Raw genomic sequence first — 246,435 nt, forward strand, 5'->3', positions numbered from 1 at the left:
AGAAGGAGCAGAAGAAGACCCCATCTTAGACCAAAGGTCAGATGCTTCAGGACCTGGGACAGCTCCCAGAGGGTTCCCTGGTGGATTCTCCCAGGGCTAGATCATAAAATGAGTTCTTATATCCCCAAGGAGAGCATAGTGCTGAACCAGGTCTAATCAATAGTGACAGTCCAGTCAAGGGAGGGTGGGACAAAGGAAGCCCCCCCCTGCTTTAACACACCATTTACTCACAGCTGCCCACACCCGTCCTTTTCCAGGTGAGATGCTTCCCTCCTGAAAGAGCCTGAAGAGTCCACAGGTGGAACAAGCAAAAGGGAACCTGATCTGATTGGTTCTGAGGTCAGTATCCAGTCCCTGCTGTGCTTGTATCCACGAAGGGCAGGTTGGGACTATATTCATTTATTATTGGACAAAATCCAATGTTGGCTGTACACAGAGCGGACCTATTAAAAAGACAGACCTGGGTCACGTAGCTCCATTAATTTCAGTGGGGCTCCTTTGAGTAGAAGGGACGCATTTGGCGCTGTGGGTTAAACCACAGAGCCTAGAACTTGCCGATCGGAAGGTCGGCGGTTTGAATCCCCACAACGGAGTGAGCTCCCATACCTCGGTCCCTGCTCCTGCCAACCTAGCAGTTCGAAAACACGTCAAAGTGCAAGTAGATAAATAGGTACCTCTCTGGTGGGAAGGTAAACGGCATTTCCATGTGCTGCTCTGGTTCCCAGAAGCGGCTTAGTCCTGCTGGCCACATGACCCGGAAGCTGTACGCCGGCTCCCTCGGCCAGTAAAGCGAGATGAGCGCTGCAACCCCAGAGTCGGTCACGACTGGACCTAATGGTCAGGGGGCCCTTTACCTTTACTTTGAGTAGAATGTAGCTGGAAACAACCCAAAGAGAGCAGCCTTTATTCTTCAGCTGAGAAGCTGGAGAAGAGTTTTTGGATATGGGGGAGAAGGACCTGGGTGGGGAAGCTGAGGACCAGCCACTGAAAACAGCCCTCCAGGTCCATCTGTCAGGGCCCCAGAGCTGCCCCCAGGCTGCACACCCTCTCCCCAGGGACACACCCCACACTCTGTTCACGAATGTGGTCCTTGAAGCACTTCTACTTGGCCCTCAGAGCTGTAGCCTGGCCACGCCCCTTCTCAGCAAGCCACGCCCCTCAGTAACCTTCCTTGAAGCCTGATAGGCCTGGGAACTGAGACCATCAAGAAGGCTGATGGCCGAAGAATGGATGCTTTTGAATTCTGGTGCTGGAGGAGACTCTTGAGAGTCCCATGGACGGCAAGAAGATCAAACCTCTCCATTCGGAAGGAAATCAGCCCTGAGTGCTCACTGGAAGGATAGATCCTGAAGCTGAGGCTCCAAGACTTTGGCCACCTCATGAGAAGAGAAGACTCCCTGGAAAAGACCCTGATGTTGGGAAAGATGGAGGGCACAAGGAGAAGGGGACGACGGAGGATGAGATGGTGGGACAGTGTTCTCGAAGCTGCCAGCATGAGTTTGACCAAACTGCGGGAGGCAGTGGAAGACAGGAGGGCCTGGCGTGCTCTGGTCCAGGGGGTCACGAGAGGCGGACACGACTAAACAACAACAACAACAACAACAACAACAACAACAACAACAACAACAACAACAACAACAACAACAGAACTTATGGCATTCAGACCCCCAGGTTCTATTGCCTATATCTCCCCCCCCGGGGGGAGGGGGCTGGGAGAGACGCCTGGTCTGAAACCCCGAAGTGCTGTTCCTAAAACCATCCTTAAACCCAGGGCTATCTAGTTTAAGCTTCTGTTCTAGGTGTGGTCCGCCCTCCCCACGTAGGTTAAGGAGGCTGTCTCTGGACCTGAGGCGTCAATGAAGACCCTTTGTGGAGGGGGGGCCCCGGCTCCTTAATCCGGGCCCATTAGGAAACGCTCCCCTCCCCCCCCCCAATACTTCCCACAGACCATCTGCGAAATCCTTTCTCTCTCCCTTCCCCCGTGATCTGAAGTGATCGATAAGGGCACAGCGCGGGGAGGGCGGCTGTGCTACAGCGGAGCGCCGGAGCCACTCCTGCGAGCCCCCCCCCCCTTCCACGCCGTCTCCAAGGGCCGGTGGTGTCGTTGGGGATCTAGGAAGGAGAGAGGTCATCTTGGGACTGTGTGGGGCGCGTAGAGCGATCCCCACAAAGGTTAGGCAGATGAGAAATAGGGGGGGTGGGCAAGGCTGGCCTCCGGTGTGGACCCCCCCCCGCCACACGCGCGCGCACACACACACAACCAGAGCGCGCTCAGAGCCTTCCCCTGCGAGGATAGATAGACCAATAGAGCAGAAAAGCCCGTGATAGATGGAGGCAGAGATTAGGCGCGATGGAGTGTCGTGATGTATGGCTCGCTGATACAGTCGGGGGCGGAGGCGGACGGGGCCGAGGGGCGAAGAGGGCAGGCGGGGCACGGGGCGCCTGATCAGGAGCTCAGCTAACCTGTCCCAAGAGACATAGCCTAAGTACTCCCTCCTTCCTTCCTTCCTTCCTTCCTTCCTTCCTTCCTTCCTTCCTTCCTTCCTTCCCTCCTTCCTTCCTTCCTTCCTTCCTTCCTGTTTTCCCCCTCCCTCTTTCCACTGCTCCCCTCTTTCTTTCTTTCTTTCTTTCTTTCTTTCTTTCTTTCTTTCTTTCTTTCTTTCTTTCCTTCCTTCCTTCCTTCCTTCGTCTCATTCCTTCTTATTTCATTCATTTTCTTTCTTTTTTCCAACCCTTCGATGCTCCTTCCTTCCTCCCTTCCTATTTCATTCCTTTCTTTCCTTTCCTGCAATCCTTCCCTGCTTTTTCTTTCTTTCCTTCCTTCCTTCGTCTAATTGCTTCTTATTTCATTCATTTTCTTTCCTTCCTTCCTTCCTTCCTTCCTTCCTTCCTTCCTTCCTTCCTTCCTTCCTTCCTTCCTTCGTCTCATTGCTTCTTATTTCCTTCCTTCCTTCCTTCCCCTTCTCTTTCCTTCCTTCCTTCCTTTTCCACCCCCTCCCTCAATCTCACCCTCCCTCCCTTCCTTTTTCCTTCCTTTCTTCCTTTCTTTGCTCCAACCCTTTCCTTCCTTCCTTTCTTCTCATTGCTTCCTGTTTCATTCATTCCTTTCCTTTCCTCCAACCCTTCCCTGCTCTTTCTTTCTTTCCCTTCTTCCTTCCCTCTCTCTCTTTCCCTCCTTTCTTCCTTCCTTTCCCACCCCCTCCCTCAATCTCACCCCTCTCTCTCTCCCTTCCTTCCTTCCTTCCTTCCTTCCTTCCTTCCGACCCTTTCCTTCCTTCCTTCCTTCTTCTCGTTGCTTCCTGTTTCATTCATTTCTTTCCTTTCCTCCAACCCTTCCTTCCTTCCTTCCTTCCTTCCTTCCTCCACCCCTCCTCCCTCCCCCTCTCTCAATCTCACCCCTATCCCTCCCTCCTTCCTTCTCGCCTTCCCCACAGATTCACACTCTCCCCCCCTCACCGCCCGCCCTACAGCCCAGCTGAAACTCTCGCTCACCCTCCAGCCGCAATTGATTTTATATCGCTATTCTCCCTTACTCCCCGCTGCTGCTGCCGCCTCTCCCCTCACCCCCCGCTCCCCCCCGCCCACCTCCCAGCACTCGCCATTCCCTGTGGTGTGTGTGTGAGAGAGAGAAAGGGGGGAGAGGGAGAGAGAAAGAAAGAAAGGGGGGTACACACCATTGTCGATGCCTTCTACACACAGAGAGAGAGGCAGAAATCACATTCATAATAGGAACCAGAGAAGCCACACAGAGGCGGGCAGGTGGGCGCTCGTTAGGAGCACGCTGGGCAGGTTGTGTGTGTGTGTGTGTGTGTGTGTGTGTTTGGGGGTGGTGTCGGTGGAGGGGGGGGCCGGACAGACCGTAGCTGGGCGCCGTGACGTCAAGGCGAGAGGGAGGCTGAGCCGAGGAGCAGAGCCGCGCGATTCGCAGCCACGGCGCACAGAAGAGGAGGAGAAAAGCGAGCGAGCGAGAGAAACCAGCCAGAGCCTAGCGCCGAGAGGAAAGGAGCGCCCATCCCCGCAGCTTTTGGGCAGGAGGGGGTGGGGGGGTGGGGACCCGCCGCCGCCGCGGCCCCTGAGCACCATCCGCTCCTCCGCCTGCGCGCGCGCCCAGAAGAGATCCGGATGGAGATCTCCTGAGATGGATCTGGATTAAAGCGGCGGGGGACACAGGAGGAGGGAGGGAGGAGGAGGCGGAGATCCAGGAGGGGGAGGGGGAGGAGGAGGAGGAGGAGGAGGAGGAGGGATCGCCTGGCCGGGGGAGAGCGAGCGAGCGATGGAGTTGAGCCTCGACGGGCTCGGCAGCCTCCACCAGGCCGGGGAGCTCTTGAGCCCCGCCGGGGCGCACGCAAGGCAGCCTCCGCCTCCTCCTCCGCCGCCTCCCCCTCCGCCTCCTCCCCCGTCGGCGCACCGCAACCTCGTCTCCTCGCACGGCCGGCCGGCCATGGTCTCCAGCATGGCGTCTATCCTCGACGGGGCGGGAGACTACCGGCCGGAGCACACCTTGGGCGGCCCTCTCCACCCGGCTATGAGCATGGCTTGCGAGTCGCCCTCGGGGATGAGCACCTACACGACTCTGACGCCTCTGCAGCACCTGCCGCCCATCTCCACCGTCTCCGAGAAGTTCCACCACCACCACCACCCTCACCACCACCCGCACCACCACCCGCACCACCCGCCGCACCACCAGCGGCTCTCCGGGAGCGTCAGCGGCAGCTTCACCCTCATGCGCGAGGAGCGCAGCTTGGCCGCCTCCATGGGGAACTTGTACGGCCACTACCCGAAGGACATGCCGTCTATGGGGCAGGCGCTGTCGCCCCTCTCCAACGGCCTGAGCCTACACAACGGGCAGCAGTCGCTGGCCCCCTACGGCCCCGGCGCCCACCTGGCTGGAGACAAGTTACTTTCGCCCAACGGCTTCGACCCTCACATGCTTTCCAGGAGCGAGGAGCACCTGGCGCGGGGTCTGGGGGCTCCGGGCTCCGGCATGATGCCCTCCCTCAACGGCATGCACCCCCACGGAGGACACCCCCACGGGCAAGCCAACGGCGCCCTGCTGGGCGAGCGGGAGAGGCAAGGCTCGTCCACGTCGGGCTCGCAAGGCGGCGGCTCCGGGCAGGTGGAAGAGATCAACACCAAGGAAGTGGCGCAGCGGATCACGGCCGAGCTGAAGCGCTACAGCATCCCGCAGGCCATATTCGCCCAGCGGATCCTGTGTCGCTCGCAGGGCACCCTCTCCGACCTGTTGAGGAACCCCAAGCCGTGGAGTAAGCTGAAGTCCGGGCGGGAGACCTTCCGACGGATGTGGAAATGGTTGCAGGAACCGGAATTCCAGAGGATGTCTGCCTTGAGGCTGGCGGGTAGGTGGCTTCGCGTTAGGGACTAGAAACTTGGGGGGCTGCGTGGTGGGGTCCGGAGAGGGGTGCGGGGCGGGAGCCAAACAGCTGTAAATTTCACGCGCTCGCGCACATACACACACTTGGCCGCCTGGACTCTCGCCTTTGACGCGCGCCTCTCTGGAAGAGGGAACACGGTCGTCTGAACGCCCGCAGGGGAATGTCATAGGCGGGTGGGGGTGAGAGAGAAAGAAGGGAAGGGAAGGGGGGGTCTAGGGGAAGAAGCAGAGGAATCGTTGGGGAGCGGGATGATTGTGCTTGTGAAAGGAATGAGACAGGAACTCCCGCCCCTACAAGAAAAGTGTGATTTACAGGTGTGTGGGTCAGGATGCGTGTACGCTGATTCGCGGCCCCGAGCCTCAGGGAAAGTGGCTGGCGTGTGTGAGGATCAGCTCCGGCGGAGATGACACCCCCTCCTCATCCCCTCTTGACGGCATAACTTTTTAATCGCCTCAATTTGCTACGCTTTCCAGGGTATTGGGGGGAAGGTCCGTTCACACGTTCCATCCCTGCCCGTTGCCGCGTGTCGAGAAAGGGAGCGGCGGCGTTCCAGGGAAAAGGTGGGGGGGGGAGATGCGCAAGGCCAACACGCAGATCGATGTTTATTCAGTCTTGCGCTCCCCACCCCCGGTTTTCTGCACAATATACATTGGGGCCTATTCCTCTCTCCTTTCTGTCTATGAATCGTCCTGATCGCTGGCTGCAGGGAGCATCTGGGGACAATCGCAGCGCCCTCGGGTGTCTGCCTACTCAGGAGTAAGCCCGCTTGGGTTGAATGGGCCTTACTCCCGGGGCAAGAGAGCGAGGGAGCTGCTTTTGTTCATCCCTGCTCAGAACAGACCCGTTGAAATTGAAAGGGCACGGCCAACTTGGGTGCGCTCATTTCAACGCCTCTGCTGTGATTCAGCTACAACCCTGAATATTTTACCCCGGAATTGATGGTGAATATAATGCCTGGTGTGAGCCACGTGTTTAACACACAGGCACAGCGTTCCGACGTGCGCAAGAGCAGAATCCGAGTGCTAGCTAAGGCATGAGCGAAGCTTGATCCGTTTTCTACTTCGGTTAGACACATACACACACAGAAATAGAGAGACACGCGTCGGTCCATCCATCTAGCCAAACGTTTTAGGACTCTGGGCCGCCTCCGTTCTACCTCACGGGGTTGTCGTTGAGGATTAAATGAGGCGGGAGAGAGAACCACGTAGGCCACTTTTGAGAGCAAAAGTCCTGCTCAGAAGAATACCCATTGAAACGAACCAAGGCCTAAACTAGGCACGTCTATCCGTGTCCATTAGTCTACCCTGAGCAGTGCGTAACCGTTGAAGGCAAAACCTATTAAAACGCATGGGGTCCACTCGTCTCAGTGAGTCTCTGAGCAGGACCGAGCACTCTATGGCGCACCAGACGCGCGCGCGATCCGCTTTGCAACGAGGATCTCATCCTGCGATGCCCACAGACGGGTGGGGGAATAGGCAGTTTCAGAACCCAGAGGGATCAAGGAGGAGAAAGAGAGAAAGCGGGGCGAGAGAGGACGCGCAGGTCTCTGCCTGCAAGGAACTTGCAAAGTCTAAAATCCGCAATTGCCTCAGGGATCGAATGCAGTTGAATGCGCTTATTTACACTACTCTGTGATCCCCTATATGTGTATATGAATGGGAGTTGCTGATGAAGGGCATGTAATAATAATAATAATAATAATAATAATAATAATAATCTGAAGGCAGCCCCGTATCGGAAAGCTTTTAATGCTTGATATTTTACTATATTTTTATATATGCTGTAAGCCGCCTAGAGTGGCTGGGTATAATAATCCTGTAATAATAATAATAATAATAATAATAATAATAATAATAATAATAATAATCCCCATCTGACTAATTGCCCCAGCCACTCTGGGCTGCTCCCAACAGAATATTAAAAAACATAATTAATATTAATATTAATAATGCTCAAATGAATGAACACGCTTAACCTACAGAGAGGGAATTCTCCTCCGCCTTATCATTCTCTCATTCTCTCCTTCCCCTTATCCACCTGAACGTTTATTCTATCTATCCATCTCTCGCCAGCCGAAAGCTCGCTTTTAAACAGATGGATTCTTTAACTGGCCCTATTAATTAATAAACGAATCCCGAAACGGAATCCCCCTTGCTCACCCGTAGCAGCTTCCTGTTTGGTTGTACACTTGTCAATCGTGCGCGCGCGTGTGGACAGATTATACGCGGTCTTGACAACTTGGCAACTGCGTTTTATTCACAGCAGATTTTGGCTGATCAACGGGTATAAAGAGGAATGTGGGCGTGTGTGGTGTCTTTAAAATGCCGTTTCGTTTTAAACGATTTTAATATTTTTATATTTTATACACACACACACACACACACACACACACACTTTCATAGGGTCTACTCTGAGCAGGGCGCAACACTAGATATTATTATTTGCATTCCTTACCGCTCCTTCACCATTATATATAGTAAGGAACGCAAATAATAATATCTGGTGTTGCGCCCTGCTCAGAGTAGACCCTAAGGGACACGAATAACGAATGTCAACTCCAACTAAATTACACTAAAAGGAGGAACTCTTGAAATCGATAGGCCTAAAATCTTTTCGCCCGTCCATTTCAGTCTGAGCCAACCCATAAGGCAATTTTTCTTGATGGGAGTATGCAGAAATTGCGAAACTTACTGGAAGAAATAAGAAACCAAAAGGAGACGCTTTTAAAAATCAGAATGGGGGGAAATTTACTAACTAGCTGGAGATGTATTGTAGACAACTTAAAACATTAGCAGGATCGACATAAAGATGTCCAGTAAGAAATAATGAAAAGGGAATACAAAGAGGGAATTAGAAATTAGGCTTGAACTGGATGAATAATAATAATATTTGTATGACACCCATCTGATATAAGCCAAGTAACCGCAGAAAGGAGGGGAGGAAAGTCGAGGGAAACGCAGGTTGATTATGTAAAGATTTGGGGGGTGTTTTAAAAAATGAGAAAATGAAAAAATAATTTTTTTAAAAAAGAGACAATTTTGACACCCCTTCCCTTCGCTAACTGCGGCCTGGGGCATAGCAAACCCATTGAAACGGAGGGAGAAGAGGAAGTCAGTCAAATCAATGGGTCTACCGGCTACTCTGAGCAGAATTTAGCCAAATCATTTTAGCCGCTACTCCTTTACTTAATAACAAGAGGGTCTCTGGAGCTACAAAGATAATAATGCCTTTCTAATAAAAAGCGATGGTTTTAAAAAGAAACGCATGGGTGGATTAAATGCCGAGCACCTTGCGGATTCTGGAATCATCATTTTTTAAAAACAGACAAGGAACCAAACATTGAGGAATAGGTTGATAGCTTCGAAGATGGAGACGGCGAAATATACATCTTAATATCTGTGGTTAGATAGGCGAGACGAATCGCTGCCCTAAGGAACGCTTAGCAATAGCCGTGGAGAGGCGAGGGAGAATTTAAGGGCCTTGAAAGGTTTGCCAGTGAGCCCAGAGGTGAGGGACATCCCTGCTTGGAGGGCTACCTCTGTACCCCACCCCCGTGTGGAATTTCCACCCGTGACTTCAGAGGAAATAAATGGCTGGTTTGGGCGCACAGTCAGCCCCAGAAACCCATTATTCCCCCCCCCCCCGTTTCCTGTTTCCAACGCTGGTCAGTGCATTCTTCCGACCAGGGAACGTCTAGGGGGACAGCCATAGTTTGATTGATTGATTGATTGATTGATTGATTGATGGTACTCCTCAAAACCTACCATGGCATCGCCAATGAACACTGTCGCGTGTGCGCCAGTTTGGACACGGTGGCCCCTTCCACTGACAGGCCTGAAGAACACAATAAGGGTTCTGCCGGATCAGGCCAGTGGCGAGCCCAGATTGTTGTTTAGTCGTTTCGTCGTATCCGCCTCTTCGTGACCCCCTGGACCAGAGCACGCCAGGCCCTCCTGTCTTCCACTGCCTCCCACAATTTGGTCAAACTCATGCTGGTGGCTTTGAGAACACTGTCCCACCATCTCGTCCTCTGTCGTCCCCTTCTCCTTGTGCCCTCCATCTTCCCCAACATCAGGGTCTTTTCCAGGGAGTCTTCTCTTCTCATGAGGTGGCCAAAGTCTTGGAGCCTCAGCTTCAGGATCTGTCCTTCCAGTGAGCGCTCAGGGCTGATTTCCTTCCGAATGGAGAGGTTTGATCTTCTTGCAGACCATGGGACTCTCAAGAGTCTCCTCCAGCACCAGAATTCAAAAGCATCCATTCTTGATGGTCCAGCTCTCACTTCCATACATCACTACTGGGAAAACCACAGCTTGAACTATACGGACCTTTGTTGGCAAGGTGATGTCTCTGCTTTTTAAACGCTGCTGCTTCCTTAACCCCTCGAGTTTGCCTAGCCCCCTTTTTCCAGTGCTCCGCAGAATCTTGTGGCCGCGAGTCCCGCGGGCTCAGCCTCTTCCCCGGGTGAAGGACGCTCTCCTCGGGCCTGAGCCGGAGGGAGATGTCGGTTGCAAGGGGAGCATTCAAAGCGCTTGGGACCCCCCCCCCACCCTCCCTCCCTGCCCGCCCCCTTTCTCTTACCCATATTTCTGCTGCTTTTAATCCTCCTTTTCCCAGTCCATATTTCATTATTTTCTTCCACCCAACCCTCGATTTCTCTCCTCCTTCCTCCCTCCTTTCTCAGTCTCTCCTTCCTCGACCTCCCTCCACCCGTCTCTTCCTAAACTCTTATGCATATAAGATGGAGCCATTTTTATTATCCCAGCCCCCTATTCCCAAGGCTTGGGTGTTGCTGAATAGGTCAAAATCAGCTGATCTCACTCAGTGACCTCTCCCCCCCCATCGCCGCTCGACCCCCTCCTTTCCCCCCCCCCTCCCTCGCAGGCGGATCGATAGTATAGCTCCTTCATTTTACAAATGGCGGCGAGGATCAATTATCTATAACCGAGGCAACGCGGCTCAGATAGGGAGGTAGAGAGGCCAGCCGAGTAAACAGACCCTTTTGTGGGCGAAGGGTTCTGTTTCCTGTCCCATCCGGCTTAATTCGGATTCGGAGAGGGTTCTGTGTGAATGGAATCGCGCGCAAAAACGCACACGCACAAACAACACACCCCTTCAAGGCTTTCTGATGAGGACTATACGAAAATATTGTCAGCCAAACCTTACTAACGCGCTGCTTTCGGGAAAACTCGACACACCGGAGCGACTCCGTTTACACGGAGCTTCATCCTACTACGCGCAATCCGGTGTTTGTTTTCATTTAAAATAGCGTGGGTAGAAGGGAGATTACTTCATTTGCTACCTGTTATTTACCCAGACCGAAGTCCAACCCCCCCCCCCCGCTCCGGCCGTTGCCAATCTGGAAAGCACACGAAACGAATAGCCCCCCCAGTCTCTCTCTCTCACTATCCCTTCTATCTTGTGTTCAAAGATAGACCGCCGTGGAAGTGGGAGGTTCCATCTTTTTCGCCTTTGCTTTCTCCTCCGTGACTTTGCTTTCTCTCTCTTTCCCCCCAATTTTTAAAATTAATTTTCACAAAATTATAAACGAACAAAACACACAAACAAACATAAATCATAACCTTATTAAAATTACACTTATTAACATTGTTAAGTGACTTCCTCGCTTCCCCTTGGTTGAATTTCCATGCATATCCTTATAACAGCTTTCCAAATCCTAATTCTTATAAATTTAACTTAGTCCATTAACACCCTTATATCTTTTCAATTCAAAATTGTACATATTAACTTATATAAATCTCTAAGCCAATCTGTTGCCTGCAAGCTATTTCCAATTAGCTTAACTTAACAAAATTTAGCTAAATAATCGTTGAATTTTGTCCATTCTTCCTGATACTCCTCCTTCTGGTTGCGGACTCTTCCGCTTAGGTCAGCCAGCTCCGAAAATTCCATCATCTTCATCTGCCATTCTTCCACCGTTGGTAATTCTTGGGTTTCCCACTTTTTAGCTAATAAAATTCCAGCAGAAGTTGTGGCATACAAAAACAATTTAACATCTTTCTTGGGCAATTCCAAACCTGTTATTTCAAGAAGAAAGGCCTCTGGTTTCTTTATAAATGTATATTTCAACATTTTTTTCAGTTCATTATAAATCTTTTCCCAGAAGTCTTTCACCTTGGGGCAGGTCCAGTGACTTTGCTTTCTGCCCACTCCCGCTTAGTCCAAAATCACATGGCGGTGAGTTCCACAGATAATGAGTGCGTGCGTTGCGGTTTAATGAGTCGAGGAAGCGCCCGTTTGCCTTTCCTGGCTACTGCCTGGTTCATTCTTGTTCGCTTGAGATGAAAGAACCACTTTTAGTTTTCCATCGTAATTTACCGTATTTTTCGCTCTATAAGACGCACCAGACCACAAGACGCACCTAGTTTTTGGAGGAGGAAAACAAGGAAAAAAATATTCTGAATCCCAGAAGCCAGACCAGCAAGAGGGATCGCTGCGCAGCGAAAGCAGCAATCCCTCTTGCTGGTCTGGCTTCTGGGATAGCTGCGCAGCCTGCATTCGCTCCATAAGACGCACACACATTTCCCCTTACTTTTTAGGAGGGGAAAAGTGAGTCTTATAGAGCAAAAAATACAGTTTCAGGTTAAGAACAGACCTCCGGAACGAATTAAGTACTTAACCTGAGGTACCACTGTATCCTGTTATTCTCTACGTTTCTCAAGGATAACAACTGAAAATAATCAATATTAATAATAATTACATGTGTTGAATCAAATTAAAAGTTCTAAGGCAGCAAAGGTAAAGGGACCCCTGACCATTAGGTCCAGTCGTGGACGACTCTGGGGTTGGGGCGCTCATCTCGCTTTACTGGCCGAGGGAGCCGGCGTGCAGCTTCCGGGTCATGTGGCCAGCAGGATTAAGCCGCTTCTGGCGAAGCAGAGCAGCGCACGGAAACGCCGTTTACCTTCCCTCCAGAGCGGTACCTATTTATCTACTTGTACTTTGACGTGCTTTTGAACTGCTAGGTTGGCAGGAGCAGGGACCGAGCAACGGGAGCTCACCCCGTCATTGCGGGGATTCGAACCACCGACCTTCTGATCGGCAAGTCCTAGGCTCTATGTTTTAACCCACAGCGCCACCCATGTCCCGATTAGTTAAGTATTTTTATTTATTTGCTTGATGGGGGGGCCTGTATACATACACCCCCTGCGCCCATGAATCGAAAACATACACATGCATATCCAAGAGACTGTTGCAGTTTGCGAGTCAAGTGTTGTCCAAAGTTGCAGTTAGGTGATAGACAATCTGCGCCCCTCCAGAAGTTGCGAAGGCACTACAACTCCAACCTTTGGTCCCACTGGCTGAATCTATTGGGAGTTGGATCATGCTCCATCTCCTGTCAGTGATTATCACAGAATCACAGGGTGGCAAGAGTTGGAAGGCACCCTCTGATGGGCATCTAGTCTGACCCCCTTGCAAATGCAGAAATCTTTCGCCCAGCACGGAACTCGAACCCAGGCCCTGAAATGACGAGGAGGATTGGAGAACGCTGATGGGTTCTCCTGCCACCTATACATGCAAGTTGCTAGCAGGATTTGAGATATAAGCAGTGGATAAGTGAGAGAATTAAACGACACTGGAGTTAAGATAGCGAAAACGTATTTTTATTTTTATTATGTATTTCGTGGTTTTACATATCTTGGTTTTATTCTGTGAACCGCCCTGAGACCCCACCAGGTGTTTAATATATATATATTTTAAGAGTATGATTTAGTTGGGAACACAGTCATAATAATGCATTTAGCATTTAGCATATATATATATTTAAGAGTATGATTTAGTTGGGAACACATGGCATAATAATGCATTTAGCATTTAGCATATATATATTTAAGAGTATGATTTAGTTGGGAACACATGGCATAATAATGCATTTAGCATTTTGCCTTTGAGACCTGAAAGATGACCCAAAGAACTGACGATGAATTGTTGGGTTTTTTTTTAAAGCCATAGGATATTGAAATATAAACCAGAACGCCATTAAAACAACAAGAGCTAGTTGTTAAAACATTATAAACTCAGGAAGATAAAAACAGATCATAACCTCAGCAAAAATGCCACCTATGTAAAAAATTCCGCCGAGCTAAAATCTATAGAGACTACTGCTAATGTATTGCAGCGCTAATGTAGTCAGTTGCTTTTTCCAAAATGTTTGTGTTCATGGGAGAGGGTTCAAGTATGATACAGCTCAAGCAAATTGCTTTGGAATCCCATAGATTTTAAAGGAAGCCTTCTGGGATATAATGGGCTTGCTCCCAGGTAAGCAAGCATGTAGGACAAAGGGTTATTATGGCCTAGTAACTCCACTCAGGGATGCGGGTGGCACTGTGGGTTAAACCAGAGCCTAGGGCTTGCCAGAAGGTCGGTGGTTCAAATCCCTGCAATGACGGGGTGAGCTCCTGTTGCTCGGTCCCTGCTCCTGCCAACCTAGCAGTTCGAAAGCACGTCAAAGTGCAAGTAGATAAATAGGTACCGCTCTGGCGGGAAGGTAAACGGCGTTTCCGTGCACTGCTCTGGTTCGCCAGAAGCGGCTTAGTCCTGCTGGCCACATGACCCGGAAGCTGTACGCCGGCTCCCTTGGCCAGTAAAGCGAGATGAGCGCCGCAACCCCAGAGTCGGCCACGACTGGACCTAATGGTCAGGGGTCCCTTTACCTTTACCTTTAACTCCACTCAAAGTGGACCCATTGAAATGAGCGGACCTCAGTTAGCCATGTCAGCGAATGCTGGATGCAACCCGCAATACCTAACTTGACCAAAGACCCATTGGAGTGAATGGGCAGCACTAACTGAGCTCCATTGATTTCAAAGGAGGGAAACAGGAAGCAGCCTGGGAGTCATTGTGGATTGGACTCGCCTTTTACATCTGAGTTTGGGCTTAATTGGGGGCTCTAGTAATTTAATTCAGAAGGGGACAGGGAGCTTTTATGTGTTGTTGTGAGCCCGGCTTCGGCTGGGGAGGGCGGGATAGAAATAAAAATTATTATTATTATTATTATTATTGTTGTTGTTGTTGTTGTTATTATTATTATTATTATTATTATTATTATTATTATTATTATTATTATTATTATTATTATTATTTTATCCTTGCAGATGTACCGATCCATAGTTTCAGATCTGCTTTCTGCCAATCCCTGTATATCCTGCAAGACTTATGTCAAAATATTTGCGTGTGTTGTGTGTGTGTGTGTGTTTGTGTGAACTTGGCAGGCTCCCCTCACTCTCCCATTGTGTTCACACAGGATGGAACCTAATTCGTATTAGATGATTATGACGAGGCAGGAGGTGGCGATGTATGTTTACCCGTCTTCAAGAAGCATCACAAGCAAAAGGGGATTAAATAATAAAAACTCTGACCACTAGAAGCTTGCAATTTAATTCACCGTATTTTTCGCTCTATAAGATGCACCAGACCATAAGACTCACCTAGTTTTTGGAGGAGGAAAACAAGAACAAAAAATATTCTGAATCTCAGAAGCCAGAACAGCAAGAGGGATCGCTGTGCAGTGAAAGCAAAAATTCCTCTTGCTGTTCTGGCTTCTGTGATAGCTGCGCAGCCTGCATTCGCTCCATAAGACGCACACACATTTCCCCTTACTTTTTAGGAGGGAAAAAGTGAGTTTTATAGGGCAAAAAATACGGTATGTCACAGTACCGCACTGTTTCCCAAACCTGGGTCTCTGGCTGTTTTTAGACTACAATTCCCATCATTCCTGACCACTGGTCTTGCTATCTGATGATGGGAGTTGTACTCCCCAAAAACAGCCAGGGACGCAAGTTAGGGAAGCGCTGCTCCACTGGTTAAAAGGTGTTTGAAATGTCACAGGTAGGATGGAATATTTATAGAGGCCTTCTTCCCCTTTCTGTTTCTGGAATCCACTGGCTCCCCTTTCAAAGAATAGTAAGTTGGAAGTATGTGGACGGGTTGGGAAATAGAGGTGTCTTTTGAGGATAACAGTTGCCACATTCAGACGGAAATGAATGGACAGGATCATTAGAAAGCCTTGTTATCAGAGGAAGGCCATGTGGATAGTCCTCAAGAGTGTTGTATGCACGAAACTGCAGGCTTCCTTGGTCTGGGCAGGATTCCAGGAGAGAACAAGGACTCCTTCTGAGACACGAGGCACCCTCTTCTAAGCGTGAGGCCTCTCCCGCAGTTCTCCATGAATCTGAACGATCCAGTCGCACAGGTTCCCTCGTTCCAGAAAATATTCAGCTTGAGAGATGCATTTATCGTGTTTTTTAATATTCGGTTGGGAGCCACCCAGAGCGGGGTATAAATAATGTATTATTATTATTGATTAATATTATTATTGGCTGGGACACGGGTGGCACTGTGGGTTAAACCACAGAGCCTAGGACTTGCCGATCAGAAGGTCAGCGCTTCGAATCCCCGCAATGACGGGGTGAGCTCCCGTTGCTCGGTCCCTGCTCCTGCCAACCTGGCAGTTTGAAAGCACACCAGCGCAAGTAGATAAATAGGTACCACTCCGGCGGGAAGGTAAACACTGTTTCCGTGCGCTGCTCTGGTTCGCCAGAAGCGGTTTAGTCCTGCTGGCCATGTGACCCGGAAACTGTACGCCGGCTCCCTTGGCCAGTAAAGTGAGATGAGCGCCACAACCCCAGAGTCGGCCACGACTGGACCTAATGGTCAGGGGTCCCTTTACCTTTACCTAATATTATTATTGCAAGAGGAAGTGGCTTACAGCAGAGAAGGGGCTGTTATTAGACAAATTTAGACGGTCAAGTGGCTTTCAGCACCATGTTCGCAGACGGTTTTCTTCCAAATAACAATTTGGAGAACCGCGATGAAGAAATCTGATTGCTAGACGTGAGGAAAACAGGCTTTTCATCTGGTCCAGCAAAGTTGCAGGTCCTTAAAGAATTTCAGAGGAGGACTTCTCCCAGCACAACGTCACACCTACGAAAACCTGAATCTTGACGCATGTGTGTATGTCCCTTTCTAGTGATAGACGTGGACAGTGCAATCCTATACGTATTATTATTATTATTATTATTATTATTATTATTAGACCGCCCTATACCTGCAGGTCTGAGGGCAGTTCACAAGACATGAAAACACAGAATACATAAGCAAAACGAAAACAACAACCCAATAATGCCATGTCTACCCAGAAGTAACCCTTCCTGAGTCCAATGGGACTCCCAGGGAGGTGTGCCTCGGATTGCATAAAAATAAAAGCAGCCTTTTAAAGGATTCCTTGGAGCAAGGTTCCGAGGACTTTGGAGACGAACCTTTTGAGATGCGTTGCTTTCTGACAGGGGAACTGTGATTTGTGTGGTTTTGGTCAGAAGGTGGATTGCAGACAGGAACATTTAATGGCAATGCCATTATTCCAATCTCTTCCTTGCACCAAGAGTATCTCCTTACACCTAGGGTGGAGACCCCTAGACTCACTGGAGCCCACAGTCTCTCCAGCCAACATGTCTACAAGATGGTTCTGTCTGCGTAGATTTTCAAAGTAAGACAATTACAGGCCCATTCCAGACCTTCTAAGTGTCCCCATTTCCCGGGAACTGTCCCAAATTTACAGAAGACATCCTGGCTTCGCATTCCCAGAATGTCCCACTTTTCCTTAGGACGTCCCTATTTTCAACGGAGAAATGTTGGAGGGTATAGAGTTATGCAACCCTGGAGCCAAGGAGATAAGTAACTTGACCATGGGCAGGCAAACTAAGGCCTGGGGGGCCGGATTGACCCAATCGCCTTCTAAATCCGGCGCACGAACGGTCCAGGAATCAGCATGTTTTTACATGAGTAAAATGTGTCTTTTTATTTAAAATGCATCTCTGGATTATTTGTGGGGTCTGCCTGGTGTTTACATGGGTAGAATATGTGCTTTTATTCAAAATGCATCTCTGGGTTATTTGTGGGGCATAGGAATTCGTTCTTCTTCTTTTTTCAAAATATAGTCTGCCCCCCCCCAAGGTCTGAGGGACAGTGGACTGGCCCCCTGCTGAAAAAGCTCGCTGACCCCTGATTACTAGACCTTTAGAAGACATCTGAACGCAGTCCTGGATAGGGAAGTTTTTTAATGTTTTGTTACGTTTTTATATACTGTATGTTGGAAGCCGTTCAGAGTGGCTGGGGAAAGTTCTCCGTTTACCTGTATCTTTTCCATCAGCTCCTTGTTCTTCTGGGTGGCAATGCAGTATTATTATTATTAATTAAAATAAAATAAAATAAAATAAAATAAGTTCTGGAATAGGATGTCCCTATTTCCGTCGGAGAAATGTCAGAGGGTGTGCTCTGCTCTTTCAGATTTTACTTGTGCAGCAGGGATGAAGGGAACCAGTGACAAGCCCCACAGCCGAAACCCCCAACCCTATCATCCTGAACCTTCACCGTGGGGCCTGTTGGGAATCCTGAGAAATCCCAAAGGCCATCTGGGTCCTCCGTAGGTGTAAAACCTATGAGGACTACCCATGGAGATGATGTTGAGAAGTCTGGAGTTCTAATGGGGAAAGGAGACCCAGGCAGAAGGGGGACTCATTCAGAGATGTTCCGTGGTGGGCCAACCTCTCTTTGAGGGCTGCGATGCAACATGGGGGCGGGGCTGAGGGATCGGGTCCCCACCCCTCCAGGGGCAAAGGCACGTGGCGCTGCTGCTTCCGGTTCAACCTCCTTGGGAGAAGTTTGGAGAACAGGGACTCTTGCAGGGTTGCATCTTGTAGGACTTCCAGGAGATTCAGAATGACCACGTCTGCGCTCCAAGGGAGCCAGCGGAGACAGTTTCCGTCGGAACCAGTGGCGTAGCGTGGGTTGTCAGCACCCGGGGCAAGGCAAGTAATTTGCGCCCCCTAACCCATGGATTTGCGCCCCCTAACCCGTGGATTTGCGCCCCCTAACCCCCAGATGTTGCGTCCGGTGCGGCCGGCCCCCCCTGCACCCCCCACGCTACACCACTGGTCGGAACCTCCCTCCCCTCTCCCCGCAAACCGGTTCCAAACCGGTTTCTGTCGCCCTCAGCGCTTGGAGCCGAAGAGCACACACTCTCCTTTAAAAAAAATAAAGTCCAAAGGGATTTGCCAAAAGCCATTTACACCTCCTGCCTAATGAGCGTCTTGGGCAGAGTCCACTTCCCACCGTGTGCCAATGGCAGCGGTCCAACGAGGTGGTTCTTCCAATCCACGAGGCCGCTTGCCTGGCATGGATCTTCAGAGGCGCCTCTCTCAGCAGCCCTGGCGGGGTTCAGAAGGACGCGGGTTTCCGGCGGCGCTCTTTCGCACGTGGCGGCGTACACGTGTCGTCCTTGCGCGAAAGTCATCCCCCGTCAAGGGGTGGGTGTGGAGGTTATACTCAGCGAGCCAGCCGTCCTCACTGATAATTCCACATATTTTTAAAGATTTACAAAACAATTGAAAGTGTGTGAGAGAGAGAGAACGCGCGAGAGAGCGCTGGGAAACCCAGCCAGTTGGGCGGGGTATAAATAATAAATTTTATTATTATTATTACTAAAAACAGATCCAGTAGGTTTCAAGTTGTCTCCCACGGATTCGAGTAGGAGAGAAACAGAAATGATCCTTTTGAATACTCTCTCTGACACACTGTATGCAGATATTTATATGCATTTTAAATATAAATATATTTAAAATATAACCAGGCATCATCCAGTAAAAAGGGGTATTTTTAAACTCTCTACTGGGGGCGGGGCGTGGATTTAGCACACGCCAAAACCTTCAGAATTGTGAAACGAATTAGGAATTAAAGGCTTAGTTTTGGCTAGATTAATAAAGGTTTAACGTTACCTCGCGTCCCCTATTCACCATAATGCAAGATCTGTTTTTCTTAAAATGTGGTTTATAAAATTGTAATGCACATTTCGCTGCACACTAGGATAGTCACAAATATATTTTATTTATGATGATGATGATGATTTCTTCTTCCTCCCTTCATTCCTGCTATACGAGTAAAAACTGGAAGATTTTTTTGCATACCCTCCAACATTTCTCCGATGAAAATATGGCCATCCTATTCCAGAACTTTTGATGCTGTTTTTTATTATTATTATTATTATTATTATTATTATTATTATTATTATTATTATTATTATTATTATTAACACCCTGCCCATCTAACTGGGTTTCCCCAGCTACTCTGGGCGGCTCGCACCATATATAAAAACAAAATAAAAACATCAAGCATTAAAAAATAAAAAAATGTGTTATATAGCTCCATGGTGATATCCAGTGTTATTCTCATTTTGGCTCAAGAAAATCACCATGTTATAGTTCAAATCGGGAAAAGGAAATACAATAAATGGACAAAAGTACAGTGATTCACAAAATGTTTAGGAGCACGCGTACCCCTGCGTACCCCCAGAAAAAAAAGCAAGGGTCATAGGGGGGCGGAGCCACACTCGTTGTAGACTTCAATAGGTCTACTTGTCAGGGACTGGCCGGATGAGGAGTGGTTGAGACCTTCACCCCAGGACGCTTCAGGGCAGGAGAGAGATGGAGATAGGATGGACCTAGGACGCTGGTGGTTTGAGACAAGGAGACGCCCCAGAAGAGGAAGCAAAAAGCTGGGAAATAATGGAGGGGAGAAGCTAACAGATGCCTTGTTTCTGACCAGAGAGAGGAGACAGAAGTGATAGAAATAGGAGACCCCGTGTCGGTTGAAACCCGTCCTGCTCCTCCATCCAGGCGCTGCCTTCCTTTCTCAGAGCAGAAAACCAGAGGCAGAAATATTCATTCCCTTGGCAGCAGGAGGGGTTTGGCATGTGGGAAGTCATTGTCACGGGAGAGGGGTGCCCACCCCGGGGCAACAGCTCAAGCTTGAAGGAGCACAGCTTCCGTGTATTCTGTTTGATCTTCTTCTTCTTCTTCTTCCTCTTCCTCCTCCTCCTCCTCCTCTTTGGCGAGCCCTCATAGCCGAGTAAGATTGTCTTCCATAAACACGGTTTTAGCAGTGAATCCGTAAGTGACTGTGGAGGCCAATTCTGGATCCACACGTCCTTCCACAGTGGGGACATAGGTTTCCACGCAGGAGTTGATCATGGCGAGGGTTTGCCAAGCGTGCCTTCCTCTTGGCACATTTCTCCCTTGCGTCCTGAGTTCGAGTGTCTCCAAAGCCCATGACACCTTTGGTCAAGGCTGTTCTCCAACTGGAGCGCTCGCAGGCCAGTGTTTCCCAGTTGTCGGCGTTTATACTACATTTTTAAAGACTTGCCTTGAGAGAGTCTTTGAACCTCTTTGGTTGACCCACCAGCATTACGCTTCCCATTTTTAAGTTCGGAATAGAGCAGTTGCTTTGGAAGGCGATCATCAGGCATCCGCACAACATGACCAGTCCAGCGAAGTTGATGTTGAAGAATCATCGCTTCGACACTGGAGATCTTTGCTTCTTCCAGGACACTCGCATTCGCTCGCCTGTCTTCCCAAGTGATGTGTTTGATGCCTTTAAAAGGACTGAACCGTCGCGCTCTCTCCGTGCCTGGGTTTACGCAGCAGTTAGCTCCGTGAGCTCTGTGCCGGCTCCCTCTATTATTATGGCTGGATATATATACAACTTTTAAAATTACTATTCTGTATACTAGGATGTATCCAGCATTTGTCGCAGCGTAACCCAGTGAAAGTAAACCCATTAATTACAACGGACCTACCCTGAGCTGTTTTTGGTAGGGGACAACCTATGCTAGTTAACAAATAGTTACATTGCTATCCAGTTAATTTGCAAATAGTTATTTTTTGTGCATGTGATATATTGTGTGTGTTTTACACACTTGATTCCTCCCCCCCAATTATTTTTATTAGTTTTCAAAATTATTACAAATCATACCGGATCACTTTAATTCAATACGATTTCTTAAAACCGGGTTTCCTGTTGCAAACATATTTGACCTGCGTTATGTGTCTCTGTGTGTGACACCTCTACACATAACGCACATTTGTACAAACAATACGAGCGTATTTTCCCCTCAAAGGTTAACTTCCATACGATGTGGAACAAGCGGATTCACTGAGCTTCGATCCGGTCTGCTTTTGAATCAGCGTCAAAACCTGTTCTGAGTAGTGGTATTCAGTGGCGTAGCGTGGGCGGTGCAGGGGGGGTCCGGCCGCACCGGGCGCAACATCTGGGGGTTAGGGTTAGGGGGCGCAAATTACTTGCCTTGCCCCGGGTGCTGACAACCCATGCTACGCCACTGGTCGTATTTGGATCCGGCAATAGCAGGGGAGCGAAAGGAGTCAACGAGAGAGATGGAGGAAGGAAGGAAGGAAGGAAGGAAGGAAGGAAGGAAGGAAGGAAGGAAGGAAGGAAGGAGAGAGCGCGCGCGCTGAATCTATGGGAACCAGTCTATTTAGAAGCGATCCCTATTGGTTTGAAGGGGGAACTTCAACAATGGTAGGATACTGTCCGCGTGCCTCTGCAGGCGGGCGTCCTGGGGGGAGGCCGTGGGGGGGGGGCGCGAAGACCGCGTGGGGGGTGTGCCTGGAAGACGCAGAAAGCCCTTTTTATTTTATAGAGCGTATAGATGCGAGTATATGTCCGTCACTCTCTGCGCGCAAGGGCGAAGATGGGAAAGGAATGTAGCAGGCTTGCTGTGGAATGAGGGAGGGGAAGGAAGGAAAGAGAAAGCGGGAGGAGAGAGAGAGAGGAAGGAAGGAAGGAAGGAAGGAAGGAAGGAAGGAAGGAAGGAAGGAAGGAAGGAAGGAAGGAAGGAAGGAAGGAAGGAAACAGGAGGGAGAAAAGGAGAGAGAGAGAGAAAGAAAGAGAAAGGAAGGAAGAAGGGGAAATTAAAAAGAATAAAGGAAAAGCGGAAGAAAACTCTAAAAAGCGTGACAGGAGGAGGGGAGGGAGGGAGGGAAGGAGAGGGAAGGAAGGGGGAAGTAGCAAGAAAAAAGGAAGAGAAAGAAAGAAGCGAGGGACGAAAAAGAATAAAAAGGGAAAAGAACGAAGATGGAGGGGAAAACGAAAAAGAAAGAAAGGAAGGAAGAAAAAGGGAACAGGAAATAGAGAGAAGGGGAAATAAAAAGAAGGGGGGGTTATAATTAGGGGACGTGTGTGTGTGTTCACGCGGGCCCTTGGTTTCACACGGAGCCCTGTTCCCTACTCGTCCTCCGCCCGGGCCTTTGTCTCTCCGGGGTCCCGAGCCTCTCCGCCGTAGCCGGGCTCCTTCTCCGCCCCGGGGGACGCGCGGAGGCAGAATCGGCGCTGTGCGCCCCTCCCGGATCCTGGCCTTTCTCCCCTCCCCGCCGCCTCCCTCTTCCCCAAAGTGTCTGAGCGGATTATTTATGGGGGGCGAAGCGGTATTCATACGTATTTAGAGTAATTCCGCCAGTGTTTAATTAGGAAGGGCGAGTGGCGTCCTTTAGTTCCAGTCAATGCCCTATTGAAAAGCAGTTAATAGCGATGCAAATTGTCCCTCTGTCTTTACAAGGCTCTGGTAAATAAAGATTTAAACACTGGCCACAATTGGCTCCTTAAGTACCCCTGTTGTTCGCACTAATTGAGCCGTCGGTGTTTTATTTCCCCATCCCAACAAATAAATAATAATTTAAAAAGAGGAGGAGATAGAGCGGCGGACGACGCCAAGTCCTACTCCGAGGAGGAGGAGGAAAGGCCCGTGGAGATCAATGCTGGTGATGTCCCGCTTGGACTACTGCGATGCGCTCTCCCTGGGACTCCCTTTGAAGGTGACTCGGAAGCTACAACTAATCCAGAATGCGGCAGCCAGACTGGGGACTGGGGCCATTTATAACACCGGTCCTGAAAGACCTACATTGGCTCCCAGGACGTTTCCGAGCACCATTCAAAGGGCTGGTGCTGACCTTGAAAGCCCTAAAGGGCCCAGTTTACTTGAAGGAGCGTCTCCACCCCCATCGTCCAGCCCGGAGACTGGGGTCCATCTCCCAAGGGCCTTCTGGCGGTTCCCTCCCTGCGAGAAGTGAGGTTACAGGGAACCAGGCAGAGGGCCTTCTCGGTGGTGGCGCCCGCCCTGTGGAACGCCCTCCCGTCAGATGTCAAGGAAATAAACAACTGTCTGACTTTTAGAAGACATCTGAAGGCAGCCCTGTATGGGGAGGTTTCTAATGTCTGATGTTTTATTCTGTCTTTATATGTACTGGAAGTCGCCCAGATGGGAAAGTCAGAGAGCCAGTATGGTGAGGGGGGTTAGAGCGACCTACTGGGACCTGAAAGACCCAGGTTCAAATCTCCGCTTGGCCCTGAAGCTCACCGGGTGTGACTTTAGGCCAGTCACTCCCTCACAGGGTTGTTTGGAGGGATTGTGTTTGGAGGGACGGGAGAACCATGCAGTGCAAATGCATTTTTAAAATCCATTGCAGTGGGTTGGACTAGATGACCACTGGGGAACCCCTTCCAACCATTCTGTGAAGTAATTAAAATGAAAGCCACCTTGGAGAGCTTGCCAGCAAGCTAGCAGTCCTACTGGTTGACTGGCCAACTCTAGAGTAGACCCGTTGAAAAATCGACAGGCCTAAATCAGGCTCGCCCCGTTTCATGTCAGCAGGTCTACTCCGTGTAGGGCTTAAGGTTAGGCTCCTCGCTGCTGCGCCTTGAAGGAAGAACTTCTGGTTTTCCGACTCTTGAGCTGAAGCTTTTTAAGCAAAACAGAATAAGTGCAAGTCGGGAATGACTCCTGCCCGGGTGGGACCACGTCGCTGCCCTCCTGAAGCCCTCCTGCTCCGTCCCAGCTGAGGGTGTGTGTGTGATAAATGCGCTCTGCACACGCTCATGGGCACCGCTGCCCAGTAGGCGCCAGGGAATGCGCTCCGGTTTTTAAGGAGCAGGATGTCTAAGCAGAAATAGACACTATGTCATGTGATCTAGGAAAAGGACGGTGGAGGTCGACCCCTCCTCACGATAACAGTGGTTGTGCCCGGTGTTAGTCACGCTCAGAGAAATGCAAGAATATTTAAAGCACACACCTCTCCCAGAATCCTGGGAACTGTAGCGTACTCTTCAGAGTGCTACAATTCCCAGCACCATTGACAAACTACACTTTCCAGGATTTAAATATATGGTGTGTGCACAGCCTAATTTAGGTCCCTTGCTCTGAGATTAATAATAATAATAATAATAATAATAATAATAATAATAGCTTCAATGTCGACAGTGCTTTACAGAGCGCAGTTTTCCCGCAAGTAAGCAATGCATCTTAGATCCCATAAAAGTCTGTTAAGCGTTGGGGTCTTTCGGTGGGGTAGCGAAGGACCCGATCCAACCAAAATGAAGCCCTTTCGAAACCCAATGGCCTTGATTTTTTTTTAAAGGGGGGGGGCTTAACAGACCGATCGCAACTCCTTGCTTACTCGCAAGTAAGCCTTACCGAGCGCGACGAGACTTACGCCTAAGTAAGAAAGTGCTGGAACGCGAGGTCTTAGCCTCTTCGACGCAACTGAGTGTGGAAGAGAACGCAGCCTTTGTCTCATTATCGTTGTGTTTCGCTATTGACTCTCGAAAACGTACGTAAATCGAGGGAGACACAAAAATTGGCGACGATCGCGGGCCAGCAATATTATATTTGGGTGTTTTTAATCCGAGACGGGAGGGAAAGGAATAATCGTTTGAAGCTTGTCGTTTGAAGCTTGGTAGGCACGGTCTTAGATGTTTTAAATAAATTGAATTGCATCCGTTTGGATGTCGAGGTCTTGTAATTCGAACAAGCAAAAAACAACAACAATGAATTATTATTTTATTATTATTATTTATTTATAGGGTTATACACAGTCAGCTTACCTTGAATATTGGTGACCTGGGGTTGCATCGAAGTCCTGATTACAGCCAGGTAAACTGAAATTAAAGGGCAGGTCCATTAATTTCAATAGGTCTGCTCTGAATTTGGTCAATGTTAATGGTATCATAGAACTATAGAATTGGAAGGGAATCTTTGTTGCACGCAGCAAGCTAACAGCACCAAGAATATAGTGTTTTTAGATAGATATAGATAGATGATAGATAGATAGATAGATAGATAGATAGATAGATATAGATAGATAGATAGATAGATAGATATAGATAGATAGATGATAGATAGATAGATAGATGATAGATAGATAGATGATAGATAGATAGATAGATAGATAGATAGATAGATAGATGATATAAATAGATATAGATAGTTTGGTAATCAATACACATATATCGCCTAACAGCCCTTTCTATGCATATTTACTTGGGAGTAAGTGTATTCTACCGAGCTTACCCCCAGAGGAAGTTGTAGTCCACCCGACATCATCATCATCATCATCATCATCATCATCATCATCATCATATTTATACCCCGCCCATCTGGCTGGGCTTCCCCAGCCCCTCTGGGCGGCTTCCAAAAAAATATTAAAATACTGTAATACATCAAACATTAAAAACTTCCCTAAACAGGGCTGCCTTCAGATGTCTTCTAAAAGTCTGGTAGTTGTTGTTCTCTTTGACATCTGGTGGGAGGGCGTTCCACAGGGTGGGCGCCACCACCGAGAAGGCCCTTACATACATTTAAAGTGCACACCTCAAATGTTGGGAACTGTAGTTCTTTAATTTTTTTGGGGGGGGGTATTAAACTACAGCTCACAGGATTCTGAGATGTGCTTTTTCGAACAGTACGATGTCCACACAGAAATCAGGGAACAAGTTGTTTGGTGAGAGAAGGAGCACATGATGGGAGTCGTGTTTGTGTGGAAAGGAAGGTTGGGAATAAATATAATCTGGTGAGGAAGGCAGGGGCGCTGGAAGAAAATGATAATATTTGAAATTAGTAGATTCCAGAGTCATTTATCTTGGAGACGACTGAATTTGAGAATGGGGTGGGTGTTCTTTCAGTTTCTAATCTAGGGAATCCGTGTTGACCTATCCTAGCTGCGTTTTATTTCATGCCACCCTCTGAAAAAACTCGGTGGAATCCTGCGCCTGGCCTGAAATTGCTAACAGGCGGTTTCAGACGCGTTTACTCGGATGTAAAGGCCCGTCGTTACCAAACCAATCGTTTGCCAAAGACGTCAGGACAGCCGTTGGCGTTTGGGGAATGCAGAGCTTCCATCTCGAATAAAAACCATTTTCATTTCGGATGAAATAATTTTCTTGGGTGTGCCGGGGGCCGGGCGGTATTCGTAAATTGGGTTTTTAAGGCAAATTGGGAAACCATTCCTAGTTCCCAGACACGTTTCCTCCCCCACAAGTGAAACAAAACATTAAATCCCCAACCCAAGTAAAATCAATTATTAAATCTGCAGAGGCTGTTCATCGATTTGAGACTAGGTGTTGCCAGAAATCTTTAAAAAAATAGCAGCCTAAGACCCAACTCGAATATCGCAGCTAAAATGAGCGAGGAACGTGTGGATCGTGACCAACTCAATTTTACTCAGACCCAGTGAAAATAGCAGTTTATCAAGTTTATCGTGTGGGTTGGTTTCAGCGGGTCTACTCGGCGTAGGTTTTACTTGGACGCAGCTTATTTACGGGGGGGGGGGCAGAGAGAGAATCGATATAACGCCCTATTTTAAGGGAAGGCAAGATGGCCAACATTAAAACCAAAAGTTAAAACAGCCACAATTAATAATGGGTGCTGTGCTTCGCTTCTGTTTATTTAAGATACGATTAAATTAAAGAGAGACTTCGGCGTTTGCTCGCCATTATTCTCCTTCTGGAGCCGGCGGGTAGATATAAATCAGATATTTTTATTTACTTGTTCATTTTGACTACAAACACCACTACTAGAGACCGGAAAGGCTAATGGTTTAAAAATGTCTTTTAGGAATGAGACAGTGGTATTTTTTCTGGGCAAAACCGGATTTAACAAACCGGCTCAGCCGGAATTCGTGGAGTCCGAGCCTCGGCGCGTTTACTTGGGAGTAAGTCTCAGTGAACTCTTTGGTTTTGGGTAGACAGGCGCCAGGATTTAGGGAAGTACGCGAGGAAAGGTTTTCGGGAGCCAAACGGGATCCTCGCCCACGAAGTCAGATAATTCTGACGACTCTTAGATGTTTATTTGCAGGTTTAAGACTGGGAAAGGAAGGTGAAAAGGAAAGAGGTGGAGAGCTTAGAGAGGGAAAGTTGCTGGCAAAGGAAGGGGCAAAATGTGTGTGAGAGAGAGAGAAAGGGAGAGAGAGAATGAGAGAGAAAGAATAAGAGAGAAAATAGAGAGAGAGAATGAAAAAGAGAATAAGAGAGAGAATGAGAGACAGAATGTAGAGAATGAAGAGAGCAAATGAGAGAATGAAGAGGGAAAATGAAAGAGAGAATGAGAGAATGAAAGAGAGAGAATGGAGAGAGAAAGAATGAAAGAGGGGAGAGAATGAAAGAGAGAATGAAAGAGAAGGAGAGAATGAAAGAGAAAAGAGAGAGAATGAAAGAGAGAGAAGGAGAGCGAGGAGAGAATGAAAGAGAGAAGGAGAGAATGAAAGTGGGAAGGAGAGAATAAAATAGAAGAGAGAGAGAATGAAAGGGAATGAGAGAATGAAAGAGAAAAGAGAGAGAAAATGAAAGAAAGAAGGAGAGAATGAAAGAGAAAAGAGAGAGAATGAAAGAGAGAGAAGAAGAGAGAGAAGGAGAGAATGAAAGTGGGAAGGAGAGAATGAAATAGAAGAGAGAGAGAATGAGAGAGAGAATGAGAGAATGAAAGAGAAAAGAGAGAGAAAATGAAAGAAAGAATGAGAGAATGAAAGAGAAAAGAGAGAGAGAATGAAAGAGAGGTGGGGGGAGTGCTGGCAAAGGAAAGGAGCGAAATGAGGGAGGGGGAAATCACAGAGAGGGGGGAAACAGTAGCAGGAAAAATGGGGTGGGTGGGGAAAGGAATTACAAAGAAATTCGGGATGGGGGGGGAGATGGGAAATGAGACAGGAGAAGAATATTCGAACCGAGGGGGAACGGCAGGAGGAGATTCAAAGGAACGGGGCGGGGGGGTGTGGAGAAGGAAAAAAAGGAAGGAAGGAGAGAGGAACGAAAGGAAGTTAAGAAACAAAAGAGAAAGGAAGAGAGGAGCGGAAGAGGAGAGAGAAAAGAGAAAGAAGAAGTAAAATAAAGAAGAGAAATGATGGTAAAAGAGAGAGGAAGAAGCGGGGAGCGAATGTACGCCCCCCCAATCCACTCCGTATTGGAGCCCCCCCCCAATCCACTCCGGTTTTTTTGCTGGCGCCCAGCCCTCTCGGCGAGGGGCCGTCCAACCTCTCCTCTCGGCCCGGCTCCCATTTCCCTGATTGCATTTAAACGCGTCATTATCCAGAGCGAGGACTCTCGGAGGTGGGGGGCGTCCCTGGCCGCTCCGATCCTCATCGATTCCTATCCCTAATTCATCACCGTCTCTCCCCGATCGATCCGTCCGCCCCTGCCTGCCTGCCGTAGATACAGCTTCGACCCCAACCACCAACTCCCCGTCTCCCCCTCCCCCAGTTTCTCCGCGCGCAGGGCCTCCCAACGTGGCGCCGGGGGCCAATCCGGAGTGAGACCGGTTTGGGAAAAGGAGCTGCCGTGTTTTACTGCTCCTCCTCAGGGTTGCAAGCCTCCCTGAACAGAGCTGCCTTCAGATGCCTTCTACAAGTCAGATAGTTGTTTATCTCCTTGACATCTGGTGGGAGGGCGTTCCACAGGGCGGGCGCCACCACCGAGAAGGCCCTCTGCCTGGTTCCCTGTAACCTCACTTCTCGCAGGGAGGGAACCACCAGAAGGCCCTCAGAGCTGGACCTCGGTGTCCGGGCTGGACGATGGAGGTGGAGACGCTCCTTCAGGGATACCTGTGTAGGTCTTCTAGGTCTCTGAAGGTCTTCTGGCGGTTCTCTCCCTGCAAGAAGTGAGGTTACAGGGAACCAGGCAGAGGGCCTTCTTGGTGGTGGCGCCCTCCCTGTGGAACACCATCCCATCATCCCATCCCTGCGCAGGGAGGGAACCGCCAGAAGGCCCTCGGGAGATGGACCCAGGTGTCGGGGCTGAACGATGGTGGTGGAGATGCTCCTTCAGGTCTACTGGGCCGAGGCCGTTTAGGGCTTGAAAGGTCAGCACCAACACTTTGAATTGTGCTTGGAAATGTGCAGGCCTTTCAGTCTGCCCTGGTCTGAGCATCTGGGTGTCGTAAATATCAGCTGGCTCAGTGGCTAGAGCACGAGATTCTTAATCTCAGGGTTGCAGGTTCGAAACCCAGGTTGGGCAAAAGAGTCCTGCTTGGCTGGGGGTTGGACTGGATTTCGGTTTGATGAGGCCCTCAGCTCCTGAAGGCAATGGGGCCCTTTATACGTCCAGCTGTCCTTTGTCAACAACAAATTGTCGCTGTTTTTTGTGTTGAATATATGCTATATGGTATTTTAGGGACCTAATAGGTATCTAGGGACGCGGGTGGCGCTGTGGGTTAAACCACAGAGCCTAGGGCTTGCTGATCAGAAGGTTGGCGGTTCGAATCCCCGCAATGACGGGGTGAGCTCCCGTTGCTCGGTCCCTGCTCCTGCCAACCTAGCAGTTCGAAAGCACGTCAAAGTGCAAGTAGATAAGTAGATCCCGCTCCAGCGGGAAGGTAAACGGCGTTTCCGTGCGCTGCTCTGGTTCGCCAGAAGCGGCTTAGTCCTGCTGGCCACATGACCCGGAAGCTGTACGCCGGCTCCCTCGGCCAGTAAAGCAAGATGAGCACCGCAACCCCAGAGTCGTCTGTGACTGGACCTAATGGTCAGGGGTCCCTTTAGCTTTAATAGGTATCTAAAGCCATTTGCACATAACAAAATATGTATTTCATCAGAGTAATTTGTTTTTTTCTGTTATTATTTAGAAATGTACATCCAGTGTTTTTTCTCCCCTTTAATTTTTTTGTGGAGGCCCAAGACAGTGGGGCCCTAAGCTATAGCTTGTTTAGGTTATACGTAAATCCTGCACTGCCTCTGCTCACTGTTGTGAAGAATATTCCTACGTCATGAATGGTCAATGTCGCCATTCAATCACAGCCAGTCCGTCCTTTGAAAAATAAAACCTTAGAGCCATCTTGCCCCCAAAATGGCAACTGGACATTCCATTTGTGGGAATCTTGTGGATAGTAGGAGGTAAGGGTAAAGGGACCCCTGACCGTTAGGTCCAGTTGTGGACGACTCTGGGGTTGTGGCGCTCATCTCGCTTTACTGGCTGAGGGAGCCGGCGTTTGTCTGCAGACAGCTTCCAGGTCATGTGGCCAGCAGGACTAAGCCGCGTCTGGCGAACCAGAGCAGCGCACGGAAACGCCGTTTACCTTCCCACCGGAGCGGTACCTATTGATCTACTTGCACTTTGAGGTGCTTTCGAACTGCTAGGTTGGCAGGAGCAGGGACCGAGCAACGGGAGCTCACCCTGTCGCGGGGATTCGAACCGCCGACCTTCAGATCGGCAAGTCCTAGGCTCTGTGGTTTGGACCGCAGTGCCACCCACATCTTTAACATTCCCCTGTATATTGCAGGAAGCTAGTTGTTAGATTCGTTTCAATCTCTTCAGCAATCCAGTTTGACTTGTCCAGATTGGATTGTTCCTGGTAAATTCCCCTTTAATCCCTCTTAAAAAGAATAAAGGCACAACAGCCTTCTCTTAAAAGTAATAATAGGTTTACTTACATTCAGTTCACAGTTTGATCCTGAAGGCACGCTTTAGCTTGTAGTTACAGAAGAGAGTGTGGGTTTATCCCATTATAGGGAATGAGCCCATGTGCTGCTGGCTGAGAGCAAGCAGACAGCAAAAGAACATCAAAATGGAACAAGGCGAAACAGAAAAAGGAGAAGGGTCAAGAGAGGAAGATGGCTGCTTGACCAGCCCTTTTAGCCATCTCACTGTGGGATGTGATACGTAAGTAGCAGTCAAGTACAACATTCCTTGTTTTCCTAGAGTGGACATGCAGGGGAATGTTTGGTCCAGCCAGTCGAAAACTTCCTGTTTCCTCCTGGCTGGGACATCCTGCCTTTGCATGTGGCTAGAGGTGGGCGTGGCATTACCTGTCCAGGTAACAAAAGGACGAGGCACGCAGCACTCTCTTTCTCTTTTTGACTTCCTCTGTCGTTGGAGGAGCAGCTTTTAGCTAGAAATGTTCTCTCAGCCAACAGAGGACACCGGGATTATCCCGATACGGGATAGAGCCACATGTATATACTTTGTAACTAAGTCTGTCTTCAAGGATCCAACTGTGAACTGATGATGTGAGTAAACTTCTTTTATATACTTTACACAAGATTGTGGCGTGTTTATTCTTTTAAGAGGGATATAAGGGAACTTAAGGTAAAGGGACCCCTGACCATTAGGTCCAGTCGTGGCTGACTCTGGGGTTGCGGCGCTCATCTCGCTTTATTGGCCGAGGGAGCCGGCGTACAGCTTCCGGGTCATGTGGCCAGCAGGACTAAGCCACTTCTGGCGAACCAGAGCAGCGCACGGAAACGCCGTTTACCTTCCCGCTGGAGCGGTACCTATTTATCTACTTGCATTTTGACGTGCTTTCGAACTGCTAGGTTGGCAGGAACAGGTTCCAACAGGAGTTCACCCCGTCGTGGGGATTCAAACTGCCAACCTTCTGATCGGCAAGCCCTAGGCCCTGTGGTTTAACCCACAGCACCACCCACGTCCCATAAGGGAACTTACCAGGAACCTAATAGCGAGAGGCTCACACGAGGCTGCAACCTGCTAACCGCTGTTCATTTAAAAGGGGAATGTGAAATTCTGCTAAGTAAAGGAACTTGTTAGTGCAAGTTAGGAAGGATATTAATAAACAATATATCCTCTCCTGCCTCCCTGAACATTCCCACACTCACAGGGTCACGCCCATCTACCTGGTCACATACAGGGGAGGATGCTATAGACCAGGTGTGACAGGAAGTTCACTCTAGGCAAACAGGAAGTGTTGTCCTTGACTGCTTTCTGTGATGTTACACCCCACACCTTTGGGCACCTTAACGCAACCGATAGCCAGGTGAAAACGAGCCTGGCGCCTGGCTAATTCCGAACACCGGTTGGAGACCCCAGTTTGGGAAACAGCTCTGTTTGAAAGGGATGGAGCAATAGCTCAATAGGAAAAATGCAGTTTCCTGCATTCTACTACAGTGCGAAAGAATATTTTGTGACTATAACTAGGACTGGTTCCATCCAGCTGTGTTTCCCTCGTCCCTCAATCCCTCTCAACATGGCTCTTCAGATCTCCCTCAATTTCGCAATTTTAACTGCAGGATACCAGCTTTCTGTTCCATTCGCCTCCCCTGTTAGGTTATTTCCCCACCAACGGAGATTATTTTATTTTAAAGGTGCATTCTTTTTTGGGGGGGGGGCTGTTGTTTGTTTGTGGATCTGCAACTTCTTTACAGCGGCGGAGCCAAGGGGTGTGGGGGAGAGAAAATGAAATCAAGGAAAGGGGGAAGAAAGAAAGGGGGGAATTTTCAAGCCTGTATACTGCTAGATGAAATGAATAGGCTAGAAATCTTAAAAAAAAAAATCAGCGAAGCTCAATCGATATCAGGCACAAAACAGCAAGCAGAGATATTGACAAACACATCTCCTAGACCCCCAATCTGGGAGGGAAGAAAATGGGGGGGGGTTGAGAGAGAAGGGAGGGGGAGGGAGAAAACTGTTGGAAGGAAGGACAAAGGGAACGAAAAATAAGGCAGGGAGAGAGAGAGGTCTGAACTGGGAGGGTTTTCATGCAAACAAATCTATGTGTTGTGTTGTGTTGTGTTGTGTGTGTGTGTGTGTGTATCCTTTGTTTGTATATGTATAGCTGAACAGAGTAGAAATCTGAGCCATGAACGGAAAATATATACACACAAGGACTCGCTGGAAGGGCTTTATCCAGAATTAATCCTGAGCAGGCCTGGAAACGATGCCTTATGAGGAACGGCTAAGGGAGCTGGGCATGTTTAGCCTGGAGAAGAGGAGGTTAAGGGGTGATATGATAGCCATGTTCCAATATATAAAAGGATGTCACATAGAGGAGGGAGAAAGGTTGTTTTCTGCTGCTCCAGAGAAGCGGACACGGAGCAATGGCTCCAAACTACAAGAAAGAAGATTCCCCCTAAACATTAGGAAGAACTTCCTGACAGTAAGAGCTGTTTGACAGTGGAATTTGCTGCCAAGGAGTGTGGTGGAGTCTCCTACTTTGGAGGTCTTTAAGCAGAGGCTTGACAACCATATGTCAGGAGTGCTCTGATGGTGTTTCCTGCTTGGCAGGGGGTTGGACTCGATGGCCCTTGTGGTCTCTTCCAACTCTATGATTCTATGAAACTGGCCGGCGTGGCTAAACCAAGCCCATTGAGGTCAATGGTTCTAGAATGGTGATGGCTCCAACCCATAATATCCTCTCTCTCCCTGGGCGTCTGTGAATGTCTGTGCACCACACACAGAATCTCACGAGGAAGGGGGGGGGGCTTAGGATGTATACAAGGGGAGGGAGTTTAAATGGCCTGCCTGGAGATTCGCTGCAAAAATCTGTGCAAGGTACACACCGAAGGGCCTGCGGGTGGCTGCAGTAAAGGGGGAATGTAAAAAAAAAAGAAACAGCTGCTTAGAGATAAGTCTTCAAGACCTATCTGGGTCTTTTCAGACCCAAATATACATTCGGGAACACATTTCTTCATTTTTCTTTCTTTTGAAAAAACCCCAGTTACGGGTCCCAACTCGCCAGGTGTATATGTGGTCCAAAGGTCTGTCTGAAGGGCACCTGCTGAGGATTAAATGAGCGAGTTCATCGCCATGCAGGTAAAGGGTAAAGGGACCCCTGACCGTTAGGTCCAATCGTAACCGACTCTGGGGTTGCGGCGCTCATCTCGCTTTATTGGCCGAGGGAGCCGGCGTACAGCTTCCGGGTCACATGGCCAGCAGGACTTAGCCGCTTCTGGCGAACCAGAGCAGCGCACGGAAACGCCGTTTACCTTCCCGCCTATTTATCTACTTGCACTGGTATGTTTTTGAACTGCTAGGTTGGCAGGAGCAGGGACTGAGCAACGGGAGCTCACCCCATCATTGCGGGGATTCGAACCGCCAACCTTCTGATCGGCAAGCCCTAGGCTCTGTGGTTTAACCCACAGCACCACCCGAGTCCCATTATATATATAATAAATGTTCATAAATGTACCAGCCAAGCACGTACATAGATATGTGGACCACATATCTGGAGCAGCATGGGAAGACCGCCCTGAAACCGTTTTGACTCCCAAACTGACCAGATGTTTTCTCTGCAAGGAGGGAGGGGGTGAGGGAACCTTCCCATTGTCTCAGGAATTGGGTGATCACCATCTCAAAGGAATGGGTAGACTACCAGGAAAGGCAATCAGATGATGAGGCAATATCAGATAACCTGGCAGACAGGAAAAACAACAGCACTCAAATTTCTGTTGTAGACCGCCTTTTCCATGATGTAGGTATGATGTTTGTAGAAGGAAGAAAACCAAGTGAGGCTTGGACAAAGTGGTCAGCCTCTTTTCTTTGGCCTTAGCCCCACCCCGGGCTGTCCGTCCACTGTCCTCCCTGGCCGAGGGTGGGTCAAAGGCCGGCCCAAGCAGGTGGGAGGCACCTGCCCAGGTGAGCCCCCCCTTGGTGCCATAAACCCTACCCACTTGTAGGGAAGGGAGGGCAGAAATTGGTGGTGGTGGTCTTAGGTTACACCCCTTCTGTGATGTATGTATGATGTATGGAGGGGTGGTCTTGAGCTACCAAGTAGGCAATTTTAAAAGTCTATACAGTAGTGCCTCGCAAGACGAAATTAATCCATTCTGCGAGTCTCTTCGTCTAGCGGTTTTTTCGTCTTGCGAAGCAACCCTATTAGCGGATTAGCGCTATTAGCGGTTTAGCGGCTATTAAAGGCTTAGCGGCTTAGCGGCTTAGCTGCTAAAAGGCTATTAAAGGCTTAGCGGCTTAGAAAAAGGGGGGGAGCGAAAAAAAATCTCAAGACTCGCAAGACATTTTCATCTTGCGAAGCAAGCCCATAGGGAAATTCGTCCTGCGAAGTGCATTGAAAAATGGAAAACCCTTTCGTCTAGTGGGTTTTCCGTCTTGCGAGGCATTCGTCTTGCGGGGCACCACTCTATAAGAGCTTGCACACCTATGTTCTCGGTTCATATACTGTATTGTTTTAATTAGTGTTTTTATAGTTGATTTGATTTTGTGTGGAGTGCCCTACCTGGGTGGATGGAGCAGCCAAGTAATTTCGTTGTCCCCGAGAGGGGGCAATGACAATAAAGATATTATTATTATTATTATTATTATTATTATTATTATTATTATTATTATTATTATTATTATTATTATTATTATCATCATCTTCTCCCTCCCTGCGTGGAGTGAGCAGGGGACCCTGTTGCAACAGTTTAATAAAGATCAGGCTTACTAGCTGCTTTGCTTCTCAATATTCTCTGGTTGGCCTCTGTTACTTTCTCCTGTGGTTGTTGTTTTGTCATTTAGTGGTGTCCGACTCTTTGTGACCCCCTGGACCAGAGCACGCCAGGCCCTCCTGTCTTCCACTGCCTCCCGCAGTTTGGCCAAACTCATGCTGGTAGCTTCGAGAACACTGTCCCACCATCTCGTCCTCTGTCGTCCCCTTCTCCTTGCGCCCTCCATCTTTCCCAACATCAGGGTCTTTTCCAGGGAGTCTTCTCTTCTCCTGAGGTGGCCAAAGTCTTGGAGCCTCAGCTTCAGGATCTGTCCTTCCAGTGAGCACTCAGGGCTGATTTCCTTCAGAATGGAGAGGTTGGATCTTCTAGCAGTCCATGGGACTCTCAAGAGTCTCCTCCAGCACCAGAATTCAAAAGCATCCATTCTTCGGCGATCGGCCTTCTTGATGGTCCAGCTCTCGCTTCCATATGTCACTATATTTTCTCCTACCGATAGAAAAACGTACTTAAGGACTCTATATGGGCTCTTGGATACCCCATAAGGGCAGATTTTGTTTACAACGGAGGGTTTACAACCCATGACAGGCCACTGTTGTTGAGCTTTTTTGGTGTGTGTGTGGGGGGGGGAGGAATTCGTCCATAAAAGACAAACAGCGATACTCAAACACACAGTTCCTTCTTCTATTGGCAACAACCCGGACGTTGTTTTGACGGTTTTCTGAAATTCCTCCCGGACGCTAAATTCGCTGTTTGAATTCCAGACGTGGCAACCCAACTCGGAGAGTTGTGGACTCTCCTTCCTTGGAGGCCTTCAAGCAGAGGTTGGGCGGCCCTCTACCATGGATGCTTTAGCTGCGATTTCTGCCTTGCAAAGCGGGTTGAGATGGATGACCTCTGGGGTCATTTTATGACTGAGCGTTGGCGAACCCTCTTTGCCCGCAGAAGGTTCCAGGTGCGATTCCTGGAGTTTGCAGGAAGGGCTGGGAAAATCCTGCAGCCTGAGGTCCTCCATTGTCAAGCGAGATGAACCAGCGGTTTGCTTCGGTATGAGACAGCCTGTTAACTTCCTATTAGATCAGCCATTCCTTCATGAGGACTAGTTTATTGCTTAATTTTTTTTTAAGGAGAGCGTCTATAGCTCGATGGTAGATCATCTCTTTTGCATGCAAAAGGTCGCAGGTTCTATGCTTGGGGGTCTTCAGGGAGTGCCAGAAAGCCCCCCCCCCAACCTGGGCCTTTGGAAAATAATAATAATAATAATAATAATAATAATAATAATAATAATAATAATAATAATAATTTATTTATATCCTGCCCTACCTAGCTGAAGCCAGGCTCAGAGTGGCTAACAACAGTAAAATATACAATATGCTAAAATCATTTCATTATAAAATCAGTTCAAATCAATATATAATCCAAATAATAATAATAATTTTTATTTAGACCCTGCCCTCCCTAGCCAAGGCCAGGCTCAGAGCGGCTTACAAGTAATAATAAAAACAAGTTGAATGATTACAACTTAAAAACAAAATTAAAGTATAACGTTAACCCCCGGTAACCCAATACATTTGAAGCAAGCGGCTTCCTGCAAAGGATCCTGGGAACTATGGCATGCTAAGGGTGTTGGGAATTATAGTTCTTTGAGGGGGAACCCACAGTTCCCAGGATTCTTTGAGGGGAAGTCATTTAAAGATATGGGGTTTGTGGGGGGTAGCGCTGGTGAGATCTCCGCCCCGAGCAGTCTAAAAGGGGCGCGGAGTTGTGCTGCACAGGAGAACGGGCCCCCATTCGCCCAGCCTGCTTTCACACGTGCGGCTAAACACGCATGTTGGCCGGGCTGTGAACGTTCTAACACAGGGTGGAGGTCTGAAAGCCGATTGGAAACCGGCGTTGTTCACCTTCCCAGCCTCTTGCGCACGAACGCGCAAGCCCCACCCCGTGAGAAAATGACCCGGCTCCGCGTCGCTTCTGCCCTTAAATCGAATTGACGCCCAACTACTCAATCCCGCTAAGCCAAGCGAGGTATTAAACGCAGCATTTGATGTCAGGCGAAGAATTTACGAGGCGGTCGATCTTCTTTTCGCAACCTTCTCCCACACAGGGAATCTTTCTTGGAACCACCTATCCAATCGACTGCATCATCCGCTTGATATTCATTCATTTGGTTTTTATCTGGGATGGGGGGCAAAATGATTTCAATAAAGACAGGGGCAATATCACCCCTTTCTAAACTGAATTCACACCATAAGGGTTCAACAGAAATTAATATTATTAATTTTAATAAATTAATATTATGAGTATAAACTTAATATTATTAAACTTAATTCACGAGAATTCTGTGATTCTTTTTCGCACGCACATTAGTGGCAAAAGTCTCCTCAAATGACAGAGCGAGACTATAGATATTTACTCAGAAGTAAAATTCACTGTGTCCGGTGGAGCTGACTCCTGGGTAAATGTCCCACACTCAGTGGAGCTTACTCCTGTGTGCACGTTTATAACTTTGTGCTGCGAATCGGATTGGAACCACTTTCGTTTAATCCGGATTTACCGTTTCCCTTGGAAGTCTGGGATTTTTTCTTTTCTTTCAAAAATACATTATATATATATATATATATATATATATATATATATATATATATATATATACACCCCCTCTACAAAAAACACAGAAACTGTAAATCCGGGTTCGAGGGGCGTTGGCGGGATATTCATCTAGAGATTATTTACTGGGCGCGTTTGGGTTTTTTACTGAGAAAGGTTGAGAATTTTCTGTGTCTCTGTGTTGCAAAAAAATAAAAATAAAAAATCCTGTTATTTTGTAATTGTGCAACGATTCATTTTAGCTATTAAAAATTTATATTTTGTACATCGCTGTGGAATATACCTTGAAGGCGAATAATAATAATAATAATAATAATAATAATAATAATAATAATAATAATAATAATAATAATTTCAGCTTAATCTTTCGGAACTGCTTTTAACGAGTCCCACTCCCCCAGCCGTGACAGAACCCCGTTTCGATTCTCTCAAACGTCCCCCCACACCAAACACCTCGCTCCAGGTGCAAATCTAGGAGCCACTCCGGATTCGTTTTCCGTTCACACGGAAACAGGTCAAGGCGTCGGATCCGCTCGGAAGTTCCAAATTAAAGGAGCGAGAAGCTCTTTCGGGCGAAATCTTCTTTGGGAACCAGATTTCTCTCTCTCTCTCTCTCTCCCCACCCCTGTTCAAGAAATATAGATAAATATCTCCAAATCTTGACTTGCCAGCGTTTGGGGGCGGGGGCGGGGGAGAGGATACGCTTAAGCCTCGGCTAATTTGCTCCCCTGTGCATTCATTATAAATAGAAATATCCCCCAGAACCTCAGCTTTCCCAATCTATTAGCGGGACTTAATTATGATAAATAATTAACGGATAAATCTTTGCTTGCTGTTCCACAGGGCTTGTCAAATTCATATCAGGATTTCCATTTAATTCCCTCGCAGCTAAGTAAGAGGCCCGCCTGTTTGAGCCACTTAGTTTCAAGAAAGATTTCTCTCTCTTGCTCTGCTACTTCCCCTTCCTTCCTTCCTTCCTTCCTTCCTTCCTTCCTTCCTTCCTTCCTTTTTTCCCTTTCTCCTTCCTTCCTTCCTTCCTTCCTTCCTTCCTTCCTTCCTTCCTTCCTTTTCCTTCCTCCCTTCCTTCGTTGCTTGCTTTTCCTTCCTTCCTTCCTTCTTTTCTTTCTTTTCCTTCCTTCCTTCCTTCCTTCCTTCCTTCCTTCCTTCCTTCCTTCCTTTTCCTTCCTCCTTCCTTCCTCCTTCCTTCCTTCCATCTCACATTTCTCTACATTTCACTAAATAAACAAACAAACTGGATCTATGTCATACTCAGAGGAAACCCTTTGAAACCAATGGACCGAAGTTAGCCAAAATTCGTTTATTTCAGTGGGTCTACTCTAGATTATGACTTAGCTAAAGCCCAGTAATAATAATAAGAGTGGATAGCCAACTAACTGCGCAGTCTCAACCATGCCTACTCAGAAGTTAAGTGCTGTGGAGTCCAGTGGGCTTTGCCCCCAGGCAAAGCGAGTTTATAGGATTGCAGGCGCCAAGTCTTACTCAAGAGTAGACCCCCTTGATTTCATGGCTGCTCCATGACCCGTATTGGGATTCGGATGCTGATAATAAATTCACAATCTCTCCCTCGTGTGTATGGATATCTAGACCGGACAGAACAGAACTATAACTTCCTTTTTGGTATAAATATGCATTTTAAAAAATAATAATTAATCAACAGGACATTCACAGGTGATAAGAAGCAGGGACAAGACTAGTACAGGGCTGAAAATAATGGGAAATGAAACATAGTTTTTTTTAACACATAAAAACAAACACACACACTTAAATGATGTTCACGTCAATAATTCCTTTTCAAAAAGAAATAAGAATTCATAGACACCCCCAAACGCAAGATTCTGGGTGATATAAGAAGGCAACAAAACTGAGCCCATTTCATAGGCTTCCCAACTGGAAAACTTCCCTTCCAGATTGTTAGCTCCTCCTCTAATTTCTTCGCCTTTCTTCACAATGCATTTATTTTCTCTTCCCACTTACATATCCCCTTTGCTTTCTCACATTTCTCTTCTCTCTCCCTCCTAATTTCCCGCATTGCCGGGGGCTGGACTAGATGACTCGAGGTGCCCCTTCCAACTCTACAATTTTATTATTCCTTCCTTCCTTCCTTCCTTCCTTCCTTCCTTCCTTTCCCCCTTCCTTCCTTCCTTCCTTCCCTCCTTCCTTCCCCTTCCTTCCTTCCTTCCTTCCTTCCTTCCTTCCTTCCTTCCCCCTTCCTTCCTTGCTTCCTTCCCCCTTCCTTCCTTCCTTCCTTCCTTCCTTCCTTCCTTCCTTCCTTCCTTCCTTCCTTTCTCCCCTTCCTTCCTTCTTTCCTTCCCTCCCCCTTCCTTCCCTCCTTCCTTCCCCTTCCTTCCTTCCCTCCTTCCTTTCCCTTCCTTCCTCTCTCCCTCTTGCTCCTTTTCTCCCTCCTTCCATTTTCTCTTTCTTTCTTTCTTTCTTTCTTTCTTTCTTTCTTTCTTTCTTTCTTTCTTTCTTTCTCTCTCTCTCTCTCTCTCTCTTCCTCCCTCCCTCCCTCCCTCCCTCCCACCACCACCCAACCTCTTCCCTCCGACTTCCTTCTTCTCCCCGTTGCCCCTGGAACCTTCTGGGGGAGAGATAACAGTGCCTGAAAACTTCTCCGGGTGACCTCTGAATCAATTTGAAAAAGCTCATTTAACTGATAAGTCCTGAAAGCCCCAGAACTAATTTGAAAATACACCTATTAAAATCCCATCGATGGTGCCAGAGCGAGGCCGGGAGAGCCCTGAGAGGGCGAAGGCCCAGCCGCCCTGTCTGCCTGGACCCATGGGCAGAAACGGTCAACAAAGAAATTATACCTTTGCTGGGGAGCGTTGGGGAAAGAAAGAAAGGAAAAAAGAAGAATTATGAGGGTTGAAGGATACAGCTCCTTCCTCTCTGCTGCTCCTTCCTAATGGAGTAGGCTGGGCCAAAAGCTATTCATTTCCCCCAGGAACCAGGGAGACAGAATATTGAATTTTAAGTAAATCCAATATGTTATAATTTGGCGCAGTTTTAACGGTTAGGCTGGAAAGCGGTGATTCAAGGGTCATAAGCAACATAGCAAGCTGTCTTAGAGGGAGTCAGGCCAGTGGTCCGCCAAACTCAATACTGTCCACACGGATCGTCAGTACTGTCCAGGGTCTCAGAAAGAGGTTCTCTCCCACCACTACTGGGCGATGATGCTGGGAACTGAGCCCGGGGTCGTTTGCATGCAGAGCGAGTGCAATACAACTCTGCGATTCCCTTAAATATATTGCAAGACCCTAGTCCTCATGGTCTGTATAGTTAAAGCCATGGTTTTCCCAGTCGTGATGTATGGAAGTGAGAGCTGGACCATAAAGAAGGCTGATGGCCGGAGAATGGGTGCTTTTGAATTCTGGTGCTGGAGGAGACCCTTGAGAGTCCCATGGACTGCAAGAAGATCCAACCTCTCCATTCGGAAGGAAATCAGCCCTGAGCGCTCACTGGAAGGACAGATCCTGAAGCTGAGGCTCCAAGACTTTGGCCACCTCAGGAGAAGAGAAGACTCCCTGGGAAAGACCCTGATGTTGGGAAAGATGGAGGGCGCAAGGAGAAGGGGACGACGGAGGACGAGATGGTGGGACAGTGTTCTCAAAGCTACCAGCATGAGTTTGACCAAACTGCGGGAAGCAGTGGAAGACAGGAGGGCCTGGCGTGCTCTGGTCCATGGGGTCACGAAGAGTCAGACACGACTAAACAACTAAACAACAAGTCCTCATGGTCCTGAATTAAACAGTCTGCGAGCGCTTCGAAAAGGATGCTGTGATTACTCAGACCCAGTACGGGTTTCTCAATAGAGTTTCAAGATTGGTGGATCAGGGGAAAGCTGCAGATGTAGTGTCTACCCGGACACCGGGGTCCAGCTCCGAGGGCCTTCTGGCGGTTCCCTCCTTGCGAGAAGCGAGGTTGCAGGGAACCAGGCAGAGGGCCTTCTCGGTGGTGGCGCCCTCCCTGTGGAACGCTCTCCCATTAGATGTCAAGGAGATAAACAACTATCTGACTTTTATAAGACATCTGAAGGCAGCCCTGTTTAGGGAAGTTTTTAATGTTTGAAGTTTTATTCTGTTTTATATGTACTGGAAGCTGCCCAAAGTGGCTGACGGGAAAGTCAGAGAGCTGATATGGTGTAGGGGTTAGAGAGTGACCTACTGGGAACTGAGAGACCTGGGTTCAAATCTCCGCTTGGCCCTGAAGCTCACCAGGTGTGACTTTAGGCCAGTCACCGCCTCTCCGCCTGACCTAGTGAGCTTACAGGGAACTAGGCAAAGGGCCTTCTCGGTGGTGGCACCTGCCCTGTTGACTGCCCTCCCATCAGATGTCAAGGAGATAAATAACTATCTGGTTTTTAGAAGACATCTGAAAGAAGCCCTGTACAGGGAAGTTTTCAATGTTTGATGTTTTAGCATGTTTTTAATATTCTGTTTGGAGTGGCATACCAGATGGAGCTACCTGACAGCCGCCCTGGAACACAGAATTGACCTGCGCCTCCATGGACAGCTGTGAGTCCAAAATGACTCCCAGGCTGCGCACCTGGTCCTGTATGGGGAAATTGCATCGTAAAGATGACGGGATATATATATGCAAGTGTGCTAGCAATGTGCTTTGCCATGGCTACTGATTTCCACCGCAGTTATTAATGACCCAACCAGGGCCTATGTGCCAGGAGACAGGCAAGTTCTGCTGATTGAATGAAAATTGGAAAACTCGTTAATACCTCAAGCGATATAGATCATCTGGAAGAAGATTTAAACTCAGCCTGGGAGTGACTGATGGGTTTTAACACCTCTCGGATCTTTAAATTATATCTACCATAAAGCCCAAAACGCGACGTGTCTCGCCTAGGATGATGTTAGAGGTTGAGCGCGTGACGATGTGCTTGAGACCTTCAGATGGGGCCAGCTCTCTAACTCTGGGTCCAGACCTGATGGGAATGAGCTGCCTGGGCCTTCCCCAACCCGGTTTTGGACTACAACTCCCATCATCCAAGACCACTGGGTGTGAAGAGCCAGGGGTTGATGGGAATCAGAGTCGCGTAGCTCTGTTGAGCCACGGGTTCTCATTGCTGGGTGAGAACTGAAGTCCAAAATTCCTAGGCAAATTTGAACAAGTTTTAACCTGTTTTTGGACAACATCGCCCTGGACCAGCCTTTCTCAACCTGTGGGTCCCCAGATGTTGTTGAACTACAACTCCCGTCACCCCTAGCTAGCAAGGCCAGAGCTCAGGGATGATGGGAGTTGTAGGCCGGAAGAACACAATAAGGGTTCTGCCAGATCAGGCCAGGGGCATCCTGTGGCCAGCCCAGATTGTTGTTGTTTAGTCGATTAGTCGTGTCCGCCTCTTTGTGACCCCCTGGGCCAGAGCACGCCAGGCCCTCCTGTCTTCCACTGCCTCCCGCAGTTTGGTCAAACTCATGCTGGTAGCTTCGAGAACACTGTCCCACCATCTCGTCCTCCGTCGTCCCCTTCTCCTTGCGCCCTCCATCTTTCCCAACATCAGGGTCTTTTCCAGGGAGTCTTCTCTTCTCATGAGGTGGCCAAAGTCTTGGAGCCTCAGCTTCAGGATCTGTCCTTCCAGTGAGCACTCAGGGCTGATTTCCTTCCGAATGGAGAGGTTGGATCTTCTTGCAGTCCATGGGACTCTCAAGAGTCTCCTCCAGCACCAGAATTAAAAAGCATCCATTCTTCGGCCATCAGCCTTCTTGATGGTCCAGCTCTCACTTCCATACATCACTACTGGGAAAACCAGAGCTTTATGTAATAGGACATCCTTATTTTCATCGGAGAAATATCGGCGGGTATGTGAGGTTGCCACCCTGAGCTAGAAAAGAGGGCGATTGCAGCTGTCGGTGTCAGCCAGCAGTCCAGGAACAATAAACCTGACACAGGATTGGCAAAGCCATCCCCATTGCTTGCCTTTCACGCCTCTTAACAAGCATATCTGATGCGTATAACAAGCTCCTGGCCAGCCGGGCGAAATTCTTGGGTTCCTGGCTCCCATCTCCGATGGCGAGATTGATGGGGAAACATTTCCTCCTGGCTTCCCCATAAACCTACGCGTAGCCTGGCTCTCCTGCTAGAATCACCCTAAGCCAAAGCCATTCATTAGAGGCGTCAATCGATGTGGTGGGTTTTTTTTATTTTTACGATTATTCTCATGCTCCCCGCACCACACGCACTCCAAGGCCGGGGCTTGGAAATATGTCAGCGTAATTGGAGGCAAGGAGACGCACTCTGCACCCGGGTAGATTTGATTTTGCATGTTGGTGTCTGCTTGATCGTTAAGAAACAGAATCATGGAACTGTAGACTTCGGAGGGACCCTCAGAGGTCCTCTAGCCCAACCCGCTGAAATGCAGGAATCGCAGATTAAGCGTCCATGACAGTCGAAGGCTTCTCCTTTCCTGGTTTCACCGTAGAACTAATCCTTTGAACTAATGTTTGTGGCAGCTGAACTCATCTTGGATTTGCCTAGGTAATTACAGTATAATCTTTCCTGGGGGTGGGTTATTCTTCATCATGCAGTACATCATTAATCTGCAGAACTCACTCCCACAGGTGGCAGAGATAAGCCCCTCCACCAAATAATAATAATAATAATAATAATAATAATAATAATAATAATAATAATAATAATAATAATAATATATTATTTATACCCCGCCCATCTGTCTGGGCTTCTCAAGCCACTCTGGGCAGCTTCCAACAAAATATCAAAATGCAGTAAAGCATCAAACATCAAAAGCTTCCCTAAACAGGGCTGCCTTCAGATGTCTTCTAAAAATCTGGTAGTTGTTCTCTTTGACATCTGGTGGGAGGGCGTTCCTCCTCCATGAAAATAGCTGTTTCAATTCAGTGGAGCAGGGTCAAGATATTGACTGATGTGCATGGAATTTCAGATACAGCTATATAATCCCTAGTTTAGTAAGATAAGACCTTTGGAGCAGGCTTTTAAAAAATAAATAAATAAATTTATGAACTGCCCTACCGTCCGCTGGAGTTCCCAGGTCCTGGAAAGTCGGCCTGTGTGAAGAAAATGAGACTAGGATGAGTAGATTAGGCCTTTCCTTGCTTTTGCCCTGCCCCCTGCACACAGCCGATTTTTCGTGATTTTACTGCTGTGGTGTTTTTTTGTTTGTTTGTTTGTTTGTTTTGGCAAACCGCTTTGCAGGTTTTTTTTTAAAAAATAATTTATTAAATAAATAAACAGCAAATATCGATAAAACAACACAAGCCGAAACACAACCCACCCTGTAGATTTAAGTACAGCGGACGCTCGAGTTGCGGACGTGATCCGTGCGGGATGCACGTTCGCAACCTGCAGCAGCATGTCTGCGCATGCTCAGATTGCGTTTTGGTACTTCTGCGCATGCGCAGAGCGCGATTTGGCGCTTCTGCGCATGCGCGGCCGCTGTCACCCGTTCCGGTACTTCCTGGTTTCGGTGCGTCCATAACCCAAAAAAACGAAACCTGAAGCACCTGAAACCGAAGCATCTGAAATCTGTCCATAGTCTCCTGCTTATTATGAGAGGCCCAGAATCCACATTCCTTTGTAAGAAAATACGAAATAATGTAAAACCATTTTTGCAGGCAATAATAATAATAATAAATGTGGGGTGTGTTGAAAAGAAATTTTCCGCACTGGGTACCACCTGACTTTCCTACGCCTCTGTGAACATCCATTCATCACCCTTAAAGGCAAAGGGACCATTAGGTCCAGTCGTGGCCGACTCTGGGGTTGCAGCGCTCATCTCGCTTTACTGGCCGAGGGAGCCGGCGTACAGCTTCCGCGTCATGTGGCCAGCAGGATTAAGCCGCTTCTGGCGAACCAGAGCAGCGCACGGAAATGCTGTTTACCTTCCCGCCAGAGTGGTACCTATTTATCTACTTGCACTTTGACGTGCTTTTGAACTGCTAGGTTGGCAGGAGCTGGGACCGAGCAAGGGGAGCTCACCCCATCATGGGGATTCGAACCGCCGACCTTCTGATCGGCAAGTCCTAGGCTCTGTGGTTTAACCCACAGCGCCACCCGCATCACCTTTACTGTGATGTAAATAACCCATGAAGGTTGGCGGGAGGCGGGAGAGGAGAGAGAAATCCCTGGGAAATCTGTTTTGAATCTCCTGCGTGGGCACGACACTTGGAACAGCATCCCAGAGAGAGATTCTTCTGATCTGCCCGTCTCAGGTTCCGCTGGCAAGCGTCCCAGTGGCGCTGCTGACATCTCTCCAGCCCCATCAAAAAACCCCGACTTGGAGTAACAAGCAATCAATTCCCCTGTTAAGCTGTCGAAATATTTAACAGATATTACGGCTAATGGGCGCGGGGAGGGGGAGAGAGAGAGAGGGAGGAACCTCAAGCAAAGGGAGAGGGATGATGCAAAGAGGTCTTCGCAGTGGAAAGGCAGAAGAAGAAGGCTCTTCTTTAGAAACGTGAACATGGCCTACGCTTCCCGCCTGCCCCGGTGCCCCGATGTCCCCTCCAGAAGCACTCCCTCTTTGTGACCATCTCTGGTCAGAAGCTGTTTGTGGCGAAGAGGCAGAACAGCGTCCGGGAGCCTGTGATCAGCTGAATTTGACCTTCCTGCTTCTGTTACTCTGGGAGTGGGGGACTCAAGGAGAGTTGGGGTGCAGGAACAAAGCACCTTTTATGTACCCATGTTTTGATACTGGGTCACAAGAAGGCTGGAGGCTCCTTGGACGCGTTGTAAGGTAAAGGTAAAGGGACCCCTGACCATTAGGTCCAGTCGTGGCCGACTCTGGGGTTGTGGCGCTCATCTCGTTTTATTGGCCGAGGAAGCCGGCGTCATGTGGGTCATGTGGCCAGCAGGACTGAGCCGCTTCTGGCGAACCAGAGCAGCGCACGGAAACGCCGTTTACCTTCCTGCCGGAGCGGTACCTATTTATCTACTTGCACTTTGAGGTGCTTTCGAACTGCTAGGTTGGCAGGAGCAAAGACTGAGCAACGGGAGCTCACCCCGTTGCGGGGATTCGAACTGCCGACCTTCTGATCAGCAAGTCCTAGGCTCTGTGGTTTAACCCACAGCGCCACCCGCATTGTACATTCTGCTTAAAGGCTCTGTCGCTCACAGGAAGAACAGGCCATGGGTGTGTGAGAGCAGCGCCCAATTATTCTCTCTCCTCTCTCCTTCCTTGGAGGTTTCTAAGCAGAGGTTGGATGGACACCTGTCAGGGATGCTGTAGCTGAGATGCCTTGCCTCGGCCCAGTATCCCTGAAGGAGCCTCTCCACCCCCATCGTCCAGCCCGGACACTGAGGTCCAGCTCCGAGGGCCTTCTGGCGGTTCCCTCCCTGTGAGAAGCAAAGCTACAGGGAACCAGGCAGAGGGCCTTCTCGGTGGTGGCGCCCGCCCTGTGGAACGCCCTCCCATCAGATGTCAAAGCGATAAACAACTACCTGACATTCAGAAGACATCTTAAGGCAGCCCTGTTCAGGGAAGTTTTTAATATTTAACGCTGTACTGTTTTTAATACGTGATTGGGAGCCGCCCAGAGTGGCTGGGGAAACCCAGCCAGATGGGCGGGGTATAAATAATAAATTATTATTATTATTATTGCATTGCAATGGGGGGTTGGGCTAGGGGGGGTCCCTTCCAACTCTACGATTCTATGGTAGGCAACTTAAGGCCTGGGGGCCAGATGCAGCCCAATCGCCTTCTCAATCCGGCCCCCGGACGGTCTGGGAATCAGCGTGTTTTTACATGGGTAGAATGTGTCCTTTTATTTAAAATGCAACTCTGGGTTATTTGTGGGGCATAGGAATTCATTCATTTTCCCCTTCCTTCAAAATATAGTCCGGCCCCCACAAGGTCTGAGGGACAGGGGAGCGGCCCCCTGCTGAAAAAGTTTGCTGACCCCTCTATTAGAACCTCTCTGTCTTATCTGTATTGAACTTCAGTTCGGGCAAGAAGGCTGGGGAACCACCTGCTACTAGAACATGGGAAGACAAACTAAGGCCCGGGGGCCGGATCCGGCCCAATCGCCTTCTCAATCTGGCCTGTGGACGGTCCAGGAACCAGCATGTTTTTATATGAGTAGAATGTGTGCTTTTATTTTAAATGCATCTCTGGCTTATTTGTGGGGCCTGCCTGGTGTTTTAAATGAGTAGAATGAGTGGGTGCCACCACCAAGAAGGCCCTCTGCCCGGTTCCCTGTAACCTCGCTTCTCGCAGGGAGGGAACTGCCAGAAGGCCCTCAGAGAAGGACCCAGGTGTCCGGGGTAGAGACGCTCCTTCAGGGATACTGGGCCTTTGAGGCCGTTTAGGGCTTTCAAGGTCAGCACCAACTCTTTAAATTGTGTTTGGAAACGTCCTGGGAGCCAATGTAGGTATTTAAGGGTTGGTAATGAGTTCTGGGGGACAGCATCTTAAAAAGCAGAGGCATCACCTTGCCAACAAAGGTCTGTATAGTTAAACCCATGGTTTTCCCAGTCGTGATGTATGGAAGTGAGAGCTGGACCATAAAGAAGGCTGATCGCTGAAGAATGGATGCTTTTGAATTCTGGTGCTGGAGGAGACTCTTGAGAGTCCCGTGGACTGCAAGAAGAACAAAACTCTCCATTCGGAAGGAAATCAGCCCTGAGTGCTCACTGGAAGGACAGATCCTGAAGCTGAGGCTCCAAGACTTTGGCCACCTCATGAGAAGAGAAGACTCCCTGGAAAAGACCCTGATGTTGGGAAAGATGGAGGGCGCAAGGAGAAGGGGACGACAGAGGACGAGATGGTGGGACAGTGTTGTCGAAGCTACCAGCATGAGTTTGACCAAACTGCGGGAGGCAGTGGAAGACAGGAGTGCCTGGCGTGCTCTGGTCCAGGGGGTCACCAAGAGGCGGACACCACTAAACGACTAAACGACAACAACAATGAGTTCTGCACCTCTTTTTTCTGCAAAAACAGCACTGCACGCAACCATACAAACAATAACAAAGGCACTGCAAGCAGTATGTTCAGTACACACACAGAAACACCCCAGATGGTAGGGGTGTAGATTAACCAAGATTTTAAGGGGAGTTTGCACAGCCCAACGAGAACGAAGAGTGATTCATGTCATCATCAAGGCATTCTGGCCCCAACCTCTTTTGTTCTTAAAGCTGCTTCTGGGGGTTTCAATAAAATTGACAGGTTCAGGGGAATCAATGGTCCATCCTGGGTTCTCCGTCGTCCCATCCCCTTTCTCCGCCCACCAGAGTGCCCAGAGAAATTGGGATGGCAGCAGTTGGGGGGGTTGGGGGGGTGGAACACGATGTTTGGAGGGGGAGCAGGAGGAGTCCTGCAGCTGCAGCGAGGCTGCTTGTGGGAAGAGAAATTTGATTGGAAATCTATCAGCTCCTTCTTGTGATTTATGGGTTCCTTGCCAGTAGAAGCAGCCCCAGATGGGGGTCATTTTTTAAAGGGCAATGCCAGCAAGTTTTCCAGCTCCCAAGCGCTGCACGATCCATCCATTTGATACAAGAAAGGAGCGTTCTTTCCTTCTCTCTCTGTCTCTATCTCTCTGCACCCCACGACAATCAAATCCTGGTATGCTCTTGACTCCTGTAATGTGCTTTTCATGGGGCTGCCCTTTGCAGCTGGTCCAGAAGTTGCAATCAGATTGAGGTTGAATCCTGACAAGACAGAAGTACTGTTTTGGGGGGTCAGGGGAGGGCAGGTGTGGGGGACTCCCTGGTCTTGAATAGGGCAACTGTGCCCCCAAAGGACCAGGTGCGCTGCCTGGGAGTCATTTTGGACTCAGAGCTGTCCATGGAGGTGCAGGTTAATTCTGTGTCCAGGGCAGCTCCATCTGGTACAAAGGATGAGACCCTCCCAGTCCGCAAACTGTCTGGCCAGAGTGGTGCATGCCCTGATTATCTCCCGCTTGGACTACTGCCATGCGCTCTCCATGGGGCTACCTTTGAAGGTGACCCGGAAACTGCAACTAATCCAGAATGCGGCAGCCAGACTGGGGACTGGGAACGGCCACTGAGACCACATAACACCGGTCCTGAAAGACCTACATTGGCTCCCAGGACGTTTCCAAGCACAATTCAAAGTGTTGGTGCTGACCTTGAAAGCCCTCAACTGCCTAGTATGCCTGAAGGAGCGTCTCCACCCCGGACACCGGGGTCCCTCTCCTGAGGGCCTTCTGGCGGTTCCCTCCCTGCGAGAAGTGAGGTTACAGGGAACCTGGCAGAGGGCCTTCTTGGTGGTGGCGCCCTCCCTGTGGAACACACTCCCATCAAATGTCAAGGAAATAAACAACTACGTGACTTTTAGAAGACATCTGAAGGCAGCCCTGTTTAGGGAAGTTTTCTAATGTCTGATGCTTTATCGTGTCTTTAATATTATGTTGGGAGCTGCCCAGAGTGGCTGGGGAAACCCAGCCAGATGGGCGGGGTATAAATAATAAATTATTATTATTATAGCTGTGCAATTCTGTCATTCTGTGAGTAAAACCTAGTTGATTACCTGTACTATTTTTTTTAATAGTAGGAGAGTGTGTGATCTATCCCTGAAAATGGGCAACTGTTATTCCTAGTGGTTCTGTCCAACTTCTTTCCATTTAGAGAGCCTCTTCTGTGTCTCCATCTATCCTTCTCCTTGCGTCTCTCCTCCTCCTCCTCCTCCTCCTCACACCAGGTACAAATTGAGCTGTCACTTGGTTTCTCCAGGTACCCTCTGGCACCGTCGCAGACTCTCTCCTGCCAGGTTGTGTTACTGTGGCAGTTTATTAGGAGCAATTGGCTCCCGTCGCATTAGCTGGGGCTGGTTCAGAAGAAGAGATTGAGAGTGAAAGGAGGCGAGGGAGGGAAAGGAGAACGACTGGAGTGAAGAAAAAGAACGAGACACTGCAGAGAGCTGTCAGGAGTAAGCATGGACCAGTGGTACCGAATAAGACCCTGATGTTGGGAAAGATGGAGGGCGCAAGGAGAAGGGGACGACAGAGGATGAGATTGGACAGCGTTCTTGAAGCTACCAGCATGAGTTTGACCAAACTGCAGGAGGCAGTGGAAGACAGGAGGGCCTGGCGTGCTCTGGTCCAGGGGGTCACGAAGAGTCAGACACGACTAAACAACTAAACAACAATGGTACCGAATAGTATGGGAAACAGCCTTACTGAGAAAATTAACCAATAAACTGAAACTGACACAGGGCAAATAGTATTATTATTATTATTATTATTATTATTATTATTATTATTATTATTATTATTACCGTATTTTTCGCTCTATAACACGCTCCCGACCATAACACGCACATAGTTTTTAGAGGAGGAAAATCCGTAGGCATGCCACCCATAGGCATTTCCTCCATAGCACGCACAGACATTTCCCCTTACTTTCTAGGAGGAAAAAAGTGAGTGTTATGGTGCAAAAAATACGGTAATTATACCCCACCCATCTGGCTGGGCTTCCCCAGCCACTCTGGGCTGCTCCCAACAGAATATTAAAAACACGATAAAACATCAAACATTTAAAAACTTCCCTAAACAGGGCTGCCTTCAGATGTCTTCTAAAAGTCAGGTAGTTGTTTCTTTCCTTGACATCTGATGGTAGGGCGCCACCACCAAGAAGGCCCTCTGCCTGGTTCCCTGTAACCTCGCTTCTCACAGGGAGGGAACCGCCAGAAGGCCCTTGGAGCTGGACCCCGTTGTCCGGGCTGGATGATGGGGGTGGAGACGCTCCTTCAGGGATACTGGGCCGTTTAAGGCTTTAAAGGTCAGCACCAACGCTTTGAATTGTGCTCAGTAATTTATGGACCTAACAGGTATCTAAAGCCATTTGCACACAACAAACAGGAGCCTACAAAACACTATCACTATATGTAGGTTTTATTTTATTTGTTTGTTATCTTATATTTTGGAAATGTACATCCAGGTTATTTTCCTTTATTTTGGGGGAGCCCCTCCAAGAGAGTGGGGCCCTAAGCTGTGGCTTGTTTAGCTTATTTGTAAATCCGGCACTGGGTATCATACAAAATGCATCGTGCGGAATGATACTCAGCCATGTGAATATTGTGCCAAACTTGTCTACAGAAGTCCTTCCTTCCTTCCTTCCTTCCTTCCTTCCTCCCTTCCTCCCTTCCTCCCTTCCTCCCTTCCTCCTTCCTTCCTTTTTCTCCTTCCTTCCTTCCTTCCTTCCTTCCTTCCTTCCTTCCTTCCTTCCTTCCTTCCTCTTTCCTTCCTTTTTCTTCCTGCTTCCTTCCTTCCTTCCTTCCTTCCTTCCTTCCTTCCTTCCTCCTTCCTTCCTTTTTCTTCCTGCTTCCTTCCTTCCTTCCTTCCTATCTTCCTCCCTTCCTCCTTCCTTCCTTTTTCTTCCTGCCTTCTTCCTTCCTTCCTTCCTTCCTTCCTTCCTTCCTTCCTTCCTTCCTTCCTTCCTTCCTTCCTCCTTCCTTCCTTTTTCTTCCTGCCTTCTTCCTTCCTTCCTTCCTTCCTTCCTTCCTTCCTTCCTTCCTTCCTTCCTTCCTTCCTTCCTTCCTTTTCCTTCCTCCCTCCCTCCCACCCTCCCTCCCCTTTCCTTAGATGACTAGGTTATCCCACCTCAGCCCACCCCAAAAACGAGAGAGGCGAAAATAGATTCCGCAGCAAAGCTCAGAAGCCTTTTGTATTGTCTTACATCCTAATTTGCAGAGTTCAGAGGAAGATTTAATTTGCGTCGCTGCAGACAGTCTGCTTGGGAGAGAGCGGGAGCTCAGGGCACGCCGGCTGCATCCCAATCACAAAGAGTTCCCACTTCTCTAAGGGAACCAATCCTGAAAGCATGGCTTGCAGGTCTCTCTAACCCAGTACCCTGTCTCTGACAGAGGATGGTAAAAGGAAGTAGAGTTGAGGGAACAGAACCCAGATATTCTATCACCTATCAATCCCGCAGTAGCATAACCGCCAACATTTCTCTGATGAAAATAGGGACGTCCTATTCAATAATAATAATAATTTTTATTATTATTTATACCCCGTCCATCTGACTGGGTTGCCCCAGCCATTTTGTGTGGCTTCCAACTTATAAAAAAATGTAATAAAACATCAAACATTTTAATACTTCCCTCTACAGATGTCTTCTAAACAGTTACCTATCTCCTTGGCTCAAGGGTTGCATAACTCCATCCCCTCCAACGTTTCTCCCATGGAAATATTGACGTCCTATTCCATCCCCTCCAATGTTTCTCCCCTGAAAATAGGGACGTCCTATTCCATCCCCTCCAACGTTTCTCTCCTGAAAATAGGGACGTCCTATTCCATCCCCTCCAACGTTTCTCCCCTGAAAATAGGGACGTCCTATTCCATCCCCTCCAACGTTTCTCCCCTGAAAATAAGGACGTCCTATTCCATCCCCTCCAACGTTTCTCCCCTGAAAATAGGGACGTCCTATTCCATCCCCTCCAACGTTTCTCCCATGAAAATAGGGACGTCCTATTCCATCCCCTCCAACGTTTCTCCCCTGAAAAGAGGGACGTCCTATTCCATCCCCTCCAACGTTTCTCCCATGAAAATAGGGACGTCCTATTCCATCCCCTCCAACGTTTCTCCCCTGAAAAGAGGGACGTCCTATTCCATCCCTTCCAATATTTCTCCTGTGATGCACTCATGTAGCAAAAAATAAGAATTCTTAGGGTGGAAGGAAAAAATAATCTGTGCATTTACCACACTCCCAATGGCCCTGAGAAACTGTCTGAGAATTTCTCCTCAATCCTGGAGGAATTGGGTGAAATTGTTAGTCACACCTCCTCTGTTTTCCCAATTTTTTCTGGCTGGTGGATTTTGAGAGGTTAGTTTGTGAATAGCTCTAGGTGAAAGAGCCTAGTTTGCAGACGAAGCCATAGTTCCACCTGGTGGCCAGCAGAATACATTGCAACAGAATGCTTTCAGTTGAGATGGGCTTACAGGAATCTCTCTTGAGCTTGCTGATCGGCAGGTCTGTGGTTCGAATCCCCGCGATGGGCTGAGCTCCCGTTGCTCTGCCCCAGCTCCTGCCAACCTAGCAGTTCGAAAGCAGGCCAGCGCAAGTAGATAAATAGGTACCACTGCGGCGGGAAGGTAAACAGTTTTTCTGTGCGCTCTGGTTTCCGCCATGCGCCAGACGTGGTTTAGTTCTGCTGGCCACATGACCCAGAAAGCTGCCTGTGGACAAACGTCTTCTCCCTCGGCCTGAAAGCGAGATGAGCGCTGCAACCCCAGAGTCGCCTTTGACTGGACTTAACCGTCCAGGGTCCTTTTTACGTCAGAGCATTTTCTAGCTGTGATTCCTGCATTTCAGGGTCTAAATGACCCTGGGGTGTGTGTGTGTCTGTCTCTTCCAAGTCTACAGCTCTACGATTCTATGACAGGGCCTCGGTCTTGCAGTCATTGATCTGCCACGCACCCCCGTCGCTTGCAGGAGTCTTCGCCCTTGCGCAAAACCACTGTGTTGTTGCTGTCGACACACGGAACAAAAAAACACCCCCTCTTGTTAACAAACAACCAGAGCCAGCCCACCTCGTATCGCCAACCTTTTGTCGTTTGCCTAAATTGCCGGCGCTTGAGTAATAGCCATGCAGTTGCATGCTTGTGTGTGTTTGTGTGCAGGGAAGAAAACTGCAGGCTGCGTTGCAAAGGGGGCTGAGGATAAAGAGATGCATTTAGGGGTACAATGGGGAAACTGGTGCTGGGTCTCTCAGCACCTTCGCCTGCAGGGAGGCATCAGGTATATTTAGTCGCCAAAATGCTGAGAGGAGCTCCCACGGGGAGAGACAATCGCCGCCTATCAATGGCTGGCCCCCTCCATTCCCCCATTACATAGCCTCTTCTTTTTAGAAACAATTCTTCTCCTCTCCACTCCCCCTTTACTTTTCTTCTTTCTCTTCTTTGCCCGGAGACTTGCAGAAGAAAGAACCGAGGGAGATGGAGGACAGCAGACCATTGTTTTGTGCAAGGCAGGTTTCTGGAGAGTAGAGGGAGGTTGGCTTCGTGGCGGAGCCTGCATGTTACACGCAGACGGTGTCAGAGTCAGTCCCCGGCTGGAGAGTCACTGCCAGTTGTGGGAATGTTCAGGGTGGCCGGAGTGGATATATTGTTTATTAATATCCTTACTAACTTGCGCTAGCAAGTTCCTTTATGTAGCAGAGTTACACTCCCCTTTTTACATGCACAGCAGATGGCTGGTTGCAGGCTCGTGTGAGTCTCTCGCTATTATACAATTCAGTCTGTCTCAGATTGAATTGTATGTTCCTGGTAAAAAGGGTAAAGGGACCCCTGACCATTAGGTCCAGTCGTGGCCGACTCTGGGGTTGTGGCGCTCATCTCGCTTTACTGGCCAAGGGAGCAGGCGTATAGCTTCTGGGTCATGTGGCCAGCAGGACTAAGCCGCTTCTGGCGAAACAGAGCAGCACATGGAAATGCCATTTACCTTCCCGCCGGAGCGGTACCTATTTATCTACTTGCACTTTGACATGCTTTCGAACTGCTAGGTGGGCAGGAGCAGAGAGAAAGGGAGGATAGATAGATAGATAGATAGATAGATAGATAGATAGATAGATAGATGATAGATGATAGATAGATAGATAGATAGATAGATAGATAGATAGATAGATGATAGATGATAGATAGATGATAGATAGATGATAGATAGATAGATAGATAGATAGATAGATGATAGATAGATAGATAGATAGATAGATAGATAGATAGATAGATGATAGATAGATAGATAGATGATAGATAGATAGATGATAGAGATAGATATAGATAGATGATAGATGATAGATGATAGATGATAGATAGATAGATAGATAGATAGATAGATGATAGAGATAGATGATAGATAGATAGATAGATAGATAGATGATAGATAGATATAGATGAATGATAGAGATAGATGATAGATAGATTAGATAGATAGATAGATAGATAGATAGATGATAGATGATAGATAGATAGATGATAGATAGAGATAGAGATAGAGATAGATAGATAGATAGATAGATATATAGATATAGATAGATAGATGATAGATAGATAGATAGATAGATGATAGATATAGATGAATGATAGATGATAGATAGATATAGACTTAGCCAACTAAGTCCTATTTGCGGCAGCAGACCCACTGAAATGACTGGACCCAGGTTCACCATTGTTTTCAATCAGTCTACTCTAAGTAGCATGCAGCTGGAGCTGTAAGCGAAGCTTCACCGTGTTATTTAATCCTACCTTTTGCCGAAGAGGGAAGACCCCGGCGAGTCTGTGGAGCAAAGGAACATAGTGGCCTTCAACACAAATGCCCCCTGGAGCCCGTGAACGGCTAGACCAAAGGCTGCCTAGACCGTCATACACAAAGAATGAGAAATATGAACAGAGGCTTTGGTGGTGCTCTTGTGTATAGATCCGACTACAGCAGCTATTGATTCCTGCTCTGCTGAGCTGTAATTATATTGAATTGCAAAGGGACATGTTAAGCCGCTTCTTGGAGGGGGAGAGAGAGAGATCACACCCCAACCCCCCTCCAAAAGGAAGGGAATAATTTATTTGAGATTTACTGGTATCTGTGCTTAAGATGAGAGATGCTGGGATTCACTCTGTCCAGAGAGTAACCCCATGAAGAAGGGTGGTGGTTTCGTCAGCTGTAAAAGGGGACGCGCTCTGCACATGTTCAGAAGGTTCGCCTGGTGCCTTCATAACATACTGTATTTTTCGCTCTATAAGACGCACCAGACCACAAGACGCACCTAGTTTTTGGAGGAGGAAAACAAGAAAAATAATATTCTGAATCCCAGAAGCCAGAACAGCAAGAGGGATCGCTGCGCAGTGAAAGCAGCAATCCCTCTTGCTGTTCTGGCTTCTGGGATAGCTGCGCAGCCTGCATTCGCTCCATAAGACGCACACACATTTCCCCTTACTTTTTAGGAAGGAGAAAGTGAGTCTTATAGAGCAAAAAATACGGTATATTTTAGGTGCCGGGCGAAAATGTTACTCTTCCTCCAGGCTAATCAATATTCCTACATCCTTCTAAATATGTCTGTGCGAAGGGGGGTGGGTTTGTTACATTACTTTATTTACTTGTGCTTTAGCATGTATTTTATTCCGTGAAATGCCCCGAGATCTTTCAATGAAGGATGGTATATTAATTCAATAAATACTAAAATAAAAAGGCCGAAATGGTTTGACTGGGCTAGGTCTTGATTCTGGCACCTAGGCGTGGCTAAAGCATGAAAAGGGCTCTTGAGCACAGGTAGTGGCAAAAATTTAAAGTGCAGGGCCTCCTCGCGACAGGCCCCCGGATCCACACCCCCATAGCCACATACTCCTTGTTCCCCAGGAGCACCCATAGCTCAGTGGCAGAACACAGGCTTTGCATGCAGAATGTTCTAAGTCTGATCTTCGGCATGATCAGTAAGAAACATCTCAGGAAGCATCCACCTTGGAGGGCTGGCATCTCCTGTTCTGGTCCCATGGAGAAGCTCATGCAGCAAGACAAGTTGGGCGTTTCAGGACCACGGAGAGCTCCAAGTAAGCCGCTTGCTCCTGAGGCGGCATTATGGACAGCTCCAAGGCAACAAGGAGTGCAGTGGTACCTCAGGTTAAGTACTTAATTCGTTCCGGACGTCTGTACTTAACCTGAAACTGTTCTTAATCTGAAGCACCACTTTAGCTAATGGGGCCTCCCGCTGCTGCCATTGTTAGGATATTTCCGTTCCACCTTAAAAGGGAGCAGGCTTTGTGAGTCAGAGTCTGCGCATGTCCTGTTCACAGGATGTTTATGTTTGCTGTTGCTTTCGTTTCTCTCTCTGTCGAAGACACTGTCGCAGGCAGTCATGTCTTTCTTTGTTCTGATCAACGCTGAATAAAAGCTTGTAAATAATGCTCTCCTGAGTGCAACTTCTGGCTGTGCATTATCTGGAGTGTGCATGAGCCTTGGAATGTGGCAAGGTATTTTCAGGAAACTCGTATCGCTAATCGCTCATACTGCGTGACTACGGGAGATCGATGGATCGTCCGGCAGGAGCTTGGGGGCCATGATGGACTTTATCTCCCTGGCAGTATCCCAACAGCCATGCCTCCAGAGCCCGATTTCTGTTCTTATCCTGAAGCAAAGTTCTTAACCTGAAGCACTATTTCTGGGTTAGCAAAGTCTTTAACCTGAAGCGTATGTAACCTGAAGCGTATGTAACCTGAGGCACCACTGTTTTTGTTTTTGCTGGTTCGGTGGGCAGCCCGCCCGCTCTCTGACAGCAGACGACCCCACTTGGAGCGGCACTGGGGTGGGTTTCACCCTGTGCCTCGTAGAGCTGGGCTGACGCTGCCGGCGGGCCCTGCGCCCCTTGGCACCATCCGAAGGCCGTGATCCAGTAGGCGTTGGGGCGGATTGCGCTCTGCGCCTTGCAGAGTCAGGCCCCGGCTGCCCCCGGGCCCAGCACTGACAGCAGCAGCAAGCAATTCTCGCTCGCCCAGCCCTACCTGCTGCCAACCAACCGCACTTACCTGAACTGGCAGTTCTGGATCACTGGTCAAAACGTGAGCCTCAGCGATCGCCCTCTCTTGCCAGAAACAAACCAGGAGTGCTCCAGGGAAGTGCGCGTGGCAAAAAAAAGAGCGCTAGGCCTTGGTGGGCCGCCCCCTTACCTGCTTATGACTGGCCAAGGGGATAACCAGTCAATGAGGATTTTTTTAAAAAAAATGCTTCCCCCCTGCATTTCTCTCTTCCTTCTGCGGCCCCCTAGCATGCTGTCGTCCCCCCCATTACACATTTTCACCTGTGGCCCCCTTGGAATATCCTGGGGGCACCCAACCCCCAGTTGGGGAACACTGTTGACACCAATGCATACATGGAAAACCAATGACCAAATCGATATATTTTTTATAAGATATTTATTAAAGTTTCACAAATTATATAATCAAACACAACAATACAAACAAACACAGACAAGAAAAAACAAGTATAATTTCAAATCCTTATTTTCTTAAAACTTACTTCACCGACCTCCTCATACCTCCCCTTTCTGCATTCCAATTTCAAATATTTAGTTCAGCAAATCCTCACCCTTAATTTTATCTAATTGTTAACCTTTCTTTTCTTTTAACTTAATCTTTACAGCTGTAAACCACTTAATTTCTAAAGCCGCATCATTTTAACACTCGTTAATTTTACAATGTTTCTTGAGATAGTTCTTAAATTTCTTCCAATCTTCTTCCGCCGTCTCTTTTCCCTGGTCTCGGATTCTGCCAGTCATTTCTGCCAATCCCATATAGTCTATCACCTTCATCTGCCATTCTTCCAAGGTGGGTAGATCTTGTGTCTTCCAATACTTTGCGATGAGGACCAAATCGATTTTGTCTGTTGGGAGTTGATGGGAAAGCTGCTTGGGGGGTGGTGGTTGTGGGCTGGGGAGAAGGGATGAAGGAATTGGTGGTGGGTGGTCTGCCTGTCGCAAATGCTTTGACCCAGCTTCTAATTTTGCGAATCTTGCTTTTTCCCCCTCCTCCCTTTCCTTTTTTAAGCTTTCTGAAATTTTCGTGTGTGTGTGTTTTTCAATTAAAAAATGACTTTTAAAAAGATGACTTTTAAATAATGAGTAAATATTACCTGTTGATGTGCCAAAAAGGTTTATATCTTTTATTTGTTTTCCTTGCAAGCATCTGATGGTCATAGGGTAGGTTTTTTAATTCCTCTGCTGGGGGTTTTTGGATGGAGAAACACCCAAAGCTTCGCCCAATCTTTAAAAAATAAAAAAAGGAAGAGAGAGAGAGAGAGAAACACTAATAATTAAAATTCATACTAATTCTAATAACTAATGATGTTTGGAGACAGAGGACGCATCAGCACTACACACCAGAAAGGTCTGGGAACCAAGTCATAAGGAACGGTTGAGGGAGGTGGGTACATTTAGCCTGGCAAAGATTTGATAGCCGTCTTCCAATACAGTGGTACCTCGGGTTAAGTACTTAATTCGTTCCGGAGGTCCGTTCTTAACCTGAAACTGTTCTTAACCTGAAGTACCACTTTAGCTAATGGAGCCTTCTGCTGCCACGCAATTTCTGTTCTCATCCTGAAGCAAAGCTCTTAACCTGAGGTACTATTTCTGGGTTAGCGGAGTCTGTAACCTGAAGCGTATGTAACCCGAGGTACCACTGTATCTGAAGGGGGAGACTTGGAAGACGGAGCAAGCTCGTTTTCTGCTGCCCCGGGGGGTAGGACCCCAACCAGTGGGTTCAAATGATAAACAAGGATATTCCAGCTAAACATTAGGAATGGACTCTCTAGGAAGATGGACTCTCCATCCTTGGAGGTCTTAAGGCAGAGCTTGGTTGGTCATCTGTCAGGGAATCTTTAGATGTGGTTCCTGCTTTGCAGGGGGGTTGGAATCGATAACCCTTGAAGCACTATATAATATCACTTTAGCAGCCATGGCCTCCTCCAATGAATCCTGGGAGCGGTAGTTTGTTTAAGGGTGCTGAGAGTTTATCAAGAACCGCCTCCTATCCCCCTTACAGAACTACAATTCCCAGAGATCTCTGAGAAGAGGGATGGATTGTTAAACGGTACGGGCTGCTGAGCAAGGGGTTTGATAACCGTTCAGAGGTTGGCGCCTAGTCCTAGAATCATAGAATCCTAGAGTTGGAAGAGACCACAAGGGCCATCGAGTCCAACCCCCTGCCAAGCAGGAAACACCACCAGAGCACTCCTGACATATGGTTGTCAAGCCTCTGCTTAAAGACCTCCAAAGTAGGAGACTCCACCACACTCCTTGGCAGCAAATTCCACTGTCAAACAGCTCTTACTGTCAGGAAGTTCTTCCTAATGTTTAGGTGGAATCTTCTTTCTTGTAGTTTGGATCCATTGCTCCGTGTCCGCTTCTCTGGAGCAGCAGAAAACAACCTTTCTCCCTCCTCTATGTGACATCCTTTTATATATTTGAACATGGCTATCATATCACCCCTTAACCTCCTCTTCTCCAGGCTAAACATGCCCAGCTCCCTTAGCCGTTCCTCATAAGGCATCGTTTCCAGGCCTTTGACCATTTTGGTTGCCCTCCTCTGGACACGTTCCAGTTTGTCAGTGTCCTTCTTGAACTGTGGTGCCCAGAGTGCCCAATTGTGGTGTCCTTCTTGAATTGTGGTCCTCCGTTTGCAAAAGAAGCAGGAGGTTTTGTCCAAATGTAAGATTTGCACCATCTGTAGGCAAGGGTGCAGAAGTGGGGGAAACTGGGCAAATCTTTTTTTCTTAAAAAAAAAAAAAAAGGAATACAGAACACAGATACACTGGAACCTCGGTTTTCGGACGTAACCCATACCAAACGGCCGCCCGACTTCCGAAACATTCAAAAACCGAAGCAGCTTCGATTCCGGAAGCGTTTGCTGAAGGAAAACTCAAAACGGGAGCTGCGTGTCACGTTGGGCTTCAGAAAAGCATTCGGAAACCGCAGTCGCTTCCGGGTTTTCGGCGTCCAAAAGCCGAAGTGTTTGACTTCCGAGACATTCGGAAACCGAGGTTCCGCTGTAGCCTTATTGAAGGACCACAGAAGTACCAATTAATGGGGTGGGGTCTCTTGCCAGGGGAAAGGTCAGAGCAGATTTGTTGTCCTCTGTATGGGGGAGGGCCCCCCAAAAAGTTGGAAGAAGCCTTGTTCTGCATCTTGTTTGATGGCTGTGTTCTTTTGTCTCCTCCTCCTCCTCCTCCCCCTCCCTGCTTCCCGGCCCCTTCCTCCTCCTCCGACGACATATAGCATGCAAACGTAAAGAGCAGGAGCAGCAGAAGGACCGGAACCTACAGCCGAAGAAGCAGCGCCTCGTCTTCACGGACCTCCAGCGCCGCACCCTGATCGCCATCTTCAAGGAGAACAAGCGGCCTTCCAAGGAGATGCAGATGACCATCTCTCAGCAGCTGGGCCTGGAACTCAACACCGTTAGCAACTTCTTCATGAACGCTCGCCGGAGGTGCATGAACCGTTGGCAGGAAGACCCGGGCGCCAACCCCGGCGTTCCCTCTTCATCTACAAGCACTTTTTCCAAAGCATGATCTCCTCCTTCTTCTTCTCACCCTCTCCCTACATCTCCCCCCTCCTGTCCAACACCACACAGCAGCCAAAAAACTCATTGCCTTCTCCATGCTGGCTCTCCTTCTCCTCACCGCCATGCGCACGCCTTGCGCAACCAGCCACTCATCCCTCAAGCACAGTCATCCGTACCAGGTGCAACTGGGATGCTGCTAGAGCTCTGGGAGCATCCATGCGTCTTAGATGCACAACTGCCATGTGTCTTAGACGCACAAGAGCCCTTGCCTCAGCCGCCATCTAAAAACTGGTGCCTGATTTCCAGAGAGTTACTTGCTTGGTGCCATCTCACAAGCAGCCCCCAAAATCTTTGGCTTAGGTGAGAGACGCCACTTGCCCCATAAACAAACAAACAAACAGCCCAGAGGGTGTTGTGCCATTCTGATGGCTGGGCAAGGGGATTAAGGGGCTGGTTTAATTGCAGACGTTTTCAAGGAAGTCTGTTTTGAAGTCCCCGTTATGGGGGAGGCGAAAGCCATATCGCTGAGGGGCGGTGGGTGCCTTGGCCAACTGAGTGTGCGCTGGATGCCTTAAACACAGGCCAGCACTGGGCAATCGTTGGGAGGGCAAGTAACCATGTAACCATGTCAAACTGGTACACCTTCCTTCTGCCCTGTCCCTGTCCCTGGGTTTCAACCCCTAGACCATTCACCTTTCAGTAGTAAAGCATCCGCTTTGCATGCAAAAAATAAATAAATACCAGGCATCTGCAGGTATGGCTGGGGAAAATTCCCAGCCTGAAATCCCTGGAGAGCTGCTGCCAGTCAGTGTATACAGTGCTGAGTGAAATGGACCTATTGTCTGTCTCAGTATTAGGTAGCTTTCTATTTTCCTACCATGGCTACCTTGGCACCAGCAATGGTCTTGCATTCTAGGACACAGCTGAGCCCCCAAGTTTCCAGACCCCTGCCCCTGCCCCCACAGCTCCATTTCAAACGAGGGTCACTGTTGCGAAGCTGATAACAGCCCTTTTGGATGCGGGGCAGGGAAAAGGCAAACGACCGTGTCGCGTGGGAACGGTTTGCAATTCGTTTGGGGACAAGCTGTTGCATCCTAGGCAATGGCGAGTGGAATCAATGGCGGCCTGCATGAATGGTCTTTATGGGGTATTTCTCAGTTTGCAAACCAAAAGGGGGCTGAGAAGTTTTTTAAAATAATAATAAAACCAGTAATGAGTATGGCATTCGTAGGACCAACAAGGGGAAAGCATGGAGAACCATATTTGCAAACATCACCAAAACATTACCATGCTGTCCTCACGCACATTTGTTCCCCACTCACCTGCTCAACACCCTTCCTTGCATCCCATCGTCTACGCAGCTCATGAACAGAAGGCGTTACTCTCCAAACCAACCCCTCCATGAATGTACACCCTAAAACTAATGGTCAACTGCACAACAACATGATTCATGTCTACCAAAAAGAAAAAAAAGAGCAACCAAAAAGTGTAGGCGAATCAGCCGAAGAGAAGACTTCTTGTTCTATCAATGGTTCCTCTCAAAGGAATTCCAAGCCAAAGTATGGAAAGGAAGAGGGAGAGTAGCAACTCACACGAAAAAATACCCCCTTCCTCCCCCCTGGAATCAGTCGTGCAGGGGGGTCTAAAGCTAAGTTGCACTGTGTCACCTCGAGAGAGAGAAAATATAAGCGGGTCACGAAGCACATTTTAGGTACATAATTCGGGTATTTAAAAAGAGAGAGAGAGAAACAAAAAGCTTTAACGAAACCAAAGGAAAGGAGAGGACAGGATTTCCGTTCTTTTTTTCCGGACGCTGGGCCGCCGTCTCGCCTTCTGTCTTGACCTTGGTTTCATTCCAGAAGACAGCCCCAGACTGGACCGATTCTGTCCATCTCCTTGCAGAGTACCCACAAGGCCCCCACCTCCTTTATCCTGCTGTCAACAGAGAGAGGTGGGGAATGAGAATTGACCGATACGATAAGAACTGGATTGGTGGACGGAGGCCCCAGTTGTGAATCTGCTTGCAGAACAGAGATAGAGATATATTTAAGTACGGATTGACGTTGTGGGTGGCGAGAAATGCAAACTTCCTTCTCAACCACCCCCTGTCCCCATTCCACCCCTCTGCTCCTGGAAAAAGAAAAACTCTGCAACAAGCTCAAAAAAAATATAAATGGATCTCTGGCAACGTATGAAATATAACTGACTATTTGAGTGTGTGCATGGGTGAATGTGTGCCAATTAACAGCCTGCCTTAAAAAAATAATAATTACAAGATAGATACACCACTATTCTCTTCCTCATTCCTGGAAGGACCGTTGTCCTCAACAGGGGCCGGCACCACGAATCACGAGTGACTTGCAAAGGCGAAATAAAACGAGTCAAAAGAGGATGAGGGACGCTTTCGCGAGCCAAGCCTCCCAAACGTTTGAACCCAAAGGGCCGAAGAGGAGATGACTTTGAGAAAGCCCAGGGGGGCAAGAGAATCTCACCCTCGCCACCTCCCCAGTAAATGTGGGGTTTCTTTGTGTGTCTGTGCGTCCGTGTGTCTGTGTGTCTTCTTGTTTTTGATTTTTAATGGGACAATACCAAATTGATGCGGGTACAAATAGCACGGTCTGTGTGGAGGTCTTTTCCCCCCTGTTCACTTTACGTTGAAGGCGAAGTGTTGAATCCACGGTTAGGCGACTTCTGGAACGACGAGGAAGAGAAGAAGGAAAGCCATGCCATCGGATAATATTATTTGATTCGAAAGGAGGATGAACTTTGAAAAGAAAAGAGAGAAGAAACTTTAACCAGAAACCCACCCACCCACCCCCAAGATTATGCCCCGATCTATTGAGCGGGTGTCACCATCAGGGTGTCAGAAGGGGAGAGATGATTGAACCAACCCAAACAGACGACGGAAGGAGGGGAATGTAGCAAATGCTGAGCTGTGTTTTGCCAAAGGAAAAAGAGAGGGTGCGAAAGGGAAGGGAAGCAAATATATATATATTTCTCTCTCCGCCCAGTGTCCACCCGCCTCTCCAAGCGCCCCCAATTCCCCCCCCCATCCTGTCTTGTCTTTGTCGTGACGTGTCGACGCTAACGGACGATGGAGGGCGAAGACAGTGGATTTCCGTACCTGATTTTGTGGAGTATTTAAAGGGCTGAGAAGCCACACCAGAAAATAAAAGAAGAAAGGTAATAAACGGGGGGCTGACCTTGGCTAAAAAATAAATAAAGAGAGCACCCCAAGGACAAGGAAGCTGTCAACGAGCGACTGGCCCCCCAAGCGTGGAAAAAAAAAAAGACGTTTGTAGTGAGACCCAAAAAAATATAGGCTACCTCACTTGAGTTTTCGAGTTTTTCGTGATTTGAGAATCACACCTGATACCAAAGATTTGTTCCCCTTGCCTGGTTTGTGGTGGAATCTAAACCCCCACCCCACCCCAACCTTCCTTATCCTCGTTCCCATGCTACCGCCATAACCGTTCCTAGATGGTTATGTCACCCACCATGACCCATAGATGTTGTAGCCAACCTTCTTCCTTCCCAAGACCCCCATACCTTGCTCTTTCCATTGCTCCCCCCAGAGAGAAAGACAGACAGACAGAGACAAAGAGAGAGAGAGGAGAGAGAGAGAGAACATGATATTTAGAGTGATAGAGTGCCTTTTCCTGTACCAAAGGTGGTAGACCACGTTTCTTTGTCCTATAAACTCACACAGTAACTTACCTCAGTTCTCTTAATCGGACGGATCCTGGCTACTCTCGTTTGCTTTTGGGTGATGGGGCACAAGCCCATTCCACCCCTTGCTCCCTCCTTGTCCCTCCCTTCTCGCCCAACCACCAAAGAGACTTATTCTTCCTCCCCAACTTGAGTGCCTGCGAATGCGCACAAGAACCAAAATGTGCTTCGTGGGCTCTTAACGTTCATGGATATTAATGTTCTGGAACTTTGTCTGTACCAATGAATCGGGTGAGAAGAGACTCTATAGCTCAGTGGCAGAGAACGTGATCAGCTTGTAGGTCCGGTCCCAAACATCTCTGGTTTGAAGCGTATCTCACACAGCCAGTGAGGAGGAAATCATCTCTCTGTCACGTTCTGTGGGACCCTGGAGAGCCTCGTGGGGTCTCCCACCTGCCAATCGCCTGGTTCAAGGTGCTTTGAAGCTCCAAAGTTTGGGTCTTCAAGGCACCTTGGAAGTTGGCGAATGAGCAGGAGCTGAAACCTGTTCGCTGTTGCCAGTGCACAATTGTTGTCCAGGGCTCTCCAGATGTTCTTATGAATAACAGAGAGAGAAAGAGAGACAGAACAGCTGTTCCCATGTGTTTCCTGAAGGAATCTTGATTAGTTACCAAGAGAACAGGTGGCTGGACCTGATGGCAATTTGGCTTCACCCAGCAGGTCTCGTTTGAGGTTCTCCAGAACCTATCTCCACCTGAGAAGGAAATTGACGTTTTTTCTCGCATTATCATCACCTTCCGTGGGTTGTAGGTGCCAGACCCCCCAGAACACAAGCGACCGACCCACCTTCTCTCCCAAGACCCCTCTTTCCCAAGCTAAATCACACCCCCTCCATCTTTTGACCCAACACCCAAATAGCCTTGTTGATACCAAAGAAATTCTCCGCTCAGGAGGAAAAAATAACAACCCTTTTCATAAACCCAGCCAATCGACCCAACCCACCGCCTCTCTCTCCATCACAAACCTGGCAAGACATTTGACAATGTTCTCTGAAATACCTCAAAAATAAAATAAAATAAATATTTAATGTATAGTTTATGTGACAAAAAAAAATGATGATGATAATAATAATAATAATAATTACTTAGCTAGTTTTTGGAATTTGCAACTTGAAGCTTTATACTGTTAAATTATAATTTTTTTGCAGAGGGCGGCATGTTGTAATTATGTTAAGATCCTCATTGGGAGACGTATTGAATGTTAAGAAAAGGAAAAGGGAAAACTGGTTCGTTTCATGATTTTTTAAAGAGGGAGAGAGACGAAGAGTGGGAAACGAAGGTTCCTTGGCGTTTACAGATTTCATATTTAAACGAGTCCTTTAAAAGAAAAAAATCACAAATAATACTAATACCTGTTGCTTTTGGGGATGTTATTCATTTCTTCTCCTCTCCTGCTGAGTCATGTCTTACGAGAGTATTTATTATATGTGTTTATGTGTTAAATTGTAATTTAAGAAGAAGAAGAAGAAAAAGACCAAAAAAAAAAGAGAGATGAAATGGAAATTTGATTTATGCATGGAAAAAAAATATACTCTTTCTTGAAGTAACGTAATAATTATTGAGGGGGTGGGAGGGTGGGCGGGGCGGGCGGGGGAGGAGGGAATTGATGTGTTGTTTGTCTGACAAAAGATTTCATTTCGACTTGACAAAAGGTCTCTGCATGGGCCGGATCCGTTTCATGTGACCGTTGACCCTCTTCCTTTCCCCCCTTCCTTTCTCGTTTATCCCGCCATCTCTTCTTCTTCTGTGTTGTCTGTCTGCGCGTTGTCCAACGACAACGAGGACGGTGCTCATCCGAGGTGAGGGGGAAAGGCTGGAGCTCCTCGTGTGTAGGAGACCCCTGGCAGGGCTGGGGATCTCCCCCCATGTCCAAAATCCAGGAAAGCAGCGTTCAGCTAGATGGAACCAATGGCCTGACTCTGTACAAGGCAGCTTCCTAGGTCCCTGTTGACATCCAACTTTTCATTCGAGATCATGAGGACCAGAATCCTTATGCAATCTTCAACTTAGTGGTGGGACACCAGCTTCGCATGTAGAAGCCCCCCTGGTTTGATCCAGGTACAGCTGGGGATAGACACCATTTCTGAAACCCTGGAGGTCCTCTGACAGTCAGTGTCAGCGCTACTGGTCTAGCTGGACCAACTGGCCCCAACAGCTTGGGAGCAGAGTGAGGGCAAGAGGGCTGGATCTGGCTACAACGAAGGAATGGTGCCTCAGCCAACGCCAACCCAACACGGTCCCTGCCTTTCCAGCAAGCAAACATCAGCTCCTCCACCCTGCTCTGCCCGTGCCCCTTTTAGCATCCAATCACAAGTGTCTTTATAAAGAGAAAGAGACAATCATCTGCCCAAGATAACAAGTAAAGTTCCACTGAACCCGTAACCGCATTGATACCGGTTGCTGGAAACGGCAGGGAGCGAGGGTTGCTGTCGAGCTGAGGTCCCAATGGCGAGCTTCCCGTTGGGACATCTGGTTGGCTTCTGTGACCACATGGGCCTCCTTGATCCAGCAGAGCTCAGCTCATCCTCTAAGGAACAGAATGAGAGACGAATTCTTCCCTTCATGCCCTGTGAGAACAGGACGCCGGACTTGATGGGTCTTTGGCCTGATCTTCCGGGGCGCTTCCAATATCACGTTTTTAGGATAGACCTCTCCCACTGTGAATTTTGGGTCAAGGGGAACCACGCACCATAGACGTGCTTGTCCTCTGACCACGGCGCATTGGGCTCTTGGACCAAAATCAAGCTCAGATCAGGGCAGAAATATCTCCAGGAATCGATGCTTCTAGGTCCTCTTTCTATGGTTTGGAAATTTGCAACCAGGGCATGGGGAAAAGAGGGTGTCCGTAAAGTTTTTGTTGTTCTAAAGGATGAGTGTCCGCACCTCTTCCATCTCTGAGGAACAAAGTGTCTTACAGGTCTCTGAGGCCTTCCAATTCGACGGGACCTGTGGCACAGTGGAAGGTCATCTGCTTTCCATGCAGAAGGTCGCAGGTTCCATCCCTGTTATCTTCAGCTACAGCTGGCAAAGAATCATCTCCAAAACCCTGGATAGTCAGTCAGTGTAGACTGGTGATGACAAAGACCTGAAGTCCTCCAGATGTTGTTGAGTCAGGTCCCAGCAGCTCCCCAGGGTTTGGGAGAGGATTTCTCCCCTCTGGGGATGATGGGAGCTGTCATCCCGTAACATCTGCAAGGCTGCAAGTTTCTTGTCAACCAGGGTTCTTCAGCCTCAGGTCCCTAGCTGTTGTTGGGACATCACCCCCAGGCTGTTTAGCCAATGGTCAAGGGTGATGGGAGTTGTGGAGTCCAGCATCATCTAGAGACCCAAGGTGGAAGAACACACTGGTGTGGACAGTGCTGAATTAGATGGACCAGTGGTCTGGTGTGACATAGAACACCTTCTGCATTTCCATGCTCTGATGTTTAAAGGACCCACCACCAGAAATATCAAATCCAGGAGGGTCATAAGAAGTTCTAAAAAAAATTAATAGTGGTCTTAAACAAAGAGAATTTGAATGTAATTGAGAGGGTGCTTAATGCTTGCCAGAAAAGTGGTCCATATGTAAGTTCAGAATGAAAACAAACCCATCAGTCTGTAAGCCAGCTGTTAGTCTGTCTCCAGACAGGGTTAGTATCCAATTACAGTATATCCAATTCATGTATGCTCAGAACAGACCCACTAAAATTAATGGACCTGACCAAGTCACACCCATTAATTTCAATAGGTCTTCTCTGGGTAGGGCAAACACTGACTGCAGCCCTATGGGCTGTAGCCAACATTAGTCAAACTCAAAGTACCCCAGATATTTATGTCTGTAATAAGCGCTAGGAGCCAAATTATTTCTTAATTTCTGTCCTCGGATGATGACCACATTTAGATTGGCCCTTGTACAATAAGGGCTGCCCGGTCACAGACCACCCCAAATTGGCTTTCAGCCTTGAGACAAAGAGGCCCTCTTCTGAGCCATCTCGTTGACCTCATAAGCCCAAAGGGTCACGAGATAACATAGGTTGCTCCACACGTGAGCAATAAGTGGTCCAAGAGCCCAGCCAAGTTTTTTTTAAGTTTACCATGAATAATGTGGGAACAGGAGTATCTCTGACTAAGCCGTGCTCAGAATGAACCAGTCGAGTTTATGGCCAGCTAAGTTCTCTGTGCAGGGCAAACCCATTGAAATTAATGGGCCTGAGTTACTTGCGTCCATTACTTTCAGTGGGGCTGCTCTGAATGGGACCATTAAAGGACATGACATATGTGAGGCCATTGATTTCAGTTGGTCTGGATAGACTTTAGTTTGAGCGCACAGGCGGTTAGGTCCATTTCCCCCAAAGCCTGGTCAACTTCTAGAAGTTCTGACTTTGGCCTTTTATCCCTGACGTGAAGTAGATGGAAGACTTGTAAGACCCGACACCAAAACCAACATCCTTTTGTCTCTCCTCCTTTCTGCCATCCTGCCTATCAACACTTCCTCCATTGTTCACTCAGTTCTCAAATCAATTCAGGATCAATCTTTCCAGGATACCAAAGATCTTCATTCCCTTCCTTCCTTCCTTATAGAGGTATCGACAATCCAAACTTGTCCTAAAGACAATTCTCTCTACCACAAGAAGGGTGGTGGTGGGGGTTCCTCAGGTATAAATTTTGGGAACTGTGAGGAGGAAGAGGGAATCGTTTCCCCCCCTTTTTTTATTAGAAATGGTTTTGTCCACAGCCATCAAGGAGAGCAGGATGGAATATGCCACCATCTGACAGGAGGCAGCTGCATATCAATGGTTTAGAAGATAGACTTTCAAGGCAATAACAGACTTCCACCCTTTCTTTCATTACTTTTTGTTGTTGTTAATGAAAAGCTAATACGGTATGTTTCCCCATACCTACCCAACCTTGTCTCACCTAACGATTGCATTATGACATTGCAGACTATCAATTAACAGTAGGTGGGATATTTTGTGCATGTGCTCTGAACCAATGCTGGTTTCATAGAATCATAGAATCATAGAGTTGGAAGAGACCACAAGGGCCATTGATTCCAACCCCCTGCCAAGCAGGAAACACCATCAGAGCACTCATGACATATGGTTGTCAAGCCTCTGCTTAAAGACCTCCAAAGTAGGAGACTCCACCACACTCCTTGGCAGCAAATTCCACTGTCGAACAGCTCTTACTGTCAGGAAGTTCTTCCCAATGTTTAGGTGGAATCTTCTTTCTTGTAGTTTGGATCCATTGCTCCTTGTCCGCTTCTCTGGAGCAGCAGAAAACAACCTTTCTCCCTCCTCTATGTGACATCCTTTTATCTATTTGAACATGGCTATCATATCACCCCTTAACCTCCTCTTCTCCAGGCTAAACATGCCCAGCTCCCTTAGCCGTTCCTCATAAGGCATCGTTTCCAGGCCTTTGACCATTTTGGTTTCACCGGGCACAGCCAATATGGACGGGGATACGTTTCTTTAAGGTTCTTCATCAGGGCCCTTTGGAGTTGGCTGGATGTGTGTTTTGATCCAGAGCATCCTGTTCGGATGTGGCGGGAGAGCCTTTGGACCGGGGTGAGGCAGGACCACAGACAGCTCCCAGTGAGAAACGTGCCCCTAGCCAGACCATGGACAGCTCCCAGTGAGACATGTGCTCCAGGTCAGCAATATGGACAGCTCTCGGTGGCAAATGTCAGAGGTAGACTACGGCCTTTGAGCATCTGCCTCCAGTCCACCTCACCTGGCCTTCATCCCTCTTGAGAATTTCAGTCTATTAAGGCAAACAAGCACTTCTTCTGTCCTCCTCCTATCCCTGAACCATTGGGCCAGCTAGTTAGCTTGGGAGGCAGAGGGAAAGGTTTTTGGACCTTGGTGCTGTGGGTTCTAGTTCAGCTCCTTCCTGAAACCCCAGAGAGCCTCTGGCAGTCAGTGTAGACAGCACTGAACTAGAGGGACCAAGGACCTGAGCTGGTATAGGCAGCTTCCTATAGTAGCCTGAGACAGCAACCCACCTGTCGAATGAATGCGTAAGTGGACTCTATCAAGCAAGCATTGCATTTGAGGGAAGGTGAAGGCTCTGCCTCTGATCTTTGACCCAGATTTGCTTCTCCACCCCTGCAAAATTGCTCCTTCTGTGAAGCGTTCATCAGGTGTCCACAGGTAGTTCAGACTCCATAAGTGTCTCGCATGCAACTCCTAGGAGTGCAATGATTTTTATACCATTATCAAAGCAATATTTTGGATGCAAATCTGGTCTACACACACCACGAGAAACTGCAAGACAGGTAAGAATAAAAGAAGCAAAGTTCCTCAGGAGTTGGGACCATTTCCACACGCCTTGCTACCTGAGATCCGCAGGCCAGGCGATGGAGTCTCCTCCAGATATTACTGGTCTGCATCAGTGTTGATCAACCTTGGGTCCCCGAATCCTGCTGGACTACAAATCCAACCAACCCTGAGCTGGCTGGGGGTGATGGGAGTTGTAGTCCAACCAGCACCCGGGATTTTCTGAAATTTTTCTTAGACTTAAAAAACAAACAAACCAAAAAGATGAGGAAACAGGCAGAGGAGAAGAAAGCAGATGGAGGACAGCTCTCCTCTCTCTCTCTCTCTCTCTCTCATAAATAACGCTATAACTTCTGGCTATCAAATGATGCTGAATGTGAGAAGGTTCAGGAGAGAGAAAAGAAAGGACTTACTCACACAGAACCTAGAGTTACAGGAGGCAGTGATGACAACAACCTTGGATAGTTCTGAAAGAGGACGGGGTAAATTCCTGGAGAAAAAGGCTCTCAATGGCAACTAGCTGTTTCCACTGTTAAAGTAAAGGTAAAGGGACCCCTGACAGTTAGGTCCAGTCGTGGCCGACTCTGGGGTTGCGGCACTCATCTTGCTTTATTGGCCGAGGGAGCCGGCGTACAGCTTCCGGGTCATGTGGCCAGCAGGACTAAGCCGCTTCTGGCAAACCAGAGCAGCGCACGGAAACGCCGTTTACCTTCCCGCCGGAGCGGTACCTATTGATCCACTTGCACTTTGACGTGCTTTCGAACTGCTAGGTGGGCAGGAGCTGGGACCGAGCAACAGGAGCTCACCCCGTCATTGCGGGGATTCAAACCGCCGACCTTCTGATCAGGAAGCCCTAGGCTCTGTGGTTCAACCCACAGCGCCACCTGTGTCCCGTTTCCACTGTTGGGGGGCTGTAAAAGCCTCTGAATACCAGTTGCTCGAAATTACATGTGGGGAGGTTGCATTCAGTTCCTGCTTGTGAGCACCATGAAAGAGGCATCTGATGAGCTGCTTTGAGAAGAGGCGTGATAAGTCTTTGGAGTTACCCAAGCAAACCCCCGTGTTGCAAAATATCAGTCAGCAATACCAAAAGCAACACGATGGCCAGAAACAGTAACAATGTGAAAAACTTTATCTTGTTGTTTAGTCGTTAGTCGTGTCCGCCTCTTCGTGACCCCCTGGACCAGAGCACGCCAGGCCCTCCTGTCTTCCACTGCCTCCCGCAGTTGGGTCAAACTCATGCTGGTAGCTTCAAGAACACTGTCCCACCATCTCGTCCTCCATCGTCCCCTTCTCCTTGCGCCCTCCATCTTTCCCAACATCAGGGTCTTTTCCAGGGAGTCTTCTCTTCTCATGAGGTGGCCAAAGTCTTGGAACCTCAGCTTCAGGATCTGTCCTTCCAGTGAGCACTCAGGGCTCATTTCCTTCAGAATGGAGAGGTTTGATCTTCTTGCAGTCCATGGGACTCTCAAGAGTCTCCTCCAGCACCAGAATTCAAAAGCATCCATTCTCCGGCCATCAGCCTTCTTTATGGTCCAGCTCTCGCTTCCATACATCACTACTGGGAAAACCAGAGCTTTAACTATATGGACCTTTGTTGGCAAGGTGATGTCTCTGCTTTTTAAGATGCTGTCTAGGTTTGTCATCGCCTTTCTCCCAAGGAGCAGGCGTCTTTAAATTTCATGACTGCTGTCACCATCTGCAGTGATCATGGAGCCCATGATCTTTATGGAAAATTCAAAACATCAGAACTAACAAGCCAAAGTCTCTGAACGTCCTTAAATGAATCACGGTTCCAGACTTTACCCGACAGAGAGCAAGCTGTGAAACTTTCTATGATCAGCAAACGTCCAATTCTGATGTCCAGCTCTGAACTCTGCTGAACGGTGTTTCCGGATAACAGCTCCTGTTTCGTTGAATTCTTCATCAGCCAATTAGTTCCACACTTGTAAGTCGAAAGATATGTCATTTCTTCATTAACTGAAAATAAAATATTCAGACGATGACCTGCACATAACAACAACTTCAAATAGCGTAGAAATTATAAACTGTAACAGAATTGGACATTTGCTGATCATACAAAGCTTCACAGCTTGCTCTCTGCCAGGTAAAGTCTGGAACCGTGATTCATTTAAGGACTTTTTTCAGAGACTTCAGTTTGTTGGTTTTGATGTTTTGAATTGTTCCATAAAGTTTTTCACATTGTTATTGTTTATGGCCATTGTGTTGCTTTTGATATTGCTGAGTTACCCAGCAGGGTCTGATGGGCCACTGTGGGAAGAAAGTTGATAGACTTTATGGGCGACTGGTTTGAGTCATCAAGGCTCTTCATAGGCTCTTATGCACCAAAGAAGAAGAAGAAGAAACTAATGTTCTTCTAGGCTGTATCAAAAGAAGTCTAGTGTCCGTATCAAGGGAAGTCATAGTACCACTCTATCCTACCACTCACTTAGAAGACTGTGTCCAGTTCTGGGCACCACAGAGTTTAAGAAGGACATTGACAAGCCGAGGAGGGCGACCAAGATGACCAAGGGTCTGGAAACCAAGCCTGATGAGGAACGGTCGAAGGAGCCCGGTGTGTTTAGCCTGGAAAGATGGAGAAAGCTTGTTTTCTCCTGCTCCGGAGGGCAGGACTCGAACCAATGGCTTCAAGCTACAAGGAAGAAGATTCCGACTTAACATATACGGGAAAACGTTCCGATGGTAAGAGCTGTTTGACAGTGGAACGGTCTCCCTTGGGAGGTAGTGACCTCTCCTTCCTTGGAGCTTTTTAAGCAGAGGTTGGGTGGCCATCTGCCATGAATGCTTTAGCTGAGATTCCTGCAAGGCTGATGACCTCTGGGCTCCCTTCGCACTCTATGATTGTATCATAATATTGACAGTCTGCTTTAATGGCAGAATGGGTCAGGAAACAGGGTGAATTGGTGGACGTCAAATGTCATAGGTGGGGCATTCGTCTCTCAAATGCAATCTTTTTGAACGGGTGACACTTGACACGTCGAGCTAGCCAGGAAGGGCAACCAATTCTTGGCTGAATGGGTCATTTGCCTTAATGGAAAACCATATAGCAGGTCAAGAGACACTGGAGATATAGAAGGTTGTTCTAGCAAGGAAGGCACACACGAACCAGGCAGCCTCTCCTGTTAATTTAGCCAGAGAAGCAGAGTTAATATAATCACCATGTCTTATCCATGTCCAATGGTTTAGCTTAATGGCATGGTTTTCTCGCTGATTGCCACCAAGCTGTTTTAATTTGACCCAAAGGAAGGTGTCTGGCATCTCCTCAATGGCAGGTAAGGGTGATATTCAATGTTAGTCGTTCTCAGAGTTGGACCCATTGAAACGAGCGTACCTAAGTAACTCATGACTATCGATTTGAATGGGCCTCCTCCGGGTACGAACAGGTCCCCCAAACAATGTATATTTTTAACGGCATGAGCTTTTGTGGGCTGGATCCTGCCTCACCAGACCTTAGCAGGCTGGTGAAGATATGAAGGATAAAACTGTAAGCTGCGAGTTGAACAGAGAGCAAGTGGAGAGTCAGCGATAGCCGGGACATAAAGGCATAGAGTAAGGATACATCTTGGAGTAGGAGATTGGTGATAATTTACTCCACATGGCTGAGATGACCTGTGTCAGGGCAGGCGTTTTAATGTCAGCCTAAACAAATGGTCACCAGCTGTAATGTTGCCATAGGTAAAGGTAAAGGGACCCCTGAACATTAGGTCCAGTCGTGGCCGACTCTGGGGTTGCGGCGCTCATCTCGCTTTACTGGCCGAGGGAGCCGGCGTACAGCTTCCGGGTCATGTGGCCAGCAGGACTAAGCCGCTTCTGGTGAACCAGAGCAGCGCACGGAAATGCCATTTACCTTCCCACTGGAGTGGTACCTATTTATCTACTTGCACTTTGACGTGCTTTTGAACTGCTAGGTTGGCAGGAGCAGGGACCGAGCAATGGGAGCTCACCCCGTCATTGCGGGGATTCGAACCGCCGACCTTCTGATCGGCAAGTCCTAGGCTCTGTGGTTTAACCTACAGTGCCATCTGCGTCCCTGTCCCTGAATGTTGCCATATTCCATTGCTATTCAGCACACACTTCAAATGCCTGCCAATTGAGATTTCACTTTCTACATCTGACAAGGTGGGTTTGAAAGTCCACAAAAGCTTACCACACAAGAAATTTAAGGCACTGCAGTTTCGCTGCAAGAAACTAACAAGGCTGCCATGCCGGGAATTTTGACAAAATGAAACATAATAATACAGTGGTACCTTGGTACTCAAACGGCTTGGCTGCCAAACAAGTCGGCTCCCGAATGTCGAAAACCCGGAAGTAAGTGTTCCAGTTTTCGAACGTTTTTTGGAAGCCAAACATCTGACATGGCTTCCACTTGAGCACCTTGGTTTTCGAACAGTTTCCGGAGTCGAACAGACTCCTGGAACGAATTAAGTTCGAGAACCAAGGTTCCACTGTACTCACAAATCAATCAGGGGGTGGCTACATTTCTCACTGGCTCTGCCTCCATCCCATTATTGGCTGTAGCGCCACCTATTGTTGGCCTCCTTGCCTTTTGCCCAATCAGACCCAGTCACCATTGCCTTCCAAATCTAATAAATCTGTCTTTTTTAATTTTATCCAGTCTCGAATCCAGCAAATGCAAGAGGCTTCATAATATAATTTCAAATCGGGCAGGGAGAAGCCTGGAGGTTGTAGCTCTGTTCACCAACATTGGGCGGGGGGTCCACAATAACCCATTGGCATGACCTGGAACTTTGGCACGGGTACCATGCATCGCCCACCAAATCTACCAAGCATTTGGGGTTTTGTTACCAAGTAGGCGAGAAAGGCTGTTTCGTAGCAACGTAAACGGCCCTGTTTCAAAATTCCAGAGCCGGTTTAAGCTCCTGTGTTTCATTCCTGCTTCTCTTTACCCAGGTGGCTTAGGAAACTCGTTTTTTGTTTTTAACGTTATGGGTAACACATACTTATTCGCTCTTCCTTCTGTGTCTTTGCCATTCTATACTTCGGTTCTTTTCAAGATGTCAGTTTAATCTTTAGCTCTTTCTTTTTTTAAAAAAAGTCTTATTTGTTGGCACTTTATCCAAAAGAAACCCAAAACCAAAACACCACCATTATGAGGGGAAATTACAATGTTGCTTGGAGCTGGTTTTCAGCATTCAAGAACCCTGCTTGAAACTTCTCGACCGATTTTTGAAAGGAAACCAAAAAAGGAAAAAAAAACTAAGAGAGAGAGAAAATAATTCTATTTGTGTTTTTTTTATTGCTATCTGCTGTTCCATGTGTGTTTGTATGTTCCTACAGCTTTTGGGTTCCTTCAATAAATTATTTTTTGGTCATTCAACTAAGCTCCTGCAGTTCACCCGTGTCGTTGACTTTTGCCACTGATGCTACGATAATAATAATAATTTATTCCCTGCCCATCTGGCTGGGTTTCCCCAGCCACTCTGGGCGGCTTCCAGCAAAATATTAAAATGAAATAATTCATCAAATATTAAAAGCTTCCCTAAACAGGGCTGCCTTCAGATGTCTTCTAAAACTCAGGTAGTTGTTTATTTCCTTGACATCTGGTGGGAGGGTGCCGCCACCGAGAAGGCCCTCTGCCTGGTTCCCTGTAACTTCGCTTCTCACAGGAAGGGAACCGCCAGAAGACCCTCAGGAGATGGACCCCGGTGTCTGGGGTGGAGACACTCCTTCAGGGATACTGGGCTATTTAGGGCTTTCAAGGTCAGCACCAATACTTTGAATTGTGCCTGGAAACGTACTAGGAGCCAATGTAGATTAGAAAACTCCCCCCAAAGTTTCAAACTTTGGAACAGGGAGAGCCGTCCATCTTTAGACCCAGAAGACTGGGGCTGCAGGCAGAAACTCTATTTCTCTACCTCATTTCCCTTTTAATCAGAAACCGCTCTGTTCACCCTTTGCAAACTGAAACACGGCAGCCGCCTTTGAAATTTGCACTGCTCTGAATTTTGCGATGGAGTGTGTAGAAAGACGAATTAATTGGGGGAAATTGCTGGCACACCTTATTCGTTGGTTTGCTTATTTATTGCTGGCACATATTATTTGTTTATTCATGGGGGAGATCACTACAGTGGTCCCTTGGTTCTCAAACTTAATCCATTCCGGAAATTCCGTTCCAAAACCAAAGCGTTCCAAAACCAAGGAGCGCTTTCCCATGGAAAGCAATGCAAAATGGATTAATCCAGTCCAGACTTTTAAAAACAACCCCTAAAACAGCAGTTTGAGGGACACGGGTGGCGCTGTGGGTTTGAGCAGTCTGAGATGAATTTTGCTATCTATCGAGACCAGCGATCCATTTAATGAAAGCAGAAAACAATGGATAATCAATCTATGAAGGCAAACTGTGCCCTGCCCCAGCAACCTTTGACTGACAGCTGCTGCCTGCCTTCCTCCCTACCGGCAAGCAGTCCAGGGTCGGCCCTGACACACCCTTCCTCCTTAGTCTAAGTTTTGCCTTCGCAGACCTCAACAGGAGGAAGGAAGAGGATGGGGACAAAGTCAGCACTCCGTGGCTCCAATTTTCATTGCTCTAGCGCCACCTGCTGTCCAGCTCCCTGCCTCCCAGCCCATCAAGGACCAATGAGTACCAGCCACCAATGGCAGCTGCCCCACTCTCCCCTATTTGTAGATTCGTGATGTGAGCCTTATATCTAACACATTGGCGGTGTCTGGTGTGCCCTTTCAAACAATGCCAGAGGAGGAATTCCGCTCGCTGCCCAGGAACCCCCCAGAAGACACTTCCTGCGGATGAAAGATCTGTGGCGCGCAGCCCCAAGAACCAGCCAGAATTGTTTTGTTTTCCTTTCCCAAAATCAGTTTTATTTCAAAGTGCTGGAGAGTGCAAAAAAAGGGGGGGGAGAGTAAGGATGCCTTTGGACAGAACCTCTGTCTGGAGTTGAAGCCCTTGTGCATCAGAGATTCTGCTGTGAAGCTTCCCCCCTCCATCCCATAACCAGTCAGCCAAACTGCTACAGTCTTGGGAGATTTCGCTCTGTGTCAGTACTGCATCCGTCCAGCAGAGGGCAGTCTTGTGTGCAACAGCCAACACCGGCCGCGTCGCTTGGGCGCCCTCTAGGGGCTCTTGCCGGTAATGCAGTGGCAATGCACCCTGATTTCGTTTAAGAGAATAATAATAGGAATTTAAAAAAACAAACCACCTTTATGGAGCTTTGCCAAGCGGGTTACTGCTGGAGCCGGCTTTCCTTCACTAAATAAACTGTTCTTTTATTTAAAAAAAGAGAGAAATGTTCTTTATTTATTTTAAAAAAGGCACCTCCTGTTTTTCTTGCAGCCAGAAAACAATGATTGAAAACAACTAATGTTGCAGAGGAAAAGAGCCCCCGGGAAATGATGATGCGGTGCTTAAAAATACCTTCAAGGACAGCCAGGCACCTATTGAAAGCTACAAGACATAGAACGGCCAGATATAGGGGCAGTCTACCTCCCAGCAGTATGTGATGAGGTCCAGCAACTTGGGAGGCTGGTGGCTTTCACGGTCCGTTTGAGAGCTTCTCCCAGACACCCGACAGTTTGTAGCTAAACGCTGGATTAGACAGAACTCGGGTCGGATCCGCCAGGGCTCTTATTGGGTTAGGAATGACAGCTGGGCTAGACCTCCAAATTCGGAGGCAGTCTACCGGCCAGCGACAGTGGCTGTGTGTCAGCTTTGGAGCCCTGGCCGTGCGATTCCCAGAAAAACACTTGGAGTTGGTCATTGTCGAAAACAGGGTGCCGGGTTCGAGAAGACCCCGGGAAGTGCACGCTCGTGTTCTTAAGAGGTGTTTTTGGCACAAACATAATTCCTGCATTTGCAAGTGGTTGGCCTAGGTGCCCTTTGGGGTGTCCCTTTCAACTGTACAATACTTTGATTCTTTGGCTAGAGGATAGAGAGGGGTGTGTGAGCGCTTGCAGAAACTGGCCTACGGGACGAAGGTTAAAGTTTACATTTGAGGCTCTGTCCGTTTGCCTCTAGTTCCGGCCACTGCTGGTATGTACCCCCTGGAAGGACGCTCAGAAACAGGGGGGCCAACTTGAATAAAATATTGGGGGGCAGGCAAGCCCCTCCCTGAATAATCAATCACATGATGAGGTGCGCACACACCATTTGAATAGCAAGGCACATCAACTTTGCAGGGCCTAGCCTCCTCAACGTTTTTTTTTGGAGGGGGGCAAATATGCATTGGTCCCTAGAAGTTGACTCCTGTGCTCAGAAGTGAATGGGGAAAATCCCACCCTTGAGGGCTCTCCTTTCTGCCGGCGCCTCTGAATTCGGTGCCTCTGAATTAAAAAAACAACACTAAGAATCAGGCACCGGGGGTTGTCGATTGGAATGCTTTCTGAATAAAGTTTCAGAGGGTATTTGCAACATCACCGTCTTCTTTCGCACCACAGTTACGGTGCGGGAGCACAGCAGAGTCACCGCCCAACGTCTGCCGGCCCGTGCGAGAACGGCGGCGGTTTCCGCGCAAGGAAACGTCCGGTGTGCCGGGATTCGAACTCAGAGCTGCGATCTCCTGCGGGCTGCACTTCGGATCTCGGGAGCCCTCTTCGGGCACCAAGGTGATGGAGATATTCTGACGCTGGTCCCTATGGCTACTGGTACACACACACACACACAAACACACACACCAAGGCCTTGCTCTTCTCCTGGTCAACAGAGATGGAATTTCTTTTCTTCAGAGGCACCATCGGCAGAGGGGGTGTATTTGGGGCTGCTGCCAAAGCCGTTCAGCTGGCTGCGGACACGGGGGCCCTTGCTCCGTAGACTAGCACCTCTGGAGATGAGGTCTGCGTAACCTTCCTTGTGAGAGAAAGCATAGCTGGAACGTCTCAGGTGCGAGTTCCTTCGGATGTGAGAGGTCAGTTCCACCGCCTTCTGCTTCTGCTGCATGTCCCGGGCTTGCAGCACCTGAAAAGAAAGCAGAAAGCGTTATCTTTTTTGCATAACCTTTTTCCTGAATTTTCACATTTTGCAAATTCCTTTCATCGACAATCAGAGCAAATCTCCCGTATCTGTTGACTCCTTGAGCATCCTTCCATCGTGTTCTTTTCTTAACATGTATTACTTATATTTCCCCCATGATATACCTTGGAAGGGGACGCGGGTGGCGCTGTGGGTTAAACCACAGAGCCTAGGACTTGCCGATCAGAAGGTCGGCGGTTCGAATCCCCGCAATGACAGGGTGAGCTCCCGTTGCCCGGTCCCTGCTCCTGCCCACCTAGCAGTTCGAAAGCACGTCAAAGTGCAAGTAGATAAATAGGTACCGCTCTGGCGGGAAGGTAAACGGCATTTCCGTGCGCTGCTCTGGTTCGCCAGAAGCGGCTTAGTCCTGCTGGCCACATGACCCGGAAGCTGTACGCCGGCTCCCTTGGCCAGTAAAGCCAGGTGAGCGCCGCAACCCCAGAGTCGGCCACGACTGGACCTAATGGTCAGGGGTCCCTTTACCTTTACCTTTATACCTTGGAAGTCAAATCGAATCCGTTCTGGAAGTCCGTTTCACTTCCAAAACGTTCGGAAACCAAAGCACGGCTTCTGATTGGCTGCAGGAAACTCCTGCAGCCAATCAGAAGCCGTGTTGGACATTTAGCTTCCAAAAATTGTTTGCAAACTGGAACAGTCACTTCCGGGTTTGTGGCGTTTGGGAGCCAAAACGTTTGAGAACTAAGCTGTTTGAAGACCAAGGTACGGCTGTAATTCTAACTTCTTAGTAATGATATTTTCCTCAATCCTCAAACCCACGTATCATAAGTTTGTTTTCTTTTTCACACAAAACGTCTATAAGGAGTTTCCAATCCTTAGTAAATATCGACCATGATTTTTCTCCGATTAAACATATCAACTTTGCTATCTCTGCCATGTCCAATAATTTTAACAACCATCGTAGTTCATAAAGAATCTTTCCATCTTTGTGCAGAGGAAAGTGTCGCCGCTGTGGTCATGTCTTGAAATAATATTCCACAGTCTTTTTCTAATTGTGTATCCACTATTCCTAGGCAGGAAAAGGTCTGGCTTCAAATGAATGTTAGGCTTTAATAACCTTCTACATTGATGTATCTGATATTTCTTGACTTTTTTTACAAGTCCACCAAACATGATAAAATGTCCCTTCATATTTTTCACACTTCCACCAAACAGCTTGATAAGCTCTACAGAATTGTGCTGGATTTAGATGCCATTGGAACATCGTTTTGTGTTGATTTTCTTGAAGGCCATTGAACCCGTCTTCCCAACAGATTGCGCCAAAGGATTCCATCTAAGGGCTCAACGCTTTGGCGCTCTCCTTCAGCACCCAAACTCTGGGGAGACTGCCAAACAACACTCACCTCCGACATGGTTGTGGGTCCCGCGAAACTCCGCACAAAACGGAAGGTGAGGGAGGGGATCGTGTTCACCACAACGCAGAGCAGGACCACAAAGAGCGACAGTGGGTCTGTCAGCGCGTTCTTGGTGGCAGCTGGAGGAGAAAAGAGTGACCCAGTCAGCTCGGGAACATCTGAGGGGTCTTCATATGTTGGGTGGCAAGGCAGCTGAGAAGACTGGGTCTACCCAACACGCACAAAATGCCAATTGCAAAGGAAACTCAAATGGGCCTTTAAAAATATTTTGTAGAAATTGAATTTATGCATATATGCAGGCTAGAATCCTCCCTGCCATTCATACTTAAGGGTACACATGAAAAGGATCCAGGGGTTTTAGTAAACCACAAGCTTAACAGTGTGATGCAGCAGCAAAAAATAGGTGATACTATTCTAGCTTGCATCAACAGATCAAGGGAAGTCATAGTCCTGCTCTAGTCTGCCTTGGTCAGACCACATCTGGAATGCCATGTCCAGTTCTGCATAACACAATTTAAGAAAGCTTTTGATAAGGTAGAATGTGCGCAGAGGAATCATGGGACTGTAGAGTTGGGAGGGACCGTGAGGATCATGTAGCCAAATTCCTTGCAGTGCAAGAACCTTTCGCCAAAGAGGGCAGCCAAAATGGAAACCAAGCCTGATGAGGTATGGTCGAAGGAGCTGGGTATGTTTAGCCTTGGAAAGCGGAGACTGAGAGGAGATGTGACAACCATCTTCGAATATCTCAAGGGCTGCCAAATGGAGGATGGAGCAAGGTTGTTTTCTGCTGCCCTGGAGGGTAGCACTCGAACCCATGCCTTCAAGTGATAAGAAAGGAGTTTATGGCTCAATGCCAGGAAGAACTTTCTGGTGGCAAGAGCTGTTTGACAGTGGAACGGACTCCCTTGGAACCGTTCAACAGTTCCTCATCGGGCTTGGTTTCTAGACCAGGGGTCAGCAAACTTTTTCAGCAGGGGGCCGGTCCACTGTCCCTCAGACCTTGTGGGGGGGGCAGTCTATATTTTTTGGGGGGAATGAATGAATTCCTATACCCCACAAATAACCCAGAGATGCATTTTAAATAAAAGCACACATTCTACTCATGTAAAAACTCGCTGATTCCCGGACCATCCGTGGGCTGGATTGAGAAGGCGATTGGGCCAGATCCGGCCCCCGGGCCTTAGTTTGCCTACCTACCCATGTTCTAGACCCTTAATCATCTTGGCTGCCCTCCTCTGCACACGCTCTAGCTTGTCAACACCCTTCCGAAATTGTGGTGCCATGAATTGGACACTGTGTTCCAAATGGGGTAAAAGGGTAAAGGGACCCCTGACCATTAGGTCCAGTCGTGGCCGACTCTGGGGTTGCGGCGCTCATCTCGCTTTACTGGCCGAGGGAGCCGGCGTACAGCTTCCAGGTCATGTGGCCAGCAGGACTAAGCCGCTTCTGGCGAACCAGAGCAGCGCACGGAAACGCCATTTACCTTCCCGCCGGAGCGGTACCTATTTATCTACTTGCACTTTGACGTGCTTTCGGACTGCTAGGTTGGCAGGAGCAGGGACCGAGCAACAGAGCTGACCCTGTCGCGGGGATTTGAACCGCCGACCTGATCGGCAAGCCCTAGGCTCTGTGGTTTAACCCACAGCGCCACCCTCCAAGTGGGGTATTTCAGTCAATTCATAAAATATAATAATACAACAATAGTGGAGCTGGAAGGGAATATCTGGTCCAACCCTCTGCAGTGCAGGAATCTTTTGCCCAACGCGGAGCTCTGATTGGCCCTGACTCCACCTACTGTTTGGGCTCCCTGGTTCCTGCCCCATCAGTCCCAACGGGCGCTGGCCCTCCCTCCAGGGCAGGCAGCATGGTCCAGACAGATCTGCCCCACCAATACCTCCCTGCTTCCTCCCGTCCCACAACGCATCTGCCGTTTGAGTGTTGTGGAAGACACGGGAGAGTTCCGGGAGTCCTTACCTGGAAACTGGAAAGCGACAGGCGACGTCTTGAAGGCTTGAAAGCTTTGAGTTATATAGGAGAAAAGGCAGTAGAAACCGATGCTGACGACAATAGCCAGCACAGACAGGACAGTCCAGAATTTGACCTCCATCATGCTCTGCCAGGGGAGATACAGAAATTATTATTATTATTATTATTATTATTATTATTATTATTATTATTATACCAACAACCAAAACACAAACAGTGAAACCCCCCAGGCGGCTGATACATTGGGTATAAAGGTAAAGGTAAGGTAAAGGGACCCCTGACCATTAGGTCCAGTCATGGCCGACTCTGGGGTTGCGGCGCTCATCTCGCTTTACTGGCCGAGGGAGCCGGCGTACAGCTTCCGGGTCATGTGGCCAGCAGGACTAAGCCGCTTCTGGCGAACCAGAGCAGCGCACGGAAACGCCATTTATCTTCCCGCCGGATCGGTACCTATTTATCTACTTGCACTTGGACGTGCTTTTGAACTGCTAGGTTGGCAGGAGCAGGGACCGAGCAACGGGAGCTCACCCCGTCATTGCGGGGATTCGAACCGCCGACCTTCTGAATGGCAAATCCTAGACTCTGTGGTTTAACCCACAGCACATCCCACATCGCTACATTGGGTATACATAATCAATAGTAACGTATTCAAATCAAGCATATGTACAATTCTATATACCTTAACACATCTCCCTCCACAAGCTTTTAACATTCTCCCAGATTGTTCAAACCTGCCCAAATAATTCAATATCTTCTCAAACCAATCCTCCTCCTTTCTCACTGACCTTAAACCCTTTCATTCTGTGTATCTTCACAGTTAGATATTCTAAGATTGTAATATTTTTCCTTCCATTGCTTCACTCCTAGCTCTTCTGCGTTTTTCCAATTACTCGCTATAACCTGCCTGGCTGCAGTTACCATCAATTTTACCCATTTATATTCCTCTTTTGTTTCTAACTCAGTCATAGCTGTCAACGTTTCCCTTTTTTAAAGGGAAGTTCCCTTATTCCGAATAGGATTCCTCGCAAGAAAAGGGAAAAGTTGACAGCTATGATCAGTGCTACTCAGGGTAATAAGAACCATTAATTCAGATATTTCCACCTTCCTACCCACAATTCCCGATATTTCTATACCAATCTGTTTCCAGAATTTGTTAACTAACGGACAATCCCACCACATATGACTGTAAGTTCCCATCACTCCACATTTCCAAGGGGAGATACAGAGAGGAAGGTCAGTGAAGCAAACTGCTTTGGCAAATCTGCAGCCACAGGGATGTTGCACAGCACCAGGGCGGATTCGATTTACCGTATTTTTCGCTCTATAGGACGCACCTTTTCCCCTCCAAAAATGAAGGGGAAATGTGTGTGCATCCTATGGAGTGAACGCAGGCTCCTTGGCTGCAGCGATAGCAATGCGAAGCCTCCGAAGGGCAGAGGAAGCGCTCCCTCCGTGCTCTGGAGGCTTTGCGTTGCTTTCGCTGAAGCCTGGAGAGCGGGAGGGGTCTGTGCGCACCGACCCCTCTCGCTCTCCAGGCTTCAGAGATAGCTGCCTGAAGCCTTCGGAGCACAGCGGGAACTCGCGCTGCGCTCCGAAGGCTTCAGGTTCCTTTTGCTGAAGCCGGGAGAGCAAGACTCTCCTGGCTTCAACAGAGAGGGAGAGCTGTGCAGCGCCCCTTCAGCGAAGTGGGAGGAGAAATGGAAGGGGCTCTGTTTCTCCTGCCCCTTCGCTGAAGGGGTGCTGAGCAGGGAGGGGGAGAATTTTCTTTCTTGTCTCCCCCTCTAAAACAAGGTGCGTCCTATGGTCGGGTGCGTCCTATAGAGCGATAAATACGGGAAATCTCGATTTAAATCACCGATCACATCCAACACGCACAAACACACACACGGGCACCCCCCACCCACCCCAAACTCACCTCGGCAATGACGGTGAATATTGCAGCGGTAGCTATTACCATGGCAAAGGACTGGTAGTCGCCGACCACGTGGGTGCCGGAATGGTCTCCCATGGCCCAGAGAGTGATGAAGAAGTTAGCCAAGGAGACGAAGGAGCCATGAACGAAGCAGAGGCAGAAGATTCGGAAATTGAAAAAGCGGTCTTTCTGACCTGCCTTGTAGAGCTCGGGGAATTGCAAGCTTTTCTTGGCACTCACGTCCTGAATGAAAGGAGGAGAGAAAGAGAGAGGGGTGGATTATTTTTATTGTTTATATTGTTATGAGTTTTGAAGGCAGCCCTGTTTAGGGAAGTTTTTAATGTTTGATGTTGTACAGTGGTACCTCGGGTTAAGTACTTAATTCGTTCCAAAGGTCCGTTCTTAACCTGAAACTGTGCTTAACCAGAAGCACCACTTAACATGAAACTGTTCTTAACCTGAAGCACCACTTTAGCTAATGGGGCCTCCTGCTCCCGCCGCGCCGCCGGAGCAAGATTTCTGTTCTCATCCTGAAGCAAAGTACTTAACCCGAGGTAATATTTCTGGGTTAGCGGAGTCTGTAACCTGAAGCGTATGTAACCTGAAGCGTATGTAACCTGAGGTACCACTGTATTGTGTGTTTTAATATTCTGTTGAGAGCTGCCCAGAGTGGCTGGGGAAACCCAGCCAGATGGGTGGGGTATAAATAATAAATTATTATTGTTATTGTTATTACATCGCACTGGTCTCTGAACACTCCCTGTGGGATCAGCGGCATGATGTCTCTGAATGCCAATTGCTGGGGGGTCACTGCTTGGGATAGGGCTGGTGGTTTCGTGCCACAGGCATCCGGTTGGTTGCTATGGCAACAGGATGGAGAATTGGATGGACCACACCCCTTTGGACTTGTCCAAGGGCAGAGCTCTCCTTGTGTGATGGAGGAGAATGGGAAGAGTGGGTGTGGGTAGCAAACGCATCTACGGAAACGGCGGACTTACCTGTTCAAACAAGCCCATGCATAGCACCGGGTACGAAGTGTAGAAGACATTGTAGAGGGCAAGGAACCAGCCCTCCAGCAGAGGCTGAGATGGAAGAGCAAAACCAGAGAGGATTAGATGGATTTCCTTCACATAACTTGCAACCGGTGTTAGGAACCTATGACCCTATGTCGTTGGACTACAACTCCTATCATCCGGCCCATGCCAGCTGCTGAGATCTACGGTCCAGTGACACATGGAGGTTCACTGATGTTCACCATCCCTGAACCAAGAAGAGGCATCCCTTCGTTCAGGGATGAATGCCTCTTCTGAACAGAGGCCGCCTTTCACCTCTTGAATGCAGTAGGGAATGAGACCTTCTCATAGCAAAGATGGGGGACATCAGTGACCCTGCAGGTGTTGTCAGACTACAACTCCCATCATTCCCGACCACTTCTGGCTTAAATGGTATATGCATTTTATGGAGAACACGCTACCTTATCAATTTACCTTTTCTCTCTCCCCATCTCTGTTTCTCCCTCCCTCCCTCCCCTCTTTCACACACATAAGCACACAGCTGGAAAAAGAGAACATCACATTGCACCACCATTTATGAATCAGGCACCATTTCCCTCCCATGATGCCCTCGAATAGTGCTTGACTTGTGCAATTGGGCAGGGGGGGGAGTGGTTATCAATCATCATCACCATCTTATTATTATTTATGCCCCATAGTTGCTGCTGGTTTTGCCACGAGCAGGGGCAACAGTTAAAGAATAAAACAAAACGAAAACACAGGACTCGAACCCAGGATCTTCCGTCTCACAGGTCATCATGCACAGTACCATATCACCTCGGAAGCGAACAAAACGGCAGAATGAAAGGGTACGAACTACAGGGAGAGGGCAGGGGGGAGACCCCTGAAAATTCACATGGAGTGCAGAGTTTAAACTATGGAACTCACTGCCACAAGAGGCAGCGATGACTGCCAACTTAGATAGCTTAAATAGGATTAAACAAATTTGTGGAGGTGGAGAAGTCTATCAATGGTTATTCATCAAGTTGGCTATGCTCTGCCTCTGCAGTCAGAAGCAATCACACGCCACTTGCTGGAAGCTGGAAGACTACACAGGAGATAACTCTTGTGTTCAGAGCCTGAGGTCATCCTACAGGTATCTGATTGGCCAGTGTGACATGATGCTAAATGAGCCCCTAGGGCCCTATCCCTTCTTACCTGCGCTGTGAAGCCAGTGTAGAAAGCAAACCAGATCTGCACCATCATGCCGGCGAAGGTCTTGTAGAAGAAGTAGCGGAGGAATTTGCAGATCCGGAGGTAGGACCACCGGCCGTGGACAAAGAGCAGCCGCTCCAGGTAGCGGAACTGAGCCAGGGCATAATCGCTGCACTGAACAGCCTGCATCCCTTCCTGCCCACTGATCCCGACTCCGATGTCGGCAGCTGGAGAGAGAAAAGGCAATCGATAAAGTAAGTGGTTTTGTGTGCCATGATTTGTCATGGCTGCTTTAGCAGAGATTCCTGCATTGCAGCTGAAGACCTAGAATAGGCAACCCCAAACTCGGCCCTCCAGATGTTTTGGGACTACAATTCCCATCATCCCTGACCACTGGTCCTGTTAGCTAGGGATGATGGGAGTTGCGTGGCGAGTTCCCGCCTCCCCCCAATGGAAATAAAGACACGTATATTTGGTTAATGGGCTAAAATTGGCCACAGCTTTATTGGTTACAGCTAAGAGGCTTAGGCATTGGTCCTATCAGACTATCCGGCTTCAGCCTGCTTGCATGAAGACTGGGAAGGGTTAACACCAGCAGGGGGAGCCCTGCTGATGCACATCAACTAGGTACTCCCCCGGGGTCACCGCTCGGGGGCGCGCTTTAGGCCCGGACCTCCATAGGCTTCGGACGAGGCAACGCCCCCCGGAATCCTTTACTGGACTACCCTTCAGTATATGGGGGAGATGATGGCACTACTCGCCCCCCAACACATCTACATAACAATACCCCTACCAATGCCTAACCGCCAAAACCAAAGGAGTTGTGACAATTTGCTACAAGGTAGGGATGCGGGTGGCGTTGTGGGTTAAACCACAGAGCCTAGGACTTGCCAATCAGAAGGTCGGCAGTTCAAATCCCCACAACAGGGTGAGCTCCCGTTGCTCGGTCCCTGCTCCTGCCAACCTAGCAATTCGAAAGCACGTCAAAGTGCAAGTAGATAAATAGGTACCACTCTGGCGGGAAGGTCAACGGCGTTTCTGTGCGCTGCTCTGGTTCGCCAGAAGCGGCTTAATCATGCTGGCCACATGACCTGGAAGCTGTACGCCGGCTCCCTCGGCCAGTAAAGCGAGATGAGCGCCGCAACCCCAGAGTCGGCCACGACTGGACCTAATGGTCAGGGGTCCCTTTACCTTTACCTAGGCAAAAAACCAAATGGCTGGTGCCAATTTGCCAAGTGGGAAAAATTCCTACCAGGCCCCTTAACGGAGACCAACCGAGGTCCATAGCAAGGTCAGAAGGGGAACATTAAGGGGCGGGTGGGAAACGACAGCAGCTGCGCAGGCAAAAGAGGGAGATCCCAGAGCCACGCTTGCCTTAAGTGAGGCAAGCCACACACCCCGAGCCAGCCGATTGGCTGGCTCAGGGGATGACACGGCCCGAGGATTCCCCTGATTGCGTGGGGGCGTGATCGTGTGCGTGTTGGGGGCGTGAAGCCCACAACCCCATGATGTCGGAAGTGGCTTTGTAGTCCCAAAACATCTGGAGGGCCAAGTTTGGGGATGCCTGACCTAGAAGCTCAAGTCTTCTTGGTCTCCTGGGAACAGGCCTCACTTTTAATCATGTTGACGTCGTTGGCCCCATCTCCAATGGCCAAGGAGATGGCTTTCTTGTGTCGCTTGACCATCTGAACGATGAGGGCTTTCTGCTTGGGAGTCACCCTGCAGCAGATCACGGCCTGGCAGGTGGTGGCCAGTTCCACAAAGGCTTTTTCCATCGCGTTCTCCTGGTCCTTCTTGTTTCTGTCGCGGCAGCAGCCTAAGCGCTGGCGCCAGCTCAAGTTCTGCTCCTCCGTGGTCGATCCCTCCGTGTGGAAGATTTTATCCTGGGAAGAAAATGAGGAGACACCCAATCGGATGGTCTTTACAGTGGTACCTTGGGTTACATACACTTCAGGTTTCATATGCTTCAGGTTACAGACTCCGCTTCAGGTTAAGAACTTTGCTTCAGGATAATAACAGAAATCTTGCTCCGGCAGCGCAGCAGCAGCAGGAGGCCCCGTTAGCTAAAGTGGTGCTTCAGGTTAAGAACAGTTTCAGGTCAAGAACGGACCTCCGGAATGAATTAAGTACTTAACCTGAGGTACCACTGTATTTGTTAAGAGACCATCCCAAATTCTCGGTTCCTGCCGCGGATGAATTGCCACTTGGGATAGGAACCATGTATCATATGTGGTGGGAGTGTGTGCATATCAAACAATTTTGGAGGGACATTCAAGAGAAACTTTAAAAAAATGCTTAAAATATCATGTAATAAAAAACCAGGTGTCAAAACTACGCTGGCTAGAAAGAAGCACTGGTTCAGTGTGTCTGCTTTGAAAGAGGCTAAGCTGAAAGAGGCTGTATATTGTCTCCCTGCTTATTTAACTTATATGCAGAATTCATCACACGAAAGGCTGGGCTGGATGAATCCCAAGCCGGAATTAAGATCGCCAGAATATCAACAACCTCAGATATGCAGATGACACAACCTTGATGGCAGAAAGTGAGGAGGAATTAAAGAACCTTTCAATGAGGGTGAAAGAGAAGAGCACAAAATATGGTCTGAAGCTCAACATCAAAAAAACGAAGATCATGGCCACTGGGCCCATCACCTCCTGGCAAATAGAAGGGGAAGAAATGGAGGCAGTGAGAGATTTTACTTTCTTGGGCTCCATGATCACTGCAGATGGTGACAGCAGCCACGGAATTAAAAGACGCCTGCTCCTTGGGAGAAAAGCAATGACAAAACTAGACAGCATCTTAAAAAGCAGAGACATCACCTTGCCAACAAAGGTCCGTATAGTTCAAGCTCTGGTTTTCCCAGTCGTGATGTATGGAAGTGAGAGCTGGACCATCAAGAAGGCTGATGGCCGAAGAATGGATGTTTTTGAATTATGGTGCTGGAGGAGACTTGAGAATCCCATGGACTGCAAGAAGATCCAACCTCTCCATTCTGAAGGAAATCAGCCCTGAGTGCTCACTGCAAGGACAGATCCTGAAGCTGAGGCTCCAGTACTTTGGCCACCTCAGGAGAAGAGAAGACTCCCTGGAAAAGACCCTGATGTTGGGAAAGATGGAGGGCACAAGGAGAAGGGGGCAACAGAGGACGAGATGGTGGGACAGTGTTCTCGAAGAGACTAGCATGAGTTTGACCAAACTGCGGGAGGCAGTGGAAGACAGGAGGGCCTGGCGTGCTCTGGTCCAGGGGGTCACCAAGAGGCGGACACAACTAAACAGCAGCAACAACAACAAACTGCCTGGAGGATATTGGGGGGGAGGTGGAATGGGCTGCAAAAATACTTTCCATTTCTAGAATTTAAGTCTGGGAAGGAAGGAAGAAGGGTCCAGCAAAAATATATGATATATCTTACCAGGAAGTCTCCGGTGACCACCAATGCTTTCTTGCCGTGTGGCAGGGAGGCTGGGAAGGATAAGAAAGATTTTTCTTTGCAAAGGCCTTCTTCACTGCTAGCTAAGCTGCTATTGCTGTACCAACCTGGCTCCAGGATCTCGCTGCAAAACAAGGCGGGTGGTTGAAGGGCCAAAACAGAAACACTGACACACTTCTTCATATAACCAACATACTTAAGTCTGATTAGTAATAATAAAAATAATAATTTGTTATTTATACCCCACCCATCTGGCTGGGTTTCCCCAGCCACTCTGGGCGACTTCCAGTAAAACACTAAAATACAACAACCTATTAAACATTAAAAGCTTCCCTGAACAGAGCTGCCTTCAGATGTCTTCTAAAAGTTTGATAGTTGTTGTTCTCTTTGACATCTGGTGGGAGGGCGTTCCACAGGGTGGGTGCCACTACCAAGAAGGCCCTCTGCCTGGTTCCCTGTAACTTGGCTTCTCGCAGGGAGGGAACCGCCAGAAGGCCCTCGGCGCTGGATCTCAGTGTCCGGGCAGAACGATGGAAGTGGAGACGCTCCTTCAGGTATACTGGACCGAGGCCGTTTAGGGCTTTCAAGGTCAGCAACAACACTTTGAATGGTGCTTGGAAACGTACTGGGAGCGAGTGTAGGTCTTCCAAGACTGGTGTTAATGCATGAAGGGGTTAATACCATAGAGTAAGCTGGCCTGACTGGCTTAGCTAGGTAGGGACTAGGTAGCCAAGCCTTTGATCCCTCTGTCTACCTGAGAAGCTCAACATGTTTGCTCCAGCTTAGCCACATGGCTTTAACAAGCCTCCCTTGGGTTCCTATACAGTGGTACATCCATTCTCAAACGAAATCCGTTCCGGAAGCCCGTTCGGCTTCCGAAACATTTGAAAACCAAGGCGAGGTTTCCCATTGGTTGCAAGAGCTTCTTGCACTCAGGGGAAGCCGCGTAGCACATTTAGATTCCGAAAAACATTTGAAAACAGAAGCATTTACTTCCAGGTTTTGGGCGTTTGGGAGTCGAAACGTACGATATTCGAAGCGTCCAGGAACCGAATAATTTCATCCCTTTGCAACGAAGCCAAGTTCTACTGCCTGTGCAATTTTTCCCAAAGCTGCGTGGAACAGCACATGACTCGGACCTTTGAAGCGCTTGTAAGTAAACCATGGGTTCAGGTTACAAGACTCAACATGAGGAAGAACTATCTGATATATATGTTCTAGTAACAAGAAGCCGAAAGCACCAGCCTGAAGATGACGAGTGAGACCTCGTCGAAACGTCGCCTAGACACCCCAACTCTTACACGGGAAGATACCCGAAAACACCAAAACCTGCATTCCTGTACCCGTGAAAATCTACGAAAGCATATATATATATATATATATATATATATATATATATATATATATGCAGGTTTTGGTGTTTTCGGGTATCTTCCCGTGTAAGAGTTGGGGTGTCTAGGCGACGTTTCGACGAGGTCTCACTCGTCATCTTCAGGCTGGTGCTTTCGGCTTCTTGTTACTAGAACAGAGCAGGATCTCAGTGTTTGAGTTCCTATAAATACTGTTGAGGGGGTGTGGTGTATAGCCTCCAACGTTCTGGGCAGAGAGGAAGTTCCCAGGTTATTGTGCCTTTTCTTCTTTTGTTCATTAATTACTTGAGGGATATCTTGAGTGATTTCTTGAGTGATATTCTGAGTACCACTTAGGAGGGTCATTAGGTGTGGATTAGTTGCTAAAGCTTTCGTGTCTTGACCTCTTGAGCTTGTGAAGAGTTTTTCTGAGTTTTTCTGAGAAGAGTTTTTCTGAGAAGATGGCTGTACTGCACTTAGTTGTGCTCTGGCTTGGCTTCGTGTATAGGGGCGAGCTGTGGTTTTGTGCCCTGTGCCAGCCAGATCTGTGTAGGGATTGCAGGGGGGTGCAGCATCCGGAGGTGCCACTATGGTTTGGCTACTGGATGGTATCTGTAATTTATCTGTGGAGAGGGTCTGGGTTTGGGTCTGGTGTGGTTGATTGGAGATGGCGTTCTGTGTGCCTCTGGTTCTGGTGTCGGTTTTTGTGGGGAGGGCTAATTTCCAGATGTCTGGCAGGCGGGACGTGTCGTCACGCTTGTTCATGTTGTGAGGGTGTTTCTCTATCTCGATGGCTTCCATGATTATTCTCTTGTGGTGATGTTCCATGTTAAAGAGCAATTTGGAATCTGCAAAATTAATTTCGTGTCCTGTTTCTTTCATGTGTTGGTAAAGAGAGGAAGTTTTTTCTTCTTTTTTGACGGCATTCTTGTGTTCTGCGATACGTGCATTTATTCGTCTGTTTGTTTGTCCAATGTACGTGGCTGGGCAGACTTTGCAGGGTATTTCATAGACCCCTTGGTTTTCTAACTGGATTTTATCTTTTGGGTTTCTGAGGATATTGGCTATTTTTTGGTTGGTGCAAAAAAAAGTCGAAACGTCGCCTAGACACCCCAACTCTTACACGGGAAGATACCCGAAAACACCAAAACCTGCATTCCTGTACCCGTGAAAATCTACGAAAGCATATATATATATATATATATATATATATATATATATATATATAATGCTAGGAGAAGTGGGAAACTTTGGAAGAGAGGGCATATTTCGAAGGTCTAACAGCCTGCATTTCCACTGCGTGTTTTGTGATTTTAAATCTCTGCTGGGGGTTCTCTCACCAGAGAGTACTTGCCCCAAACCTAGAGCTCAACAGACACCCATACCTGATTTCACTCTCCTCTAGAATAGTCATGTCGTCCGAGAGAAGTCGACACGCAAAGCCAATATTGACAGCAGTCTCTGAAAATTCAAAGAAAGAGCAAAAATGAGACGAGGGTGCCCTGACGAGATGTGCCAACGACTACGGCCACTTCTATATACAGTGGTACCTCGGGTTACAAACACTTCAGGTTACAGACTCCGCTAACCTGGAAGTAGTACCTCGGGTTAAGAACTTTACCTCAGGATGAGAACAGAAATCGTGCGACAGCAGGAGGCCCCATTAGCTAAAGTGGTACCTCAGGTTAAAAACGGTTCCAGGTTAAGAACGGATCTCCAGAACGAAGTAAGTTTGTAACCAGAGGTATCAATGTAATAATAATAATAATTTATTGTTTATACCCCACCCATCTGGCTGGGTTTTCCCAACAGCTCCTAATGGAGTATTAAAAACGTAATATACCATTAAACATTAAAAAATTCCCTAAACGGGGCTGCCTTCAGATGCCTTCTAAACATCAGACAGTTGTTTATTTCCTTGACATCTGACGGGAGGGTGTTCCACATGGCGGGTGCCACCACCGAGAAGGCCCTCCGCCTGGTTTCCTGCAACCTCACTTCTCGCAGGGAAGGGACCACCAGAAGACCCTCGGAGCTGGACCTCCGTGTCCGGGGTGGAGACACTCCTTCAGGGATATTGGGCCATTTAGGGCTTTCAAGGTCAGCACCAACCCTTTGAATTGTGCTTGGAAACATCCTGGGAGCCAATGTAGGTCTTTCAGGACTGGTGTTATGTGGTCTCCACTCCCAGTCACCAGTCCGGCTGCCGCATTCTGGATTAGTTGCAGTTTCCGGGTCACCTTCAAAGGGAGCCCCACGTAGAGCGCATGGCAGTAGTCAAAGCAGGAGATAACTAGAGCATGCACCACTCTGGCCAGACAGTCTGCGGGCAGGGAGGGTCTCATCCTGCGTACCAGATGGAGCTGGCAGACAGCTGCCCTGGACACAGAATTGACCTGTGCCTCCATGGAGTCCAAAATGCACAGGATACACACACACACACACACACACACACACACACACACTGAAACAAATGTTTTCATAGAATCATAGAATTGTGCAGTTAATAGGGACCCCAAGAGAAAAAATGTAGTATAAACACTGACAACTGGGAAAGACTGGCCTGCGAGCGCTCCAGTTGGAGAACAGCCTTGACCAAAGGTGTCCTGGGTTTTGAAGACACTCGAACTCAGGACAAGAGGGAGAAACGTGCTAAGAGGAAGGCACGCTTGGCAAACCCTCACCGGGATCAACTCCCGCCCGGAAACCAATGTCCCCACTGTGGAAGGATGTGTGGATCCAGAATTGGCTTCCACAGTCCCTTACGGACTCACTGTGAAAACCGTGTTTATGGAAGACAATCGGCTATGAGGGATCGCCAAAGAAGGGTCGTAAAGGTAGCCAGGTGGGGGCTGGCTGAGGGCAGGTAGAAGTTGGTGGGACGGATGCCTTACCTTGCTTGTCTCCCGTCAACACCCACACTTTGATGTCTCCCCTTTTGAGAAGCTGAATGGTTTCGGGAACCCCGTCTTGCAGTTTGTCCTCAATAGCCGTGGCTCCCAAGAGCTGAGAGAGGAAGACCAAGACAAAGGAATGATGGAACTCAAGCTCATAGCTGTCAACTTACAGATTTGAAAATAAGGGACCAGCAGCCTCGAAAATAAGGGATCAGCAGCCAAAATAAGGGATTTTCAGAGCGCTGGTATGTTCGACTTCTGAGCCCCTCCGAGCCAAAGGCAGAAAGCCCAGCCAGCAGCCAAACGAAGCCTCAAGCAGTGGTTCCCACAGCGCAGCAACCCGGCAAAGGGGATGCAGCAAGGAAAACCACCGTCACCTCTCCGCTGGGAAGCGCTGAGCAAAGGCGAGTCCCCAGGCAACGCGGCCGATTTGATCGGCACAAGGCATGCAAGCTCCACCCCCCAGTCGTTCTTAGACTCCTTATTGGGTGAGCAACGCAGCCAAGCAACACAGTTGGAGCCTCCCTCCTCCCTGGCCGGCAGGGAGGGAGGGAGAGGAGCTGCTTCCTTTGAAACCCGGGAAATTTAAGGGACATCATCAATAAGGGACAGCAGCGGGACACGGCGCTGGGATAAGGGACTTTCCCGCCAAATAAGGGACGCTTGACAGCTATGCTCTAGCTAACCCAGAAACCTTTCGCCCCCAGCTCCTTCCTCACTCGTAATACCAGACTCCAACAGGGGCTTGTAGGACGGGACGGAACGTGGGAAGTTTCAGGAGAGCAGAAGTAGCTGGGTCAACCGCAAAGCAGTTGGGTGCCGTCATCCGACTTCGCTTTGCTCCTCCCTCCCTCCTAACTTGACCCCCAACAACTGATCTCCAACAGACCAGATTTCTGGGTGGGGTGGGGAGCTTGAAGGGGGAAATTGTGGGCTTGATGTGAATAATTTTTGGACCAGAGGGAGGTTGAGGTCTCCTTTATTTGTTAATTAGTGGCTCTGAGTATCGCTTTGTCTATTTTTCTGAATACAGTGGTACCTTGGTTCTCAAATGCTTCAGTACTCAAATGCCTTGGTTCTCAAACGCCTGGTTCTCAAACACCTTGGTTCTCAAACACCTTGGTTCTCATATGCCTTGGTTCTCAAACACCTTAGTTCTCATACGCCTTGGTTTTCAAACACAGAAACCCGGAAGTAAGTGTTCCGGTTTTCGAACATTTTTCAGAAGCCGAACGTCCGACGTGGCTGTCAGCTATTGTTTCCGGGGCGCCTCCACCAATCAGAAGCCGCGCCTCGGTTTCCAAACATTTCGGAAGTCAAACGGACTTCCGGAACAGATTAAGTTTGGCGATTTTGTTTTTGCGCTTTATTTTGTTTTGGTTTTTGAGGCTTTTCGGTTCATTGGTTTTCATGACTTTGTGGAACCCAGTTCAGCTACTGATGGATTGATAGTGCGACTACAGAAATGGATAAAAGCCCCCCATCCAAACAACGACTATCATCAGTGTAGGTAAGGAAAAAAAGTAATTTTAATTTGGAAATATGGCATTATGTATTTTTGTGGTTTTATATTGTGGTTTTATGTTGTGGACCACCCTGAGACGTGTGGGTATATAGGTAAAGGGACCCCTGACCATTAGGTCCAGTCGTAACCGACTCTGGGGTTGCGGCGCTCATCTCGCTTTATTGGCCGAGGGAGCCGGCGTTCAGCTTCCGGGTCATGTGGCCAGCAGGACTAAGCCGCTTCTGGCGAACCAGAGCAGCACACGGAAACGCCGTTTACCTTCCCGCTGGAGTGGTACCTATTTATCTACTTGCACTTTGACATGCTTTTGAACTGCTAGGTTGGCAGGAGCAGGGACTGAGCAACGGGAGCTCACCCCGTAGTGAGGATTTGAACCTCCGACCTTCTGATCGGCAAGTCCTAGGCTCTGTGGTTTAACCCACAGCGATATATAGCAGTACACAAATTTTTAATAGTAGTGACAGTAATGGTGATAATAATAAATAATAATAATGACACCGTTCCTAGAAAGGGCAGTCCGGCTGCAGGAGAAGCCTTTTACTGACCAAAGGATCTCTTACCCTGAGATCCTTCTCGATCTCCTCATAAACCTTGTCCAGTTCTTGGGCTCGATTCTGCAGCAAGACGCTGGCAGCGTGGTGTTTCTTACTCCACAGGGAAAACTCGCTCTCGCCCACATCTCTCGTCGCCACGCACAGAGTCCTCAGCGTCTCGGCCGCGAAAGTCTAGGAGAGGCGAAAGCAGAGACTGCTGGGAAGAGGGATTTCCGCAGAAGGGGGCAGCGTGGCGTAGCTAGGAGTCATTTTGGACTCACAGCTGTCCATGGAGGCGCAGGTCAATTCTGTGTCCAGGGCGGCTGTCTACCAGCTCCACCTGGTATGCAGGATGAGACCCTTCCTGCCCGCAGACTGTCTGGCCAGAGTGGTGCATGCTCTGGTTATCTCTTGCTTGGACTACTGCAATGCGCTCTCCGTGGGGCTGCCTTGGAAGGTGTCCCAGAAACTACAACTAGTCCAGAATGCAGCAGCCAGACTGGGGACTAGGAGTGGAGACCATATAACACCGGTCCTGAAAGACCTACATTGGCTCCCAGGACGTTTCCAAACACAATTCAAAGGATTGGTGCTGACCTTGAAAGCCCTAAATGGCCCAGTAGATCTGAAGGAGCGTCTCCACCCCCATCGTTCTGCCCGGACACTGAGGTCCAGCTCTGAGGGCCTTCTGGCGGTTTCCTCCCTGCGAGAAGTGAGGTTACAGGGAACCAGGCGGAGGGCCTTCTCGGTGGTGGCACCCTCCCATCAGATGTTAAGGAAATAAACTATCTGACTTTTAGAAGACAACTGAAGGCAGCCCTGTTTAGGGAAGTTCTTAATGTTTGATGTTTTAATTTATTTTTAATCTTTTGTTGGAAGTTGCTAGGACTGGGATATATCCCTGTCTAAAATCCTGAATAGCAGCAGCTGCCAGCCAGTGTCAACAACATTGAACTGGATGGACCAGTGATCTGACTCTGTCAAAGGCATCTTCCTATGTTCCCTTTAGTCACCACCATGAGGTCTAGAATCTTACTTCAGCTTTGCGGGAAAGACCTAAGCTCACTTCGATATTTCGATTTAGGGCAGGTGGAATTCTGGTGGCAATGTTTCATTTCTCCCTCAAATAAACAGCTACAAGTCTGTGGAGGGATTCATTTTTGCATTTACATTCCTCTGAGTAGCTCAAGTCAGCATACGGAGATCTCCTCCCCCCCCCCCATTTTATCCTCACAAATTTGTGAGGGAGAGGCAGTTGAATTGAGAGCCAGTGTGGTGTGGTGGTTAAGAGTGGTAGTCTCGTAATCTGGTGAACCGGGTTCGCTTCCCCGCTCCTCCACCTGCAGCTGCTGGGTGACCTTGGGCCAGTCACACTTCTTGAAGTCTCTCAGCCCCACTCACCTCACAAGTGTTTGTTGTGGGGGGGAGGAAGGGAAAGGAGATTGTTAGCCGCTTTGAGACTCCTTAAAGATAAAGGGACCCCTGACCATTAGGTCCAGTCGCAGCCGACTCTGGGGTTGCGGCGCTCATCTCGCTTTACTGGCTGAGGGAGCCGGCGTACAGCTTCCGGGTCATGTGGCCAGCAGGACTAAGCCGCTTCTGGCGAACCAGAGCAGCGCACGGAAACGCCGTTTACCTTCCCGCCGGAGTGGTACCTATTTATCTACTTGCACTTTGAGGTGCTTTCAAACTGCTAGGTTGGCAGGAGCAGGGACCGAGCAACGGGAGCTCAATGGGATTCGAACCGCTGACCTTCTGATTGGCAAGTCCTAGACTCTGTGGTTTAACCCACAGCGCCACCTGCTGAGACTCCTTCGGGTAGCGATAAAGCGGGATATCAAATCCAAACTCCTCTTCTTCTTCTTCTTGAGGTCAGCCAGCAAGCTGGGAATTCGAACCCTGGCCATCCAGGTCTTAGTCCGACACTCTGACCACTAAGTCACACCAGATTCCACCCACTTCCAAAGACTTACATCCAGAGCCTTGACGGTGCATCCTTCGGTCGCACGGTCTCTGTGGAGTCTCTCCAGGATCACAGTGTCCGCCCCTTTGGTGTAAAGCTTGATATGGCCTTCAGGGTCCCGCACTGTGGGGTGGAGAAACAAAAAACCCTTAAGTTGAGAAAGAGGGAGAGAGAGGGGGGGAGAGAGAGAGAGAGAGAGGCACCATCTGTTTACCAAAGGTGGGAAACCTCTGAACGTCCCAGATGTTCCTGGACTACAACTCCAATCATCCCTGACCGCTGGGGCTGATGGGAGTCGTAGTCTGGCAAAATCTGGAAGAATGAGTTTTCCCATCCTTGAAAATGCGCTTGGACTACCGCCATGCGCTCTATGTGAGGCTACCTTTGAAGGTGACCCGGAAACTACAATTAATCCAGAATGTGGCAGCTAGATTGGTGACTGGGAGTGGCCACCGAGACCACATAACACCAGTCCTGAAAGACCTACCGTATTTTTTGCTCTATAAGACTCACTTTTTTCCTCCTAAAAAGTAAGGGGAAATGTGTGTGCGTCTTATGGAGCGAATGCAGGCTGTCCCAGAAGCCAGAACAGCAAGAGGGATTGCTGCTTTCGCTGCGCAGTGATCCCTCTTGCTGTTCTGGCTTCTGAGATTCAGAATATTTATTTTCTTGTTTTCATCCTCCAAAAACTAGGTGCGTCTTGTGGTCTGGTGCGTCTTATAGAGCGAAAATACGCTACATTGGCTCCCAGGATGCTTCCAAGCACAATTCAAAGTGTTGGTGCTGACCTTGAAAGCCCTAAATGGCCCAGTATCCCTGAAGGAGCGTCTCCACCCCCATCGTTCAGCCCGGACACCGGGGTCCATCTCCTGAGGGCCTTCTGGTGGTTCCCTCCCTGTGAGAAGCAAGGTTACAGGGAACCAGGCAGAGGGCCTTCTCGGTGGTGGTGCCTGCCCTGTGGAACGCCCTCCCACCAGATGTCAAGGACCCTTATGGATTTCCGTATGGGACAGCGGGAGATGATTTTCAGGGTCCCCTTTTCCAACTCTACGATTCTGTGATTACGGGCCCACAAAACACTGACCCACGATGGACATCCGTTTGCGGACGCTGTTGAAGTCCAGAAGGGCCAACACCTTGTAGGTTTTCTCCACCCCAAGCTCGCTGATGGTGACCGTGTCCTGCGTTCGAGACAGGAAGACGTAGCCCAGGTTCCTGGCCGCGGTCACCAGGGCTTCCTCGTCCGGCGAAGCGGCTTGGTAGACTAGCTGATCTAAGAGAAATTGGGGAGGGAGGAGAGCAGAGGGTCATCGCCAGAATCACCCCAGTCCCTTTTGCCCAGATGGATCACAAATCCATGAGGCTGGATGACATCTTTGTTCTTCTTTTTTACAAAAAACACACACACACCCCGCATTTATTTATTGGGTTTTTCAGATTGAAATTTTGCAACATAAAAACTACCGTAGAGCCATTCATACCAATGGATCTGTTCTGGTTTTTTGTTTTGCTTTTACATACCATATTTTTTGCACCATAACACTCACTTTTTTCCTCCTAAAAAATAAGGGGAAATGTCTGTGCGTGTTATGGAGGGAATGCCTATGGGTGGCATGCATACGGATTTTCCTCCTCTAAAAACTACGTGCGTGTTATGGTCAGGTGCGTGTTATAGAGCGAAAAACACGGTATATATTTGTGACTTTTGTGATTTGTCCCCACAAAACACTTCATCGCAGTTTCTTCCGATCTATTCAAAGGGCCTTTGCTGCACGATGCCAAATGTAAGAATTCACTGATCAATGCATCTGTGTACTGGCTCACTGGGAAAACTTCAGAAATTTATATAGACATGTGAGCTCAGCTCCTCAGCAGCCCCTCTGCCTGAGTGATAATTCCTGGCCTCCTGATACCTGAGTGCCAGACAGGTAGCCGTTCCAGAAATAACAAACCCAGATGAAGACAAAATGGTGTGATGAACTTGGCTGGGAAACAGGGAAATGTAAAGATCTCTTTTGTTCCACTTGTTGATGTTTTTCAGCTTCTGCCTTCTAGTCCTCTGCCTTCTTAGGCGGCTAGTCCTAGTCTTTATAGCTAGCTATAAAGACTAGGACTAGCCGCCTAAGAAACAGTTTTTATCCAAATGCGATATTGGTTTTAAACGCAGTGTAAGGTAGTCTCTGTGGGAGTATATCATATTTAATTATGGGGTATCGGAGTTTTTAGGGGGTTAACCAGGCTGGGATAGCAGGCTTGTTGGTTTCTGAATGTCTGATGTAGATTTTTTTCAATTTCGTTGTTCTGCATGGGGCAATGACAATAAAGATTATCGTATCGTATTGATGGGTGTTTGGTGGAGGGCAAGGGGAACCATGGGGCAGGGTCCAGGATGCTCAGATTACGGCCACCAGACCTCCCCTTTCATGATATAACCATGATGTATTAGTGATGTAGTTTAGGGGGCTGTAACATGGGGATTAGCAGCTAATAAAAGTTGGGGTTCTCTTTTGTTCGGGGTTTCCATCTTGTTCCACCTGGTGGCAGGTGGGAGTCTTGTCTCAACAGTCTTTAATAAAGACCAAGCCGACTGGCTGCTGTTTCGCTCTGGTATTCCTGGCTGGTGTCCTTGTTTTTTGGTCCAGGGGAGCTCTCAGATTTCTCCGTCAACTGCACCCACAAATTTCGGCTCCAGGGCCTAGGAAACGCATGGTTGTGGGGCCAAGCCAAACCCCTGGATCAACGTTTCTGCTGAACTTTGCATTACAAAAGCAACGGAATTGCCATTCAAAACAGAAACAAAAGGCGCAGTGTCCGTAATACGCGCTGCAAACATTTCCTCTTCTGGCTGCAAAACAGACGTCTTTCTCCACCAAATCCCATCTCGTTGCCAGGCAGAGGTGCCGCCCTGCATTTTTCCCGTTAACGACTTAACGGGTCACGCAATGGAATTAGCTCGACAAGGAAAGGATCTACTTACATTGGGCTGAGTACAATAATTAAAAGTTTTAAAAACACAAACAAACAAATCCTTAGTATGTACTATCAAGCTGTCATTTGTGGCTTCCATCCAGAGCCCTGTGGGCATTGTCATGGGAAAGTAAGAATAACAGCACCGCTCAGGTGTCAGAGAAGCTGAAACAACAGCTAGCGGGAGCCAGAAATTTTTCAGAGACATGCACTTCCTCAAAGAGGATTCTAGTCCTCATCATTTTATGACTTTGTTTACTTCCTGCTAGGGTATGGAACGAGCTGTGCATTATATCCCATTTCAACCTTGCTGACCCTCATTCATAGACCTAGAGTTTATTTCACACTAGGGTTGATCTGAGCAGGGAATTACACCCCGGTTCAGCCTTGCTGGGGGACGCGGGTGGCGCTGTGGGTTAAACCACAGAGCCTAGGGCTTGCCAATCAGAAGGTCGGCGGTTCGAATCCCCGCAACGACGGGGTGAGCTCCCATTGCTCAGTCCCTGCTCCTGCCAACCTAGCAATTCGAAAGCATGTCAAAGTGCAAGTAGATAAATAGGCACCGCTCTGGCGGGAAGGTAAACGGCGTTTCCATGCGCTGCTCTGGTTCGACAGAAACGGCTTAGTCCTGCTGGCCACATGACCCGGAAGCTGTACGCCGGCTCCCTCAGCCAATAAAGCGAGATGAGCGCCGCAACCCCAGAGTCGGCCACGACTGGACCTAATGGTCAGGGGTCCCTTTACCTTTACCTTACTCAGCCTTGCTGGCATTCAGGCAATATTTAAAAAATGTAGTATAAACACCAACAATTGGGAAACACTGGCCTGCGAGCGCTCCAGTTGGAGAACAGCCTTGACCAAAGGTGTCGTGGGCTTTGAAGACACTCAAACTCAGGACGCAAGGGAGAAACGTGCTAAGAGGAAGGCACGCTTGGCAAACCCTCACCGGGGTCAACTCCTGCCTGGAAACCAATGTCCCCACTGTGGAAGGACGTGTGGGTCCAGAACTGGCCTCTACAGTCACTTACGGACTCATGGCTAAAACCGTGTTTATGGAAGATCTTACTCGGCTACGAGGGATCGCCAAATAAACTCTTTGCACGCTTCGGTGAAACATTCTCACGAAAACACACACACCTTTCGACCTTTTCAGGGCCTTCTCAGTGGTGGCGCCCGCCCTGTGGAACGCCTTCCCGTCGGATGTCAAGGAGATAAACAATTGTCTGACTTTTAGAAGACACCTGAAGGCAGCCCTGCTCAGGAAAGTTTTAAACGCTGTTTTATTACACTTTTATATTAGTTAAAAGCAGCCACTCACTCTGTTTCTCCTCAACCATGACGGTGTGGCAGATTGCCAGGAGGCGCATGAATTCCTTCACCATGGGGTCGTCGTTTCGCCGGATGTTTTCCAGGAGCTGCTGGTCGTAAAATTCCAGCTTACTGTCCAAGTACTTGTTCCACTTCAAATCAGTCTCCTGGGGAGGGGAAGAAATGAAGTTAAGAGGTTAATGACGAGGAAGAACCCTGGGGAAGCTGCAAACCATGAGATTCCATCTTCACACACACTCAGGTCAGAAACAACAACAATTTATTATTTATACCCCACCCATCTGGCTGGGTTTCCCCAGCCACTCTGGGCAGCTTCCCACGGAATATATTTAAAACACGATAAAACATTAAAAACTTCCCTAAACAGGACTGCCTTCAGATGTCTTCTAAAAGTCAGGTAGTTGTTTATCTCCTTGACATCTGATAGGAGGGTGTTCCACAGGGTGGGTGCCACCACTGAGAAGGCCCTCTGCCTGGTTCCCTGTAACCTCGCTTCTCGCAGGGAGGGAACCGCCAGAAGGCCCTCGCAGCTGGACCTCAGTGTCTGGGGTGGACGATGGGGGTGGAGACGCTCCTTCAGGTATACAGGACTGAGGCCGTTTAGGGCTTTCAAGGTCAGCACCAACACTTTGAATTGTGCTCAGAAACATCCTGGGAGCCAATGTAGGTCTTTCAGGACCGGTGTTATATGGTCTCGATGGCCACTCCCAATCCCCAGTCTAGCTGCCACATTCTGGATTAATTGTAGTTTCTGGGTCACCTTCAAAGGGAGCCCCACGGAGAGCACATGGCAGTAGTCCAAGCGGGAGATAACCAGAGCATGCACCACTCTGACCAGACAGTCTGTGGGCAGGGAGGGTCTTATCCTACGTACCAGATGGAGCTGCCCTGGACACAGAACTGACCTGCGCCTCCATGGACAGCGCTGAGTCCAAAATGACTCCCAGGCTGCGCACCTGGTCCTTCGGGGGCACAGTGACCCCATTCAGGACCAGGGAGTCCCCCACACCTGCCCGCCCCCTGTCCACCAAGAACACTACTTCTGTCTTGTCAGGATTCAACCTCAATCTGTTAGCCGCCATCCATCCTCCAACCGCCTCCAGACACTCACATAGGACCTTCACCGCCTTCACTGGTTCCGATTTGAAAGAGAGGTAGAGTTTGGCAGTATCCCACCCTTCCCAGCCGAAGCCCTAGGCTTGTCTGCCGAAAAGAGAAGATTCCCACACTCCAGCTTCATAGAAGTCCAATATGTCAATATCTCTCATGTGCACAGACCTCTTTCATGTGGCAACAGTGGCTCGGTTAGCACATAATACTAAGCTATGGTTTGCTTAGCAAACAGCAGTTCAACCAGGGTTCGCTTCCCAAGCAGTCTCGCTTCTTGTTTTGTCGTTTGGGGCACGACGTTTCAGACAAAACCTGGCAAACTGTTGACAGCAAACCATGGTTAAGCTGCTGGGCTCGCACGCCATGCGAAACCATGGTTTTAATAAACCATGGAATGAGAAACCCTGGCTTGGGGTGCAATCATAAAGCAAACCAATCTCTTGAGGAACTCATGTACAGTGGTGCCTCGCAAGACGAAAAGAATCCATTCTGTGATTTTCTTCGTCTAGCGGTTTTTTCGTCTTGCGAAGCAAGCCCATGGAAAGATTAGCGGATTAGCACTATTAGCGCTATTAGAGGCTTTTAGTGGCTTTTAGCGGCTTATCTGCTGATCAGATCAGCTGATAAGCGGCTTAGCGCTATTAGCGGCTTATCTGCTGATCGGATCAGCTGATAAGCGACTTAGTGCTATTAGCGGCTTATCTGCTGATCGGATCAGCTGATAAGCGGCTTAGCGCTATTAGCGGCTTTTAGCTGCTTTTAGCGGCTTATCTGCTGATCGGATCAGCTGATAAGCAGCTTAGTGGCTTAGAAAAGGGGGGAGGGGGAAAAAACCAGCAGGAACTCGCAAGACATTGTCGTCTTGCGAAGCAAGCCCATAGGGGATTCGTTTTGCGAAGCACCTCGAAAACGGAAAACTCTTTCGTCTAGCGAGTTTTCCGTCTTGCGAGGCATTCGTCTTGCGGGGCACCACTGTAATTTACAGCAAGAATATGCCACCTACCATAGACTTGTCTTGAGCGCTGTTCTGCGAACCTGCAAATATTTCCAAAAGGAAGAATCAGAAATCAGGAAGACCAAAATGTTAAGAAGGAATGGGGGGGGGGAATTATAACTAATCTTAAAAACCATTGTAAAATGGTTAAAATGGTTAGCAGGACTGTAAATATCACTTGTAGTTTAGTGGTGAATTTTGGACACAATGGAGAGGTGAAAAGATTCTGGATTATCGTAAAAAGTGGAAGAGGAAATGATTCGCAACAGGACCCACAAAGGGGAGGAGCAGGGAAGTCTGGGAGATTCCTCGGGATCTTGTTTTGAAGTTGTAAGTTGGACTTTAAAATTTTAATTTGGAATACCAAATGAATGATTTTTTAAAAGAGTGTGCAAATGCTACCCTGGCGCGCAAAAGGTTAAAAAAAATTGCATTTGTCGCCCTGCCCATTCTGAAGCTTGCCTAGACAGAAATGTAGGACTTTTTCCCAAATCCCAGTGAGATCCCAATGGGACTTTACCGTATATCACCCCGTTGATACAACATTTCTTGAAGGTCATGATGTTCTGGGTCAACGTCCCCGTCTTATCCGAGAAGACGTATTCTATCTGCCCCAGCTGGTCGTTCAGACTGGTGCTCCGAGCTTTCGCTGGCATGTCCTTCGGAGCGTAGTACATTTCTCTGTCCCAGTTGATGAAACAACTGTTGACCAGGTATATGAATTCGAACCTGCGCCGGGAAGAACAAATCCACGATCACTGAATGGGCAAAGAAGATTTTTGTGGCTTGTGGCGCATAGCTGGAACAACCTAATGAACATCAGAATGGTCCTCCTAGCTTGTGGACTCCCTGGTGACACCTGGCTTGAGAGCAGTACATGTGAAAAGGATCTAGGAGTCTTGGTTGACCACAAACTTGACATGAACCAACAGTGTGACGCAGCAGCTAAAAAAGCCAATGCAATTCTGGGCTGCATCAATAGGAGTTTAGCATCTAGATCAAGGGAAGTAATAGTGCCACTGTATTCTGCTCTGGTCAGACCTCACCTGGAGTACTGTGTCCAGTTCTGGGCACCCCAGTTCAAGAAGGACACTGACAAACTGGAACGTGTCCAGAGGAGGGCAACCCAAATGGTCAAAGGCCTGGAAACGATGCCTTATGAGGAACGGCTAAGGGAGCTGGGCATGTTTAGCCTGGAGAAGAGGAGGTTAAGGGGTGATATGATAGCCATGTTCAAATATATAAAAGGATGTCACATAGAGGAGGGAGAAAGGTTGTTTTCTGCTGCTCCAGAGAAGCGGACACGGAGCAATGGATCCAAACTCCAAGAAAGAAGATTCCACCTAAACATTAGGAAGAACTTCCTGACAGTAAGAGCTGTTTGACAGTGGAATTTGCTGCCAAGGAGTGTGGTGGAGTCTCCTACTTTGGAGGTCTTTAAGCAGAGGCTTGACAACCATATGTCAGGAGTGCTCTGATGGTGTTTCCTGCTTGGCAGGGGGTTGGACTCGATGGCCCTTGTGGTCTCTGCCAACTCTAGGATTCTATGATTCTCCTTCCTAGGAGGTTTCAAAGCAGAGGTCCTGACCTGGATGCTTTTGTGGGGTTCGACTAGATGAACCTTGAAGGTCCCTTCCAACTCTACAATTCTATGATTCTGCGATCAGGGCCTTTCTAAATCGAGCATCCTGTTGTCACCATTGCCACTCAGATCCCACGGTCTTCTGGTGGTTCCCTCACTGTGAGAAGCGAAGTTAGAGGGAACCAGGCAGAGGGCCTTCTCAGGGGATGGAACACCCTCCCATCAGATGTCAGGGAAATAAACAACTATCTGACTTTCAGAAGACATCCGAAGGCAGCCCTGTTTAGGGAAGTTTTTTATGTTTGATGTTTTATCGTGTTTTTAATATTCTGTTGGGAGGTGCCCACCGTGGCTGGGCAATGTCCCTATTTTCACGGGAGAAATGTTGGAGGGGATGGAATAGGACGTCCCTATTTTCAGGGGAGAAACGTTGGAGGGGATGGAATAGGACGTCCCTATTTTCACGGGAGAAACGTTGGAGGGGATGGAATAGGACGTCCCTATTTTCAGGGGAGAAACGTTGGAGGGGATGGAATAGGACGTCCCTATTTTCAGGGGAGAAACGTTGGAGGGGATGGAATAGGACGTCCCTATTTTCAGGGGAGAAACGTTGGAGGGGATGTTGCACAACTCAGTTCCTGTACTGCCCTCCAGTCTGTGGGGACATTGCTGTGATTGACTAAGGAGTTAGCCAACGAGTAATGTTATGCTCCCAGGAAAAGCGGTATACAGTGGTACCTCAGGTTACATACGCTTCAGGTTACACACCCCGCTAACCCAGAAATAGTACCTCGCGTTAAGAACTTTGCTTCCGGATGAGAACAGAAATCACACGGTGGCAGCAGGAGGCACTATTAGCTAAAGTGGTGCTTCAGGTTAAGAACGGTTTCAGGTTAAGAACAGACCTCCGGAACGAATTTAGTTCTTAACCCGAGGTACCACTGTACAATGGAATCGTAGAGTTTCCAGGGGCTGTATAGTTCAACCCGCATTGTCCTCGTTGGCTGACCCTATACTCCCGCCAACCAGTCAATATGGGCCTCTGAGTGAGACAGTCCATGCTAAGACACGGTCCTCTCATGCCTCTCCGATCATAGCCGTCCGAGGAATCATAGAATCATAGAATCATAGAATCATAGAATCATAGAATCATAGAATCATAGAATCATAGAATCATAGAATCATAGAATCATAGAATCATAGAATCATAGAGTTGGAAGAGACCACAAGGGCCATCGAGTCCAACCCCCTGCCAAGCAGGAAACACCATCAGAGCACTCCTGACATATGGTTGTCAAGCCTCTGCTTAAAGACCTCCAAAGTAGGAGACTCCACCACACTCCTTGGCAGCAAATTCCACTGTCGAACAGCTCTTACTGTCAGGAAGTTCTTCCTAATGTTTAGGTGGAATCTTCTTTCTTGTAGTTTGGATCCATTGCTCCGTGTCCGCTTCTCTGGAGCAGCAGAAAACAACCTTTCTCCCTCCTCTATGTGACATCCTTTTATATATTTGAACATGGCTATCATATCACCCCTTAACCTCCTCTTCTCCAGGCTAAACATGCCCAGCTCCCTTAGCCGTTCCCCATAAGGCATCGTTTCCAGGCCTTTGACCATTTTGGTTGCCCTCCTCTGGACACGTTCCAGTTTGTCAGTGTCCTTCTTGAACTGGGGTGCCCAGAACTGGACATAGTACTCCAGGTGAGGTCTGACCAGAGCAGAATACAGTGGCACTATTACTTCCCTTGATCTAGATGCTATACTCCTCTTGATGCAGCCCAGAATTGCATTGGCTTTTTTAGCTGCCGCGTCACACTGTTGGCTCATGTCAAGTTTGTGGTCAACCAAGACTCCTAGATCCTTTTCACATGTACTGCTCTCAAGCCAGGTGTCACCCATCTTGTATTTGTGCCTCTCATTTTTTTTGCCCAAGTGCAATACTTTACATTTCTCCCTGTTAAAGTTCATCTTGTTTGTTTTGGCCCAGTTCTCTAATCTGTCAAGGTCGTTTTGAAGTGTGATCCTGTCCTCTGGGGTGTTAGCCACCCCTCCCAGTTTGGTGTCATCTGCAAATTTGATCAGGATGCCCTTGAGTCCATCATCCAAGTCGTTGAGGAAGAGGAGGCAGCTGACGACTTACGTGATGAGCATGGACATGGGGATGACCAGGCTGAGAAGAATAAGGAAGCCCCAGAAGGCAAAGAAGGCGTATTGGATGGAGCTCGTGGTGCTGTAGAAAGCAAAGAGGTAGGCATGCTGTTCCCGGAACTTCTCGGCACTGACTCCGGATCCGACCGCCAGGCCGAAAGAGATGAGGAAGAGTGAGGTGGTGATCTGTGGAGAGAAGCAAAGAAGGGTCAGCCCTTCGTGGGGAGAAGACTCTGGACCAGTCACTCCCAACTCCAGACCCTCCAAGCGTCCCAGTTTTCCAGGGACAGTCCTGGATTTACAGAAGCTGTCCCGGTTTCTGATTTTATCCCAGAATGTCCCACTTTTCCTTAGGAGAAATGTTGGAGGAGATAGAATAGGACGTCCCTATTTTCATGGTAGAAACATTGGAGGGGATGGAATAGGACGTCCCTATTTTCACAGGAGAAACGTTGGAGGGGATGGTATAGGACGTCCCTATTTTCAGGGGAGAAATGTTGGAGGGGGTGGAATAGGACGTCCCTATTTTCAGGGGAGAAATGTTGGAGGGGGTGGAATAGGACGTCCCTATTTTCAGGGGAGAAATGTTGGAGGGGGTGGAATAGGATGTCCCTATTTTCACAGGAGAAACGTTGGAGGGGATGGAATAGGACGTCCCTATTTTCAGGGGAGAAATGTTGGAGGGGACGGAATAGGACGTCCCTATTTTCACGGAAGAAACGTTGGAGGGGATGGAATGGGATGTCCCTATTTTCAGGGGAGAAACGTTGGAGAGGATGGAAAAGGACGTCCCTATTTTCATGGTAGAAACATTGGAGGGGATGGAAGAGGATGTCCCTATTTTCACAGGAGAAACATTGGAGGGGATGGTATAGGACGTCCCTATTTTCATGGTAGAAACATTGGAGGGGATGGAATAGGATGTCCCTATTTTCACAGGAGAAATGTTGGAGGGGATGGTATAGGACGTCCCTCTTTTCAGGGGAGAAACGTTGGAGGGGATGGAATAGGACGTCCCTATTTTCATCAGAGAAACGTTGGAGGGGATGGAATAGGACGTCCCTATTTTCAGGGGAGAAACGTTGGAGGGGATGGAATGGGACGTCCCTATTTTCATGGGAGAAACGTTGGAGGGGATGGAATAGGACATCCCTATTTTCATCGGAGAAACGTTGGAGGGTATACAACTCCTTGTGTCAGTTGCTTTGACTGCAGAACGTCCTGGTTTCCATCTCCATCTCCAGGCTGGCAGCCTCCGTAATGCTTGGAGGGCTCTAGGTTAGGTGGAAGGCTGCTGCAAGGACTGACCCCTTTGAAATGGGGAGGCCGATAGCTCAGCCATAGAGCATGCAGAAGGCCCCACATTCCATCGCCGGCATTTCCAGGTAGGGCTGCCTGGAAAGCTGGGCAGCTGCTGCCAGACAGTGTGGACAATATTGAGCTTAAATCTGACTCTGGATGTTCCTATTTAAATCAGAACCGCGAGAGCTGTAATCTTCCTATCTCTAGGGAACACGCCCAAGCAGGGAAGGGTCGTGAGTCAGCAGTAGAGCAGCCTTCAGTTTTAAATTGCCCTCCCTGATAGAGATAGCTTCTTCTCTTCCTAACTTCCAGAAACTCTCGGGGTATTTTTTGTTTTTAGGAAAGCAAACTCCCCAAATAAAACATTTGTGGGAAAAGGAGACAATAGGGCAGACAGATAGTCAAAGCTGGAATGGGGAAACAGGGGAGAAACATAGGTTGAAAATGCTGTCTACAAGAATAAAAGGAAATTGTTATAAATTAGTTTGGAGGTTTTACATAACACCAGTCAGATTAAATCAAATAAACAAGGAATGTCCGGCGTTATGTCGGAGCGGATGCCACAAAACAGGGAATTATGTTCACATGTGGTGGGGGTGCCATTTTTTGTTGGCAAAGGGGAGTTTAAGGAGAGAACAGAAATCACTGGGTCAAAGCTGACCAAAAGCCCAGAGGTAGCATTATTATCAATTTACGATGGGATGGAAGGTTCGCAGGCTAGGACGGACTTGCTCACATATTTATAGACAGCTGCACAAATTATTATAGCTAGGAAATGGAAGGGGCAAGCAGAATATGAAAGGGAAGAATGGTACAAAGAGGTGTGGAATAGGAGTGCTTCATGATAAAGTAACATGTGCTATTAAGGTAAGAGGGGGAATACACAGGAGAATTTTATTTTAAGGAGATATGGAGCGTGTTTGCAGAATTTGTACTGTTAAAATGGAAAAGGGGTCAAACCGTCGCAAGAGGTGTTGAAATTTTGGGAGGTTGGATAGTCACAATGGAATGGTCTCAGTGGTGGGGTGCAGATTTTTATTCTTCTTTGTTTATGATTATTACTTTGTCGAAAGAAAAAGAAAAAGAAAAAAAAAGAAAAAGAAAAGAAAGGAAAACTTCCAGCTCCCATGGGTGAGGAGATACACACAGATATCAGGGAGGAACAGCCAAATATTTTTACCAGTAGCACCAAGCGATCCATCAGATGGCTGAGTTTGGTCTTCTTCAACTTGATTTTCCCACAGTTTTTCATGATTTTGGAATCGAAGCCTGCGGAGGAGAGACGTTTGAATACAATTCTCTGATGAAAATAGGGACATCCCATTCCATCCCCTCCAACCTTTCTCCCCTGAAAATAGGGACGTCCTATTCCATCCCCTCCAACGTTTCTCCCCTGAAAATAGGGACGTCCTATTCCATCCCCTCCAACGTTTCTCCCCTGAAAATAGGGACGTCCTATTCCATCCCCTCCAACGTTTCTCCCCTGAAAATAGGGACATCCTATTCCATCCCCTCCAACGTTTCTCCCCTGAAAATAGGGACGTCCTATTCCATCCCCTCCAACGTTTCTCCCCTGAAAATAGGGACGTCCTATTCCATCCCCTCCAACGTTTCTCCCCTGAAAAGAGGGACGTCCTATTCCATCCCCTCCAACGTTTCTCCCCTGAAAATAGGGACGTCCTATTCCATCCCCTCCAACGTTTCTCCCCTGAAAATAAGGACGTCCTATTCCATCCCCTCCAACGTTTCTCCCCTGAAAATAGGGACGTCCTATTCCATCCCCTCCAATGTTTCTCTATTGAAAATAGGGACGTCCTATTCCATCCCCTCCAACGTTTCTCCCCTGAAAATAGGGACGTCCTATTCCATCCCCTCCAACGTTTCTCCTGTGAAAATAGGGACGTCCTATTCCATCCCCTCCAACGTTTCTCCCCTGAAAATAGGGACGTCCTATCCCATCCCCTCCAACGTTTCTCCCCTGAAAATAGGGACGTCCTATTCCATCCCCTCCAATGTTTCTCCCCTGAAAATAGGGACGTCCTATTCCACCCCCTCCAACATTTCTCCCCTGAAAATAGGGACGTCCTATTCCATCCCCTCCAACGTTTCTCCCCTGAAAAGAGGGACGTCCTATTCCATCCCCTCCAACGTTTCTCCCCTGAAAATAGGGACGTCCTATTCCATCCCCTCCAACGTTTCTCCCCTGAAAATAAGGACGTCCTATTCCATCCCCTCCAACGTTTCTCCCCTGAAAATAGGGACGTCCTATTCCATCCCCTCCAATGTTTCTCCCCTGAAAATAGGGACGTCCTATTCCATCCCCTCCAACGTTTCTCCCCTGAAAATAGGGACGTCCTATTCCATCCCCTCCAACGTTTCTCCCCTGAAAATAGGGACGTCCTATTCCATCCCCTCCAACGTTTCTCCCCTGAAAATAGGGACGTCCTATCCCATCCCCTCCAACGTTTCTCCTGTGAAAATAGGGACGTCCTATTCCATCCCCTCCAACATTTCTCCTGTGAAAATTGGCTGCAAAACTAATGAAATCCATAAACTTGAAAAGTAAAAATGAAAACTTTAAAAACAAAGAGAAGGCGCAGAAGGCTGGAGAGGAGGGAGGACAAGAGGCAGAGATGAGTTTGGCTGGGGAAGAGTCACAAGAGTCTCCCCTCTTTCTGTGACAACCTAGAACCAGGAGAGGCATGAAAAGGGCGGAGGAGACGTTGGCTGCATTCAGGCGCAGTCTCCGATTGCTTGGGAAAAGCCCTGGGGAGGAGGCAGGGACTATCGATCTCTATAACTGATGTTCATGGAGGAATGAGCTGCTCCGCTCATTAGGCCTGACACTCAGCCAAGTCTGTGGAGGGTGTTTTTGCAAACTCCATCTTTGCACTGTGCAACTTCAACTCCAAGAAAGCAGGTAGCGCTTGTGACTTTTGGAGGGCTCTAGTACGCTCAGTGGGACCCGGGTGGTCAGCCACGACTGGACCTAATGGTCAGGGGTCCCTTTACCTATTAGCACGCTCAGTGGGAGAGTGGAAATGGACGATGGGAGTTGTAGTCCCACAATGATAATTATAATAATTATTAATAATTTGCAGGGCGGGACTTCGGCTACCCTGGACCAACGCAGCTGCTTCTCTCTTGTGCGTGTGTCAAGAAACCGTGTCAAACCGGCTTGTAATCTTTCCTAAACTGCCTCCGCATTGCTGCTGCTGTTACCCGGTGTGGCCAGAGATCTGTCATGAGATTAGGCGTCACTAAAGGCCTGGGGAAAACTGGTACGGTGAGTTTCTTAATGCTTCCTGCTTTCAGAAGTCAGCCCAGAGCACAGGGTTGAGAGGGGAAAAGGAGGAAGAATAGAGCCTTTATGTTGCGGAATTTCGGCACGGGAAAAGGCGTTTCGGCAACGTCTGTTGCAATGCTCAGCTCAGGATAGGCACACCAACATTGTAGCATCGCCAGGGGCCTAACTTTATATATGTTGTTGTTGTTTAGACATTTAGTGGTGTCCGCCTCTTCGTGACCCCCTGGACCAGAGCACGCCAGGCCCTCCTGTCTTCCACTGCCTCCCGCAGTTTGGTCAGACTCATGTTTGTAGCTTCGAGAACACTGTCCCACCATCTCGTCCTCCGTCGTCCCCTTCTCCTTGTGCCCTCCATCTTTCCCAACATCAGGGTCTTTTCCAGGGAGTCTTCTCTTCTCCTGAGGTGGCCAAAGTCTTGGAGCCTCAGCTTCAGGATCTGTCCTTCCAGTGAGCACTCAGGGCTGATTTCCCTAAGAATGGAGAGGTTTGATCTTCTTGCAGTCCATGGGACTCTCCAGAGTCTCCTCCAGCACCAGAATTCAAAAGCATCCGTTCTTCGGCCATCAGCTTTCTATATGGTCCAGCTCTCACTTCCATACATCACTACTGGGAAAACCTTGGCTTTAACTATACGGACCTTTGTTGGCAAGGTGATGTCTCTGGTTTTTAAGATATATATAAAGTATTTCTGTACTTTCTGTATTTCTGTACTTTCACAAAATATCAGGGCTGTGCATAGATTGTAGCCAACTACGCTCGACTCACAGCGAACCCTTTTAAATAAACGGACCTAAGTTAGCCGTGTCCATTCATTCCAATGGGTCTACTCTGCTTAGGGACGAGGGGGAGAATCTGGATGGGGGCAAATCTAGCAAATTCGCCCTTTCTGAAACAGCGTGAGATCTGCCCCCCTTCGAAATTAGCACCGATCCGAATTTTGCGATGCACCTCTCCAAACCACGACATTTACGAAAAGCGTGTTGTTAAGTAAAAGCATGCATAAAAAGGAATATACCAGCATGAATGCCTTAGATTTGCAGGAATCCCTTGCAATAATTTTTTTTAAAAATCTGTACGTTGCGTAACCCTCTTTTTAAGTCAGTGAGCATTGCTGCTCCCTGTGGAAGTGAGTTCCACAGGTTAACTTGCATGAAGGGGTTTCTCTTAGCTGCCCTGAACCTTCCAAGGGAAGGTGGGTTATTAAGGTGGGCGTTTTGGGGACCCTCTGTGAGAAAAGCGCCGAACAAATCGAAACCAATGAAGTAGGTAGATAAGGCCGTGCTGCAAAGACGGGGCTCAGCTCACCTGCGTAGATGACGAGGCCGTAGCAGGCCTCTGTGTTGCGCACCTTGCAGCCCCGCAACAAGAGTTTCTCACTGTCGAGGGAATATTTCTCTCCGTGCCAATCCAACGTCCCCACAAAACTGTGCATCCGGCTGTTCGGCTCCTCGCAAGTGATTACCCCTGCGGAGTTTAGAAAAAGGAGAGGCGAAAAATTAAGTTTTGTCTTTCTGCTTTCCAGAGACTCCCTCTTTCCCTCTGCGACATGCAATCATTAGTAATAATAATAATAATTTATACCCTGCTCATCTGGCTGGATTTCCCCAGCCACTCTGGGTGGCTCCCAACAGATCTCCTTCGTGTGCCGTCTACTCGAGAGGTGCAGAGGGTGGCAACATGAGAACGGGGCCTTCTTTGCAGTGGCTCCCCGTCTGTGGAACGCTCTCCCCAGGGAAGTTCGCCTGTTGCCTTCATTATACACCTTTAGGCGCCCGGCAGAAACGTTCCTTTTTAACCAGGCCTTTGCTTGATCTTCTTGACATCCAACACCTTTTTAGAACGTGGCTCTTTTGCGGGGGTTTTAAAAATTGGGTTACTGTTTTTGCTTTGATTTTATATATTATGGTTTTGTTTGTGAACCGCCCGGAGACCTCCAGGTAGAGGGCAGTGTATAAATTGAATATATTATTATTATTACCCGGACACTGAGGTCCAGTTCTGGCAGTTCCCTCACTACAAGATGCCAAGTTACAGGGAACCAGGCAGAGGGCCTTCTCAGTGGTGGCGCCTGCCCTGTGGAAAGCCCTCCCACCAGATGTCAAGGAGATAAAGAACTACCAGACTTTTAGAAGACACCTGAAGGCAGCCCTGTTTAGGGAAGCTTTTAATGTTTCATGCATTACTGCAGCTGGGGAAGCCCAGCCAGATGGGTGGGGTATAAATTATTATTATTATTATTATTATTACTCTGCTATGAGTAATCGCCAAAGATGATGATGATAATGATTACTTGGACTAAATATCTAGCTTAAGAAAACCGCAAAGCAGAAAACACATGCACACACATTCCAAGGAATCAACGGCATAAAGCGCTAAACACCAGTGGAAAACTTTTGAGAATGAAAAGTTGTTGTTGTTGTTTAATCTTTTAGTCGTGTCCGCCTCTTCGTGACCCCCTGGACCAGAGCACGCCAGGCCCTCCTGTCTTCCACTGCCTCCCCCAGTTTGGTCAAACTCATGCTGGTAGCTTCGAGAACACTGTCCCACCATCTTGTCCTCCGTCGTCCCCTTCTCCTTGTGCCCTCCATCTTTCCCAACATCAGGGTCTTTTCCAGGGAGTCTTCTCTTCTCATGAGGTGGCCAAAGTCTTGGAGCCTCAGCTTCAGGATCTGTCCTTCCAGTGAGCACTCAGGGCTGATTTCCTTCCGAATGGAGAGGTTGGATCTTCTTGCAGTCCGTGGGACTCTCAAGAGTCTCCTCCAGCACCAGAATTCAAAAGCATCCATTCTTCGGCGATCAGCCTTCTTTATGGTCCAGCTCTCACTTCCATACATCACTACTGGGAAAACCAGAGCTTGAACTATACGGACCTTTGTTGGCAAGGTGATGTCTCTGCTTTTTAAGATGCTGTCCAGGTTTGTCATTGCTTTTCTCCCAAGAAGCAGGCGTCTTTTAATTTCGTGGCTGCTGTCACCATCTGCCGTGATCATGGAGCCCAAGGAGGTACAATCTCTCACTTCCTCCATTTCTTCTCCTTCTATTTGCCAGGAGGTCCTGGTGACTGACACTCACCGTCAAAAGCAGCCATGCTCCCATCGTTGGTCAACTGCTCATGCGTCACCAAGAGAGCTTGCCGGTACTTCAGGTTGGTCTCTCTGCGAAAGAAGGATGGAGAGGGAATTTATCAGTGGGGGGAAACCGCAGGCCGCCTGCGAACGATGAGCCTATTCATTTACAGGGATTTGTTTATAGGGGAAATTCTCTCAGGTAGAGGGAGGTGCACAGAGGAGTGCCCAGAATGGCAGCGATGGCTTAAAAAGAAGAAAACAACGTAAGAAGCAGCCTTACCCGTCAATGTCCATCGTCTCCACGTAGCAGAGGCTGTTTGGCTCGGTGCTGGAGAGCAAGAGGAGGTCCGCCTGCAGAAATCGAGAGCAGAACACCTGAGACAGGCTCCCTGGTGGGCTGAGCAGTTGTAAATAGCGCAGGGGGATGGGAACTATCGTCCACGGACTGGCTGATTGGGCCAAAGCAGCCATGGACCTCTTTCCCAGAGTAAATTCAGGCATCCTTTCAGCCATCCACCAAGAAAGGGAGGGAGGGAGGGAAGGAAGGAAGGAAAGGGAGAGAGGGGGGGGGAGGAAGGAAGGAAGGAAGGAAGGAAGGAAGGAAGGAAGGAAGGAAGGAAGGAAGGAGAAAGGGAGGGAAGGAGAAAGGGAGGGAAGGAGGGAAGGAGGGAAGGAAGGAAGGAAGGAAGGAAGGAAGGAAGGAAGGAAGGAAGGAAAGGGAGAGAGGGGGGAGGAAGGAAGGAAGGAAGGAAGGAAGGAAGGAAGGAAGGAAGGAAGGAAGGAAGGAAAGGGGGAGAGAGGGCGGAGGGAGGAAGGAAGGAAGGAAGGAAGGAAAGAGAAAGGGAGGGAGGGAGGAAGGAAGGAAGAGAGGAAGGAAGGAATGAGGAAAGGAAAGAAGGGAGGGAGGGAGGGAGGAAGGAAGGAGAGAGAGAGAGAAGGCAGGGAGGAAGGAAAGAGAAAGGGAGGGAGAGAGGGAGGAAGGAAGGAAGATGGAAGGAAGGAAGGAAGGAAGGAAGGAAGGAAGGAAGGAAGGAAGGAAGGAAGGAAGGAAGGGGGAAGGAAAGAAGGGAGGGAGGGAGGGAGGGAGGGAGGGAGGGAGGGAGGGGAGAGAGAAGGAAGGAAGGAGGGAAGAAACCAACGAATGTACGAACAAAGGAACAAAGGAATGAAGGAAAAAGGGAGGGAAGGAGGGAAGGAAGGAAGGAAGGAAGGAAGGGGAGGAAGGAACTTACAGGCACAATGCTGTCCTTACGGAGGCAGACGATATCACCCACGCAGATATCCCGCCATTTCTTCTGGATGAAACTGGGTTGGAGGGAACAAGGAGAGAGAATCAGCTGCCTTCAGGAGCCTGCCGTGCACACAAAAGGGAAGGGGCTCATGCTGTGGCTTGACACCCTCCCACCCCCCCCACCGTGGGGCTCAACTGTTCAGCCCCACACTTGCTGCAGAGGACCTCCGTGGAGCTGAGCAGCTGTAAAGGAGAGCGAGGGTGAAGGGCAGGGGTGGTCCAGTCGCAAGACAGTTAATGCCCCCTGAATGCCAGCCGCTGGGGGGCTTCCCCTGATCAGTGGCGTAGCGTGGGGGGTGCAGGGAGGGCCGGCCGCACCGGGCGCAACATCTGGGGGTTAGGGTTAGGGGGCGCAAATCCACGGGTTTGAGGGTGCAAATCCACGGGTTAGGGGGCGCAAATCCACGGGTTAGGGGGCGCAAATTACTTGCCTTGCCCCGGGTGCTGACAATCCACGCTACGCCACTGCCCCTGATGGGCACCTGGCAACACAGAAGACCCCTCCCCCTTCTCTTCCAGCTCTCCTCACCTTTTCCCCGTCAAAATCTCGCAAGGGCGGCTGTTGATCTCCCAGTCGCTATGATGACGGCCCTGCGGAGTGAAAGGAGGAGAGAAAAAAGATTATTTCCGTTGCCAATACTATATAGACATAAAGGCCAGGCTTATCTTGCCAGTCCTACATAAATTCCCAGGATGTGCAGACTAAGAACAACAAAAACAACTTTTTATTTATACCCAGCCCATCTGGCTAGGTTTCCCCAGCCACTCTGGGTGGCTTTCAACAAAATATTCAAATACAATAGTCTATTAAACATTAAAAGCTTCCCTAAACAGGGCTGCCTTCAGATGTCTTCTAAAAGTCCGGTAGTTGTTTCCTTGACATCTGATGGGAGGGTGCCACCACCAAGAAGGCCCTCTGCCAGGTTCGCTGTAAAGTCGCTTCTCGCAGGGAGGGAACTGCCAGAAGGCCCTCGGCGCTGGACCCTGGTATCCGGGCTGGACAATGGGGGTGGAGACGCTCCTTCAGGTATACTGGACCGAAGCCGTTTAGGGCTTTCAAGGTCAACACCAACACTTTGAATTGTGCTCGGAAACGTCCTGGGAGCCAATGTAGGTCTTTCAAGACTGGTGTTATGTGGTCCCAGCGGCGGCTCCCAGTCCCCAGTCTGGCTGCCACATTCTGGATTAGTTGTAGTTTCCGGGTCACCTTCAAAGGCAGCCCCACGGAGAGCGCATGGCAGTAGTCCAAGCGGGAGATAACCAGAGCATGCACTGCTCTGGCCAGACAGTCTGCGGGCAGGGAGGGTCTCATCCTGCGTACCAGATGGAGCTGCCCTGGGCACAGAACTGACCTGTGCCTCCATGGACTGCGGTGAGTCCAAAATGACTCCCAGGCTGCGCACCTGGTCCTTCAGGGGCACAGTCACCCCATTCAGGACCAGGGAGTCCCCCACACCTGCCCGCCTCCTGTCCCCCAAAACAGTACTCCTGTCAGGATTCAACCTCAATCTGTTAGCTGCCATGCATACTCCAACTAAAAGCACTAAAAGCCCTGTTCCTATATTGTCTGAAAAGGGAACCCTGATAAGATTAAATTTGTGGGCGAGAGAGCTATGAGGGGTCCCCAACGTGCCAACCCAGACTTACAATGTCATCAATCAGGTCTCGGACGCCTCTGATGGACAGCAGGAGCGTGAGGGGGAAGAGGAGTGCAAACCAGGGAAGCGTGGAGATCTGGGGGACAGTCTGAAACAGAAGACATGAATATTCGGAGATTTCTCACAATGGTTTGGAACCCAGTTCAGCTACTGATTGATTGACTGTGTGACTGCACAAAATGGATAGAAGCCCCCCATCCAAACAATGACCGTCATCAGTCTAGGTAAGGGGGGGAAATTAGCTTTAATTTTTATCATCTACAATACGGTCTTATTTAAACCACAGAGCCTAGGACTTGCCGATCAGAAGGTCGGCGGTTCGAATCCCCGCAATGACGGGGTGAGCTCCCGTTGCTCGGTCCCTGCTCCTGCCAACCTAGCAGTTCGAAAGCACATCAAGTGCAAGTAGATAAATAGGTACCGCTCCGGCGGGAAGGTAAACGGCGTTTCCGTGCGCTGCTCTGGTTCGACAGAAGCGGCTCAGTCCTGCTGGCCACATGACCCGGAAGCTGTACGCTGGCTCCCTCGGCCAATAAAGCGAGATGAGCGCTGCAACCCCAGAGTCGGCCACGACTGGACGTAACGGTCAGGGGTCCCTTTACCTTTACAGCGCATTAACTATTGCTTTCATTCTATGGATCAATGGTCTTGTTAGATAGTAAAGTTCACGTTAAATGGCTGTTTTTAAAAGTCTGGAACGGATTAATCCGTTTTGCGTTACTTCCTATGGGAAAGCGCGCCTCGGTTTTGGAACGCTTTGGTTTTGGAACGGGCTCCGAGAACGGATTAAGTTTGAGAAGCAAGGGACCACTGTACTTCCGGGTTTACGGCATTCATAAACCGAAATGTTTGTCATTGGAGATGTTCGAAAACCAAGGTACCGCTGTATTTTAGATCTGTTTCTTTGAAGATCACTCAGTCTTGATGCTTAGCGCAACAGGCGCTAGGGGTCACTGACACACACACAACCCATTGGCTTGCTCCAGAATTCCACTTTGGGACACCCCCGTTCCCAAATACATAAGAAGCCCCTTACCTGCAGGAGGATGATGAAGATGAAGTATATATTAACCAGCCGATGAAGTTGTTCGTACAAGTTAAGCGGGAGAAACGTGAGGACGTTATACTTGGCTGTCTTGATGCCGTTGCCCTGAACACGAAGGTGGAAGGACAAAAATAAATAAATAAAGATGTGTGTTCTGAGACTTATTTGAGTTAATAATAATAATAATAATAATAATAATAATAATAATATATTATTTATACCCCGCCCATCTGGCTGGGCTTCCCCAGCCACTCTGGGCGGCTTCCAAAAAATATTAAAATACTGTAATACATCAAACATTAAAAGCTTCCCTAAAGAGGGCTGCCTTCAGATGCCTTCTACAAGTCAGATAGTTGTTTATCTCCTTGACATCTGGTGGGAGGGCGTTCCACAGGGCGGGCGCCACCACCGAGAAGGCCCTCTGACTGGTTCCCTGTAACCTCACTTCTCGCAGTGAGGGAACCACCAGAAGACCCTTGGGAGGAGGACCCCAGTGTCCAGGGTGGAGACGCTCCTTCAGGGATACAGGGCTGAGGCCGTTTAGGACTTTGAAGCTCAGCACCGACACTTTGAATTGTGCCTGGAAACGTCCTGGGAGCCAATGTAGGTCTTTCAAGACCGGAGTTATATGGTCTTTGCGGCCACTCCCAGTCACCAGTCTAGCTGCCGCATTCTGGATTAGTTGCAGTTTCTGAGTCGCCTTCAAAGGTAGCCCCACGTAGAGCGCATGGCAGTAGTCCAAGCGGGAGATGACCAGAGCATGCACCACTCTGGCCAGACAGTCCGCAGGCAGATTGGGAGTGGCCACCAGGACCACATAACACCGGTTCTGAGAGATCTGCATTGTCTCCCAGGACGTTTCCGAGCACAATTCAAAGTGTTGGGGCTGGTGCCAAAGAAGGATAGAACTTTTTTTATGTATGCTACAACAGCAGCAAGAATACTTATCGCAAAGTATTGGAAGACACAAGATCTACCCACACTGGAAGAATGGCAGATGAAGGTGATGGACTACATGGAATTGGCAGAAATGACTGGCAGAATCCGAAACCAGGGAGGAGAGACGGTGGAAGAAGACTGGAAGAAATTTAAGGACTATCTTGGGAAATATTACAAAATTGGTGAATGTTAGATTGATGCTGGACTGAAGTCAAATGGTTACTAGCTGTAATGTTTAAGATAATTGGGGGGGGGGAGAAGAAAGAAAGGTGTAAAATTAAGTGAAAATTGAGGATGAGGATTTGCTGAATGAATAATTAGAATTGGAATACAAAAAGGGGAGGTATGAGGAGGTCCGAGAAATAAGTCTAAGAAAATGGGTGAATGAAATTGTATGTGTTTTTAATTTTTGTATTTTGTATTTTGTGTTTTTTGTCTTTTTTGTATAAATTTGGAAAAGTTAATAAATATTTTATAAAAAAAACACCACAAAGTGTTGGTGCTGACCTTTAAAGCCCTAAACGGCCCAGTAGACCTGAAGGAGTGTCTCCACCTCCATCGTTCTACCCGGACACTGAGGTCCAGCGCCGAGGGCCTTCTGGCGGTTCCCTCCCTGCGAGAAGCAACGCTACAGGGAACCAGGCAGAGGGCCTTCTGGGTAGTGGTACCCGCCCTGTGGAACACCCTCCCGTCAGATGTCAAGGAAATAAGCAGCTATCCTATCTTTAAAAGACATCTGACGGTAGGCCTGTTTAGGGAAGTTTTTAATATTCAACACTGGACTGTTTTTAACACTTGATTGGGAGCCGCCCAGAGTGGCTGGGGAAGCTCAGCCAGATGGGCGGGGTATAAATAAATAATAATTATTATTAAGGATTTTGTTACTGCAGGTTGCCTAACGCTTAGGCCGGCCCCTTCTAGAACCGAGTCATGTTTTGTCCAAGCTGCAGTGACTCTGCTGCTTAAGAAAAGGAAATATAATTTGCAGTAAGCACCGAAGCTTTGGGGAAGGGGACGGAACTGGACTTGCCATAAGCTACAAGATCAATAAAACAGAGGTTCCATTTCCTTACAGCATATTTTTTCTTCTTCAGGCACCAGGCGTAGGTCGTGTGAAACTGCTCGTGGTATGCCCGGTCGTTCGCCTTCACGATCCAGGTGAAATCTGGACAAAGAGAGGTAGGAATAAGACCTCAGAGGCAGCACTGCTTGCAGACAGCAGCCTAGAACCTCATGAGAGAAAAGAGATGCCTGGAACACAGCTAGAGAGATCTAGAACCCAAGAGGCACCTAGAACCGTAAAAGGGGAAATGGATGTCCAGAGCACAAATGAGCCCAGTACCCTGAAATAGCAAGTTGAGGTCTATAAACCAAAGCAGACAGGAGTCTAGAACCCTGGGATATTGCGAGAGCTCCAGAACCCCCACCCCTCCAATTGATCTGGAGCGCTTAGTTTGAGGTTCACAGAGACCGTTTGCTAGGTCTCTGTCTCCCTCTTAATATACGTAATTTAAAGACTGGTTCTTATTATTCTTTTTGGTTTTAAAAATCCCACTCTTCAGAAAGAAAGAAAGAGGGAGGGGAGAGGGAGGGAGGGAGGGAGGGAGGGAGGGAGGGAGGGAGGGAGGAAGGAAGGAAGGAAGGAAGGAAGGAAGGAAGGAAGGAAGGAAGGAAGGAAGGGGGAAAGAGAGAAAGAGAGAGAGAGAGAGAGAGAGAGAGAGAGAGAGAGAGAGAGAGAGAGAGAGAGAGAGAGAAAGAAAGAAAGTAAGAAAGAAAGAAAGAAAGAAAGAAAGAAAGAAAGAAAGAAAGAAAGAAAGAAAGAAAGAAAGAAAAAGGAAGGAAGGAAGGAAGGAAGGAAGGAAGGAAGGAAGGAAGGAAGGAAGGAAGGAAGGAAGGAAGGAATCCTCAGGCTTACAATGTAAAAAAACCATGACATAAAAGGAAAGCAGGTTGGGAGGGAAGAGGAAAGAAGCAAGCTTAGGTCCAAGTTCTCAGCTACCTGGTTGGGATTTGGAGTCATCCTGGTTGGCCATTTTGGTCCCTAGAAATCGAAGAGATGGGCAGAGAGGTAGATTAGACAGACTGCACCAGTCATGTATTTGGGTCCGATTCGCCACGAAAAGAACCATATACTTGACGCATTCTACACAATATTCCGCTTATCTTTCGCGAATACCGAAAGCTCGTTTCAGCATTTCGCTTTGTATCCTTTGAACAATTTTGTGCGCTCGACTCGTTCTTTTTCGTTTTTTATTCTTTATCATTTTTCTTTCTTTTTCCTTTTCCTTTCCTTTTTCTATTTTTTTACTTTTTCCGTATATTTTTCTTTTTCTTTTTGAATATTTGGATGTCATGCTTAATTCATGCTTTCTCCGTGATTTTTTAAAAATGCAATAAAGATAATAAAAATAATAGAGGGAAAAGTTGGTCCATTAAGTTAACTTATTCCAGAAAGGATGCTGAACGTATAAACTACCCTAACAGGTTTATGGGAAAATGGGCGTTTTTAACAATGTTAAAAACTGGGTCCCACCTTATGCTGCTTTCAAGCTGCTGTAACAGCATTTCGTAGAATCCTAGAATTGCGGAATTGAATGGGTCCCTCCAGAGGTCATCCAGTCTGACCCCTGCAATGGAGGAATCCCGGCAAAAGAATTCTGGAGATCTTTGAACTGAGAAGTTCACACACACACACACACACACACACACACGGACCTGGAAGATTCTGGTAAACAGAGAAAGCATTTAGCCTGATTCCGCAAGATAATTTTTCTCTTTGATGTTTAGCCAGTCCTTTGAATAGGCAAATTTCAATCTGTCCCTGTCATGCCTCATAAAACAAGGGGGAAATGGATGGACTCAGTGTCTCAGCTGGAGGTGGGCTGTTGGGGTGTATGTTTCCTTTAGAAGACTCTGTACGTTGCATTTTTTTAAAAAAATACAGTGGTCCCTTGGTTCTCAAACTTAATCCGTTCCGGAAATTCCGTTCCCAAACCAAAAGCTGGCGTTTGTCCGCGCACAGCTTCCAGGTCATGTGGCCAGCAGGACTAAGCCGCTTCTGGCAAACCAGAGCAGCGCACGGAAACGTCATTTACCTTCCCGCCAGAGTGGTACCTATTTATCTACTTGCACTTGGACGTGCTTTCGAACTGCTAGGTTGGCAGGAGCAGGGACCGAGCAACGGGAGCTCAGCCCGTCATTGCGGGGATTCGAACTGCCAACCTTCTGATCGGCAAGCCCAAGTGGCTCAGTGGTTTAGACCACAGCGCCACCCACTTCCCTTAGCCCTGTATAGGGAGGGTTTATAGTGGTACCTCGGGTTACATACGCTTCAGGTTACAGACTCCGCTAACCCAGAAACAGTGCTTCAGGTTAAGAACTTTGCTTCAGGATGAGAACAGAAATTGTGCGGCGGCAGCAGCGGGAGGCCCCATTAGCTGCTTCAGGTTAAGAACAGTTTCAGGTTAAGTACGGACCTCCGGAACGAATTAAGTACTTAACCCGAGGTACCACTTAGTTTCATTGGAGAAACGTTGGAGAGTATGGTGTCGCAGAAAAAGGCCGTCTACAACGGAAATTTGAGAGTGTGGCTTCTTTCTTGTCTGCCAAGAGATCTGTAAATGTTTGCTGATTGCCCTGACTTGACCGTTCTGGGTCATCCTTTTGAATCCTGCTCACAAATTTACACCTGTTGATGGACAGAAGATGCTCCGCGGACTGTCTGCTCTGCTTAAAAGATACTTGCCGGACCGGTTTTGCAGTTCATCCCAAGCAGCTGATAGCAGTTTATTTATTTAACAAGACTGACATATTGAAAACAAAAACAAAACCTATTCTTCCCCAGACAATTCCTTCTACTGCGGGGTCATTTAAGATAGTCGAAAATGGATTCAGGCTTGCATTTCAGAATACCCCGTGTGTTTATGAACATTTATTTTATCGTTTTGACATCTTAGGATTCCTGCAACAGCCCCAAAACACAGGGAGACAAACACTGTCTCCAGCCCAATAATATCCAGTTCCTTTTGCCAGTCCTAAATGTTGCCTTGCATTACCTGGAGACCATGTAATCATCAGCCTACTTGAATCCTCAACTCCCTTCCTTCGCAATCGCAGAATCCTGTAATTGCAGAATCACTCCAATCCTGCTCTGATGAGTCATCTATTTCCCACAATCCCTGACAAACTCACATGGATTGCACCGGGGTTATTATTTTTGGAGCAGGAACTCAGGGTGAATTGAGTTCCCTTAACTTTCTAAAAACCAAATAATTCTTCCTCCTTCTCCTTTTTTTGATACACCTAATGTCCCACCTATATCTGTAAACGGCAAAGTTGAGGCCGTGTCCAATACTGATCATTGTCTCCTAGAGTTTATTACCATATTTTTCGCTCTATAAGACGCACCAGACCACAAGACGCACCTAGTTTTTGGAGGAGGAAAACAAGGGAAAAATATATTCTGAATCTCAGAAGCCAGAACAGCAAGAGGGATCGCTGCGCAGCGAAAGCAGCAATCCCTCTTGCTGTTCTGGCTTCTGGGATAGCTGCGCAGCCTGCATTCGCCCCATAAGACGCACACACATTTCCCCTTACTTTTTAGGAGGGAAAAAGTGAGTCTTATAGAGCAAAAAATACGCTAACCGCATCTTAGATTTCTCCACCGCCTGGGTGGCACTGAGATGGGGCCCTCAATAAACAAACAAACTTCGCGGTGAGTCCCCCCAAATTTTTCCCTAGAAAGAAAAGAGGTTTGCACCATTCATGGGCACAAACGGGGAAATCACCGCTGCAGTCCGATTCTTCTTGCGGGCTTTATTTTTTAGATACAATTTTTATTTATTTTCCATCTAATTATATACATTCACATCACCATTATCTTCAGAGCCTAGCGACTTCCTTCCCTCCCGCCTCGCGGCTATCAAAATCAACCTCTGTATCCTTGCATTTTCCACGTTTCCCTGTTCTGATTGTACCCAAACGGCTCAAAAAACCTGAATAAAGGTAGAAAATTTCTCACTGCTTGCGGGGCTCCCCGTCGAGGCATCACCTCGGCCGCCGAGAGGCACGATCCTGGACTTAGATAGATCCCGATCCAGCGGCAGTCAGCCTCTTCTTAAGGTCTTAGGGCGGTGGGGAAGAAATTATCTCCATTTTCCTCGTTTATTTTTTCCTCCCCTCCCGACGACTGCCCCAGGGTCCTCATTAAGGGCGCAGCTCAAAACCCGGCAGCTCCATAGCAACCGGGAGTTGGCACACCTTACCTGCTTCCCTCCCCAGAGCCAGGTGAGATATACCCTCTGCCAGGGATGCCTCTGAGGCCCTCGAGCGATTTGCTAGATGTGGCAGAGAGGTGAGGCTGGCACTGCCAAGACACCTGGGCGGCCCTTGAAATCTGGATTGACTGACAAGGGAGCGCCACTCTCGCCAGTCTTTCTCTCTCTCTCTCTCTCTCTCTCTCTCTCTCTCTCTCTCTCTCCCTCTAAGCCCCCACCTGCCAGTGCCTTTCCCATGACGATACCTGCAAGAATCGCTCACCTGTTCCTCGGAGGATAAATCCTTTCCAGCCAGGTGTAAGGTATCTCCTTTCACCTCTCCCTCGCCCGGCTGGCATGCTGCCGGGGGTTGTGCCCACACAAAACACCCACACGCAAAATCGAACCGGCTTTCACACACGCGGAGGCTGTTTCCCTGCGCTTCACATCCGTAAATGGAGCCTCCGCGAACCGGGATAGTCTACCTGTGCCAAGCTATTCATCAGCACGGCTCTAGTTTCCACCTCTCTTTCTCTCAAACACACACACAACATAACCCTCCAACATTTCACCGGTGAAAACAGAGGTGTCCTGTTCCATAGCAATAATAACAATCTAATTATTTCTACCCCACCCATTGGATTGGGTTGCCCCAGACACTTTGGTCGGCTTCCAACAGACATAAAAATATAGTCAGACATTAAATATTTCTTTAAAAAACGCCTCTCTACAGGGTTGCTTTCAGATGTCTTCTAAAATTGTGTGTTTACTTATCTGCTTGGCTAAGGTGTCACATAACTCCCTATTTTCATGGGAGAAACGTTGGTGGGGGTGGAATAGGATGTCCCTCTTTTCAGGGGAAAAACGTTGGAGGGGATGGAATAGGATGTCCCTCTTTTCACGGGAGAAACGTTGGAGGGGATGGAATAGGACGTCCCTCTTTTCACGGGAGAAACATTGGAGGGGGTGGAATAGGACGTCCCTCTTTTCAGGGACGCGGGTGGCGCTGTGGGTAAAACCTCAGCGCCTAGGACTTGCCGATCGCATGGTCGGCGGTTCAAATCCCCGCGGCGGGGTGCGCTCCCGTCGTTCGGTCCCAGCGCCTGCCAACCTAGCAGTTCGAAAACACCTCTGGGTGCAAGTAGATAAATAGGGACCGCTTACTAACGGGAAGGTAAACGGCGTTCCGTGTGCTGCGCTGGCTCGCCAGAGCAGCGATGTCACGCTGGCCACGTGACCCGGAAGTGTCTCCGGACAGCGCTGGCTCCCGGCCTATAGAGTGAGATGAGCGCACAACCCTAGAGTCTGGCAAGACTGGCCCGAACGGGCAGGGGTACCTTTACCTTTACCTTTATTTTCATGGGAGAAATGTTGGAGGGGATGGAATAGGACGTCCCTCTTTTCACGGGAGAAACGTTGGAGGGGATGGAATGGGACGTCCCTATTTCCAGGGGAGAAACGTTGGAGGGGGTGGAATAGGACGTCCCTATTTTCAGGGGAGAAACGTTGGAGGGGATGGAATAGGACGTCCCTATTTTCAGAGGAGAAACGTTGCAGTGGATGTTTGCCTAATCTTCTCTTACAGCCATTAACGTTGCTGGCTCTCACTGCCTCCCGTGGGAGTGAATTTGCCTATGTGCCAATGCATGACGAAGCTCAATTTGTCACCAACCACAGATGCCCAGTGCTGTGCAGAACACCCAGACCTATATTTTTAAAAGGGCATTTCGAATCCCCGCAATGACAGGGTGAGCTCCCGTTGCTCAGTCCCTGCTCCTGCCCACTTAGCAGTTCGAAAGCACCTCAAAGTGCAAGTAGATAAATAGGTACCACTCTGGCGGGAAGGTAAACGGCATTTCCGTGCGCTGCTCTGGTTCGCCAGAAGCGGCTTAGTCCTGCTGGCCACATGACCCGGAAGCTGTACGCCGGCTCCCTCGGCCAGTAAAGCGAGATGAGCACCGCAACCCCAGAGTCGGCCACGACTGGACCTAATGGTCAGGGGTCCCTTCACCTTTACCTTACAGAAATACAGTGGGGTTTGATGCACAGCCCAAAATGAGCTAAGCCCTTTCAGGTGCAAAACTGGTGTTGCGTGGCATGTCCTCAATTTCAATCCAAAGAAACAGACAGAGTCCACTTGCTTCAGAGAGTTGGCAGGTGGTGGATTGCGCAGTTGACCCGACAAGGAACTGTTCTGCCTTAACTCTCCAATTTCTTTGGAAACCACCCTACATGCCAGCCAAAACCCTCCATGGACTGGAAAGGCAGAACAAAGTGCTTTTGCTATGACGTGGTGGCTCTCCCTCTTCTCTCTGCACAAGCCTTGCTCGATCATATTACACTCTATTTTTCTCAGCGCTCTTATTCGGACCGCAGACCCAGCTAACTCCTTACTGCCCACTGCGGTGAAGCCATTTCTGTCCAGCTTTGCAGGTGCAGCAATAAGTAACCGAACAAACCCCTGGTCGAGGGGGTCATGAAGAGGCGGTCACCACTAAATGACTAAGCAACAGGGACCTGGAGATCTGGACGGCTCTGGGAGGCAGTTTCAGGAATAATACGGAGCGTCCCTATTTTCCAGGGACAGTCCCAGATTTACAGAAGCCATCCCGGTTTCAGATTTGATCCCAGAATGTCCCGCATTTCCTTGTTGTCGTTGTTTAGTCGTTTAGTGGTGTCCGCCTCTTGGTGACCCCCTGGACCAGAGCACGCCAGGCCCTCCTGTCTTCCACTGCCTCCCACATTTTGGTCAAACTCATGCTGGTAGCTTCGAGAACACTGTCCCACCATCTCGTCCTCCGTCGTCCCCTTCTCCTTGCGCCCTCCATCTTTCCCAACATCAGGGTCTTTTCCAGGGAGTCTTCTCTTCTCCTGAGGTGGCCAAAGTCTTGGAGCCTCAGCTTCAGGATCTGTCCTTCCAGTGAGCACTCAGGGCTGATTTCCTTAGGACTTCCCTAGGACGTCCCTATTTTCATCAGAGAAATGTTAGAGGGGATGGAGTTATGTGACCCTAGGAGCTAAGGAGAGATACGTAACTCTACATCCTTTAGAAGACATCGGAAGGCAGCCCTGGATAGGGAAGTTTTTAAAAAAATGTTTCATGTTTAATTGTGTTTTTGTTTATGTTGGAAGCCGCCCAGATTTTTGGGCTGCTGTTCCTATGTGTGTGCTCTAGATGGAGCAATTGTCTGGTCCACAGTGTTTCATCCGCCAGAGATTAGATGCTTCAGCCAAAGGATGAATGATTGTCACATTTGCCTTGCAGATCATAGAATCATAGAATCACAGAACCCTCCAGTAGCCCAGTAGACCTGAAGGAGCGTCTCCACCCCCATCGTTCTGCCCAGACACTGAGGTCCAGTGCTGAGGGCCTTCTGGCTCTCTTCTGCGAGAAGTGAGGTCATGGGGAACCAGACAGAGGGCCTTCTCGGTGGTGGCGCCCTCCCTGTGGAACGCCCTCCCACCAGATGTCAAAGAGAAAAACAACTACCAGACCTTTAGAAGATATCTGAAGCAGCCATGTTTAGGGAAGCTTTTAATGTTTAATGCTGTAAAAGGTAAAGGTAAAGGTAACCTGACCGTTAGGTCCAGTCGTGACCGACTCTGGGGTTGCGGCGCTCATCTCGCTTTACTGGCCAAGGGAGCCGGCGTCCAGCTTCCGGGTCATGTGGCCAGCAGGACTAAGCCGCTTCTGGCGAACCAGAGCAGCGCACGGAAACGCCGTTTACCTTCCCGCCAGAGCGGTACCTATTTATCTACTTGCACTTTGGCGTGCTTTTGAACTGCTAGGTTGGCAGGAGCAGGGACCGAGCAATGGGAGCTCACCCTGTTGCGGGGATTCGAACCGCCGACCTTCCGATCGGCAAATCCTAGGCTCTGTGGTTTAGACCACAGCGCCACCCACGTCCCTGTTTAATGCTGTATTGTGTTTTTAATATTTGGTTGGGAGCTGCCCAGATGGGCAGGGTATAAAATACCTTATTATTATTATTATTATTATTATTATTATTATTATTATTATTATTATTATTATTTATTATTATTATATTGAGAAAGACTTACGTGGCAGCTGCATTGCACATTTCGATCAGATTCTCCGATCTACTTGATTTGGAAACCCAAGTGGCAGGGAGTCGTTTTTAAACAGGCCCACGCGAAACCGTGGGAGTGTGGCTCTTGTTCCATCTTGCCTTTAAGGGTAACTAAATCTCGCTTCTCGCTTCTGGGGAAAAGCCACCGCTCCGTGGCGGAGCAAGAGCCGATCTGTTTGGAAACCCGGCAAGGAAGCGATGAACTGGTTTCTGCGCTCACGGGTTTAATTGAGCTGCTCACCTGGACCACACCTCAACCGCCTGCAAACCAGGCTTGTATCTGGTGCCGATCTCATTCCTCAGAAGATGGTCAGAGAAGGCTGGCAGCTGAGTCAGCCGGCATCCTGTTCTTTTGTCTGCCCTGCTGCATCTCTCAACATCCAGCTTAATTCAGGATGTCAGCATCCTTTTCCAAGGTTCTAGTCCTCATGAACCGATTTAAAGGAGAACAGTGAGCTCTCTGCCTGGAGATGTTTAAAGGGCGGAGAAACAACTGGATGTACATTTCCAAAATATAAGTGAAATATACTCAGAGTCGCAAAGTGATTTCATGCTCTTTATTCAGCTCATAGTGGTGAGGAGGAATGAATGAGCGTCCCCTCAAAGTATCTGCTTTATATACATTATTTACACAATGGGCTGCACATGATTGGCTAATTCGTGAATTCTACTGTAAGCCAATCAGGTTGTGGATTCACTTATATCTGGAGCATGATTGGGTGGTTCCTGCCAACCAATCATACTGCTGCATTGTTCTAGGACCAATCAGACTGCTGCATTCTGGATCCTATTGTTCTAGGACCAATCAGACTGCTGCAATTTGGATCCTATTGTTCTAGGACCAATCAGACTGCTGCAGTTTGGATCCTATTGTTCTAGGACCAATCAGACTGCTGCAATCTGGATCCTATTGTTCTAGGACCAATCAGACTGCTGCAGTTTGGATCCTATTCAACTCAGTACATAACAATAAGATAAAAGACAAATAAAATAAAACCTACATACAGCAACAGTGTTTTGTGTTGTGTAGGCTCCTCTGATGTAAGTCATGGGCCCTGCCTGCTTGTGTTAACTACAATTGCATTGTACAGGTTATAACACTTAACTTCATATTAATAAAGCTATTTATAATTATTAGTAGTTTGCATCGTAATTCCAGGGGGCAGCAAACTTTTCCAGCCGTAGGCCGGTCCACTGTCCCTCAGAGCGTGTGGGGGGCTGGACTATATTTTGGAGAAAATATGAACGAATTCCTATGCCCCACAAACAACCCAGAGATGCAGGTTTTCATCCCCAAAAAGTTTTTAATTTGAGTTTCTACTGAAATGAGGCTGCATTTTAACGTTGTATTTTAATCTGGATTTTAAGTTGTATTTTAATCAATTGTTTTTATACCTGGTGTTAGCCGCCCTGAGCCCGGTCTTGGCTGGGGAGGGCAGAGTATAAACAAATTATTATTATTATTATTATTATACCTATTTATCTACTTGAACTTTGACGTGCTTTCAAACTGCTAGGTGGGCAGGAGCAGGGACTGAGCAACGGGAGCTCACCCCGTCATTGCGGGGATTTGAACCGCTGACCTTCTGATCAGCAAGTCCTAGGCTCTGTGGTTTAACCCACAGCGCCACCCGCGTCCCTTCAATTTTCCTTAGGACGTCCCTATTTTCATGGGAGAAATGTTGGAATTATCCGACCCCCTAGCCGTCCGAAGGCAATCCTGTACAAGGAAGTCATTTTTTAATGTTTGCTGTTAAGCGACTCCTGTGCCAAACGGATATGTAACTACAACAACCTTTAGAAGACATCTGGATGCAGCCCTGGATAGGGAAGGTTTTGGGTTTTTTAAAAACGTTTAATGCTTTTGAATTCTGGTGCTGGAGGAGACTCTTGAGAGTCCCATGGACTGCAAGAAGATCAAACCTCTCCATTCTGAAGGAAATCAGCCCTGAGTGCTCACTGGAAGGACAGATCCTGAAGCTGAGGCTCCAAGACTTTGGCCACCTCAGGAGAAGAGAAGACTCCCTGGAAAAGACCCTGATGTTGGGAAAGATGGAGGGCACAAGGAGAAGGGGACGACGGAGGACGAGATGGTGGGACAGTGTTCTCGAAGCTACCAGCATGAGTCTGACCAAACTGCGGGAGGCAGTGGAAGACAGGAGGGCCTGGCGTGCTCTGGTCCAGGGGGTCACGAAGAGGCGGACACGACTAAACGACTCAACAACATGTTTTTATATATGTTGGAAGCTGCCCAGAGCAGCTGGGGCAACCCAGAAAGATGGGCGGGGTATAAATAATAAAATTATCATTACGGAATGTGACGCAATCCAAAGAAAAGGCTCATTTTCCCATTCCTTTTTGCAATTTCTCCCTCTCCTCCGCATTCCTCTCCCTCTTAATTAGGGTTTAACCTGGATTAATTCCCTGAATCAGAGCAGCCCCAGACTGCCGCGGCTTTCATTTACATCTCTCTGCCCCTCCTCGCATGTAAAGTAACGCACTGCCAAGAAGCAGTCTTGAGACGATGGCATGTGTGGCGATAGCACCAAGATTCCCCTTTCCCTCCAGTGTTTCAGTGGTGCCCACGGTTATTGCTAAAACCCTGGGCATTAGAATAAAGTAATGAGATTTTCATGTGAGGCTGTCCCTCAGCGGTTGCTGGTCACTAGTCTAGGGCAAACGGGACGACAAACTTAGCCCCTCTGCCTGCTTTCCTACTTACTGCCAGTCCAGAAGGTGGTTCGTTCCTCCTTGCAGACCTCAGCCCTTGCAGAACTCAGCAGGGAGGAGGAGGAGAAAGGGGCCAGAGCTGGAATAAGTTTGCTCTGGCCTCTCATTCCCCAATGGCGCCACCTGCTGACGGACTCCCAGCCTTTCGCCCTATCAGCATAAAAACAAAACAAAACCCTGCTGGAACTCGCCAGTGGCTAGGACTGCCGTTCGGACAGCGCCAGGATTTGGCACTGGTAGACAACGTCCAGGCGGAAACTGTCTGGGGAAATATCAACAAACTCAAAGCACGTCAAAGTGCAAGTAGATAAATAGGTACCGCTCCGGCGGGAAGGTAAACGGTGTTTCCGTGCACTGCTCTGGTTCGCCAGAAGTGGCTTAGTTCTGCTGGCCACATGACCCGGAAGCTGTACATCAGCTCCCTTGGCCAATAAAGCAAGATGAGAGCCGCAACCTCAGAGTCGGCCACAACGGGACCTAACGGTCAGGGGTCCCTTTACCTGATAGATTTCACTCTTTCTCTAAAGGCAAGTCTCGTCAGGATGGAAGGGAATTCTCACGGCCTCGGCCCTCTCCTCTCATTAAGAAAGAGCAGTAAACTGCAGGTGGTGCTGTGGTCTAAACCCAAGGTTCAGGCAACCCTATAAGGGTACTGATATTGATTCAGATCCTGATGCTGAGGCTCCAAGACTTTGGCCACCTCATGAGAAGAGAAGACTCCCTGGAAAAGACCCTGATGTTGGGAAAGATGGAGGGCGCAAGGAGAAGGGGACGACAGAGGACGAGATGGTGGGACAGTGTTCTCAAAGCTACCAGCATGAGTTTGACCAAACTGCGGGAGGCAGTGGAAGACAGGAGGGCCTGGCGTGCCCAGTCTGGTCCAGGGGGTCATGAAGAGGCGGACATGACTAAACGACTCAACAACAACAATTGATTATGGTTTAAAGTATACAAGTGTGTGTAATAAAAATGTTTTTTTCTTTTTGAAACTTTGAAAACTAAAATTATAAGAAAGAAAAGAAAGCCTAGAGCGCCTTGAGGGCCGCATAGAGAGGTCCTAAGGGCCGCATTCGGAACTCCCCGTCCCTGCACGAATGGGACGTGAGCCAAAACGAAAGCAGGAGATCAATTCTGGGCATAGGTGTCAACGTTTCCCTTTTTTAAATTCCCTTATTCCGAATATTCGCAAGAAAAGGGAAAAGTTGACAGCTATGGTTCTGGAGTGTGTGTGTGTGTGTGTGAAGCAATGGTGTAGGGACTGGAGTTTACCTGGTTTCTCCTGCTTCTCGCCGGAAGCCTCGACTCCGGTCCCCGATCTGGGTCGCATCGCTCAACTTCAGCAGCAAACGCAAAATACGCAAAAAAAAGCACACCCAGCTGTTCTTTGGACCGGGGAAATTGCTCCTACGCTGATCTTTCGCTGGGTAGCAGAAACCCTTTCCTGCCGCGGCGCTCTGTTTAAGGCCACATCCTTCCTTTGAGAGCAGTCCTGGGCGGCTGGCTGCTGGTGGCACACAGGGCAAATTATATATATGGGGACCTGCCCCTTCTTGCGCTTCAGAATCCCGGAGGATAACTGGACAATCAGGAAGTGCCTCCTCCCGGCAAAGCCCAGGTGAGGACAGCTCTGCCTCCTCTGCGAACTCAGGAATTTGCATGGGCCAATTTGCAACTCACCGCCTGCAGCAGCAGCAAACCTTTCCCACATGCCTGCCATTGACTCATCACCAGGAAGGCTTTCCAAATCCTCCCCGAATTAGCAGCTCTTGCAATCTCTTTTTTTGAGGCTGCGGCCCCACTCATTTCATAACGCATAGTACCATCCCCTCCAAAAGGCTGACCACCGAAGAATTGATGCTTTTGCATTCTGGTGCTGGAGAAGACTCTTGGGAGTCCCATGGACTGCAAGAAGATCAAACCTCTCCATTCTGAAGGAAATCAGCCCTGAGTGCTCACTGGAAGGACAGATCCTGAAGCTGAGGCTCCAAGACTTTGGCCACCTCATGAGAAGAGAAGACACCCTGGAAAAGACCCTGATGTTGGGAAAGATGGAGGGCACAAGGAGAAGGGGACGACAGAGGACGAGATGGTGGGACAGTGTTCTCGAAGCTACCAGCATGAGTTGGACCAAACTGCGGGAGGCAGTGGAAGACAGGAGTGCCTGGCGTGCTCTGGTCCAGGGGGTCACGAAGAGGCGGACATGACTAATCGACTCAACAACGACAACAACAACCATCCCCTCTGAGTGTGTCCCAGTTTTCCAGGAACAGTCCCTGAATTATAGAAGCTGTTTTCCTATTTCCTCTCCTCCACTTATTGGAGAAACAATTAAATGTGATGCGCATGTGTGGGTGGGGAAAAAATAAGAGAGTCCCCTTTATATATTGAAAGTAAAAAATCCCTGCACCAAATGAAGGAAATGGTTTAGCTGGCGTAGAAAGCCCTTCCTATAATTTTGAAGGAATCTACATTCTTCAATTAGGGACGCGGGTGGCGCTGTGGGTTAAACCACAGAGCCTAGGACTTGCTGATCAGAAGGTTGGCGGTTCGAATCCCCGTGACGGGGTGAGCTCCCGTTGCTCGGTCCCTGCTCCTGCCAACCTAGCAGTTCTCCTGCTCACCTAGAAAGTAATGCAAAATGGATTGTCCCAGACATTTTTTAAAAACAACCCCTAAAACAGCACTTTAATATGAATTTTACTATCTAATGTGACCACTGATGAAAGCAATCAATAATGTACTGCAGTCACACAATCCATCGGTAGCTGAACAGTCACAAAAACATAACAAAAGAGAGCCACAAAAACGTAAAATAAATAGCAAAAACAGACAGACTTCAGCGTAACACTCAAATCGGAAGCGTGGCACTCAAACTGGAGCAGGTTCGGCTTCCGAAAAAAGTTCGCAAACCGGAACGCTTACTTCCGGGCTTGCAGTGTTTGGGTTCCAAATTGTTTGAGAACCAAGGCGTTTGAGAACCAAGGGACCACTGTGATATATAAAATAAACTGGGGACTTCTGGAGAGCAAAATGCGCCTTGCGTACTGAATGGGGTAACTGTGCCCCCAAAGGACCAGGTGCGCAGCCTGGGAGTCATTTTGGACTCACAGCTGTCCATGGGGGCGCAGGTCAATTCTGTGTCCAGAGCAGCTGCATCTGGTACACAGGATGAAACCCTTCCTGTCCGCAGACTGTCTGGCCAGAGTGGTGCATGCTCTGGTTATCTCCCGCTTGGACTACTGCCATGCGCTCTACGTGGGGCCACCTTTGAAGGTGACCCGGAAACTACAACTAATCCAGAATGCGGCAGCTAGACTGGGGACTGGGAGTGGAGACCATAGAACACCGGTCCTGAAAGACCTACATTGGCTCCTAGGACGTTTCCGAGCACAATTCAAAGGGTTGGTGCTGACCTTTAAAGCCCTAAACAGCCCAGTAGACCTGAAGGAGCGTCTCCATCCCCATCGTTCTACCCGGACACCTGGGTCCATCTCCCAAGGGCCTTCTGGTGGTTCCCTCCCTGCGAGAAGCGAGGTTACAGGGAACCAGGCAGAGGGCCTTCTCGGTGGTGGCGCCCTCCCTGTGGAATGCCCTCCCACCAGATGTCAAAGAGAACAACAGCTACCAGACTTTTAGAAGACATCTGAAGGCAGCCCTGTTTAGGGAAGCTTTTAATGTTTGGTGTATTACAGTATTTTAATATTTTTGGGAAGCCGCCCAGAGTGGCTGGGGAAGCCCAGCCAGATGGGCGGGGTATAAATAATAAATTATTATTATTATGCAGGTTGTGAACGGGGAAATCCCAGACTCGTGCTGCCTACGTGCTCAGCCAGTAAGCCTGCAATGGCAATGAAGACCCACACCACAGTCCCAAATCCTGCCTCCTCCTAGTCTCTCTTTGCACGGGTGTGGGGTCCAGGGGGGCAGCTCCAGAAACTGCTTGGGAACCCCCCAGGAGAGGCCTCGGAGCAGCGTCCGTGTGGTCCTCTGCTACAGCGACGACAAGCTCTTTCTTCCCTGGCACGGCGCTCTGTGACATGGGCCACATCTGAGGCGCTTGCAAATGGTGCCGGTCCGTCACGGTCGCTCCTCTTCCTCCCGCAAGGACGCCAGGGGGGTCGTCGGTCCTGGGGGGCTTCTTCCGCGGTTCGTGCTGGCTCTTGCGGAATTTGGCCCGTCGGTTTTTGAACCACACCTGGGGGGAAGAATGAGTGTTACATTGGCCTACCAGAGGACAGGGGGAGGGCAGGTATTGGGGACTCCTGAATGGGGTCACTGTGCCCCTGAAGGACCAGGTGCGCAGCCTGGGAGTCATTTTGGACTCACAGCTGTCCATGGAGGCGCAGGTCAGTTCTGTGTCCAGGGCAGCTCCATCTGGGACGCAGGATGAGACCCTCCCTGCCTGCAGACTGTCTGGCCAGAGTGGTGCATGCTCTGGTTATCTCCCACTTGGACTCCTGCCATGCGCTCTACGTGGGGCTGCCTTTGAAGGTGACCCGGAAACTGCAATTAATCCAGAACGCGGCAGCTAGACTGGGGACTGGGAGCGGCCGCTGAGACAATATAACACCGGTCTTGAAAGACCTCCATTGGCTCCCAGGACGTTTCCGAGCACAATTGAAAGTGTTGGTGGTGACCTTGAAAGCCCTAAACGGCCCAGTAGACCTGAAGGAGCCTCTCCACCCCTATCGTCCAGTCCATCTCCCAAGGATCTTTCGGTAGTTCCCTCCATGCGAGAAGTGAGGTTACAGGGAACCAGGCAGAGGGCCTTCTCGGTGGTGGCGCCTGCCCTGTGGAACGCCCTCCCATCAGATGCCAAGGAGATAAACAACCATCTGACTTTTAGAAGACATCTGAAGGCAGCCCTGTTTAGGGAAGCTTTTAATATTTGATGAATTATTGTATTTTATTACAGTGCTACCTCAGGTTACATACGCTTCAGGTTACAGACTCCGCTAACCCAGAAATAGTGCTTCGGGTTAAGAACTTTGCTTCAGGATGAGAATAGAAATTGTGCTCCAGCGGCGCGGCAGCAGCAGGAGGCCCCATTAGCTAAAGTGGTGCTTCAGGTTAAGAACAGTTTCAGGTTAAGAACGGAACTCCGGAACAAATTAAGTACGTAACCAGAGGTACCACTGTATTTTGCTGGAAGATGCCCAGAGTGGCTGGGGAAACCCAGCCAGATGGGCAGGGTATAAATAACAAATTATTATTATTATTATTATTATTATTATTATTATTATTATTGACAGAGGAAGAGGAAGGAGAGGAGAGAGACGACCCAGTCCTCTCAGGGAGTGTTCATTTGCTGTGGGGGATAGTGTGCTTAAATGCACAAACCAGCGGCCCTCTCCGTCTTGCAGAAAGCTAGCAGCTCAGGGAGAAATGGCGCAGATTGCAGCCACCTCCCTGATGGGCCACCTATGTGCCGACATTTTAAGCCCATGTCCTTCCTAGCTCTGTCCCAGGAGAATACCAAAGTATAAACCAGTATGGCCAGTGGAAGAATCCTCTCTTGCTGGTGCGGGGGGGGGGGGAGGTTTGGGTGTGTGGGAGGCAAATGGAAAATTGCGAGGTGGTACTGTTCTAAATGAAAGTGCCAGCCAGGACATACAATTATCTGCAGGAATGCCCCTATCATAAACTGGGAGGTTGACTTTTGAAGGGAACGATGATAAGGTCCCAAACCTATCATCCTGGTAAATTACAGGGACGGGAAAAGGTCAGGGTTTGACCCCTGCCAAAATATCAGGGCTCTTTTGCAAGACAGCCTGCTCCCAAGCGAACGGGTTGCACGTACCCTCCAACATTTCTGCAATGAAAATAGGGACATCGTAATCATAATCCCAGACAGGGCTGGATGAGGCCCTCAGCTCCTGAAGGTAATGGGGCCCTTTCTATGTTCAGCTGTCCTTTGTCAACAACAAATTGTTGCTGTTTTTTTGTGTTGGATATATGCTATATGGTAATTGATGGACCTCATAGGTATCTTTTATACCTATGGTTCAAGCTCTGGTTTCCCCAGTAGCGATGTATGGAAGTGAGAGCTGGACCACAAAGAAGGCTGATTGCCGAAGAATGGATGCTTTTGAATTCTGGTGCTGGAGGAGACTCTTGAGAGTCCCATGGACTGCAAGAAGATCCAACCTCTCCATTCTGAAGGAAATCAGCCCTGAGTGCTCACTGGAAGGACAGATCCTGAAGCTGAGGCTCCAAGACTTTGGCCACCTCAGGAGAAGAGAAGACTCCCTGGAAAAGACCCTGATGCTGGGAAAGATGGAGGGCGCAAGGAGAAGGGGACGACAGTGCAAGTAGATAAATAGGTACTGCTTCAGCGGGAAGGTAAACAGCGTTTCCGTGCGCTGCTCTGGTTCACCAGAAGCGGCTTAAGTCCTGCTGGCCACATGACCCGGAAGCTGTACGCCGGCTCCCTCGGCCAATAAAGCGAGATGAGCACTGCAACCCCAGAGTCGGCCACGACTGGACCTAACGGTCAGGGGTCCCTTTACCTTTAATAAAAAGGATTATATGAAGGAGAAGAAACCGGGACATCATAAGGTCATGTGTGCAGCGTTGGTCCCCTCCTCCATCACCCTTGGAAGTTGACGCCTCTGGCCCTAACTGTTCCCTTTTGAAATATTTCACCGCCAGCAACCCAGACAACGCGGGTCTGCCCCAGAGGGAGGCTTGAGAAACGCCTGTCTCCACTGCAGCACGTCGACGGGTGCTGGGGAAAGCGAGCCAAATTACCCCACGGAGCGGATATAAGATCACCAGGTTAATGTGCCAGACTAATGGGATAAAAAGGTTCCAGTTACAGAGAGGTAGCCGTGTTGGTCTGCCATAGTCAAAATAAAGAAATTCCTTCCAGTAGCACCTTAAAGACCAACTAAGTTAGTTCTTGGTATGAGCTTTCGTGTGCATGCACACTTCTTCAGATACACTGAAACAGAAGTTGCCAGATCCTTCTATATAGTGAGAAGGTGGGGAGCGGTATTACTCAGAAGGGTGGTGGGAATGGGAGATTGGCAGATAGCTGAGATAAGCCTGTTGACGACTCTTAACGACTGCAATAGGTCTTCCAGGAAAAGGCAAGGGGTGAGAAGGTGAGAAATGGCTTAGTCATGTATAATGAGATAAGAATCCAATGTCTTTGTTCAGACCAGGTCTCTCCATGGTTTTGAGTTTGGTAATGAGTTGCAATTCAGCAGCTTCTCTTTCCAGTCTATTTCTGAAATTCCTTTGTAGTAAAACAGCTACTTTGATAAAAAGTAGGGATAAAAAATAGGGATAAAAAGGACTGACAATCCCGGGACTGGGGGGAGGGGACGCTGGAAGAAGATTGGATTGTTTTTATTCTCTCTCTTTTTTTTTCTATCATCAGAAATGTTTTATGAATGTTACAAAAATGTTGAAATGAAATTACTTGGCTCTTGTAAGAATGTTTAAAGAATTAGGTAAAAAGGTAATGGTTATGAGAAGCTGGTAAAAATAAGATTTAAGTTTTAAGGTTTTTTATAAGATAAGATGAAAATAGAGCAAGGTAATGTAATGACAGAATATTATGAATTATGGGAAGGATTTGCTGTGACAATTATTAATCAAGATACAGGAGATGGGAGGAGGAGGAGGAGGTCATGGAAAGAAGGTAATGAAAGTGGAGAATTTGAAAGTGATGGTTTTGTTTTTTATTTTTTTCTGTTTTTGTCTTTCTTCTCTGTAATTTTGTCTTTTTTTCCTTTGTAATTTTAAAAATTCTTTTTTCAATAAATATCATTACAAATTTCCCCACGGAGGGTGCTCCCCCGAAATTACCTGCACGCGAGCCTCGGGCAGGTTGGCGAAGGCGGATAGCCGCTCCCGGGTGCCCACGTCTGGGTAATGGGTCCGCTCAAAGGCTTTCTCCAAAGCCTCTCTCTGCTGCGCCGTGAAGACGGTCCGGCTCCGGCGGCGCCTCTGCGGCAGGCCGTAGTGCAGGTCCAGGAAGATTTCTGTGCACGTGGAAAGGCTTTTATTATTATTATTATTTGCGGAGGAGGGAGTGGGACGAGAGGGAAGGAAAGGCAAGGCTGGACTGTCATGGGAAAACCTGGTCCGTCTAGTATTAAGCTAAGGCTTGGGTAGGTAAACGAAGGACCGGGGGCCGGAAGCGGCCCAATCGCCTTCTCAATCCGGCCCGCCGATATGGGGGACTCCCTGGTCCTGAATGGGGCAACTGTGCCCCTGAAGGAGCAGGTGTGCAGCCTGGGGGTCATTTTGGACTCACAGCCGTCCATGGAGGCGCAGGTCAATTCTGTGTCCAGGGCAGCTCCATCTGGGACGCAGGATGAGACCCTCCCTGCCCGCAGACTGTCTGGCCAGAGTGGTGCATGCTCTGGTTATCTCCCGCTTGGACTACTGCAATGCGCTCTCCGTGGGGCTACCTTTGAAGGTGACCCGGAAACTGCAACTAATCCAGAATGCGGCAGCTAGACTGGGGACTGGGAGTGGAGACCATATAACACCGGTCTTGAAAGACCTACATTGGCTCCCAGGACGTTTCCAAGCACAATTCAACCGCCCGACAGCCCCGTTTTGCAGACCAGCCCCCTTTACCTGCCAGGTGATCCATTGCAGGGACGGCGCAGAAAGGCGTGAGCTGAGTCGAGGGTGCTGGCAGAAAGGAGGAGCAGCACTGTGGAAGATGGGGTGGCACTGTGTACAGGAGCGACGGAGAGGTCATCAGCGGGAAAGCGACGCTGCCAGTTATATGGTACATGGCCCTCTTTTGTCTAGAAGAGGAGAGGGAGGCAAATGTATTAGCCAAGGAACCTGGCAAAGTCTGCAAGAGGTAGCTTCAGAGGGAGTAATGTAAAGGTAAAGGGACCCCTGACCATTAGGTCCAGTCGTGGCCGACTCTGGGGTTGCGGCACTCATCTCACTTTACTGGCCGAGGGAGCCGGCGTACAGCTTCCGGGTCATGTGGCCAGCAGGACTAAGCCGCTTCTGGCGAACCAGAGCAGTGCATGGAAACACCGTTTACCTTCCCGCTGGAGTGGTACCTATTTATCTACTTGCACTTTGACGTGCTTTTGAACTGCTAGGTTGGCAGGAGCAGGGACCGAGCAACGGGAGCTCACCCTGTCATCGCGGGGATTCGAACCGCCGACCTTCTGATCAGCAAGTCCTAGGCTCTGTGGTTTAACCCACAGCGCCACCCGCGTCCCTTTCAGAGGGAGTAGGTCTTCTAAAAATAAAATAATAATACAGACATACCTCATGTTATGTTTGCTTCAGGTTGAGCGTGTTCAGGTTGTGTCCTGCGGCAACCCAGAAGTAACGGAATGGGTTACTTCTGGGTCTCCCCGCTCGCACATGTGCAGATGCACAAAATGATGTCACGCGCATGCGCAGAAGCAGCGAATCGAGCATGCGCAGACGCAGGTTGCGTTCTGTTCAGGTTGCGAATGGGCCTCCAGAACAGACCCCGTTCGGAACCAGAGGTACCACTGTAATAATAATAATAATAATAATAATAATAATTTTCCTTTAGGATCACGCACAAACAGACACACACACACACACACACACACACACACACACACACCCCTTAGTGGTATCTTGGTTCTCAAACTTAATCTGTTCTGGAAATTCCGTTCCAAAACCAAAGCGTTCCAAAAGCAAGGCTTGCTGCTTTCCCATAGAAAGGAATGCAAAACGGATTCATCCGTTCCAGGCTTTTAAAAACAACCCCTAAAACAGCAATTAAACATGGATTTTGCTTTCGAACGAGACCGTCGACCCACAAAATGAAAGCAATAAATGGTGTACCGCAGTCACACAATCGATCCATCAGTAGCTGGACTGGGTTTCACGCAGGCGCGAAAACAAAATGAAAAAGAGCCACAAGAACAAAAACGCAAAATAAATAGGGGAAAAAAGACAGACCTCAGCATTACATTCAAAAGGGAGCATGTTCAACTTCCGGAAAAAGTTCGCAAACCGGAACACTTCCTTCCAGGTTTGCACCCCACATAAATCACTCACCAAGTCCCAATATCTCTCTCTCTTTCTCTCTTCCTTCTTCAGTCTCGCGCCTTCATGGCTCTAACTCCCAGCTTCTGCTCATCCTCTGCTATTTAACAGCTTGGAGGATTTGGGGGAAGGGGGGAATTTAAGCGAGGGGCAAGTGTCAAACTCCGACCTCTCCCCCCCCAACTTTCCTCCTGCACCCCTCCCCAAATCTAGTAGGAACTTAACCAGAGCTCAGCCAAATTTATATATATATGTGTGTGTGTGTGTGTGTGTGTGTGTACCTACATATATATATACCTATATATATATATACATGTATATATATGTGTATATATATAGGTTTAAAATACAAACATACAACTAGGGTAGGTATAACAAGGTTCAATAAAAATAGGGGGGGGAAACTTCACGACTTAAAAGCAAGAAAAAAAAATATGAAAAAAGAAAAAAGAGGAAAAAAGAAAAAATAATGAAAAGAAAACCAAAGATGTATACAACATCATGTCCTTCAAATATTTATTTTTTTTTTACAAGAAACTTCCAATCGTTCTTTTTCTATCGCCGTGGTATTATCTCGCAGTTTTGTTTTGTACCCTTTTTCATACATCCTACTAAGATATTTGTTACATTTATTTAATAATAATAATAATAATAAATTTTATTTATTTCCCGCCCTCCCCAGCCGAAGCTGGGCTCAGGGCGGCTAACAACAATAAAATAGCACAACATGTAAATAGTATTTAGCGTTCGCAAGTGTCATTCCAGTTCTGCTAAGGCGGTGTTATTTTTGCAATGTAGTCTTATATATTCCTTAAATATTTTCCATTCTTATATTATCTTATAGAAATAAACTAAATAATAATAATAAAAAAGTTTAAGGTAAAAATGAGAAAAACCTAGAATTGTACAAAGCCTTAACGGGATGCCGTCTACAAGCCTCGTTTCACTGAACTATTCGATTACTTCTCGTTTCAGGGATTTTCACGGTATTTCGTTTGTTTTGTGTAATTTCTCAGTTCTTTTTTCTACTTTTGACATAACTGCTGGCTCAGAGTGGTCTTTAGGCTTTCCAGGGAGTAAAGTTTTCTGAGCATGTAAAAAGATCACCATCGTCACCATCACCTCTCTCCTGTCCATTTTAAAAAGAAGTGTCACTCTCGCCTGGACAGGTATGAATGAATGGATCTACATTTGCGTCAGCCATCGGCCGCAGCAATAACACAACAATACGACATACGAAGAATAGAAATAAAAAGTCAATTATATACAATACATTTTAGGGTTTTGAATCAATAGTGGACCTTATTCTGATTGCCCCAGCAGAAAACCTTGCAACCTTTGCTGTCACCTGCTCATCTGCCAAGGGAAAGGACACTGTGGCAGTGGTTGGGCGACCTGGAATGGACGATAAAAGAGGGGTGATAATCTCATTCCTCAAGTCTTTATAAAGAGGGCAAGCCAGAAGGGCGTGCGCCACCGATTCGGGACTGCCGTCTCCACAGGGACTTTTTTCGTGTGGGATCTGTTGGAATCGTCCCTCAAGTCCAGCCGAGGGCAAGACATTCAATCTTGCAAGAGTCGAAGCGAGTCTATATTTTAGAATTGCTCGGTTATGCAGATTGGGTGCTGGAGTCGAAATGGGAAGAAAAATAGTCATGCCATGGGCAAAATTTCCTTATTGTGGCCAAGCTGTTCTGACGCTCGATATCATTTAGGTAAAGGTAAAGGGACCCCTGACCGTTAGGTCCAGTCGTGGCCGACTCTGGGGTTGTGGCGCTCATCTCGCTTTATTGGCCGAGGGAGCCGGCATACAGCTTCTGGGTCATTTGGCCAGCATGACTAAGCCGCTTCTGGCAAACCAGAGCAGCGCACGGAAACGCCGTTTACCTTCCCACTGGAGAGGTACCTATTTATCTACTTGCACTTTGACGTGCTTTCGAACTGCTAGGTTGGCAGGAGCAGGGACAGAGCAACGGGAGCTCACCCCATGGCGGGGATTCAAACCACCGACCTTCTGATCGGCAAGTCCTAGGCTCTGTGGTTTAACCCACAGCGCCACCCGCATCCCGGCGCTGACAAATTAGAGAGTTTGCTTTACTAAAACCCAAAGTGAGTAGCTGCTGTGGTGATAAACCACAAGAGTGAAGTTTTTGATAGACCATTTTGCTCCAGGTGCTTTTGGGATCTTGCAGGACTTGGGATATTAGACCGGGGGGGATTTGAGTTTAGGCAAAGCCAGGACAGCAAAACCTCAGGGCCCCTAATCCTGGCTCACCCTCTTTGCTGAGGGATTTTGCATTTGGCGGCTGGGCAAAGAAAGAGATGACTTCTTTGCTGGGGACACCAACAAGGTCTGACAAGCGTGGAGAGGGCTTGGAGAGACGATTTCCTCCTAAGCCAGCATGGGATGGTCAAAATGCCACCAAGGCACCGGGAGATGTGGAAGCCCACAGATGTGCAAGCAATTGGGGAAACCACCCGGTTTCGGTGGAGGGTTCGCAAAGAACACCTCCCTGTTCTGTGCGATGATGCTTAGGACGGAGAGGACACTGCCTGCAGACTGGCCAGAGTGGTGCATGCTCTGGTTATCTCCCGCTTGGACTACTGCAATGTGCTCTATGTAGGGCTCCCTTTGAAGGTGACCTGGAAACTACAACTAATCCAGAACGCGGCAGCCAGACTGGGGACTGGGAGTGGAGACCACATAACACCAGTCCTGAAAGACCTACATTGGCTCCCATTGGTTTCCGAACACAATTCAAAGGGTTGGTGCAGACCTTGAAAGCCCTAAACGGCCCAGTAGACCTGAAGGAGCGTCTCCACCCCCATCGTTCTGCCAGAACACTGAGGTCCAGCTCCGAGGGCCTTCTGGCGGTTCCCTCCCTGCGAGAAGCGAAGTTACAGGGAACCAGGCAGAGGGCCTTCTCAGGGGATGGAACACCCTCCCATCAGATGTCAGGGAAATAAACAACTATCTGACTTTTAGAAGACATCTGAAGGCTGCCCTGTTTAGGGAAGCTTTTAGTATTTGATGAATTATTGTATTTTAGTAGTTTTCAATGTTTGGTGTTTTTAATATTCTGTTGGGAGCCGCCCAGAGTTGCTGGGGAGACACAGCCAGATGGGTGGGGTATAAGTAATAAATCATTATTATCATCATAAAATTCTATGTGCCTGTGAGCTTGCTTTCTCCCTCCCTCTCAATCCCAAACTTCTTTTGTGTTTCATCATTTTCTTTCGATTGTGAGGCCCGGCAGCATCTCAGAACTGGTTTTTCTTTCTTTTTGTAAAGCTCTCCCAAATAAGCTACAAGATGCACACGTGCTAATAAAGAAATGAATTTAGGCAAGCGGCAAGCCAAAAATGTGAACATCAGCAGCTGATATTTGCCACACTACCTTCCATGTCCGGAGGATGCCATCGAAGCAGCCATGCGTTCATTTTTCATGGCTTTTTTTGGTATGCGGTTTGGCCCGGAAAAGGACCTTTGCACATGTTCTTTGGTTGGAGAACTAGCTTGGAGGGAAAACTGCGCTTTGGGGCTCACAGATCTGGTCCGGAAACAGTGGATTCGAGACGTGCGCATTGAAACAAGCAAACATCGGCCCCGGGTGCAAATAATAAAAACTGCCAAAAAAAAAATAGTTAACAAGAGCACAGATGTGCTCAGGAGATCAATGGCTTTGCACCCTTCAGACGTCGCTCGCTAAAGAGCTTACCTCCATCCTCTAATCACCTTCCTGATCCCTGATCGATCTGTTGGCTCGCTAAGCCCCCCATCCCACCCCCCAAAAAAACTTCTTTGCGTGCCCCATGCTTTTGGCTGACCGTGCAACCCCCCCCCCCACCCTCGCCTACAATTTGCTCCGGCTGTCCAGGAACAAAACGGAGTTTTATAGGAATGAAATTGCCTTTCAAAAGGTGGGATCGATCACTCCCGATCACCCCTGACCCCAAGGGCCTCGTGGCTGCGCGGAGGGGGCTAAGCTGAACGAAAGGGGCCTGAATGCTTCGCAGTGGGGGTTCCCCTCTAAAAAAACCCACACTACTGGGACGGCCGAGCTGGGAGATTTCCCCCTTCCTAGCCTTCTGTGAATCGACACGGCTTTCTACAGTCCTGGTGGGGACATAGCGATTCCCTTATGTAGAAGGGCTGTGGGGTTTGGGGCTTTTTTAAGTTTGGGGGAAAGGCAAGGAAGAAGTGGTTTATAAAAGGATGCACCGCCAAGTAGCTACAGAAAAGGGCTTTTCTCCCCCTCTCCTAACACTAAAACTCGCAGACTATCCAACGAGGCTGAATTGCTGGACAGTCCAGGCCAGACGAAAGAATCGAAGAATCGTAGGAAGGGATGCTAAGGATCGCAGAATCGCAGAGGGTTGTCAAGTGCAACCTTCTTCAATGGAGGATCCTTGAGTCCAGAGGTTCCCAAACTTTATTCCGAACTTAAAAATGGAAAGCGTAATGCTGGTTGCCAGCAAAAGAGGTTCAAAGACCGTCTCAAGGCAAATCTAAAAAAATGTAGTATAAACACCGACAACTGGGAAAAACTGGCCTGCGAGCGCTCCAGTTGGAGAACAGCCTTGACCAAAGGTGTCGTGGGCTTTGAAGACACTCGAACTCAGGACAAGAGGGAGAAACATGCTAAGAGGAAGGCACGCTTGGCAAACACTCACCGGGGTCAACTCCCACCTGGAAACCTATGTCCCCACTGTGGAAGGATGTGTGGATCCACAATTGGCCTCCACGGTCCCTTACGGACTCATTGTTAAAACTGTTTTTATCAAAGACAGTCTTACTCAGCTACGAGGGATCGCCAAAGAATAATAATAATATAATACAGTGGTACCTCGGGTTACATACGCTTCAGGTTACGGACTCCGCTAACCCAGAAATAGTACCTCGGGTTAAGAACTTTGCTTCAGGATGAGAACAGAAATCGTGCTCCGGCAGCGCAGCAGCAGCAGGAGGCCCCATTAGCTAAAGTGGTGCTTCAGGTTAAGAACAGTTTCAGGTTAAGAACGGACCTCCGGAACGAATTAAGTACGTAACCAGGGGTACCACTGTAATAGTACTAGATTCAGGTAGGTAGCCGTGTTGGTCTGACGCAGTCGAAATATATATAAAAATTAAAAAAGTGTCCAGTAGCACCTTATGAGACCAACTAAGTTTGTTCTTGGTATAAGCTTTCATGTGCATGTTGGTCTCTAAGGTGCTACTGGACAATTTTTTTATTTTTTATTATAGAATAGTAATTATTATTATTAGCCAAATATCACCTGATTGGAGATGAGCGTCCGAAGTTCCTGGCTGCAAACTGAAGCAATCTTCAAATGCAGCCACGGAACCGGCAAACTAAGGACACTTTGATAGTGGTTCCAAACTTGTCGCTGGAAGAGGGGATGGGGAGATGAAATGGGACGGCGAAACCCCCCCCCCAAAAAAAAACACTGAACCGGTGGTCAATTCAGTGGGGAGCTTTCAACTCGGGGACATTTCTTTGCAACGCAGCTCCCTTCAGACGTCACGAGGCGCAAACGGGTTGTGACAGGTCCGTCGATATCTCAGCGGGAGACTCTGGGCCGTCCAGCCACCCTCCCTGCTTCTGTGACTTGTCCATCCCACATTTGCCGGCCAAAAGGAGCTTACAAGAGGCAAATTAACTGGAGAAGGGGTTTTAAGGAGGCTCAGCACCCTGATCAATAGCGTGGACAATGGGAGGCTCTGGCGTAGGGGTGGCGATCGGGGGCTGACCCCCACGAGGAACCCAGCCAGGGATGCAAACAGGCTTAAAATAGGCATGTTTAATGCAGCAACGTCTCCGTCGCCAAAAAGCCCGGCCGGCTCTGCCTGACCTCTGACCCCCACCTCCTGCAGGCGAGATGCCAGAGTCGACGGCCCAGTGGGTTTTGTTCCGAATTTTCCTTCGTGATCCGGACTCAAGCGAGTTGGGAGGCGACGCGCCAGGTTTCCAAAACTGCACCCGGCATGGAGAGAGCCGTTAAGAGAGCAGCTTTCCTCCCAGCGCCGGAACTTGTGAAGATGTGATGGAGCTGGAAGCTGGGAGATGCAGGGGAAACGAAAGGGTTTCTTTGCGCGGTGCAAATTATGCGAGAGAATGCAAATAGTGCGAACTACGGCACTCCTATCCATTCTGAAGGAAATCAGCCCTGAGTGCTCACTGGAAGGGCAGATCCTGAAGCTGAGGCTCCAATACTTTGGCCACCTCATGAGAAGAGAAGACTCCCTGGAAAAGACCCTGATGTTGGGAAAAATGGAGGGCACAAGGAGAAGGGGACGACAGGGGACGAGATGGTGGGACAGTGTTCTCGAAGCTACCAGCATGAGTTTGACCAAAGTGCGGGAGGTAGTGGAAGACAGGAGTGCCTGGCGTGCTCTGGTCCAGGGGGTCACGAAGAGGCGGACACGACTAAACGACTCAACAACAATGGAACTCCTGCGAGAGAATGCAAAAAGTGAATGCATTTTCAGGGCAGGGTTGAAGGCACCACCACCAATTGGTTCGCCTGTCGTGACATCATAGAATGCTCATCCAACGGTGAAGGAGAATGAAGACAGGAAACTGCCTTGTAGACTCTCAGGAGGGGAATGGCTCCTCTTAATAAGAGAAACCTCCCTCCAGTGGTTATCCGGGATACATATCCCCTATCTAAGAAGCAGCATTCGGCTGTCTCAAGAGGGACTGCATTCTTCCAAGTTCTTGCACGCAGAGCTGGTAATTAGACCAAGTATGGAGGAAACCCAAGACCCTCTCTGATTTAAACTTGAAGGTTTCTGGCTTTTCGCAGGTGAAACATTCGGCAAAGTTGTGGCCTTTCAAAAATAAAATCTCAGAATTATCCACACACACACACACCCCTTTATCCCTGAAACACTCTCCAGTAAGCAGAATAACACACACAGAGAGAGAGAGATTATCTCTAAAACAACCAATCGTGCTTACCACAAATAGCCAGGATTTTTTGTTTATTTATTTATTTTTTTAAAAAAAAAACATTTGCAAAATAGTGTTAACAGGTTTTTACCAGTTCTGCATATACAAAGTCTACAGCGTCCGTTTTTTTTAATTAACTGTACAGTGTTAACAAAACAAAGGAAATCTGGGGATCGTCAACCAGGGAACGGCTGAGGTCAGCTGCAGAGCAGGTCGACCTGTGCTAAGGTTATTATTATTAATAATAATAATAGGGTTTTTCCCCCCCAGGGGCAGAGGAGATTTGCTTTCTCCTCTTATTACCTTTGAAGGGAGGAAGGAAGAGGGCAGATTGGGAGCTGCAAGAAACATGGAACTGGTATTTAAAGGGAATGAACGGGTTCCGACGGCGTTGGGAAACATTTGAACTCTTTAGGCTCTCTCCTTAAATGAAAATTCGGGGGACAGAGGAGGGAAGTGTTTTGTCAGCTAAAATAGCTTGTAGTGCAGAATTGTCCCCTTGTTTTAAATAGATAACCAACACCCCCCCGCCCCACCCTGTCTTCTAACTTGCTCTGTTCCTAGAACATTGTTATTTACACTCACGGATAACTGAGCGTGTGTGAATTTGAAAAGGTGGATTCAACCATCACCCCACTTTCTGTTTTACGCCAAGGCAAATATTTCCACCTGTATATTTCCCCCCCCCCCCAAAGCGAGCTGGGTTAAGTTTCCCCACGGGGCGTTCACAGAGCAGGGATTAGCAATTATTAGGAAGAAGCGTTTCCTAGTGTTTTTTTTAAAAGTCGTGGTTGAGCTTGGAAGTTAAGTGCGATATGCTCTGAACAGTGGAGTTCCCTGGATTTGCAGTTGCGAAGGCGGACGAATCGTAAAGGTCCCTGCAGTGACTCTGCCACGCTCACGCCCCGTTTTCCACCCTGGAGGACTCGCGCAACCGCCGATCCGGGGTCTCGGGTGGCGAACCCGTCGTGGGAACGGCTGCCAGCCCCTTATCCAGGGAAATCCAACGGGGCAATCCTCTGCCTCGGGAAGGAGTCTGATGAAGCAGGCAGCAGAGACCGGGGGGCCCGTTGCGCTGGGAGATGGGGTGAGGGGAACCCCCTCTTTGCAAGGGGGCCCATTTCCTGTGGGTCGGCACCAGCCGGCTGCACTGAAAGCCCCCAGTGCTCCTGACGCGGGCGCAACGCCCTGCCGTACCCACGGCCGGGACTCAAATGCGTATCCGTGCCGGCAGTTCTGCTGCCCTGCCAATCGCACGGCGCCTCCGCCTTCTCCCCTAGGGTTGCGGGTTTGGAGGCAGCCCGCTGCCGGATCGGAGCCTCTGCAGCTTGCCCGAGTCGCCGGCGGCGCACAGGGGGCCCCATGTTAAGTCCCCAAAGGAGAAGCTAAATTTCCGTTTTTCGAGGTTCGCGAACGGGACGGGGTTTCGGGGAGTTAGGCGCCGCCCAGATTTTATCCTGGAGTTCTCCGGCGGGCCTACAGGTCGTGGGGGACGGGGGCGTCACGGCCAGCCTCGCGAGGTCGCGCGCTTTCTCAGTGTGACGGCAGAGGAGTGGTGGCGCCACCAGCAGCAGCTACGCAGGGATACCTGCGAACACAGAAGGGGGGGGGTATGTCCATGCTCCCCAGAGACTGTTATTGTTATTATTATTATCATTATTGCACTGCACCGGTAAAAGCGGAAGAGGCGAAGGAGGAAGAGCGGCGGCGGCCGCTCCTCTATCACCGCTTCACTTTCGCGTCTTCTTTGATCTTCCAGATCATCAGTTCCATGCACGCCCGGGCGTCCTCGCTCGAGTCGTGGCCTTCCACTGCCGGGAAGAAAAACAAAGAGAGAACGCAGGACGTTGTGACTCATCTTCTGGGGCAGTGGTGGTCAAGCTCGGCCCTCCGGATGCTTGGGACTACAATTCCCATCATCCCTGACCGCTGGTCCTGTTAGCTAGGGATGATGGGAGCTGTAGTCCCAAAACAGCTGGAGGGCTGAGTTTGGTCACCGCTGCCTTGGGGCGACCAAAGAGGGACTCGGGAAGATGGGAAGGAATTGGGGTGGGGTGGTGAGGGACTGCAATACCTCCAGGATTGCCTCTTTCCATATGAACCTATCCGGACCCTAAGATCATCTTCCGAGGCCCTCCTTTGTGTGCCTCCTCCTCAAGAGGTCCAGAGGGTGGCAACACGAGAACAGGGCCTTCTCTGCAGTGCCCCCCCCCCGTCTGTGGAATGCTCTCCCCAGGGAAGTTTGCCTTGCGCCTTCATTATACACCTTTTGGCACCAGGCAAAAAACATTCCTTTTTAACCAGGCCTCTGGTTGACCTCAACGACATCCTATACCCTTTTAAAATGTAGCTCTATTCGGTTATTGTTCTTATTTTGATTTTACATATTGTGATCTTTTCTGTGAACCGCTCTGAGACATCTGGGTATAGGGCGGTATATAAATTCAATCAATCAATCAATCAATCTTGGCCCTCGGAGCTGGACCTCAGTGTCCGGGCTGAACGATAGGGGTAATAATAATAATATTATAATAATTTATTATTTATACCCCGCCCATCTGGCTGGGCCTCCCCAGCCACTCTGGGCGGCTTCCACTGAAACCAAAAATACACTAAAATATCACACGTTAAAAACTTCCCTAACAGGGCTGCCTTAAGATGTCTCCTGAATGTCAGGTAGTTGTTTATTGCTTTGACATCTCGTGGGAGGGCGTTCCACAGGGCGGGTGCCACCACTGAGAAGGCCGTCTGCCTGGTTCCCTGTAGCTTTGCTTCTCGCAATGAGGGAACCGCCAGAAGGCCCTCAGAGCTGGACCCCGGTGTCCGGGCAGAACGATGGGGGTGGAGACGCTCCTTCAGGTATACTGGACCGAAGCCGTTTAGGGATTTCAAGGTCAGCACCAACACTTTGAATTGTGCTCAGAAACGTCCTGGGAGCCAATGTAGGTCTTTCAGGACTGGTGTTATATGGTCTCCACTCCCAGTCCCCAGTCTAGCTGCCGTATTCTGGATTAGTTGTAGTTTCCGGGTCACCTTCAAAGACAGCCCCATGGAGAGCTCATGGCAGTAGTCCAAGCGGGACTGTAAGGCTGTTCCTTTATGGGGGAAAAGGGCACTGGGGTGTGTGGAATTGGAGCTGTAGGACTTTAGAGAGGCTGGTGTTCGGTGGCCAGGGCTTTGCAGCTCAGGAGCGGAGAGGGCGGAAGACCCCACGGATTCTCTCCCTTGCTCCCCATCCCGCCCCCCTCCAAAATCTCACCACTGTCCTGGATGATGCGCTTGAGGTAGTCAGCCATCAAGGTGCGCAGAGCTCGCTTGTAAGGCAAGCCCAGGCGGTGAGGGAAGACGACAGCCGTGTCCACCACAGTCCCGTGGATGAGCTGCCGGGAGAGACGGAGGCAGATGGGGTCAAAGGGTTTCCCTTTCCCCCCCAAGTACTTCTGCTAAGTTCCTCTGCGCCAGTGGAAACCCTCGCGCCACCAGGAACGAGTCCTCGGACCCCCCACTTGGGCCGGGCGATTATCTGGCTGCCAACTTTGCGATATCATTGCCGGCTAAACATTGCGACAGACTGATAGATCGCGACCAGGCTACGCAGAGGCATCGGCTGGATTTGTGGTTTTCCAGCGCCGTGATTTTTGCCGTCGCCTGCTCTTGCGATCCACTGCCCGCCCCCCGGGGGAGAGCTGAGCCGGCCAAGTTAAGAGGGGCTGCAGGAATCGAGAGAAGCCTTCGCCGGTGTCGTGGGTCCCCACCACACTGTGATTTTTGTATAGCCAGTGCTTTTTTTCTGGGGGGCGGACCTACGCAGGGGTAGGCATACCCCTAAACCTTTTCTGAATCTAAGTTTGGCCTCATAGGAGTAGGAAAATGAAAGTACCCACTAAACTTTTTTTTAAGAAAGAAAGCAGTGTGCGTAGCACACGCAAACATCATGATTTGCGATATATCGCCAAGCCAGAAGTGATGAAACCTGATTTCGCGATATGGACATCAGAACGGTTTCGGACGATATATTCCCCAGCCCTAGACAACCCCCTCACCACTTGGCCTTTAAATTTAAAAGCTGTTCCCACCCTTTCAGATAGATACAGCAGTGGTTCCCAACCTATCTGCAAGCATCTGTAAAATCCTGATTCTCCCCCCCCCCCACCCAACATATACCATATTTTTGCATGTATAGGACTAGGTTTTTCCTCTTTAAAATGTCAGAAATGTCTTATACACAGAGGCCATCTCCCCCCGATTTTCTTAAATACCCCAAAATAGTAAAGATAAAGGGACCCCTGACTGTTAGGTCCAGTTGTGGCTGACTCTTGGGTTGCGGCGCTCATCTCGCTTTACTGGCCGAGGGAGCTGGCGTACAGCTTCCAGGTCATGTGGCCAGCAGGACTAAGCCGCTTCTGGCGAACCAGAGCAGCGCACGGAAACGCCGTTTACTTTCCCGCCGGAGTGGTACCTATTTATCTACTTGCACTTTGACGTGATTTCGAACTGCTAGGTTGGCAGGAGAAGGGACCGAGCAACGGGAGCTCGCCCCGTCATTGCGGGGATTTGAACCGCCGACCTTCTGATCGGCAAGCCCTAGGCGCTGTGGTTTAGCGCCACCCGCGTCCCCTCCCCCAAAATAGGGGGCGTCTTATAGACAGAAAAATACGGTGATTCTTATTATTCAAAAAGTGAACTCCTATTCATGTCGAGGAAACCTAAAAGGCCATTCACTGTTAATAGCTCATTCTCGAATTGGCCCCCTATCTAAAAATCAGATTGACCCCCCCCCCCCCGTGGGGCGTGTGTGTTGCGAACCAGGGAGATAGAAGGTATGCTTTGGAGAGTTGCGGCTCTGGGAAGAAACCAGGTTGGAGGATATGGCGACGGGTTTGGGGTTTGTCCGTAGGACTGGGGGACGGGGGACAGCGATGGGTATGGGGAATACCCGCCTGATCTAGTGTTACTCAGTTGCTTCAGTCTGGATGGGGTGGGGGGGCAGAGACTCCTCTGTTAAGCCGCTCAAAGGGGGGAAACGACCCCAGCCAACCCTGCGGCTGATACATCGCTGCCTGCCTTTCCCCAAAGCACGCAGAACGCAGAACTGCCCCGTTACCTTCAGCGCAAACAGGTCGCTTTCCAGGCTGTGCCCGATCAGGATCGTGTCCGAGCTGAACATGCTCAGGAGGACGGCTTGGACGTCCCGCAGGGTGATGGAGGCGTTCTCCAGGTCTGCCTCCGTCACGCCCGAAAACCTGCGAAGGCAAAGATCAACGTCGTCAAGCGGCTGGGAATACTCGCCCTTGCGAAGAAGGGTCTCCACCCCCGTCGTTCTGCCCGGACACTGAGGTCCAGCGCCGAGGGCCTTCTGGCGGTTCCCTCATTGCGAGAAGCCAAGTTACAGGGAACCAGGCAGAGGGCCTTCTCAGTGGTGGCGCCCGCCCTGTGGAACACTCTCCCTTCAGATGTGAAGGAAATAAGCAGCTATCCTATCTTTAAAAGACATCTGAAGGCAGCCCTGTTCAGGGAATTTTTTAATATTTAACGCTGTACTGTTTTTAACACTTAGAATCCTAGAGTTGGAAGAGACCACAAGGGCCATCGAGTCCAACCCCCTGCCAAGCAGGAAACACCATCAGAGCACTCCTGACCTATGGTTGTCAAGCCTCTGCTTAAAGACCTCCAAAGTAGGAGACTCCACCACACTCCTTGGCAGCAAATTCCACTGTCGAACAGCTCTTACTGTCAGGAAGTTCTTCCTCATGTTTAGGTGGAATCTTCTTTCGTGTAGTTTGGATCCATTGCTCCGTGTCCCCTTCTCTGGAGCAGCAGAAAACAACCTTTCTCCCTCCTCTATATGACATCCTTTTATATATTTGAACATGGCTATCATATCACCCCTTAACCTCCTCTTCTCCAGGCTAAACATGCCCAGCTCCCTTAGCCGTTCCTCATAAGGCATCGTTTCCAGGCCTTTGACCATTTTGGTTGCCCTCCTCTGGACACGTTCCAGTTTGTCAGTGTCCTTCTTGAACTGGGGTGCCCAGAACTGGACACAGTACTCCAGGTGTGGTCTGACCAGAGCAGAATACAGTGGCACTATTACTTCCCTTGATCTAGATGCTATACTCCTATTGATGAGCCCCAGAATTGCATTGGCTTTTTTAGCTGCCGCGTCAGACTGTTGGCTCATGTCAAGTTTGTGGTCAACCAAGACTCCTAGATCCTTTTCACATGTACTGCTCTCAAGCCAGGTGTCACCCATCTTGTATTTGTGCCTCTCATTTTTTTTGCCCAAGTGCAATACTTTACATTTCTCCCTGTTAAAGTTCATCTTGTTTGTTTTGGCCCAGTTCTCTAATCTGTCAAGGTCATTTTGAAGTGTGATCCTGTCCTCTTGGTTGGGAGCCGCCCAGAGTGGCTGGGGAAACTCAGCCAGATGGGTGGGGTATAAATTATTATTATTGCGAAGGCAGTCGTACAAAATTCCCGCTTGATCAAGGCGTCTCCCGGCAGCTCTTTTGAGCAGAGATGGAAAGAGGACACTGACCTGCCGACGAAGGAAGAGGAATTGCGACAACGTTAACGGGCTCTGCAGAAACGGCAAAACTCGCGGGAAGATTAAGAAACCAAGAAGAACTTTTATTTTTATTATTTATACCCCGCCCATCTGGCTGGGCTTCCCCAGCCATTCTGGGTGGCTTCCAACAGAACACTAAAATACAGTAACCTATTAAACATTAAAAGCTTCCCTGAACAGGGCTGCCTTCAGATGTCTTCTAAAACTTTAAGAAGGAATGGGAAAAATTCTTTGGCAGGGTTTGATGAATGCTTGTAATGTATTCAGAATTAAGGTTAAAAAAAATGGATTATTTAAGAAAAATAGAGAAAATAAGTGAAGCAGTTGGAAAAAAGATTGATAAAAATGGTAACTATGAAAGGGCAGAGGGGAATTGAAGGGTTCAGGGAATCCTAAATGATAATGTTGATGTTTAATGTTTGAATTTAAATTTGCAACGTAAAACTCAATAAAAAAAGATTTGAAAGAAAGAAGAATGAACGGGGGAGATGCGTGGATTACCTAAAAAAATAGGAGTTCCATCACAGAAGGAGAAAGGAAAAAGGAAAGCATTAAGATCTCTGATCATTCTCACCGAGTGTTGTAGTCCACGACTTTGTGGTCAGGCTTGACAAAGGTGTCATAGACGACTTTCAGCTCTGAGTTGATCACCGTGACCCGAGTCAGCTCCAGGCCTTGCTTGGTGTAACACTGCGGGAGCCGAAGAATAAGAGAGAGAGATTGGAGGGGGGTGTCTCAGGAAGCCCCCCTTTCCGCAGGCAGCCCTGATCCCCGATTCGCCAAACCCTCGCCTGACTCAACGACCCAGAGATTAAACCGATTTGGGGTCCAGAGAGGCAGGAATCAAGGGGGATTTCTGACAGCTTTCAAGGCTGCTTCTTTCGGCCGACTGTTTCCCAGCAGTTAAGGAAGAGAGCTACGATTTTAGTTATCTTTTTTCAGAACAGACATGATAGATAGATAGATAGATAGATAGATAGATAGATAGATAGATAGATAGATAGATGATAGATAGATGAATGATAGACAGAGATAGATGATAGATAGATAGATAGATAGATAGATAGATGATAGATAGATAGATAGATAGATAGATAGATAGATAGATAGATAGATAGATAGATGATAGATAGATAGATGATAGATAGATAGACCGATAGATGATAGATAGATAAACTGACAGACAGATAAACAGATAGATAGACAGACAGACAGACAGATAGATGACAGACAGATGACAGGCAGACAGAGAGAGAGAGAGAGAGAGTAGATATATGGATATATGGATAGACAGGGAGAGAGAGAGAGAGAGAGAGAGAGAGAGAGAGATGATAGACAGACAGAGAGATAGATAGAGAGATAGACAGACAGATAGATGATAGATAGACAGATAGATGATAGATAGATAGATAGATGATAGATAGATATATAGATAGATAGATAGATAGATAGATAGATAGATAGATAGATATAGACAGATATATAACTAGACAGATAGTCAGACAGAAAGATAGATAAATAGGTAGATAGATTGAGTCGTGCCTTGGTTATCGAACAGAATACAGAATAAAAAATTCCTTCCAGTAGCACCTTAAAGACCAACTAAGTTAGTTCTTGGTATGAGCTTTCGTGTGCATGCACACTTCTTCAGATACGTGGGTATCTGAAGATACGGGGGTATCTGAAGAAGTGTGCATGCACACGAAAGCTCATACCAAGAACTAACTTAGTTGGTCTTTAAGGTGCTACTGGAAGGAATTTTTTATTTTGACTATGGCAGACCAACATGGCTACCTATCTGTAACCAGAATACAGAATGCGTTTGACTCCTGGAACCGTCCTACAGCCAATTGGAAGCCGAGCTGGACATTTGGCTTCTGAAAATCGTTCGAAAACCAGAACACTCACTTCCGGGTTTCAACCACTCGGGAGCCGAAACGTTCGAGTTCAAAGGTGTTCGGCTTCCGAGGTTCCAGCCGTTAAGGAACAGAGCTACGGTTTTAGTTAACTTTTTTCAAAACAGACACGACAGGCAGACAGACAGAGACACGTTCGAAGCTGAAAGAAGCAGTCTATTTCGAGCTGCCTAAGCCGATGATTTTAATGGCTATCGTTTTTCGAAACCGCCCCAGTTCGCCCCAATCGAACACTCTACCAACCATTTCGCAGTCTAAGGCGTAGATGCCCGGGTTTCCGTCCGCGCTGGGCATCTTCTCAAAGGTCTTCACGAAACCTTCCAAGCTCTCCTTCCTGCCGTCATGAACGTGTTGCTGAAAGAGGGAGGAGGAAATTAGAGGGGCAAAGAGAGAAGGAAGACGGCTTTATTTCACCTTGCCTGGCTTTAGGAGGACTATGGCTTTGAAAGAGGGGTCAGGAAAAAATTCATGGAGACGCCTCCAGGCTTAAAGGCAGTCTATCATCATCACCATCATTTTATTAGAATTTATATACCGCCCTATACTCAGGGCAGTTCAGAGAATAAAATCAAGATATAAAAACACAAAATAACTAATAAAAATAAAAACAACAACCCAATAAAGTAAAGGTAAAGGGACCCCTGACCATTAGGTCCAGTCGTGGCCGACTCTTGGGTTGCGGCGCTCATCTCGCTTTACTGGCCAAGGGAGCCGGTGTACAGCTTCCGGGTCATGTGGCCAGCAGGACTAAGCCGCTTCTGGCGAACCAGAGCAGCGCACGGAAACGCCGTTTACCTTCCCGCCGGAGCGGTACCTATTTATCTACTTGCACTTTGACGTGCTTTCGAATTGATAGGTTGGCAGGAGCAGGGACCGAGCAACGGGAGCTCACCCCGTCATTGCGGGGATTCGAACCGCTGACCTTCCGTTCGGCAAACCCTAGGCTCTGTGGTTTAACCCACAGCGCCACCCGCGTCCCTAACAACCCAATAACACCCCTCCCCCCAAAAAAACCCCACATTTTAAAAGGGCATAGGATGCAAAACAGATCAACCAAAGGCCTGGTTAAAAAGGAACGTTTTTGCCTGGCGCCTAAAGGTGTATAATGAAGACGCCAGGCGAACTTCCCTGGGGAGAGCATTCCACAGACAGGGGGGCCACTGCAGAGAAGGCCCCGTTCTCGTGTTGCCACCCTCCGGACCTCTTGAGGAGGGGGCATACGAAGGAGGGCCTCGGAAGGTGATCTCAGGGTCCATACGCCCAGAGAACCTGTCATTGTGCCATGGGTGTGGTTGAGTCCACCGAACACATCCTCTTGACTTGCCCTTCTTATGCAGAGCTTAGACAAAGCTTTATAGACCCACTCCTATGTCAATCTAGCTTCCTATCCGGAGAAAACCAGGTTTTACACTTGCTGAATAACGGCACTAGAGCTATACCTTCCTTGGTGGCCAAATTTCTTTTTTTAGCTTTTAAGCGGCGCAAGACTATAGTTGACTGTATTGACATGGGGCTATCTGTTTAGCCCATTTTAGTGTTGGCTGAGTTCTAAAATCTTCCTGGAGCTTTTAACTGTGTATTGACAAATGTACTTTTTTTCTGACCGACGGTCGAATAAAAGGTTGATGATGATGATCGCAGGGTCCAGGTAGGTTCATATGGGAAGAGGCGGTCCTTGAGGTATTGTGGTCCTGAGCCATTTAAGGCTTTATAGGTCGAAACCAGCGCTTTGAATTGGGCCCGGAAACGAATTGGTAGCCAGTGCAGTCGGACCGGGATCGGAGTAAGATGCTCTGACCGTCTTGCTGTCCGGTGAGCAACCTGGTCTAGCTGACGTTCACAGGGACCGGCAGGGCTCCCCAAGGTTTCAAGCAAGGGGGCATTCCCAGTCCTACCTGGGGATTGGGACAGGGGCAGGACTGGGCCTAGGACCTTCTGCCTGCAAGGGAGGAGCTCTACCAGTGAACTACGACCTGCGCCTAGATCTAACGACCACGCTTCTACCCCCTGGGGCTCCGTGACGGAGGACGGGCGAGATAAAAGGAAACCAAGGAAATTTGAAAGTACTTACTTTTGCGACTTGGCACCCGGGGGAACCCACAGCTCCCGAACAGCAGTTGTAATGGGTTTCCCAGCCACCAGGAACTGAAAGGGAGGGAAAAGGTTGAGGAAGGAGGACACTGTGGCTTAGGAATCAGCAGAAGGTACCAGCTGAACGATACGCAGAGGCTGTCCTTACTTGCAATATTTACATCCTGCCTTTCTCTCAAGCGCTAAAGGTTTTAAATTAATAATAATAACGATGATTGTTTACAACCAAAGGGATGAGATAAATAAGGGGAAGGAGCCGGGGAGGGAAGAGGAAATAGCCAAGATCAAAGCGTGGCTCTTTGTCGAAGCTGCATAACAACTAGGTAAGGGAATTGAAATGGTCCGGTACATTATGGTGCTGGAGGAGACTCTTGAGAGTCCCAAGGACTGCAAGAAGATCCAACCTCTCCATTCTGAAGGAAATCAGCCCTGAGTGCTCACTGGAAGGACAGATCCTGAAGCTGAGGCTCCAAGACTTTGGCCACCTCAGGAGAAGAGAAGACTCCTTGGAAAAGACCCTGATGTTGGGAAAGATGGAGGGCACAAGGAGAAGGGGACGACGGAGGACGAGATGGTGGGACAGTGTTCTCGAAGCTACCAGCATGAGCTTGACCAAACTGCGGGAGGCAGTGGAAGACAGGAGGGCCTGGCGTGCTCTGGTCCAGGGTTTCACAAAGAGGCGGACACGACTAAACGACAACAAATATTTGTTCTATCCCCTCAGTGTCTCAAAACACTCAGAACCCATGTATTCCTTCCCCACGCCAAACCGTTTTCAGCCTTGTACAACAGCCCTACCCAGTAGGCCACCCTCAGAGAATGCGACTTGGCAAGTTTCAGGGTCTGCGGAGGGATCCAAACAAAGGATCCAGGACCTCTGCCTGCCTGCCTGTTGAACAAGGCGGAAAAGGTTCGCTGAATTCTTTTCGGTGCCTGCGAAAAAGAATTTCGTTCAGGCGAGTCTGTCCAGACACGCAGAATGTCAGTGCCTGCTTTAACCTGTGGCTGATTTCATTTCATTTCACTGAATGTTCAAAACAGCCCTTTTTTTTTTTTTTAACCAATAACTTGGTTATTCTATTCCAGGCATAGGCAAACTCCAGCCTTCCAGATGTTTTGAGACTACAACTCCCATCATCCCTGACCACTGGTCCTGTTAGCTAGGGATGATGGGAGTTGCAGTCCCCAAAACAACTGGAGGGCCGAGTTTCCCTATGCCTGTTCTATTCTCTTCGGAAACCCCTTTGAGGGTTTTTTTTTAGGGGGGTGGAATGGCTTTTACAACCAAGCGGTGTAGAAATACAGTGGTGCCCCGCAAGACGAATGCCTCGCAAGACGGAAAACTCGCTAGACGAAAGAGTTTTCCGTTTTGGAGGTGCTTCGCAAAACGAATCTCCTATGGGCTTGCTTTGCAAGACGACAATGTCTTGCGAGTTCCTGCTGGTTTTTTTCCCTTTCCCCCCCTTTTTCTAAGCCGCTAAGCCGCTTATCAGCTGATCCGCTAAGCCGCTAAAAGCCGCTAATAGCACTAATCCGCTAATCCGTCAATGGGTTTGCTTCGCAAGACGAAAAAACCGCTAGACGAAGAGAATCACAGAACGGATTCTTTTCGTCTTGCGAGGCACCACTGTACGCAAACAGGAGGTTGTGGACTCTCCTTCCTCGGAGGTTTATAAGCGGGGGTTGGGTTCGTCGTGGATGCTTTGATGCGTGGATGCGAGGGGGATTTGGGTTGGATGACCCTCAGGGTCCCCACTCCCAAGCCACGAGAAGCAGCAGCTCTGCGCAATTCTCACAGGTTGTTGCGAAGACGGAACGGCGCAGGGAGTCCGAGCGCGGGCAGAAGATGCAAACCGCCGCAAACACCCACTTCTTTTGAGCTCCTGCGGAGGAAGGATGAGTTGCGGGAGAAAAGGAACTCAAATGCAACGTGTTCTACCTCTCTGCTTGCGCAACTTCCCCCAGTGGTGGACGCATTCCTCCTTGCGGACGCAGTTCCCAGACGGAGTCACCATGTATTCGGTGCCGCAGCGGCAGCAAACTCTGCAAGAGCCTAGAAATTTGGGGGAGGGAGAAAGAAAGAGAGAGATTCAATGAATTGCCGTATTTTTCGTGCCATTAAGACGCACCTGACCATAAGACGCACCTAGTTTTTAGAGGAAGAAAGGGGGAAAGCCCTGTTTTCTGGGGGAAATCAGCTCACAGTTGTGTAGCTTCTTTTGCAAAGATGAAAAGCCCAGTTTTTTTGAGGATCAGCTCAAAGTTGTTGAGCTCACTTTGCAAAGGGGAAAAAATCCTGTTTTCATGGGGTTCAAATCCCTGCTCAGTGGGTGAACCTGCCTCTCAGCCCAACCAACCTCCCAGGGCTGCCGCTGGCGATAAAGCGGGGAGGAGGAAAACGACACAGGAGGGGTTATAAATGCAACGGATCGATACTATATGAGGATCGCCAAGCCAGAAGCCCTCGCGGGCCTCGCCCCTCTCCCCGCGGAGCTTACCGTCGTTCGTTTTCTTCTCCTCCGCATTGAAGACGACGGCGCGGCCCGACGTCTCGGGGCACGGCAGGGGGTACCCGTGCTCCTTCAGGTCCTCCTCCGTCAACACGTACTCCTTGAGCCGGCGGTAGAGGGAGGCCCCTGAGGGTGGCAAAGAGATTGGCTTGCTCAATTCAAACCGGCTGAGCCGAGACGTTAGCCCCTGCTATCATGGTTTCAGAGGGATTGCAAAGGTTTTGCGGTGTTCTGCTTGGTCCCTGCTCCTGCCAACCTAGCAGTTCAAAAGCACGTCAAAGTGCAAGTAGATAAATAGGTACCACTCCGGTGGGAAGGGAAACGGCGTTTCCGTGCGCTGCTCTGGTTCGCCAGAAGCGGCTTAGTCCTGCTGGCCACATGACCCGGAAGCTGTCTGTGGACAAACGCCAGCTCCCTCGGCCAGTAAAGCGAGATGAACGCCGCAACCCCAGAGTTGGCCACGACTGGACCTAATGGTCAGGGGTCCCTTTACCTTTAGGGACGCGGGTGGCACTGTGGGTTAAACCACAGAGCCTAGGACTTGCCGATCGGAAGGTCGGCGGTTGGAATCCCCGCAATGACGGGGTGAGCTCCCGTTGCTCGGTCCCTGCTCCTGCCAACCTAGCAGTTCAAAAGCACGTCAAAGTGCAAGTAGATAAATAGGTACCGCTCCGGCGGGAAGGGGAACGGCGTTTCCGTGCGCTGCTCTGGTTCGCCAGAAGCGGCTTAGTCCTGCTGGCCACATGACCCAGAAGCTGGACGCCGGCTTCCTTGGCTAATAAAGCGAGATGAGTGCCGCAACCCCAGAGTCGGCCACGACTGGACCTAATGGTCAGGGGTCCCTTTACCTTTACCTTTTTAACCTCGCTCTGGATTTAGGGATTAAACGGCCCCGAGGCCCTCATTCGGCAGAAAGGAAGGGGGCGCAGACACAGACACACACACACACACACACAGAAGACACAAAGAGGAGCCTACCTTTCAAGTCCTCTGCCCGCAACTGAGCGGCCGCAGAGCGGTTCAAGGTGAAGCTGGTCTTGGCGGCCAGTTTGCCTCCCAGCATGGCCTCGTGAGACACCAGCTTCCGGTTGCCAATCCCTGGGAAGGGGGAAAAGGAGCCGGGTGCGAAATGGGCACGTTAGCGAGCGTTTCTGAAAGCAGGCTCCAGCCTGGGACGCTCGAGTCCGCAAATTTCTGCACAACCACCCATGGATCGGATGCAGTTAGCAGACCGTAGCTCAGAGCAGGCCCACTGAGATGAATGATCAGGGCTAAGTTAGGTCTGCTGTTTCTTAATGGCCTGGACACTGAGGTCCAGCTCTGAGGGCCTTCTGGTGGCTCCCTCCCTGCAAAAAGCGAGGTTACAGGGAACCAGGCAGAGGGCCTTCTCGGTGGTGGCGCCTGCCCTGTGGAACGCCCTCCCGTCAGATGTCAAGGAAATAAACAGCTATCTGACTTTTAGAAGACATCTGAAGGCAGCCCTGTTTAGGGAAGCTTCTAACATTTGATGAATTATTGTATTTTAGTATTTTGTTGGAAGCCGCTCAGAGTGGCTGCGGAAACCCAGCCAGACAGGTGGGGCATTTATGTATGTATATTTATGTATGTAAATAAATAACTACTACTAATAATAAAAAGGGACGCGGGTGGCGCTGTGGGTTAAACCACAGAGCCTAGGACTTGCTGATCAGAAGGTTCAAATCCCCGCGACGGGGTGAGCTCCCGTTGCTCGGTCCCTGCTCCTGCCCACCTAGCAGTTCGAAAGCACGTCAAAGTGCAAGTAGATAAATAGGTACCACTCTGGCGGGAAGGTAAACGGCGTTTCCGTGCGCTGCTCTGGTTCGCCAGAAGCGGCTTAGTCCTGCTGGCCACATGACCCGGAAGCTGTACGCCGGCTCCCTCGGCCAGTAAAGCGAGATGAGCGCTGCAACCCCAAAATCGGTCACGACTGGACCTAATGGTCAGGGGTCCCTTTGCCTTAATAATAATAATCTTACAAAAGAAGCAAGCAAGGAAAGATACGCACTGCGAGCATCGTGCGCGGGGCTGGGAAGGACACTGCGCAGCTTCTTCAGGGTATTCACCGCCACGTTCAGGTAGATGTTGCGGCTGGTGCTGCGGTCGTAGACCACCTTCTCCTCCGCCAGGGCCTGCGGACAGGACATCGTTGGCCGGAGAAACGAATGAATAATAATAAGAAGAAGAGTTTGGATTTGATATCCCGCCTTTCACTCCCCTTCAGGAGTCTCAAAGCGGCTAACATTCTCCTTTCCCTTCCTCCCCCACAACAAACACTCTGTGAGGTGAGTGGGGCTGAGAGACTTCAGAGAAGTGTGACTGGCTCAAGGTCACCCAGCAGCTGCATGTGGAGGAGCAGGGAAGCGAACCCGGTTCCCCAGATTACGAGTCCACCGCTCTTAACCACTACGCCACACTGAATAAATACCGCCCTCTGCAAAACAGGCTTCGTTTCTGCAGGTGGCTCGCTCAAACACGAACCCAGACTCTCTCGTTCTCTCTCTCTCCTCCGGCCAGGGAACATTGCCAGCCAGGCAAAAAGCACTCATGGGAAGGTGCAAAGAAAGGGAGCCGCAAGGCCCAGAAAGCTCATCTGTTTGCTGGTGAAGTGTAAGGACTTCACCTTTCTACGTATCTCCACGGGTGAGTATTTTTATGTTCTTTATGTTCTCTAGTGCTTACTTCTGGTTTTGTTTCCTGTTGTTGTTTTTTTAACTTTTATTTTGCTTTAAACAACTACCAGACTTTTAGAAGACATCTGAAGGCAGCCCTCTTTAGGGACGCTTTTAATGTTTGATGCATTACTGCATTTTAATATTTTGTTGGAAGCCGCCCAGAGTGGCTGGGGAAGCCCAGCCAGATGGGCGGGGTATAAATAATAAATTATTATTATTATTCCTCAAAGGTACGAACCTTGTCGAACGCTTCCTGCTGTGAGCTGCACGACTTCAGGCACTCGTCGATGAAGAGGTTGAGGTATCTCTGCCGGATGTTGGTGGGAACCTTTGCCCCGAACTCCGTGGGGATCACTGGTCTTTTCAAAGTGGCACTCTGGGGGAGGAGGAGAGATTCGCCTGAGGAATTCGGCCGACGCATCGCCCGCCCCTTTTCCCGACAGGCTACTGGGATCTGTGGGGCTACAGCATGTGCGACTGGCCCGCGAGATCCTCACGCTCGGTCATGTTGGGTGACCTTGGGGAGCTAAGCAGTCATCTTGGGTCCAGCCTACCTAGCAAGGCAGTTGTGAAGATGAAAGGGGGGAGGGGAGGAGATCCATGGCCTACGAATGTACTGAACAAATACATGTGGAATGAAGGGGAGCTGAAGGCTCCCCGGACACTGAGGTCCAGCACCGAAAGCCTTCTGGCGGTTCCCTCGCTGTGAGAAGCCAAGTTACAGGGAACCAGGTAGAGGGCCTTCTCGGTGGTGGCGCCCTCCCTGTGGAACGCTCTCCCACCAGAGAAAAAGAACTACCAAACTTTTAGAAGTCAGAGTGGTGCATGCTCTGGTTATCTCCTGCTTGGACTACTGCAATGCGCTCTACGTGGGGCTACCTTTGAAGGTGACCCGGAAACTACAATTAATCCAGAATGTGGCAGCTAGACTGGTGACTGGGAGCGGCCTCCGAGACCACATAACACCAGTCCTGAAAGACCTACATTGGCTCCCAGTACGTTTCCGAGCACAATTCAAAGTGTTGGTGCTGACCTTGAAAGCCCTAAACGGCCCAGTAGACCTGAAGGAGAGTCTCCACCCCCATCATTCTGCCCGGACACTGAGGTCCAGCGCCAAGGGCCTTCTGGCAGTTCCCTCATTGCGAGAAGCCAAGTTACAGGGAACCAGACAGAGGGCCTTCTCGGTGGTGGCGCCCGCCCTGTGGAACACCCTCCCACCAGATGTCAAAGAGAACAACAACTACCAAACTTTTAGAAAACATCTGAAGGCGGCCCTGTTTAGGGAAGCTTTTAATGTTTAATAGCTTATTAAACAAATAGAGTGGCCAGGGAAACCCAGCCAGATGGGCGGGGTATAAATAATAAATTACCGTATTTTTTGCTGTATAAGACTCACTTTTCCCCTCCTAAAAAGTAAGGGGAAATGTGTGTGCGTCTTATGGAGCGAATGCAGGCTGCGCAGCTATCCCAGAAGCCAGAACAGCAAGAGGGATCGCTGCTTTCACTGCGCAGCGATCCCTCTTGCTGTTGTGGCTTCTGAGATTCAGAATATTTTTTTTCTTGTTTTCCTCCTCCAAAAACTAGGTGCGTCTTGTGGTCTGGTGCGTCTTATAGAGCGAAAAATACGGTATTATTATTATTAAGGCACACAGGCACGTTTGAGATACTGGACTTTGCCGCACAAGGGCTAAAGTAATTTCCAATAGGGTTTAAAAAAACAGCTGCCTTCTAGGCTCCAGCCTGGACAACGGTGAGGTGATTTGGCAACCTCAGAAAGCCCTGCCAGACAGTCCCTCTCCTGACCTAACGAGCATCTCCAGCCTCATCGTTCAGCTCGGACACCGGGGTCCATCTCCAAGGGAGACCCTCCCTGCCCACAGACTGCCTCACCAGAGGGATGCATGCCCTGGTTATCTCCCGCTTGGACTACTGCCATGCGCTCTCTGTGGGGCTGCCTTTGAAGGTGACCCGGAAACCGCAACTAATCCAGAATGTGGCAGCCAGACTGGGGACTGGGAGCGGCCGCCAAAACCATACAACACCGGTCCTGAAAGACCTATACTGGCTCCCAGGATGTCTCCAAGCACAATTCAAAGCGTTGGTGCCAACCTTGAAAGCCCTGAATGGCCCAGTAGACCTGAAGGAGCGTCTCCACCCCCATTGTCCAGCCTGGACACTGGGGTCCATCTCCCGAGGGCCTTCTGGCGGTTCCCTCCCTGCGAGACGAGAGGTTGTGCAGGGAACCAGGCAGAGGCCGCACAGCCTGGGAGTCCGTGGAGGCGCAGGTCCATTCTGCGTCCAGGGCGGCTGTCTACCAGCTCCATCTGGTACGCAGGATGAGACCCTCCCTGCCCGCAGACTGTCTGGCCAGAGTGGCGCATGCTCTGGTTATCTCCCGCTTGGACTACTGCAATGCGCTCTACGTGGGGCTACCTTTGAAGGTGACCCAGAAACTGCAACTAATCCAGAATGCGGCAGCTAGAATGGGGACTGGGAGCGGCCGCCGAGACCACATAACACTGGTCCTAAAGCATCTCCACTGGCTCGCAGTATGTTTCCTAGCACAATTCAAAGTGCTGGTGCTCATCTTGAAAGGCCTATTCTCACCTCACTACTTCCAACGATGCCGATCTACCATTCTGTGCAGCCCAGCGCATTTCACAACCCATCTCTGACAGAGGCCCCTGCATTCTGCGTGCTCCCTTGTGAAGCAATTCCGGGGGGGGGGGGGGGCAGTGGAGAGAATCTGTACCTGCAGTGTGGGAGCGTGGGCTATCCTTTTGGGGACGTTCGTGTTGGTCGTCTTGGACGCCATCCCAGCAAGCGTGCGGGCTTTCAGGGACAGGGCTTCGGCCCCGTTGGAAGATGCCGTGCTCCCGGGCGAAGCGGTTTTCTTGAGACCTCCTAGGGCTGGGAACACATGGGGATGGGGGACACGCAAGAAGAAAACAAGATAAACCTAACAGGGCAATGTCTAGAGCTAAACCTATAAGGTGCTGTCTTGGTTATCAAACTTAATCCATTTCGGAAATTCCGTTCCAAAACCAAGGCGTTCCAAAACCAAAGCTCGCTTTCCAGTTGAAAGTAATGCAAAATGGATTAATCCGTTCCAGACTTTTAAAAACAACCCCTAAAACAGCAATTTAACATGAATTTTACTATCTAACCAGACACCACTGGTCCATAAAATGAAAGCAATAAACAGTGTACTGCAGTCACACAATCAATCAATCAATCAATCCATCAGTAGCTGTGGGTCGGTCCAGACCATGTGGTGGGCCGGACTATATTTTTTGGGGGGAAATGAACGAATTCCTATGCCCCACAAATAACCCAGAGATGCATTCTAAATCAAAGGACACATTCTACTCATGTAAAAACATGCTGATTCCTGGATCGACCACGGGCCGGATTGAGAAGTCGATTGGGCCGCATCCGGCTCACCGGCCTTAGGTTGCCTACCCCTGGGTTAAAACACGGGCAGGATTTTAACCACACTTGTAAAGTATGGATAATTTGGAAGGATAAAAATTTGGGTAAGTGTTGATATGAAGTTGTAAATATTATCGTTAGGACCCAGGGAAGGGAGATGTGCGGAAGTCAGGAGATTCAGAGCAATCTCAATAGTTGGATCTTGAATTTTTTGTTGTTTTATGATTATACTTTTTAAAATCAAATAATAATAAAAAACAAGAGAGGAACACAAAACTTTTCTCTATGTATTCCGCCCCCCTGCAATTTTGGAAACTTGCATAATGTCTCCTTCGGGGAGTAGAGGCGCCAGACTAGTTATCGGCTGCCATGCCGAGAGAGATAACTACGCAGCGATTTATGATACCCAGGGCGAAGATCCTGGTGACATACTCTCTCCCTGTGCAGACAGGGAGATTAAATGGGATTCGCCTCCTATGCTCTGAAGGAGCCGTTCGTCACACCGGAGGCAGAAGCTGTTTTCGGATACGGAGGACTCTCTCGTAGTGAGAGTGACCGCCATCGCGGCCAGACACTGCATAATAACCATCAAGGTTCGCCCCCTTAGGGCATCAGGTCAGCAAAACCTCCCTACTTTTAACTCTTTTTTTGAGACTGGAACTAATACAACTGAAGCGATATCCCTGCAGATTACCGTATTTTTCACCTATAAAATGCACCAGACCACAAGATGCACCTAGTTTTTGGAGGAGGAAACAAGAAAAAAAATATTCTGAATCTCAGAAGCCAGAACAGCAAGAGGGATCGCTACGCGGTGAAAGCAGCAATCCCTCCTACTGTTCTGGCTTCTGGGATAGCTGCGCAGCCTGCATTCGCTCCATAAGACGCGCACACACATTTCCCCGTACTTTTTAGGAGGGAAAAAGTGAGTCCTACAGAGAAAAAAATACGGTAATTCTCACCCGCAACGCAAATTGGCTGCTGGCATAAAGAAGAGGCGTTAATTTTAACAGGCAGGGAAAAACAAAGCAAAAAAAAAAAAAGCTTATCCTGTTTCTCGGTAATTAATGAAAGTTCACACCACAGGTGAGGTCGCTCCTGCTTCTTAAAAAATGATAATAGTAATTGTTTTATATCACTCTTACCTCTCTGTCCTGCCCGTGTGGCGTTGGCTGTAAAAGTGAAACTGGAAACAGCGTGGGAATGGAATGCAATGTTTACTTAAACTGGCGCAAGATAAGGGGGAAGACGAACAGAACCCAACGCGGCAAAGGGACTGCGGAAAACCCCACTGATTGTTGGCATCAGTGGGACGATTATTGGGTGAGCAATTGGGAGAGATCAGGGCTGAGGTGGACAGAGTGGAGCTAGAGTGGATCCTGCAGATCCCATCAGGGCGCTCCACATTTCCTTAAGGAAACACAGAACCATCGCCATCACTTCGAATCTTAACATGGGGGTGTCCTCCCAAAACACGTGTGACCATTACACAAACAAAAAACAAAACCCCATGCTCTACCAGATGTTGAAATAGGCCTGTCACTCAGAAAGGAATAATAATAATAATAATAATAATAATAATAATAATAATAATAATAATAATAATAAATTTTATTTATATCCCGCCCTCCCCAGCCGAAGCCGGGCTCAGGGCGGCTAACAACACTAAAATAGTGCAACATTATAAAAACATTATAAAAATTAATTAAAATCAAAATTGATGGCAACCATAAACTAAAGTTTTGTAAAGATTGCCAAAGGAGGGAGTCAGGCTGCGCCCCAACCAAAGGCCTGGAGGAACAGCTCTGTCTTACAGGCCCTGCGGAAAGATGTCAAGTCCCGCAAGGCCCTAGTCTCTTGGGACAGAGCGTTCCACCAGGTTGGAGCTGCAGCCGAAAAAGCTCTGGCTCTGGTTGAGGCCAGCCTAACCTCCCTGTGGCCCGGGACCTCCAAGACGTTTTTGTTTGAAGACCGTAAGTTCCTCTGTGGGACATACCAGGAGAGGCGGTCCCGTAGGTACGAGGGTCCTAGGCTTTGAAGGTTAAAACCAGCACCTTAAACCTGATCCTGTACTCCACCGGGAGCCAGTGCAGCTGGTATAGCACCGGCTTGTAGCAGATTCCCCACCCCTTGTAGCAGAGAATCGGAAGCACTCGCTTACCGCACTTGGACACTGCAGGAAGAGCAGGGTTGGGCACGTGAGCGATCCTCTTCTTCTCCCCTTTGTGCATCGCCACGGAGGCTCTCGGGGGTGCCGGAGACGGCCGCGTGGGGGGCAGCTGCCGGGCCAGCTGGGCTGCCTGCTTCTGGGCCAACTGGATCCGCTGGTAGCACACCTCTTGGGCCGTCGGGGGCCGGTACGGGCGGAAGACGGGCTTGGTCGGGGTCTCAGCCTGCGCGGAGAGGAAGGGGGAAGCAAGGAGTTTGGTTAGCACCGACAAGACGGGGGCAGCAAACAGAGGACAGAGTTTGAGCCAATTATAAAGGGAGGGGCAGGAAGGTCAGCCCCACCCACTTAACGATCCAGAGTGATCCATGCGACGGTCACCTCCAGGCTTGACTACTGTAATTCGCTCTACGCGGGGCTGCCCTTGAAGCTGTCCCAGAAACTCCAGCGGGTGCAGAATGCTGCAGCAAGGCTCCTCACGGGGTCTCTGCCATGGGAGCATATTCACCCAGTGCTTTTCAAGCTGCACTGGCTCCCGGTGGAGTACAGGGTCAGGTTTAAGGTGCTGGTTTTGACCTTTCAAGCCCTTCATGGCCTAGGACCCTCGTACCTACGGGACCGCCTCTCCTGGTATGCCCCACGGAGAGCCTCAAGGTCCATATATAGCAACACCCTAGTGGTCCCGGGCCCTAAGGAAGTCAGATTGGCTTCAACCAGAGCCAGGGCCTTTTCAGCACTGGCCCCGACTTGGTGGAACGCTCTGTCTCATGAGACCAGGGCCCTGAAGGATCTGATTTCTTTCCGCAGGGCCTGTAAGACAGAGCTGTTCCACCTGGCCTTTGGCTTGGAGCCAATTTGATTCCCTCCCCCTCTTTCTTTTTCCTTTCTCCTCCTGTGAGGAGGCTGCATTTTAATATTTTAATGTTGTATTTTAATCTTGTTTTGAAGTTGTATTCATTCAACTTTTTATTATTGCTTGTTAGCCGCCCTGAGCCCGGCCTTGGCTGGGCAGGGCGGGGTATAAATAGAAATTAATAATAATAATAATAATAATAATAATAATAATAATAATAATAATAATAATCACCGCTACGCGTGATCACATGAGCGACGGTGTACCAGCCCACGTCTGAAAAAGCTTGCTGGCCCCTGTTGCAGTGGGACGCGATCCGGCAAACGCCACATGGACTACACCCAGTACGCAGCAAGGCCGCCTTTGTTCTCTCCCCACGGCCTGCCTCAAACCCACTGCGAGGTAGTCCGGGTACAGCGGTGCTAAGGAACAGCGAAATGTTGGAGCTTCGCCATTTCCAACTCATTTCACCCATGTCCCTTATCTCTCTGTTAGATTTGGGGGTGGGGTGGGGGACGACTAATGGATTGGTGGGCGAAAAGCACGAGACGTTATTTGTGCTGACCACAGACCTTACTTGTCAAAACAAAGCTTTTCGCGGCAAGGCAGGGAGAAAAAGGGGTCAGCGCACACCTCGCAAACATCGGGCCATTAAGAGCTCTCTGCTTTCGTTTCACGGGGTGAAAAACAAAGCCCTCCAGAGCGGAAAATTCCAGTAAAAAGAAACCGGGGAGGGAGGAGAACACAGATGGAGATTCCACAGGTGTTGTTGGACCACAATTCCCAGCATCCCTGGCCAATGGGGGCTGATGGGACTTGGGAGTCCAAAGACATCTGGAGGGCCAAAGGCTTGCTGCCCACCCCTGATCTAAGAAGTGGTGCTCCCCTCTCTCAGGAAGGGAACCTACGGCCTTCTGCACGTTGCTGGACTCCCTCATTGTCCGTGACCACTGGGCTATGCTGCCTTGAGGCTGACGGGAGTCTGAGCACTGATGATGACATTCAGAACCCCAGCAAATCTGAATATTCAGAACAGGGTGGAGAAAAATCAACGATTAAAAAAAAATCAGATTTTTTTATTATTTAAATCGGATTTTTTTAAAAAAAAAATTAAATCAGATTTTTAAAATAAAATGCTTTCGGAGGAAAAATTTTCTATTTTAGTCCAATAAGGAAATAAGGATTTGTTTTCCATTTTTCATGTGTGCTGAAACTCCGTCTAAGCTTTTAGTTTTGTTTTTAATTATTTAACCACATCAGTTAACAAACATGGATACATACGCTACAATGTTACCTGTCTTAGTTAAATGAATTGTTCAAACTGTTGCTAAGGAAATGATCCGTTTGTCTCCTGGCAATAAGGCACAGCAGAAAAGTTGCCCAAATATAAGCAGTTAGCTTATAAAGCCTCACAACAATTTCATAATGATCTGTACTTCTAACAGTATAGCCAAATCAGTAATTCTGGATATAACCGTAAAAACTACTCTGAAAATGTATACAGTGGTACCTCGGGTTACATACGCTTCAGGTTACAGACTCCGCTAACCCAGAAATAGTACCTCGGGTTAAGAACTTTGCTTCAGGATGAGAACAGAAATCGCATGGCGGCAGCGGGAGGCCCCATTAGCTAAAGTGGTGCTTCGGGTTAAGAACAGTTTCAGGTTAAGTACGGACCTCCGGAACGAATTAAGTACTTAACCCGAGGTACCACTGTAATTCCAAAATGTATGTCTATTTCAGCAGCGGTATCGTAAAAGCCCGTTTTCGTAAGGCGGCGAATTTAAGCTTCGACTTTTCGCGGTCGGAATTTGGAGGGGGTGGGAAGAGTGAGGTTTATATTCAGGCCAATATGGTAAAACGGTATCTTTGGGCATGATCCAGCTGCTGCTATCCACTTACGTTCCCTGGCTTCGTCGCGTGGGAGATCCTTCGCTTCTGGCCAGGAAAGAGTGTGGTTAGACAGTCTTCGGCCGGCTTTTCCTCGGACCCGTCCTCTTTCGATGGCTGGTGGGGCAGGGGGAGGGGGAGGCAGGGGATAAAAAGAGAGAGGGTTAACGAAAGGGAACGACAGCTTTCTGCTCCACCGCCGTTTGCATGTTTTGCTGGGAAGGAGGGTGGGAAAAGAGCCTCGCCTTACAGTAAGGGGAACCGCAAAGCAGAAGCGAAAGCGAAACAAAGAGGATTTGTGATGAGGGAAGTCACTTCGCAGAAGCAATTGCACTGGGCTCAGCAATCTTTTGCAGCCGTGGGCCGGTCCACTGTCCCTCAGACCATTTGGGAGGCAGGACTACATTTTGGAAGGAAAAAAATAAATGAACGAATTCCTACGCCCCACAAATAACCCAGAGGTGCGTTTTAAATAAAAGGACACGTGCTATGATGTCACTGTCTTAGTTAAATAAATTGTTTAAACTGTTATTAAGGAAATGGTTGTTTTTCTCCTTCCAATAAAACACAGCAAAAAAGTTGTCCAAATATGAACAGTTAACTTATTAAACCTCACCATAATTTCATAATTATTGGCCTATGTAGAACCAAATCGGTAGTTTTTGATGTAACTGTAAAAACGACTCTGAAAATTTATTACTCCAAAAATGAAACCTTCATCTGGTTGTAAATATTAAGACGATACCAGCAAGAATGAGTCTCTCTGTAAAAAAATGGTTTAAATAAAGCCTTACTGACTCGTGGTTTAAATTGTGATTTAAATCAGATCCACCCTGATGCTCAGGGCCACTGAGTTACTTTTATTTGTGCGATTAATCGCCCTTAGCCTCGAAAAGGCTGTGAGTAGTTCAGGCGGTACAGCACGAGACTCTTAACCCCAGGGTGATGAGTTCGAATCCCACCTCAGCCGAAAGATTCCTGCATTGCATGGGATTCGGCTAGGTGACCCTGGTGACCCTTTCCAACTCTAAAAATTATATGATTCCGATTCTACGAAAAGGTCCGAGCAAATGGGTGTCGGCCACAGAAACACCTCCAGTTTTTACGTTTCACTCGGAATAGCTAAACTCAAAAGAATTAAGGGAGTGCGACCCCCGCCCACAAAACAGCCTCACCTGGGTTAAGTTGGAGCGGAGCCAGAGGGGCTTTCTTCCCAACCTAAAGGTAAAGGTAAAGGGACCCCTGACCATTAGGTCTAGTCATGGCCGACTCTGGGGTTGCGGCACTCATCTCGCTTTACTGGCCAAGGGAGCCGGCGTACAGCTTCCAGGTCATGTGGCCAGCAGGACTAAGCCGCTTCTGGAGAACCAGAGCAGTGCACGGAAACGCCGTTTACCTTCCCGCTGGAGCGGTACCTATTTATCTACTTGCACTTTGACGTGCTTTCGAATTGCTAGGTTGACAGGAGCAGGGACCGAGCAACGGGAGCTCACCCCGTGGCGGGATTCGAACCGCCGACCTTCTGATCGGCAAGTCCTAGGCTCTGTGGTTTAGACCACAGTGCCACCCGCGTCCCTAACTGAAGAGTAGACCTGTTGAAATGAAATGTGGTTCCTAACCCACAGCGTCACCCACATCCCTTTCTCAACTAACCTACCCCCAAACCATTTACCTGCTTCCCCAGCCTGCCTTTGTCTTCCATCTTGACGTCAGTCGACTCATTAAAAATCCGAAGGCACTCCTCCATGGGGTCGGACTCGAAGTCCACGTCCCTCTCCAGGACTGAATAGTCGAGCTCGTCGGAAGAGGAGGAGGAGGAGGAGGAAGGAGGAGCAGCAGCTTTGGGCGTCTTAGGGCGCTTCGCCACCCCGTTGTCCCGGGGCGGAAGGAAGCAGCCGTCGTTGTCTCGGTCCGAATCCGAGCTCACGTCCGGGAAGGCCACGGGGTGAGGCTGCCCGGCTTGCCCCTCGTCCCCGCTCTCATCCCCGAAGAGGTCAGCGTGGCTCAGAGCCCGCCGTTTCGCCTTCCCCTTGGCTCCGGGGCTCTCCGTGGGACCCTTCGAGGAGGGCCGCTTCCCCTGCTTGTCTTTACGTTCGGCCTGCGAAGCCTCGGCCTTGGGTCTCAAGCCCCCGGGCGGGTTCAGCTTCCCATCTTTCTTCACGCTGCCCAATTTCTTCTCTGCTCTGGGTCCTTGCGGGACCTTCTTGCACGTGCCAGAGCTCCCCGCTTTTGCAGCCTTGGGGGGCTCATCCTGTTTCCTCGAACGCCCGTCGGCGTGGGGCTTGCCGTGCTCCTCCTTACTCCTCTCCCCATTCCTGCGCTGAGCCTTCGCTTCCGCCTTCTCCTTGTCCGCAACCTTGCCACGCTCCCTCTTGCCGTCCGCCGCGTGGCCGCCGCCGGCCTTCTTTTTCACCTTCTCCTTCGGGCCCCCCTTGCCCTCGCTCGTGTCCCTTTTGGGGGGCACCTTGGCCAACCTTTCCCCCTCCTCCGGCGAGCCCTTGACGCCGCCCTCGATGTCCCCCATATCGTACTGCACCGCCGTCTCCTTCATTTGCCGAGAACGGGAATCGGCCCACACGGACCCCTTCCCGTCCGTGGGACCCGCTTCCGGTTTCGAAGGGAAGACGGGAGCCGCTTCGCGCTCCTCTTCCGAGTCGGAGAACCTGGCGTCCGGCTCGGGGCCGCTCCCTGCGTCGCAGTGCTTCTTGGGAGAAGGCGAATACCCCTCCTCGGGGCCGGCCTCCCTTTTCCTCTTCGCCCCCCTCTGCTCCTTGGCTTTGCTCAGGAGCCGGGCGGAGTAATTCGACAGAGGGTCGTACTCCAAGTCCGTGGACGGCTTGGAGTTGTCGAGGGTGTATTTGCTCTTGGCCACGGTGCAACTGTACTTCTTGGGCTGGGTGACCACGGTGGGGACGTACTCCAGCGAGCTGCCCTTGCCTTTCGCCTTGTCGAAGGAGTCCAAGGTGTACTTGGTGGAGCGGCTAGGAGCGGCCACCGCAAGGGGGGTGGGATTGTAGTCGGCCGTGCCGCCCGCGCTGTAGCCCCCCGGGTTATATTCCAAGGCAGTGAACGACTTGGGCGCTGCAGACCCAGAGGCCTTGGAGACGAGCGACGGGGGCTCGGACGAGCCGTACTCCTTCGCCGTCCCCAAGAGCTCCTCATACTTCTTTTGCTCTCGCTCGACTTCGTTCTTGACGGCCTCGATGGCCTTGTTGACCAGCTCGAGCTCCAGGATGCCGGGCGCCGCCTCGGCGATCGCCTCCAAGGAACCATTGCGGCTCTGCGACACGGGCTTGGGAAGCTCCGGGTTGTAAGGGTCATAGCCGCACCCTGCGGGGGGAAAGAGAAAGGGGAAAGTTACGACTTAGCATCTCTCTGAGAATTCCCATCTAATTTTTAAAATGAAACGTGAAATCCACCAGGCCGCATCAGCGATGCATCAACTGTTGGCCCAGCGTTAGAAACTCAGATACAGTGGTACCTCGGGTTAAGAACTTAATTCGTTCCGGAGGTCCGTTCTTAACCTGAAACTGTTCTTAACCTGAGGTACCACTTTAGCTAAAGGGGCCTCCCGCCGCCGCCGTGCGATTTCTGTTCTCATCCTGAAGCAAAGTTCTTAACCCGAGGTACTATTTCTGGGTTAGCGGAGTCTGTAACCTGAAGCGTCTGTAACCCGAGGTACCACTGTATATATCAGCTAGGTGCCAAATGGCTCCTTAAACCAAGGTTACAGTGGCCAAAATGGAATGTCGTTTTGGGGCGAGACGCCTCAAAAGTCGGACAGACTTTGATTGATTTTCATCTGGCTAGTTCAGAGGACAACCCTAAGCTAGTTTAAGAGCTCTGGGAACTTTAAGAAGGAAAGTCCCTTGATCCAGGGGCAGTCCACATCTATATTGGCCTATTCCCGCCTTTTTCTTAATGGTGACATGGACCATTCCTAACGTAGAGATATTCCGCACAACTGTGAGCAGGGAGGAAGCGAAGACAAGCAACAACAATTCACTATGACGCCATTCACTGCTCCTGCTCAGGCTGCCCAGAAAAAGCATTTTGGTTCCTGAGATTCATTCCGATTGTTCAGGTAAAATATAACTGACAGAATTCTACAGGATGGGGCTTTAGTGTGTGAAAACAGTCGAGATCCAATGATCCCCAGGCATCTTCACTTGGTCGCAATTGGCCCATAAAAGGTAAAGGTAAAGGGACCCCTGTCCATTAGGTCCAGTCGTGGCCGACTCTGGGGTTGCGGCGCTCATCTCGCTTTACTGGCCGAGGGAGCCGGCGTCCAGCTTCCGGGTCATGTGGCCAGCAGGACTAAGCCGCTTCTGGCGAACCAGAGCAGTGCATGGAAACGCCGTTTACCTTCCCGCTGGAGCAGTACCTATTTATCTACTTGCACCTTGACGTGCTTTCGAACTGCTAGGTGGGCAGGAGCAGGGACCGAGCAACGGGAGCTCACCCCGTCGTGGGGATTCGAACCGCGACCTTCTGATCAGCAAGTCATAGGCTCTGTGGTTTAACCCATAGTGCCACCCGCGTGGCCAATAGCCAGGTTCAAAATGAGCCTGGGGCCTGGCAAATTTCAAAGACTGCCGGAGAGCGACTGCTGTCAAGCCAGTACAGATGATGTATCTTTTAATTTAAAAAGCAGAGCACGAACACATTTTTTAATTGGTTTTTCAGAGCAATATAGTACAGATGGTATTGGACTAGAGGCAAGAGTTCTGGCACGGTATTACCGATGAGCCCATCACAGCTACTCCCCCCATTTTGTGGGGACCGTTGCTAGCTGGAAATAACCTCCCTGCCTTAGCTAGGCAGACATAATCTCTGAGAAAAAGGGACCAAAAGGAGGGAACTGAAGTACTACCTTGCCTTAACCAAACTGGAAGCGGCGGGGAAAGGCTTTTCAGAACAATTGCCCAATACAAAGACTTCTAGGAAAGGAACTATTGCCCAAGAAGGCTGTTTTTTAATCAGTTTCTTAAGCCGGTCGCCTGAAGAGCAGAGATAAGCCCACTTTCGGTGAAGCTCGCTTACAGAAGCCACCCCAGAAACAAAGAGATATACCGTAAATCTCCCGCCGCCACAAGCCACTCGGGCCAAACTTGCGGAGTCGACCTATTCCTGGAAACGGCTCTTCGTCGAGAACTAACAGAAATGTCAAATGCGTTCGAGGTTTTGAAAAGGAGTGTGTCTTTGCCAGGGTTGTGCCGATGATCTCCCCACGCCGCTGTGCTGCCTTTTAGAGGTGGCCGGACTCGATCCCAAAGCCACAGGTTCCCCATCTCTGATCTCACAGAATTGCAGAGGCGGAAGGGGTCTCCCAGGGGCCATCCAGCCGAACCGTCTGCAACGCCAGGATCACAGCTGAAGCATCCTGTGACGGACAACTTAAAAACCTCCAACTTTCCGAAGCAGCCCGTTCCACTCTTGCCGCCAGAAAGCTCTTCCTAATGTTTCGTCGGAATCTCCTTTCTTGAGCATCAGGAAACAAGCTAAGAAGACGCGAGAATGCCTCTGTTTACAAGAGGTGCTCCTCTCCTGAGATGAGGGACAGGGAAAACTTCTATTTCCCCCCCACAATAATGCTTGGACTCCCAACTCCCACATGGCCAATGGTCAGGAATTGTGGGACTTGCAGTCTAGCAACATTGGGGGGTGGGAGGTGTTGGCGAGTGCTGAATATTGCAAAGTGGGGGGAGACAGGGACCTTCATAAGTTGCAGCAGTTCAGGAAACATTACTGAAAAATGGAACTGAAAGGCTATTTTGACCTCCACCCCACCCCCCTTTACATACAAAACCGAGTTTCACCCCTGTGAAATTTGTCTCGAAAGAAAAGACAGAAATGAGGCAATGAGTTTCTGGACACCTGCAGCTCAAAGCTTAACCCAACTTGTCTTATAATTAGCAGGGAGAGACCATGGATGTTTGAAAATCTGCCAATCCCCCACACAACGCTCCGAGCCATTTCAGCACCCGATTTAAGGGCGATTAAAAGCAAAGCAAAAACGAAGCTCTTCTTTCTAATGAAGGACATGGGAGAACAGCGGCTTCGTCCCAGCGAGACGGTGAAACAGATAACTGCAAAGGCCGTTTGCTAATGACCTCTGCCACCTTTCTTCGTGACCTGGGTAATTCAAGGCTGCCTCTTCAGTGGAAGTTAAACGTGCAACATATACAAAATAAATTTTAAACGCGCCAGGTTCAAACGCTGGGTACTCCAGGGACGGCTGGAGAAAATGACTCCCTGCCTGAAAACCTGGACAGCGGCTGCCAGTCCGTGTAGACAACTCTAAGTAAGGCACCTTCCAATATTCATATTTAAACAAGCCATTTATTTAGGTGAAAGACTGTAGCTCAGTGGGACAGCACGCAGAAGGTTCTGGGTTCAATTCCTGGGAGGGGAAAAAGCTCCCTTGTGTGAGACCGGCAGTATACAAATTTAATATTAATACCCTGGAGGATCTGTCAGTTAGCACAGGCAACGAGAGATGAACGGTCTGACCAGGAAGCTTCCTACATAAGCCTTCGAGGAAACAGCATGATAATACCAACACACACCGTATTTTTTGCTCTATAAGACGCACCAGACCACAAGACGCACCTAGTTTTTGGAGGAGGAAAACAAGAAAAAAAATATATTCTGAATCTCAGAAGCCAGAACAGCAAGAGGGATCGCTGCGCAGCGAAAGCAGCAATCCCTCTTGCTGTTCTGGCTTCTGGGATAGCCGTGCAGCCTGCATTCGCTCCATAAGACGCACACACATTTCCCCTTACTTTTTAGGAGGGGAAAAGTGAGTCTTATAGAGCAAAAAATACGGGTGCTTTGCAAGCAATGCTTTGCACACTAAGTTATCTTCCATATGACTCTAGACCCTGCAAAGACACGGCTCCCGACAGAACGAGCTTCCCTGCTCTGTTATTTTGATCTGGTTTGAGGCAGGTTGTCGTGCTCTTAAAAGCAACCCGTCCAAAACCAAATTGAGGGAGGGAGCCACGGAAGAAGAAACCAATAGTTTTGGGACAATTCCTATGTCTTTCTTTCTCGTTGGTTCACCTTCCAACAAAGGGATAGATTTTTCAATGGTGCTTCGAGCACACACACACACCCAAAAAATTTAATTTCGATGATTACACTATGTAAGGATCAAAGGTCACTTAAGACCCAGGTAAAATGAACTGGAGGGGGGCGAGAATACTCTTTTCCAGGTATCAAGGGTCCAAGTTGACCCCAACGAGAGTGAAAAATTGCACTTCACAATGCAATTGCTACTTAATCCAGCCGTTAAGATTAGGGAACATTAAACACTCAGTACTTTAAATAAAAACACACCTCCAGGAGATTTAAGTCAACACTGGATTAATTATCAAATGAAGCCTACCCCCACCAGTTTAAAACCCTCTCTGTGGGCATGTATTTGACCCAATACTCAATTAGCATCTGTGGTTGTTAATATATATACATATATACATATACATATACATATATATATGCATCTTAAAAAGCAGAGACATCACCTTGCCAACAAAGGTCCGTATAGTTCAAGCTCTGGTTTTCCCAGTAGTGATGTGTGGAAGTGAGAGCTGGACCATCAAGAAGAATGGATGCTTTTGAATTCTGGTGCTGGAGGAGACTCTTGAGAGTCCCATGGACTGCAAGAAGATCCAACCTCTCCATTCTGAAGGAAATCAGCCCTGAGTGCTCACTGGAAGGACAGATCCTGAAGCTGAGGCTCCAAGACTTTGGCTACCTCATGAGAAGAGAAGACTCCCTGGAAAAGACCCTGATGTTGGGAAAGATGGAGGGCACAAGGAGAAGGGGACGACAGAGGACGAGATGGTGGGACAGTGTTCTCGAAGCTACCAGCATGAGTTTGACCAAACTGCGGGAGGCAGTGGAAGACAGGAGGGCCTGGCGTGCTCTGGTCCAGGGGGTCACGAAGAGGCAGACAGGACAAAATGACTAAACAACAACAACAACGAGAGAGAGAGAGAGAGAGAGAGAGAGAGAGAGAGAGAGAGAGCGCACACAGGAAACCTTAGATGAAAACAAAGGATTTCAAGAATGCTTCACAGGTAAGTAGCAGAGAGCGAAGGGTTACACAGCCTACATACAAAATTCACCAGCCGCACTGTAGGCTATTCGCCTGGAAGATAGCGTGCCTCACCTCCAGAGAGCGGCCAATAATAGCAATCTTTTTTTACCTGGCGCCCCAAAGAAAGAACACCAAGGATAGCAGGATACCATCTTTTTAAAAAAATATATATTTTACCTGGGCTCTCGTGCGTTAGCAAGGAACGGAGGTATTTGTTCATGCTTTCAACTCTTATTTCAATGTCTCCTTTGCAGGCGAGAACGTCGGCAGTCATGACTGCCCTAACTCCTGTGGCAGCAGAGATATATCAGAGGGTGGAGGAAACTGGTCACAGGTCCCAGTTTCGCAGACTCGCATGGCTTTTAAAGAAACACTTCCCTCTTTTAGTTTTCAAGGGCGTTAGGTTTTCTGTTGTTTAACTTTCCCAGGAGCCTCCAGAGACCCCACAGTGCAGGTAAAACAGGAATGCCCCCCCCCAGCTTTTTCAGATTGGGAGATTCAATATCTGAAAGCGTTAAGCTTATTCATTTGCCAAGGCCAGGGCTTTTTTTTCTTTAAAAAAAATGTTTAGGGGTACTCGTATTGAAATACCGCCCCTCAATGAGGCCAAACTTAGATTCACAAAATGTTTAGGGGGTATGCGTACCCCTGCATACGCATAGATATACAGTGGTGCCCCACAAGACGAATGCCTCACAAGACGGAAAACTCGCTAGACGAAAGAGTTTTCCGTTTTGGAGGAGCTTCGCAAAACGAATTTCCTATGGGCTTGCTTCGCAAGACGACAATGTCTTGCGAGTTCCTGCTGGTTTTTTTTCCTTTCGCCCCCCTTTTTCTAAGCCGCTAAGCCGCTTATCAGCTGATCTGATCAGCAGATAAGCCGCTAAAAGCCGCTAATAGCGCTAATCCGCTAATCCGTCAATGGGCTTGCTTCGCAAGACGAAAAAAACCGCTAGACGAAGAGAATCGCAGAACGGATTCTTTTCGTCTTGCGAGGCACCACTGTACCTCATTATAGACAGAAGGGAGCGCAAGAGCATACACAGAGCACAATAGACAGATAAAGATGGAAATATTGATTTTTCTAGTTATAGATAAGATAGATACAAAGACAGGAGTGCAAGAGCCCCTGAGCTTACACAGAGCACGATAGATAGATAGGCAGATAGATATAGATAACAATATATAGAAGTATCTAGTTATGCTGTAGATAGATACATACATAGGAGTGCCGGAGGCCCTGAGCATACACAGAGCACAATATACAGATAGATAGAAAGATAATGATGTACAGATATGCCTAGTGATATATAGATAGATAGAAGTACAAGAGTCCCTGAGCATAGGCAGAGTGCCCTGCCTCCTGAGGGCAGGCGGGCATGGCTCCCTCCCCCCTCCCTCTTGACTGGCACCTGAGCATACGCAAAGCACAATAGATAGGAAGAGAATGATACATATATAAATATACCTAGTGATAGATATATGGGAGCGCAGGAGCCCCTGAGAATAGGCAGAGTGCCCTCCCTCCTGAGGGCGGGCGTGGCTCCGTTCCCCCCTCCCTCCCTGCCCCTGAGCATATGCAGAGCGATCTATAGCTATATACCTATAGATATATGGCAGTGCAAGAGCCCCCGAGCGTACACAGAGCACAACAGACAGACAGATAGAAAGATTATGATATATACCTCATTATAGATATATAGACGGGAGCGCAGGAGCCCCTGAGCATAGGCAGAGCGCTCTATATCTACCGTATATACCTATAGATAGACGGGAGCGCAGGAGCCCCTGAGCATACGCAGAGCGCCCTCTCTCCTGCGGGCGGGCGTGGCTCCCTTCCCCCCCCTCAACTGGCTCCTGAGCATACGCAGAGCGCCTTCCCCTCCCTCCTGAGGGCAGGCGTGTCTCCCTCCCTCCCTCCCCCCGGCACCTGAGCATACGCAGAGTGCCTTCCCCTCCCCCCTGAGGGCGGGCGTGGCTCCCTTCCCCCCTCCCCCTCCCCCTCGACTGGCCCCTGAGCATACGCAGAGCGCCTTCCCCTCCCCCCTGAGGGCGGGCGTGTCTCCCTTCCCCCTCCCCCCTCCCTCCCGGCCCCTAAGCATACGCAGAGTGCCTTCCCCTCCCCCCTGAGAGCGGGCGTGGCTCCCTCCCTCCCCCCGGCCCCTGAGCATACGCAGAGCGCCTTCCCCTCCCCCCTGAGGGCGGGCGTGTCTCCCTTCCCCCTCCCCCCTCCCTCCCGGCCCCTAAGCATACGCAGAGTGCCTTCCCCTCCCCCCTGAGAGCGGGCGTGGCTCCCTCCCTCCCCCCGGCCCCTGAGCATACGCAGAGCGCCTTTCCCTCCCCCCTAAGGGCAGGCGTGGCTCCCTCCCTCCCTCCCCCTCGACTGGCTCCTGAGCATACGCAGAGCGCCTTCCCCTCCCCCCTGAGAGCGGGCGTGGCTCCCTTCCCCCCTCTCCCTCCCGCCCCCTGAGCATACGCAGAGCGCCTTCCCCCTGAGGGCGGGCCTGTCTCCCCCTCGACTGGCCCCTGAGCATACGCAGAGCGCCTTCCCCTCCCCCCTGAGGGCGGGCGTGGCTCCCTTTCCCCCTCCCCCCTCCCCCCAAGCCCCTGAGCATACGCAGAGCGCCTTCCCCCTGAGGGCGGGCGTGGCTCCCTTCCCCCTTCCCCCTCGACTGGCTCCTGAGCATACGCAGAGCGCCTTCCCCTCCCCCCTGAGAGCGGGCGTGGCTCCCTTCCCCCCTCCCCCTCCCTCCCGCCCCCTGAGCATACGCAGAGCGCCTTCCCCCTGCGGGCGGGCGTGTCTCCCTTTCCCCCTCCCCCCTCCCCCCAAGCCCCTGAGCATACGCAGAGCGCCTTCCCCCTGAGGGGGGGCGTGGCTCCCTTCCCCCTTCCCCCTCGACTGGCTCCTGAGCATACGCAGAGCGCCTTCCCCCTGAGGGCGGGCCTGTCTCCCTCCCTCCCCCCCTCCCCCCTCCCTCCCGGCCCCTGAGCATACGCAGAGCGCCTTCCCCTCCCTCCTGAGGGCGGGCGTGGCTCCCTCCCTCCCCCTCCCCCCTCCCTCCCGGCCCCTGAGCATACGCAGAGCGCCTTCCCCCTGCGGGCGGGCGTGTCTCCCTTTCCCCCTCCCCCCCCTCCCCCCCAGCCCCTGAGCATACGCAGAGCGCCCTCTCTCCTGCGGGCGGGCGTGGCTCCCTTCCCCCCCCCTCGACTGGCTCCTGAGCATACGCAGAGCGCCTTCCCCTCCCTCCTGAGGGCAGGCGTGTCTCCCTCCCTCCCTCCCCCCGGCCCCTGAGCATACGCAAAGCGCCCTCCCTCCTGAGGGCGGGCGTGGCTCCCTCCCTCCCCCTCCCCCCTCCCTCCCGGCCCCTGAGCATACGCAGAGCGCCTTTCCCTCCCCCCTAAGGGCAGGCGTGGCTCCCTCCCTCCCTCCCCCTCGACTGGCTCCTGAGCATACACAGAGCGCCTTCCCCTCCCCCCTACGAGTGGGCGTGGCTCCCTTCCCCCCTCCCCCTCCCCCTCGACTGGCCTCTGAGCATACGCAGAGCGCCTTCCCCTCCCCCCTGAGGGCGGGCGTGGCTCCCTTCCCCCCTCCCCCCGGCCCCTGAGCATACGCAGAGTGCCTTCCCCTCCCCCCTGAGGGCGGGCGTGGCTCCCTCCCTCCCCCCTCCCTCCCGGCCCCTGAGCATACGCAGAGCGCCTTCCCCTCCCTCCTGAGGGCGGGCGTGGCTCCCTCCCTCCCCCTCCCCCCTCCCTCCCGGCCCCTGAGCATACGCAGAGCGCCTTCCCCTCCCCCCCTACGAGTGGGCGTGGCTCCCTTCCCCCCTCCCCTCCCCCTCCCCCTCGACTGGCTCCTGAGCATACGCAGAGTGCCTTCCCCCTGAGGGCTGGCGTGGCTCCTTCCCCCCCTCCCCCTCGACTGGCCCCTGAGCATACGCAGAGCGCCTTCCCCTCCCCCCTACGAGTGGGCGTGGCTCCCTTCCCCCCTCCCCTCCCCCTCGACTGGCCCCTGAGCATACGCAGAGCGCCTTCCCCTCCCCCCTGAGGGTGGGCGTGGCTCCCTCCCTCCCCCTCCCTCCCGACCCCTGAGCATACTCAGAGCGCCTTCCCCCTGAGGGCAGGCGTGGCTCCCTCCCTCCCTCCCCCTCGACTGGCTCCTGAGCATACGCAGAGTGCCTTCCCCTCCCCCCTAAGGGCAGGCGTGGCTCCCTCCCTCCCCCTTCCCCCTCGACTGGCCCCTGAGCATACGCAGAGTGCCTTCCCCTCCCTCCCTCCCCCTCGACTGGCCCCTGAGCATACGCAGAGTGCCTTCCCCTCCCCCCTGAGGGCGGGCCTGTCTCCCTCCCTCCCTCCCGGCCCCTGAGCATACGCAGAGTGCCTTCCCCTCCCCCCTGAGGGCGGGCGTGGCTCCCTTCCCCCCTCCCCCCTCCCCCCGGCCCCTGAGCATACGCAGAGTGCCTTCCCCTCCCTCCCTCCCTCCCTCCCTCCCCCTCGACTGGCTCCTGAGCATACGCAGAGTGCCTTCCCCTCCCTCCCTCCCTCCCTCCCTCCCCCTCGACTGGCTCCTGAGCATACGCAGAGTGCCTTCCCCTCCCTCCCTCCCTCCCTCCCTCCCCCCCCCTCGACTGGCTCCTGAGCATACGCAGAGTGCCTTCCCCTCCCTCCCTCCCTCCCTCCCTCCCCCTCGACTGGCTCCTGAGCATACGCAGAGTGCCTTCCCCTCCCTCCCTCCCTCCCTCCCTCCCCCTCGACTGGCTCCTGAGCATACGCAGAGTGCCTTCCCCTCCCTCCCTCCCTCCCTCCCTCCCCCTCGACTGGCTCCTGAGCATACGCAGAGTGCCTTCCCCTCCCTCCCTCCCTCCCTCCCCCTCGACTGGCTCCTGAGCATACGCAGAGCGCCTTCCCCTCCCCCCCTCCCTCCCTCCCCCTCGACTGGCTCCTGAGCATACGCAGAGTGCCTTCCCCTCCCTCCCTCCCTCCCCCTCGACTGGCTCCTGAGCATACGCAGAGCGCCTTCCCCTCCCCCCCTCCCCCCCTCCCGGCCCCTGAGCATACGCAGAGCGCCTTCCCCTCCCCCCCTCCCTCCCTCCCCCTCGACTGGCTCCTGAGCATACGCAGAGCGCCTTCCCCTCCCCCCCTCCCCCCCTCCCGGCCCCTGAGCATACGCAGAGCGCCGCCGTCACCTGCTGCCGAGGCGGAGGAGGCGGCCCTCCTGCTGCTGCTGCTCCTGGCCTGGCCCTGCTGGGCGTGCGGCGGGTGCCGGAAGTGGCAGTAGGGCCTGTGGCAGGCGGTGCCGAAGGGGCAGTCGACGCCTCGCAGGAAGCCGCTCGAGCGGAGCATCCCGGCGGGGCATGAGGGGAGACGGGACCAGGCCAACCGCCGGCTCTTTCTTCTTCGCTCAGGCCGCCGCCATCTTGGCTGAGGGCAAGGCCGGGGGCTTCGCCGCGCCGCAACGCGCCTGCGCCGCGCGGGCCGGAAACCACGCCCTCCCCTCGCGGAGCTCGAGAGGGGCGACAACGCGCATGCGCCCCATCTTTGATTGGCGCCGTCTGGTTTCCGGGGACAGGAAGAGGGAGGGCACCCGCTGCGCATGCTCCTTAAACCATAAAGGGTGGAGCTTAGAAAAAGGCGCCATGTTAGCTAAGGGCAAACGGCCGAGAGGATGTAGGGTGGCGCCAAAGCGCATGCGCGTTGCCAGAAGGGTCCTTCAACGCCCACTTTAGTGACATGAGGTGGCTTAGGAGGTGCCTGTTGGAAAGTTGGAATAAGGAAGGGAAACTGGGTAAAATCACGGCCAGAGGGGAATGGGTATGAAAGAGGAAAGGGGGATTTAAAGAAGGAAGTCGGGGAGAAAGGGGAAAAAAGGAACTGAGCAAAAGTCTCTTTGCTGCCAACTTTTTTTCCTGAAAAGGCTCCTCTGCTCTTAAAACTGCATTTTTTTTACTTTTTTATTAATTTTTTTACAAAAGTACGACCTTTCTTGAGTGTCTTTCCTCCTCTCTCACCTCTCAAAAAAAAGATGCACAATAGGGGGACATCTATTGCATTTTTCTCACTGGAACAGTAGGCACAGGAGCCCTGCTGCAGGGAACATGGAGAAGTGTTGGCAGCAAAACTAAAGCAAATACAGTCAAAACTTGGCAGTGTTGGGTTGGAAGTTGGGTATGATCAACGGCGGGGCCTGTTCCCGTGCGCCGAGAGCCTCTGAGCACGTCAAAAGTGGCTCATTATTACAGAGCAAAGTGCTGGTCTCTCCTTCCACGAAGGTTTTATTTATTTACATTTAATTCCACGCTGCATCATTTTTATAATCTCCAACCCTATTCGCAGAAGGTTGTGTTTCTTCCATTATTAAATGAATGCACACATCGGTTAACTGTGATGGTTGCTTGCTGGTCATGTTGTGCGGATGCCTGATGATCATCTTCCAAAGCGACAGTGTGACGCGGCAGCTAAAAAAGCCAATGCAATTCTGGGCTGCATCAATAGGAGTATAGCATCTAGATCAAGGGAAGTAATAGTGCCACTGTATTCTGCTCTGGTCAGACCTCACCTGGAGTACTGTGTCCAGTTCTGGGCACCACAATTCAAGAAGGACACTGACCAACTGGAACGTGTCCAGAGGAGGGCAACCCAAATGGTCAAAGGCCTGGAAACGATGCCTTATGAGGAACGGCTAAGGGAGCTGGGCATGTTTAGCCTGGAGAAGAGGAGGTTAAGGGGTGATATGATAGCCATGTTCAAATATATAAAAGGATGTCACATAGAGGAGGGAGAAAGGTTGTTTTCTGCTGCTCCTGAGAAGCGGACACGGAGCAATGGATCCAAACTACAAGAAAGAAGATTCCACCTAAGCATTAGGAAGAACTTCCTGACAGTAAGAGCTGTTTGACAGTGGAATTTGCTGCCAAGGAGTGTGGTGGAGTCTCCTACTTTGGAGGTCTTTAAGCAGAGGCTTGACAACCAGATGTCAGGAGTGCTCTGATGGTGTTTCCTGCTTGGCAGGGGGTTGGACTCGATGCCCCTTGTGGTCTATTCCAACTCTAGGATTCTATGATTCTATTCTATGACTCCTCTATTCCAAACTTAAAAACAGAGAGCGTAATGTTGGTGGTCAACAAAAGAGGTTTAAAGACTCTCTCAAGGCAAATCTAAAAAATGTAGTATAAACACTGACAACTGGGAAACACTGGCCTGTGAGCGTTCCAGTTGGAGAACAGCCTTGACCAAAGGTGTTGTGGGCTTTGAAGACACTCGAACTCAGGACGCAAGGGAGAAACGTGCTAAGAAGGCACGCTTGGCAAACTCTCACCGGGATCAACTCCCGCCCGGAAACCAATGTCCGCATTGCGGAAGGACGTGGGGATCCAGAATTGGCCTCCACAATCACTTATGGACTCACTTTTGAAAACTGTGTTCATGGAAGTCAATCTTACTCGGCTACGAGGGATCGCCAAAGAAGAAGAAGAGGTCAAATATCAACAAGGCAGAGACATCCTTTGGCATTTTCTACACTTGGGGTGTGTGTGTGTTATGCACAATATGTCTTCTTCAATCCTGTTCCTAAATAACTTGGCAGATAGCTTATAAAAACAGTACAGTGGTACCTCGGGTTACTTACACTTCAGGTTACAGACTCTGCTAACCCGGAAATATTACCTCAGGTTAAAAACTTTGCTTCAGGATGAGAACAGAAATCGTGTGGCGGCAGCAGGAGGCCCCATTAGCGAACGTGGTGCTTCAGGTTAAGAACAGACCTCCGGAATGAATTAAGTACTTAACCCGAGGTACCACTGCAATACATAATGAAAAGAGTCCCCTTTCCCACCCCAGATCAGTCTCACGGTGAACTGCTGCAATTCCCACACCAAAGGGGGTTGGTTTGGATGTCCATTGGGGAACCCTCCAACTCTCCCCATTCTCCGAGAAAATTCTGATGTTCTTAAAAACAAAGCTGCCGTCCCAAACACACGGACTAGGGAGAAAGCCCTTCTTGAGACATGGCAAGGCATTTAAGGGAACGTGGAGGAAATCAATTTCACAAACAGCACACAAGACACATGAGTAAAGCAGTTTGTCGTTTTTATTTTTCAAGCGGCACACCCAAAACACACACGCACACATACGAGCTTCAGTGCTTCTTAAAAAACAACAGGGGGGAAGGGTGCGTGGGATATTGACAATATCTCAAATCGTTCACCCCCATCCCCACCACGATGCGCGGGTTTTTCAGACCAGGAGAAGGGAACACATTGTCAAATAAATACATTGCGTAATCCACCATTTGCACAAGTCCTACAGCAGGGTTTGCCAGCTGTTTTGGCAAATTTTCGGCTGCTGAGCGGCTGGCCATGCCTCTCCCCTGCCTGCCAAGACAGAAATTAAAAGTGCATGCACACCCAACTCTTCCGTTTCCAACGGATCTTGAGAAAAGACCCAGTCGGATTAGTCCCGAGCCTTGAGAAAGCCCCACAGAGACGAGAAAGGAACTTTGAAAGATTGGCACTCTCCCCAAATTCCACCTTCGGCACCCTGCGCTTTTCAAGGGAGAAAAACGACAGCCATGGGGCTTTGTGTGGGTCTCAGAGGGGGAAGATATCTCAAGATTTAGGGCAGTCGAAGAACTCCCCAAGTTTTCTCAGAAGCAGCCGGGGGTCACATAACCCTACTTTTGAAAACACCGGCCAGTTCAATGTTACGAGTACAAACATAGCCACAGCTACGCAGGGGGAGAAATCCTATGTCATTCAGTGGGGTTTGCTCCCGGGTAATAAGAGGCTTTAAGGAATGCAACCTCAGGTTTTGGGGTTGTTGCTTTTGTGTTTGTCTTATAATAAACTAAAAAGTTTTAATTAAATAGTTTTAGCTTTCACCGGCTCCTGTTTTCCGAGCCGACGGAACTGTCCGCAAAACTCTTTTCAGATCTGCAGGGTTGACCGACAAGAACGCAAAGAAGATCCTTCGAAAGAAAATGCGATGAAGGCATTTGTGTTCGCTGTTTCTCATAATAAACATACCGCATATGTTGCTCTACAAGACTCACTTTTTCCCTCCTAAAAAGTAAGGGGAAATGTGTGTGTCTTATGGAGCGAATGCAGGCTGCGCAGCTATCCCAGAAGCCAGAACAGCAAGAGGGATTGCTGCTTTCGCTGCGCAGCGATCCCTCTCGCTGTTCTGGCTTCTGAGATTCAGAATATTTTTTTTCTTGTTTTCCTCCTCCAAAAACTAGGTGCGTCTCGTGGTCTGGTGCGTCTTATAGAGTGAAAAATACGGTAGATGGATAGATGAGGACTTTGGACGCAGTTAGCCTCCTGTCGGCTCGTGGAAATCGCGAGGTGGGTGCAGATTTCTCGGCCGTACAGGAAAAAATACGTCGCGCCTCCGACCAAAACCAACATTTCCCCCCCTTAAAACCTGCGCTGCAATTCTAATCCGCATTGCAAACAGACCAAACAAACCCCAAACACTCAACCGACGCGCAGCTTCCCGTTAATTCGCACGCTATTCTTTTTAACCAAAAATAAATAAATCTACTTGCTTCTGTTTAAAAAATATCTCTTGCTCAATTGCAAAGGGAGGAGGGAAGGGAGATCATAAATATATAATTTCCCCAGGTAACAGGAATTTGGGGGGGGGGGCACGGGAATTACAGTTCCCTTATTAGTCCCTGAGAACTCAGGAAATTTTAAGATTGGGGTCAGGAGGAAGATTATCCCAGGCAAAACTTCCAGCTGTTGGATCAGCTGGTATGCTTCCCAAAATGCCTTGCGCATCCCAGCCTGCAGATATGGGCATCTTCCGGTCTTGAGTTCGAATCCAGGGCCTCATGGAGGCCGGGCAGTGTATCCCAGAAGGGCGTGAAGCATTGAGGTTTATCTAGCTTGGGGGCGAGGAACCTTTGGCGCGCCAGGTGTTGCCGAACTACAACTCCCATCAGCCTCTGCTGCCAGGGATGATGGGAACTGTAGTTCCGCAGTATTTTCCGGGCTCAAAGGCTCCGTGAGCTTGGCCTATCTTTATGGGGCACGGATTCCGCCTGGGGTTTTGCACAAAGCCCGGATTGCGCTTGGGGTTTTGCACAAAGCCGTCGCCCCACCGACTTTTCTCCGCAAAGTGCAAGCGCACGTCCCTTCTCCGGTTTCCCAAAGGACCCTGGACGGAAGTCCGGATCCGACGGGGTGTAAACGGGAGCATCGAAAAGCAAGAGGAAGCGGGAAAAGCGGCTGCTCGCCCTGACTCGTTCCTCCGACTCTACGGCGTTTTCTGATGAAGGGAGCAAGGCCACTTTGCAAGAAAGGCGGGCAGCAATGCCGCGCAGGCATCAACATCCGGCCAGCACCAACCCGTAGACCGAGCAATCACAGATATGGCTATTGCCAGCTTGGCAAATTAAAAAAACAAAAAAAACCCCACCCTCCTGCGCCGAGGGGGTACCTGCACCCTGCAAGCAAGCCTCACAAATGCATTTAACCAAGGAAGAAGGAAGAGGTGCCTTCAGGGCCCCGATCCGGCCCTCCGGAAGCACCAAGGCACCGAAACTCACGTTAAAAACACGCACATATATCTATTTCTCTTTATCCACACCCTGAAATACAGCTCTGCTGGGGAGGAAGGGGTGGGGGAAGTGCTTTGAAACGTGCCCAACACCCCTTGCAAAAACTCGCCCAGGCTCCGGTGGTGGTGGTATTTTTTTTGGACTACAAAACCCATCATCCCTGACGCCTGGTCCTAACCAAGCATGATGGGAGTTGTAGTCAAAAAAAAAAAGCCAGGGACCCAAATCCTGGGCGACACAGACTCCTGCTTCTTGCCAGCTCCGCGGTCTACCTAGCTCAGTGCTGCCCACTGAGCGGCGCCGCTTCCCCGGAAACCGAAGCGAGTTCCTAGTCCTCATGATTGTGGGCAAAGCGATTCCCAGCTCAGCTGTGGCTCGGCTGTAAGGCAGGCTTGCAAAGGGAGGAGGAGGAGGATAAAATCCTTAAGCCTTCTTCCCATCCCCTCCCAGATCAACATCTCCCCCCCCCGACCGATGCAGATTCTACATTTAAAAATAAAATAAATTACACTGTTTTTATACATATAGATATAAAAATAACAAGAACAGCCACACCCATAAAAACAGGTCCTCCATTTTCTATGTACAGATATTAAAACTTGGACCCGGTTCAGAGGGGTTATTTACAAATTTTAGGGATAGGTTACCCACCAGCGATGCTCAGCGAAGTCCCAGGGAATAGGATGGACAGGTATGCAAATCAAACAGGCCTCTGATGCAGACAGTGAGGAGAGGAGTTTCCCAAACTGGGGTCTTTCGGATGCTACTGGACTCCAACGGTCATGACCTCCGCCCATTGGGCGTGCTGACCGCTGGTGTCCAGCACGGGAAGGATACAGGCTTCCCCATCCCTCTTCTAAGAGGTGTTCCTCAACTCTCAGGAAGGGAGCGCCTTTTCCAAACAGAGACATTCGTCTCCCCATCACCCCTAACCACTAGTCCTGCTGGCCTCCGGGTGGGCTGGTGGGAGCTGTGAGCCGAACCCCACCTGATTTTTGGAGAAGGTGAGCAGGTTTCGGCTGGCGAATGAGCTAAGGACGGAGCAATCGCTCCTCTGTGCAGCACACACAAACGTACCGTATTTTTTGCTCTGTAAGACTCACTTTTCCCCTCCTAAAAAGTAAGGGGAAATGTGTCTTATGGAGCGAATGCAGGCTGCGCAGCTATCCCAGAAGCCAGAACAGCAAGAGGGATTGCTGCTTTCACTGCACAGAGATCCCTCTTGATGTTCTGGCTTCTGGGATTCAGAATATATTTTTTCTTGTTTTCCTCCTCCAAAAACTAGGTGCGTCTTGTGGTCTGGTGCGTCTTATAGAGCGAAAAAATACGGTGTTTGTTTTCCCTTTTAAGGCTGGGTTCCGATTAATTGCGGGCATCCGTGACAGCAAGGAATAGATTATTTAGGGGGGAATATACCCCTGGTGACCAGGTTCCGGGAACAAATGACGCCGGATCAGCTCAGATTATACCGTACCCTGTTTATGAACCTATCGGAGTCATCTGTTCACCGCAATCGTTCCCCCCCCCAGCCAGAGACAGTCTACCTTTGGTTACCAGATCCGGGTGATGTGCAATTGTGGACATCTCTGTCCCATTGTACCATATAAATGAGCTTCCTAGAACCATCTATCTGGCCAAAGAAAGGTTTGGCGGGTTCTAGACTACGTTCCCCCCATTTCCTGAGTATTGGGGAGCCGGGGAAGGGGTCCGAGAATCCAGACTTTTCCGGAAAGTGATAGGGAACGGCAGGGTGGGCTATTTGAGACACCCAACCAAGAAAGTCCCTTTGCGTTGGGAAACCGAGGCAAAGGGGCTGCGAGGGGACCCTAGACGCCGGCAGAAACCTCGGAAGACGAGGGGCAGGGGAAGGTGGAAAGTTGCAATCAAATGGACTGAAGCAAGTCGCCCGGAACGGTTCCTCCGACCCTCGCTCCCTGGAGGCGCCAAGATGGGAACCGGGAACAAGCCCCCTTCGCCCAGCAGAGGGTCCCTGGCGGGCTGGGGCCAGCAAAGCATCGTGGGTAGCAGCGGGGCCATTTCAGGGGGCGGGGCTGTCACGGGCGGGACTCCCGGCCAGGCTGCTTGCGGCAGAGTCACTGGGAGAGGCGCTGTGGCACTCGGGTCTGCGGACCATGTCCGGGCGGAAAGCCGGGTGGCGCCGGGCGTGCTTGGTCAAGTGGTCGCTGCGCATGAAGCGCTTCTCGCAGAGCGGGCAGGCGAAGCGCTTCTCGCCGGTGTGGGTGCGCAGGTGGCGGGCCAGCTCGTCGGAACGGGCGAATCGCTTCTGGCAGGAGGGCCAACTGCAAGGGAACGGGCGCTCGCCTGCAAAGCAGAGAGGAAAGCAAAGCGTGAGTCGTGTTGTCGTTCGCGGTGGGAACGTTAAGCTGAAGTCAGGGTGGATACAATTAATTTCTTATTTATTTATTTAAAACTTTTATTGATAAATGAAAGACTTGCAAACACGAACCAGAACATCAAACAAACTCATTCTAAATAGATACATACACCTCATACGTACATAGATACATACACCTTGCCAACAAAGGTCCGTACAGTGGTACCTCTGGTTACGTACTTAATTCGTTCTTAACCTGAAACTGTTCTTAACCTGAAGCACCACTTTAGCTAATGGGGCTTCCCACTGCTGCCGCGGCGCCGGAGCACGATTTCTGTTCTCATCCTGAAGCAAAGTTCTTAACCCAAGGTACTATTTCTGGGGTAGCGGAGTCTGTAACCTGAAGTGTATGTAATCTGAGGTACCACTGTATAGTAAAAGCTCTGGTTTCCCCAGTAGTGATGTACGGAAGTGAGAGCTGGACCATCAAGAAGGCTGATCGCCAAAGAATGGATGCTTTTGAATTCTGGTGCTGGAGGAGACTCTTGAGAGTCCCATGGGCTGCAAGAAGATCACACCTCTCCATTCTGAAGGAAATCAGCCCTGAGTGCTCACTGGAAGGACAGATCCTGAAGCTGAGGCTCCAAGACTTTGGCCACCTCATGAGAAGAGAAGACTCCCTGCAAAAGACCCTGATGTTGGGAAAGATGGAGGGCGCAAGGAGAAGGGGACGACGGAGGACGAGATGGTGGGACAGTGTTCTCGAAGCTACAAGCATGAGTTTGACCAAACTGCGGGAGGCAGTGGAAGACAGGAGGGCCTGGCGTGCTCTGGTCCAGGGGGTCACGAAGAGGCGGACACGACTAAACAACAACATCATACACCTCTCAACTTAAGATTACAAAAAAGAAAAAGAAAACAAACATACAAACTAAACATATCAGACATAAATTTTGACTCTTGGAGGATGGATGGCAGCTAACAGACTGAGGTTGAATCCTGACAAGACAGAAGGACTGTTTTGGGGGGACAGGAGGGTGTGGGGGACTCCCTGGTCCTGAATGGGGTCACTGTGCCCCTGAAGGAATAGGTGTGCAGCCTGGGGGTCATTTTGGACTCACAGCTGTCCATGGAGGCACAGGTCAGTTCTGTCTCCAAGGCAGCTCCATCTGGGATGCAGGATGAGACCCTCCGTGCCCGCAGACTGTCTGGCCAGAGTGGTGCATGCTCTGGTTATCTCCCGCTTGGACTACTGCAATGCACTCTCCGTGGGGCTGCCTTTGAAGGTGATCTGGAAAATGCAATTAATCCAGAATGCGGCAGCCAGACTGGTGACTGGGAGTGGAGACCACATAACACTGGTGCTGAAAGACCTACACTGGCTCCCAGTACATTTCCGAACACAATTCAAAAGTGTTGGGGCTGACCTTTCAAGCCCTAAACGGCCTGGGCCCAGTAGATTTCCAGAACGGATTAAGTTTGGCGCTTTTGTTTTTGCTCTTTATTTTGCGTTTTTGAGGCCTTTTCGGTTAATTTGCTTTCGTGACTGTGTGGAACCCAGTTCAGCTACTGATGGACTGATCGTGTGGCTGAGGAAATGGATAAAATCCAAACAATGACCATCATCAGTGCAGGTAAGGGGAAAAAATCCATTTCAATTTTTATCATCTACAATACTGTCTGATTTATTTTATAGTACGGTACATTGATTACTGCTTTCATTTTATGGATCAACGGTCTCGTTAGGTAGTAAAATTTGTGTCCAATTGCTGTTTTAGGGGTTGTTTTCAAAAGTCTGGAACGGATCAATCCGTTTTGAATTCCTTTCTGTGGGGGAGCGTGCCTTGGTTTTGGAACGCTTTGGTTTTGGAACGGATTAAGTTTGAGAACCAAGGCACCACTGTAAACCGGTCCTTATTAGGGACTAGAACCTTGACTTAGGTTAACTGGGCCATGCTGTGCCAAAGGAGCGTGCCGCAGCAGATGTCTTTGCAACCTAGCTCATGCCCATGAGAGTTCACTGCCCTTAATCTCCTCGTGGGAGGAAAACTAAGCCAGGAAAGCAGATGTCAGGATTGCACAAGCAAAGTCTGCATACCGTGGGGTTTTGTTTTTTCCCCTCTCTCTCTCCTTTTTGAGCGTCTGTTTACCCAGATGCAGCCCTGACGCTTCGACGCTTTGTTTTTCTCGACAAAGCTGGTGTGTGCCTTTGCAAGATGGGGACTTAAAAACACACTGTGAAACCACCGCTAACAGCTCTCCATCGAAGGAACTATCTGTTCCAAGCTCGTTAAGAGCTCTCTCTCTCTGCGTATATGTGCCAAGAATTGGATTATTTTTGTATGCCACAACCGCTGATCGTATTTTGTTAGCTAAAAAGTGGAAAACCCAAGAATTACCAACAATAGAAGAATGGCAGGTGAAGATGATGGATTTTTCGGAGCTAGCCGACCTAACCGGAAGAGTCCGCGACCAGAAGGAGGAGGAGTATCAGGAAGAATGGAATAAATTTAATGACTATTTAGTTAAATTTGTTAAGTTAAACTAACTGAAAACAGCTTGCAGATACTTAATGGGCTTAGGGTTTTATTTATGTTAAGTGATGAATTAATATGCTTAATTATATAAGGTGAAGATATAAGAATGTTAATGTTTAAGTTAAATTTCATAAAAACTGGGATTTGGAAAACCGTTAAAAGGCTATGCAGTGAAATTCAACCAAGGGGGTGCGAGGAAGTCACTTAACAATGTTAATACGTGTAATTTTTAATAAGGCTATGGTTTATGTTTGTTTGTCTTATGTGTTTGTTTGTTTGTAATGTTGTGAAAACCAATATAAAAAATTTGAAAAAGAAGAAAAAAAGTCTCTGTGAAGCTTGCGGTTTATTTATTTATTTATTTATTTATTCCGGGTTTCGGTTGGCGTTTTAATGCGTTGTAAACCGCTTTGATATTTGTTCTTTGTTAATATAGAAATTAGAACAGTTATAGAAATGAATAGCGATGATTATAGTAATAAGTCACGCGGCCAAAACAAAGGCGCTGACATTCTGTTGTGGTGACAGTAACCTTAGTTTAAGATTCCATTTGGCGATTAGCTACTATACAGTGGTACCTCGGGTTACATGCGCTTCAGGTTACAGACGCTTCAGGTTACAGACTCCACTAACCCAGAAATAGTGCTTCATGGTTAAGAACTTTGCTTCAGGATGAGAACAGAAATTGCACAGCAGCAGCAGGAGGCCCCATTAGCTAAAGTGGTGCTTCAGGTTAAGAACAGTTTCAGGTTCAGAACGGACCTCCGGAACGAATTAAGTACTTAACCCGAGGTACCACTGTATCTGAGTTTTTTAACTCAGCACATTGCTGGCATGGTGCAAATGTCTACAATCCAAACCAGGGAAGCCACATACTTTTCCAGCAGCGAACAGTTCCTCCCCTTTTAATACAAAATCGGAATTGGACACTGTGCCATTTTCCCTCTCGCTCGTCTGCAAATTCCTGTAAAAGGCCAGGTTTTCGGTTGGTAACCGGTCTCTCCAGGGCTGGCAAAAGCGATCTTTGCCCGCTTTGTGCCCATCCCACTTCGCCACAACCTTCCCACCCACTCTCTTAAGGTGTTTACTTTCTGATGGTGTTTTTTTTGGTGGGGGGGGTTGTAAATGGTTGTGTTTGCCCAGCAGGTCTGGGTGGAGAGCTAAGAAACCAAGCCACAGCCAAACCCCTCCCCAAATTGAAATTTCCACACAGCAGGTCCCTCCCACCCGCCCCCCCTCCCAAATCAGGCCACCGGAGGCCGGCCCCACCCGCTGCCCCACATGGCAAGACATTTGCCAAACAAGAAGTGGGCGAGATTGGAAGCCGGGGAAAAGATTTCCATAAGGTTTTCCTTCAAATTAGGGAGCAGGGACATGGGCGTAGCCAGGATTTTTGCTAGGGCGAGACAGGCTTTTGGTGGGGTGGGTGGAAGAGGGGGAAGCAAAACCTCAGATTTGTATTGATTAGCAGTGGCATAGCGTGGGGGGTGCAGGGGGGGCCGGCCGCACCGGGCGCAACATCTGGGGGTTAGGGTTAGGGGGCGCAAATCCACGGGTTTGGGGGCGCAAATCCACGGGTTAGGGGGCGCAAATTACTTGCCTTGCCCCGGGTGCTGACAACCCACGCTACCCCACTGTTGATTAGCCCCCCCACCCCACCCATTTACGCCCCTAGGCAGGGACGTAAAGCAGAACCCGGCGCCTCCTCCCGTCTTTGGCAAGCGAAAGCCCTACCGGATCAGTCAAACAAACAAACACGCTTGTTTGTTTGTTCTCCGGCGGCCGAGGTAGACTGCGCCTGGCCCTGGAGGCTCGACCGAACCTGGGATGTTGGTCCTCAAGGGACATATCGATAGGATACGAGACAGATATAAAGCCAAGACGCCCACGCTGGAGAGTCTCTCCACATCCCACCCCCTGCGCTCTCCGGGCGCGCTTTCGCAGCACGTGGGGACGGGATCGCTCAGCCCACGCGCGCGGGGGGGCGTGGGGGGGGGAGGAAGGCGGCGGGGGCGCGCCCGGGCGACACCGCGTAAGGGCGGGCGAGAGAAACCGGCGCAGAGGTCTCTATCGCGACGTGGGTGGGCTGCGTAATCGCCCGAGCCCAAATCCAGGAAATGCGTGCGCCGACGCCGCCCAGAGCGAGCGAGCGAGGCGCGGTCTCCCCACGTGGGTGGAGGCCACGGGGGTGGGGCGGGGGAGGGAAAGCGAGGCGGGAACCGGCCGGAGGGGAGGGGGGCCTGGGGGGTGGGTTCCGGGGGTGCCACCTGGAACGAAATATCGGGGCCCCCAGTAAACCCGCACAATCCATCACATGGCGAGCGGTTGAATGCCTATCCACTTTTGGGGATATGTTATGGAAGGGGGGGGAAGGCTCCCTGGGGTGTAAGATGGAGTGGGGGGAGAGAGAGACTGTCCCCGGGCTGGGGGCGGGCGGCCCTTACCCGTGTGCGTCCGGAGATGCGCCTTCAGATGGGAAGATTTGCCGTAGATTTTTGCGCAGCCCTGGAACGGGCATCGGTGCCTCTTGGCCGCGCCGGAGAGGTTGCCTGCGCCGTCGGGGGTTCCTCCCAGGGCTTCCCCCGCCGCCTCCGGCGGGGCCGCGACGATGGGGCGCGCCCCGCGCTCCTCCTTGGCTCCGGCGGCCGGGTGTAGCAGGGCTCCGGTGGAGATGGAAACGAGGCACTCGGCGGCCAGGTAATCCAAGCCCGACATGATGGCACCGCCTTCCTCGCTCCCCCAAAAAAGCCGTCCAGGCGGCTCCTCGCCTCCTCCTCGGATGGACAGGCTGCGCGCCCCCGCCGCCGCTCCGCCTCGCCCCTGGCGCAACGTGGAGAGACGGCAGGAGGGGAGGGACGCCGGCGACCGTCCCCGCCCAGGCTGGGCGGCGCGCGCGCTCGTGCACGCGCCAGGGGCGAGGGCAATTGAGGCTGCGGCGGTTTGACCCTCCTACCCTGCCAGTCTCCACCCCTGGGTGCCGTCGGAGGGAGGAGCGCGCAGAGGGTGGAGCGCGAAGAAAGCAGGCTGGGACGCGATGCCGGCGCGTCTCTCTCGGCGCAGGCTGGGGCGCAAGCCCGCGGACTGCGGCTGGGGAGTTTCTCGCGAGTTTGCCCCCGTAGGAGTTTCCTCACCTCCCCCCCAAGCGATCTCCCCCCAAAAGCTCAGCAACGCTTTGTGAGATCTCTCCCCATAAAACTCAACAGCTACCGCCGACCAACAAAAATCCATCAAAGAAAAGTTATTCTCCGCGCTCAAGAGAGCCACCTTGGCCCCGTGGGTGCCATGCCCTGGCGCCGAAATTAGTGGGTGCCCGGCCCCGTCATCATCATCATCATCATCATTTATTGTTTATATCCCGCCCATCTGGCTGGGATTCTCCAGCCACTCTGGGCGGCTTCCAACAAAATATTAAAATACAGTAATGCATCAAACATTAAAAGCTTCCCTAAACAGGGCTGCCTTCAGATGTCTTCTAAAAGTCTGGTACTTAATTCGTTCAGGAGGTCCGTTCTTAACCTGAAACTGTTCTTAACCTGAGGCACCACTTTAGCTAATGGGGCCTCCTGCTGCTGCCGTGCAATTTCTGTTCTCATCCCGAAGCAAAGTTCTTAACCTGAGGTACTATTTCTGGGTTAGCGGAGTCTGTAACCTGAAGCGTCTGTAACCCGAGGTACCACTGTAGTAGTTCTTTTTGACATCTGCTGGGAGGGCGTTCCACAGGGAGGGCGCCACCACCGAGAAGGCCCTCTGCCTGGTTCCCTGTAACTTGGCTTCTAGCAGGGAGGGAACCACCAGAAGGCCCTTGGCGCTGGACCTCAGTGTCCGGGCAGAATGATGGGGGTGGAGACACTCCTTCAAATATACTGTACTGATGCTGTTCATGGGGAGTTTTGTGGGTGGTCGGGCAAGAGAGGATACGGTACTTCCATTAAATAGGACGTTCTTCAATCTATCAAAGATAGTTGCTTCTTTGACCAGGGATTGTAGAATTATAAGGAACCCCCGGATCATTTCAACCAACCCCAACAGGAATCAGTTGCCCAACATAGGATTTGAACTCACAACCATGAGATCAGACCCTCCCAAGTTTCTATATTTTCCAGGGACAGTCCCAGATTTACAGAAGCCGTCCCGGTTTCTGATCTGATCCTGGAAGCTCCCGCTTTTCCTTAGGGCATCCATACTTTCAGCAAAGAAACGTTGGAGGGGATGGAATAGGACGTCCCTATTTTCAGGGGAGAAACGTTGGAGGGGATGGAATAGGACGTCCCTATTTTCAGGGGAGAAACGTTGGAGGGGATGGAATAGGACGTCCCTATTTTCAGGGGAGAAACGTTGGAGGGGATGGAATAGGACGTCCCTATTTTCAGGGGAGAAACGTTGGAGGGGATGGAATAGGACGTCCCTATTTTCAGGGGCGAAACGTTGGAGGGGATGGAATAGGACGTCCCTATATTCAGGGGAGAAACGTTGGAGGGGATGGAATAGGACGTCCCTATTTTCACGGGAGAAATGTTGGAGGGGATGGAATAGGACGTCCCTATTTTCAGGGGCGAAACGTTGGAGGGGATGGAATAGGACGTCCCTATTTTCACGGGAGAAACGTTGGAGGGGATGGAATAGGACATCCCTATTTTCAGGGGAGAAACGTTGGAGGGGATGGAATAGGACGTCCCTCTTTTCAGGGGAGAAACGTTGGAGGGGATGGAATAGGACGTCCCTATTTTCACGGGAGAAATGTTGGAGGGGATGGAATAGGACGTCCCTATTTTCAGGGGCGAAACGTTGGAGGGGATGGAATAGGATGTCCCTATTTTCAGGGGAGAAACGTTGGAGGGGATGGAATAGAATGTCCCTATTTTCAAGGGAGAAACGTTGGAGGGGATGGAATAGGGCATCCCTATTTTCATCTGAGAAGTGGAGCTATTTTCCTACGAGATGTGAAGCTACAGGGAACCAGACAAGAGGGCCTTCTCCGTAGTGGCACCCACACTGTGGAACGCCCTTCCATCAGATGTCAAACAGATATTATTATTATTATTATTATTATTATTATTATTATTATTATTATTATTACTATTATTATTATTATTATTATTATTATTATTATTATTACTATTATTATTATTATTATTATTATTATTATTATTATTACCTACCCATCTGACTGCATTCCCCCAGCCACTTTGGGCAGCTTTCAACATACACAGAAACATGATAAAAGCTTTAAAAAGCTTCCCTTCAGATGTCTTCTAAAGGCTATATAGTTACTCACAAACAAGATAAACAACTATTTGGTTTTTAGAAGACTTCCGAAGGCAGCCCTGTTCAGGCAAGTTTTTAATGGTTGCTGTTTTATTGTGCTTTTTAATATATATTTTGGGAGCCGCCCAGATATTTTGGGAACCCAGTCAGAGGGGCGGAGTATAAATAATAAAATTATTCATATTATTATTATTATTATTAGGCACTCACAGGAGGGAATGTCTCTTTTAAGTAGAGGTTTCCTTCTTGCCTTTTCTTGCATGCACCAGGGAATACTGCTTATTATTTTATTTATTTATTATTATAGTCATAGCCCCCCCCTCTCCTCTAAGGAGCTCCCGGTGGCCTTTTCAGTTGCTCCCCACCATTCAGACATTTCGTCCTCACAGAACGGGTGCCACCACTGAGAAGGCCCTCTGCCTGGTTCCCTGTAACCTCACTTCTTGCAGGGAGGGAACCGCCAGAAGGCCCTCGGAGATGGACCCCGGTGTCCGGGCTGGATGATGGGGGTGGAGACGTCCCTTCAGGTCTACTGGGCCGAGGCCATTTAGGGCTTTCAAGGTCAGCACCAACACTTTGAATTGTGCTTGGAAACTTACCGGAAGCCAGTGAAGAACTTTGAGGACCAGTGGTATATGGTCCCAGCGGCCATTCCCAGTCCGGCAGCCGCGATCTGGATTAGTTATACGCAACAATTGAATTCTGTATTTTATTTTCAGTCGTTTCCTGGTTGATGCTTTTTTAAAAAAAAAAAGCCCTCTGTGTCTGTGTTTTATTTTTCTACTTTCACATTTATTTTATTTCGTCGTTTTTATTGTATTCTGTAGGTCAGAGCCTTCCAAACCGTACGTCACATCACGTTTGTTTGCCAGCTGCAGTTTGTAGGTGTGTCGCGCGAACATTGGAAAGGTGCTTGCTAGTAAAACTGGTTTGCTAGTAAAACTGAAATTTCTGCATCGCGAAATGATGCGCGTCTGAAAAGTGTGTCGCCAGCATGGAAAGTTTGGAAAGCTCTTCTGTACAGTGGTACCTCGGGTTAAGTACTTAATTCGTTCCGGAGGTCCGTACTTAACCTGAAACTATTCTTAACCTGAAGCACCACTTTAGCTAATGGGGCCTCCTCCTGCTGCCGCGCCGCTGGAGCACGATTTCTGTTCTCTCATCCTGAAGCAAAGTTCTTAACCTGAAGCACTATTTCTGGGTTAGCGGAGTGTGTAACCTGAAGCGTATGTAACCCGAGGTACCACTGTATGTGTTTATGCCAGTAAATTTTTATTTTTATTATTTAAGTTTAGAGCTATTCCGCTAGGCAGCCAGTCTCATTGAATTTGGAGGAGTATGTTTCTGAAGGCAACATTTTGGGGTTTGTGTCTCTGCTTACATTCTCAGGCCCCCCCAGCCCCCGCTCCCCAAAAGGAGTGTCCCATTTATGGACAGTTGCCCAGAGGCTAATAAAACAATAGTCCACCGTTTCAAAAAAAATATGTACGGGTTAGAGATAATGATATACAAACGAGAATGCTAAAGGTACAGTTTATCTCAACGTCTTACAGTTTTTAAAACCGCATCCTTTCTCTGAGCAGTTCCAGAGGACTGCTACTTTTTGCTTGCAACGAATAGAATCGTAGAATGATCGAATCATCGAGCTGGAAGGGACCTAAGGGTCATCTAGACCAACCCCCCCCCGCAAGTCAGGAATATGCAGCCATCCCGTATGAGGATCAAACCTTCAACCTTGGCATCAACAGCGCCACGCTGTCACCAGCGAAGCTCTCCAATTTCCCTTCGCTAAGGACCTTAGAAGACAGCCTCTATATCAGCAGCGACCATGAAATTGCCCTGAGAATTCCAGCTTACATTCTTTCCTTTTAAAGACGTCAAGCTTCTAGCCCTCAAGCTCTGTATATAAAAGGGTCATGGCCGAGACTGTATGCGGGAAGTCCAGCAGCTTTCGGGTGCGGATCTGGTGTCAGCTGTCAGTTACTTTTTTTTTCTCCAAAAATTTTATTGGTTTTCACAATATTATAAACAAACAAACACACAAGACAAACAAACATTACAAACATAAATCATAGCCTTATTGAAAATTACCGTTATTAACTTTGTTAAGTGACTTCCTCGCTTCCCCTTAGTTGAATTTCATTGCATGTCCTTTTAACGGTTTTCCAAATCCCAATTTTTATAAAATTTAACTTAAACATTAACATCCTTAAATCTTCACCTTATATAATTAAGCATATTAATTCACCACTTAACATAAAACAAAATCCTAAGCCTATTAAGTTTCTGCAAGCTGTTTCCGGTTATTTTAACTTAAGAAATTTAACTAAATAATCATTAAATTTATTTCATTCTTCCTGAGTCAGCTGTCAGTTACATGGAGTAGGAAGAGGTGATGTTCATGTTGCCGCTTTTTGAGGGTGTCTCCCCGATCTTCCTGCCCCGAGCTGGGCCCGTAGCTACGTGAGCTTCCCTTTACTATCCCAGCCTCCAGAGAATCTCCCAGGCATAGGATGACAAAGGGAAAACCACAAAGCCTAGCGGTGGGGGTGCGGGAATCCTTTGGGGACAAGTCCCATCCTTCCAAAGGCCTTCGACACAATTGAGTGGAACGAGAGGGGGAGAGAGAGAAAGAAGGGGACAAAGAGGTGAAAAAGAAGGAAGAACGTGTCGAGGAGAAGCGGAAGATGATTCGGCGTCCTGCGAAAGTGGGAGGGGAAATGGGGAAGAAAAAAATTAGGACTAGAAAGTTGAATATACCTAACGCATCAGTTCCTTGAGACAGAGGCTTTCAGCGCATGCTAAAGTTTGCCAGCACATCTAATTTATTTTTATTTAGCTTATTCATTATTATTTTTTCCTATCCCAGCCCTAACCCCTCCCCAAGGAGCCCAGGGCGGAGTTAAGACCTCAAAACTGTCACCACTGTGTCCATTTTTATTTTAACCCATTTTTGAAACGTTTTTGGTGCGTTGTAAATAACAGAAGTTGCACTGCTTGTGCACATTCCGTGGCAGACGGCGCTCTTCCAGAGCTCACGAAAGCCCCATAACCTCCGAAATGGGGAGGTAAATCTGGTTTTATCCAGTATGCATCTGAAGGCAGCCCTATATCGGGATTTTTTTAACGTCTGGCATTTTATTACGTTTTTATATTCTGCTGGAAGCTGCCCAGAGTGGCTGGGGAAACCCAGCCAGATGGGCACGGGGTATTTTTTATTATTATTATTATTATTATTATTATTATTATTATTATTATTATTATTATTATTGCTATACCAACGGAGCACACATCCTTTCTCTTTGTTGAGTTCTGGATTGCGAACCTCGACAGGGTGTGGTCAGTTCCAGAAGACAACATCCAGAAGCTTCAAAGTCTCACATCACCCCTCCATGAGAAATTACATAGCGGTTATACATGCAAAAAGACTACAGAATAAAACAAACCATGCAAAATAAGAGACAGTTTCACGTCCTTCTGGTGGTTCCCAAATCTAGCTTTCCCTAGCACAGAAATTGCATGGTCTAAGCATATAGATTAAAAATTTAAAAATCTGGCACGGAATACAGCAAACATTTCCTTCCATTTCTTTAACCTTTACCGGAGACTCTAAAATCTCCTTGCTTGTCGTGACCATGAAAGTTGCAAATAAACCTGTCAGTTTTATCAAAGACACCACGCGAATTTGCGGCAGGACAGGGCTTGGAATGCCGTGCCCGGTTTTTGTTTGTTTGGCCTCACAAAGGGAGCGGATAAAAGCGTAGCCAGACTGTGGAACTCCCTGCCACAGGAGCCAGGGATGACCAACGATTTGGATGGCTTTCAAAGAGGACTGGGCAAATTCATGGAGGAGGAACAGTATGGCGTGCCTCTGAATATAAGCTGTCGTAAGAGCGCTCCGCTTTTGAGATGAAAGCCACACTCTTTAAATCGTTACGCTCATGAGGACTAGGAACGTGAAATAAAAAGAAGGCTCCGAGATTCTCAGGAAGCTTACTGCCACGCTCATTCGACGGTCACCTCCATGGGATACAGTTAAAGCCCTGGATTTCCCCCCAAAAAGGAAGGAAATAAGCAACTATCTGACTTTTAGAAGACATCTGAAGGCAGCCCTGTTTAGGGAAGTTTTCAGTATTTGATATTTTATCATTTTTTATTGTTGTTGCTGATATTCTGTTGGGAGCCGCCCAGGGTGGCTGGGAGAACCCAGCCAGATGGGTGAGGTATAAATATATTATTATTATTATTATTGGTTCCCAGCACCCTTCGCAAACTACACTTCTGGCCGAGGGTCATGGTGCCATGTGCTTTGAATGTATGGCATGGACGCACCCAGTGACCCCGTCCGTGGCAAAACGCTCGCCGTAGAATTATAGAACCGTCGAGCTGGGACCCTCAAAGGTCCTGTAGACCAACCCCCCTGCAATGCGGGAATCTCGGCTGAAGCAGAGATTACCCCACCTCTGGGTAAACAAGATCTATCCCGCTTCCTTGATACCAAAGGGGTCTTCTCCATTCTCGGCTGCCTTACCAACACCGCTTTTGGGGGTGACTCCTTTCTGGTGGCAGCTGGGCTCCCCGTCCCGAGAAAGCTCAGAGACCCTCGCCTCGTCGTCCTCTTCTTCTTTCCAGATGATGGAACCGATGGTCCGCCAGGCGTCCGTTTTATACTGTCGCCATTCATATGACCAGCACGTGAAAAGCCCGAGTCGGAGACGGCTTGGAAGTGGGAACCGAAAATCGACTTAAGAGGACTTAATTGCGGGGGGGCCAGGGGGCTCCGTGCTGATGCTGGATCCCATGACCAAGCTAAAAGGGGTCTCATGACTGCCTTATACCAGACCTAACTTCTCAAAGGGCCTATTCTTCTCCGCCGTGACCTTCCGCTCAGCTGGGCAACTTATCCATCAAGCAAGGACCGTTGATCCTCTTAGAACAGGAACACAGGGACCTGAATATCACCACCCCCCGGATGCTTTTGGACTCTCAGCTCCCCAAAGCGGCAGCTAAAAAAGCCAATGCAATTCTGGGCTGCATCAATAGGAGTATAGCATCTAGATCAAGGGAAGTAATAGTGCCACTGTATTCTGCTCTGGTCAGACCTCACCTGGAGTACTGTGTCCAGTTCTGGGCACCACAGTTCAAGAAGGACACTGACAAACTGGAACGTGTCCAGAGGAGGGCAACCAAACTGGTCAAAGGCCTGGAAACGATGCCTTATGAGGAACGGCTAAGGGAGCTGGGCATGTTTAGCCTGGAGAAGAGGAGGTTAAGGGGTGATATGATAGCCATGTTCAAATATATAAAAGGAGGTCACATAGAGGAGGGAGAAAGGTTGTTTTCTGCTGCTCCGGAGAAGCGGACATGGAGCAATGGATCCAAACTACAAGAAAGAAGATTCCACCTAAACATGAGGAAGAACTTCCTGACAGTAAGAGCTGTTTGACAGTGGAATTTGCTGCCAAGGAGTGTGGTGGAGTCTCCTACTTTGGAGGTCTTTAAGCAGAGGCTTGACAGCCATATGTCAGGAGTGCTCTGATGGTGTTTCCTGCTTGGCAGGGGGTTGGACTCGATGGCCCTTGGGGTCTCTTCCAACTCTAGGATTCTATGATTCAAAGCGCTGGCCAGCATGCCCAGTGGTCAGAGATGACGGGGGGAGGTGTGTGTGTGAGGCCCACAACTTGCGGAGTGGTGCAAGTTCTCCATGTCCTTGCTATATATACCGGGACACATTCGCAGGGAAACCTAAATGTTCGTTTACGAAGCTATTGCGCTACCAACCTTACTCTATGCTTGTGAAACGTGGAACACTTATAAACGCCATCTCCAACTCCTCGGAAGATTCCATCAATTGGGGTCTCCGAAAATTTATACACATCACCTGGGAAGACAGGCGAACTAAGGTCAGTGTCCTAGAAGAAGCAAAGATGGCCAGTGTCAAAGCGATGATTCTTCAACATCAACTTCGTTGGGCTGGTCGTGTTGTGTGGATGCCTGATTATCGTCTTCCAAAGCGACTCCTCTATTCCGAACTTCAAAACGGAAAGCGTAATGCTGGTGGGCAACAAAAGAGGTTCAAAGACTCTCTCAAGGCAAGTCTTAAAAAATGTAGTATGAACACTGACAACTGGGAAACACTGGCCTGCGAGCGCTCCAGTTGGAGAACAGCCTTGACCAAAGGTGTCGTGGGATTTGAAGACACTCGAACTCAGGACGCAAGGGAGAAACGTGCTAAGAGGAAGGCACGCTTGGCAAACACTCACCGGGATCAACTCCCACCTGGAAACCAATGTCCCCACTGTGGAAGGACATGTGGATCCAGAATTGGCCTCCACAGTCCCTTACGGACTCACTGTTAAGACCGTGTTTATGGAAGACCATCTTACTCGGCTACAAGGGATCGCCAAGGAAGCAGCCGCTATATACTGCTAGGTCTTTGGCCGGCTATTTCTTAAGCCACAGAACAGAGTAGCCTGAGGCAGGGAGTTCCACCGGTTCACTGCTACGCACAAAGGCAGGCTTGGTTTTGGCTAACCCTCAAATCTATACCCTCCCAATATTTCTCCAATGAAAATAGGGATGTCTTATTGCATTATCATTTTAATATTTATACCCTGCCCATCTGACAGGATTGTCCCAACCACTCTGGGCGGCTTCCAACATATATAAATTCATCAAACAAACAAACAAAAATTCCCTAGAAAGGGCTGGCTTCAGATGTCTTCTAAAGGCTGTATAGTTACTTATCTCCTTGACTCACCAGCCCGCAACATTTCTGCGATGAAAAGGGGGGGCTGATGGTTTAGGCATACAGTGGGGCCTCGGGTTAAGAAGTTAATTCGTTCTGGAGGTCTGTTCTTAACATGAAACTGTTCTTAACCTGAGGCACCACTTTAGCTAATGGGGCCTCCTGCTGCCGCTGCGCCACCGGAGCACGATTTCTGTTCTCATCCTGAAGCAAAGTTCTTAACCCGCGGTACTATTTCTGGGTTAGCGGAGTCTGTAACCTGAAGCGTATGTAACCCGAGGTACCACTGTATTCAATTATGGCGAAGTTATCCACAGCCCTGTTTTTTAAAATGAGCCCCTCCAAAGGGACAGAACGATGGCACCACTGGGGTTTCCTTCCATGTGAAAGCTATTTTTACATTTATATGTCAGAAGCTTTTAGAAAGCATCTGAAAGCAGTCCTGTTTAGGGAAGTTTTTAATATCTGATGTTTTATTGTCTTGTTAATATTCTGTTGGGAGCCGCTCAGAGCGGCTGGGGCAAACCAGTCATATGGGCAGAGTAAAAGGGTAAAGGTAAAGGGACCCCTGACCATTAGGTCCAGTCGTGACCGACTCTGGGGTTGCGGCGCTCATCTCGTTTTACTGGCCGAGGGAGCCGGCGTTCAGCTTCCGGGTCATGTGGCCAGCAGGACTAAGCCACTTCTGGCGAACCAGAGCAGTGCACGGAAACACCGTTTACCTTCCCGCTGGAGTGGTACCTATTTATCTACTTGCACTTTGACGTGCTTTCGAACTGCTAGGTTGGCAGGAGCAGGGACCTAGCAGCGGGAGCTCACCCCGTACTTGCGGGGAGTCGAACCGCTGACCTTCCAATCGGCAAGCCCTAGGCTCTGTGCACCACCCGTGTCCCATATATGGGCAGAGTACAAATAATTTATTATTATTATTAGGAAAGCCAACAGCCCCCACTATTACTCAGCCTTCCCCAATTTCCTGCAAACTTCAGACACACAACAGATCCCTTCCTGCCTCTCTCTCCACCAGGAAGCTGACAGCTCTCAAGAGGAGATAGAGATAGATATACATTTGGCACAAACAGTTTTCTCTCATAGGATTAAGTCCGCCCCAGGCTGTTCCAGCCGCTTTGCTAATCGGAGGCTGCTGGGGACAACCGCGTGCCACAGAAGGGGAGGACTGACCCCGCAAAATTGGCCTCCTCCTCCGGTCAGATTTTGCAGGTGCGGTTTTGAAAATAAATCTAGGCTTATTGGGGGGGGGGGCTGGAAAATGGCCGTTCCTCCCCCCCCCATCCCTCTCTTCCTTCTCCCCATTGATCATGCTTTTCAACATCTATATGAAGCCGCTGGAAGAGATCATCAGGGGGTTTGGACTGGGTGTTCACCAGTATGCGGATGATACCCAGCTCTACCTCTCTTTCAAATCAGAACCAGTGAAGGCAGTGAAGGTTCTGTGTGAGTGTCTGGAGGCGGTTGGAGGATGGATGGTGGCTAACAGATTGAGGTTGAATCCTGACAAGACAGAAGGACTGTTTTGGGGGGACGGGGAGGGCGGGTGTGGAGGACTCCCTGGTCCTGAATGGGGTCACTGTGCCCCCGAAGGACCAGGTGCGCAGCCTGGGGGTCATTCTGGACTCACAGCTGTCCATGGAGGCACAGGTCAGTTCTGTGTCCAGGGCAGCTCCATCTGGAACGCAGGATGAGACCCTCCCTGCCCGCAGACTGTCTGGCCAGAGTGGTGCATGCTCTGGTTGTCTCCCGCTTGGACTACTGCAATGCGCTCTCCGTGGGGCTACCTTTGAAGGCGACGTGGAAACTACAACTAATCCAGAATGCGGCAGCTAGACTGGGGACTGGGAGTGGAGACCATATAACACCTGTCTTGAAAGACCTGTACTGGCTCCTAGGACATTTCTGAGCACAATTCAAAGTGTCGGTGCTGACCCTGAAAGCCCTAAATGGCCCAGTAGACCTGAAGGAGCATCTCCACCCCCATCGTCCAGCCCGGACACTGAGATCCAGCGCCGAGGGTCTTCTGGCAGTTCCCTCCCTGCGAGAAGTGAGGTTACAGGGAACCTGGCAGAGGGCCTTTTCGGTGGTGGCGCCCTCCCATCAGATCTCAAGGAAATTAACAACTATCTGGCTTTTAGAAGACATCTGAAGGCAGCCCTGTTTAGGGAAGTTTTTAATGGTTGATGTTTTAATATGTTTCTGTATATGCTGGAAGCCGCACAGATTGCCTGGGGAAACCCAGCCAGATGGACAGAGTACGAAGAATAAAATTATCGTTATTAACAGTGTACGGCAGAAGTTGTGCACGTAAAGGCACGGTTCTCTTGCAGGTGAGTTTCTTAGCAACATCTTGCAAGCAACAGGCAAGCGACTCTCCTGGACCCAATCCATCGCAGAAGATGTAGCGAAGCGTCTTTTGAGATGGTGCAGATCTTACAGGAGAGAGGAATGTGGTATTTTTTCCAGGTACCCCAACACACCCAGTTCCAGCCGTGCCCCTGAACCCCGCAAGACACACCCAACAACATTTCTCTGGAGACAAATCTGGGTCTTCCAAACTTTTATTCCTCTTTGTTTTCAAAAACGAACGGGTGGGAGGCTTCCTCCAAACTCCCTCCTCTCTCCCCCCCCCCGAAAACACACACATGAAAAAGATTCCCTGTGTTACTTGGAATTAAATGAATTCTGGCTCAAACACATGGGGGGTATCCGGATACGGCGGGGATATTCAAACAATAGGATCCGGGAGTTTGTGGACGGAACAGGCAAGCTGCCTCTTTGATTCCCACCAACCCGCTTAATCCTGGCCTGCGTAGATCAGACAGCTTGCACTCCACAAGCAGAGTCTTCGCTCCGGCGTATCCTGGCGAAAACTACATCCGCCGCAGCGCAGGAGAATCTGTAACGGAGGTCCTCCGGCCTCTAGGTGGCGCTGTGCGACGGGCGGCGGAGGCAGAGCGGACCGTTTCGGCCGTCATGCATTTTGGCGCCCCACCCCACCCTGTGTCCTAGGGGCCGAGCCAGGGTTCTGCCGCCCCACCTTCCCCCTTCCCCCAAGGCTTATTGCTATCTCTGGGACGCGCCGAGAGTTACGAAAAGAAGGATTCGAGAAAATGGGATGTCGTGGTGGCAGCGTAGTCTCGATGGAGGCGTCGTCGACGTATTTTTTTGTAAAAAAAAAGGACAGCGATGTGCGGAAACGGCTAGTCTGCTGGCGCAGAGAGGGGCGGCTCGGCGCATTGGCGGGGCGGGAGGCGTCGATGTCAGAGATGGCAGCGGGGGGAGAGCGAGTGGCTCCCGGTGTCGGAGGAAATGCCCCCGAGAGAGACGCAAGACTGGCGCCCCTCTGTAACGGAGGACTCCTCTCCCGCTTCGGTGGGCAGGGGACTGGTGCCCGTAACAGCGCCCTAAAGCCGCGAGCCCCTCACCATCCTCCGAACCGAGGTGCCGCGGCCGGAGGAGAGGGCGAGAAACGAGACGGGCGGTTGTCAGTTGTTCTGGTTGGCCAGGTCGTGTGAAATGAACTTGCGCAGGCGCTCCAGGTACTGGCTGTACAGTTCGATGTCGTTGTGGCCGGCGCCCTCGACCCACAGCGGCTCGACGGCCTTCGGGCAGCGCTCGTACAGGGCCAAGCCGTGGGAGAAGTCAATGACCTCGTCCTCCGTGCCGTGGATGAAGAGGACCGGGGAGGTGATCCGGGAGACTTTGTCGATGCTGCGGAAGAGGAAAAGAACATGAGTTATTGGCCTGCTTCGCCCCGTAACATTAACCATGGTTTATTTAAACCACGGTGGAGGTTTTGTGAACCATGGTTATTTAAACCATGGTGGCGAGGTGTTTTTTTTAAACCATGGTGTCAGGGCTGCCTCAGGTCTCAGCTCACAAAAGACCAACGCCAAGCTCTTCTTATATACAAGGATGTTTATTGCAGTTCATTATTGCTTCCACAACCGAGGCGCGCAGCCCCGCGTCTCTTAGCCTAGACGTTTTAAGTCCCCTCTGAATCGGTCCCGCCCCTGCACCAACTTAAGAGGCTTGTGCTAGACCACCTCTTCCTGTCTTTCCTTTTCCGCAGGGTCTTTCTGCCCCCCTGGGTTCCTTCCCTCCTGCTCTCTCCTGAAGCGGATTCCTCAGATGCCTGTTCCCCCCTCCTTCGTGCTTTGGGGCCAGGCTCCTCCTCCGGGCTCTCTCCATTTCCGCGCGCCTCCACATTTGAACTTGGCGCGTGTTCGTTACCCCTGACCTTCCTCTTGACACTTACACTACTCCCTGTACTACTCTCCGCCTCTTCCGGCAGGACGTTCTGCCCCAATCTCCTTCCCCTGTCTCCTTCCTGCTCTGCTCCGTGTGTCACACTGGGAACTCCACTCTCTTCACTTCGTTCCTGCTGGGAAGCCGGCCCCGATCTCCCACTCCCACTCGGGGTTTCCCTGCTGCTTCCCTGCTCCTGGCAGGTCCCCCCTGTGACCCCCCTTGGCCTGACTAGGGGCGCCCCCTTCTGGGAATCCTCCGATTCACTTGAGAGACTCATGGAAGACCTCAAGTCATTGTCATCCTCTTCCTCACAGTCCTGGGATTCTTCCCCATCGCTCTCCGTCTCCCCCCTCACCTGTGCCTCTGTCCCTGAACCCCTGACACATGGTTATTTAAATAACCATGGTTATTTAAACCATGGTGGGTTATTTTAAACCATGCCTTTTAACAACAACAACAACCATGGTTTTTAAATCATATGGGTTTTTTAAACCATGGCTTTTTAAACCACAGTTTTCTTAAACTGAGTTCCAGATGAAACAAGGCCCTGATTATTACTATTTTTTAAATCTTTCCCCCCACGAACCTGCCCAGGTTTTGTGATCTTCAGAGGAGGCCACTGAAACTCCCGCCAGCTACACAGGCAAACTTGGTGAGATTGCTGGACAGGGCCTTCTCAGTGTTGGCTCCGCCCAGACTTTGCAGCTCCCTCCCTAGAGAAGCCAAACTGGCTCCCTCCTTGTCATCCTTCCACCCAGCAGGCTTTCGGGTACTGGCTCCTTTTAAAGAGTGCTCTTTTTACTATTCCTATTTCAACACATCTGGTTTTTTGTTTTTTACGCTTTTAAAAATTCTATTAAAGTTTAATGACATTTTAACCATTTTCAGGACGCAGGTGGCACTGTGGGGTAAACCACACAGCCTAGGACTTGCCGATCAGAAGTTCGGCGGTTCGAATCCCCGCAATGACGGGGTGAGCTCCCGTTGCTCGATCCCTGCTTCTGCTAACCTAGCAGTTCGAAAGCACATCAAAGTGCAAGTAGATAAATAGGTACCGCTCCGGTGGGAAGGTAAACGGCGTTTCCGTGCGCTGCTCTGGTTCGCCAGAAGCGGCTTAGTCCTGCTGGCCACATGACCCGGAAACTGTACACCGGCTCCCTCGGCCAATAAAGCGAGATGAGCGCCACAACCCCAGAGTCGGCCACGACTGGACCTAACGGTCAGGGGTCCCTTTACCTTTAACCATTTTCAACCTAGCTCTGTTGTTCTAATTTGCTTCATCTTGGTCTGGACTGCGAGGGTGATGTGTGGTGACGGACAGGCCCCATGGCCCGCCCTCCTTCCTAATTTGGCAGCAGATGGAAGCACCCAACCCAAAATGCCACACACAGACCCACTCGGCAGCCTTACTTGGGGAAAGCGTCGAAACAGTAGGTCTTCTTGGTTTCCGGGAAGGCGACACGCATCCCCGAAGTGAGCGGCGAGTGCAGGATCACAGCCGCACACTCGTAGCGAGACGCCAGATCGACAGTGGGCACCGTCCCAATGCTCTGTCCGTACAAGATGATGTTCTCGGGACTGATCCCGTATCTGGAAGGTAGGCAGGGAAGGAGGGAGAGAGAGAGAGCAAAGCCAACTTCAGTTTCAACAATAATAATTATAATTATGGATGGCGGCTAACGGATTGAGGTTAAATCCTGACAAGACAGAAGTTCTGTTCTTGGGGGACAGGGGGAGGGCAGGTGTGGAGGACTCCCTGGTCCTGAATGGGGTAACTGTGCCCCCAAAGGACCAGGTGTGCAGCCTGGGAGTCATTCTGGACTCCCAGCTGTCCATGGAGGCACAGGTCAGTTCTGTGACCAGGGCAGCTCCACCTGGTACGCAGGATGAGACCCTTCCTGCCCGCAGACTGTATGACCAGAGTGGTGCATGCTCTAGTTATCTCCCGCTTGGACTACTGCCATGTGCTCTACGTGGGGCTGCCTTTGAAGGTGACCCGGAAACTACAACTAATCCAGAATGTGGCAGCCAGACTGGGGACTGGGATCAGCCGCCGAGACCACATAAGACCAGTCCTGAAAGACCTACATTGGCTCCCAGGACGTTTCCGAGCACAATTCAAAGTGCTGGTGCTGACCTTGAAAGCCCTAAACGGCCTCGGTCCAGTAGACCTGAAGGAGCATCTCCACCCCCATTGTTCAACCCGGACACTGAGGTCCAGCTCCGAGGGCCTTCTGGCGGATTCCTCCCTGCGAGAAGTGAGATTACAGGGAACCACGCAGAGGGCCTTCTCGGTGGTGGCCCCCCCTATGGAAAGCCCTCCCTTCAGATGCCAAGGAGATAAAGAACTGCACAACTTTAAGAAGACATCTTAAGGCAACCCTGAATCTGGAAGTTTTTAATTTTTGATGTTTTAACATATGCTGTAAGCCACCAGATGGACAGGCTATAATAATAATAATATACAGAAACATAATAAAACATCAAAACATTAAAAGCTTCCCTAAACAGGGCTGCCTTCAGATGTCTTCTAAAAGTGAGATTGTTATTTATTTCCTTAACATCTGATGGGAAATGCCCGCTACAGTGGTACCTATTTATCTACTTGCACCGGTGTGCTTTCAAACTGCTAGGTTGGCAGGAGCTGGGGCAGAGCAATGGGAGCTCACCCCGGCATGGGGATTCGAACTGCTGACCTTCCGATCGGCAAGCCCAAGAGGCTCGGTGGCTTAGACCACTGAAGAATGGCGAGCGAACAACTGACTTAAACAGGGCACCCTCGCTCCCACGCTCACCGGGTGCGCAGTGCCTGCCATGCGGCGTCGACGTCGGCGTACAGATTCTTCTCGGAGGGCTTCCCCGTGCTGACGCCGTACCCCGAGTAGTCGTAGGAGAAGATGTTGCAGTTGATGCGAGTGCCCAGGCTGATGTAGAAGCTGCACATCTGTCCCAGGTCCACAGCGTTGCCATGCGAGAACAGGACCGTGAACCTGCAAGGGAAGCCATGTTCAAATATATAAAAGGATGTCACATAGAGGAGGGAGAAAGGTTGTTTTCTGCTGCTCCAGAGAAGCGGACACGGAGCAATGGATCCAAACTCCAAGAAAGAAGATTCCACCTAAACATTAGGAAGAACTTCCTGACAGTAAGAGCTGTTCGACAGTGGGATTTGCTGCCAAGGAGTGTGGTGGAGTCTCCTCCTTTGGAGGTCTTTAAGCAGAGGCTTGACAACCATATGTCAGGAGTGCTCTGATGGTGTTTCCTGCTTGGCAGGGGGTTGGACTCGATGGCCCTTGTGGTCTCTTCCAACTCTAGGATTCTATGATTCTATGAAGGAGAGATGGAAAGGAATGTCTTTCATGTGCACGGCCGGATTTCGGTTTGATGTGGCCCTCAGCTCCTGAAGGTCATGGGGCCCTTTCTATGTCCAGCTGTCCTTTGTCAACAACAAATGGTCGCTGTTTTTTGTGTTGAATATATGTTGTATGGTCATTTATGGACCTCATAGGTATCTCAAGCCATTTGCCCATGTTGCCGTGCAACCAGTCCATGCAGAATGTAGGCACCCTAGATATAAAAGGTAAAGGTAAAGGGACCCCTGACTATTAGGTCCAGTCGTGGCCGACTCTGGTATTGCGGCGCTCATCTCGCTTTACTGTGTGAGGGAGCCGGCGTACAGCTTCCGGGTCATGTGGCAAGCAGGACTAAGCCGCTTCTGGCGAACCAGAGCAGCGCACGGAAACGCCGTTTACCTTCCCGCCGGAGCGGGACCTATTTATCTACTTGCACTTTGATGTGCTTTCGAAATGCTAGGTTGGCAGGAGCAGGGACCGAGCAACGGGAGCTCACCCCGTCGCGGGATTCGAACCGCCGACCTTCGGATCGACAAGTCCTAGGCTCTGTGGTTTAACCCAGAGCACCACCCGCGTCCCACCCTATATATAGAAATGAGCAAAGCAGTGACATTTTAGGGAGCAGGTGGGGCCCATGACTTACATCACAGGAGCCTACACAACACAAAACGCTGTTGCTGGATGTAGGTTTTTTTTCCATTTGTTTTGTATCTTATATTTTGGAAATGTACATCCAGTTTTCCCCCTTTAAATTTTTTTGGGGGCCCCCAAGAGAATGGGGCCCTAAGCTATAACTTGTTTAGCTTATACGTAAATCCGGCACTGAGGACAGATGACAACATTTTTGAGGCGCTTTTTTCCCGCAAAAAGCAAGCTCAATAACTTTTTTTGGGGGGGGCCCACCAAAATTCCTGGCGCGGCCGCAGTAGGCGAAACGGAAAGCTCCCTATAAACTCATTTCCGCTGTAAAAATAGTGTTTCCTTCCGCTAAAAATCTACGTCCCGGAGTTTAAAATCAGCAGCTGTCCATCGACCATCACAGCCCGTCTTGTGCTTGTCACCATAAAACAGAGTTATTTTGCAGCAAGCCTAGTGATATTCAGGTCTTTTGCCAGCAAGGAGGTCTCTTATTTTTAACAGTTTGCAGCAAACCGGATGAACGGATCCTGGTATCCGTTGCAAAGAGGACAGGAAATTCCAAACCGGGGAAACGCCCTCATCCACAGCGGAAACAGCTGTGGCGCTAACATCTGTCTTATTGCTCCTTCCTGGCCGCCGCCCTCCCTTCTTCTCCCCAGCAGGCAGTCTGTGGCCGAGGCGGCAAAATCTCCACTGAGGTTACGGCAATCCCCCCATACGGCAACACTGCCTCCCTTCTGCGGCTCCCAACAGAATATTAAAAACACGACCAAACATTAAAAACTTCCCTAAACAGGGCTGCCTTCAGATGTCTTCTGAAAGTCAGAAAGTTGTTTATTTCCTTGACATCTGGCGGGAGGGCGCCACCACCGAGAAGGCCCTCTGCCTGGTTCCCTGTAACCTCACTAGGCCAGGCGGAAAGGCAGTGACGGGCCCAAAGGCACCCCCAGTGAGCTTCAGGGCCAAGAGGAGATTTGAACCCGGGTCTCTCAGTTCCCAGTAAGTCATTCTAACCCCTAAACCATACTGGCTCTCTGATTTTCCCATCAGCCACTTTGGGCAGCTTCCAGTACATATAAAAACAGAATAGAACCTCAAACATTAAAAGCTTCCCTAAACAGGGCTGCCTTCAGATGCCTTCTAAAAGTCAGAGAGTTGCTTATCTCCTTGACATCTGATGGGAGGGCGCCACCACCGAGAAGGCCCTCTGCCAGGTTCCCTGTAACCTCGCTCCCGCCAGAAGACCACGGGGGGGGGGGGGCAGGAAATAACAGAAGGGGACGTAGAGGGCCTTTTCAGTGGTGGCGCCCTTCTGATCGGCAAGCCCTAGGCTCTGTGGTTTAACCCACAGCGCCACCCGCGTCCCTTGTAACCCGAGGTACCACTGTATTATTATTATTATTATTATTATTATTATTATTAGTTGTCATTGCGGTATTGTTTTGGTCTGTCTGGTGTTGTCCGTTTCGCAATGAATAACAACAGCAGAAAGACGGAAAGGTGGCAAACAAATGAAAAGCGAAACAGGGTGGAATAAACCGTCTCACCTGGCGCCAGGTACACAACGGACGTACATGCACCCCACGCGATTCCCCCGGCTGCTCTTGGTCAGAAACACCTCGATGGTGTCCAGTTCCCGCTGGGCGTACTGGAAATCCGCTCGGTCCCCCAGGTGCAGCTTCCAGCGGGTCATGGCTCCTCCTCGGGGGGAGGCGCTGCCAGCTCCCCCCGCAACGGGATCCGGTTCGGGGACGATGGTGTACGTCGGCTCGGGGGGCAGGAAGGCCAGTTTGGCGGCGATGCGCCCGGGGCAGGGCGGGCAACAGAAAAGGCAGCAGAGTTCGCTGACCGTCAGGCCGTTCATGGTGGCCGGCGGGGCAGGAATATGGGTTTTTTTGGGGGGGGACACCCGCAGAAGTCCCGGGCCGGAGGAAAGAAGCGAAGCTAAGGGCGCTTAGGGAAATGTTTTAGCTTCCCGCCGGATGGAGGAAGCCTTTATGACATGCCCACTCCGAAGAACTATGAGAGGATTCTCCCACATTCCGGCGTACAACGGCTGTGTTCCAATGTCTCCTGGCTGAGCATCCGTTTCCCTCTGCAGAGTCCTAAAAATAAAAAGAGAGAGTGGATTAAATTTAATGATTATCTAGTTAAATTTGTTAGGGATGCGGGTGGCGCTGTGGGTTGAACCACAGGGCCTAGGACTTGCCGATCAGAAGGTCAGCGGTTCGAATCCTCGCAACTGGGTGAGCTCCCGTTGCTCGGTCCCTGCTCCTGCCAACCTGATGGTGGAGGCCAATTCTGGATCCACACATCCTTCCACAGTGGCGACATTGGTTTCCGGGCGGGAAACCAAATCTTTGAGAACCAAGGTACCACTGTACAGTGGTGCCCCACAAGACAAATGCCTCGCAAGACGGAAAACTCGCTAGACGAAAGAGTTTTCCGTTTTGGAGGTGCTTCGCAAAACGAATTTCCTATGGGCTTGCTTCGCAAGACGACAATGTCTTGCGAGTTCCTGCTGGTTTTTTTTCCTCCCCCCCTTTTTCTAAGCCGCTAAGCCGCTTATCAGCTGATCCGATCAGCAGATAAGCCGCTAAAAGCCGCTAATCCACCAATGGGCTTGCTTCACAAGACGAAAAAACCGCTAGACGAAGAGAATCACAGAACGGATTCTTTTCGTCTTGCGAGGCACCACTGTATATAGATATATTCACAGACGTTTTCCGCAGTCCAGGGCAGAGGCCGCCAAGCTGACTCCCTTAACTACAAATTCCAAATATATATATATATATATATATATATATATATATATATATATATATATATATATATATCATCGCTGCAGAGCCATCTGTGGATTGGACAAGGTTTTTTCTTTCTTTCCAGGATCCACAACCCTGTCGAACGGTGTGCTATGGAAAAACAATAATGACATCATCGGCCGCTGCCTGCTTTCTAAACACACACCGTTAAGTATTCAACTCTGCCAGATGTATCTCTGGGGGGGAGGTGGGGCACGCAACTCAGGAGGGAGGGGGGCTGACTTCAGAGTAAACAGGTAAAGGTGCAGACACCCGGACTGCTCTACTGTCTGTGTGCGCGCTCTGGAAAGGGTCAAAGTTTGCAAAACAACCCCACCCCCCAAATACGCACGCAAATGGAGAGAACGCAAACAGTTCCCAACTAGGTTCTCCTCCTCCTCGGATACCTATTGAAATCAATGGACTTCTCGGTGGGTTTACCAGCGCTGAGGCATCTGGCAGACATACCGCCTAACACCTTTGGTGCTTTGCAAAAAAAGGGGGGCGTTGAGAAGATTTAAGAAGGCGACCTCCCGGGTAAAGTCTTGAAGTCCCTGGACAGCTGCTGCCAGCCAGTTCCGGCAATACTGAGGGATTGGGGCCCACTGCAGAAGGCAGCTTCTCGGCTTAAATCTACCCTTAGCCCTGATCCTTGAGGACTGGCATCTTGTTCTTGCATCCAGGAAGGGCTGGTGGGGTGGGAAGAGGGAGCCCGTTCCTTGCCCGAAACCCCGGGGAGCCGCTGCCGGTCCGCGTCGTCAACAGCGCGCTCGGCGGAGCCGCCGGGCCGACTCGCGAGGAGGTCCCTCAAGGCAGCGCACCTCGGGGGAGAAGGGAGGCCCGAAGGCGCACGGATAATCTCCACTCCTCGGGGAGGGAGGCGCGCGGAAAGCAAAAGGAAACTCAACCCGGATCGGGCTCGCCGCCACGGACTCCCCTCCCTGCACCCCCCCCCCGCCTCTATCCGCCGCGGGATCCTAAGGACAAGTGACGCCCCCTCCGCCCCCGCCTCGCCCGGATAATCACCCTCGCCGCCGCGCGTCCCTCTCCAAGTCCCGACGGGGGTCTCTCCAAAGCGCGCTTTGGCGCACGGCAGCTGGCGTCTCTTGTGCGTCTCTCTCTTTCTCTCCCTCCTCCGTCTGGCTGGCTTCCTCCCTCCTCTCCCGGCAGCAGCTGCTCGGATCTAGCCGCCCAGCACCGGCCAGGCCCCGATCCGCCGCCTCCGGGCCCCCGCCCGGGCGCTGCAACCGGCCCCCGCCGCGCTCCGCATTACGCGCCCGGGGCCTGGAACTTGGAGACGCGGCTGGTGCTGGCTCGCTGCTCGTCTGCGCCTCCCCTTCGGCGCCTCCTGCTCCTCCTCCCGAGGAGGCGGATGTGACAGCAGCGACAGCCGCACTGGAAATGACGACGGGGCGGCAGGAGGAGCCGGAGGTGGAGCGAGGCCTCCTCCGCCCGGCACGGGAGAAAACGGTTGCCACGCTGGGAAAAGGCTTCCCGAAGCGCCGCGCCGCGCAAGAGGTGGCCCGATGCGCCTCTTTATGAGTCATTTTCTCGCGGGGAAAGCCCCCCCCCCAAGCGTTTCGCTTGCAGACGGGCATCCCCAGCAACGACTGTTTGCGTGACTCTCTGGAGAGCCGCTGCCTGTGGGCATTGCTAGGTGGACAGCTGGCCTGACTCAGTATAAATGTGCGTCTCTGTATGAGTCACTGATCTTTTCTTAGTTACTCTCCATTATCCTGGACAGGGGGCGACGGTTCATCCCAGACACTTGAAGTGTCCCTGTTTTCCAGGAACAGCCCCGGATTTACTGAAACCACCCCTGTTTCTGATTTGATCCCAGAATATCCCGCTTATCCTATTTTCTTTTGGGAAACGTTGGAGGGTATGGATTTATGCCACCCCCACCCCGAGCCAAGGAAAAAACTAACTCTAAAACCTTAAAAAGCAGAGACTTCACCTTGCCGACAAAGGTACAGACAGTGGTACCTCGGGTTAAGTACTTAATTCGTTCCGGAGGTCCGTTCTTAACCTGAAACTGTTCTTAACCTGAAGCACCACTTTAGCTAATGGGGCCTCCTGCTGCCACTGCGCCGCCGGAACACAATTTCTGTTCTTATCCTGAAGCAAAGTTCTTAACCTGAAGCACTTTCTGGGTTAGCGGAGTCTATGTAACCCGAGGTACCACTGTATAGTCAAAGCTCTGGTTTTCCCAGTAGTGATGTACAGAAGCGAGAGCTGGACCATCAAGAAGGCTGATCGCCGAAGAATGGATGCTTTTGAATTCTGGTGCTGGAGGAGACTCTTGAGAGTCCCACGGACTGCAAGAAGATCCAACCTCTCCATTCTGAAGGAAATCAGCCCTGAGTGCTCACTGGAAGGACAGATCCTGAAACTGAGACTCCAAGACTTTGGCCACCTCAGGAGAAGAGAAGACTCCCTGGAAAAGACCCTGATGTTGGGAAAGATGGAGGGTGCAAGGAGAAGGGGACAACAGAGGACGAGATGGTGGGACAGTGTTCTCGAAGCCGCTTCTGGTGAACCAGAGCAGTGCATGGAAACGCCGTTTAGCTTCCCGCCGGAGCGGTACCTATTTTTCTACTTGCACTTTGATGTGCTTTTGAACTGCTAGGTTGGCAGGAGCAGGGACCGAGCAACGGGAGCTCACCCCGTCATCGCGGGGATTCGAACCGCCGACCTTCTGATCGGCAAGCCCTAGACTCTGTGGTTTAGACCACAGCGCCACCCGCAAGCCTAACCCCTGTATAGGGAAGCCTTTTAACGTGTATTATTATGTTTTTTATATTTGTGGGAAGCTACCTCTCAGAGCGGCTGATGTTTAGTCAGGATCTCCTTTTTCTGTAACTGGAAGTCCTGGGTTCGAGTCCTACCTTCGGGAGGAGGAGAACACGAGCTCGTTCCACCTTCCACGTGACAGTTCTTCAGATGTTTGAAAACGGCTATCATATCTCTTTTTCTCCTTTGCGCCTGCCTGACAGGTGGAAATCCAACCGGTGAAGCTTTTAGGCCTTCTTTGCTTTTGAAAGCCAGGGCAAAACACTAACCCTGTTTGGTCAGCAGATGGAGATAGTGGACCACAATTGGACTTGCTGTCTTTAACTCTGTAAAAGCTAAATATATACACCGTATATACAAAAGACACAAGAGGCTTGCTTTGCAATGTAGTATTTCCCCTTTTCTTTTTAGAAGGCCGAAAAGCTCAGTTATTTGCATATAATAATTGCATATAATAATGCAAACCTAGAGACTTGCATATACAAAAGACACAAGAGGCTGCGAGAGAGTTGAAAGCATAGCTTATTTAATTTTTATACATTTTTTTCTCATTTTTTGCAACTTTTTTCTTATTTTTTTTTCACCCTTTTTCTTATTTTTTTCTCATTTTTTTTTAAATTGTCCTTTTGGAATTTTATTTTTTTATTTTCCTTTTGCATAGGGGGTGGGGGGTGAGCGGGGTGGGTGGGTGGGGAGAGAAAAGGAACGAAAACCAGAGCCGGCTTTCGGATAATGGTACATTTTAAAATAAAAAAACAAGGAAGAAAAGTGCATTGGCTAAAACAAAAACAAAAACAGTACGCGTATGACGAATGCTAGAATCAAATATTGTGAAAAGCAGTGGAGAAAAGGAAGCCTGTGAGTGAATGGGAGGCCATGGTGAGCCCGGCTGAAATGAGGAGAGAGAGATGAATTGCAGTTTGCTGTGTTGGCAGACCGAGATCTGAGTTGCAGCCGATTATTTCGTTCCGTCGGGTACGTCTACACTGTATAGCGACACCTCCACACAAACCCCAACTGCCCAACGAACCTCAGGAACTGTAGTTTAGCCAGGCGCCTGGGAACTGTGGGTTGATGATCCCTGCTTGCAGCATGAGAGGGCCGGGCTCGGGAGTTCGTTGTGCTCAGAGTAGACCCCTTGAAGAACGAAAGGATGGGCTCGAGACAAAGGGTCCCATGTGCAACTTTCCAATACATCTGCTCTGAGTCGGGTTCTGTGCAACCCACCGTTCCCAGCAGAGAAAGGCCGGCCGCGAAACCAGTTTAAGGCTGCGGTGTAGACAGGACGCCCCTGAGGCCAGATCCATTTCCTCTTTGGCCGGGAAACGGTCTCAGTTCACTCTTCCCGGCGTGGACAACACTGTGTATATGTGTGCTAACTTAGCAAGCAGCAAGCGATAGAGTAAACTATTATTGCGACATCTGTAAAATATAAACGGCAGAAGTGTGTTTGCGCGTCACCGTCGGGGGAAGAAAAAGAACTTCTGGTCAGATATACGGAAAAGAGGGGATCGGGGGAAATAAAGATTGAAGGAAATTAGAATCGTCGCCAGCTAGGTCTTGGCCCGACTCTGAGAAACATTCTTGCCTTGGTTATCTCTCCACCCCACCCCAATGTTCCCTTCCTCTTCCTCCTCCTCCTCTTCCAGACTAGGCAATGACAACAGGGAACATGAACACAAAAGGATAAAACTTCACAAACGGAAAAGTGTGGCTCAAGGTCTTGGGGACGGCGACATCCCGGCTGTGCAGTGCTGTCGGAAAAAGCGGTACGGGCCGATAAATTGGTCAAGTCTTAGTTTCCTCACATTCAATTTCAGCATCTGTTTGCTTTGGAAAAACCCGCAGAAAAATCCGCTCCCATTAATCGACAGTGGTACCTCGGTTTACGAACTTAATCCGTTCCAGAAGTCCCTTCTTAAACCGAAGCCATTCTTAAACCGAGGCGCGCTTTCCCTAATGAGGCCTCCCGCTGCCGGTGCCCTTCCACCGTTCGGATTCTGTTCTTAGACCGAGGTAAAGTTCTCAAACCAAGACACTATTTCTGGTTTTGCGGAGTCTGTAAACCAAATCGTTCTTGAACCGGACTGTTCTTTAACCGAGGTACCCCTGTAGTTGCTTTGCAGGTAATTTTGCCTCAACCATGCATTTCCCCCCTAATAGACAATTGATTGGAATATAGTGCATTATATCTACAGGATTTCCCTGGGATTCCAATGACGGAATTAGTAGCTCGACAACTTGAAATACGGCAATGTTTGCAGGGCGGCGTTTGCAGATCTGCACTGCAAAGTTTGCGGACGCTCGGATTTCGAAGGACCCCAGGATGTTGGGCTGATCGCATTGAAAAGCGAACCAAATTAATTCCCTTCCCTGTCCCTTCGACGGCTGCAAATCACATCCGTGTCAAATCGTCGTTTTATTTGTAGTCAAGGACAGTTAATAACTCTTTCGTTTGTATAGGTGCGATTTCTGAGAATGCGTTTTGTGTAGTCAGCCATCTAGCTATATCTGATTGCATTTGATTCCTTCACTTATGGAAAGTTCTGCAAGTTTAAGTTTTCCTGAATCAGACCGAACTCGTAATAGGGGCGAGTGGGTGTGCCAACCAACCTAGCCCCGCCCACCTGGCTCCTCCCCTCAATCAAGCCCCACCCACTTGATCTACCCCTCGGCCAATCCTGACAGCACTGCATCAGCCAGGAGGGGAGTAGAATGAGGGGTGCCAAATCTCTCCTTCCAGTATTGAATTTGGGGCCCTTTCATACCACTGTGGGGGGGGGGGGATAATAATATAGCAACGCAGATTTACAAGAGCAAAAATTACCCGGGGTAGATAAGTGATTAGGGTTCAAGGAAACACAATCCAGCAGTAAATTTCATAGGCACAGCATAAATTATATTTTTGGTATTCCAGAATGCTGCTGGCTTCTGTTTCCTTGGCGCGAGTATACAGTTATTGTCCTTGCCATATTATTGTCCGACGACAGGTTATGGGACCAGAAAATCACAGCGCACGCCACAACCTTGTAGGTTCGAGACGGGACAGGGAAACCTGTGTGTGTTAGCAGAAAGGGCGATGCCAGGAAAAGCAAACAAACCACGACTGATCCCAATAAAAACCTTATTTCCAAAGGCAGCCCCCACAAATAACAACTTCCCCCAAACTCTCAGGGTTTGGGGAAACGGATGCAGCGATCGACAGAGCAATTAAGCAGCCGCTCCTCCGACTGGCGTCGGAGGGCGAATGTCACGCCCACGCTTAATTCGGTTTCAATCCAGATTTCGACCGCGATGGGAGCACCTCCCTCCCGCTCCCACGTCTTTTGTTCAGCGTCCTCGGCTAAACCGGATTCAGAGCGGTTCCGTCAGAGACGGAAAAGGAGCGTTTCACGCGCAGGCTGATTCTGTTTGGAAGCAGCTCGTTTTGAAAGGAAGCCGGGAGAAATCTGGGGATAAGGCTCTTCTAGGTCCCTTCTGAAATAAACTCGGGGGGGCAGAAGCTGGGGGTTGTTGCTGGGACATAGTCTCATCCTACAAGCCGTCGTCAAACGGCAGCTTCCATCAGCACGCCAATATTTTTCCGGGGAACGCTTACGGTGTCTCCCCCTGCTACAACACCATCTCAGACCTTTTGAGGACCACGGAAAACCCTAAATCGACTCAAAACCCACCGTTTCTTAATTTTCACTCGGGACAACTGCCCCCCCCCCCGAATCTTGGGGGGGGGGAGAGGTTCTCCCCACCTTGAATCCACAAATGTGCAAGTTAAAAGAAGCTGGTGTTTGTGTGTGTGTGTTTTCCTTTCAAAAACAAAAAAGAGAGAGAAGCAGCAATTTAATAAAATTATATTGCAAAAGAAGTTTTCTTTTTCTTTTTAAAAAAGATATAGATATATATACATACACAGTGCTCCCCACCCTGGCCAAATTGCAAATTATCCTGGCTTTCAAGGAAGGATTGTCAGTTTAGACACTCATGCCCTTTGACCCTCCGGCCAGACCCATTTAAAAGAAAGAAAAGGGGGAAAGACCTATCGCTTTAACTAAATCACCTTGTCGGGGGCCGGGAAGCGATTATGGGTGGGAGGGTGGAGACACCCAGGGAGACGCGTCGGACGCGAGTCGCCGCGTCACCCAGGCGCCAAGAACGCCCCCTTTCCGGCATAGCACCATAAAGGTAAATACAATATTCTGTACATGATTTCTTTGCCCCCACAGGGCCCTTTCAGACAACCACCCCCAAAGTATAAAAAATATGTAGTGCACGAGGAAGGCAGGAGGGCGCCCCCCCGAGTGTGTGCCTTGCATAGAAGTGGGAGTAGACTTCCTCGCACAGAGTCCACAGTGCGAATGGCGCTATGGGGAAGTTCTCGTCGCCGACGGTCGGGGGCGAAGGGAGCTTGGCGTGTCCCTGGAGGACCAGGGCGAGGGGACCTCTTGTCCCTGCTCTAAGGAACATTCCTGGCTGCACTTGAGAGATGGAGGAATGCCTCTACTCCAAAGAAAGGGAAAGGGGAGTGCTTCTTCAGAACTGGGGTGAACAAACAGCGTTCCTGTAATGGCCTGGGATTCGGACTCGGAGGCTGAACCTGAGGGATCCCAGCCTGCACAGGAGTCCCCACCTCCAGAACCGGCTGAGCTGGGGCTGGGGCATGAGCCTGAAGGGTCCTCACCTGTGCTGGGTCCTCAGGTGAGTCTGCTCTGGCTCCTGAGGTGATGGAGGACCCATTGCCTGCAGGTGCTCCACTCTCAGCCCCGTCAGAGGAAGCTGAGGTTGCCTCTGGGTCTGGGAACCCTCCAGCCTCTCCTGAGCTGCAGAGACTCAGGGCAGAGAGGCGGAGGGAACTAAGTTCCTGCAGGAGGAGTGCTCACCTCCAGGCCAGGAGAGGCAAGTCACCAGAGGATCGGGGCCACCCTATGCCTCGGGGCAGATAAAAGCCGGCCAGCCCCAGGCCCAAGTTGCCGGAGCAACATTGTCGCTAGCCAGTTCCTGCCTGCACCCTGTCCTGCCGGATCTTCTGACCTCACCCGACTCCCTGCCTTGGACCCAGCTTCAGCTTTGACGGACGGCCTCAATACTGCTCCCTCGACCTCGGACTGGACTCAGACCACGCTTCATGGAAACCCACAGGACCAGCAGACTTCCCTTTGTGGCCGGACTCTCACAGCCTCAACCTCCCTAGCCAGACGGAACGGAGGATGCAATTCAGTTCAAGAGCTGTCGGAAGGCCGTAGCACCCCACACACATGGGGGGGCAGGATGGGATTCCCCCCCCAAAAAACACCCCGGGGTTTCCTTCTCACCACCCGCTCTTCATCCCGCAGCCGCCCTCCTTCCTCACCTCCCTGATTGTCGGCAGCTCGCCTGGGGCGAGTCGGAAATCGCCTCCGGGCGACGACGCTCATCATGTACCCCCACAAAGAGACGCCTCTCTCCTCACCCCCTAACTTAGTTCCCAATTCCGTTTACGGTTCCCGTGGCCTCGCCCCTTCCTCCTCCTCCTTTTTGAGAAAAGTCTTCTGCCTTGGAACAATTGCACATCCGTCCTCCTCTCTTAAGATCGCCTGTTGCCACCTGGGGGTGACAGAAATAAGTCCGTAAGTGCAGCAGCTGCGATGGGGTTGCATAGGTGCGGTTGCTGCAAGGCTCTTGATCTGTGGTTTTTATTTGTGTCTGCGGAAATGCGCCCAAACACCTCAATATTATTTTTAAAAGGCAGGGAGAATTTCGGCGCAAACCACCTTGATTTTCCCCTCTTCCGCCAATTCAGGAGGTGGGGCTGTTCAGGATGAGAGGCCCTGTTTTCTGGGTCTCAGCTCAGGGGCAGAGTGCCTGCAGAAGATTCCGGGTTCGATTCCCGACGCCAGCTCCCAGCAGGGCTGGGGAAAGCTTTCCAAAATACTGGAGAGCTGCTGCAAGCCAGTGTAGGCTGCCCAGGGGGCCGAACTCAGTATAAAGCAGGTTTCTACTTAAACCAACCCTTCACCCAGGACAATGAGGACTAGAATATTGCATTGTTTTTAGGAGACGCCAATAGCTTTGCATGCAAAAGGTTGCAGGTTCAATCCCCGGCAATCTCCAGCTGTATTTACAATATGCCTACGATTTCTTTTGGGGGCAGCGGCCGAACAGGAAAGGTTAAAGGCCACAGCCTGCCAGGAAAGGGTCAAATCTTCAAATCTGCAAAGCTTCCGCATTTATGCCTGAGCCTCTGCTCTGCGGAGAAACTCCCATTCACAGCTTGTAGATTTGTGGCAAAGGATGGAAGGACTCCATTGCCACCAACTTCCCAACAGTCCTCCCCCGGCAGTATGGCCTAATGGTCAGGACAGACGGGAGTTGCAGTTCAGAGACATCTGGGCGGCCACAAGTCCCCGCAAGCGACACAAAGCTGTGCTTTCTGGGGCTGCGAGTGCGAATCGTGCAGGTCAGTGGGAAATTGGGGGGCAGGACGTTCCATCTTCAGCGGCGCCGCCTTGGGGGAAGAAGTCGAAGCACCCTGCCCCACAGATCTGGGATGGGTGCCTGCCTTGTGGTTAGTAAATAAGGTGCTTTCGTTTATTTTATTTTAGATCCCTCTTCCATCAGTTGCTGGTCGATATACCAGCAGACCAAAATTAAGTGCTTAATATATAATTATAATAATAATAAGTAGGTGAACTATTTTTTAGCATTTTGGGGTGGGTGTAGATGGATCCGGTAGAATTACAGAATCAGAGTTGGAATCCGGGGTGCCAACTTCAATAAATTTTTTGGGAAGGGCAAGAAAGTATAACCGATTGCACAACTGATCGCAAGATGCAACATTTGAACGGCGATGCCCATCAACTTTTGGAGAGAGGCGGTCCCCTCAGACAGTTTATTGGGGACCCCGAAGGGACCTCGGACCCTAGGAGTTGGCTTCTACAGTTAGAAGGGGCCTCTGCAATGCCAGAATCTCAACACTCGGTCTCCCATCCAGTTCGAAACCACACCGGACCCTGCTTAGCTTTGCAAACGTGCTGGCTGCCTTTCTTGCCTACAGAATGCATTCTTAACCTGAAAATGCATTGACGTCATCAATGTGGCTAATAAGTTCTCTTACCTTAACAATGTCAGGGTTTTTAAAATGGCATTTCCACCATACATCTATTGCTCCCTGGCGAGGAAGGACCTGTCAACCTCCTTTCCCTCTCTTTCTAATTTTTTTCCACTCTTAGATTCAGTTCACGGCTTTCCGCAGCAATTCGCCAAAAATAAAGCCCTCGCGAAAATTCAGCGGCATTTTCCCATGCAAATTTCTCCCAACGAACACATTCCCCACATGCGGTTTTTGACTGCCGTGCACATTTTCGCGAACCGTTCCCCTCCTCTTTCAATGCATATTTATTTTTGCAAATGTTCTTTGGCCAGAGAACCTCATTGAAAAATTCAGATCGATGCAACTTTCAAAAATCGGTTGTGTTTCGGTTTTCCTTCGGGGAGGGCGAATGTGATTGCTCTGCAGTTAAATGCGAACTGAACCAATTTTTTTATCCATCCCTTGGATTCAACAGCGTGCCAATTTTCATGGGTGTAAATATTCCGAGAGCTAAATTTGGAGCTAAATTTGGTAAGCCGGCGAGGCTACCGACATGTCAATCACCTGATCTCATGCTGAGTCCTGGACTATGTTCCTTCCAGAATTTTTTAATTTCTTGGGGTCTCCAAACAAGGAAGGGCGCTCTTAGCTTTTGCAGCCTTAGTAGGTAGTATTCTGGGATGTCGGGAAAGACCTCACCGCTCAGAGCTTTCCCGGAAGCCAGCTGCCATGGAAATTTCCTATTCCCCCCCCCCTTTTTATAAAGCGTTCAAACCGCAGTCACCATCCCACCTGCTCAACCGAACGAAAGCAAGCGAAATTGCAGAAAGCCGGCGAGTTAAAAAAGGACGAACTTTTCTCGCGCCCGACGCTCACAGAGTTCCTTTTTTAAGATGGGGAAAATGTCCCATTTTGGGGGGACGATGGCGGGGAGGGAGATATAGGATGGAAGGATTCTGGCATCAGGGAAAAACAGGGTTGGAACCTCAGAGAAGACCCATCGGATTTAATGGGCGCAAATCAGCCACAACCACACATCTCCATAGGTCTGTTGGGGTGGTGATTCCCTTGGTTATAACCTTTAGGTTCAAATGTGCCTATGGCACAATTCTGCCACTGTTCATTAATTCCCCCCGCTGCACCCCCCCCGAAAACCCTGCCTTTCCCCCAGGCACCGACAAGAGGTAGCAACAGAGATGGCTATCTCTGCTTCCCTACTTTTGATATCAACTTTTCAAAACAAAACCCACCTTAAAAATCCCTGCCCTCGCCTGTTTAGTTTCAGGGTGCTCAAAGGAGTCCGCTGTTCTCTCTCTGCATGAGTCACTGAACCAGACACAGCTCATCCTTAGGAAAGAATTCAATTCTGCCAAGCCTGGGCTCTGAATGGATGACAATCTCCTCACTCCCACCAAGGACAGGCCAGTGGAGAGCAGGGCTCGGGCCCGATCCGGCGCACCCCTCTTGCATTCTCACCAGCCCAAAGCAGTATTGCAGGCACAGATCAACCCCTCCAACAAGGGACTGGAAGACAGCCAAGCCAGCAGAGACTCACTCAGAGAGGCGGCGGGCGCCCTCTTCTGCTCTCAAACGCTGGAGGAGTTAGCTGGCTTGCTTGCAACCCAGAGCATGCAAAGACCTTTCTGTTGAAACAAACAACGCCCCCCTCCAAAAAACCTAGAACCTCACAGTATTTTCCTGCACCTCGCCCCACTTCGAAACATCCACACACCTACGTCTGACCCTCCCTCAATCTACTCCAGAGACCGAATGCCGAATGCAAGGGGAAATAGAAAGTTGGGGCTGGAATAAGCTCTCTGGGGATTTCTTGCAAGCGGGGGCAAGGGGGGAGAGGACATTCCCCCCAAACCCCCAATCAGTCCTTCTCTGCCATGCTTGCCAACTTTGACCTATTAGAAAGAAGTCGTCAAGATTTGCAAAATTCAAGCCTAGCCCCCACCTCATCCAATAGGCAGGACATTTTAATTTCGTCGCCGCTGATAATTAAGAGATTACCTACAGGGGGGTGCCGCATTTTGGGGGGGGGGAACCCCTCCCCATTTTTCATTTGCGTTCGTGACTGGAAGACGTGGAACCGCAGCCAGGGCGGAAATCGCCTTTGCCGCCCCATGTTAGCACTGACCGGCGGGTGGCGGCGCAGGATTCAAATTCTCATTGCTCGTCTCTCGGGGTGTGTTTGGGGGGGTGATGGTGAAGCGGAACCTCCAGTGGCAGGAGCAAGAGACAGGCTGGTCCCATTTTTGGGGTGCCCGGGGGGTCAATCTGGGGTGATCATGTTGCAAATGCTGTTGACAAGTTTTTTGGGGGGTTGCTACAGGCCAGCCCTTCCTGAAGCTCGTAGTTCCCCGTTGGAGGGCAGTGAGATTCTGGAGGGGGGCAAGGGGGCAGTTGAGGGGCACTGAAAAACCAATACAGTGGATGCTCAGGTTACAAACGTGATCCGTGCAGGATGCACTTTCGCAACCCGCAGCGTCGCATCTGCGCGGGTTGCGATTCTGCACTTCGGTGCAAAGAGCGATTTAGCGCTTCTGCGCATGCGCGACCCCAAAACCCGGAAGTAACCCGTTCCGGTACTTCCGGGTTTCGGTGGGCCCATAAATGCAACCTGAAGTGTCTGTAACTCGAGGTGTGACTGTACTGTTCATTCGCTTTGCTGAGTTCATTAAACTAAATAGTTTCGATCGGATTTGGCGTAAGTGTGGAATTAATCGCGGCCATTTTGAATTTTATTCTGTTGTTACGCTCCTGCAAATCGCTTATTCAAATGCTTTTTTTATAGGGCGGGCATGGGAGATGAGCTTATTATGGGATGAAAGGAAAAAAGTTTGGGAACTGCTGGTCTAGAGAGACCCTGGGTCTCATCCGGGCACAGAGACCTCCAACTTTCTTTCGGGGAAATGGCAAGAGCTGTTAAGACAGGGGAACGCCCTCGGAACGGACTCTTCTTCCTTGTAGGGTATTTAAATCAAAGTTGCGTGGAAAGTTTTTGACGTTTTATAGTGTTTTTGACATTTTGTTTCGAGCCGGCCACAGGGGCTGGGGCAACCCAGCCAGATGGGGCATCGTGCAAATTATAAAATTACTATTACTATTACTATTACATTATTATTATTATTAGCTGCGATCCCTGCCTTGCAGGGGGCTGGAATAGAGGACCTCTGAGGTCCCCTTTCCAACTGTACAATACTATGATTTGTTGAGGCCCAGCCAGTGCAAATAGAACTGAAGGGGAAACAGCTAACAGCCTCTCATGTCTTGGGGTTCATTTGTTTTTTTAAAGACACACTGGACTCTGACTTGGTGAGACTCCCAGCACAAAGGTACTTGAACCGCCTCTGAGAAATCAATCGCTCTGAAATGTGTGACGACTTCCCCTCCCCAAAAAACGGACTGCTGGCAATCGAAGGAGTCCCAGCAGAGCTCTGTACATGCTACAAGCCCCCAAAGCGAGCTCCGCCGGCAGACCGCGAGACGTCGAATCTCGGGGTTGTGGATTCGAGTCCCACGCTACGGGGGGTTGGGCTGTATGACCCCGTGGGATCCCTTCCGACTCAATGATCCTAGGAGTTAGGAAGGGACTGTGTGGCCCGCGAGGGCCGGAAACGGTTTGAGAGCGGTCCCGATTCACCCCCTTGCCGACGCCACGGTTGCCTCCGCGTAAACAGGTGAGGTGGGTTGTGGGAACGGCACAAAGCCGCCAAACCTGTTGAGTTGAAGAGGCGTGTGACCCTCTCTGGCCCTCTCCTTCTTTCCAGGGGCATTTATGGGGTGGGACAAAGGGAGTACAACGGCCCGTGCGCCTCGCATGAGTTTGTGAACGGGAGAAGAGACACCCGTGCCAATTCGAACCTGTGTGCGCAGAAACGCGCCCCACCTCTTTGCACAAGCCCAGAACACCGAACCCCATCAAAGCCATCTCGGCCACCCGGCAGCCTCTTTCAGAAACTTCGGGATCAACACAAAAAGGAAAGAATTAAAAACAACAACCGAAAATCCTCGCTTCACTTCCTCCATTGCAATTTGCCCTCGCGCGACCCCGTCCGTAATGCTGATTTTATTTTTTTTAAAAAGGCAATAATTCCCCCCACCCACCCTGCATATCTCCCCCTACCCCATACACGCATTAAAAGCATGCAAACAGATCTGTGCATTAAATCTCATTAAAGTTAATACATTTTTCTTTTCTGTAGAAGGCAAGGCACATTATGTGGTATAAAACATCTTTCTTTTTTTTCTCGTTTTTTCGTTTTTTGTTTTCTCTCGTGCAAATTCGGGCGGGGAGGGGGGGCGGGGCGGGGGCGGTGGATTTCTTCTCCCAACCCCCACCCCGTTTCGTTCCTCATCGGAGAGGCGGAGCCAAGTTTTTTTGGGGGGGAGGCGAGAAGGGGGCGGGGCTTATGTATTCTTGCCATGCACACATTCTCAGCCAGCTGATTGGTTGAGCTAGGTCACATGAGTTCCTGTTCCGAAAGCACCATGCAGTCTATAGTGGCAAAGGGTTTTAAAAAAATCTCTCTTGGTTCCTTCCGGAAACCTCTCCACCAATTGCAAATATACGCTTTATGATTTCCGTTTTAAAAAATAATAACGGCCCCCATGGGAAGCTAACCAGCTTTGTGGTTTAATTTCAGCTTGGAGAAAACCCATGTCTTTTTCCGGGGGGGGGGGGGGACGGGGTTGTGGGCCGCTCCCACCCACTACTGGCTAAACCTGGCGTCAACATTTCTCGTTATATAAAGGTGCAGAGATGTAAACAAGGTTCGTTGGGAACTGCCCTCCCATTCTGCCAAACGCTGCCCATTGGAGGGGAGGGCCTTGGGGTTACCTAGCAAAGTGTCTCCCCCTCCCCCATGGCCTCGGAGGAGGAAGTGGAGGGGTCAGGAGGGGTCAGGTGGGTTTTTGCATATGCAAACGCAAGCCCCAGGTGGGCGGAGAAGCCACAGCCCCTGAGGATAAGTCGCGAGCGACGTCGTCGTTGGAAGCATCATTCAGAGGGGCGACAGGCACCGCGGCCCCAATCTTTCAGGCCGCGAAGCTGGGCTGAAGACAGAAGACCCCCGGGAACGGGGGAAAGTCCTCCTGCGAATCGCGCGAGACCAGGTCAAAGGTCCCCCAAAACCGCTGCTGTTTCGACCGAAGGAGCTGCGCCGGAGAAGTCCGTGCCTTTTCTCAAAAGCTCACAGCTCCTCTTCTTTCTCTTTTCCTTTTTGTACATCTGAAGGCTCAGAGACTCCTGGGCGAAGGAGATCGGGTGTGCCACAAACCGGTTTGGGTAAAAAACAACCACCCCAAACATATAAAAACCAGAAACAACACCCCTCACATCTCAGATCTTTAAGCTAGGAGACGGGAAGAGATTCGAGACTTCTGGGGGCTTAAAAACCAGCCTGGTGCTTATGTTGGGGAGAAACTCACCCAAGGATGGATTTCATCTCTGGGGCTGGCGGTGGAAAGCTCCATTTTGGATCAAAATGTCACCTGGGTTCTTCCTGGCACATCTAGGGTGCAAAAACACCCACCAGTTGGACAACCGCCATGGCTTCTCCCCCCAACGAACGCCGGAAACTAGTTTGGAGAGCGCAGGCAGGGAGAATGCGGCCTTGCAGACGGTCCTAAACTCCCGGCGACTAGGGACTGCGGTTCCACGGCTTCCAAAACTTCCTTCTCCTTTCTTGGCGCACCATGTGGTCGTTCCGGCTGGTCTGCTTGGGCAGACCGCTGCAATGTCCTCTGCACCTCACACGTCTCTCCCTAGAGCCTCGATCGCTTCTGAACACGCAGAGGGAAACTCTCCGGGGATCATTTTGAAGGATCTTCGATTTTGCTGAAGAGGAGAAGGACCCGTCTGAAGCGAAGGCGGCGCTCCCCGACTTTGCAGAAAACTCTGGCATCGGCAGTGCCACACGGACTCTCGCACAGACCTCTGTCGCGGATGCTTCCGTTGCGATGTCTGCGTTGCAGCCGGTTGGACTCAGAGACCCTGGGAAAAGGGGGCGACCCCCTCCCAGCTCAGCAATTCTACGGTTCTGGCGAACGACGGGAGGAGATCAGGTCCGTGGTGTTTTAAAGCTTTGGTGTTCGCTAGGAAAAGAGGGTGGTGGTTGGGGTGCGAGGCGTTATTGAAATGACGCTCTCTCGGAGCACTACAAGTTCAGCTCGGATCGGGGCCTGCGCCCGCCGCTTTCTCCGTAACCCGGTGAGGAGGACTGGCGTGTTAAAATGTAGGCACTTGTACCAGTCAGAGATGGCTTCTGGGCTCCACGGTCTGGGGCTTGCGGGAGGGCAGGAATGGGGAGGAAAAGGATAAATTGAGTCCTAGAGGGAGGGGGCAACTGTGGGGTAAGGTATGGCCTCCCCACGCCTCTGCTGGATTCAGCTATTTTGTCCTGAAAGACTCACTCCAATAAGGCCTCGTTCTGTGCCTCCCTGGTGGTCTCCTCTTGACAGCACCCCCCCTCAAAGAATAACAAAAAAGCACTAGGGGGAGACGGCCTTCCTCACCTCGTCCCCCCCCCACGTAAACTCCCCCTCCCGCCCCCACCTTCCTTTCTCCTTTTCAAAGTGCATTTCCTACAACAATAATAATGTGCAATCCGTATTAGCAGTCCCGTCCCCGGCCTCGCCGCCATCCGCGCCACCCCCCTGACATAGCTGGTTTAACTATAACATGCATAGCTCTTTGTACACAAGGGCTGGGGGGGGGTTGTTTGCAGGGGGAACGGGGAGGGGGGATGCCACCAGCTCGCTCACATCCCTCCCCAAGCCCCCTTCGCCCGCCGAGCCGGGGGCGCGGTCCTCAAATGTCCGCAAACCCGCTGGCACGTTACCTTTCCCAAACCTCACTCCTAAGGGGTTTTGCCAGGCAGGTAGGCAAAGGTGGGGGGCTTGAGGGGAGACGCGGACCCCCACCCCGGCCACAAACCCGCTCCCCGTAAGAGAGCAGGATGGCAATTCTCCGCGTGGGCTGGGCAGGGAACCCGTTCTCTCGGCCTCACGTCCAACTTTAAGGCAAGGGTTCGAGACAGACCTCTAGTACCATGCGGGAAATTGGGGTGGGGGTGCTGTTTAAACACAGCGTACGGCCGTATCCAACCCCCTGCCTGGCGTTGGAAGAAGTCGTGCCGCACCAACCCTTCAAGTTTCTAAAGGGTTGTGCGGTGTTAGGGCTCGGCTTGCGTGGACGCAGCTTGGGTCTACCCTCCAACCGACAGCCCCTTTTGACCAACCCTGTCTTCTGCGCCCCCCTCCCCGCCCGTCCCGCCCCCTTTCCCGAAGATGGCATCTTTCAAACGTGCTTTTACGCGCATCTGGGTGGAAAGAGCGCAGTTGCGGAAACGCGCTCCGTTCTTCCTCCGCCGAAGAAATCTCGCCAAACACCCTGTCATGCGGTGGGTGCCGCGGGCAGAACCTCCCCTACGGGGAAGCAAAGCGCAGGTTATTTTGTAGGGGGGGAGGGATTGGGGCCACAGACGCAGCATAAAAGGTGTCCAGCTTCTCTCCCTCGCGGGAGAAGGAGTTTGCTACCTCCGCCGTCTCGACACACCGCGGAGATCCGTCGTGCGCGGCGCTCCGTCGTCTTCTCTGGAGAAGGAAGGCGTTGTACAAAAGGGGAGCGGTGTGGGGGGTGGGAAGGTGCTGGAGGGGGCGGCAGCAGGCCAGGAATTACGCCCCCCCTCTCTAGTCTCTCTCTTTTCCACCCCTTCACTCCCAAGGGGAGAAAAAAGATCAGGAACATTTTGCATATAACATCCCTTTTGAGAACGGAACCGGCGGGGTGGCCGCGAAGTGCGATATGTCCTCTATCCAAAGTAGTGTTTGTGGCCCCCCAAGACTTGTCTGACGGGGTTGCGGGCTGGGCAGGCGAGTCTTCGCTTCGTTCGTTTTTAAAAACATTTTGCAAAAGTTTGGACCTTCTTCCCGTGGCGCCAAGGACTTCCGAAGCCAAGTCTGCTGTTGCCCCTCTCTCCACGCTGCCATCAAGGTTTGAGCCGGGGGGGTCAGGAGTGGGGGTGAATCGTTCTCCTCGGAGGAAGCCCAAAGCCCGGAAGGGGGGGTGAGAGGGGTGAGGAAGATGAAGGTCCAAATGTAAGCTGCGGTTAACCTAAATACCAGGACTGGAGGACAAGAGGGGAGAGAAAGAGAAAGTGAAAACAAGAGAAAATTATTTTTTTCCCAAAAAACCACATTTTTTTTTCAATATCACAAATATAACCTAACAAAAATGCTAGCCAGATACTTTGGGGGTCGTCTGCAAAGTAAGGTTTGCCTATTAAAGGTAAAGGGACCCCTGACCATTAGGTCCAGTCGTGGCCGACTCTGGGGTTGCGGCGCTCATCTCGCTTTACTGGCCGAGGGAGCCGGCGTACAGCTTCCGGGTCATGTGGCCAGCAGGACTAAGCCGCTTCTGGCGAACCAGAGCAGCGCACGGAAACGCCGTTTACCTTCCCGCCGGAGCGGTACCTATTGATCTACTTGCACTTTTACGTGCTTTCGAACTGCTAGGTGGGCAGGAGCAGGGACCGAGCAACGGGAGCTCACCCCGTCAACGTGGGGATTCGAACCGCCGACCTTCTGATCAGCAAGTCCTAGGCTCTGTGGTTTAACCCACAGCGCCACCCGCGTGTAGTTTTTGCAAATAGCCAGCAGGTGGCAGCACAGGCTTTTTGACTCTGTTTCTAGCTAGAGCTATTCCAGACATAGAATTATAGTTTTCAAAGAGATATTGGGGATCATTTTGCTTCAGTCCCCTTCAGTGCAGGAATAAGCGGCTGGGTTCTTGCCAAAAGACCCAGGAAGAGTCTTAGACCATCACTATTTCTGTTGGTGAATCCCCTCCAAAAGCCTCCAGAATTTCACTTCCCTGAAAAAACTCAAGAACCAGGCATGGAATAATCATTCTCCGTGTGTTTGCGATGGAAAACAGCAGGTGCGAAAATTTAGCGCTGAGCCCAGCGTCTGCTTTCCCCAGAAACTCGGCATTTTTAAAATGTTATTTTTAAATCAAGTCGCTAGTCCTCAACAGTGGTAGTGATAGGGGTTGCACCACCACCAAATTACGTCCCTACAGGTTGCAGCATTCGTTTTCCTGAGAATTTCAGCTTAAATAACCCATTTCTTTTGGGATTATGGACAATTTTTTTCCGGAGGCCCCATTGGCGAAAGCGCGCCTTGGGTTACCACCTGTTTTGGTTTGCAAACGGACCTCCGGAATGGATTATGGTTGTAAACCAAGGTAAGGTAAAGGTAAAGGGACCCCTGACCGCTAGGTCCAGTCGTGGCCGACTCTGGGGTTGCGGCGCTCATCTCGCTTTATTGGCCAAGGGAGCCGGCGTACAGCTTCCGGGTCGTGTGGCCAGCAGGACTAAGCCACTTCTGGCGAACCAGAGCAGTGCACGGAAACGCCGTTTACTTTCCGCCGGAGTGGTACCTATTTATCTACTTGCGCTGGTGTGCTTTCGAACTGGTAGGTGGGCAGGAGCAGGGACCGAGCAACGGGAGCTCACCCCGTCATTGCGGGGATTCGAACCGCCGACCTTCTGATCGGCAAGTCCTAGGCTCTGTGGTTCAACCCACAGCGCCACCACTGTAAAAATAAAAGCTGTGAACCGGTGCCAGATTTACATATAAGCTAAACAATCTATAGCTTACGGCCCCGCTCTCTTGGGGGTCCCAAAAAAGTTTAAAGGGGGGAAAACTGGATGTACATTTCCAAAATATAAGATAAAAAACAGATAGAATAAAACCTACATGCAGCAATAGTGTTTTGTATTATGGAGGCTCTTGTGATGTAAGTCATGGGCCCTGCCTGCTCCCTAAAATATCCCTGGTTTGCTCCTTTCTATATATAGGGTGCCTACATTTTGCATGGACTGGTCGCATGGCCACATGTGCAAAGGGCTTGAGATACCTATTAGGTCCATCAATTAAAGGTAAAGGTAAAGGGACCCCTGACCATTAGGTCCAGTTGTGGACAACTCTGGGGTTGTGGCGCTCATCTCGCTTTACTAGCCGAGGGAGCCGGCGTTCAGCTTCCAGGTCACGTGGCCAGCAGGACTAAGCCGCTTCTGGCGAACCAGAGCAGCGCACGGAAACGCCGTTTACCATAATCCATCAATTACCATATAGCGTTTATTCAACACAAAAAACAGCGGCCATTTGTTGCTGGCAAAGGACAGCTGGACATATAAAGGGCCCCATTACCTTTCAGGAAATTAGGGCCTCATCCGGCCCTGGCTTTAGCTGAGATTCCTGCTTTGCAGGGGGTTGGAATGGATGACCCCTGGGGTTCCCTTATCGCTCTACGATTCCACGACCTGCAAGCCATCTTGGCTGGAGGTGTTTGTGCGTGGAGAGAGAGGCTGCGCCATAATTCCTACTGCGTCTAACAAGCTTTTTCCCCTCCCCTCCTTTTTTTTCTTTTTCTTTTTTGCAGATTCAGCAGATCTCGGCTGGCGAGAGCGATTTCCCCTCCGCGCTCCTCCTCTCCTAGCCAGCCACCCGCAGTCTCCGCACTGCCTCTCCTCTGCAGTCAATTCCCCCCGCAAGAAACCCGCCCCCCCCCCACAAAACACACCCAGACCCATATATGCCCTCTGGGATATTCCAACTGCGGCACGGAGAATCGTGCGTGAAAAGAGAGATTTGCGGGCTGACCGAGTGGATCTGACCCCCGTCTCCCTGCCTGACGAAGGCAGAAGATTTTGCAGAGGGAGGAAAAGGTCACACAGATCGCTTCTTCGGACACCCGACCAAACACGTGTCAAATCTTTTACGAAAATTTCCTGCTTTTAGACCCCACAGCTAATTCTCCCCTCGTCTCCTCGCTGGCCCAAGTAGGACCAATTCAGCCGTGGTGATCATCTAATGCTTATAAGATGGATTCCCCCTAAATTGATTCCTGAGCTTCGAATTTTATTTTTATTCATGTTTTTATGCTGCTTTTACAATTAAGTGTTTTAAATTTGTTGTGAGCCTGGTTTTTGAACCGGGAAGGGCGGGGTATAAATAAAAATCTATTATTATTATTAATTATTATTATTATTAATTGAGGGGAAAGCACGCACCCAAAATGTGTCTGTTTGCGAAACGGGTTTGCGAAAAGGCATTCATCTCGCCGCCTTTTCCTCCCTTTGGACGTCTCAGAATCGCAAGTTAGCTATCTGGCCTGAATCAAAGGACTGTAGAGTTGCAAAGGGACCCCTAGGGGTCATCCATCTCAACCCCGTATGCAATGCAGGAATTTCAGCTAAAGCATCCCTGGCAGAGAGCCATTCGAACTCTGCTTAAAGACCTTTGAGGAAGACTTCCATCCCACAGCCGAACAGCTCTTACTGCCAGAAAGTTTCCCCTGATAATTTCATTGGAATTTCCTTTGGTGGCGAAGGGGTGGAAGGAAGAAGAAGCCCCGACAGTAATAAACTACAAGAATTTGCTGAAATGGCGTGGTTGACAAATAGCTATATCAGGCATGGGCAAACCCCAGCCCTCCAGATGTTTGGGACTACAACTCCCATCATCCCTAGCTAACAAGACCAGTGGTCAGGGACGATGGGAATTGTAGTCCTAAACATCTGGAGGGCTGGAGTTTGCCTATGCCTGAGCTATATAATCCCTATTGTAGTAAGAGAAGACCTTTGGAGCAGGCATTTAAAAAGAAAGTTTTTTTTATGAACCACCCTAAACGTAAAGGGACCCCTGACCATTAGGTCCAGTCGTGGCCAACTCTGGGGTTGTGGCGCTCATCTCGCTTTCCTGGCCGAGGGAGTCGGCGTCCAGCTTCCGGGTCATGTGGCCAGCAGGACTGAGCCGCTTCTGGCGAACCAGAGCAGCACACGGAAACGCCGTTCACCTTCCCGCTGGAGTGGTACCTATTGATCTACTTGCACCTTGACGTGCTTTCGAACTGCTAGGTTGGCAGGAGCAGGGACCGAGCAACGGGAGCTCACCCCGTCATCGCGGGGATTCGAACCACCGACCTTCTGATCGGCAAGTCCTAGGCTCTGTGGTTTAACCCACAGCGCCACGTGTGTCCCTATGAACCGCCCTGGTAGGGCAGTAATTGTTCCTTGATCATTTGTCACCCCCCTCAATGGTGGCACCTGGGGCGGACCGTCCCCTCTTCCTACGCCGCTGCCCACAATGCTTGACCACTCGCTGGTCAAGCTGGCTGTGGGAGGATGGAGAAAGCAAAGGGTCACCTTCGGAGGTCCGCAGTCTCCCCCAACCATGGTCTGAGAAGAGGAATTCCTCCATCTCTCGCGCACACCAGCCATAAGCTGCGGCACCATCGCTGTGACCCCGAGGAAGAGTTAGGCGGACTCACCTGTGCCTGATAGATGCTGCCAGGATCCCGTCCTAGTCCCACGAAGCGGTTCGCAGGGGGTGTGCCTGGGCGGAGTAGGCTGAGGAAGGGTAAGAGGGAGAAGGGGAGAGAAAGAAAGGAGGGGGGACACAGCACGGTTTAGAAAAGAAACGCAAAACAAACCCCCGACCACCACTTCCTACCCATTCGTGAGGAAACCACCCAGAATAACCTTCCTTCCTTCCTTCCTTCCTTCCTTCCTTCCTTCCTTCCTTCCTTATCTTCCTTCCTTCCTTCCTTCCTTCCTTCCTTCCTTCCTTCCTTCCTTCCTTCCTTCCTTCCTCTCCCTCTCTCCTTCCTTCCTTCCTTCCTTCCTTCCTTCCTTCCTTCCTTCCTTCTTATCTTCCTTCCTTCCTTCTTATCTTCCTTCCTTCCTTCCTTCCTTCCTTCCTTCCTTCCTTCCTTCCTTCCTTCCTTCTTACCTTCCTTCCTTCCTTCCTTCCTTCCTTCCTTCCTTCCTTCCTTCCTTCCTTCCTTCCTTCTTATCTTCCTTCCTTCTTATCTTCCTTCCTTCCTTCTTATCTTCCTTCCTTCCTTCCTTCCTTCCTTCCTTCCTATCTTTCCTTCCTTCCTCTCCCTCTCTCCCTCTCTCCTTCCTTCCTTCCTTCCTTCCTTCCTTCCTTCCTTCCTTCCCTTCCTTCCTTCCTTCTTATTTTCCTTCCTTCCTTCTTTCCTTCCTTCCTATCTTTCCTTCCTTCCTTCCTTCCTTCCTTCCTTCCTTCCTTCCTTCCTTCCTTAAATTTATATGCCCCCCCTTCATCACAAAATCTCAGAGCAGCTCATGGGACAAAATACGAGGTAAAGACCCACAAGCAAACAGTTAAAACGACGAACAACCCATCTCCTTCCCACAAACACATTTAAGAGGCTGCAGAATGCCGAAAGGGATTGACTGTGCAGAAACGGCAAAGCCGACGGCGAAATTAAGAGAGCGAAATGACGAACTTGTTATAGAAGAAGGGAAGCCTATTTATAATATATTTACATATATTAACAGTCAAAGTAAATTGTGGGCGGAAGTAGAGATAAAAGCAGCAGGAGGAAAACGACAAAATGACAAGAGAAACTTTGCGTAATGAAGGCGCCAGGGCAGCCTCTCTGCGGAGGCCTTTCCACAAACCAACCTTCCTTCCTTCCTTCCTTCCTTCCTTCCTTCCTTCCTTCCTTCCTCCCTTCCTCCCTTCCTCCCTTCCTTCCTCTTTCTTTCCCTTCCTTCCTCCCTTCCTTCCTT

At 49.7% G+C, this 246,435-nt stretch overlaps 7 protein-coding genes and 2 long non-coding RNA genes across 14 annotated transcripts in view; 1 reads left to right on the forward strand and 8 right to left on the reverse strand.

Annotated features, from left to right (window-relative positions):
• Positions 1 to 4,236: 4,236 nt before the first annotated feature.
• Positions 4,237 to 62,564, forward strand: ONECUT3 (one cut homeobox 3). Its single transcript, XM_081177879.1, has 2 exons — positions 4,237 to 5,357; positions 62,013 to 62,564. Exons 1-2 carry the CDS (start codon positions 4,274 to 4,276, stop codon positions 62,303 to 62,305), a joined length of 1,377 nt encoding a protein of 458 aa, XP_081034005.1. The 5' UTR covers positions 4,237 to 4,273; the 3' UTR covers positions 62,306 to 62,564.
• Positions 62,565 to 79,559: 16,995 nt separating this feature from the next.
• ATP8B3 (ATPase phospholipid transporting 8B3) lies at positions 79,560 to 136,765 on the reverse strand. 5 transcript variants are annotated; one of them, XM_081177614.1, is made up of 28 exons: positions 136,546 to 136,765; positions 125,200 to 125,241; positions 124,274 to 124,365; positions 122,253 to 122,366; positions 121,206 to 121,304; positions 120,088 to 120,149; positions 119,500 to 119,572; positions 118,548 to 118,618; positions 118,272 to 118,354; positions 116,505 to 116,663; positions 113,073 to 113,161; positions 110,583 to 110,776; positions 107,381 to 107,589; positions 106,870 to 106,901; positions 104,746 to 104,902; positions 101,545 to 101,733; positions 100,471 to 100,583; positions 98,525 to 98,689; positions 96,437 to 96,548; positions 94,928 to 95,003; positions 92,176 to 92,317; positions 90,378 to 90,648; positions 88,769 to 88,992; positions 87,557 to 87,640; positions 86,562 to 86,801; positions 84,635 to 84,773; positions 82,649 to 82,779; positions 79,560 to 81,233 (listed from the first exon to the last, which is right to left on the reverse strand). In XM_081177614.1, exons 1-28 carry the CDS (start codon positions 136,601 to 136,603, stop codon positions 80,976 to 80,978), a joined length of 3,678 nt encoding a protein of 1,225 aa, XP_081033740.1. In that variant the 5' UTR covers positions 136,604 to 136,765; the 3' UTR covers positions 79,560 to 80,975. The 5 variants fall into 5 exon arrangements, with proteins under 5 accessions (XP_081033740.1, XP_081033741.1, XP_081033739.1 ...); XM_081177615.1 differs by lacking the exon at positions 136,546 to 136,765 and adding an exon at positions 132,518 to 132,743; XM_081177613.1 differs by lacking the exon at positions 136,546 to 136,765 and adding an exon at positions 128,739 to 128,892.
• Positions 136,766 to 139,093: 2,328 nt separating this feature from the next.
• On the reverse strand, positions 139,094 to 144,477 carry RAX2 (retina and anterior neural fold homeobox 2; the record flags this gene model as incomplete). The annotated part of the gene is made up of 3 exons (XM_081177518.1): positions 143,872 to 144,477; positions 143,092 to 143,267; positions 139,094 to 139,471 (listed from the first exon to the last, which is right to left on the reverse strand). Exons 1-3 carry the CDS (start codon positions 144,032 to 144,034, stop codon positions 139,094 to 139,096), a joined length of 717 nt encoding a protein of 238 aa, XP_081033644.1. The 5' UTR covers positions 144,035 to 144,477.
• A 9,113-nt stretch (positions 144,478 to 153,590) lies between these two features.
• Positions 153,591 to 189,917, reverse strand: REXO1 (RNA exonuclease 1 homolog). 2 transcript variants are annotated; one of them, XM_081177619.1, is made up of 16 exons: positions 189,648 to 189,917; positions 178,036 to 179,693; positions 176,376 to 176,480; positions 173,615 to 173,846; positions 170,774 to 170,931; positions 168,260 to 168,397; positions 167,355 to 167,478; positions 166,307 to 166,426; positions 165,317 to 165,454; positions 164,758 to 164,871; positions 162,799 to 162,872; positions 160,971 to 161,081; positions 159,386 to 159,501; positions 157,348 to 157,486; positions 155,503 to 155,623; positions 153,591 to 154,054 (listed from the first exon to the last, which is right to left on the reverse strand). In XM_081177619.1, exons 1-16 carry the CDS (start codon positions 189,802 to 189,804, stop codon positions 153,966 to 153,968), a joined length of 3,594 nt encoding a protein of 1,197 aa, XP_081033745.1. In that variant the 5' UTR covers positions 189,805 to 189,917; the 3' UTR covers positions 153,591 to 153,965. The 2 variants fall into 2 exon arrangements, with proteins under 2 accessions (XP_081033745.1, XP_081033746.1); XM_081177620.1 differs by lacking the exon at positions 189,648 to 189,917 and adding an exon at positions 184,645 to 184,756.
• A 2,612-nt stretch (positions 189,918 to 192,529) lies between these two features.
• Positions 192,530 to 202,750, reverse strand: KLF16 (KLF transcription factor 16). The gene is made up of 2 exons (XM_081178125.1): positions 202,336 to 202,750; positions 192,530 to 197,341 (listed from the first exon to the last, which is right to left on the reverse strand). Exons 1-2 carry the CDS (start codon positions 202,604 to 202,606, stop codon positions 197,058 to 197,060), a joined length of 555 nt encoding a protein of 184 aa, XP_081034251.1. The 5' UTR covers positions 202,607 to 202,750; the 3' UTR covers positions 192,530 to 197,057.
• A 3,657-nt stretch (positions 202,751 to 206,407) lies between these two features.
• Positions 206,408 to 209,819, reverse strand: LOC308577813. Its single transcript, XR_014003711.1, has 2 exons — positions 209,688 to 209,819; positions 206,408 to 207,856 (listed from the first exon to the last, which is right to left on the reverse strand). It is a non-coding gene; the product is annotated as an uncharacterized lncRNA (long non-coding RNA).
• Positions 209,820 to 214,461: 4,642 nt separating this feature from the next.
• On the reverse strand, positions 214,462 to 224,306 carry ABHD17A (abhydrolase domain containing 17A, depalmitoylase). Its single transcript, XM_081178000.1, has 5 exons — positions 223,993 to 224,306; positions 221,710 to 222,267; positions 218,966 to 219,160; positions 217,581 to 217,760; positions 214,462 to 215,630 (listed from the first exon to the last, which is right to left on the reverse strand). The coding sequence occupies exons 2-5, from the start codon at positions 222,024 to 222,026 to the stop codon at positions 215,405 to 215,407; spliced, it is 918 nt and encodes a 305-aa protein (XP_081034126.1). The 5' UTR covers positions 222,027 to 222,267; positions 223,993 to 224,306; the 3' UTR covers positions 214,462 to 215,404.
• Positions 224,307 to 226,263: 1,957 nt separating this feature from the next.
• Positions 226,264 to 238,560, reverse strand: LOC308577779. Its single transcript, XR_014003678.1, has 2 exons — positions 232,150 to 238,560; positions 226,264 to 232,118 (listed from the first exon to the last, which is right to left on the reverse strand). It is a non-coding gene; the product is annotated as an uncharacterized lncRNA (long non-coding RNA).
• A 2,231-nt stretch (positions 238,561 to 240,791) lies between these two features.
• The window catches only part of NFIC (nuclear factor I C), an 89,629-nt gene continuing 83,985 nt past the window's right edge, over positions 240,792 to 246,435 (reverse strand). Inside the window, 3 exon segments of the mRNA XM_081177848.1 lie at positions 240,792 to 240,957; positions 245,166 to 245,236; positions 245,239 to 245,244. Coding sequence (XP_081033974.1) covers positions 240,940 to 240,957; positions 245,166 to 245,236; positions 245,239 to 245,244 — 95 coding nt within the window. The 3' untranslated portion in view covers positions 240,792 to 240,939.

The sequence above is a fragment of the Podarcis bocagei genome, assembly GCF_964188305.1.
Source record: "Podarcis bocagei genome assembly, chromosome: 18".
Lineage (NCBI taxonomy): Eukaryota > Metazoa > Chordata > Lepidosauria > Squamata > Lacertidae > Podarcis > Podarcis bocagei.

Coding starts and splice junctions, on each gene's coding strand:
- ONECUT3 (XM_081177879.1), top strand. CDS start 4,274: ATGGAGTTGAGCCTCGACGGGCTCGGCAGCCTCCACCAGGCCGGGGAG. Junction 5,358..62,012: donor GTCTGCCTTGAGGCTGGCGG/GTAGGTGGCTTC, acceptor GACGACATATAG/CATGCAAACGTAAAGAGCAG.
- ATP8B3 (XM_081177613.1), bottom strand. CDS start 128,814: ATGCCAGCCGGGCGAGGGAGAGGTGAAAGGAGATACCTTACACCTGGC. Junction 124,366..125,199: donor TGACTCCAAATCCCAACCAG/GTAGCTGAGAAC, acceptor CTCTTTGTCCAG/ATTTCACCTGGATCGTGAAG. Junction 119,573..120,087: donor GAGATTTTGACGGGGAAAAG/GTGAGGAGAGCT, acceptor CCTCCAACCCAG/TTTCATCCAGAAGAAATGGC.
- REXO1 (XM_081177619.1), bottom strand. CDS start 189,804: ATGCTCCGCTCGAGCGGCTTCCTGCGAGGCGTCGACTGCCCCTTCGGC. Junction 176,481..178,035: donor AAGGCAGGCTGGGGAAGCAG/GTAAATGGTTTG, acceptor CTGCCCCACCAG/CCATCGAAAGAGGACGGGTC. Junction 166,427..167,354: donor CCCCGCGCACGATGCTCGCA/GTGCGTATCTTT, acceptor CCCCCTTCCCAG/GGATTGGCAACCGGAAGCTG.
- KLF16 (XM_081178125.1), bottom strand. CDS start 202,606: ATGTCGGGCTTGGATTACCTGGCCGCCGAGTGCCTCGTTTCCATCTCC. Junction 197,342..202,335: donor GCATCTCCGGACGCACACGG/GTAAGGGCCGCC, acceptor TCTGCTTTGCAG/GCGAGCGCCCGTTCCCTTGC.
- ABHD17A (XM_081178000.1), bottom strand. CDS start 222,026: ATGAACGGCCTGACGGTCAGCGAACTCTGCTGCCTTTTCTGTTGCCCG. Junction 217,761..218,965: donor TGGCAGGCACTGCGCACCCG/GTGAGCGTGGGA, acceptor CCTACCTTCCAG/ATACGGGATCAGTCCCGAGA. Junction 215,631..217,580: donor TGTTTCGACGCTTTCCCCAA/GTAAGGCTGCCG, acceptor CCTCTTCCGCAG/CATCGACAAAGTCTCCCGGA.